Here is a 284,736-nt window from a genome sequence, read left to right as displayed (position 1 = left end):
ACAGCACCTCGTCTGCTCTCACTGGCTTCAAGATGTTGGAGGGTCAGGGTCTACAGGGCCCCTCGTTCGGCTGCACGGTCGCCACATGAAACCCCACGCTTGCATTAGTATTGCATCCCAGCCAGCGCTGCGAAGCTGCAGGACTCCCAAACACCAGCCCGCAAAGCATCCTCGTCTCCGCTCTAACTGTTCCAACATGTGCCAAATTTGATATAGGATTTACAACCATAGGTTTCCTTCAATGCCTTAAGATTGCCAGTGATCGCTTTTGCAAGAGCCGGAGACTCCGCGCGTGCGTGTGTTGTGTGTCAGTGCCCTGGCAAGGTTATCATCACGAGACCTTACTGCCCTCGCGGTGGTGCCAGAGTAGTTCCTGGAACCAGCAAATTGTTTGCTTGCACTCTTTTCTCTTCTATTGTAAGGCACAAGTTAATAATTAAAAAGAAAGAAATAGTTACGTGGATCAAATCAAGCAGTTCTGTCTTATTTGCTGCTGCTTCACCCTGGGAAAACACACCCAGGTGCCTGGCCCACAGCTGGTTTGGCACCCGGCAGCCCCTCCGGTCCCCTGCAAAGAGCTTGGTGTTGGGGTGCAGCTGCCAAACTCTGTTGGGGTTGCAAGGCAAGGCTGGTGCCACGGACAGCAATGGGGCACATCTGGGTCTTGCCCCCAGGCGGGATCACGGTGGCCCGGCTTCATAGAAGAGTTCATGGCTGACTGGCTGAGGGAACAAGGTCTCCCATGGCTGAGCACACCCTCATTTGCCTAGAAAATGGACTCTGAGGCTTTGATCTGCATCACAGCCCTGACAGCTTGGTCCCGAAGTACCCGCCATCTCTCCTCCACTCTGCCTGCATGCTCAGGGGTTAAAAATAACCTCTTTCTTTGCCTTCTCACAAATGAAAATAAAGTGAGTTACACAATAGCAGATGGAAGAAGTGAGGGCGCACTCACCTTCCAAGTAAACCCGGCAATCAAAGGTGCCCGCAGATCTGGTGTGAGCAGCACTGGTTTGTATTTGGAAATGCCCACGCTCTGCCCAAGAAGGGCCTTTAGAGGGGCACATGGGAGGGCAGTGGGGCATGGGAAGGGCACAAGCAGGCTTCCCGCTGGGTGGCCCTGCCAGCAGCACACTGTCCTACTGCCTTCCCATTCCTGCCTGGTCATGCCACGTCATGGCAACCTGCCCCAGAGCCCCAGGGACATGGTGTGACAGTCACAGGCTTCTCTGCCAGCGCTGCAGGAGTGACATGGCCGCTTCCCTTGACCCTGCCTCGCCGATAACCTCGGGGACGATGCCACTCACCATGGGGTGACACAGCCCTGGGGACGACAGCCCTGCAGGCAGGTGAAGCGAAGGGCACCTTTTGGAAGCAGAGGAGGGGGCTCAGGGCATGGCTAGGGCAGTGCATCCCACCAGCAGCCCCCAGCAAAACAGTGCAGAGCAACCTGGGGTGCCCGGACAGAGCTGGGGGTGGTGGTGGGGCAGCACCAGAAGAGTTGGTCCGGGGCAGCAGCACATAAAGCAAGGACCAACCTACAAACATCTCCCGGCTCAGCTGTCAGTTAGGAAATGCAAACACACAGCATTTCTCCCAAACCATAGGGGAATAAAAAGCAGATGTGACTGTGCAGCTAATGTAATACATTCTGAACCTCAAATACCCTCCAGCGCTACTTTCTTCCTGTCCCTTGAGTATAACCAGCCTGACCTGTCCTTTATTCCCAGTGCAAGCCTCTGCAGGGATTCCTGCTTGCTCAGCTGGCTGGATGCTGCATCAAAGCTGGGAATATTACTTTGGTGATACGGATGCGGAGGGGCTGCAGTGGTGGAGGAGGACAAAGGAGCCAAGGCAAGAACAAGGCGCTGTTTTGGAAATGGTCGCTTGACCCAAACTAGCTCTTTGCAAGGGCTGGCTGCAGAAATTTCCTGCATTTCTGGAGCTCTGCAGTGTTTTGGTGCTGTCTCATGGTGTTAAGCTCCAGAGGTGGGAGGTAGCAGCAGGCAGGGAAAGGACCTGGGCATTTAGGATACACCAGAAAGGACCAGGCTGGATTTCAGATTATATTATGGTTTTGAGAGCCCCTCTGCTGGGCTCTGTCCCTGTGACCATATGGGGGCTGAGGTGCTAAGCTTTAATTACTCTGATAGCAGCAAGGATTGACCAACCCCATGAATGCTCTCCCGGGACTGAGGATGAGCAAGAGCCCCACAGGAGGGGGACGCGCTGCTTTCCTGAAGGACAGAGCCCAACCAACAGGTGCTGTGCAACAAGGGAAGAGCTCCCAAGGGGGCCAGGGCTGCCCCTGGCTCTGCAGCAGCCTCCCGGGTACCCGCGTTCAGCCTCTGGCCGTAACACTGTGCTGCAGGGGCCATGGAGAGCTGGTCCTCCAGTGATGTCCTCTGCAAGCAAGCACAGGACCAGGGGGAGCAAGGAGAGGGCTGAGCTCCTCCCTGAATGCGTGATGACACGCGGCCAGGGGGCTTGTGCCTCCCTTCTTACCCGAAGGGAGACCCATGCCCTCACTCTCCTCATCTTTAGGAGGAGAATGAAGACAGCAGAGGGGGTGAGCCTGGCTCGGCATGTTACCAACACTGACCTCCAGCTATCTCCACCCAGGCCTCCTTTTCTATCGCTGTCTTCTTCAGGGTCACTCCTTTCACCTGCCAGCTTACACGCACCAAACCAGGTGGCTTCTCCAGTGGAGCACTAAGCTGGAACAGGGCATTAAATCCTCCTTTGTGGTCCCATCTTTCTTACTGGGTTAAACACCAGAGCTGGCAGAGGAAAGGGGTGAGTCACACTGCAGATGCTTAAAGATTTATACCTCTGCAGAACCTCGACCTCCCAGATAAAAGGCAGCTGCAGACACCAACTACACCATCAACTCAGGAAGAAACAGAGAGCGCCCATTTCTCCATGATGCTGCATTGTCTTCATCTTTACGCTGGGGAGAACTCCAGGCTCCACGCAGGGGTGCAGGCTCCCACCACAGGGCTGGCCAGTTGTTTTTTCCCCCTGGATGGAGATGCTGGCCCGCGCGCTGTGCAGCTGTGCTTTGGGTCTATGTGCCTCTGCTTGTTTCTTTGCCTGGGGCAGGTCTGGGTCACGCTCCTGCTGCTCCAGTGATGGAAAGAGCCTTGTTCCCATCGTGATCCTGCAACTAAGGGTCTTTCAGTTCTGCTGGAGGTTCCTGCAACAGCTGCTTGAGCTGAGGTGTACAGGTCCTCAAAAACACAGAGAGTCGCCGCACACAGAGAAGTTTTGCTAATGATGCTTGTCTGGATGCTGGAACTCATTAAAGAGTAAGCCAAAGAAAAAGCAGCCAGAGGAAAAAAAACCCAAACATTTTCCTTTGGCAGGAATGCAAACATTTCCTTTTCCAGACCGGGGAAGAACCCTGTAATTCAGCAAGAAAGAATCAATAGGCGATTCAGAGCAAAGTCTCTTCCAGCACCTTTGGCCGGATCCATCCAGCTCTCTTGCCAGCTCTTAGCACAGAGATTTCCTCCAGGAGAAGAGCTTCTTCCCCAAGTGACTGACCCACGCAAAGCCCTAACGCCAGCAGCCAAACAGATGCATCTGACTGATCAAATGTCCAGCAAAGCTTTATACCAAAATATCATGCACAATGCAAGCTCATTCATGCAAGTCTTCACAGGCATGTGGGAGTAAGGATCACTTGGCAAACACAGTGTAACATGCAAACAGGGCGCTGCTTGGGGGAAGAGTGAGAAAATGCTCGTGGACCCTGTTCTGTCCCAGCGGATTCCAACTGAGCCAGAGCTGGAGTCTGCAATCATGGGGACGGTGGGATGCACTCCTACAGCAGGGCAGTACAGCCTGTGCAAGGGCCTTCATCCAAAGCCCGACAATTCACTCAGCTAAAACAGAGAGGAACCTGCAACTCTGTGAGAAACCAATTGTTAAAGCAGAATGTACTGCAAAGGAAGGGAAATACCCGGAAAATGTCAGAGTGCAGTTCCAGAGCCCCAGGTGCACATCTGCTTGCTGCTCATAGGTGGGAGCAAAGCTCTTGGGGTGCCGTGAGCATCAGTTCTGAAACAACAGAGGCACCAGAGTTCGTTCCTATTGCAGCAGGGCCAGCTCAGCTCCTTTGCCTTTGAGCAGAGGGAGGTGCTGGCTGTCTGCACGCCAGAGAACACAGGAGACACGAGCTCCTGCCCCCCCTGTGCCCAGAGCAGCCTTGTGAACACAGATGCACACATGGTTGTTATCCTAGATGGTGAATATGCACAGACCTGTGTGGGGTCTGCGAGAACAAGGTGTTTGCAGAGGTCATTCGGAAAAGCTGAGGTTAGAGTGAAAACCCCAGTTTGCACTGAGGCTTAGAACATCATTAAGTTTAAGCAAATTTTTAATGGAAATGAAAAAAACCCCAAAACCCCACAACAAAAAAAAAAACCCCAAGCAAACAAAAAAAGCCCCAGACAAGGCACCTCTAGCAAATTCCTGGTCTAGCAAAGAGGCCTGAGGGCTGTACGAATAAGGATGCCTGAAGCAAGCCAAAATGTTCCAACAAGCCAAAATATCCTCCAGCTAGATTCTCAAGGAAGCAAGGATTATAGGATCATGCTGGGACTGAATGTCCCCTTTATCCCCAAATTCTTCCCCAATATTTTTTTTTTTAATGCTCATCAGCTTAACTTCAGCCACATTTGAGAGCTGAAGGTCTCAAAGATACCAAACTCCTCCAAGTTTCATGCCAGCAGGTATGGGTGAAACACACCCATTGATTGAGAAGTTGAGCTTCCCTTACTAGACACCAGAAAACCCATTCAGAGGGCAGAAGTTATGAATGTCTCAACACAGAGACAAGCTTCATTGTGGGCTCATTTGCAACCAAAAGACAAAGCAGTAAAAGCAAAACCACCAACCAACCAAGACCCAGAACAAACATAACTTTTTTTTTTTAAACTGTTCGCCAACAACTTGTTTCTTAAAACCAAGTTTTCTCTGTTCCTTTTGGTTGAACTTCTCCATAGATAACTAAATCAATCCACTTGCAGCTGGGACAACCTGCAACACAACAAATTCAACCCAGATGTTTATAATTTGGCAAAATTGTAAAGTCAAGTTTCAGAAGAAACACGCTTGGTTGCTTTGGTAACAGGTAGTTACCAGTCCTGTTATACTTGCATTCACGAAGAGGATCTCAATAGCAGTCTGGTAATTGCCTGCCCTCACATACTCCGTGATACTGCTGGGTATTCCATCCACAGCACTTTATAGAAATTATTTTTCTAGACAGACAGAGCTGAGAAGTGAACTCTGCTCAAGGTCATACTCAAGTCAAGGACAGAGCTGAAAAAAGAACACAGACACCCCTGTGTTCAGCTTATCTGCTCACGCAGAGGAAGACCACCACCATTCCTGCTCTGTATGTCTTGGCTCACAAATGTGTCATTTTATTGCCACCAATAGCTGAAATGTTTTCCCACGTCCCGTGAGGAAGACAAAGGAGATTGTAGGTTCTTGTGAAGGGTGTTGGGCTTTTCACCCAGGGAGTTCTTACCTGTAGTCCCAGGTACATGCCAGAAAGGACACACTGGTCCATCATTTAACATAACCACTTCTGTGATCACAGGCTACAGAAAAGCACATTGTAAGCAGCACGCTCTGGGCACATCGCGGTATCTTGGAGCGACTGGTTGCCTCCCAGCACCACATGAAAAGGGCTCCAAAGCAGCTCTTCCAAGAATACACTCTTCTTCCCAGTCTTTGCCAAGTCCCCACCACCCACTTCTCTACTGTTAATGTTTCCCTTGGGCAAAACCAGACATTTAAAGGTTTCCTTTCCAAATAGACTATTTTACCAAGCAATTAGAAAATATAAACTGCCTTTTCCACTTTGGGAAATATTTCTCTTGCAGATCGCTGCTGCTTTGACACAAATATATTGGTGATATACTAAATCAAAACCCAGTAAAGATGGTGATACAGCTCCAGCAAGAATTCTGCACCTGCAGGGCAGCCAATCGATACTGCATTTTTTCTCAGATGGGATTACCATTTATCTCTCAAAATCAATAAAATTTGACCTGTTCAGTGATTAAACCTGTATCTATGGCAACTTTCTGAAACCTCAGCAAAAGTAAATATCCTTTGGCTCATTCAGCAAGGGTCTCTTAAAGATAACATGAGTAAAATTCAACTTGCTGCTTCTCTTTGTGCTGAACTAGTTAGGGTTACAGAAAAAAAGGAGGGAGAAAAAACAAATAAAAAGCAAAAGTGATGAGAATGCGCCATTTGCAACATTCTCCCCATCTCTCAGCAAATATCTATCAGAGCAGAACAAGCGTATTTTAAAGTATCTAAACATTCAGGCTGGCACCCGGTGCACCATACTGAGCATGCAGCACATTAGATTCATGTGGTCAACTCGACCTTTAAAAGAAAGAGATGCAATACATAAAAACTCCTATGCCTCTGTTAACAGGCTCGCTCTCAACACCTGGAGTGAATCCTTCCTGCCCTCACTTGCACGGAGCACAAATTTCATAATAATGATACTCCACACTGAAAAAAAGCAAAACCAGAAAAGCCTAGGATGTAATTTTATTAGTGACTGTTAACATGCATTAACATAAATAATTGTCCATAAATGCCTGATGACTTTCTGAAAAGAAATCCAACACAGACTAGTACTAGACAAGCTTCAATAGTTTTTCAGTGAAACTTACCAGTTGTTTCACACCTATGGAAATGGTTGTTAAGGGTTCTCCTGGCTCACGCGTGCCACAGCCCGGTGGCAGGGCAGATCGGGGCTGGGTTCCCAACACCCATGGCAGTTACACATTGCCAAGGCAGTGCCCCGCCGTTTAGTGGGCCCAACTGCACGTTTCACTAGTCTCTTGAACCTGATCTTCTTGGTACACCAAATCGGTATTAAACACAGGCAGAATGCAACCAACATGAATCAAGGCTTGTGACTTGATGGTAACTTCATTCTGCATTTGTAAGGACTCGTGACACCAGGCCTCGCCGTCTCCTCTTGCTGAGAATTAGTGGATCTGTAAAGCAACTCAGAATTATGCTGCAGTACAAGTAGTATTGAAGTAGGATCTGTGTTAGCCATGACATCATTAAGTAGGTAACCAGAACATAAACCCAGAATTATTTCATCAAGTGAGGAAACAATAGTGGTGTCTGTAAAATAATGAACGAGTCCAAGCACATCCTCCCTCACTTCCAGAGCACGGAGCTGGCTCACCTCCCACGAGGGCAGAGATGCCACCGCATAGATGGCCTGTTGTTACAGCAGCTCTTCTATCATCAGGACCAAAAGCAACTGGAGGAAAGCCAAGGTTAAAAGGAGACCAACAGAAATAAAACAGCAGCAGGAGAGTTGAAAGAAGGATTGGCACATTTTAAAGCAAGCAGACTGATTATGCAGGAAACCACAGAGCCGGCAGATCAGCCTTGGCAATAGCCAAAGGTCACCCCCGTTGCACGCTGATGTACCCAGCAGAGCTCTGGGGGAGGCTGCGGGCGCTGGGGAGCGGATAAAACATTACTGCCTTCAGGGTATGCTTTACGGTGAAAGCAAGCAGGAGGTTCAGCCAGGAAATCTAAGCTAAGAATATGCTTTTTGAAGGCAGGTGAGGAAGAAATAAAGGGAGAAGCGGAGAAATGAGAAATAAGAGGTCACTAAGCATTCATACCAAAATATCACAGGCAATAGATCTTCAATCCTCCTCATTAAGCCACTGAAAGAACGAAGTAAGAAGTTTTGGCCTTCTGCATTTTAGCTGATGTGATTTACCCTACAGAGAACCTCTCTAAAGATATCAGAAGCCCTTTTTTTTTTTTTTAAAAAAAAACAAACCAACAAACTGACACTGACAGCACAGCCAGTGGCAGTAGTGTCATCTTGAGGCTATACAAGTCAGCAGTATCCTAGAATGACATTAATTCAAATTAACTATCAGCTTCTATATAACTGTTAAACTGCAGATAAGCCCTTCCATAGACATGTAGTTCAAGCCTGGATTAGGGGAGAATTTGCAACGTAAAATGTGACCATACTGCTGACTTTTTTTTTTTTTAAAGTCTAGAACTATACATAGAAAAAAATCCCATGAGAGATAATGAAAGATGAAGCGGCAGTACAAAGTATACAAGCCAGCTGGCTTGTATAAAGCCAGGATGATCAGAGAGGCAGAGGAAGATCTGGTTCACAGCAGACTTGGTAACAACAGCCATAAGCATGAATGAAAATAATCTAGAGGTGGCTTTGACAAAAAGATGCAGGTATTGAGGAAAAAAGGGGTCCTGTAAATACATAGGTTTACTTCTCCTGTACCTGTGTTGAAAAATCATCTTAACATCAGCACTGAACTATTTCTCACTGAAATCCTCATTGAAATGAGAGTCCCAGAAATTCCACATTCTTTCAGCTAACAATGCTGCAGTTAGCTCCAGTGGAGATTCTGGCATTAAACTACCCTTCACCATTCAACCACCTAATTAACATTTGTCACTCTAATAACCCCAGAGCACATCCAGCAGTTTCAATATTAACTGCTATAATTTTGAGGCTGACATAGGGAGCATGGCATGGAAATACGAGAGCTCAATTTTAAATTGGCTAAAATAAAGTTTATTTTACTGTTACAATATATAATCTCTTATCAACACAACTCACAAAGTGTTTACAAAATAATCTTATTTTCTGCTGCATTTTAAACACTACTTTTATACAAACTTTAAAGGTAAAATAGGAATTTGTAGCTAGAAATGTTTTTGTTACTTTTTTAGAAGCATCACAAGAATTACTTCAAACAAAACTTTTTTTTTTTCTTATGGTGTCATCTTCACAGACAAAACCAAACACTTATTGTGAAGACCTGAGGAAGGATTCATGAAAACTTTCTTTAGACAAAGGATGCCAGTCCTCTTCAGCTGACAGCCAGCAAGCATTTGAGCTACCTTGGGTGCCCTGAAACACCTTACAAAGGAACCTTCTCCCTTTCCCTATGCTGACTACAGGGAAGGGAGAGAACCTGGTGTGTAACCACAGCTTTCATGAATCCCCACATCGATGACCTAGTATGCAGCAAAACCGTAACACACAAAGCTCTGGTCCTTAATGCTGCACAAGAAACCACGGAATTGTTAAGCAGAATAGAATTTGAAGTGTTACAGTTGTCACAAACCTAGTAGTTTAATGTGTTAAAGTTACCTAATGTCCTCTGTGAATCTGGTAGTAACAGGCAAGTATTACATTACTCAGCCCTGGTCTCCCCTACAATGCACTAATACATATTAGAAGGAGTGGGAAAAACTACCATTTCCACTGCTGCTAGAAAAACATGTGCTAAAGTGAAAGGCTTTATGTTCCTGCCAGTCGAGTCAGTTAACAGATTTTACATGACAGCAGAATCACGCTGACAGTGATTATTTTACATACAGCAAGCAGGTAAAGAGGTGCTACTTGGGTTTTTTTCATGCATAGTTTAACCAGCTTACAGCCAGATCACCTCCATTAAGATTAGAGATGCATGATCCACCATTTGGTATAAGCCAAACTACCAGCAAATATATGTCCAGTGCAAACGAAATTGTCTTTCTTCAAGAAAAACAACTAAATTTAATGCTACTTCTCAAAAAACAACGCTTACGGTGTGTCATTTTCTACGTATTTTGGTCTGCATTTCTAAAGTTCCCTTCCTCTCCCCAAATAACATCCAAAGACAGATGATCCCATTACACATTTTTTTAGGCAAATGACTGTCTCCTCCCCAGAATAAGTTATACTGCCCACTGAAGATCATCCCTGAGAGCACTGTTCTAGCTAGACACTTAGAGAGTAAGCAATATCTCATCACTTAGAGGGGAGAAAAAAGGCTGTTGACCCCATGAGATCGTGTGGTTTTAGAAAGTAAAAAAATGCAGCTACTCTGAGCATTTAAATTCCCTGAGCTGAGTGGAATTTGAAGACAGTAATTTGTAACACAAAGCATAGCGACATGTATAGCTGTACGTACAGAAGCTGTAATTTTTTACAGTGGTAAAGTCAGACGTTAAATTACAAGCATACAGCAGTTCGTGGTGGTTCCTTTTAGTTGCTTCCTGTCACAGGAAATACAATGGCCTTCTTTGGTGAAAAACAGCAGTGAAGAAGCTTGATGACTTCAGATTCTTTTGCCTTCTGATATTCTAGCAATCTTTAAGTTGCAGTTAGCGGAGATACTACCAGGCCGTAGTGCAGTACAAGTAAACCATCCTAGAGAGAAGAGAAAGAAACTGTATCGTCATACCACTTCACTTTCTCCATGACATACTCTTTTTTTTCCCCTTGGGAATTCTTTTCAGACAGTGCCTATCAACACCTCTATGTTCTGTCTGGAAGATGACCTCTTATTAGAAAAATAGCCTCGTTTTGCCTCTAGTGCCACAAAGCTCTTTCAGCAGAAAATCACCCTAATTGCTGCTGTGCATAATTATTTTACTCTCTCTTCTACATTAGTTTCTTTAACTTTGTCTGGCAGCTAAATGGTGCCACTGGAAACAAAGCTACTGTTCTGGAAACACAAAGTGCAGTGTGTTATTTTCAAGAGAAAAAAGTGGAATGTGATGGTGAAAGAAAACAGTTTCATAACAAAGGAGAACACATTGCAATGGCAATACTTTGATCAATTTAGCCAACATGCTAATTTAGTAAGACCTGAAACTCTGCTTCTGACTACAGATTTTGTCATTTACTTAAAGAGGAATTAATATTCTAAGTCAGGAAAAGAGGGCACCAAAAGAGGAGCAAATTAAAAAAAAAATTTAAATGTAAGGTCCTAAGAATGGCCATATCAGGGCAGATCAAAGGGCTACCTAGCCCCATGGTGAAAGCTTAGATAAAAATAGATGAAAAGGGCAAGTACGCTACCTCCCTATAGACTTTTCCAATTTCAAAAGCCTTTCTCAGGAAGTTCCTGAGCCCTAAGTTTAAGTAGCTTTGTATCAAGTGTCTTCTGATGACTATTCTTCTATGAACTTGGTCTGTTGCTTTTGAATCTACAGACTTCTGGCATCCACAAGCCAAATCTAAGGGAAATCAAATCCAAATGCTTTGCATCACTGGACATGGTGACGTCAGTCATAAGATCAAGACCGAAGATCCAGAAAAAAGGGATTAAAATGTGGGCACTAAGTGGATCAAAGTATTCTTTTATAAGAACTGTCAAAACCAACCAGAAAGGTCATGTTGGAAAAGAAAGCACATTAAAACACCTATAGAAAAGACTATGTTCAGGCTACAGGAAATATACACCTTCCCTAACTACAGCCACAGGTGATACAAACAGCTTCAGAGCAACAGCAAATCTGCTCCGTGAGTCTCATGCAACTTTGCTTTCATTTAAAGGATGCTTACAATTACAAATGAGGGCCTAGTGTAGGTTAGATGCCAAATCAACCTTAACTTCAATGGACAAGAATGAAAAAAATCTGTTTTATTCCTGTGGTGTTAGTGCCAGCTCACTAGCTTTCCTTCATCTTCTCATCTTGTTAGTAATCAGAAATCCATTGCTAACTCCTAAAAGGATACAGGAGGAGACAGGAGCTTTAACTCACTCAGTGCCTAGTGTAAAATGAGATGACTACATTGCAATATGAAGATAGGATCCTGACTGTCCCTCACTCCTTGTTAGGCAGAACAGGTAATATGAAGTTACTTATGAACCTCTTGGCACATAGTATGTTGTTACATCTTCACAAAGGTATTCTTACTCCTAGTGCCTGTTAGCTACTTCAACAGAGAAAATTAGACACGCTCAAGCTTCTTTTTTTTTTTTTTTATAACTGTGGTCAAAACCAGTTTTTCCTCTATGGCAGTTTCTTAAAGTATTTATGCAAGAAGAAAATGCTACAATCTATTCTTTGTTGAATGAGTTTTTAAATGGTACAGTTGGCAGTAGGACTTTTAAATGAATTATCTATCTACATAGGAAATATCCCTGTTAAACCAAAGGCCAAAACCACTGCAATTCCCTCTGTACAAAAACAAGCTGAAAGTGAACCCAGTAATGGCACTGCTTACTCTGTAATTATTCACTTTTTAAGTATCAGACATTTCTATATATGTGCAGCTGCTTTCTCTAGATACAGTTCTTAAAAGGAAATCCAAACAGAGAATGAGCTCTCACTGCTTACTAAAAATCTCAAATCAGGCTAACTCAGACGCGCCCAAAAGAAAAGCAATATGAAATACAATCCCTTCTTATAGTACAAGTCTCCAGTGTTCTTGATCATATGTTTGTGAACCTGACCTAAAAAAAAAAACAACCCAAAACAAAACAGGAAAGGATCCCACCTGTTACACCCAACTATAAACTTTAGAGTGTAACTGACAGACAGAAAGATCATAGTATATAGACCTTTTCACATTTTAAGAGCAGCAGCAACAGAAAGCGCCCCACTTTCCAAATTCAACATCCCCACAGCAAAGAGTAAACCACTTCTACAGCAGATGTGTGCAACATGGTCACAGTAATTAAATTATATCACAGCTCTTACTGCCTAGTTCAGGAGAGACCAAAAAAATACAATGGCATTCGGTTACAAAAAGGTGAGCGCTACAAAGAGAGCATTATAATCTGCAACACCTCCTGGCCAAGGGCCAGGGATATAAAGGAAGGTTCTCTTTTTAGCTTTTCCCACGGGTGAGCTCATTATGGCCATCAGTGATGCAGAGCTCTGAGAAGGCCAGTTTCAGACAAGTGAAAATAACTAGCAGCTTAGATCATGTTGCATTTGTGCAGCAGAGGGGAGGAAGGTAATACAGGGAAGAAATTATAGTCCTATATAGTTAATAAGCTTCCTTCCTCAGCTACTTGATCGGTCTTAGTTATAGGCAGATCTCAATGTCTGCTAACAAAATTGGTTTTACACTGTTTTATAAAAAGAAGCAGCTTTTCTTAATTTTTATAAATTCTGTGCAGAAATTTTTTTATGTTTTTGCCCTAGACAAATTAGCTAGAAATTGTATTTCCAGCTAATTAAAAAGATTCAACCACCCAATTTCAGAAATGTTAAAATATCTTGAGATCTACAAGATTAGACAAGATTTTTTCCCAAAACTTTTTTTAGCCTTCTATCAACTACTCAAACTAATATGTTAATTGTTTACATTCAACCACTAAAATTAGTTGCCTATTTACTCCACTTTAAACAACCCAAACAGGTTACTATGGGGCCAGTATCAGGAATATTTATTTTACCATCATATCATATTTGATCTCCCCGCACTTGTTGGAAAGGCACATAGTTATTCAGAACAGCTAAAACCCTGTTAGTTTGCACCTACAGGAGACTTTAATTTACTGAGGCTCTAAGGCAACACTACACAGTTACTTAGTAGGAAAAAAACCCAACCCAACACCCAAAGTCTTCACAAAATAATCTTGAGCATTTAAGAACCCTTCAGAAGGAGTAAAAGCCCCTAAAAAGTTAGGGTGATCATGGCCCAGAAAAATAAATCACATACAACGTATGTTATGCTGCATTGCATTGGAAGGAACTTCCAATGTAATTGCTGCCACAGAATGCATATTAAAATTAATGCCTTTGGCAAAGAGAAACTTATCCGCATTTTTTAAATCACTTTTCTCAGCAAAAAGAGTAACTGCTGACATGAATGAACTTGCAAGTGAAAAATGCGATTCAGAAGAGCAGTTATTTTTCTCCTCTAACAATGACTGTACTCATCTAAATAGAAAAAAAAAGTTTATTCCTTTAAATGACTTTGTATTGCCTAAGTAGCTACTGAAGCTGTTTTCTTAGTATGAAACATCTACAATGAATCTCAGAAGCTGGTAAATGACAACAGCAGTTTTGAAGAGCGTTTCAGCATCCTAGTGAGAGCTGTTAGGGGCATTCCAAGGTCCAACACTGGTTTGGAAAGGCTGGGAGGTTATGATGGCACAAGATGCCCTTGGAGCTTAATGTAAAATCCATCGATTGTTCTTCTATAGTTGTAGTCTCACTGGGCCAGAACAATCATGCCCCTCATTGAATTTCAGGTCTTGGTGAAAAAGAAACAACCCTTACCATTTTTAGACTTGACCTATTCATCCCCCCCCCCGCCCCGATAATTATCTAAAAATATTTTCCAAGGTTTTTTAATCCTAGAAATGCATCCTCTTGATTTCTGCAAAATAATATAATGTGACACTATAAAACATGAAAATGTCACAGCTACTTCAATATCAAAAAAGAAGCAACTGTAGTTTATTTGCACCATTCCTACTGTAACTATTTGGCATCCCAAGAGGTTTTGTAATGAAATGAAGAAAAATGAAGGATGAACCTGATCTTTCAAATTCCCTGGCAAAAGCGCCTATGAAAGCACAAGACTTAACAAAAAGCAAAGATCTTTTTCTGTTTGCCCAACACAGCAGGCTTGTGAGAATTCATCACTAGGATACTGATTTTGTAATAATGAGACTTGAAACATCACTAGAGAACGCATTCCGAGACAATCGTTCTCTTTGTGGAGCTGCTGACTGGTACTTAGCTACTAAACATCAAATCAGGCAGACCCAATTCTGACATGAAATGAAAGACACTGAACTTCAAATAGGCAGACCCATTTCTGACAAGAAATGAAACCGATGCGTTTTTCCTTAAAGTGCTTCCCCAAGAGCATTTTTCATACATTAAAAGCTTTTGTGCTAAGATGAAGACTAAAAGCATGTACATTTGACTATACCCATGGACTGAGAAATAAATCATCCCCCTGCTATTTACTGCAGCTTTTAGTAGAGGGCACTTCCATCACCACGTGTCAATTGCTGTATTTACTTACAATGAATTCATTACATTAGAAGCAAGTTTGTTACCAGTGCTGCTTCCTCCTGGCTTCTATCACCAGCTCCCCAAAGCAGGTTTAGTTACATTTTCTTCATATTATTATATAAACAGCTAAGGCATCAAGTACAGCATTTATTCCCTTTGACTGCAGAAACTGAGGTACACACCACAAGCCTCAAACATTTTTAATCTCTGCCAACACCGCAGCATGAGCCACATTATATCTGCCCTGACTGTGGAATCCCTCCTAGTTACTCAGATCAGGTACAGGTGATGCAATGTCCAAGATACCTTGAAATCAGCTTTCCGCTTCTTGCCCCTGACACAGAAGCCCTCTTGTAGCATGAAAGGGCTCAGCAGGAAATTTAAATGTAAAAGACTGTGCACGTGTACACACAAGAAGAAAACCGATTTTGCTACTATTTTAGCCTTTTTCCCTGCCATCTGCTTAGATTGCTTTCCAAATAAAATACCAATCTAAATCCTATTTCTTGCCATTGCATAAGATCAAACATTAACTTTTCAGACTTCCAAGTTTAGATTAATATACAGGTTACCATACATCACAATTTTACATGTGTCTTACTACGCTTTGGGCAGACTACTTCATTGTTTTTGCTGCACTTTTAAAATGGTTTGACCCTTCCAATTATAACTATGCTTGAAAAGTATTTTTTTTAATTTTCTTGGGAATCTTTCTTATTTGCAGAGCCAGCAGCGCTTAAGACAGTAAGTTATCAACAAGAAAGTTGTCTATACAGTCATGCTGTGACCAGGGCTGGTATAATATGCATTAAACATATTAATTGCATTCATTACTGGTTTGTGCTGTTATGAGCAAGTTTATTCCCCTTACACAGTCACAAGGCTAGCCTAAACTTGGGATGCTTCAGTCCTTTTATTTCTTGCAGAGATGCAATCACCAGAGAGGAAAACAAGGAATGTTAATTGAAAGAAAGGCTGGTATAGTTTATCATTGATAAGATAGCAGGTTGCTTCATAATAGAAAAAACCCAACATAACACAAAAACGTCATATCCAGAACATCATTAAACCATCAAGAACACTCTTAGCACATGATATACTTCTTAACTCTATTTACAATATAAAAACCATTTTGTATAAGCTGGAGAGATTTTTGTTTAAGCAACTTCTTCAGACAAGCTGGTGCTAGCTGATAGCTTAAGAAAGAAGTTTTCTATTTTAAAACAGAAAACCTAGAACAAAGGCCCACCTGCCACACGTACCTGTACTGCACTCTCTCCTATGGCTTGACGAATTTCCCTCAGTGTCTGGTAGTGTTCTAGCAGGTGATCACCACATATTATGTCTACCTGTGAAAGAGCACAAATATGGTCAAGTTCAATCTACTTTTGGACTAGCAAAACAGTATTTAAGCCCTTGAAATTTGATTAGAAGAGTTCAATTCCAGCATGTTAGAAACTAAAGCCATCTTTACCTCTGCTGTCCAAATGCATTTTGCATGCACAGCACTACTGCACTGCCCTAATGCCTCTCACCCCATGCCCCTGACATGGAGCTCACTTCTGGAACAGAGAGGACAGTTTATTGTTTCGCTCCCAGTTTGGTGCATCCACTGAAAAAAGCTGTTTATTAATAGCTGTGATGAATTTAATGGGAAATTAGATCACATATTAAAACAATCCCACAAACATCCAGAGTCATTCATCAGTTGCAAAAGAGGGCAAGTGGTCTGTGACACTGAAAAAATGAGCCATTGCCACCCTCATTCTTATCTTGAGTGAGAAAATACGTGAATAAGTCTGCTTAACACGACTGTTTGGAAGAAGTGTTTTAATAGAAAAGAACAGCTCACTGTACACCACTGTCAGCAATTACTTCACAGGGTCCTCCTTCAAAATGCAATCAATACTTCCGTGATGCAAGTCAAGGGCATAGTCAGCAATTCTAAGCAGCGTTCTCTACTGCAGCTAAACTATGTCAATGATGTCTGCAATATTAGAGGAGGCATTTTTGTTAAGTAACTGCCCACAAAACCAGTAATTTTTTTGGAAAAAAAATATCATAATAAGGTATTCTGAATTCTTTGCCTTGACTAAGAAAAATAAGCTTCTTTATAAAGTTACTATGAATTTATTGTGTATAATGTAAATCCAGTCTCTAGCATTCCAAATTAGAGCAGCTAACACAGCACTGTTTCTCAACTGTACTGTGGTTACATTTTCCTTATGAGCAATTTCTAGATATGGAAATGAGAGGGCTCTCATCTATGAATTACAATGAAGAAACCTCAAAATTAAAGTTAAGAGCACTGACAATGAACTGTCCCACAGCTTTCTGCAAGGAAAACGTATAAGCTTTGCCACTGCAGTAGTCAGGGAGCATACTGCAATATCATTACGTATTCTCTCATACGGTGACTTTCCACTATAGGATGCACTCTGTGCTTCAGCTATTTGTTTCCCCTGGATTTATGCTCTTCTGTATGCAGACCCACTCTCTCTCTCCTGTTCTTCATGAAAAGATTCAGGATGATTTATGCCTCATGCTGGTAGACCATGTTGTTCTGTGAATCAGGAACATAGGAATTCAACCCCTTAAAGGCTCAAAAAGGGCAAATTTTCTTCACCATTTGTATAGTATGAGAATGATATGGAATACTCTGTTTATGTTAGGCTGAATCTTAATGTGCAGAAGATGTAAATTGCCTACTATTACTTCTGCTTTTAGCTTCTAGGAGGAAACCAGCAAGTAAAAACTAATCTGGACATAACATTAAATATTGATATTGATCCATATATGTCCGTACATGTGTCTATATTTAACATCAACATTTGATGTATTTACCACAGAACCTGAAATATATTTTTTTTCTTTTTGAAAGCTGGTGACAGTTATTTCTGCTGTTTCCCATTCATTCTAGCCTCTAGTTATTACTACAGGAAGACAGACATGTCTGCTTTGCTTTCTAATGATATGAGTTTAATTACTTTTGCTTTATAAGCTTACTTTTATGATTTTTACACTATGAGGCACTGAAAACTCAACCCTGCTCCTACTGAAACATGTATTTTATATATTCTACAGAAAATCTAATCTATTTGCCCAATATAGGATGCAAACATAGTGACAACTGCTGACAATCTTTCAAAATAGAATCAGAATGCTTGTTTGAAAATATCCCACTGTCGATCCTGCTTCTCCAGTTTCAAATGATATTCATTAAAGATCCAGTGTCTTCTAATAAACCGAGAAGAGTTTTTCACATTTACCGTATTAGAGTGCTCTGAATACCAAATGCCTAACCTCCTCATTCCAGCACCAAAGCCTGAATTTCTGCTTGCTAATTGTTATGCTAGGATTCATTCTATAAGGACAAGAGAATAAAGCTGAATAAATCAGTTGAAGTGTATCTCAGAGGAATCTCTGTGACATACAGGAATGAATATATTCTATTACAAAAGAGGTACCAGCAACACAAGTGCTATGAATTTACTACAATTTCAAGTGACTGGCAAACTTGAAGCCAGCTAGTACTGATAGCTAATGAATCAGCAGTAAATGTAGTTTGACCTTTTGCTGAAAGGAAACATGAAGATGCAGCTGCCAAATACTCAGTCACTTCTGTTAAAATTCTTATTAAAATAAAGTAGCCTTTCCATTATGCCATTTATTTTCATTAGGTGGCATGTCTGCTATTAGAGCTATTTCTCTAAAAGCCATGATAACAGACAGTTATAAATTAGTACTCACCAAGTAAGACAGAGATAAAAATGGAAAACTTTCATGTAAGAGACATCCCACATAAGATTCACCCCAAAGGGGAATTTGGCCCAGAAGGCAGTAGACCTCAATCAACAGTTTCTATGCCAAGCCATACTATCCAGGGAAGGACAAGGAAAACACAAAGTTTTAGAAATTGACATGAGTACTTGGGCTAGTTATGCAAAAAGCTGGCAAAGCTTTCCATTTCCTCTAGCTGCTATTTACTTTTCAAAGCTACTAGATACTTCTATTCAGGGTCTAAGACTGGCACAAAGAAACTGCATCAACAACTGCACAGCATGAGCACAGACTTTCTTCCAATCTTTCCCCAGGCTGCAGTTTACGCACACTTTCAGGAACACACATCTGATTGTGAAACATTTTCATACCATAAGCTATATTAATGCATTCAAAGCAACTGAGCTGCAAGTCTTTCAACAGTCTCTCTCTTGTCCTCACAAGAAGGAATAGCAGGAAGGGATAATGTTGCTGCAAGATGACCTCAAAGGAAATAACGCTTTAAAGAAAACTCATTTTCTCCCCACTCTCCAGCAGATCACAAACTATACAGATGTGCATCAAATGTTGAAGCCGAGTACCTAATGGATTCCAAACACCATAGCCGTATGTAGCTCAAATTAGATGTTAGCTTAGTTACTACTAGCAATTCCAGTTGCTCAATTATTTTCACCCCTGCAACAAATTCCAGCAAGAACATTCAAGAGAGACTTTGTAATTAGAAATATATATAAACACATACAGAAAATCAATTGCTGCCTGAAGCATAGAGATCAAAAAAGTGGTAGATAAAAATAAATGAAGTCTTAACCTTTCAGATAAATTAGGAAATTTAAATCATAAACCATTTGCAAACTCGAATACATAAGTCTGAAAATAATTTGAGGTCTCAGACTAGGAAAAAAGAAAAAAGGCTGTGGCTTCAAAAAAGCATTTTAACCTTTTAAATATACTGACACATATGAGTCAGATGGCTTATTTCACATTTTCATTAACCTCAATCCAGTCCACTTGTGCAGGTCAATGAAGAAGGGCAAATATTAGCTAATATTCCACATGAACAAATTAAGTCCAAGAGCTCAAAGTACAGTCAGTAGTTCAGAAGAATGAATAACATACTTTCTGTCACTGGGTCACTGAATTGGCTGTAACAGGGAACAAGTAAAACATTCTCAAATAATATGTTTGCATCCTGTCAGACTAAGCTGATATTCAGTAGGAGCTGACTGCATTCTCAAAATAACCACACCTAGCATGCTTACTAGACATTTGTGCTGGGATAGAGTTAATTTTCTTCATAGTAGCTGGTATGGGGCTATGCGTTGGATTTGTGCTGAAATCAGTGTTGATAACACAGGGATGTTTTTGTTACTGCTGAGCAGTGCTTACACAGAGCCAAGGCCATTTCTGCTTCTCACTCCACTAGTGAGTAGCTGGGGGTGCACAAGGAGTTAGGAGGGGACACAGCTGGGACAGCTGACCCCAACTGACCAAAGGGATATGCCATACCATATGACATCATGCTCAGCATATAAAGCTGGGGGAAAAAGAAGGAAGAGGGGGTGACTTTCAGAGTAATGGCATTTGTCTTCCAAAACACCCGTTACACATGATGGAGCCCTGCTTTCCTGGAGATGGCTGAACACCTGCCTGCCCATGGGAAGTGGGGAATGAATTTCTTGTTTTGCTTTGCTTCCTTGTGTTGTTTTTTGCTTTACTTATTAAACTGTCTTTACCTCAACCCACAAGTTTTCTCACTTTCACTCCTCCAATTCTTTCCCCCATCCCACTGGGCAGGGAGCAAACAGCTGTGTGGTGCTTGGCTGCCAGCTGAGGCAAAACCATGACAACATTTCAACAATGAAAGCAAGAATGCTGTTGATATACTGAGGAAAGAAAGGAGCAAAGACTCTGTGCCCTCCTTACACTCAAATCTTTTCAAGACCCACGTAAGGCATAATTCAACATTGGCATTAAGTTTTCTGTAGATAAACATGGGAAAAAATACTGCGAATGCAGTGCATTTTAGCTCAATAGTGCCTGAAATGTGTGTTTCTGAAAGAAATTTCCTAGCTTTCCAACAGAATCTAGTTTTGGACCCCAGTTCCAAGTGCACAAAACTCATGACGTTATATATAAAAAGCGATTATTTTAGGTAATGAAGAACTGGAGAGAGATAGAAATCAAGATTAAAGAAGTAATATTAAAAAGAAAATCTTGTTGTACTAAGTTAGTATCCATTTCTTCTTTAACATACTTTGGGGAAATGAACCACTGCAGTCCTCAACTCTCTTCCAAATTTCTACAGCAAACTAAAAAAGCAGCCAAGCACCCTTTACATTTATATTTTTTGCACATATGGTTTGCAACATATTTCCCTAAATTATTCTGCCTGTGCTAATTTATATTCAGTTTCTCCCTAATTTTGTTTTACAGTTCGTCTTATTATCCATCTGGGGAAGTTGAAGTAAGACATAACTTATTATGCTTATTAATCTTCAATGACATATCCGACATCTCTTTCACATTCTGCATGTTTACCAATGAACCACCAGCTTCAGTTCTGCATACTACAATGAGGAGCTGACAGCTCAGTACACACAATCCTTTAAGTCCCCGTATGACAAAGAAATGATCAATAGGAAACCAGACAGGAAAAATACTTCCTGCTTCATTTCCCTAATTCCCTAATCTTTTTAAAATAAGCCTGAATATCCTCAAGAAATCAGTCAAGGCTTGTTTTGGCATGAAAATTGACTACAGGTTTCCAGTGATCAAAAAAATACTCACTGAAAAATAATGGGAACAGACCAGTTAAGAGGGGGAAAAAAGCAGCCAAAGGATCTGACCGTAGAAGCAAGCAGATCTACCATTTCTTCCAGATGGGCAGGGCTTGCACAGAAGAGGCAAAATGAGAAATAGCCAATGACTGTGCCTTGCTCCAGAATGGCAAACTGGATAATAGTAGAGACAAAAGTGACTCAAGCAACTTCTTGAGAAAGAAAGTCTATGAAACCACCAGCTTTTGAGACACAGTAACAGTTACCCCCAGCAGTGGATCATATCCTGTCTGGTGAAATCCAAGCAGAAAGTAATTAACAGGGGAAAAATTCTCATGTTATCTCTATTAGATGATCGCAAGATTGCAAAATCTGAAAGATATCCAACACACAGGCCTAGCTTGATTTTGAAAGATAGGTAACTGCAGTTTCCATTACGGATGCTCAGTGTTCCTGAAAATTGAGATTCTGATATACTAAAGAAAATCCAACCAAACATAACAATTCCTTCCCCTCAAATAAACAACTAATGCAAGAAGTTTCTGTAGCCTCATTTTGAGGATACTTTTATTTGTTCAGAATATCAAGTCACCACCACCTGAAAGCTACAGAGACTCTCCCCTGAGAGGAAACCAGCAAATGAAAATACATTACTTTCTCAGAATGATGAATAATTTATATCTGATTTGCCTTGTCACCACTGAAAAGTTAAGCAGCATGAATAGATACTCATTACTGAGGCACATAGTCAAGCTGTATTGTCTCAGACAGCTACTGCTGTATGAAAACACAGCCTTAACTCCAAAGCCAGCACTTAACTTCCATTTGCCTACGCACTTCAGTATCAGCTTGATTTACCAATAACTGACAGCTTTAAGAATTGTTTACACGTTAAGGAACTCCTGCACCTTCTCAACTGACTGGTTGCTAAAATATATTGAAGAATTGAAAACTAGTTTTGACATGCAATTTCTATCAAAATGGTTGAGAAATATGAAGTTAAATTCTTTTGTACCATATTTTGCTCCTTTGAATTCTTATTTGGACGCACATGCTCTTGTGAGACCCCACCTAGAGTACTGCATCCAGCTCTGGGGCTCCCAACATAAAAAGGACATGGACTTGTTGGAGTGAGTCCAGAGAGGGCCACAAAGACAACCACAGGGCTGGACCACCTCTCCTATGAGGACAGGCTGAGAGAGTTGGGGTTGTTCAGCCTGGAGAAGAGAAGGCTCCAGGGAGACCTTCTAGCACCTTCTAGCACTTGAAGGGGCCTACAAGAAAGCTGGAGGGGGACTGTTTTACAAGGGCAGGGAGTGACAGGACAAGGGGTAATGGCCTTAAACTGAAGGAGGGGAGACTTAGATTAGATATTAAGAAGAAACTCTTCTCTACGAGGGTGGTGAGGCACTGGAACAAGTTGCCCAGAGGAGCTGTGGATGTCCCATCCCTGGAAGTGTTCAAGGCCAGGTTGAATGGGGCTTTGGGCAACCTGGTCCAGTGGAGGGTGTTTAAGGTTCCTTCCAACCCAAACCATTCTGATTCTATGATTTGCATGCATACCTTTCATTTCAACAGTACATCTGCAGTATCATTCTTTCTTAGCCCTTGTTTGCTTCAACATTCAGTTAAATTTTACTGCTACTCAGCTCCTACCCCAGTCTCTGCCTTCATATCCTCCCACAATCACACACTTTCCTGTCTATATGCTCAGTTTTATCTTTGAAACAGCAGTATCTTTCAGCTTTGAATTTCATCTGCTGAAATCTTACATGGCACTTTAGAAACTCTATACAAATAATAAAGTATTATAATGAAAATTGAAACATATTGCAAATGAGTTGGGAGAATTGTTCCTTACAGATCACAACATTTCAAACATTTCATTTTTTAATCCTTACTGCATTAAAAACCTAACATTACTTCTAGACTCTAATGAACAATGGAAATGTTCTGTCTGAAGTGCAGGTGTTACATTGATCACAATGAACTTGTAAGTGCCACTACAAGTAGCATACCTGACAAGTAGGGTCCAGATCCATTTTTCTTCTGAGGAATTTCTCCACATGTCCAATTGTTGCCTCCCCTGAAACACGCACAAACTTCTTTTCCAAAGGCTGCAACGAATAAATGTAAGACTTTAAGACAATGTATGCTTTCAGCCATCATACATCATAAACCCCAAACCCAAGTGAAAGCCAAATAAAAGAGGAAGACAGCTTAAATTTTTGGACCCTACTCTGATGTACTTCCTGATTACCTCACAGGAAAAGGACTGAATATGTATTAAATAACTACTGACTTTAGTCCTATTTCACTGCTGAAGTACCAGAGAGTATTTGCTATTAATTCCACATAGAAATTAGTATTACACAGCATTTTAAGAACTTCTCCCTGCGCAAGAAGCACATGAGCCATTTCCTAAAGTCTCCTTATTTCCTCCAAACCAGGCTTGTGTACCAAACACAATTCAGATAATTAAAGTATGTCATTTTATAATGCAAGGAGCTTAAGTCCTTTAGCATTCTATAACTATTATGGCTTGGGCTGGAATCAATAGTCCATGAAATTCCAGAATCAATTAAAATATACTACTATGCAGAACACAAGGGCAAGACTGGTCTGAGTTCTTTTTGTATCATTTCTAAATACTTTCACAGCAAGGACTGCAATGACAAGACATTTGTTATGCCAGCTTCAAAAATTTTAATGGGTTTCTCTTCTAAGGATAAAATTTTAAACAGCTGACTGGTTATATGGGCAGCTAAGCTAAGAGGCACAAAGGAAGAGCAGATGACTGCATTCAGTGTGATAAATGGATTACCTTTTGTGTCAATTAATTGGATTTTTATGTTGACTTCTGAACAGCTGTGATTTACTATTCAGGTTCATTATATTCTTCCAATTTGAAAGAAGGGTCAGAGGGTCATGGACTCCTCTTGAATTCAATCATGAATTTAAATATGTATCCATGATAATTGTTGTTTTGGAACAGTAGTTTCATTTATTCATGTACAAGAGCTAGAAATGCCAGTCAGACCTGATCTAGGGAACCATGCTGCTGCAAGCTTGATGACGCTGAATTTATGCTTGCTGCATGTATAAATCACAGTTCATGGCCATGGACCTTGTAACCTGTTCTGTCTCCCCCATCCCCACTTAAAAAAAAAGTTTGAAAGCTTTTTATATATGAAGTTCAAAACCTAGTTCAGAAAAATAAGACAGATAAACAAGTAGTTGAGGACAGAGCAGTGCTAAAAATAGATCAGTGTATGTTTTGTGAGACATGGATACGGAAGAGGATTTGGAAGGTTGATGAATAAACCTCTTGGTCATGAAGTGGAATAAAAAAGCACCAAGATATAAAGTGTAGTCAAGAAAATAAGGATAGAAAGGAAGAAGAGAGTGAAACGCAGGGTTAACATACAGCAAGGAATCTGAAAATACTGTAGAAAAATACCAGTTAAAAAATGTGGTATTTCTTAAAACTCATATAGATGACATAGAATATAGACATAAGCTGAGTGGCACTTTAGTCTATAGATAGGATTATTTGCAGCACAGAACTATTCACTGTGAGTAATGGTGGGCAGCCTTTTATCTTCAACGTCCTCAGAACACTACGATTAAAGTGAGCAGGAATATTTATGGCTTAAAAGGAAAAAACAATACCACAAACACCACACACACAAAAATAATCCCTTTCATGAATCACAAACACTCCTTAATGATGTCTGAGCCACGTATCTTTTTTAAAAGGCAAAACTACTTGCATTAGAATGGCATGTTTCAGAAGTGTCTGACACAAATTTTAATATTACAACATGTAAGTTAATGTAATGGTTGAACTGTCTTACAGTCATTCTTATGTCACCCAAAATGAACAGGATAAAAAACAAAGCAGAAAGAAGGGCAAATATGAGACAGGAAGGATTGGAGGTGATACAAGGGCAAGAAGATGAAAAAAATAGTGTGAAATGTAAAGTTAAAAGGAGAAAAAATGCTGGGTAGGTGTGGGGGTGTAACAGATGAAGAAATTGACTGCAGACATTTTCAGGATCATTGCTCCTTTTCTACAGATTGTTTTACAAAACTATACTCATATTCCAACTCTGTGAAAATTCTTATTTCTGTATTTGAAAGTTTGAAATTGCCTCCTAAGCTCTGCCATGACAAATGTAATTACTATTAAAAATACTATGAATAACTGCAATCAAATCTAACAGTTCAGATTTGTGCCTGAAAATATACTGATTAGAAATCAACTCAGCTGAAAACATGAAGGAAATTAGTAAAATGGTACAATCAGGACAATTAATATTTAAGTTACTAACATTTTTTTTTCTCAAATTCTTCAACAGTAAAATTTTCCTGCTAACTGTATCAGTTAGGCATCTCTTACATTCTATTATTCTGTGCCATTCCATCTTCTGAGTCCTACAATTCCAATGCAATGAAAGATTAAATGCAACATATACTGAGTAATTTTAAATTACACCTCCTTCTTGCCCTTGAATGGAGTCTTGTTTTCGAAATGTTTAGCCAAAATAGTGGAATGACACACGGATCATCTCTAACTACAGCACATGAAATCATGAAGGCAGCAAACAATGTGCAGTTCCCCTATGAATTTGTACTGAAGTAGCTCAGTAAGAAGATCTGTATTGGAAGGAGAGCCATATTCTTTAGCAAGGATCGGGAACACTATTTCTTGTTTAGCAGCACAGCCACCGTTCAGACAACAAATATTGTTAGGGAAGGGATAGAGAAAAGGATAAGTTTTCTGCTGGCTAAGTAAGTGTATTATGCTGTCTAGACAATTTGTGTAATTTTTTTTTTAATACATTTAAGCACATAGCAATATACTATACTATTTTTATACCCCTGGCTATGCTTCCTTTGAATAACCTATGCAAGCTTTCCACTACAAATCTGGCTGGGATTAAACCACAACAGTATTTTACACAATGGCTACATCTTTGTTTAGGATGCTAATAAAAGCCACGGTAGTGCACCTTTTGGACAGTGATGCAAGAATAAGAAGCTAGAATCACCTAGGAGAAGTTTCATCAATATCGTTCTCCCACCAAAACTTTAATATGTAGCCTCAGAAGTACTCTTTTCCTATTCTGTGATGCTGGTTATGACTATGCTGATGAAATTCAGGCTGAAGTCAGTGTAAGAAAAACAAACTAAATTAAATACATTCAGGTTATACATATTTCTGAAGTAAATCATAAGAGAAAAATTCAAATCACATCTGCACCTTAAAATTCCCTGTGCCTTCGTTAGCTCTGAAAAACAAGAGAAGAGTAAACACAATCAATATTGCTAAGGTTAACAGTTATTAATACCCTCAAGCCTTTAATTATAATAGTGACTTATTGATTTAGTAGTCTGGCATATCAGGCTCTTCCTTTCATTAAACTAATACATGAAATAATATTAGACTGAACATATCTTTTTCTCCTACCCTTTATGTGGTACTCCGTTTTTCTTAGCTGAATTCAGCTATTTATGACTTTAAGTTTTGTCTACATGAAATAGAAAAAAACCAACACAGCCTAAAGCCATTTTTAAATACAACAGAATATTCATTTTCATAGGAATAGGTTGTAATATTAATGCTGCTTAAACATCCATACTTCTTCATCCTTGGCATTTGGAACTTTAACAGACAGTACCTAAGAAGTTGCTGACAGAACCTGCCCAACCATGGAAGAGGCTTTCTAGGCCAGTTGTTCGCCTTCCAGCCTATTTATATCACAGGATGAATGCTAATGCTATCTAGGAACTCAGGAAAGCAGCAGGTGTTTCTAAGAAAGGTGAAATACACACAAAGGTGGCAAATAACCAAATTCCCAGCTAGCTTCAGAGTTCATTGGTTTGCACAGTCTGATCTACTACTGATGATCTATACTCTACGCCTCCATCTTGTAGTGCAATGTATAAATTTCTCAATTAAGCCCAATTCACGACATTTCACTATTCTTGCATTGCATTAGCAAGTATGTGCATATGAGTGAGGAAAAAACCGCAGTATTTCACTGCACTGGATAGGGCAAAAAAAAAAAATCAAACATCACTATAAAATCAACTATACTTCTGATCATTTGATGTAGCAAACAAATGTATTTGGTTTTGCAGACCACACATTAGCATGGCGCTTCAAAGTACTGTAATTGAGTATCTCCACCTCTAAATACGTACCAGTTATCAGACAGAGTTAAGTAAAACTATTATCAACTTCTGCCACTGAAATGAAATTTAAAGTTACTACGAAACAAACATTGGAAAGCTTTTCCACTATGGCTGTAATTTTTCTTTGATAATGGTTCCACAGCCACAGATGACTTGTGTCTAAAGACACAATATAGACAGACTTTCAAAGTAACAATTTCTGCTGCCTGGTCCAATCCTTTTTCTTTATCCAAAATGCTTTCTTAATCTCTCATTGCCAAGATAAACTTTGATTCTGACCACTGAAGGGGAAAACATATTAACCTTTAAACAGATAAAGTATGAAAGATGATCAAAAGTTAAAAGAGTCACCAAAATACAATGCAAAGTAGATGCTGTTAAGCCATTATCTGGTGTGTTTTGTTTTTGTTGTTTTTTTTTTTTTTTTTTTTGTTAGAAACATTCTGTGCTTCCTGTCGTATAAGTAACAAAACCACAGTGGACAGTTTCACATAGTATAGATGGTATTTGCACAATATTACCTGCTTTGCTGTCAACACTGGAATGGAAGCTTGAAATAAAACTACCAGAAAAAAAAATACAACATCACAGATTCAAAAGTCATCTTGTTTCACAGACAGATACATGTTTACTAGTTTTGAGGTCTAAGTTGCCCGACATCTTCCTCTTGCTTTGAAAAAACAAAACCACACCTGCTGAGAATCACAGGAGGGGGGAAATAACCAGGAGACTTTCATAGTGGAGATCTAAACCAAAGTACTTTCACTACAGTGAGTTCAAACTGTATCTAATCCTGCAGTCAAGACAATCTAAGGAAGCTTTCCTATAGAGTCACCAAGAGTTCCAACTGGAAAGGGACATCCTTGGAACTAAAATCTAATTCCTGTTTTAAAGGTCACTTTACAGTGAAGTTATAATTGAGAAAGACATGGGGCAGTTGGTATAAAAGCATGCTCCTATGCCCCTTCACTCCACACGCTCCCCCTGCCACCTGCCAGGCCAGCACAGCAGTGGCCGGTACCCATCACAGGTCCCAGAACGAGCATCCTGCAAACTCCTATCTAGATGCTAACTTAATGAGATACAGTCACAGCCAAGGCAATAAAGGAAATGCATATACATTCCTAGCCCAAGATAAATGTAGGATAAATAGCATTAGATTTACTCTCTTCTACTGAGATTTTAGTCAAAGCCTTTTACCTTATGTCTGTATATATCCTTTTAATCATGTTTTACCCAATGGGGTAAAAAGCATGCCTAAGCACCAGGTCACTGGGACTCTATAATAATTACATCATTTGTTTTATACCACATTCATTAAAGGGAAAAAAGCCTTTGTGAGTACAATTAAAAACTATAAATTAAGTTTCAAGTGTACAATACACAATGGTCACACACTGAACAGCTATACAATGTCTTTGCTTTCCTTTCCTCTCTCCTGTTAAACACATGGCTCTTGGCTTTACTTAGAACAATCCTGTCCTTAACGCAAAAGCATTGATTTCCTGTCTCATGTCTTCAACACGTGAATGTAGTTCCATACCATCCTACTCAGCAGAATGGCAGTATAATACCTGGTTTAAAAAGAGGAACCTGAGACAGATTGTGTTGAAAGGTAACCAAGAACTGCAAGTGCCCAATTTGGGATATCCAAGGTTGGATTTGTCTGCAGAACACTCAATACTACAGTTTTCATCATGACTGCCACTGCTTTCAGCTGTGCTGGTGAGCATTCAGCACTTCTGCAAGTCAGGCAAACAGAAAACGAACAATGAAATTAAGTGAGTAGGTGGATTTTGCAAGGACATACTATAGAACAGTCAGCGATTGGTCCCTAGAAGTTTAGCTTGAAGATCTTCTGTTTTCTTCCTGCAATCCCACTTCTCATCCATTTAAAGAGATAAAGAAGCCATGTGATGGGCAACACTTAAAAAAAAAGGCAATAAACAACAAAAAAAAAAGCACACACCACCACGTACATGGCCAAAATTTCCACATGGAGGAAATTTGTTCTGTACTCTGAATAAACTAAGACACAGTGGAAATGCTGGACATAACATCTGAAAAGACTAGGACACGATGTCTACAAAGAGTGAGATGGTATGCTTTGCTGCTAGAATTTCCCAATTTCTGATGGCTTGACTTTACATCATTTGTGTAATAATTTGCTATGATTACCTACTGGAGTTCCCTGAACATTTTGTTCAGGCAAAGTCAGGCCAAAAGCAGGCACAATCAGGTTGAGGCGTAAGAGTTGCAAAAATCAAGCTGCTTCTCCCCCACAAATGAGGTTCTGCACTGTGTGGTGCTATCAGAGTAGCTACAGTTTTCAATCCTTTCTCAATTACCCTCTCTCAATCACTTACATAATAAAACTGCACATGGCCAAAGCAATACAATTTCTCCTTCCTGTATTCCTGAAAACAACTCAAGTATTTGGGCTGGATTTCCCCCTCTCCATCCATGACTAAAGGTGATTCCTGATACAAAAGCTTCAGCGTAATTCATTAAAGCCTAGGAAACTGTCAGGCAAACTTAACGGTAGACCACATTATTACCCCCAGCTATAACATTTACAGGAACACTGCTCTTGCTGCCCAGGCTGTAGTTGCAGTCCTAACAGTCAGCATGACTGGTACTGCCACCTACAGGGATTGAGGAAGCATAAGAGACAGGTATTTCATCATTCAGTTTACTGAGACTACACTACATTGTTAAAAATAAACTAAACACTTAAGTTTTAAAACTATGCTTTTTAGGAAGCTATTTTCTTAGGAAGACACCTTACACAATTATCTGTATCATCTAGTTATGCGTAGTTGGCTGCCACTATTGCACTGTAAGTTAAAACCAGCTTCCCCACCTGTTATTTGAGATGGAGGAAACGCACATTCAATGAAACTAAGAGCCAGTACCAGTCCAACACACACAAGCAGCACCCTCATGTCAGCCACTTGCTCCTACATTTGCCCACAACTCACCCAATGAACTCCAGAAGTATGGAGATGTCAAGTTCTGGTGGGATCCGGAACACGGAGCCCAGAACTTTTCGAGGTCTTCCTCTGCTCACTGGAACTGGCTGTGGGACAGCTAAAATATTCAAATAGCCAAAATGCAAACACAACTTGAAATAAAAGCAACACAGACACTAACATGCGCCAAGCAAAACAGATGACCTCACAAGGAAAAAGAGCCCATGCAATTCATCCTATTTTTTTAATTACTAAATCAGCTCTTTATACATTTCATGCTGTGTATCTGAACCAGCATTTTATTAGTTTCAGCATGGCACTTCTCCAAAAATATATTTGATAGTGATACCAAAAAAATCAGAATGATCACTCATCTGTCAACAGACTTCGAAGTTCTTATTTTTACTCTTTTATAACATCTATTATTTATTAAGGGCCAGAAAATAAAGTTAACACACATTTTATATACATTTCCTAGTTGTAGGCAAAATATAATCTGTTTTAAAAAAATCCAACTACAATCTGGATTTAAGTGCTGCCATTTCCATCTACTTTTGTAATTTGAGAACAGCGACAAGTTACAGTAATCAGACCACTAAGAATCCCATATTTCCAATACTACATATCTTTTTCAGTTGTGAGCTAGTATTTCAAGAAAAGCCCTTAGCAATAAATGGTATAGTAAATATTTCCTTAACAGTGTCCTCTAAAGTGATTACAGCTCACCTGGTTTGGGCACTTCTAATCCTCTTTCTTTATAGAAGTCATGCATTTGTTTTTTCTCTCCTGAAAAAAACCCACAAAACAACACAGTACAGAACAGATTGGAATGTTATTTCAGATGCTGAGAATATCCACAGAGTGTTCCATATGAGGCTGGGATACTTAAGATACCCAGACTACAAGTTTGTTAGTAAAAACTGGGAAGAAATCAAGAGAAACTGGCCATAAATCATAGTGAAATAGCTGCAAAAACTAGTATCCTTCTGGCTGTCCTGACTCTGTTTTTATACCATCTATAGTCTCTATATATCCACTAGATGTGTATATTTCACTCAGTCCACCCAGGCTGATCGTGCAGATTCACTGGCTCCCAAAATTCAAGGTAAATGCCATGTGACAGTGAACACACCTAATATCAGAAAAATAAATGTGGCAGCAAGGAAAAAATAAAAGCATTTGAGAGAATCAGTCTTAGCAACTTTTTTCAATTGAGGCAAGTGAACTTATTAGATGAAATGATATTTTCTGTACTTATACAAAAATACAAGGTATGACTACAGAATATTATCTGGATGTTTATTGGGATACAGTGACACCTATGTTTCGTGAGATAGGATACATACCGCTATCCATAATAGCATTTAGCAGCCAGGAAGACGCCAGTTGGCACAGCTAATTCATTAAGATTTATAACCAAGTGTTACAAAACTATTTTAAACAGCTCAGGGTAGAAACAGGGCTTTGAATTACTCTATTTTATTACCATCAAGAGATTAAAAAAACTGAATAGAAAACAAAGGGACTTACTTTCCTCCAAATTGACAACTAATTTATAGACTATGTCTTGCAGTTGTCGGTCCAGTCTATTAAAGAGAAGAAAAAAAAAAAAAAAAAGAAAAGCATCTTTGGTGCAATACAGAATGGTTTTCATTAAATTGTAACAGAGATGCCAAATACACTGTTAAAATAAAGAATGACAGAGCAGCAACTCCCTATCTGTCTGAATTCATGTCCTGACAGAAGCAGCCATGTAAAGTTAAAAGCACTACCCTTCAAGAATTCATGAACAGTTTGAGAAACCAAAACTCAGTTTTCAGAGTGAGTATACCCTGCCAACAAAGTTTTGTCTAAAAGGAAATCAAAGCAAATAGTTAAGATCTCATATCACCTGTAACACTGAGCAAATACATAAAAATGCCCAGGGTGGGGGGTAACAAACCCTAGAACAGGATATAAAGTAGATAAAACAAGAAATTGAATATTTTATCTTTACTATTGAGATGAAGCTTACATAAAGAAAAGAACACAGCATTTCTTGTAACCGTTCCTTCATTTGAAATAGGAAAGCACTACAAGTCTGTAAAATAAAACATTGAAAAGCAAGCAGCAAAACTTGAAAAAAAATTGTACCTATAAAAATGGTGTGAACTTATTACCTGATATTATAAAGGGGCTGTGTCTGATGTACAACAATATTGCATTTTGGACATCTGTTGCTATAGTAGAAGTGTCTCACTATGCAGCTTTTACAAACTGTAAAGAAAAGAAAGCCCATAAAAGCCACATATCCGTTATACCACACTGTTTAAGCAAGAGGAGCAATTATACCCAGACTTCTCAAATAAAGTCTGTCAGAGACAAACTGAAGCAAGTTTTTTTAACTTTCAAACTCAAGTAAACAGCAGCTCTCTGCCTGTACAGGATACAGCACTCCTGAATGTTCAATTAGCATTATTCCTACAAATAATCCTAATCCAACCAATGCAAAGGTAGGTGTTCAATGTTGTAACTGTGTTACCGAGAACAAGAGTAGAGCTAAGACAACAGAATACTGACTGCTGCAGACAAAAGGTTTGCTGAAAATCACCCTACTAACAGTTTCAGTACAAGAACCAAAGCCAGAAATTATAATTCTGCAATTTTCGTTGCATTTTACTTCTACTTTAAAATTTTGGAAGGAAAGCCATTGAGGGGAAACATCTAGAATAAATAACTTACTAACTATTGAATCAGTTCCAGTTCAGCCTGAGCACATAAAACTCTTCCACAACATTTATGAGAAAACTTCTAAGAGATCACCGCAGTTGCACTTGCAACATTATGCTGTCCTCACTAAGAGTTGTACATTTTCCTAAATTACAAACTGCATTGAATATTAAATGGTATATATCAAACTAGTAAGCAGTGTCCCATAAAAGAAAAAAAGAGAGAGAGAAAAAAAAAGTGAGCTTTCCCTCTATACAGTGTTAGTGGCTGGCAGGATTGGGAAGCCAAGGTTCTTGGATTCAGGTGGGAACATGGGTGTGGCTGAGAGAGTCAACTTCACAGAAAGGGTTTTATTAGCTTTGAGAGAAAACAGTTCTGTTAGCAGTGGAAAAACTATTGACACAACACAAGGATTGAGGGGAAAAATAACAAGACAAGAGCATTGAAACCTTTTTTCACTATCCACCTATTTCTATTCATCAGGTTATAGACTACCTGTTCCATGGGAGCATATAACCATTTCTGTATCTGAACTGGTATATCCACACAGCCACTTACTGTGTTTTGTGAACTTACAAGCTCATTTACCAGAAATAGTTTAAAAAACTCTCTAGTCCATTATGAGCTGGGCCACTCAGCTTTCTTTTCTCAGTTACATACTCAAATTCCTAGAGCCTACTTAAAAAAACCAGTATGCAGTAGCTCTGTTTTTGTTTTGTTGGACTTTATCTTGCCCTACATCATCTTCCCGCTTAACCTGGGAAACTAAGCTGACCCCATGATTGATTGATTTCATGATTTTCTGATGCTTAAAATATCCACAAATGTATTTTCCTTAAGGAACACAATAAACACAACACACATTCATGTCAAATAAAGAATTATCTTTGTAAAGCCAGAACATCTCAACAGCTCATTTTTGTTTGAATTTGCAACTAAACTCTTAGAATGGCAATACTCATACTTACAGGTGTGCAGACATTCTGTAATAGTTGTAGCATCAATAAAGTAACCTTTGCAGATGGAACACAGGATGTAAGGGGTCAACTCTGCGAGGTTTATCATACGCTACAAATAAAGACAGTTTGGAAAAGTTTGAATACACAGGCTAAGCCATGAAATTTCCTGATTGCAGCTTCCAAAATATCACAGCCTTAAACCATGAAAGCAGTCTGTATCAACAGGCTACAGAAAGGGGTCTTCCTAAGAGGTCAATCATTCCTCATATACAGCTCTGTTCTAAAGATTTCTATCTAGTCTTTTGAATTGACCTCTTTGTGAGTGGCAATCCAATTTGTTTCATGAATCATATTTGAAAAGCTAACTATCAACAACCCTTTTGGGAAAAATTCTTTTGGATAAACTCTTTAACAGAATATCAAATAATCAGCAAGCTTGAAGTGGATACTGGCAGCAAATAACATTATTTTAAAACGCTCAGCAAGCATGTTGGTGCCCCCAGCCAAGATATGTAACTACTGCCAGTTCCCGTTTCTACACACAGTTAAGGATTATACAAATACATATGGAAACTAAGACTGAAATTTCACTGCTCTGAATTCTGGCTATGAAGTACATTTATCAGGAACATATACAAGTAGTTTCACAACAATTTTCCTGTCACAAGTCTACTATTTAAAAAAAGAACAAATTTCTTCTATAGCAACAATCTGAGAAAGGTAACACATTAGATTTTTACAGTCTGTTTCCTCCAAACTCAAAGCCAGACTAAGGGACTTTCTTCCCCTCAATGATATCACTCATTTTATCCACATGCCACTGTTTACCACCCGCTCAGCTACGCCAAGAGTTTGTAACCGCCTCATTTAAATGAGGCGGATAAAACTAACTTGAGTAATAATAAAAACTCTAGTACCATATGGCTTACATTGCCTAAGCAGGAGTCCAGATTTGCACCTGGAAGTTTTCAGCAGTCCCCAAAAGAACGTAAGCTGACGCCTACTGCCTGAAACCCGCGGACCGCTGCAGCCGCCAGGTCTCACCTGAAGAGGTTGCGTTTCACACCCAGCAGCCCCGTCACAGCAAGGCAGGCTGCCCGCCCTGCCGGCCCTCCTCACGCTCACACCCACACCCCCGCCCTCTCCCCACAGCTGCTCCGCTCCGGTCGGGGCCGCCCCGCCATTGTACGGCGGGGAGCGCGCGCTCCCACCTCGAGCCACACGCGACCCACGACGGCGCGGGGCACGCCGGGAGTGGGGCCTGACGCGCGACGGAGCCGTTGGGTGGGTGGAGGCCGGTGCGTGCCCTCGCTCAGGGGACGCTCCCCGCCCCTCCCGCGCTTACCTCCCGGTCGTCGTCCGAGTCGAGTTCCCCGTCGTCCGTCCCGAACCGAGCTCCGGGGTCCCCCTCAAGCTCCTCTTCCTCCATCTCCTCTTCCTCGTCGTCTTCGTCGTCGTCCTCATCGCCGCTGGACTCTGAGCGGCTCCGCTCGAACTCGAAAGGGAGAGAACGCGACCCCGAACAGCTGGGAGCCCCCTCCATCTCCTGGTCCTCATCGGCTGGGCCTGCGCCCGCTCCATCCCTACCCGACAGCCCCGAGACCACAGAGGCAACGTCCACCTCCATGTCCATGGCTCGGGGTGGGGGGCGGGGACCGGGGCAAACGCGGGACCGTCTGCTGGCCGCCCGCGGGGGGCGGCGGGATCCGTAGTCCGCCGGCACTATCCTGCTAGTGCGCATGCGCGGCAGTGGCGCGGGGCATGCCGGGAAGCGTAGTTTTAGCGGGCGCATCAGTGCCTCACCTAGCTAGCAAATGTAATAGGCTGCAGCATTCTTTTCTTACGGTCTGTTTTACAGTCGTCGCTTCTCCAGCTAAGAATTGACTGGCTAATGAAACACAGGCAAATGTTTAATTTATCACGGAAGCATGTCAATCACAAGATACCAGTTTCATTAAAAAAAATCTTAATTCTGTAGTTCCAACAAATCTGTATTTACCAAGCACTAATACAAGAAGCAATATTAGAAATGCCTGGAAAACCAAGTGACCCAGCCGTAATTAATTAAATTCAGAACAAGCACCGTAAGGGCCCACAGTCCCAAGGCCATCCTTGGTCTACTCCAAGGAGGGTGACCGGTAGTGGTTTATTAACACCAAATCAATCAATTTCTGGACAAGGTTTCTCTCATATGCACACCACAAGCACTGCTGAGCTCCGTGATTCATATCCGCACAGTCGCTTCTCGAAATTACACTTATTTAGTGCCAGGACGCACACCGCGCAGCAACCGCCACACAACCGCTACCCACACTCGTGCCACCCCCGCTGCCGTAAAGCGCTCCTGGCAGCGTCGCAAAGTGAGGCCGCGAGCGCCTAGGTAGGCAGAGGCAGCAGTACCCGTTCTTTGCCCTGACTGTCGCAAGAGCGTCCGCGCCTGGCGACGGCCGCCCGCTGCCGGCGAATGGGGGGCGATGCAAGATGGCGGCACTGCCTGAGGAGCCGGCGGAGGTGGTGGCGGTAAAGCCGGACCCTGAAGCGGGGACGTCGCCACAGCCTCCTGCTGCTCCTCCAGCAGCAGCCGCCGCTCCCGCTGCTCCCCCAACCGCGGCGGCGGAGGGGGAGGCGGCGGGGAGCATTGGGGAGGCGGCACCCCCTAAGCCTGCGGCACCGGGCCCGGCCGCCTCCCCGGCGGCGCAGGACCGGCAGACGCTCCTGGCCGTGCTGCAGTTCCTGCGGCGCAGCAACCTCCGCGAGTCTGAGGAGATCCTGCGCCGCGAAGCCCGCCTTCTCAGCGATGACCTCGGTGCCGCTGCCCTCAGCCCCGCCGGCGCCGGGCTTCTGGGAGCCCTGGGCGGCGATGGGGACACCGCCGGCGGCGAGGCGCTGCTCAGCCGGGTTACTGCCGCTGCCGCCATCGCGATAGGAGGCAGCGCCGCTACTGTCGCCTCTTCCAGCCCCGGGGTGGCCGCGGCCACCGCCGTGCCGCCGGGGAAAGGTGGGGCCCGCGCGGGGGCTGCGGGGTCGCTGCCCGGGGCTGGAGGCCGCCCTCTCCCGGCGGGACCCCTGGGGCCTGGGGGAGCCCTGCGCTTCCCACAACCTCGGGGGCTCGCTGTGATGCTGAGGCACAAGGGTCGGTGTCAGGTTGTGCCTCCTTTGAGGTGACCCTCCCTGGGGCGGGAGGCGAGAGTCTACCCCGGCCTTCTGGGGGGTGGCCCTGGGTGTGTAATTCCCCCATGCAACTCGGGAAGGGATCGGGATCTCCTGGGGGTGCCCCCACCCGGAGCAGCGAGCCAAGGATAGTGTATCTGTTGTATTTGCAGGAAGCACTGTCAAAGTGAGAGGTGCTTCCCCTTGTCTTTTGTGTCCCATCTCATCTAACAGCATAGCAGGAGGCTGAAGGTTTCTTTTGTAGTTAGAGGTGATGGTCCAAAATGTGGCTGCAGGGGTGAGACTGGAGGCCTGATGTACAGACTGCATTTTGAAGAAAGAGCCATAGGATACTTGTAGAGGAGGCTTTATACATTTCTGGATCGAGTTGCTGGGTACTTGAGATGTCCTTTGGACAATTCAAGTTAAGTATTTTTAATCAAGGTGTTCTGTGGGGCACCTTTACAGAATAGTATCATGAAATTTCAGGAACTGATATGTCTGAGTTTAAGTGACTGTAGAGTATAAAGTCAGCTTGTTCCTGCTATCACCTGATACGATTGTTTTTATATAAAAGACAAAACAAAATGTTTAATGACTGCTATACAGAACAGAGCTCTTGGAGCGTTTTCAAGTGACAGAAAGTCACTGCCCTGTAATGGTTGTGTAGTGGTCCTGGTGAATTGTTCACTTGAACTTAATTTGCTTGTTTACTAGAAGCAAAGTAATTACAGTGGGTATATCTTGCAGGCTTAGAAAGATTCCACTTCTCATTTGAGAGTATCTAGCCTTAGCAGTAAAAATAACTTATTTTGGTGATGTTAGTGGCTTTTTTTCCTTTACACTTATAATCCTAGCCAAATTAAGCACTGTGTTAAATATCTTATAAGCAACTGTTGGCAGGGAAAGTGTGAAAAATGGCTGAAGGTGCAAGGAGAATTGGCTACTGGACTATAATGTGCTACCATCCTCTTACTCGTATCGTTTAAACTTAGTGCTGAACAAGGACAAGACTTGGTGTCACGTTTTGCTCAGAGTGTCTCCTATATTTGCTAGCTCTTTCAGGCTGTCTTACAAGCTCTTGTTTTATTAATGCTTTTGCAGTTGGAGGAGGTGTTGTTGTGGAAGATCAGCCAGATGTGAGCGCAGTATTGTCTGCCTACAATCAACAGGGGGACCCCACACTGTACGAGGAATACTACAGTGGATTAAAACACTTCATTGAGTGTTCCCTGGACTGTCATCGAGCGGAATTGTCTCAGCTGTTTTATCCTCTCTTTGTGCACATGTACTTGGAATTGGTCTACAATCAACATGAGAGTGAAGCAAAGTCTTTTTTTGAAAGGTAATTTATTTTTATTTGTGCATTTGCATTATTTTGTGTTTGCTACTTTGATTAAATCTGTATGCTATAGTAGCATGGGTTTATATATGTGTGTGTGTGTACACGCATTATTTTTCTTCTCTAATGTTGAAGAGATTTGGAATCTGAAGTAATGGTGCCATGGATTACAGTAACTGTTCTTAAATCCTTTTCCAGTCTCCTTTGTTAGAAAGATGTGCAAACTACATGCTTTTGAACTGTTCATGGTAGATTTTGAACCATCTTCATGGTGAGCTGGTGGGCTCCTTGCTGCAAAAGTATCAATGAAGAGATGCTGCTTCTTTAGAAAAGGTTGTCGGGTAATTTTATTAGCACTGGAAAATTGCACTGAGATGCCAACGTAATATATGCTATAAGTATTTGCTGATGTTATAGCATGTATATTGAAATTCTTCAAATGAGATTAAAGGAATTAATTTATTGGTAATTTATAATTTTCTGTGCTCTTACTATGTTTCATTTCTTTATGACTTGAGAAGAAAATGAAATTGAGTTTGTTTTCTGGATACAGATGAATTATGAAATATTTCACTCCAGAAGGATAACTTTGTCTCCCTCCAATATGGTCAGCAAAAATGGTTCTGTAAATAGTTAAAATGTTCCCTGCCACAACTATTTTGTAACATGGTTTAAGTAAAAATGAAAAACTCTAGACATACATTAGCTATTAGATAATGCAAATGGAGAATGAGAAACATATACACTGTGAAATGTGCATATTCATATAATGAATCAGATATAAATGCATCCAAGTAGTCTTGTGTAATAAAAAATGCCCTGTACTTTATGATACCACAAATTAGGGTTTAATTTCTGTAAATAAACATGTTAGTGTAACTGTTTACTTCAGGTGAGAACCCTTTGGGTGTATGAAATTCTGTGAGGTTCCATTTGTGTGTTCTCTTCATCTTTTTTTTTAACTGTCAAATGCTCTTACTGGGTACAGTAAGTCACTGGTGTTTCTTCCTGAGGATGAAATTTATTTCAGCAGAAGAAGAATCCCATATGTAGACAGTAGCTTCCAAAAGGTCCTTATATGTTTCATGTTAAAGTAACATGAATAAGTGTGCACTTAGGAGATACTGTTTTTATGATAAATCTTTTATCATGTCTTAAATTGTTTCAATAGATTTCATGGAGATCAGGAGTGCTATTACCAGGATGACCTGCGTGTATTATCTAGCTTAACAAAAAAAGAACATATGAAGGGTAACGAGACCATGCTGGATTTCCGAACAAGCAAGTTTGTGCTGCGTATTTCCCGTGACTCTTACCAACTCTTGAAGAGGCATCTTCAGGAAAAGCAGAACAATCAGATCTGGAACATTGTTCAGGAACATCTTTACATTGATATCTTTGATGGAATGCCTCGCAGTAAACAACAGATAGATGCTATGGTTGGAAGCTTGGCTGGGGAGGCAAAACGAGAGGCTAATAAAGCAAAGGTAGGAGGGAAAGATTGTTGCACTCTTGTAATTTAACAATTCTCCCCAGGTTTTGAGGGAGATACCTTAGTATAGACTGACAATTGTCACTTGAGATCTTAAGACAGCATGAACAGAACAAAGGAAGAGAACTATTCAGATAGTTGTTGGCAGGAGTGGAGAAATCAAGATTTGTCACTGTCTGGTAGAAGAAACTGTTGAACCCCTTTGAGAGACAACCTTGTATTCAGCCCACTAAACTAAATAATTAACTCCTGAATTATTCTGTGGTTTTAAAATGAACACCTGACTATTTGGCTTCCTCTCTTGTACAACAGATGTAATTCTTTCTTACTGCCAGTTGTTACTAGAAGGGCTGTTTGTGTAGATCTTGACAGCGTAGTACCACTGTACTGTACAGGTAAACTATGTGAGCTATAGGGATTCTGCTTTAAGGAAGTGCTAAGAGATGGTGGGAGAACTTACAGTGGTCCAGATCAGTTGCTGGGTAAACCAGCAGAACGTACTACATTTGTTATGGGCTAACCAGTAATGTATGCAGTAATATAAACAGCAGTTTTAAAAGGGCAGCTCTGTTCCTTGAACTATTACATTGAAAAGTTTCCATTTTAAAAAAAAAAGTTTTCAGTAAGAATAGCAATTACTGTTTTGTCTCATGTGCATTTTACTGGCTTGCAGGTTTTCTTTGGCTTATTGAAAGAACCAGAGTTTGATGTGCCTTTGGATGATGAAGATGAAGAAGGAGAAAATGAGGAAGGAAAGCCAAAGAAGAAAAAACCTAAAAAAGATAGCGTAGGGTCAAAAAGTAAAAAACAAGACCCTAATGCTCCTCCCCAAAACAGGTATCAAGGGAACGATGTGTAGAGGTCTTGTTAAGTCCAGTCTTGTCATGCCAAATCTGCATCACTGTTCACATGACATTTTTAGCTCTCTGGCCATTTCAGCTGTACACAGGTTTAGCCATAAGACTTGTAAGGGAGGTAGTGGAAAGCTCAGCAGGTAACCCTCTGTCTTTGCCTTTCAAGTCAATCTAGATTTCCCTGGATAAAATTTTTACTCAGTTACCCACTATTCTTTTTAGGTAATACTCAATTATTTATCTTGTTCTATTACCTCTCTGAAGTTCTTAAAGCTACTGGCTCTTTTTCTCGTCAGTTAATCTTTTACATAGTCTTTCATGTTTTCTAATTCTCGTTTTGCATTTGAACGTTGAGGTATACGGTTGCATGCGAAGATTTTGCTTTCTTTGTTTAGATTAACAATATGGAAGGTACTTTTAGTTCATAAAAACGTGTGCTTCTTTTAGAATTCCTCTGCCTGAACTGAAAGACTCTGACAAGCTGGATAAAGTAATGAATATGAAGGAAGCTGCAAGGCGTGTGCGTCTTGGCCCAGAGTGCCTGCCCTCCATCTGTTTCTACACATTCCTTAATGCTTACCAGGTTGGTAAAAGTAGAGTTTGAGTAATGTGGAAAAGGGAATCAAAATTGTAAATGTCACACTTAATAAAGAAATAAGACTTAACAGAGTTGACAAGGGTTATTGCCGTATTCAGAATAAGCATTGCAAAGTTTATGTCCCAAAATGTTCAAAATACTCTTTATAAGACTCCTTAAACTATTTAATTTCCGTGTTCCTTGGTTTTGCTCTGATTTTGCCAGAATTCCTTCTTTCACTTTTCCTGTGGGGCCCTAAGTGTATTCTACAGAGTACAGTAGATGATTTGCACCAAAATACTGGAAAGCAGTACTGCGTTGTCACTGTTGACTTTGCTTCATTTATATAGCTTTATTTTTAATGGTGCAAGAATTTATGTGTGTTTATGTCTATCTTAGAATAATTCCCTCTTACTTTTGTAAGTAAGTCGAGTTAATTTTCTTATTAGTACTTAGGATTTTGTAATATTTGAAATGCATCATGCAGGATACAAACAATATAAATGGATGTTTTGTGTACAGGGTCTGACTGCGGTGGATATTACAGATGACTCTAGCATGATTGTAGGAGGCTTTGCTGACTCTACTGTCAGAGTGTGGTCTGTGACTCCGAAAAAGCTCCGTAGTGTGAAAACAGCAGCAGGTAATTAAGACAAAAACAGTTAATACGAGCACGTGTCACTTGTGACAGCTGGCGTTTTATGTGAACAAAGAGGTCTGTGGCAGGAGAGTTTTCTTCAGCAGTTAGATGCTTTTACTTTGAAGAAACAATATGTGCACAAATGTATGATTGCATCTTATATGCTACTGTTAGAAATATTTTTAAAGGAATGAGAAATATGGTTGTGCACACCTGCTGTGAGGTGGTCAGTGCATGGAGCGTGGAACTAGCCGCAACTAGTGTGGAACTAGCCATCTTGCTCCTTAACTGGATGGTAACTACAGGGTATAGTAGACAGTTGGGTTTAAGTGATCTAGGGGAGAGACTAGAGGTACCTTGGGGGGAATTATAGGAGGGAACTCTGAAAAGGATGGAGGAGAATGTCCTGTAGCTCCACACCTACACAAATTCATGGAAACCAGACTTCTTTAATTCTGCTGTTTATGTTATAGTGTGTTGCGATTGAAGCTAGATACCATGCAAACTTTTTTTAATCTTGATATTTAACTGAGTTGTGGTCATGATGTTCAGTAAACAGTAGCCTACAGACTAAAAGTTAAATTTTAAGTTGTGCTTAGTGTGCAGCTGATAAAACATGTGAAGAGTGTGTTTGTGGTATATGAACATCCTGGGAAAAGGCGTGAAAATTTGGCATCTATCAAGAAGGCGTTACTGTGTCTGGAGGCTGAACAACATACATATGAAAAATAACACACAACGGGATTAATTTATTTTAGCTCTCAGTGAAGACTAAAGAAAGTGATTATTTATATAATTATTTTCACCTTTTACAATGGTAAAAAAGATTTTAAATGCCATTGTATATTTCAGACTTACCAATTCCCAGGTACTCCATCATGTTCATATCGTACTGGCCTCTTAGAATGTTACTTGTTTTCCTGTTCATGGCATTTATCTTTGAACTTCTGACAGTCATTATGATACATGAACTTTGAAATATTGCAGACCTCAGTCTTATCGACAAAGAATCAGATGATGTCTTGGAGAGGATCATGGATGAGAAAACAGCAAGTGAGTTGAAGATTTTATATGGTCACAGTGGACCTGTCTATGGCACCAGCTTCAGTCCTGATAGGTAAAATAAGTTTACAAGCTCACTAGTTTGCTTGTTTTGAGTTTTAATTGTGTGCTACTGAATCCAAACACGTTCTTAATGCAGCTTTTTCCAGAAGGTTAAAGCAATTCTTGTTTATGCAGCTTATAAGAAACTGTGTGAGCATAAGTGCTCGTTGTGCTCCGGATGTTGGGCACTGTCAGCTGTTACTGCAATCAACTGGAGCGGAAGATACCAGCAACTTTTCTGAGGTTCAAAAACTTAGATGATGAAGTAGACCATCTTTTTTGCAAAGTGCAGTTTAAACTGTCTTTTAACTAACCAAATTGTAGAGAGGAAAAATACTTCAGCATTGATTTCACTTATAGTATTGCAAAACATAAAACCAGACTGAGTAGCATATCATGGCACTTCTTCAAGTTTCTCATACTCTACTGAGACTTTATTTTCAAAATGTATGGAATAGTATCTTTAAAATAAGAGATTTAAAACCATTATGTAATTATGAGAGTCTGGACAGTAGAAAGGAGGTTTAAATGTCTGAAGTTTTGCTTTTCCATGTGTCTAGTCAGGAAACAACCATCACAGAAACACAGCTGAGAAGTAAACTTTGTGTGGAACATGAATATAGAGTCTGATTATGAACTGAGAATGTGAACATGATATGAATTCTCTTTCAGGGAATCGTGTAATTTTGTTTAGTTATATTAAAAGATTATTTTTTTTTAAAGTAACATAGTATAGCAGTTCACTAGTCTTTTATGTAACTGGAATCCTGAGTAAAGACCAGCTCTGTACGTTTGTTTGATTTTTTTTTTTTTTATGTGTCCTCTCAGTATTGCTGTGTCATCAGAATTAGTCATAGACATCCAAATATCTCTCTTTTTTGCATAAGGGCCTAGGACTGGATTCTGCTTGAAGTGGTTATTGTTGCTTACCCCACCAAAATGCTGATTTATATGTGACCTGCTGAACAGATGCTGTTCAGCAGACAGGTCTTCTTGTCATAGAGGTCTCACGGTGTTTATGCAATGGTTACACACTCCGTGTGTAAGTTTGGTATGTAACATGTTGTACTTTCTCCTGTGACAGGAACTATCTGTTGTCCTGTTCTGAGGATGGCACTGTTAGATTGTGGAGTCTCCAAACATTCACGTGTTTGGTGGGATATAAAGGACACAACTACCCAGTATGGGATACACAATTCTCTCCTTATGGTTATTACTTTGTGTCAGGGGGACACGACAGAGTGGCTCGGTAAGAAACTGCATGGGTTTTTTACTTTGGGTCGGTTTGTGGTGGATTAACCCTGAAAGTGATTAGCTGATATACTCTAGCCTACCCCATTACTGGAAATAAATTTTATTTCATGCCAATGAAAATACTGAACAAATGTTTTGATGTATTTTTTTCAACACACATCAGATTACCTGACAACTAAAGAGATGGTGTCCTCTTATGTGACCATCTGATTATAAGTATTCTTTTCCAGTTGTTTAGCAACTTGACAGAATATTCTTTATTCCTCCCTTCTGAGAAGTACCCTTTTCCAAAACAGATCCTGCTAATTCAATAAACTGTCCAGTAAGAAACCACTGCATAATTACTTCCTTCTATTCCTTGTTGTACAACAGATACTGAACTTCATTAGGGTTCTTTTTATTAATAAAGCTTTTCTTTTCAGTCTGTGGGCAACAGATCACTACCAGCCTTTACGGATATTTGCTGGCCATCTTGCTGATGTGACGTGTACCCGATTTCATCCAAACTCCAACTATATTGCCACAGGCTCAGCAGACAGAACTGTACGGCTCTGGGATGTTTTGAATGGGAATTGTGTAAGAATATTCACTGGACATAAGGTAAAGGCATATCACTCACAGTGTGAAAGTGAGTTTATTTCTGTGGTGGGATTCCGAAGAGTAGTGTTCGGAACAAATACGGCTTGACTGACTGAGTGTGAGCAGACTTAATTAACTTTTTTGGTCATTTCCCCCTCCCAAATGTCTCTTTTAGGGACCAATTCATTCATTGGCATTTTCTCCTAATGGACGATTCCTGGCTACTGGAGCAACAGATGGAAGAGTTCTGCTGTGGGATATAGGACATGGCTTGATGGTTGGAGAGTTGAAAGGGCACACTGACACTATCTACGCACTCAGATTCAGTAGAGATGGGGAGATTTTAGCATCAGGTAAAATTCACTGGAAACAGCGAAGTTTCCATTGTGTTCAATAAATGTGAAGAGGAATGATATAATTGGTTCCTTAAATGGAGGAAGACAAAGTAGAATCACTTGTTTCGCAAAAGCAGCAATTTAAAACTGCTGGTACAAGGTGAGTACTTCACTGAACTGTGCAGTATGAGCCCTTGCCGTCCCAGGAGCCGAAGGAAAGGTATTGTGCAGTTAGACAATAGTGGAGGCTGGGATCTGTGCACAGTGTGGGGGTGGAATCTGAAGTTAGAAGTAACCCTATGGCAGACAAGAAGGGGCTGGACTAGAGAGGCGCAGGATATGGGGATGGGAGTGGGACATGTGGCAGGACTAAAAAGAAGAGAGAGGAAGGGATAGCAAGGAAGATGAGTTATCCACACCCTTACTGTTTCTTCATGGTAGATTTTTGATAGAGGAAATGTGCATGTAATATTAACAGTCAGGTCTATGAACAGCAGAACTTGTGAAGCCTGCTTGTTTTTCCTGCCTGTCCACATGGATTCTCTGGTGTCTAATATAGCTGAGTTCCTTTGCCAGTTTTCCCTTCATGGAGGCACAAGGTTTTGTCTCTCCATGTTTAGTGAACCGCTTTCTTAAAATGTGTAGAAATTTAATGAATCTGAAACTTGTTCTGTTTTGTCAGCTGGTTGAAATTAGCCAACAAGTTCAAGTTACTGACAGACACTGTAATGACATCAGGGGAATTTCCTCATGAAACCATGCTAGGAATATTCTAAGTTTATTTAGTAGTATGTTCCTAAATGCAGTGCAGTGAGAATCCTTGGTGAGCCACTACTGCAGGAGTGACAGCTAACAGAAGGTACAGGTTTGATCCAGCCTGCTTGGTGGTTACTTCAATTTATCGACTGACGCTCCAATGAAAGCACAGGCCAGAGGGCCTGCAAAATTCTGCTCTCCTCCCCATATCACACAAAGAAACTTACTATGGGACTCTGAACATAAACATTTCCTGAAATTGGCATCCAGCCTGCAGGACGGTCCTGCATTTTCAGCGCCAGGGGATATAATGCAAACCTAAGTGTTTGGAGAGAGTAGTTCTTTGTGCTTTGTCTGCAGGGCATTCAGGTTAGATTACCGGAAAGCTGAAATCCTGGTAACTGTTATATGTGCATTTAGTATGTAAGAGGCCTGTTAAAGTCTGGTTCCTTGCAGGATGAGGGCGTAAGTCTACAGCTGTCAGCAAACCTGCTTTTTGAGCTTTAATTGCTGTTAACTTGCTCCCCAGTAACTTTTTATAAAGCTTTTTTATTAATAAAAGACTTTAAACTGTTATTCTTTTTAGGTTCAATGGATAACACAGTTCGTCTGTGGGACGCTGTGAAGGCATTTGAAGATCTAGAAACCGATGACTTTACTACAGCCACTGGACATATAAACTTGCCTGAGAACTCACAGGACTTGTTACTAGGTACATACATGACCAAATCAACCCCAGTTGTTCACCTCCATTTTACACGCAGAAACTTGCTGCTAGCTGCGGGAGCCTACAGTTCACAGTGAATGGGGACGCTGAGACTGACTGTGCCAAGTCACTGCAGTAGTGAACTCAGGATGTGAGACAAGGAGGAATGTCTTGTACAGGTGGATCCCACTACTCTGTTGCAGTAAAAACAAAACTATGTAAATTAATGCAAGCAGCGTTTCTCAGTTCTGCTATTTCATATTTATCCACAGTTTGAAAATGGTGGAGATTGACAAGACATCATGGCTGTAAAAGAAGGAATTATTCATGGTGCTTTTGATAAGATAAAAAAAAAAGTATGTATATAAAAACGGCTGTCTCCTCTCAGAGATGGTATCAAGCTCTGCCGAAACTTATGGGAAGTTAACAGCCTTGGTCTGTGTTCTCAAATGATTTTTTTTAAAGCACTTAATTTATGGTTAGCAAATGTTTAATCAATCTCAAACCCAAGCAAAAACTGTTCACCTTCAGAAAAGAAGAATGTCCTTTAATTCACTATAGACTGGGCTGGGCAACAGGCATGGTGAGGGTATCACAGCAACAAAGAGGGCATTGAAAAGGTCTTGTGGGCAGCTGTCACCAACTTACACCTATGGGTTTTGTGCATCGAAGTACCAAGTCCTGAGACTATTTCAAACTCCTGTGCTCTGACGTATCAGAAACACAGATCTTCTTGTTCTGTTTTCACAGGCAGCCAATGCTATAAGTGTGATAAGCAACCGGAAGTGCAATGTGAACTTTATTTACTTTCATACTTTATTGTATGGAAGAAAAAAAAGGGACTGAGGCACAGCTGAAATTACCCATTTTTAAAAAAGTGGACTTAAACCCTTTTATGTTGTATTAGATCTAAAAGACCTTTAAAAACTTGCGTTCTTTCTGCATCAGGTTTAATATATCAAAATGTAAAACTAGCCAAGAAATTGAAACATTAGAGTAAAAGAGGATTAATCGGTCTGAAGTGTATTACCAGTTTGCTTTCCAAAGGCCAGCCTGTCTGCTGAAGTGACCATTTCCACCCATACCACCACTGCACCCCATTAAGTCCTCCTGGACAATCCATAAAGCTCAGTGGTTTAGTTCTAAGGAAGAGTAAAGCATGCAAACCAGGGGGAAGTAGAACTTCATTCTGGGTCTTTGAACAGAAACCACCACCACCACCACCAAAAGACAGGCCCAGTTTGGTGTGGTTTTGGGTTGGGTTTTTTTGTCCTTTTTTTTTTTTTTTTTTTTTAAAAAAGCTCTTACAAGCTGTATACAGGGAAATGTTTTGTGTTCCTCATTACTTTCCAGTAAAGGCTTGAACACTTGAACAATCTGCTGGCTCTCTAGTGAAAATATAAACAAGACTTGACATTTCTAAGGTAAAGTAAATGGAGAACTATCTCCCCTCTCATCCCTTCTCTGACTCCTAACTCTTGGGAGTAAAGGTATATTACAGGCATTATACATCAAAATAAAAGGTGGAAAATTCATTAGGAAGCTCGCTGGAAATTTTCTTTAAAGAAAAAAGGTTAAAACTAAATTATTATGGATTATTTTTTTGTGTAATGGTACCTCAACAAAATTTCCTAGCTCTCAATGACCACTTGGATTTATGTACAATTAAAAGTTACCTAAAACATAGCATGTACAGTTTTGACAGCTTAAAGTAAACACTGCCACATTCTGCCTTTGTATTTTGTACAGTTTTATACTTTTGATATTATAATAAATACTAAAACCAGTGTGTGTCTGTATGTTACAAGAAGGTATTTTCTTGCCTTGATGGCTGCAATGGAAGCAAAAGCAGAAACAAAGTAATTGAGAAACAGCCATTTCACATAAATCTCGTTCTAACAGTAGGTGATGGGTTCCAGCTAATTAGATCTATTGCACTGTTACAATAACCATTATTCATCTGAAAAACTGTATACAGCAGAGGCTGTTTATGCAAACAAACTCATAGGAGAGGAAGACGACTAGATTTATTCAGAAGGCCCAGCACATACAAATACCCTTCAGAATACAGGAACTAGAGAGCACACAAAGACCCTGTAATTTATCCCTCTTCTCCAGTGCCCATGCCTACCTCTGCTGCCCTCGGTTTGGGAAGTGTATCTGCATGCTTTTAGCATCAGAAATCCCAGGTTCAGCCCCCATTGCTGGCACCTTCCAAGTACAGTGCTGTGTAACCACATTCACACATCAGCGCTAACGTGACATCTACGGAAGGTACTGAGTTTAATTGAGATATAGAAAGACACCGGAGAATGTGATGAGTTTTAGCATTGGGCAGGGAAGGGGCTGCATGTATCTAATTGCAGTAAGAACACCTCGTTTATTAAGAGGCTATGTCCAGGAAAAATAAGCATTGAACCAGTAAGTCACTGTTTATGAACAATGCAGGGTTGTAAGATCTTAACATCAGCAAAGTAAGCAGTTTTCTTTCTGGCAGTTACCTCTGCAGGAGGCCAGTAACAGAAAAAGCTCAAATACCATAATTTGATCAGTCTCTTTTGGGGAGATTTTCCATCAAAACCAAACAGGTTCTATGCAAAATACAGACAACTGCAACAGAAGTTATCTGCGTTGTATTAATAACAATGGAGAAGTCACTGTTTCCATGTAAACTACTAGCTTGGAATGCAAAAAATGGGAGCAACCAGGTAACTGCAAACCATGTAAGCTTACTGTCACCCACTGTGACAGGGAAGCGTTGAGATACTTCGATCAGCTGTAAGCTCTGTGCGAGCATTATTGTCACACTGCTGAGGTCTTTCCTAGGTTACTACCAGGTGCTCAGAACCCTTCAGGATGTGTTATAACAGCAGGAGAGTTAAAATAGTAATGACAGGAATCAGCTACTCCATCTCCACTACAAATAACTAGTTTTGACAGAGGGAAAAAAAAAAGCAAGAAGTGCCACATTTATGCTTTTTTGCACCATTTCATATTTTCAATAAAACAAGTAATTATTTTATTAGCCGCAACAGGTGATCAGCTTGCATTACAGTGACACAGACTGGAGGCTCAGACATGTCAGCAACCTGCTGAAAGAAGAGAGATCACACATAGCAAGTCTTGCACGGTGGTACCAGTAACTGACCATCCCCTTTCCCAAGCCCAAACAATTTTAGTTAAAAGCAGGGAAATTTCAGCACACCCAGGAAGAAATGACTGACCTCCCTTTAACACACAACAACAATGCTCGAGTTAATTGTTTTCTGCCAACTATGAGGACAGTCCATTGTTTTTTTTTTCAAAATGCCATTTTAAGTGGAAATTTTATATTTGAAAGTGACTCTAGAATTTTGTAAGACGTGGTTGTTGCTATACAAGAATGGGCCAAATCACTTCTATATGGGCCTTGCATAATCAGGTGTGCAATATATACAGCTCCATTGTATGGTGCTCCTTTACTCTGTTCAAAGGAAAGTTTTAAAAGACCTCATTAATGTCTGCTTGGAATTCTCTAATACAGCTAAGAAATAAGTCCTCAAGTACTACTGTATTATTTCAATAGCCTACAAAGCAATAGTTATCCCTATTTTAGAGGAAAAGGGCAGACCAGAGACACCTAAGAGATGGAGGCAAAGCTTGGTATACTGAGCTGCAACATCTTTCCATTCCTCCTTCCTTGGTTACTCTTCCTCCCTACGTGCTCTCCTTAATCCCATTTACCATGTTAGAATAACAAAAATACCGGTATCCCGTACTTTCTGCATCCCCCTTGAGCAACCTACTTCATTCAGAACACCCCCAAATAGGCTGATACTATAATTTAGTTGAGGTTTAAAATTATAAATACAAAGTTTAATGCCTGTGTTTCTCTGTAATTATATTGTATTACTAGCAACTTGTCCCTTGTCACTTTTTCTTCCTGGGCTGGCATTGAATCATTTTGGTGCTGGAAGAACACCAGCCACTTACCATTTACTTATCTGCCACAGCAGGAGTTTTCTTTTTGGGTCTAAGCTTGAAATACAAGATGAGCATTGCAATGCTTGTGTATGTTGCTATTACATACTGGAAAACATAAAAGTTACATTTAGTTTCATTCTAAATGCCAGAAAACGCTATTATTCTAGACTACAAAAGTTAATATACATAATACATACATTCCTCCTGCCTGTGATGGTATAGGAATTGAAGTACTTCTGAAATCCAGTGAACTGGTGTTGAGATCCCGAGTCGTGGCCAGCCATGGTTGCTTGTCCTAACAAGCAAAACAGGACAGTTAACAAGTTTTACAGTCAGTTGGACAGGATCAATAGGAAAATCAAACTACTCTCCGCACTGAACTTAGTACTTCCATTGTCAGCTATTAAATCTGCTTTCAGGGCGTTCCACAGATGGTGGATATACATAAGAAGCAGGCACATTCAGAGCACTGTATCTTAAGGTACAAAACAGTTACCAGAGGAAACAAGGAAATGAGGGGATCTGAAGGGAAGAACATTTATGATTTTCAACTTGTATTCAACCAAATTTAAACATGGCAAAAAAAAGTCAATATGATGATGATGACGACGACGAAAGGGAAAATTCCCAAAAGCACTTACAAATTAAAGACCTGCCAGTCCTGCCTACACAACCATTCGACACGGGCAAATTTCTACCAATTGTTCAGGAATCCGCAATATCTAATTAAGATAAATCTTCACTACTTCAGCTAAGAAATAGCTATAATTACATATCCAAAAACTTGGTGACAAGATTCAAACTAGACCACCACTCTGTTTTGTGATTCAAAATGCCACTTTATAACTGTTACGCCATATTAGAGTACAAATGTTGCTAATAAGAACTGCCCTGCTCTCAGCTGCACATTTCTATTGCATCTTACTTGCCCACCCCAGTATTTATAGATCTAGATTTTTTTTTCCTCCAGTTAGTTTTCAGCTAGATCAGCAAGTTACTTGAGCCAACTACAAAGCCTTGGAAGTGCTTTCATAGAAACAACAAAAATGCTAAGTACATGAGGGCACACTTTTGTATTTTGTCTGTGTCTAAACCAAATTTTTAGGTTTACTCTAGGAATGTCATTAACACAAAAGCCTGGCATGGCTACAGCTCCACACTTACAGATTCACTGAATGGTTGAGGTTGGCATCTCTGGAGATCGCACAGTCCAACCCCAACCCGCCCAAAGCAGGGGCAGCTACAGCAGGAACGTGCCCAGTCAGGTTTTTAGTATCTTCAGAGGTGGAGACTCCAAAACTGCTCTGGGGAACCTGTTCCAGTGCTTGATCACCCTTACAATAAAAGGGGTTTTCTTTTTAATGTTTAGAATTATATTTTCCCAATGTTTAAGGGGGTTTTATGCTTAGGGCAAACATTTGTTGTTTATCTTGTGACTCACCTCAGAAGAGGCACACGTGCCACCCAGTTACCTACCAAACCAGGCAGGTGCTGTAGCCACCAGGACCCCAGAAGAGGGACGCTACAGCAGGTTTTATGTTTATTAACCCAGCTCCTATGCCAAACCAATCCAGTAACATATCACTGGTGCATAATCAGCTAAGTGTGCCTGTAACTGGATTGACTATGTAACAGCTAAAAATCTTAGTAAAATAATTCCTGATAACTTCTGCTGTACGTGCCTTGGAAAGCCAAGGTCATCTCTTCTCATGCCTGACCGATGCAAAAGCCTGGAGAAGAGTCACCGCATCCTTCCGAGGACGGCTCAGAGCCCAGACATCATAACGCAAGTTTGCTTTATCGGAATAGCCCATTGTCCTTGCCAGGCCCGGCCCGACCCGCCCCGACACCCGGCAGCACCGGCTGCCGCGCTCGCCCCAGCCCCGCACACAAGCCGGGCCCATCTCCCTGGCGCAGACAGCCGCGACCCCAGCGCTCCCTCGCCTCAGTTCGCGTCGAGCCGGGGCAAGCGACGCAGCGGCGCCTGGTACTTGGAGGGGAGCGACACCGCGGCTGAAGGTCGCGGGCTCGCCGGAGGACAGCCGCGGCTCGGCGCCGCAGAGAGCCGCTCTCCCGCCCGGCGGCATAGCCTAACAGGAGGAGGCGCAGGTAAGGGCCTCCAGCGGGGCGAACACCCTCCCCGCGGGGACCCAGAGGTACCTCAGCCACCACCACTGTCCCGCCGACGCGCTCTGCCCTTCGCCAGCGCCCTCCCACAAAATGGCGGCCGCTGAGCGCCGCGCGCAGCCCCCACGGGCCGCGCGGATTGGCTACACCCCGCAGCCAGCGGGTTCTCTCCGCCCCCTTCCTCCTGGTTGGCCGAGAAGCGGTTTTTCCGCTTCCGCTTGCCCTCTGCCTCGCGTATTGCTTCCGGCCGGCCTGCTGTGCTCCCCGCGTGTGGCTCCCGGTCCCGCTCCCCTGTCCCCGGCTTCCCCCGGCACTGGCCCGGGGCCCGGCCGCACCGAGTGAGGGGCTGCGGGGGCCAGAGTGGCGGCGGCTGGGGCAGGTAAGGCCCCTGCGGGCAGAGCTCTAGCCCTGCCTGGCCCAACTGCGTGGTGTGGCTAGAGCAGCCGGCTCCGTTACCGGCCGTGGAAGGTGTCTCTGCCGCTTAGCGAGCCCTTTGATCAAGCGTGCCTTGATGAGCTTTACTTTTGTTATGTGCTTTCATATTTAAAAGGGTTTTATATGCCTACAGACTACTTTAAATTTAACAATGTAGTGTTTCGGTGCTGATTGCTGTAGAAGTACTGTTTGCTAAAGTAAATAGCGTGTGAATCGTGACCTAATAAATAAGGTGTTTCTATTAAATATAGATATACCTTACACAAAGATGTATGAAATTATATTAACCTTTTAGAATGGTATTCAAAAAGTTAAAATGCAGACCAAGCTTACTTAGTGTTTCACTCACAACTTTCTCCATGATGAGTTGGTAATTTCAGCTTCTCCACTGAATGTAATGAAGATCTGTTCAGGAAACTTATGGTCAAAGTGGTTTTATGAGTATCTGTGTGGTGCATCTAAATGCTTTACAAATTAATACTTTAGTAGAATTGGACAATAATAAAAAGCTTTAGGGATGCGTGTATTTAGATGGACCATTGCAACACTTTGGTGTAATCAAATGTTAGATACATTTGGACATGAATTTCTGTTTTGTCACTGACTAACTGTAAAGTAGCCATCTGAATTCTTTCTTAGTTTGGGGGCTGTTCACTCTTATGTCTCTTCAGTGTTGGTGAGGAACAAGTGTAACAACTGCACATGTAATCTGTTTTGTCATTTGTCCTATAGAAGTGCAAACATGGCATCTATGGAAGAAAACTTTCCTCGAGGGGGCATCCAGAAAAAACCCACAGAGGGAAAAACACCCAACTCAAAGTTAGAGCGGGACAATTTGTTTGATGTATGTTGTTTGTGTGTTCTTGATTAACTCTTCTCAGAGCTCTTCCAGTGTCAGAACATGACCTGCAATCCTTCCTATCCTTTACTTCTCTGGTAAACTATAGAAGGGACTTCCAGAGAGAGATAGCTACTGACATCTGCCTTTCTCCTGATCTCTTGAAGATCCCTGATGTCTGATGCACGTTGAATGTGATGACAGAAAAAGTTCAATCAAAATTATCAATTGGGCTTTAGCTTTTAAACTTCCCACAAGCATCTTATCCCGAGGTGCTTGTGTAGTGAGGCTGGTGGTAGTGGATATAGACTAAGTTTGGTCTTTCTTTTTCTGTTAGTAGAGTGAGGTGCAGGTCACTTGTGCCACTCTTTTCCATTCCCAAGATTCACGGTTTTATAAATGATCAGTCTCAGCCCAAAGGAGATATTTTGGAAGACTTGCATGTAGCAGTTAGCAAAGTTGTTCTCTTTTTTTCTCCAATCCTAGTATGTTCTTCTCATTTTATTCCTGGCAGCAGAGTTCTGCCTTAGTGCAACGTTCATCTCTTTATCCACTTTTATTTTTTTCCCTCTCTGCTTATAATCTGCTTTAGGTTCACCATGAAGAACAATCCCGGAAAAGAAAAAGGAGCCAAAAGGATCAAGGAAATCAGAAAAAGTTCAAGGCAGACAAAATAGCTGCTGCTAAAGACAGTGTTGTGAATATTGAACCATTCACAATTGAGGTTTGTGGATAAATGTTTGATTTTGTGTGCATCTCTTTTCTGGGATACATAAAAATGGCATGTTCTTCCTCGTTAAACCTGTAAAATATATCAGTGATTCAGGACAAAAGTGTGGTTACCACTGTGTTGTCACTGACTTGCCAAGATACCCACAGTATGCCATTCTTCCCGCTTTCCCAGGCGCTCTGTGAGGGAATGCTGCTCCTTGGTTGTATAAAAGAGGTCAGTGAATACGAGCTAGCCATCAGCTTGCCCAATGGACTTTCAGGATTTGTGCCGGTCACACAGATCAGCAATGCCTACAGCAAAATGCTGAGCAAGGAGGTGGCCCAAGGAGAACTCCTGGAGGTGAGACCTTGGACTGGGGACGTGATTTGTGCCTGGGAGCTAGGGAGTGTTAATAATACCTCAGAACCAACCCTGAGGTCTTGCTTAGGAGCCTGGTTTCTGGTGTTTGCAGCTGATTTGGATTTGCTAGCCTGCACCGCCTCAGCCTTGGCTAAATAATCCTTGGACTTTGTAGACAGCTTGTTGACCACGAAGAGATTTGTGTTGCTTATCTGCTGCCGAAGCTAAAGACAGATCCCTGGCTGTAGGCAATGATGGGAGGAAGTTAGGGAAGTGGATGGAAAATGATGTGAGGGTGCAGGCGTTTCTCAGGGGCATGGGGAGTAGCATGGTCCTTGCAGTTTAATTGTGTGTTGACGCGTGCAACGTGCTGCTGCTTAGTGCTAATGTAGACTGACCTTGGTTTGGAACTGGCTTCTCCAAGCAAACTTTGCAATGCTGATTGCTAGAAAGAAAGAGGATGGAGTAATCTGTTACCCCGTCTCTGGTGTCAGTACCCCATAAATTTTCCCAAGGCATTGTGGAATTTGGGATCTGCCGGGTACACTAGCCTTGTGGTGGTGGTGGTCTTCTCAGCTGAAGAGGGAGGTGAGGTTGGGTTCACTGTTGGCTATGTAGATGTTTCCTCAGCTGTGACCTCCTGACTCTGGCCCACACAGTATTCCTTTTTAAGCAAAGCCTACCAGTCTTGCTAACATCACATAGTTTCATCCCTGCCACTATATTGAGATCCTGGTGTTTGTGGCATTTCCTGCCTTTTATTGTAGTGTTGGCAGAGAAACAGGACTTTCCTATGGGATTTTGATTTCAAAAGCTACTTTGGTAACAAATTCTGGCCTTCTTATATTATTTAATATTGTAAAATTTGCATGTTTCTCTCTTGATCATCTTGCTGGGCAGGACTTGAATTCGCTCTTGGACATGTATTCTCCAGGGACACTGGTCAGGTGCATTGTGACCAGTGTTGAGAAAAGGGCTGATGGACGTCGGAGTATCAAATTATCGATCGACCCCAAGAAGGTCAATAAGGGTCTGAACACTTCATCGCTAGCATTGGGCATGGTACGTGTTCTGGGCCTGTCACAGCCTCTCTGGGCTTTGGAGGTGTCTCTTGCACAGCACATGGGGGAACATTTCAGTCTGTCCTTGCATGGGATCAGAGCAGAATGTGGAGTTGCTCCCATCATGGAAGAGCCCAGGGACGAGAGGGCAGTATTGGGTCTTAGCTCCAGATTGTCACTTATGAAATCCATTCACCTGATTCTGTTTCGATATGGACAAGTTATTTAATGATTTCTTTCTGGGTGGGTTTTTTTGTTATTTATGCAGAGAGTAATATTTAACATGCCTTGCCGAGGGGCTTAGTTGTTTAGTTGTGTTTCCAGTTGTAGGATTGTAGGCATGTGCCTGCACTTAGAGCACCTGCTATTTTTGAGCATGCCAATTTTTTTCCCTGCTCGTTTGTGAACTCCATACATGCATAGCTGGATAAAGGTTGAGACCTCACTGCCAGATGAGCAGAAGGAATGTAGTGTTCTTTCTGCTGTTTTGGAAAACTTGGTTCTCTGTCCTTATGCAACAAGTGAGTATGGTGGGGAATCTTTTACCAGATGTGCATTCTTTGAAGACCCAGCTGTTTCATCACATTACTGAATTGCAGTGCTTCCTTCCCAACAGCTGCTCTCTGGCTCTGTGTCTAGTGTGGAAGACCATGGCTACCTCATTGATATCGGAGTCAGTGGGACTCATGCTTTCCTGCCTCGTCAGAAAGCCCAAAATTACATTAAAGCGCTCAAGAGAGGTAAGTAGTAGTGCAGGAGGAGCTGCTGGGGTTAAAATGGAGATGGAGAATGACAGGGATTAAAGCTTTTTATATTTTTGGTATTAGTGCACCTCAGTGAGATTGGGTCAAGGTGGAGTCTGTGAGTTGCTGAAGACAGCAGTTTTGTGGCTGGTCTGCAACAAGCCATTGGGTTTCAGCCTGTTTTCTGACAGACTGTGCTACTGTTCCAAGCCCATCCATCCCTGCTGGCAGCAGACTTCACTTAGATTGAGAGGAGTTCTAACTTCTTAAAATAGGGGGAACTCTGAACAAGCTTTGGAAAGAGCCGAAGGGAATCCCTGAGTGCTCCTGGTGGAGGTTTTATGCTGTGACTTGTCTTTGTAGGGCCTGACTTGAAAATAGGCCAGAACCTGAACTGTATCATTGTGGAAGTAAAGAACGAGGGAAGAGTGGTCCGTTTGTCTGTTGATCGATCAGAGGTTGCTGCATCCCTCGCAACAGAGCGACAGAACTGGACGCTCTCTAATTTATTGCCAGGGCTGGTGGTGAAAGCTCGCGTGCAGAAGGTAAGCTCAAGTTTGGGTTTGTTTTTTTGGGGTTGGTTGGTTTGTTTGTTTGTTTGTTTTTTGAGCCTTGCTGAAGAGAGGGAGACAGTTGAAGTGGAGATGGAATTTATGCCTTGGAAAATTTTGTGCTTGAGCTCAATTACTTTACAGTAGCAAAGACTATTATCTGCTAGACACTCCCTCCATTCACCTAAGGTCTGATCTGTATCCTGGTTGTGATGCCATGAGTATAAAGGCTTTAACCTAAAGTTGGTGATGAAGCTTGAAGCAGAACAGGATCCATTTTGTGCTTTACATTGGCCTTTACATTGGTAAAACATTCAACAGGTTGGCAGTAGTCTTCAGCATACACACAGCATTATCAAAAAAATGAAAGAATTTTTTTGCAAAACAATGTAGAAAGCAGAGTTGTTAGCAGTTTTCCTGTCTCTTGTGATGTGCTTGTTGATTAGCACTGACAGTGTCTTTTTGTGAAATGTGTGAATTGTTCCGCTCTGTTTGAGCTGCGTGAAAACTGAGTGCAAATTTTTTTTTGGCATCTTTTCCTTCCCCTTCTCAGGTGGCCCCACTTGGGATGAAACTGAGCTTTTTGTCTTCCTTCACTGGCATTGTGGATTTCATGCACATGGACCCAGAGAAATCCATGAACTATTCTCCAGATCAAGTGGTAAGGCGGGTGAAGGATGGCTTGAGTTTGTATGTGTCTTACAACATCTCTTCAACATTTCTGTGCAATAGTCTCTGAAATCTTACTGATGATAGCTGTCTTTCTCATCTTTTATTTGAATTGTTATCATGGCTACTTTAGAGCTGTAAAGAGCAAAGCCATTCCTGGGGTAACGGAAGATTTATTTGGGAAGCATGAGAGATGCTCAAGTGATAGAAAAAGTACTTGTGTGGTCATGCTCCCCTCAGTGTGTTGGTACCGGACTAGTCTGTAAACAACAGACAAAGCCCAATATGCCTCATCTGTGAAGCTGTTAGAACTGAAGTGATGTCTTAGTAGTAATATTGGAAGGTGCTTGTATATGAACAGAGAGTTCAGCTACCAAGCATAATGTCTAAAAACATGAGCAATGTGCCTTTCTCTTTTGTTTACAAACTTGTGTTTAACAAACATACCATCTTCTCCCAGATGAAGGCTTGCATCCTCTCTATCCACCCCACCTCCAAGGTGGTGCGCCTTACTCTACGGCAGGCCTTCCTCCAGCCTGGGGGATCCCCAAACCAGCTCTCCAGTGATCGCATGGGGGCAGTGGTGGAGGAGTCGACAGTGAAAGCTTTCTACAAGCAGTTTGGTGCCGTCTTTGAGCTTGATGATGGCACTCTCGCGTTTGCACGGGTAAGTACCAGGGTGGTAAGGCAAGTCCTCCATAGCTATCTTGGCCTCCTTCCCCAGGTGGCTAGGAGAAGGTTTTATTTTCTACCCTTATGCTCTTTGTGAGACAAATACAACAAAATTAAGACATGAATGGTGTTTGCTGAATCATACCTCCCTTCATTCAGGTTGGAATGTAGGAGGGTTGCTGTGCGAGAACTGGTGAAACCTGCTGACAGAGTATGTTAGAGGAACAGTTTTGTGGGATGCAACCACTTCGACCTAAGGTCAATATCAGTGCTTCCATTTTCCAAACACTAAATTGTAATTTGTTTTTTCTAGTTGAAACATCTTTCAAAAAACAGAAAATCCTTGAAACCTGTGGCATTTAAGGCAGGATGCAAACATAAATGTCGGATCATTGACTACAGCCTGATGGACGAGATGTGTATTGTGTCTCTGAAGTAGTAAGTTTCATAGACTCTTCCAGAAAATTGGTTGAAAGATTAGAAGGGTGTGGTTGAGAGTGGAAAATACAACATTGCTTTGCTGGACTGGAACTTGCCATTTGGGGTTTTTGGCTTGTATCTCTGTTGTCTCATGTCAGATTGTCTGGGCATCTTGCATATCCTCCCCATACTATAGGGAAGTGGGACACCATCTATATAGTTGGTGAGCCAAGGCACAGGGAGGCTAAATTACTTCTGCCAAGATCATGTTGGACGACTGTGGCTGAACAGGAAATTGAACCTTGATCTTCCAAGTCCCATCCCATTTTGCTCCTCCCTCTTAGTCTTTCCATCTGTGTGGCTTTAAGCCATACAGGTGATGGGTTCCCCTTCCATGGGCCATGTCTGGTGGCCAGGACTGTGTGACTGTCACCTGGAATGGGGCCTGGTGAACCTCCCTAAACTTTATGTCCAGAGAGATGTTTTGGGAGGTGGGTCAATTGGAGTCAAACACAAAACTCTGGAGTTTGAGAGTGCTGGGGAGTGTGGGGGATAATGGGTAATTGGGACAAGGCAAAGGGGGGGACTGTTTCCTCTTATCCTGGATTTCCTTCAAGTTGACTGATTGGTCATCTCTTGCTGTGTCTCTTTCCTAGTCAGATTATTGAAGCCCGGTTTCTGCAATACCAGGATATCCACACAGGGGATGTGGTGCAGGTGAGCTTCTGAAGGGCTTACGCAGTACTGTGTGGCCATTATACTTAGAACAATGATTTAGCTAATGTGCATTTCCTTTGCCTAATATGTATGTTCAACTTCTGATCCAGACTAGTGAGATGAAAGTGACGAGAAAAACCTCTCCTTGCAGAACTCAATTAATGGAATGTGATACTTTTCTTTCCCCCTTTTGTTCAGATTTTATTCATGGTGCTGCCAAGGCAATAAAATTTTAGCCACGGTCATTTATTTGTGGCCATGAATACATTTTTAGAAAGCCTTGAGTGAAAGAAACTAAAACTTGCCTGGCGCTCAAAGTAAAAATTAATGTATGGACCATCACAATCAGCTGATGGGCAGAAAGTTACTCAGTTATTATTGTTCTTATGTCTGAGTCATGACTGAACTGGATATGTGTCTGGAAACAATTCTAGTTTGCCAGAGTCAATAGGGATTTTGCAGAAGTGGCCTACACTTAAGGAAAAGAAGCTGTAAAACAACCTTATGAAATGTATGAAAGTTAATGGGTCAGAGTGGTTGGGTGGAGCATGGGTTGGATTTTATTTTTTAGAGGGTGATTAGATTTGGTGATAATAGGTGATGCAGTGTCTTGGTTGTTTCCTAACTGTGCACAGTCTGCTTTTCATGCTGAATTTACTGATCCTTTTCCCTGTTTTGGGTTCTAGGGCAAAGTGTTTGCTCTGAAACCCATTGGGATGCAGGTGAAAGTGGCTGATGGGATTAAAGGGCTTGTGCCATTGATGCATCTTGCTGATGTGACCCTGAAGCAGCCTGAGAAGAAGTACAACATAGGACATGAAGTCAGGTGTCGGGTGAGAGCTGCCAGACAGGGTCTTCAGCTGCTTTACACTCTTTTGTTCTGAGTATTTAGCAGCTGGATTGGTCAGACAATGGCAAACCTGCTTTTTGAACCTTCTTGTACTCCATTCTTGTAGGTGCTAGAGTGCAATCCTGAAGGAAGGAAGTTGATCCTTACTCTAAAGAAAAGTCTTGTCCAATCAAAGCTTCCAGTCCTCTCCCATTATGAAGACGCAAAACCAGGACTGATCACACATGGCTTTGTGGTCTGTGCAAGGGAGTTTGGCTGCATCGTGAAGTTCTACAATGATGTCAAAGGTCTGGTACCCAACAATGAGCTGAGCACAGAACCCATATCTTGTCCAGATAAAGTCTTCCATGAAGGCCAGGTAATTAATGTACCTATGCTGTGCCTTGTGTTCGAATGCAAAAGAGAAATCTGCAGTTGAGTTGACTCCAACATGGGTTTTCCCCTGGAGAAACCAGATACACCAAGAGATGTTTATGTTCTTTCGCTTTAAGTGATAGTTGTGCTCCGTTTAAACAGATTAGGCTGTGAAAGGGACATCTCTTTGAGTATTTTACAGACCTGTCTTTGTTTCTAGGTGACCTCTGTTCTGGTGTGCAGGAGGCACCATGGTATGTGATATAGAGACTACACTTGGTTGAATTACTGAGATCTTAGTAGAAGTTTAGAGTTCTAGACTGCAGTTTCTTGTAAGGAAGTTAAAACTCTTACCTACAGAATCAGAAGGATGAGGTTTTCTGTCACTGCATTATTCTGGTTTCCCATTTGTTTCAAATCCTGCTCATCCTAGATCAGGCACTCTGGGAACCATGCTGTTCACCAAATTCTGGTCTTTGTTGTGGGCAAGCTTATAGAGATCTCAGCCCTTTTTGTTATTTTTTCTGGTGCTTTTGTTTGTCTTGAATCCTGCTGTTTGTTGGCTGGCTAAGGAGCAGGGTAATTTTCTAGTAAAGATTTCTGAGTGCAAATCTGGAGATCTAAATTCTCAATTCTTCTACAGGCCTGCTACATACCTTTAGCAAGTCATTTAATGATTATATACTTGCGTTTTCCATCTGTGTGATCAGAAGGACATTTGTCTCTGGTTGAACCTGTTAAGTTGTAGTCACTGGCCTGCTGTCCTTAGGTGTGAGAGAAAAGTGTACTGTGTATGCATTTCCCTGTCTCATTTTGTAGGTAATGCACACTGAGGAGGAAGGTCAGCTGAATTAAACTTTTAAAAACATTTTTTGATTTTTTTTTTTCCCCCCCCTGCAGGTTGTTAAAGTAATGGTCTTAAAATGTGAGCCCCAGCAGGAAAGACTCTTGTTGTCATTTAGGTTATCAAGCAAGTCTGCCCCAGAGGACAAAAAGGAATGTTCTCCGAAGAAGAAACAGGAAGTGAAATATCAAATAGGAGAGGTATTAAATTCAATGACTGCTCCCTTTTTGCCTTTTCCTACTTGTTTTTCAAACAATTTGGTATCACTTTGAACAACTTTGCTTCAGGAAAAAGGTGTTGGTGGTCAGGAACTAGTGTTAAATGTGCATTTCTTATTGTGTGGTTGGCTTCCTGATGAAAAACAGGATCTCTGTTGTCAGAGGTCAGGATAAAGAAGTCCCAGGACAGTCCTTCTGGAGGTACCAATTAGTGCTCCTACTCTTAGGTGGAGTCCTCTTTCTTCTGGATGCTGCCGATTGTTCTCACTCGAAAGCCAGCTGCTTTTGATCCCTGGAAAAGGACAACTTCAGAGAAATGTTTTGAAATGCTTCCCTGTTGTCTTTGGAATGAACACAGTTTCCAACACCCTGCAGATATTGCTAATGCAGGAACAGAACAGTTCTAATCTTGTTTAAATTACTCTCTTTGCCCTCCAAATAGAAAGTCACAACCCAGAGAATGTTTCTAGCTCTTGATTTCTCTGGGAGCTGAGAATTACTTTTTATTTCACTGTCAGTGTTGGCATGCTCTTTAGGCTTGGCCCTGTTGTGAGATTTTCTCAAATATAGCTGGGAGGCGATGTCAGAGCCCCTGCAGCACACCATTTGGTGTCATCAAAAGGGATGACTTCGAAGACACTTGGAATTTTATATCACTATATTTGTTCTCTTTTCAGATGGTTGATGTGAAAGTCTTGAAGAAGAAAGATAATGGGCTAGAGGTTTCTATCTTAGAAGATGAAGGCAACGTGATAGCCTCGATTCCCACAGTGCACCTCTCTGACTTTGTTGCTACCTGCAAGCTCCTGTGGCATTGTCTTCAAGAGGGAGATGTCCTGCCCAGAGTTATGTGCCTAAGTGACAAGGGAGAGCATATTGTATCCTTTGCCACCTCAACCAGTCAAACAAAGCAGGGGGAAGGAGATATGTCAGGAATCCAGAGTATCTGCAATAAACAGTAGCTCCACTAGTTAGTGTGTTGAAGTGGAAGCACTTGTCAAGCTAGCAATGCTTCAAAGAGCCACTATAACTTGCTTGTCTTAAAAGTGAGGCTCAGCTGCTGCTAGAATCCCATCAGAACCAGGACTTGGTTGTGAATTGACTGATCTTCCCAACCAGCTTCTGGGCTGTTAATCGTATTGCAACCTTAGCAAAAATGTTGCTGTTTTTATACCAAAAATCAGAACTGAAATATTGGGAAGTTGACATTTCTGCTAGTGTGAAGCATACATCTTTAATGCTGAGCAGCTTAAGAGACATCGGTTGCTAAATTTTAGTGTAGAGAGATCAATGCAGAAATTGGAATTGCAGGATTTTGAGCTCCTGTACTGTCTAACCTGCCAAAAACTGCTCTAGCCCAGTGGTTCACAGCACAAAGAGATTTGCTTAGCATTGGGTCCTTTTGTTCATCTTCTCCCATTTTTCCTAACTGGTTGTTCAGATCTTGAGCAGAAAGTCTGCAGTGATTTCTGCTGTACAGGAGGAGCAAGTTGTGAGAAGTTTCTCTGAAATCCAGCCTGGGATGCTGTTGACAGGTTATGTGAGGAATGTGATGCCATTTGGAGTGTTTGTGGAGTTCCCTTTTGGTGTAACAGGACTGGCTCCCAAAGTGGTAAGCAATGCATTCGCTTCAGTAAACATCAGGGATGTTTGAAATGTGGCTTTTAGCAAAGATACAGTAACAGGGAGAGAGCAATAAGGCTGTGGATCCTGCATTTGCACAGCTTCCTTCAGTAGGGTAAAAACTGCTTTTGGGTTTGTGTTTTAATTCACTTCCAAAATGAAAAAAAGGATTTTATTCAAGTGAGCATAATCTTCAACAAGGATTTCATGTGACTTCAGTAATTAATTTTAATTGATGGCTTTTCGTTAGTTAATTTTTCTTATGCATTTTCATGAAGTCTTAACTCAAACCCTTCTTCTGAACAGCACTGCAGGTGGTTGATAGTTGGCAGATGTGCTGAGTAACCCTTGCCCCTTTATTTCCTTTTTACAGAGCATGAGTGACAAGTTTGTGACAGACACCAAGGACCACTTTGAGGTGGGACAGACTGTGATTGCGAAGGTGATGAGCATTGATGAGGAGAAGCAGCGTGTGCTCCTCAATCTGAAGGTGTCAGAGTGCAGCTCAGGCGATTCTGCTGCAGAGAGCTTTGCCCTGCTGAATCAGTATTTCAAGGAGATGAAAGAAATCAGGAACTTATTGAGAAGAAGAGGTAAAAGATTGCACATGTTCTGGTAAAGGGAATCATATCACAAAAAAAGGGGATCCAGAGGAACGAAAAGGGAAAAACATTTTCTTTTAAGTGAAAGAAAGGTCAGTTTGAGCAAAGACTTGGCTTCCAAGAGGAGCTTATTAGAAGAAGGATGCGCGTGCAGTGTCTGCCATTGACAAGAAGGCTTTTTGGATCTACAGCTGGAATAAGCCAAAGAAGCTGCTCTTTTCATTGAAGTCTGCTAGGCCTCTTACATTGATTTTGGGTTGAAGCTTAGAGAATTAAAAATAAGAGAAAAAAAAAGACAAACTGCGAGGTCCGTATACCAAAAGAGGAAGGGAGGTAAAACGGTACAAAAGGATGGGATCCTTGAAGGGCCTATGAAGGTGAAAGTAAGAAAGGCCAGGGTGAGACTGGATGTTCTGTGGACCAAAGCCTTTCTCCAGCCTTGGATACACCTTTTTGGTGTGAATATTTATAATTGCTTTATGAACCAATCTAGAAGTTAATCAACTGAGGCACGTGGCATTAGATTCACCATTTAATTATGTGTCACATGAAGCATTGTCTCTGTTTGTTTATTTTGAATCTAGCAGTGGTTAATTCTTAGTATGCTATTTTAAGAGCCTTAGTCTGCAGACCTGATTTCTCTGGTTAGTAAACAGATATTAAACTCCAAAGTGCTTACAAATATAAGGGGTATTGGGCCAAGCTGTGAAACCTATCCAGTGTGCCAACAGAGGTGTAGGCACATGCATTTTCTGTTGGGTGGTTGTTTTTTTTAAGTGGAAGAATGACTCGTGGAAGTCCAGAAGAAGTTTATTTCTGTGTGCCTGAGTGAATTACCACAAAGCACCACTGAAGCAAAACAGTTTGCCCAATGCCCAAACCTGAATTTCCCCAAATGCCTGAAAAGAGAATGGTGATAAGCAATATGGGAGGCTCTCGTTGCGTGCAAACTCATGTATTAGAAGCAGGCACTTGAGACCTACCACTGCTAATTACTTAGTTTAGGAAAAATGGCACTGGTGCCTGGACAGAGTGGACATCATGTTAATTTTCTGTACTCAAAAGCAATGGAAGGACAGAAGACAACTGGAATTGGCCTGAGTCAGTGCATCAGTGTCACTTGCTGTGACGTTAGAAAGGCTGCGCAAGTTAGCTGTCTGATGGTGAAGCCATGATCTTTTTTCCCCTGGTGCTTTCTGAAGAAGAGTACATCTGTTATAAGTGAATGATGCTTTTGGAGGGTTAAAATAACAGAGAAGGCTTTGATTCAAAAGAATTTCCTTACTTGCCTATTATACACTGCAGGCAGCAGGCACTCTTATTGCGTTTAAGCAAATAGGACTAGGTTTGTCCATCAAAATAAAGAGGAATCATTGACAAGAGTAACAATGTATTATTTGTATGCATACTGTATTTGCTGGTAGCTCATCACTGATGAGAAATTACCATTTCTACCTTCATCTAGCAGTGCTTTTTTAACTACGACAGTGAAGGACAGTAGCACTGTTTTTACTGGCAGTCAAGAATTGCTCCTATTCTTATGGTTCAGAAATTGGCATTTGTGCATGCTGTCATCATCAAGTTGGTTTTTATCGTTGATACTTGTGCATGGGATGCCTGATTTTCACAGAGGGATTTTTTTTAACTGCCCTGAGCCTTACCCAGGATCTGCTTAAATAGAAGGTACAAGGATAATTACGCTGGCACTCAAGTGCTTATGATAACCCAGATGTAGTACTGACATGAGGATGAGTTTGTACAAATAGATTTGTCTACTTGTATTACAGGTTTTGCCTCCAGCAAAAGTTTTCTCACATGCTTTTCTTCTAGTTTTAGGAATATTGAATACATTGCAGTTGATTTCTATCAAATTCTAACTTTGCCTTTTTAGGTTCGTTTTATATCCAGTAGTGTTTAATGTTTTGTTTCCTATAATTGTGAAGTGATAGGTCTGTTTTGTGCTTTTAGTATTAATCTATCTTCCATTCGCTTTTTTCTATATGCAGTGCTGTGTGTCAGTGTTTCTACAAGATTGGAAAAAGTTGTCTCCAAAGTTACCACATCCGTAACACAAAAGTGTTTCTTTTTTGATTAACTCTTAGAATTTACTTTGTATTTCTACAGATTTAGGAGCCTAAACTTTGTTTACCTTTATGAAGGTGGATAAAAGTACTTGTTTCTGCACTCTTGAGCAAATGTGAAGGCTGTCTTTGTTTTGCAAAGAAACAACATAGGTAAAACTGACTTCCCACTTTTTCTTCCCTTTATTTAGGGGAGCCCAGCATGGCCCGAGGCCTTTGTGAGTTGGTGCCTGGGAAGGAGCTGCAGCTGGTCGTGCAGGACATGAAGGAGGATGGCTCAGCACTGTTCAGTGGCAGCTGTGTCACAGGCTTGACTGTAACAGCCACTCGCTACCATCTGGGAGGTGAGGCTCTTATCTTTGCTTGCTTTGGTTTTCACTCTTGAACTTTGAAACGTCTGTCCTGAAGTGAATTCCGCTGCTGCAGAACTAACATGGGAGGAGGCTGATCAGAGTTGGGATGGGCTTGAAGAGTAGTTGAGTTTCCTAATGTGTTGCTGACCCATTTGTGATTTGGAATGTATAATTTAAACCTGCCTGTGCCTCTGTTACCCCATCTGTAAACCAGACCTAATCCTACCTCAAATCTTGGGCGACTTGTAAGGTCTAGTTTGTGCTCTGAGATCCTTAGTTGAAGCATTCTGTATATAGACAAACTATTAATACAAGCTCCAGCTTTCTTGTTTTTTTTTTTTTCTTCTTCAGAAATATGTTCCTTGGAGTATGATCTATCTGAAATTGCTGTTAATTTTTCTTTTAAATCAATGTGACTTTAAAACTTTAATGAATAAACCAATGAAACCAACATAAATGGCTAACTTCAGCAGGAGTGATATCCCAGCACTTCTGTGTTCAGAGGAGTTTGTTTCCTCAGCAACAGATAGACTGATGATGGTTTTGTGCAAATGTTAGCATAATCTTTTTCAAAACCTATATTACCTTGAATTTGTGTTTAGTCAGCCTTGTCTGCATTATTTAGGAGTTACATCTGCGTAAAACCAATTTAGTTCTTCCATGAAAGTATCAAGACTTTTTCCGAATAAAAAGCCCCCTTTTATTTTCCTCCTTGCCATTAATGGAGGAATCTGTTCTTTTCCTAAAGACACTTATTATACCTTTGGTACTAAGTTGACTTTGTTACAGTAACTTAATTACAGTTAGTAATTAAGCAGTCTTTTTATCACTATGGTCTTCAGGAATTAAACTGAACCACAGGCAACCTTTCTGGTCTGCCATGTGCCACTAGCTCAGTTGCTCAAAATTCTTCACTGTCATCAGGAGATAATCTCCTTATTCTCATTTGTAGACAAAAATCTTGTTCCTGGTGAGAAAACCAAGGCATTGGTTCTTCATGTGGATGCCCTCACATCCAAGGTGTATGTTTCTCTTCGGGAAGAACTGTTAAAACAAAGACCCAAGCAAGTATGTGTTGAGTTTTTGGATTTGTATCTTTCTGTTCATCTAGCAAACTCCAGGCGATTAATGAATTTTAAGGGAGGGGCTATTTCCTTCTTTAGAACTGTGGGAGGTAGAGTGGAAGGAATCAGAATCTCAGCAGGAAAAGTCACTATCTCCATTTCTGTCTAGCGGCTCACAGAGAATTCCCAGCACTCTGCCATCGTGCAGCACGTAGCAGAAGATTTTGCCATCGTGTCTTTGTTGGAAACAGGCCAGCTGGCAGCTATCCCCATAGCGTCTCACTTCAATGACACCTTCCGCTTTGACTCAGAAAAACTGAAGGTGGGACAAATAATCTCCGCAACCTTGAAAGCGGTGAAAGTGAATGACCATGGAGTCTTGTTAGCGGTACAAGGCCCAGCAAAGAAGAATGTTTTTGTAAGGGTCCGGAATGAATCTGAGACAGCAGTAGAAGAGATGCTTGCTGCTGTGAAGCACTCGCTTTCCCTGGGGGATGTTGTTACTGGTACTGTTAAATCCGTCAAACCAACCCATGTCACAGTTGCTATTGATGACAAGCTGACAGGTTCAATCCATGCATCCCGGATTCTGGATGAAGTGCCCATAGGCTCTTTTCCAACGTGTACTCTGAAAGCTGGACAGAAGGTGACTGCACGAGTCATTGGAGGCAGAGAAGTAAATACTCACAGGTGAGAAAACATGCACATAATATTACTTCTTGGGGAATGCAAGGGGTGAAACAGTTACTCAATTCAGATGATCTAGGCTGTTCCCTCTGTCAACAGATACTGTCACAGCTACCCTTGCTGGAGTGGTTGAGGCCTGAGGAAATCTGCTATTTTATTCTATCCCAGATCCAGGTTTCAGAGAATTAGCTCTATGTCTGTGTCACTGTATTTATCTTGAGTATAGATTGCAAGAAAAAAAGATGTCTAAACTCTTAAGATCCAGTGGAAACCTTAAATACAAGCAGGATTTGGCCTCAGGGGCTAAATTTGCCAGAGCGCTTTGGGTACCTAAATTGCCACTGAAATAGTACTAGGAAGAACTGGAACTGGAAGGCTTTGGTATTTTTAGAGGGCTTACACCTGGGTTATTGGTTTTGGGGTTTTTTTTTTGCCAATGCAGAGGCATTACAGGCGGGTACTGGGGCCTGGGGAGGTCATGACAAAATTCAGTCCTTTTCGTGTTTTTTAGGTACCTACCTATCACCCATCCACACTTCACACGGTCCATTCCAGAGCTCAGCATTCGACCAAGGTAAGTGTTGGCCTCTGTGCTGTCTGCAGATGCTTCATAGACCTTGTATCCTTGTAGGTTCCCTCCCTTGTTCCTCTCATTTGTGAAGGAGCTGGCCATGAGCAAGGACTTCCACATGTATGCAATGTGGCAAGGCCTCTTATTCTTTCTTTCACATTAACTTGGGTCTGGGAGCTGTGTTAAACCTCACAGTGCTCTCCTAGCACATGATTTCCTTTGAGTATCCTTTTGGCTTCAGGTTCTGCCAGTCTGTACTCTGGCACGTGTCTGTTCATGTCAGAAGGATTCCCTCTTAAGCCCAGGGAAGAATTCCCTGCAGAAGGATGCAGCTGGGGGGGGATGGGGATGAATGTCACAAAGGCGTTGTCACAGTAGTACCGGCTCACCATAATCAGAGTTTCTAACTCCTGTCTTCATCATCAGGACCAAAGCTGTCGTACTGATGTCCTCTTTCTTTGTTTGCGAACAGCGAAATAGAAGGGAAAGTCACAGCAATGCTGAATCTTAAAGAAAACAGTCCCCTCAAGAAACTTGGACTCTACAATGTTGGACAGACCGTCACCTGTTTTGTGAAAAAGGTGAGGTCAGAGTCTTCCTAAGAAGTGTGCTGGGGGAGGCAGCGAGTGGGCGTGACCTCAGGGGCCTTAGTTCAGACCTAAACACTGATACTACTATGGTCTCTGTTAACTGTGAGAGTGGCCTATGCAAAGTGCAGTGTCTTGTGGGGAGAGCAGGAGAAGGAAGTCACATTTTCTATACTTGATGGAGTCGAGCTGACTCATCCTTTTCGACATGCCTGTTTGTTGCCAGCAGATGCCTCCCACCCTGCACTCTGGCAAAAGGGCCTTTGAGAAATTGCATATGCCACCAGCACAAAGTACTGTCACTGCTGGTCCCCTGTGTGCGCTTGCCTGTGAACCACAGCAGCGTTATCTTGTAAGAGTAGAAGCCGAATCACCATTTTTGCTTGGTGCAAGAGCCAAGGCTGGAGTAGTTCTTTCTAGCCTTAAAAATTAGCGAATCCACCAGGGAAGGTTTTTTTTCCTCGAGCTCTCATGCTGTCTTCTCTGGTTATTTGGTGTCTTCTCAGTATAACATCCTCAAAAATTGGCTGGAGGTAGAAGTTGCCCCTGACATTCGAGGAAGAGTTCCTCATCTGCTGCTGTCTTTGAACACCAAGGTAAGAGGCCATTACAGATAAGCTAGACAATTTTTTTTCCATGCATATGGCTGTAAGTAATGACTACAGACACTTCTGACATCCATGTGAACTCATAATCCAGTGCTCTGCCCTTTTAGGCATCACTGCCCCTCACTGACAAGCAAGTACTATGCCTGTGGCTAGTTTGGCTCAGGATAGCAGAGCCATTGAAGCAATGCTGAGCTGTCAGTCAAGTGTACACATCAAAGATGTGTATAGAAAGCATAAAGTTTCATAGGAGAAACACCAGTCAGAGTTGTGTGAGTTACTCCTTTTCTGGTAGTAAGTGGAAATCTGTCTTTTCTTTCAGGTCTTAAAACATCCAGAAAAGAGCTTCAAAAATGGCCAGGCGATATCAGCTACAGTGACTGGAACAGATGTCACCGAAACAAACCTCTGCTTGTCACTCACAGGTATAGTGGAGCCTTAACAGCAGGACCCCACCATGTATGATGCTTTACTCAGAGGTGGGCCTGCACCGACCCTTCAGGTGAAGATGTTATACTCCAGAGCCAAGCTGTACCTCCCTGTAGGACAGAACTAACCCCTGGGACCCTCACCCAGATGTAGCAGCATGCCAGGCAAGAGGGGTCAGATCTTTAGTCTAAAGAATCACTTTCCTACTGTCTTAGGCTGAAGCCCTTCTCTGAGTGCTTATGAACGTATTCCCTTCTGACCTCAGACATGAAATGGTACATTTGTCAACATTTGTCAGTTATTCTGCATCCTGGAACTGTGCAACTAGGGGACCTTGTCTGGGCTACCAAGGCAAATGTTGCTGTGAACTGAGTGTGCATAGACTGCACCTTACCAAAAGTTAGTGGGTTTGATATGTGACTAGGCAACTAAAATCAGCTTTGCTGACTCACTACCCCTGTTGCTTTGGTTGCATACTTTTAGAGTATTATGAAGCCCTCTTCCTCCTTCACTCTTGCCAGGAATTCAGTCACTGGAGCAGGGCACCATCACTGTAGGCATGGTAACAAAGGTGACTCCACACATTGGTTTGACCATCGCGCTGCCAGGTGGGAAGACTGGCAAAGTCAGCATCTTTCATCTGAGTGATACTTACACGGAGAATCCTCTGGGTGACTTCAAAGTTGGCAAGATTGTCAGGTCAGTAATTCTCTTTCATGTTGCCTCAAGCCGCAAGGCTTAGAAATGTTCCCCTTTAGTGACAGGCTTTTTGCTGCCATAGGATGATGCCAGACCTGCAAGGTTCAGTCTGTAGTTAAGAACTAATGCTGACTTACGACCTTACATGCGTTTGGGTGAAAGTCATTTATTTTCCGTGTGTGAAGCAGCCCCTTTTCAGCTGATGCCTTGGACTGTGTTTTGAGAGTAGCTACTCTCTTAGCTAAAGCACTGATGAGACTGAGCTCTGCTGTTGTTCTGTGAGCTGTTTGGCAAGTCGGTTGTCTTTACATTTGTAACGCACAAGTAATTGCATTTCCCTACTTCACAGACTTGTTGGGAATGCTGGAGAGTGCAGCAGGCCAAGTAATTGCTTTTGTACCAGCAATAGAGACTGAGTAAAGCAAGTAGATCTGTTTCAAAAAACCCTTTAGCTGGTTTCATGAACTGTTGTGTCATGCTGGTTTGTGTTAGACAGCAAGTGCTCCAAGTGACAGAGTGGTTTGTCTCCTCTAGAGCTTCATTCTGTTAGTGAAAATACCTATTTTCTACCTGTGGCTTTTTTTAACAGGTAAAAAAGCTTTCTGTTTTCTCCCCTTACTCTGCCATGCAGGTGTTACATCCTCTCCAGTGAGAACGGCAAAATCCAGTTATCTCTCCGGCAATCCCGGTAGGTGTCATCCCTCCAATCTGTTGATCTCATACTAGTGCAGAAAAGGATAGTGAAATATAGTAACCGCAGGTTTGGGTGGATCTGTGTGAGGTGTTAAAAGGGCAAGGAAGACTTTTTTTTTTTTTTTTTTTTTTAAAGGGATAAGACTTGTTCCTATTTCATAAAGATTTTCCTTTGTATTGGCAAACGTAGAGGTGTCTGACACTTAATGTAGAGCTGATCAAGTGGGTTCAGATTTAATTTCTGTTTATCGTAGTTTCTAGACCTGACTTAACTTTTGTTTGTTTATTTGGGAAGAAAGGGAAAGTTCCACCACTGAATTTGCAATACAAACACATTACTTCTCAATGTTCAGCTGCATTTTAACCATTTTGATTAAATAGCAGACTTAGTCCTTAGCCTCTTGGTTTCTCTTCTCTATGAAACAAAAATGTATAAACCATGGGGAATTAGGTATCTTAGAAATAAGTGGGGGGAAAAAACCCAAGCCAATGCTATGCAGAATGTCAGACAGATTTTACTCTCATTTCCTTAATGTCAGAGGAAGCCAGGCTGATCTGTATTGTTTGACTTTGTTTACAGCAGCATGTCTATTCCCTAATGCTATGTATAGCTTGGCAGAGATGCAGATAGTCCATTAATATGTTTGAATAAACTGAAGGTGTCTCTGGTCCGGTACACTTTCCAGAAAGCGCTAGCTGCTGTTAATACTAATTTCTTTTTTTGATATCCAGAGCAGAATGTGGATTATTCAGATAGGTGCTTTAACTTCTAACCTCTCTTTTCTTCTAGACTAAACCCAAAGAGCAACAGCAAAGTGGAGGATGTTGAAATAACATGTATTAAGGATGTTAAAAAAGGCCAGCTAGTGAGAGGCTATGTCAAATCAATCACTCCATCAGGTGTATTCTTTGGGTGAGTAGCATAAGAAAATTGTTCTGGGAAATGAGTGGTCTTGGAGAACTTATTCTGAATGTATGATTCTGGAATCTTGTTTGGGGGTGGTCTCTGGCTTAATGCGATGTCACAAAATGAATTTCCTCCTGGGAATCAAGATGTCATTGCTTCTTTCTTGAGCCTATGAAATCAAAGTAGGGAAAGTTTGTGTGACACTGTATAGAACTGGTAGTGCCACAAATATAGTCACTGAACTTTTTTTTTTTTCCTTTTCCCCCACTATGGAATACTTATTTTTGGTTTTCTTCTTCTTCTCAGCTTGTCCACTTCACTTCTGGGCCGAATCCTGTTCCAGAATGTTTCCCCTTACTTTGTACAGAAACACTCCTTATATGAAAAGTACCTGCCTGAAGGAAAGCTGCTCACTGCCAAGGTGCTTAGGTAGGTCCAACGTTCTTTAAAAGGGGCCATGAATTAGTAGAAAGGAGATGGTGGAGGAGGAGGGGATGGAAAGAGGGAGGATAAAAGCCAGGAAGATTTGAAAGAAATTCATATCTTTGCAGTCATTGTAAATGCTCTGATTTTTCTTTTTTTCCCCCCCTCTTCTTCTCTCCTGCTGCTCCTGGCAATGCACCACAGTGTAAATGGAAAAGAAAAACATATTGAACTCTCTCTCCTGCCCGAGGACACCGGGATGCCAAGTGTCTTGCCTGAATCCCTAGGCCTACCACGATATGATACAGAGGAAGAGAAAACAGAGGCACATGATAGTGAAAAGAGAGAAGAGCTTAAGCTGAAGACAAAACGGAGAAGAGGAAACTCTGAAAGTGAACAGGTACGGATGTGCTTGTACAGAACATACTAAAGGACTTGTTTGGCCCAAGTACTGAAGGGACTAGGAAGAACCACTGGGATCAGAGTGAGGAATTATACAGAGTAGGAAAAAAAAGATTAAATTGCATTGGACATTAGCAAAGATCAGAAACTATTCCATTCGGGTAGGAGTTGACTGAATTAGCAGCCTGATTGTGTTGCCTGTGTGGCCTGTCCTGTTGGTCTTGGTGCCATATGTAAGTGAGCATGGGTTTATTCTCCATTGTGTCTGTTATGTGAGAGGGTAGTGGGGGGTGCTGTGCCAGGGTACCACCCTCTCTCTGCTGTTAAGCTCTTTACTTTGTGATCAGAATTGCCTTTAAGATTCATCCCAGTTGTTGCCCTCCACCATCCACTCATTTCCCCTTGTTGCAGGAGGCGAAGCGAAAAAGAAGGAAGATGACTATGACAGCAGATGAATATGACAGTGGAATTGAGGTATATTACCGGGAGAAGGAGGATGACGACCAGGAGGAAGAGGCAGCTAAAAAGAAATCTAAGGTGAGAAGTTTGGAGGAGAACCTGAGCCTGAAATGACTTTCCAGCCCTTTTGAGATGTGTGAGTTTTGACTTGGATGACGGTAGGTATCATTGCTGCAGATAGGAGTCACACAGACTGGTGTTTGTGTCATCTGGAAATGGCTTGAGATGGAATGAGTTTAAATTACAGCAAAGGTGACCAGAGTTTAATGTTTTTGCTGGTGGGCTGTTTGCAAATGTGAGATGTCAATACTACTGGCTAGAGAGAAGCCACAAGCAAACAGCAGTTGTCTGATCTCAGTGTAAAATTTCAAATTAAAACTCAGGGCATTCCCTGTCTTCCTCCAAACAGGTAAGGAAACCTGGTGAAGCTCCCAGGCTGCAGGTTTCCATGGGCTTCACCTGGGATGAGGACATGAATGCAATGGATATACCTATGCTGAATCAGAAGGAAGAGAGCTCAGAGAGCGAGGAGGAGGAAGATCCACAGTTGAAGGTACTGTGTACTAGTGTTGCCTGCACAGGAGACACCACATGGTGGCTGTATTGTGATGTCTCCCTATTTGCCCCACAGCAAAACCTTTTAACCCAGGGGAACATCTCTGACAGCTGATACAGAACTTCCTTAACTACTCTGAGCACTGGGCTTAGCAGCAGATCTCTCTGAAGCAGAGGAGGAAAAGGCCCTATTTTAGCATGGCTGCATGAAAATAGGACTTCTCAAGTTGACATGCTAAAAAATAATTAGGGTCAAACAAACGTTTTCATGAAAGTAAAATTTTTGTGTTTGATGTCAGCTCTGTTTCTTACTTTCTTGAGTGTTTTTTACAGGAAAACCTGGTTATGAAAAACATTTTCAAATTATAGTCCTCTTTTATTGAGGAAAAACACAAAATATTTTATGCTGTAATTTTTTAGAAGAGTTTTCCATTGTGAGCAATTCAGCAAAATCAGAAACAAGCTCATTAATTGCTTTCACATTTGCTCTTCAGGATTTTCCCTGTCCCTCAAAACTCACCTCTGTAAAGGCTGTGCATGGCCGATGCTTTGTTGCCTAAGGTATAGATGCCTTGTGCAGAGAACTATGGCACTGTCAGTTCCCAGTTTAGACCTGGGTCACTCTGGTGATCCAGCAACATACTCCAATCTTCCACAATTTCTCCCCATATATCCTGGATTTTTACAGAGTGGAGGGTGGTGGTGAGCACTAGGCTGGAGGGTAAAGATGGAAGAATGGGGGGGAGTGTGGGGGTGTGTGTGTGAAGTGTGAATGCTGCAGTTGGGGTGCAAGACTAGCAAAGTATTTGGTCCCTCAATGTATTTAATTAAAAGAAATGAGATTTCATGTACTGCTGCTCTTGGAGGTGTGAAAGGGTGAGGTGTGTGTACCATTTTCCTCCTCTCTTAAACAATTGGCCTCATCTCTTCCTGTGAAAACTGCATAGCCTTGGACATACTGAGATTTGGCTGTGCTTTAGCTGGGCCTGCCTAATCCCACGTGAAGTGCCTGCTTTTTCCCCAGGCCTTCTTTTTTGCTCTTTCAGGTGAAGAAACAAACAAAGAAGGAGAAAGAGCTAGAGAAGCAGAAGAAGGAGAAGGAACTCTGCAAATTAGAGGCAGCTCTGATGGACCCCAGTCGACAGCCCCAGTCAGCAGATGACTTTGACCGCCTGGTGCTGAGCAGTCCCAACAGCTCCATCCTCTGGCTACAGTACATGGCTTTCCACCTCCAGGCTACCGAGATTGAGAAGGCCAGAGCTGTGGCAGAGCGAGCGCTTAAAACAATCTGCTTCAGGTAATAATGGGGTTCTACCTTTCTTTGCCCCAAAGAACAAATCATGGTGGGGTAGTTGTGGTGGGAGAAGAGCATTGGTAGCATCATCAGTGTGTGTGCATGTGTGTGTGGCGTGGCAGAGTGTTTCAGTGAGCTCAAAAGGATTAAATGGCAGCAATTGTCAGCTGACCCTTGGAAGGTCTGGCCTGAGTCACCACAGCTGGCCTGCAGCTGACTTGCTGCAGCTCATGAGTGCAGTAACTCCCCAAGGTATCACTGACTGCATGGACATACTTCTGAGCAGTCAGAAGGGTTTGGAAGAGCATAATGCTGTCAGCGGTGTTGTCCTTAAATCAAAACGTGAAACAAACCATGGAACTCTTGTTGCTTTTTCTATAGGCTGCACCCTTGTATATTAAATCATCTCTACAGCATGATGAAGTATATTGTGCTTTCTTGAATCATCCTTGTGGTTTTTAATTACAAACAACAGTGATCAAAAGTTGTAGTGTGAAACAACTGCTGTGCTCTGCTCTAAAAGTGGTGTTTCAGTGAGCAGTGTGCCCCTTTCCTTTGTCCTGGAGGCAGGCTACAAGTTAGTGAGTCTTTGTGGAGTGGTTTGCAAAAAGCTGATAGAGACTGGTAAAAGGCTATTCTTGTTTACATGTGCTTTAAGGGAAGAACAGGAGAAGCTGAATGTCTGGGTAGCTCTGCTGAACTTGGAGAACATGTATGGAACTGAGGAGACACTGATGAAGGTCTTTGAGAGAGCTGTTCAATACAATGAACCTCTGAAAGTCTTCCAGCATCTGTGTGACATCTATGCCAATTCTGAGAAGTACAAGGTGAGACAGGGCAAGCAGGTCCCAGGCACGTATCCCATTCAGTCATGCCAGTAAACTACCAATATTGGCTGTACAAGCTTCCAGCTGTCAGATGTTAGGCCTATCCTGTTCCTAACTGGGATTAATAGTTACGATTGACAGCAGACAAAGAACTATTGATACTTGCTTTTCTGGCATAAGTGTTTGGAGATACCTGGGCCAAGAGTAAGAGTTTTAAAGCTACAAGGCTTTATTATGAATTGGCTTGATCTAACCCATCCCTGCCCTTCCAGCAAGCAGAAGAATTGTACCAGACAATGCTGAAGCGTTTCCGTCAGGAGAAATCTGTGTGGCTGAAATACGCCTCTTTCCTCCTGAAGCAAGGCCAGACTGAGGCTACACACAGGCTTTTGGAGCGTGCTCTCAAGGCTCTGCCCACCAAAGAACGTAAGCACTCTCTTCCCTATCTTTAATATGGACCATGTGTTGACAGGTCTCCAGTAGACGGACGGTTCTCTGATACCTCTGCCTGTGACAATATTTGTAATAAGTGAAAAGTGCAACCAGTTGGTGCTGAATGTGCTGCCCTTTAGTCTCAGGGAAGGGGAAACTTCAACCTGGATATCAATGTTAAATCCTCCTGTAACAGAATTTGCTGTGATGGGGAAAAGCAAAGCACCCAAAGCAAAGACAACTTTGAGTCTTACAGCCCTCTGGAAAAGTTCAGCCAGGTTTGTGGGGCTGCCCATGGATGCTGCAAGATGCATTTTGAATGTAAGAATAAACTTTGGTCTCCTGCAGAGAGCTGAAATGGGAAGTGAATTGTGACCCTTGTCCCTCCCACTCTGATCCCACCTTGGTCCAGAACCACTTTAGAACAAAACCTTTTGTCTCTGGGTAGAGATGGTGCTGTCTGTGCCTGCCTCTGTTCTGTGTGATTATCACTTGATTGCTCATAGGGAAGAGAGATGCTGTAATACCCTAATATGTCGTTACTTGTTCCAGATGTGGATGTCATTTCAAGGTTTGCACAGCTGGAGTTCCGTTTTGGGGACCCAGAACATGCCAAGGCCCTCTTTGAGAGCACCCTCAGCAGCTATCCCAAGCGGACAGACATCTGGTCCATCTACATGGACATCATGATCAAACATGGCAGCCAGAAGGAAGTACGGTAAGTTGTGCTACAGCAGGCTGGCATGGGGCAGAGTACAGTGCTTGGAGCAACGCTTGAAAAGAGCAGAGGTACCCTGCAGCATGGGGTTGTATAGGGTTTCCCAGAGCAGAGCAAAAGAGAATTTTTATCACCTAGAGAAAGAAAACTAGGGGGTGTGGAAGTGCTTATCCTTGCCAGGACTGAGGAGACTCCAAGGAGATCCATAGGGCAGAGGGGGACTGATTTGTAAGTAGTGGTCTTGCATGACAGAAACTAGAGGACTTGCACTGAGATTCATCCATCCTCTGGAGGGATCGCCTTGTATCTGAAGGGCGAGATTAAGCCCTTGTGTATCTTGTAACATAAAAATGGAGAAACTTTTTTTTTTTCCCTTTTCTGAGAGTTGACAAAAGGAAGTCCAGCTTCCCACAGTACAGATCCAGCCACATCGACTTAATGAACACAGGGTCGAGTACAGTGGCTGGATCTTAGCTTAAGTTGAGCAGCAGCCTTAGAGTTCTATGAGCAAATGGAAGGGTTCTACTTTGAGGTTTTGGCCGGTTGTCAGGAATCTCTTCAAGCACCAGCACTTTGCAGCAGGCTGAATGTGTTCCCTGAATTTCTGCTCTTTGTTCAAAGGCAGAATGCAGGGCTTGTATTGAGTGCTGTCACCAACGCAGCAATCTGAATCACTTTGGTTTCTTGCAGCGACATCTTTGAGAGGGTCATACACCTGAGCTTGGCACCAAAGAAGATGAAATTCTTCTTTAAACGCTACCTGGATTATGAGAAGAAATTTGGTACAACAGAAAGTGTCCTGGCTGTTAAAAGAGCAGCACTTGAGTATGTGGAGACCAAGAGTTCCCTTGCTGACACCTAAATACGGCGCAAGTAAAAGCAGAGAGACTCAGCTCTCCATGCAGTGCGGGAACTGAGAGGTGTAGAGTTCTGCTGTGAGTGTCCATGGACAGTCAGTTTCTGGACAGTATTGGTCTATGACCAAACCAAACTGGAAAGAACAAACAATCAAAGGAAAAGATTTGATAAATATTTGCAGTTTTGTCCAGATGTTACAAATAATCCTAGTCTGTTGATGACTTTGAAGACGTGTTTTTAAATATAGACTGGTTTATAATCAATACAAACATCAGCCATGCCTGTTCTTCTTTCCTGGGGAAATGGTGCAGTTATGACCCATTACTTTTAAGTACAGTGATGTCTTACAAATTGATTTCTCTCTCTGTCAAGATGGCAGATAACATTCGTGCCTTTCAGCTGAATTAACGCTTTGAAAGAATAATCTCAAGTGCCTTTGTGCTCCTAGAAATTGGCAGAGCAACACAGAATTGTGGCGTAGTTGAGGTTGGAAGGCACCTCTGGAGATCATCTGGTTCAAACCCCTGCTTTGAGCAGGGGTCAGCTAGACTAGGTGGCTCAGGACCATGTCCAGTTTGGTTTTGATTTCTCCAAGGACGGAGACTCCACAACCTCTCTGGGCAACCTGTTCCAGTGTTTGACCACGTTCACAGTAAAAAATGTGTTTTCTTACATTTAAATGCAATTTCTTGTATTTCAATTTGTGCCTATTTCCTCTTGTCCTGTCACTGAGTACCACTAAGAAGAGTCTGGTTCCACCTTTTTTACATCCTCATGTCAGGTATTTATACATGTGGATAAGATCTACCTTGAGCTTTCTCCTCAGACTGAGCAGCCACAGCTCTCTCAGCCTCTCTCCAGTCCCATAATCATTTTCCTGTCCCTCTGCTGGACTTGCTCCAGTAAGCCCATATCTCTCCTGTACTGGGGAGCCCAGTACTTGACACATCACCCCAGATGTCTCACCAGTGCAGAGTGGAGGGGAAAGATGACCTCCTTCAACCTGCTGGTAATGCTTTTCCTCATGCAGCCCAGGATGCTCTTGTCCTCCTCAGTGGAAAGGGCCTTAGAAGCCCACACTGTCCAGTTGTGATTGATCCCTGATTGCAACCATCTCTTGTAACAAGTTGCCTGGGATTGATGACAGAAAAAATAGTGATTTTCAGTAGTTGTTGTCTCTTAAGAGAAATCAGTGAAGTCAAAGAAAAAAGTGGTTTTTTCTGTGCTGAAAAAACCCTCATCCCAATCTAACCTGCTTGGAAAAAGCCAAGTATCTTGGGTATTTACAAAGGCTGTATCACAGGTGTCGGTGCCTTACAATCCATATTCTTGTAACTCTCCAGTAAGATGTGGATGCGATCATCCACATGTTTTACAGATGAAGAAGAGAAGGCAAGGGGAAAAGAGGGTATGCAAACAGGTGTGGTTATCCAATATAGACACTAGCGAGTGGGTGCCCAGTTTTAAAATAGCAAACTTGAAGAGTCTTACTCATTGTAGGTACTCTGAACTCAAAACCAGAGCTCTGCAGGCCTCAGCTTTTCTGTCTCTGAATGCCCAGTGTTGGCAAGGCTGAATGATTCAGCTTTTAGTTCATTCCCAAGTCTTTTGGGATCCAGAAAAAAGCCATTTCACTGCTTTCCCCCAGGGAGAGCAGGATACTGTACTCAGATTTTGCGTAATGCTCTTCTGGAGGAGGAGGGTGCTTGCAACATCGAGTAGCAGCTGCTGCTTTTTTTAAGAACACAGCTGCAACGATGGTGGCTTTTTCTTTTGATTAATTAATTACATAATAGAATATGTAAATAAGCGTTGCAATAGAAACCAAGATCCCTTTCAGGTATTGTTTCTTCTTGACTACTGGGGCTATTATAGTCTCTACAGTAGTTAGCAGGGAAAATGAAAGACCTGTGTGTAATTCTCCATACTGGAAGAGCCTGGTTTGAACCCATCTTGCTCTGCTGGGAAGTGTGCCCTAACTGGTAACCTGTAGGCTGTTCTGCAATGGGGTTGGTTTTGGCCTCTGGAGGAAAAGCGGAGATAATGTGAGCTTGCAGCCTGCGTGATCCAGCACGCCAGGAAGACAGGCAGCTTGATTTCCCTCTTGGCGTTTTGGTGAGGTGGCTAGCCTGGTTGCTTGTGTGGCTGTGGAAAGCCACGTGGGTTAACGTCCCTCACCTCAGCATTGTCCCTGGGGGACATGGGACAGTAGGAATATTTGTGAAGGTGCTGATGGGCTACGAGGGCCAGAAGCCCAGGGCTGTCTCAGCTGGGGCCATGCTCAGGGTGGCAGAGGAGAGGAGAAAAAAAAAAAATCCCTACAATTGCAAAAAAGTATTTGAGTGCGGTGTCTTGCTCCACTCCTCACTGTCATCTGCGCACTCAAACATGCCTCTCCAGCAAGAGGGAGGGAAAACGGACAAGCTGGACAAGCCCCTAGGCCATCCCAGCACATGGTAGGTGGCTGGAGTTAATGGAGAAGAGAAGGGAGGTAAACAGAGCACAAGCTGGTTTGTGCTCATGGTTTATTCTTAGAATAAAGAAATCTATTCCCAAGCATTACATGTCTTGCCCCTTTCTTTCAAAGGAGGGAAGGGGAAGAGAAGCAACTGGAGTGGAGGTGGTTCAAAGGAACAACTGGGACTATCAAGGAGGAAGGCAAGGGAAGTAAAAACTAGCTTTGTTTCAGCAAGTTACCTTGCATCTGCTGACCTGAGTGCGGGGGTGGCATGCACGTCTGCATGTTCGCACTCAAGGGCCAAGGAGAAGAAATGCAAATTGACTCTCTTTCATCTCAAGTTAATGCAATTTCATTTAACGTGCATCTGATCATTCCTGTAGATTAGTTGATGGTGAGCCAAGCCTTCCCACAAATGCAAGGCAAATCTGTAGGGAAACTGAATAGGGATCCTGGGATGCCTCGCCTATTAAGCAGTGTTCCAGCCTCTTCTATGGAAGGGAATACCCTCCAGCTCTTTCTTGCAAGGGAATGTATTTGTAAAAGGTTTCTAAACATGTTTTCTATCCTTTGCTGCAATTGTGTATCCTGATGTACAAGATTTGTGCTACTCATTGCAAGAATAACTAAAAAGCAGTGTTACTAACTTGTAATATGTGGTAATACTTTAAAACTTCACATTCTGTGGTTATCTGGATAGGAGAGGATCTGAATGTTTAATAGAAAGAAAAAATAAGTTCCCAGTCCTTGAGTTCAAAGAGAATGCTAAATTATGCCTTTTGTGCCCCCCCGAAAAAAAAGTCAGAAGGCACTGAAAAATAACTCTCATTTAATAATTTATTTCAAATCTCCTTGTGTGTAAGCCCCTCTGAATTCTGTGGGTTTGAGTCATTTTTTTGAACAACTTAAGGCTTTTTGGTAAACAGTATGGTATAAAAGGAAGTTGTACCTATAAAGAAACAGTACAAGTAGCAAAAATAAAATTCATTTTCCTGCCAACTCTTGAAACAGTGTTGGGTATGTAGGGCTGACCCTCGGGAGAAAAGGGACTGTGTAGTGCCCTAAGAGTGGCCTTGAAGCCATAGTCAGCACAGCATCATGGTGAGGGCAGGAATTTTACACCTTTCTGGCTTTCCTTTCTCAGAGGATGGCCAAGTCCATAAAAGAGACCTTCTGCTGCAGGGACATTTAAGGCAGTGGAAAGAGTTTAAGAAAATTCAGTGGTAGAAGGGTAGAGAGAGGGCTGCTCGCCCCAGCCCACCACTCCCGGGCTGCAGTCTCAGTGCAGCAGATGTTTTGGCTGGTAACTTTGTCTCCTTTCCCTCAAAGAAAGATGCTCCATTAATACAGCTTACTTACTACAATTATATAGTATATACACTATATATATATATATACACATTATGTATATATATACATATATGTAAACCAGTTGCATTCTGGTTGAGGTCTTGCTGCAACTCGAAACCCAAACAAGCAGGACTCATCAATGGTTGGATGAGAAATGTGACGAGCTGCAGACGGTGGTGTGGCTCACTGTTGGCACTGCTTCCTCTCAGCCTCCGCCACCTCGCCTGAAAGCTATTCTGCCCATGGTGCCATCTTCTGGGTTTATAAATTCATGGTTGCGACCATTTGGGCTCATTAGAGATTGCCAGGCACTTCAGTAAGAACAAAGGGAGTTTGGTGTCCTACCCAAATTCCAACTTGGTAATTACAGTGTCTTTCTGAATACCGGGAATATTGGTGATTCCTCCGGCCTTAGTCTCTCAGTTATTCGGTATGCTGCTTTATTACTGACCCATTCCTTTACAGGTGCTATTGCATCCCTGTTGCCACAGGAATTTACCCACTGCTTCCCTCTTTTTCCCTGCGCTGTAAAGCCTGTAAAGTGCTCCGGGACCTGCCTGCGTAACAGGCACCGCGTGACTGTGTAAGAAGATACCAATGTCAATAAAACAAGTAGGTGTGCAGGATGGCTGGGGCTAACCCTGCCATGGGGGAGACCAGTGGGACTGCAGGAATCACTGTTAGAAATGTCGTGCCCACCTCTTGCTCCCCGAGGCTTCTGCTGGCGCATTAGGCAGCAGGGTGCACGGGCAGCCCGGAGGTAAGGTGTGCATCTGCTCTTTGCTCCCCTGATGTCTCTGGGAGCAGCAACGAGATGGTTGTCTCGGAGGGAGGGGTTCCCCAGCTCTGTATTGCTTATCAGTCTCTTACCTTGAGGCTCTTGATCCCTGTTTACCTACTGAGAGAAGAAATCCTGCTAGGAGGAATATTCCCAGTGAATCCCTCGGCCACGCACCGATACTGGTAGGCCTGCCAGGCAGTCTGGGGAACCGCTGCCAGTGCCTGTCTTAGGAAGCCAAAAAGAGCATTTCGTGGCCTTCTGGACTTGGCCCATTCCCTTCCACCCCTTTGGCCCATTTGTGGAGCCGGCTGTAGAGGGGGAAGCCCTTGTTCTCCCGGTAGATGTAGACGCCCGTGATGGCGTTCCACTGGGGGCTCGGCTGGACGCCCTCCACCGGGAACTCCTGCACTAGCTCCTTCTCCTCCTTGTCCAGCGCCACAAAGCCAAAGAATTGCTTCACGTTCTTGGCTGCCAGGATCCTGGAGTGGACCTCGGCCGTGCGTCGGAAGAGCTTGTCCTCGTTGGAGCGGTACTGAGCCCAGTAAGCCTCCTGCCGGTAGCTCAGCGGTGAGCAGCAGTGCTTCAGGCACTTGGTGAGGAAAACCAGGACCGCAACGATGCCAATGAGCAGCCAGCCAAAGAGCTGAGAGAGAAGAGAGAGGCTGCATTAGGACACGGCAAGGTGGTCTCACCCACTCTGTGTGGCTTTCTCCCCGGCGTGCCTACCTGGGACTCGTATCTCAGCCTCCGCGTCACCTCGTCCCTGAACTTGGTGAGGTTTGCTGGCACATCTTTACAGGGGAACCTGGCCAGCACCTCAGCCCCATAATCGGCTGGGAACTTGTCCAGGGAGGACGGCCTGACAAACTCACTGAGGGCGCAGATGTAAGCCTCCCCGCGCAGCAGTGAGATCACTGACCAGGTGACAGGCGCCACGGCCGCGCGGCCCATGATGGAGCCGAAGAGGAGAAAGGTCGCAGCGGCAGAGAAGTTCTTGGTGCCACGCTTGTGGCACTCAGCCACCAGGTTCCAGGTGTGGTTGTTCCAGATGACGCCAATGAGGAAGAGGGCCAGGGCTGGGACGCCGATGGCGGCCAGCCCATAGATGTAGTTGCGGGCAGGGGAGCAGGGGCAGTTGAAGGCAACGACTGAGAAGAGCTCCTCGCTGCCCACCGTGCCCAGGGCCACCAAACCATTGAAGATCATCACGTCTTTGCTCTTGAAGAACAAGGAGAGGAAGCGGAAGTTCTCGGCAATGAGGGCAGCCATCTCGTCCCGAGAGCAAGAGGCAGCGTGTACCGCAGTGGGGGGCCGTGCTGGCCCACCTCCCAGCACCGAGGGACACACCGATGGGGGGTGAAATGGCCTTAGGCCGGCTGACGTGCGAGGGGCTGCTCCAGGAGCACGACACCTTCACTGCTGTCCCTTCCTCCTGCCTGGTGTCCCAGCCTCTGGAGCAGGTTGCTGATACCAGGGATACTTCAAAAGGGGCCAAAGAGGGATTCAGCCTAAGCAGCAAGGGAAGTCTTGGTCGTTTCAGTTTCCCACTAAACCCTCCAAAAGCGCTTCTGCAGTGAAGATTACAACGGGACAGCTGTTTCTGCTGTTGGCATTACTGCTGGACACTTGATGATCTCCCAAGCCTGCAAAGAAGGAGGATGCCGTGTTACTGGGGAAACTGGACCGGAGCACTGGCATTGGGATGCATCCCCAGCCCTGCCGCTGACTCATGCTAGCCCAGGCGCATGCGGCATGTGCGTGCTGATGCTGCACTGCCTCGAAGGTGCTGTGTGTGGCTTTTACCTCCCTCTTTAGACCTGATGAGTTAATATTTAGTAACAGGCAAAGGTATGTCAGGGAGGCAGCAAGAGGTGCTGCGAGATGCCCCAGAAGGTTTGGGGGCAGGGAGATGGAGAGGACCAGGCAGGAGCAGCCTCCACTGCCAGGGGTGAGGGGATGCTCAGGGGCTGTTGCTACCAGCAAGAGAAGTTACTTTCTGGGAAAGCAGAGCTTATCTTTATGACTCAGGATACAATCCCCAAATGCTAATAGAGCTGGGTCAGCGATTTTGTAGGCATTTTTGCTAGGATTAGGTGTGGCAGGATGATCTCCTTCTCCCCCACAGTTGGTTGACGTAACCACACTCCCTGTCCTGGCCTGCAGTCCTGGCTCAGCCTCTAACTGCTGGCCTGAAACTGAGCCCCTTGACCTGCACACCTTGGTGCCAGACAGGCACTTCACTGCACTTTGTGCGGCTTCCTCCAGCCCCTTCTCCCAGTACAACACTGGTTATACTGGGATGCCCATCCCACTGACAGGGCTGGGCTGTATGGACTGTAGGCACTCAGGACTGCTGCATATGCAGTGATGCCCATTCCCCCATGCCATTTGCAAGCCACATTCAATTAATTTCTTAGTTGACTTTCCATCTGCACTGCACCCCCACAAGGTTTCATCTTGGGAAGCCTCAAGCACCTTGCTAGCTCTAGGAACCCATGTGACGAAACCACTGGTCTCAGGGGAACTGCTGTCACTGGGGTTTGCTGGAGACAGGAAGGACCCGGGCACCCAACTAACTGTCTCTGGCAGCTTGCACAGTGCCGGCAGCGTCGGTGCACATCCGGGGCTCCCAGGGAGCCTGACCCACAGCAGGGCTGCTCCAAAATCTGCCTTGATGCTGGCATCTCCCAGCCAGTGTGCACAGAGCAAGACTTCCCTGGACCAGCCCCAGCTGCGGGGAAAAGGCTACGGGGACATTCATGCAGAGGAGGCAAAGGCACCTTAATGCTTACAGTCTCTTGTACAAGGCTTGCTCATGCACTGTGCTGTAAATCACTGCTGTGATTCAACTCAGCTGCTACCCCACCAAATGCTGTTTTACCCTCTACCTCCATGGTGCAGCAGAGGGGAACGGGGGCAGAAATTTGGCTTCGGCTCCCTGCTGTGTCTAACCCATGGCACTCCCTTTACAGTCACACTGTGATATCACTGAGTTCAAAGACAAGCAGCCCTTGACGTCTTCTTGCATCTTCCCAGTTTTCCATATGCAAAACTCCCTTGGCAAAGGAGACAGACCAGCTGAAAACTACAGCCACGTGATGGGGACCAGACTTCCAGCTCCGACTGCCGTGCTTTGTGGTACACCACGTTTGCAGCCGGACGCTAAACCTGCAAACTTGTTCTAGTGCGTTCAAAACTCTGTTGTTAGAGTTACCAGCAAATAGCCCTGATAAACAAGACCCTCTGACCTTCCTGACAGTGCCTGGCAACCGGCAAAGCAAAAATAAGAGGAGCTGGCAAAGGGGAGTATGCCATTTTTGGGGGGGGGGTATGGGGGTGTTACTTTTCCTCTGTTTGGTGGTTATGGTGCCTGCCTGGGAGAGAGAAGGGTGGGTAGGAGGGGAGGGGAAAAGTTGTTTGCAGCAGATAATTTTTTAGCAGATTCTGTTAAAGTCTTTCCCTAAAGCATGTATGAAAGCAAGAAAAAATGAAGTCACTTACTTGAAAAGTAGTCGAAACCAGTTCTGGAGCCTTCTCGGCTCCTCAAGTGGTTTTTGCCTGGGCTCCAGCTGTGGCGGGTTCCCGGTAGCACGCAGGGCTGTGCAGAAGTGGGGATGCGGCTGAGGCTGGCCTGATGGGCAAAGCAAAAGCTGATGAAAATGAAGTTAAGAGTTTGGCAGCTTCCTTTTTCAGTCTGCAGTGTGCCCTCAGCTGTCAGCTTTTGGGAGGAGGGAGGAGGTTGTTCTCGGGCCCTGTGCTTGGGTGGGGCAAAGAGCAGGCACTTGGCTTCTGCTGGGTGCAAAGCTGAGGTTGTGCCTTTAAAAAGAAAAAAAAAGGAAAGGAAAGGCTGAGAATGAGTCACTGGAAAAAGCACATCGTCTTTTTTCAGATCTGCGATGCAGCTGTGCAAAGGCTGGCTGGGACAGCACGGGGTTTGCCTGGAGGATGGGAGCAATGGGGCGCCTTGCTGGGATGCAAAGGGAAACGCCGGAGCCCCCAGCCTGAGGGGTGGATGCAGCCTTCATGGTCCCCAGGGGATGCAGTCATGCATGGGAGAAGCCCTTGGTCCCACGCGAAGGGGCAGGAACTGCTGCTTTTGTGCATGGGAGCCAGCTGAGCCAGCGGGGAAGATACCAGCCTGGCTGGGTTTTTGAGAGAAGCAGGAACCCACCATCGCAAGCTCTGCCGGGCGGCCAGGTTTCGCTTCCCACCTCCTGGGACCGAGTGGCGAGGCTGCTGCGAGGGGTGGTGGGGGCTGAGTGGGGCTGGGGGAGCCATGTGTGTGGGGCTGGGCGCAGCCCACGATTTGGGAATGCAGTGCATTCCTGCCCAGCTCGGCTTTTCCGCTCGCTGCTTCCTCTATGGAGCAATGCCTGCAAGGCAGCCAAGGACGTCTTACTTTCCCCTTGTGTTGCTCCCTTCTTTCTGCCATTTCTCCCTCGGCTCCTGCCCAGCCTGCTGCAGAGGCTGGAGGCCCCTGTCCTCCTTCCCCAGTCTCCTCATCACCATGTCCCTGGGCTTAAACTCAGCCTTCCCCAGAGGATGTCTTCAGCACAGGCAAATCTTCAGCAACACCCATGTTCCCCTCTGCCCAGAGCAAAGCTGAGCTCAGCCCAGCGTCAGCAGTTCAGATGGGAATTTTGGACCAAGTCCTCCTTCTTACCCCCAGATCTGGGCTCCCTGGACGGGTTTTTGCAGCTCCCAGGTGCTTGGTTGCGGTGCATCCCTCGGCACTCCCACAGCTCCATGCCTGCCTGGGGCTGACTCCCCTCCCGCCCGGTGCCTGGCTGGGGGCCCTGGGGCTCGCTCCGTGCTCGGGGTGCTGCTGCTAACCTGCCTCAGCACTGGGAACACAGCCCAGCTGAAATTCCAGGGGCTGTGTCGGGTTCCCTAATGAGAGGTCTCCTCCTGAAGGCCATGAATAGTGTCCCCAAGATCCAGGAAAGAGAGAACACCCTGCCTGCTCTGTGGGGACTCTCTGCTGCTGCTGGAATTGCTGCATGGGGGCAGACTTCTGATCCTAAAAATCTAAATTAAAAGTGCAAAAGCTTCTCTTTGCAAATGCACGCTGGTTTTTTGGTATCTTAATGGCTCTGCTGTGGAGCCTGCCAGCCTGCTGTGGGGACTCTGAGAGCACCTTTCCTGGTGAGCCATTAACAGCACTGAACTGCAAATAATAGGAGTGGAAACCACCTTTATCTTTTAATCTCCTTTGCTTTGTAAATCAGGTTTTGTGCCTATTAATTTCTGGGCAGGTGCCTTAATTAAAGTTTGGGGTGTGAAGATTAATGATAAATCTGTGTCACACTCCTTTCTCCTGGGAGTCAGCCAGATTCAGCCTGCCCTTGACTACGGGCTTGCTAAGGCGCTCTCACAGCAGCTTGGAGAATTTCCTCATCATTTTGGTCCTTTGTTCTCCTCTCCCCACAGCCTCTGTGGAGTTACACACCGATAATTAAGGTTTATGCAAACGACAGTCACCTCAGTTACCAGCAGCGGTAATAAGTTGGTTTGAAGAACGCGGCAGCAGAAATTTCAAGGGAATGAGCATTTCAGAAGGGATGCAGCAGGGGTAAAACTTGTCTTTCAAAAAGGGTTTTCCTTCAGCATATTGGTAATAAAATCAGGGCCACCGGGGAATGCTCTTCCAGGCTGCGATTTCCATAGTTACCTTGAGGGCCCGTATCCCGTCATCCTCAGTTCCTATGGAAATGGGCAGCCACCTGGTATTGCGTAGGGTCAGCGGTGCCTCCACAGCTTCTCCTCCAAGGGCCAGGGCTGCCTCCCTGCTGGCCACCGTGCACCGGCAAAACACCCTGATTCATGCGGCCTCAGCACCCCGGGCTTGGCCCAGGGCCCCCCCAGTCCTTTTCACTGCATTCAAATAAAGAAGCACCAACAGCTTTTGTAAATAACTTTTTATAAATCCTTTTGCCTGAGCACAGAGCTTGAACAGTAAGTCTGAATTATTTATTTGGCTCCTTAAACAAACACCCAGGTGGGTTTTTAACAGCAGTTTTTGTGTCAGGGAGGAATCCAGGTAACATTGCAAGAACTGTCCTGCAGCAAATTTGTGGCAGGGGGTTGGCCTGGCCCCCACCCTCCATGCTCCTACATGGTAGCTGCTCTCCTGTCTGGACAGGCTCTTCAAGGAGGATCTCTGTGGACTCCTCACTGAATAGTACCTGTGACACCAACCACGCCATTCCTGTCACATGTAATGCAATATGGGATGTCCCTTCACTAGCTTGTTGCTTGGATCAAATTTATTTTAAAGCTTTTCTTGGCCTGGAAGCTGTGTGTGTCTGCGGGAATGTACTGTGTGGAGGGGTAACGGGGAGACTTTTGAGGTTTCATAGCTTGGTGTGAGAAAGGGGCACCCCCAGCTTGTTTCCCCACCAGGAGATTTTTAATACTGCCTAAACCCACATCTGCTGCCCAGCACTGAACGTGTGGAAAAAGAAAGGAAGTTTTGCACACGTGGTAGTGTCTGCCTTGGCAACTGCCGCAGCACAAACCTGGTGCTTGGTGGTGTGGGACACACAGCATGTCTGTCCGGCTGCCACATCACACCCTTCAGCATCCCCAGGGCTTGTCCATCGTGACCTTGAGTAGCCGTCCTGCTTGGCACAGAACTCGTTGCCTGAATTACTGATGCTATAGGATTGCATGTGGCAGCGGATGGGATTGCACCGGCACCACCGAGCCCTTTGGGTGCCTGTTCCCCCGCAGCCCCTGTGGCGCTGGCCCTTGCCTCTGCCCCGCTCAGATGCCTGCCCGTCCACCCTCTCTGTAGTTCCTCTCCCAAAAGTGCAGCTCTGCTTCTGCATAGCTCTGCACCCCTCACACCCGGCTGTAGTAGGCAGCCATCTCCCTTCGGGGCACAGGGGGGTGCGCGGGAGGCTGCTGTTCCCCTGCCCAGCCGTTGCTGCTGTGGAGGGCAGGTGGGTGGAGGTGCAGTGGGGGCTTGCATCTGTGCCAGCTCTTCAGCGCCGTGTTCATGGTGCCCTGGTCGGTGATGCCCAGGAGCTTCTCAGCGGCTTCCCCCGCATCTGCAGGGGCTTTCCTGGGTGGGTGGCAGCGAGCGGCTGCCAGGTCCGTGCTCATGCCCTCGAAGAACTGCTGGATGCAGACCTTGGCAAAGCTCCTGGCGTGCTCCGCACACGTCTCGTCGAACAGCTTGCGCTCGATGTCAATGTAGTGGGACCAGTACCTGCTCTTCAGGAAAGCGGCTTGGGTGAAGCAGGGCCGGAGGGATCTGACCAAGAAAGCCAGTGTGGTCATCAGCAGCACAAAGCACCAGCCCAGAGCCTGCAGGAACAAGAGGGGAACCGGACCTGTCACAGGTAGGCACAGCACATGCCTGGCTCTTCCCACCAGCTGGCAGGAGCCCCCTGGGCTGTGAATGAGCCTGGCTCCACTTTGGGCTGTTTGACATCTGGCTGCATTTACATCGCAAAGCTGGGCAAGGAGACCCTATCTGCCATGTCAGTGCATCTGCGTGGCACCTCTCCAGTTCTCACCTTGTATAGCATCAGCAGGCAGTGACCACAAGTAACACCAGACTGAATCCTGCACCCAGCCCTTGGTCCCGCCACCGATACGACTGCGCCTCACCTGGGTCTAGGAAAGTCTGTGTCCGTCTGTGTCCTCTGACTTGCAGCTAATGTCATTTCAGATACTCCCTGGGTTTATGCAGCTGTCTAACCCTTTTCCTGAGCTGTTGGACTTACTAACATCTATCGTGGGTGAGCAGTGGTGACAGGCTCCCCTGTTAATGGGGTCTGACAGGAAGGGTGAGATGAGGGCAGAGCCAGGACTGGTCTGTCTTGTTCACCATCAGCCTCAGCTCAGGCTGCTGCCAGGCTGCGCAGGCAGAGCTCATGAGGGTGAACCCCGCTCTAAATGCAGCCCCCTAAAAGTGCACCTGGGAGGGGGGTATCTGGGTGGCACCTCTTGTTTTGCAGCTCCCAGTGCTTCCCAGCAGCTGGGAATTGGGGTCTGCTTTGTGTCTTTGGAGAAGTCTCTGCAGCTCCATTTCTCTTGGTAAATGGGGGATAATCCTGTCTGCTCTAAGGAGGTCAGGGAGAGGAGCTGCTTTTAAACAGGAGTACATGAGTGACCAGAGTGGGTCAGACCATCCTGTCTCCAAGGTGGCCAGAAGCAGAGGGCTTCAGAGGAATCAAGCACAGGACAAGCGGTTAATGGCATGTCTTCATTTGTGTTTCCCTGGGATGGTTGATAAACACATTCTGGCTGTTTCCATGCAAGCGGCAGAGGCAAGCAGCATAGATGGTTATCAGCCCATCACTTGCACATGTTATATAATAAGCAGCAAGAGCAACCATGAGCAACCGGTGGGTTATGGGAGGGGGACCAGCCAGGCAGTAACATCCATGTCAGCCCCTTCTGAACTTGCTCTAAATGAATCTCTGCATACAGTTTGGCCGTGTACCACTGCCCTGCAGCCCCAGGCTGCCCAGGCAGGAGGGGGGACCAAATTATCAGGACAACCTACAGCTTGAGTTTCTGCACCACACTGGAGGCATAACTCCCCAGAGCTGAGCCTGAACACACCTTGTACCCCTGCGAAATCACCAGTCTCCTCCTGCAGCTTGATTTCAACAAGGAGAAGATCCAAGGCTGGCCGTGCCTAACTCCAAGTCACCAGCAAGGACACAGCCATGATGCCTCTTACCTGCGAGATGCAGCGCAGGTACCTGACGGCCACTTCGTTTGCAATGAGCTCCTGTCCATCGTAGATCTCCTTGCAGGGAATGCGGGCGAGGACCCGCTTCATGTCCCCTTGGGAGAGGCCAGGGTGGCTGGTGTTGCCCAGGGTCTCCACAGGCACCGAGGTGCAGAAGGCGCAGGTGATGCACTTGCCGTCCAGCAGTGTCACCGAGACCCAGACCACCGGGGCGATCATGGCCCGCTGCGCCATGGAGCAGAACATGTAGCGCAGGACGGCCGGGTCCTTCCCTCGCTGGCCCCGGGGCCGCCTCCACTCCTCCGCCAGCATGGAGACATTGTTGTTCAGCACAAAGCCCAGCAGGAACAAGATGAAGGGGGGCACCAGGAGGATGCCCAGCCCGTAGGCCAGGTTGTAGCGTGGCAGGCAGGGGCAGTTGAAATCAAAGGCTGAGTACATCTGGGCACTGGCAAGGGCCATGATCCCACAGATGCCGTTCATGAAGGACTCCTGATTGGACTGGAGGAACTGGAAGATCATCCGAAACTTGTCCATCTTTCCTTGATATGATTCCTCCCCCCACCAGGGTCCAAGCTGTGGCCTCGGTTTACTTCATTCTTTCAGCCCTCCTCTGCAAAGATGGGCATCAACAAGTCTCTGTGCTTCTGCTTCATTCATGCACTGTTACAGCCCAAATATTTAACGCAGAAAATTAAAACTTTTTTTTCTGCTGATTTTGTGGCTTGCAAGAGATCAGAGTTTGCTTCCTCCTGCTCTTCTTTGGGTCTGTTGGACCTGGGTTGTTTCTGGTTTGCTAAACCTGGCTTTGTTCTTCTCCACATCCCCATTTCTGCAGTCTCCCAGCCGCTGGTCCCCTTGGTTGGAGGGTGCAGGTGTTACCATGGCTCTGCCCTCCCCACAGCAATCTGTGCCCTGGGCAGAAAGCGGAGTTGGCTGGTTGGCCTCTGTGAACCTGTTTGCAAATGTAGGAGGTGGGTGCTCCTCCCAGGACCGAATGGGACGCCTCACCTCTGCGGTGCCGGCACGCATGGAAAAGCGGGATACCAGAGATTCCCCCCTCCCTCCATGTCTGCATTGCCCCAGCAGCGTCTAACGCAAGCACCTCTCAGGTCTGCCAGCCCTGTCCTCTGTACCTGCTTCACTGGGAAATGCCTTTTCTGTTTTATTCTGCAGAGGGAAGAGAAAAGGAAAGGCAGAGGAAGAAGGGATAAAGCTCTTGGTGCTTTGGGATGTTGTATCTGTATTGCCCCCTGTTAGTGGCTTCCCTCCATCCTGCAAACGTCCACATTTCAGTCAGACTTACAAGATGTAGCTCCTTGGTTTTCACAGCACTGTGCCCTCAGGGCTTGCTAAAATATCCTTCAACCCCTGGCTCGCATAGTCTGGCAACATCCAGAGGCACATAGTGTTTTTCTGGGCTTTCGGGCTGAAGAAAAACAGGCATAGAAAGGAGAGAGGGCTGCAGGGACAGGGGTGCAGAGGATGCACCCTGCTCTGCAGATGGGTCCTACTGAGAGCATCTGAGCCCTGGGTACCTCTGCTTTCTCAGGAGATGCTCCCTGTCCAGCAGAGCTCTGAGATTCAGGTTTTCCCCTGAGATTTCTTCTTTTTGCCCACTTACAACGAGCATTTCTGAAGAGCTTGAGTGCACTTTGCTCTGAATGGCAGCAATGCAGGCCGAATGATTTTCTTACAGCCACGTCTTGTGGGTATAATCCCAGCCCCTTGATAAATTTGGGATGTACAGGAATTGGGAATACAAGGAGGATGTGTAAATCCTGCCAGTGACCTCCCTGACCCAAGGGCAGCGGCTGTCCCCCGAGGGACCGTGTTTCCCAGCAGTACCAGACCACCTGCAGGCATGGACTGTGCAGAACGCTTCCAGCCCGTCAGACCAGTGGGTACCAGCAGCTCTGGGGGCTGAGGGTGCTGTGGAGCTGCTGCTCCTCTGAAGATCACTCAAATCCTGCCAGGAAGGGCAGAGCAAGGATTACCTGAGCCAGCAATGTGCATCCATTTAGCAAGCGGGCTGGGGCTGGGATTTGGCCATATGCCTTGACCTGAGGCTAAGGTGTCTAAGGGCATGTTTCCCGTGCAACCAGTGCAGTGAGCTAGCTGGGTGTTGGGCTGGCTGGTCCGTACAGCACGGGATTGCTGGCAGTTTAGCCATGCCGCTTTACCTGGGCTTATTAATTCAGCAGCAACACCAGGTGATCTGGGCCCAAGCAGACCCGAATACCTGCATTGTCCTCTCTGCTTTTTGTGCACCAGGAGCAGCCTGGGCAGAGCCAGCGGAGGTCTGTGGTGGATGTGTGCCACGTGTTGATACTGGAGTGCAAAGTTTCCACATCACTTCCTTCCCTCTCCCGTTCCACAAAGGTACGGCACAGTTCAGCTCGTTGCTGTCAGCTCTGCAGACCCAGGGGCTTTCCTGTGCAGAGATCCTGTGCACATTTGCCAGCACAGAGCCGACCAGACGGACTCTTCTCCAGCTTGCCAGAACTGAGACAAGCACTAACGAGATGTGATAGCTACAGTTGGGCCAGACTTAGCTCCTACAGCACAAACCTAAAAAAAATGGACTGTGTTGCTGGTGCTTTCCTGCATCTCTATTCCCAGTTCACAAAGCAGCTTTGACATACTAGGTTGCTCCCTCAAGCTGGCCAAAAAATAGGGGAATATTTGGTCTACAAGTGGCCATAAAACAGGTGGTTGCAGTATTGACTACCTGCAAGGCATTCAGTCCCTCTGGTCCAGGCACCACCTGTGCTGTTGACATGAGTATCAAGATACATCTGACTATCTGAGCACCAGCGCGGCTGCATTGGTGGCTGTGAGACACCTCACCAAGGCATGCTGGACGTAGGTGGGTGGCATGCAGGAGATACTTTAACCCCAAGGTTTTGCAGTGCGTCAGTACAGAGACAGGAAGCCAAACCAGGTGTTCTGACCATTAGTCAGCGCTGCAGCTTCTGATGTCTCCCCCTACACCAGCCCTGGGGCTCAGTTGATAATGCCAAGTTCACCCTGAGATGCCACCACAGAGGTGAGCACAAAGCACGTGGGTAATATTTGGGCAGTCTTAGCTTCACCTGCTGTGAAGAGGTTAATTGCATGATCTCATAATGGGAAGAGATTTGGTTGCATGAATATAAATGAAGCTTATTGTATTGCTAGCTAAGAGCTCAGGCTGGCTTCCTTGTTCACCTGGTGAGTGGCTTTTGGAAGGGCAGTTCACATCAAAGCCTGCATGAATCAACCTTGTAAAAAGCAGAAAGCTTTTTGATCTCCAGGAAAACTCTGCCTTTCATTAAACATGAATGAGGGGTCAGAGACTGCTTGGTGTACAGCACTGGCAGTTCTCATCGAAGCCAACAATAAGTCAGTGGGATTCAAAACAGCCCATAGAAGCCAATGCCTGGGTCTTTCTTTCATGTTGCTCTGTTAGGAAGGACCTTGTTTTTGTCAGCTCGCCAACAGGAAGTTCACTCCAACCAATTTGCAAGAGAAGGCAGAGCTGGTGCTTCCTCCCACAATCCCAACCTGCTCATGCTTTGGATACCAGGTCCTGGGGGAGATGGTACATGCCCAAGTGCCTCCCAGTGTGGGGTCCTGTACCTGAATGCCAAGACAGACACCAAGCCAGGGAGTTGGGTGTCCCTGTAGGATAGAGAGGGGGGAGAATGAAAATGGTCACAATTCCCATCAGGAGAATTTGGGAAGAGACTGGGGAAGTTGTCTTTGCAGTCAGTTTGTGAACAACCCTCTCTGCTCCCACTTCCACAGGAGGGTACACACTCCTAGCAGAGCTGATGGGAAGGGACCTCTGGAGATTGTCTGCTCCACGCCCCCTGCTCAAAGCACACTCAGGGACACATCTAATAGAGTTGCGAATATCTCCATGGATGGAGGTGCCACAATCTCTCTGGACAGCCTGTTCCATCACCCTCAAAGTAAATGTTTTCTTCTGTTAAATGGAATTTCCTGCATTTTGGGTTTGCGTCTGTTGCCTCTTGTCCCGTCATGGGGTGCCAGATACCATTTTCCACAATGGAGAAGGGTTCTCTGGCTTCAAAGGGGAACACAGCACGGGACTTGGGGAGGTTGGGAGGGATTAACACCCATGGCCCCGTCCAACTGGAGCTACTCCCTGAGCAGACTGACCCTCCCAGCAGCGTGTGAGCCTTTGTAGACCTGCAAAAGTCTATGGCAGCGCCCTTAAATCCTGTGGTTTTCTCCCTCCTGATTCAGATAATAAAGCTGTTCCTCTTTCCCTTTTTTGCATTTCATATTTTGTGGCCACTCTGGGATGACTTAAAACCTGAGAACATGGAAAGCAGCATGCAAAGGGGAGCTGCGGACCTCTGCTCTGAGCTGTTTAGGAAAATAGCCGATTTGACTAGCCTGGAGTGGTGAGTCCAAACAGTCTCAGCCTGAGATTTGTGATGTCGTGTCTGATAAAAGTAAATGAGAGATGAAATTCTAAGTGCAATGCTGATTTCAAAAGAGAGCTCAGAAGCTCCCTGGACCTAAAGAGCTCCTGGTGGGAAGACCCCTGTGTTACTCCCAACCAGTATGGGCCATGGCTGGCTTTGTGCCCTCTCTGAGCACATCCAGGGAGGCTCAGGGTTTCAGCCGGAGCTGATTTTGCTATGCAAATAAGAAAAGCTCTGCAGCCCATCCCTCTGTACCCCGCGGCTCCTGGCTGGGCCTCGGCTGACAGAGGGGTGCAGCTGCCCACGGGTGGGTCATGGAGTTATTTTGCCTCCTTGTGTTTTGCCAGGCATCTCCTCCCACCCCAACCCCATGCACACAAACATCCTGGGGATGAGGTGACCCAGGCAGCTCGACAAGTTAATTTGGAGGATTAATATGTGTTTTCAATTCCACCCCTCATTTTGGATTTAGTCACAAGGTGGTGGCAAGTTTCTCTGCCCCTTTCCCATCCTCTTCTTTCCTCCTGGAGGCCCTGCTTGCCTCACCTATCCATGCATGGCCAAGGAGATGTTCTTCACCACCCCTCCTCACCGTCCCTCCACCTTGCACCCCTCACTCCCAGGGACAAAGTGGGCATCAGCGTGAGCCTCAACCTGGAGGAATATATGTGTCTACACAGGGTTAGTTTGCAGTAAAGAGTTTAATGCATCCAAGCAGCAATGCTAGACAGACATATCAGTCAAACTGGCACCATGGGTGGCACCATCTACAACAGGGGCTGGAAGAAGGCAGGTAAGAAAGTAGTTAGCATTAGAGGTTCAGAGATAAGGTTACATTCAAACAGTTTTGAAACTAAGGATGGAGGTACCCAACTAGGTGATGTAAAGATGATCCTTTGGATAGATGGGTTTGTACTAAAATCTAGCAGGGGACTGTTTAAAATCTGTGTTCAGACTTGTCAGGCAGAGTCAGCGTGTCCTTTCTGTGGCCCAATGCCAGTGCTTTGAGCAGCCACCTGAACCCCAGCACAGTCCCATGGCTCTGGGTATGTTAAGCCAAGCCTCCATCTCCTTGTCCTTCTGCAAATCCAACCCAATCCAGGGACACTTACCCAGAGGTATCTTCAATTAAATTTATGCTGCTCCATGAATTTCAGTGTGTTGCCATATTTTGTTTTGAAAATGCATGGAAGTATTGACGGGCTGTTAGAGGGAGGCTGAACAGTTTGGCAGCTGGGCTGGGGGCAGCCAGAGCTCTCAGCAGATGGGAAGACGTAGGAGGTGGTTTTGCCTTTTTGAGTAAACATGTTGGTGTGGTACTAAAAGAGTTGCCAATTAAATCATTTCAGTGTCAGCACTGCTAACTCCCTGAACCAGGTTTCACTGAAACGGGCAGGAGCTCCTCACACCTCTGTGAAGGTGCCTCTCCAGTCGGTTTGTGTACGCAGCCAGATGTTGCTGCCTTGGTTAAATCCTTCCTCAAGCTGGATGGGGTTTATCACAGCTGTAAGGAGCTACAAACTCTTTAATATGACGAAAGTGCTACTCAGAGCCCTTGGTTGAGAAATGTCATTAACAGTGACTGAGTCTGGGACCTTTGGATCTTCAGAGCTAGTTTATTTTGGAGGTTTTGCTCCTGGAGCAGAGCCTTTGGGGTTGGGGTTTTGGAGGAAGATGTGAGCACTGCTGTCACCTATCCGCCAGTCCTGGCTCTGTGCAAAGGTATGGGCAGTGCCCCTTCGGTGTCTGCAGGACAAGGCCCCCTTTACACCTCCGCGTGCTGGGGCAATTTGCACCGGGTACCAGGGCTGTCTGCCCAGGGCAGAGGGGATCTCTCCCACCCCAGGGGATGCCTCTGGGTCACCTGGCTGACATCCAGGGGAGGTTTCTCATAGTACCACACTTTCAGAAGTTTATTCACCTGGTCCTGATCTGTGATTCCTCGGAGAAGATATTCCTCTCCTTCAGCCCCCTCTCCCTCCCGAGGCAAGCTGAAGCTGTGCAGCTTGATCTCTTGCCGCATGCTTTCAAAGAAGTGGAGGATGCATTTGTGAGCAAAGAGGCGGCTGTGCTCACAGCAGGTTTCCTCAAAAATCTTTTGCTCAATGTCAATGTAGTTGCTCCAGTGACGTGCCTGCAGGAGGGTGGCCTGGTTGAAGCAAGGTCTGAGCCAGCGGGCGAGGAAAGCTGCTACGATAAGGATCAACAAAATGCTCCAGCCGAGTGCCTGGGTGATAAGAAATAAGCAGTGGAACAGCAGCAAGACAGGCACAAGAACAGGCATGAGCTCTTTGCCTGTATCACTGAGACAGGGAATTTGTGTGGTTGGAGAGAAGATGTGGCATATCTGGATTCCCATCCTTGATCTGTCCCTGAAGTCCAGCACCCCTACACTGCACTCAGAGGGTCAGCTTAATCTCTTCCCAGTGAATATAGGACATTTATCTGCACATCAGTAGTTCAGTAGGATAACTGCTTGCAAAGTTAGCCTGGAGCAGCCAGACATCTGCTTTGGCACAGGAGTGCCCCAGGGGAAGGGGACTTCAGTGCTCTCCTTTGGCCTCCACTGAGATCTTCATCTGCCACCTACACTGGCTCCAGGGCCCAGGAGTGCCGGCAGCAGGGTCGAGAGAGCCCAGACTACAGGGCTCCCTTTGGTAGGAAGGAAGGGCTTGTTTCCAGTGCCTTCCCACCGGTCCTCATCCCTGAGCTGACACTCCTGTACCAAGAGCAGGGGCTGGCCAGGGCTACGCTCCCCATCGTGTCCTGTCCTCCTATCGTTCCTGAGCAAGCTGCTTTCCTCTGTCTCAGCTTGCACTGTCCTTAAAACAGTGGGTCCTATCTGTGAGGTTAGCAGTTAGAAAGGTCATCTGACACTGGACAGGGCCTTAGGAGACACCAATATTCCTTGCAACCTGCTTTTTATTATTTTAAATTTTTTATTTTATTTATTTTTATTATTTAGAAGTTGCTGGTTCTTCTAGAAACAAAGTTCTGTTAATTAAACCATCCTTTGTTTCCTTCCTTTTCCCTACCTGAGTGACTCCGGAGATTATCACTGAAGGTGACATTTGAGGGCATAAAGAAGCAAAGAGCAGTCTTGCTCCCAGCCTGACCGTGGTGAAGTTATGACAAATCCAGGAAGAGCAGGAGCAGATGATGCATGCCCCTGGCACCTCACCGACACAGGGGGCTCAGTCAGCAGTGACCTACCTGGGACCAGCAGCGCAGGTACCTGGACACTGCCTTGCGGGACGTGTTGTTCCTCATGAGCTCATCGTCCTTGCAGGGCACCTTGGCCAGCAGCTGCTGCACCTGCACCGGGCTGGTGTTGGCAAAGCCCACAAACTTCTCGGGATCCACGGAGCCGCTGAAAGCGCAGATCAGGCATTTGCCATCCAGGAGGGTGACTACGATCCAGACGACAGGGGCAACCATGGCTCGCTGCATGATGGAGGAACACATGTACCTGGGGCAGGAGAGAGAGAAGTGAGTACGTAAATGCTGGGAACTTTCTCCTCACCCAGAGCCTTGATGGATGCAGGCTGCCCTATGCCAAGCTGTCCTCTTGGAGCCAAGGAGCTGACTCCCAGGACTGTCCCCAGCATTGTTCCAGCTAATGCCTCTTCTGCTCTGGGATCTCTTTGTAGGTGCTGCCTCCCAGTGAAATCTGTGCCGGCGTGCGGCAGTGCTCTGCGTGCTTCCTGCATTCAGTGCAGTGCACGGTCCTCTCATCATGTGCTTGTCCCAGCTGTATAATTATGTCTCCCGTGCACAAATACTTGTCGGCTCTCCCTTCTCTTCTTCACTCACTCTTTCTTCTCTCATCAGCTCAGTTTCTACCTGGAAAATCACTTTTCCCTGCAGCCTTTCTGGCCCCACTCTGTGCCGATCTGTGCACTGGGCAAAACTTTGTATGCAACAGATTGAATGTGGTTCTCCTCTCCCTTCCACCAGTGTAAGTCAGTAAAAACTCAACTGAAGGGAAGGAAACCACAAAGCTATTGTTAAAAAATTATCATGATGGAAATGCCACTCTTTCTGCACATTTAAGTGGAAACGCCTCATCTTTTTGCACATGTAATCCCCAGGAGAAACTCTGTGCGTGCACAACAGGGCAGGCAGCAACGCAGTTTCCCCGGGTGACAGCATAAATCCAGCCATTGGTGTCAAGGCACTCCTGCCTGCCTTTGCTGGGAGGGGATGAGGCTCTGCCTTCATTTCTGCTGTTGTAAATGCATTTACCATGTCCCTGCCCCTCCAGGCTCATGGGCAAAGGTCTTGGGAGCTGAGCTTAGAAGAGAATTAATTACCAGGAGGACCAAAGCTATGGAAGCAAGACAGCTAAGCGGGAGGTGAAAGGAGGGATGCCGGTCCCGGTGCAAACCCCACCTGATGACAGCTAGATCCTTCCTTCTGTGCCCCTGCGGTCGCCTCCACTCCTCCAGCATCACCAGGGACTGTCTGTTGAGGATGAGGCCGCAGAGGAAGAGGGCAATGGGGGGTACAAACATGATCCCCAAGCCATATGCCATGTTGTACCGGGGCAGACAGGGGCAGCTGAAGTCAAAGCAGGTATACATTTTTACGCTTGCCAGGGCTAACAGCCCACAGATCCCATTCATTACAGACTCTGAGTTGGACTGGAAGTACTGGAAGATCATCCGGAAACGGTCCATTGTGTTCTTTTGGCCAGGGGTGCTCCTCCTGGTAAATCCCTGGGCTGCCCAGCACAGACTGTCTCCCTTTTCCCCCCGCTTCTGCTGCCACGGGGTGAGGGACGCAGCTCAGCCTGCAGTTGGCTGGGAGAAGAGAGCTGCTGTGACAGGGGGAAAACCCTGTGCTGGGGCTTCCCCACCGGCACACAGCTTTCACAGGTCTGTCTGTCACCCAGTGCTCTCCTTCCGATGCAGTTGGTAGCTTTTTTAGGTGAGTAAATGGATACAGCCTCCAGCAGCTGGTTTTTCCGCTTGATTTTTCATTTTCAGGGCTGTCCTAGGTGCCAACCTCCTGGAGCTTCATCCCTCCCTCCTGGAGATGCCAACTCTCAGTGGAGAGCCATCGGTAGATGCCTGTGAGCTGCCCTCTGCTGACTGAGGGCTGTTGAGCGATTCATCACCTGGGAGAAACCAGACGAATCAAATGAACTCATCTGTGTTACTGCTGCCGCCCCGTTTCTTTTCGGTGACGCAGATCCCCAGCCCCAAGCAGGGCAGGGGGGAGGCAGGGAGCACGCGCCTGGCTCTGAGCATGCCACATCACCATGAGCTCAGATTTCCCTATGAAAATGGGCTGAAAGGACCAACCCCTCAGTCAGGAGGCTGTGCAGAATTGATAGCTTTCAAAGCCTGGAATAACCCTTCGGGGCAAAGGCTGCTTTCAGCCACACATCACACACGTACTGTGACATTTGTACCATACCTACATCCACGTGCAAGGCCCTTGCACTGGGGGTCCTTCTTGCTCCCCGTCAGAGGGCATGGTGCAGTCAGAGCAGCTGGCTCATTTGTCCCCTGGGACTGGATTATCATCTTCTGTCCGTTTTAAATATCCCAGAGGCAATTCCTCTTTTCCTCTCAAAAGTTTATTTTACAGATAAATACAGCTCATTGCCACACAAGGAAGCTATTTTTTTTCCTGACATGTTCAACATAATTTTCCTCTCCCCAGCTTTCATCTGAAAATATTTTCAGATTTCTTCTCAGCTCAGGTTTCCATATCCGTTCAGAAAAGGGGAAAAAAAGGGTGTTACATTTACCTATTTTGTTAAAAAAGAGAGGAACCGTCTCCACTGAAGCACACTCCCTGCCAGCACTGAGGTTTCTGCCCACGCCAGATCCCATTGCAGGGCTGGTTGTCTTGATGGGATCACGCCGAAAGGGAGCAGCGAGGAGGGGTACCTATAGTTACTCACAGGCACATAAAGCGGGTGTGCGACACGCTGATTCACAGGGCCACAATGTCATCTCCTCCAATCTAAACAGCAACTCGTGCAATTTCTTTAATGAAATACAATTGCACCAACCATAATATTTGTGTTCTGCTTTACCTGCAAGTGGAAATGGCTGTTAATGTTCATCCATCGTCAATAAAAACCCACACCTAAACAGCTAATGTTTCCATTTTGCCATTACAGGACATCAGGACCCCTCCATTTTGCTGGTATAGGGCATCAGGAGCCCTGGCTGAGCTCCACGGGTGATTTTTAGCCAGGATGCAGCCTGTCTCGGTTCCCAACTGCTTTAATGCTCATTGAGTTTCTCATTTAACGGCTTGCATTTACATGCTGACTCAGGTTCAGAAAGTGTTGTGCACTCTCTGTAGAACAATTACTTTAGAGAAATCATTTTGCCTTTCCAGCTCTCCTGGGTAAAAACATAGTAAAATCTAAATAGTTCCTCACAGCTCAGGAAAATAAGATGTAAAAAGAGTAAGAAGCGTCCTCTGGACAACACAAGCTACGAGGGAATTTTACTTCTCCCAAATGCAGTCGCCTGGCCTGGATGTTAGAGATCTGTAAAGGATGCCTCAGGGTAATTACTGCACTCTGTTGTGATCTGGAATCTCATCAGTAACTCAGAGCTGAGACACAGAGCTGTTGAATCATAGAAGAAAGGGAATATTCCTTAATATTCCTTAATCCGCAGCAGGTAGTTTCCTGGGGAGAGAGAGAAAGGACACTTGAAGTAAGTAAATTGCTAGACGTGGGCAAATGTTCAAAATTCTTCTCAAAACTAAGCACATTTGATTACTCACATCTTAGGGGGAAACAAAGAGGACTGACATCCTCTATCTCCTCTCCTCCTGCCCCATGTCCCCAGCCGTGTCACCCGTCTGAGCCTGCTGTGCGGCTGCCTGCAGCTCTCCGGGGCTCTCGGACCAGGGCACCATCCTCAGAGGAAGGCAGCTGCTCCTCGGCAGCAAATCTCCAAAGCTGTGCCGGAAACTGTTGTTCCTCAGCGCATCTTTTGGACATCCGCATTGGACAACCCTTCGCTTTTGCCTCAGCACTGCAGAACACGGGGAGAGGGAGGGGGAGACCCTTCCCTGCTCCTTTATGGGAGTAAAATACCAGCCGTAGGCCTTTTGTCTCGGATGATGGAGAGGGTGGTGGGTACAGGTGTGTGAAACCCTCACCCTATAGGTGAGAGCCCTTTTGGTACAGCACAGCCATCAGTCCCTCTCACTTTGGGGAAAAGGACGATTTCATTACCAAAATTTGAGTTGGTCATTAAAGATAGGACAAATTCAGCAGAGCGGTATGGTCAGTTTTGTGCATGAGCCTGCGATGCTGGAGCAGCACTGACGCTGTGCGCGCAGCATGCGTGCCTTCGGGGGGTGTGCGTATCCAGAGCAAGCCCTTATACGTATATTTAGGTGGGGAGCAGAGAGCCAGCAGCACAGGTCCAGCGTGTCTGGGGCTGCTCTGTGCCACCAGCTCCACGCTCACCGTTGGGTCGGTCCCTGAAGGACGGAGGCAGGAGCACTGTGGCTGTGCCAGTAACCCCGCTTGCTGCCTGACCTCCCCCAAACCCCAGCAATGAGCGAGCTGCTGGGGACACAGGTTGCTTTGTCGCACTTTGGTCTCCCTTTTCCGTGCTGGGACTGGACCCTCTTTCCCCCAGGAAAGCCGGTGTCCAGGAGCAGACATTTCACCTGTCCCGAAGCTTGCTCTGCTGGAAACAGGCCATCGCCACGAGCACTTGTACTGGCAGTGGGGAAGAGCCCCCAGGGCTCTGGTGGGAGCGCTCCTGGCCCGTGGTGTGGGAGATGATGGGTTACCTCATTAGGAGCCCTTTGCAGTTGTTCATAATTTTGACAAATTATTTAATTACCTGAACTGAATTTTTTCTGTTCTGAACATCTGCCTCAGGCAAAATATTTTTAGAAAACTGTTACATGGGTTGGTCAGCTGCTCCTGAGATGATGTAAGGGCACAAAAAAAAAAAAAAAAAAAGGACTTATTTTCCCCTGTTAAAAACAAGGGGTTGTGCAATTGATCTGCAAAGGCACAGCAACTCCGACACTGGCCTCGAGGGCACAGCGGTGACTGCCCTGCTTGAGTGGATGCTGCAGTCAGCGCTGCAGGAGGCTGAGTTATCGCCCCGCTCCTTTTTGTGCCTCTGTTGCCATCTGTGGAGTTACCCTGGGACAAACCAGGATGCAGAACTGGCCCAGCACATTCCCAGACTGCAGGAGACAGCTATGAAATTAATTTAGCTCTGATTGTCTCTTCCTTCCTAATTTCTTGGTCATTAATTGCCACATGGGGATGCCACCTCCGCACGGTGTTTGGTTAAAATGAGGACTGTATGGCCACAAGGATCAGGTACCGAACAACGTGTATCCTTGCCTCAGTTTCCCTTTACGGGGTTAAGTGTGGATCCACATGGACCCCCACACTGGGTCATGCTGGGAGGATGAGTAAGTCACAGGTGAAACAGTGAGCAGCTACGTTCTCCCAGGTCACCATGAGGGGACTGTGGTCTGGTCTCTGTTGACACCTCTCAGCTGGTGAATTGGGAAACTCCTTCTACCTGGCTGTGTTTATTCAGAGGACAAGGGTTAATGCTTTTTCAAGGCTTAGAGGAAATATGTCATCTTGTGTTTAAGTGCAGGCCATTAACACCATAAATCACCTTTACCAGCAACAGTGCCTGCAGACCAGTATCTTGTTCCTCTGAAGTTCAGGTGGGGCTGTTGCTAACCCTTGGGCAACAGGTAGACACCCCTGAGAGCCTGTCTATACTTGACCAGCAGGTTGCAACTGAGTTTTATTTTCTATTACCTTTTTCAGACAGTTTGGGTACCAGTTTCCCACTGGTATCTGAGGACAGCGGAGCAGCATCATTGCCTTCTTTCTCTCCAAAGCTGGCAGCGGATTTTACCCCTGACTGCCTGGAAATCTTTCAGCATCTTCAATTTATCACAGCAGAAGTCACCTTCCATTTCAACTGCCCATGAAGAAGGACATAGGCAATATTTCCTCCCTCCAAACACTATGCAAACTCCTGATGGTCACTGGTAGCAGAGACAAATTAAAGCATTGTTGGCTCCGTGGGGCAGGGACCACCTGGACCTGAGTATTTTTGCACAGCTGAGTACTCTGCCCAGGCTAAGCAAATAATGAGTAATGACCATTAAATGATTAATGAGATGCTAACAAAAATAATGGCAGTATTGTGAAATGTAGTTTGTCTTCACTAATAATGTTCTCTGGAGATTAGATACCCCTGTGTTCTGCCTTGTAACTTCATTAAAGCGCCAACAGGCAGCTGACTGCCGGTGAGGAAATACATGGCTTAGTTATGTGTTGTTCTTCTTAAGAGCTCATTATATATTGCTCTCCTGGCCATTAGCACTTAGCTTTTTGGCTTAGGTGGAAGCCCTGTTTCCTGATCACTGCATTATCCCAACCTTGACCTAATTCACACCATTTCTGACTGAGAGCACTTTTTGCAAGGCCATTTATCTGCTTGGGTGGAGCTGATGCTGCAGTAAGATCATTTGAGATGGAGTCTCTTCTCATCTCAAGAGTGAATTAGGGAATAAGGTGGAGAATTAGGGAATCAGGCTGATCTCTTAATATCCTGGCTCAGTGATTTTTCAGACTGTTTCTGATTTGCTAACACTTGTATATCTTCCAACAGAGGTGCAGGCCCCAGGTAGCAGATTTGAGGCTGCTGACATTTAACTACCTTTTCTTGTTATTTTTCTCAGACTCTTAAAATTGAGCTCCACTCTTGGGGAGTCTACAGTTTACAGGCTGAAAAACACTGATAACAAACTCTTCTTGAGATATCAGTTTGTCTTCAGTTTGCAGAGATGTCATAGAAACTATTTAGGTGTTTAAAAGGAAGTGGAGGTTGGGTGATGAAACACATCTCAGTGCTGTGACCCTGGGCCTCTGCAGCTGTTGGTTTGGGACTGACACAGTCCTTGTCCGGTGTGACTACTCCAGGAAGCAGACCAAGTCCTTTGATAGCTGGATTCATGGCTTTTAAGCCAAAACTTCTGTCTGTACTGTATTTTTAATTCACCAAAGACCCTCAGGTAAGTCACAGCTAAAAGCTGATTCTGCCACCTACTTTTTGCCGCTGTCCAGAGATGCTCTTGGTTAGCAGGTACATGAGCACGCGACTTGCAGACATGGGCTGCCAGTGTTCAAATCCCATGCACAGGTTGGTTTACTGCCACTCTTCTCCTGGCTGTTATGTTGAAATGACTGTAAGTTAATAAAACCTTCTTTAATATAACTATAGGGAATATGGCTTTATAAAATAACCTCCTGATTATGTTTCCATATCTCATTACAAGTTGTTCCATGTTGACAGTCAAGAACACGTATCATATACAAGGTCAGCTTTCTTACCAACAATTCAGGCAGTAACCATTTGGGGTACTAGATCAGGACTCTTGAATTTTCAAGATGTAATCTGTAGCATAGATTTCTTAAAACATTCCTGTGGCTACAGATATGTTGTTGTAACCTGAATCTCCCTGCACTGTGATTGCGGTTGAATTTAGTACTTTTGGGATGCACAAATGATGATGTATGAGTCCTCTAGAGACAAACTGATTAATGTCACAGATCTTTTGTAAGGAGTGATCCTATATTTCTCTAATTTACATATCAGGAATGGAAGAAGTTTGTAAAGATAGAAAGAGAAATTTATTGGGAAATGTCACAATTTTTTTCCCCCAGAAACTTTTTTTTTTTTTACTTCAGGCCTTTAGCAAAACTGTCTGTATTTTTGAGTCAGGCATAGAGTTATGAAGAAGCATCCCAGTGTCACTGCTCCATGCTCTGGTGCAGTAGAGCAGGGGCTTTAAAAATGGGAAACTAGGGCTATTTGCACCCAGAGGGACTAGAGCTTGCAGGGGGGGGGCGGGTGGGCAGGCGGGGAGGGAGCAGAGCAAAGCCAAGCCTCTAAATGGTGTGGAAACACCTTTTCTTGGTGCAACACAAAGTGATGCACCGGTCTTAAATAGTGCCTTTGAAAGGAACAAGCTTGCATCCTTGCGCTTGACTTGCAGAAGGACCCGTTACCACGGAGCGGTGCTGCGGCTCCTGCGGTCCTGCCCGCTCGCAGCCGCTTCTCCTGCTGCGTGCTGGAAGGGCTGTCAGTCCCTCGGTCTGTCTGATCTTACTCAGAGGTAAGAGGGAGATTTTTCAGGAGTGCTGAGCATCCCTGGAAGTGGTGCTGGGCAGATCAGCACTGCCAGCCCTGCTGTGGTGCTGCTCAGTGATACAGTTGTCAGGACTTCTGCAGCATCGATGTGATGCTGGAGGTTGAAGGACAAGCGCAATTGTCAGTCAGGACGCTTGGGCTTATCTCATATATGTATCTCAACTAAAGTTTGAAGAGACATCAGGCATTTTCTGGGCTAAAAGTGTGGTAGAGCAATGCTAGTTCTTTCTTACGCACTGCAGAGGTTGTACTGGTAACTGGGAGTGAAGCAATCCCACTGGTAGGGCTGGGTGGTGGTAAGGGTCTGCTGTGCTGTAAACCATGAAGCAGTTTCCCAAGAAAAGTGAGGTATGCATCAAGATGTCATAACCAAAACACTACAGACATTTTCTTTTTACAAGAAAACCCAGTCTCTCTCCACAGGGGTTAAAAATTCATCTGTCTCCACATTCCTTGGTGCTGTGAAGTTATGAAGCTGTAGTTATTTAATCTCATATACAGTGATGGTTAAAAAACCCTGCCTCTGTGAGACAAGGATTTGAATGCAGTGATGCATGATGTCTGCTTTGCAAAGGTGTAAACTGTCACATACAGCAGTATTTAATCCAGCTGGGGTTTGGGTTTGTCTCAGGTTTCCTTCAGGCACTAATGCTGACTCCAAAGTTGCCTCAGAGCGAGTCACAGACAAAAGAGTCAGCTCATAGTGGCATTTCTCTGCAGAGAAAAAAAAATAATAATCAGTGGCTCTTTCTCATCAGAAGCCTTTAGTCACATCCTTTGACAGCCCCCTTTGCCAACCACCCCGGCCCCTGGCAGCACAGTCACGGGGATGAAGCCTCAGCCGCTCCTCATCTGAGCAGACGTGGCCCCACACGGGCGGCAGCTGCAGCTGCTGTCACCCGGGATGGAGCCCGCACGGGAAGGACTGAGCAGCTCTGACATCTCTCTACCCCTGGCTACTGCTGCTTTTCCAAAAGCCTTTTCTTCCGGATAAAAATCTATCTTGTCTTACGGACTCCTCTGGTTCAGAGTAGCTCAGCTGGAGAGCAGCTGCCTTTTTAGGTGGTTCGTTCAGGAGTAGCGAGGACAGGATTGTTTAGAAACTGTGAAGAAGGCATCTTAATCATCCAGGCAAATACCAAAATTTTCTCTCCTAGTTCTTCTCCCCATCTGCTGCAAAGGAGGACCTTTTCCAGGTATCTGGGGATCAGATAACAGCTTAATATGAAAGTTGTGAGAGCTTGTTACCCAGCGTATGTGTATACACACACACTGCTGTCTGGTCATCAGTTCCTCTGCAGCGTAGTAAGTGACTTCTGATCCAAAGTAAAAATCCGTGTTCTGATATAAAAATACTGTTTCATTCACCTACTGATGCTAGGGCCACCTGAGCTAAAACACACATCCCTGAAGCATTTAAAACTGGTGCTTCACAGTAGCTGCAATTCATCTTCCAGCAAAATGAGAGTCCTATTTCACAAGGTTGTCTTGTCATCTAGCTCTTGATTTTATCTGTGTATATAACCCACCTTCTCACATCATTGATCTTCTCTGTGTATATTTATGGTATTTATGTAGTGCTGAGTGTTTCAGAATGCTGTGAACACGTTATCTTGATTGTGGCAATTGTGTCTTTCTCCCAGGAAAGTACCAGCGTGCCTTAAACTTCTCAGGGGGTCTCTTCCTTTCACCAGGAGCAGATATTCTCTGTGATGACAAGCGACTTGTGAATGAGCCCTGTGGCAGATTTTGTCTATGCTTGGCCATGATAAGTGGGAAACCAACAAATCCTAGGAATCTCAAGATCTTCAGACTTGAAGGTACAGTTTTCCTTCCTCTTCCCAACTTATTTCTTCTCTCTCCCATGTTGTGACTTTGGATTTTGTCTCTGAGCTTAAAGGCTTTAGAGCTTGAGCTTTAACACCTTATCAGAGGGAAGATGGGAGGAAGAGGTGGCCGCAGGTTGCTGTGGGTTTACTGCTGTATTGCTGGTCTCTGGCATGTTCCTGCTCACTGTCCCCAGGTAAAAAAATCACAAGGAGTAACTCGTGCATTTTTTTAGAATAGGCACTCCCAAGAAAGCAATAAACTTCATCCAAAGCAGCAGGTAATGTTATAGAACCTGTATGGTAAAACCAGCCAGCTATCCCAGCCCCTCAACAAGCTCTTCTAGACTGTTAAGGACAAAAACATGCCATCATCGGAGACAGATCATTCTTCACAAAACAAACTCTGCCCTCTCAGTCCTGGTCCTCAGTGCAGAGCACAAAATACCTTTGGAAGACAAGATTATGTACTGCAATTTATAACTTTACTGAATACTAACAATCATGGGCTCAGCAGAAATGATCTTTTAAGGCACATTGCAGTTTTCCATATTCTCTGTCCCAAGCTAAATCCTTGTGGTCCCACAGGCAGTAATTACCTGCTGTGCCTTATGTCCTGCAGAGGGTAATCATCTCACTCTGCCTTTGGTAACATCCTGTCTCTGTCTAATGACTCCTGCCTTTCTGAAGCAAATAGCTAGAATCACATCGTGTGGGATGATAGGATCCTGTGGCGGTATAATAGCCACCCCTCTGCTCCTTCAGGTTTTATCTGCAGTAACTGCTGTGGGTATGGGCCTTTTGCAAGAGCTCTGAATGCCCCTGAGCTGTTCTGTGTTAAACCTCCCAGGGAACTCGGCGTCTTGGCTTTGGTACCACACGCAGCATTAAATGTGCTGTTGTAAATTAATCCCTGTCCCTTCATCAAGACCTTTCATAGGCATACCCCCTTGTTGTCCCCCCACCTCTTCCCTTCCCTTCTCTATAATGGGAACATGTCCTTTTCAGCCATTTTTTGTCTCTAAACCTCATTAAATTTTCCCTTTTCTTTAGCTGTCCATCTCTGTAAAATACCATGCCGTAGTGACTCCGAGAGGCACTACAGTAAATATTTGAAGTCCACGTCAGAAACAACAATGGAGCGACAGCGCAGGGGAGTGAGGAGGATCAGGAGAACTGATCCCTCCCCTGCTTGGTCGCAGCCCGGGTCCCTCAGCAGTTAATGGCTGAGCAGGTTTCTTGCAGCTGATTTCCCAGCCATGAAGCAGCACCTTCAGCTCAGCCTGCTCAGTGCCTCTGCGTTCACCTCCGCTTTCCCAGCCCTCTTCTTTTTGTCTGGCCTCCCTGCGTTTGTTGCCAAGAACCACCCTTGCTCATTAGGAGTAAACCATCTCTGTGTAATTGAAGCTGATTTTGGGGGGAACCAAGCCAGCAGCAGTGGTCACAAAACAACCACAAACCGGCTTCGCTGCTGCTGATTACAAGCAGGGCCTGGAGCTGACTTCACTCAGATGTTTGCTGGCTTCCAGCTGTGGCTTTCTGACCTGAGCAGTGGAGCAGAATGATTAAGCCATATAAGTGCAAGGCAGGGATTGTATTTTGGGTTATTTCAGATTATCAGATTCTCAATCTCTGCATCTGGCATAATCATGGTTTTATTGCCTGTGTCCTCTTCTAGCTAGAAGCATGCCCTGGAAGCGGACAGAAGCATTGCAAACTCAGCTCTTGCTATTGAATTTCTGCCCAAAGTGATGCTAGATTCTACCGTAAAGGGTTTTGACTACCACAGAGATGGAGAGGGTAAAAATAAGACCTGTAAGAACTATATAAAAGCAAAAACCCTGCCTTGGCAATTGGCCTTAAATACTAGTAAGGCCGTAACTAGGGCCTTGACCTGTTCAATTTGTGGAAAAGAAGGTTGAATGGTGGAACCACAATTCTTAAGTGTCTACTTTGCCTACTGGATCAAAAAGAAAAACATCTAACGAGCTCCACTGACATGGAACTTGCAGCTCAGCAAATTCAGACTGGAAAGGAGTTGCAAGTTTTTAACAAACAGCCATTTAAACTTTCCAAAAATTAGCCTAATAGTGTAGTAGCTTCTCCTTTACTTGCAATTTTAAAATTAAAGGGGAATTTGTTTTCTAAATGTCTCAGTGACACTGAAAATCTCATCATTAATTCATAGGCAGAGAAGCAAAATTTCCTTTTGAATCCAGTAGGCATAATTCATGCAGAGGCTTTTAGAAGAGATAATAATGTCAGGAATATGTTCGTCAGTGAATGAGAGCTGAAAATCTATATCTGTTCGTGAAGTAATGATGGGTGATGCTCAGTTCCTAGGCTCTAATGCCGCCTGCAGGATTTTAGTGACAGCACGAACAATACGAGTGGTGCAGTTCAAATTGGAGTGTTTATTCAGATGGGAAGGGAGTGTTTAGTCCTTATGTTCACATTTATCAGTACCCAGTGACAGCATCTGATTTCATATTGTGATCTGTTGTGCAGCCTGGAAATTGTGAGAAAGGAACAGATCTGTCAGCAAGATTATTCAAATAAGCCCTGTTGGGGACTTGTGCTCTCCTCTGTTCCTCCCTGGTTTAGTTGCACATTTCAAGATTACAGTTTTGAAATACATGCTAGCTGTTCCTGGCTGTCAAGCCAAAATTAAGACTGATATTTGCCTGTGGGGTTAGTCCTCACTGCTGGGATGGGACTGTACCCTCAGAAAAAGAAATAGTTGCACCTGTTCAGCTGAATTCAGTGGTCCCTGATATCCTCCTGGTGAGAAGTGCTTCCCATCATGAATGCACTACAAATTGTCTTTGAGAATCGCAGTTTTATGATACCAAACTTGACATTTCTGAGTTTCTGGCTGGCTCCCGCTATTTGAGTCACAGAGCAAAGAGGAGAAACGGTGACTTCAGATGCTACCAGCAGGCTGCACGTCCAGTGCCACCAGCTGGGCTCTGCAGACTGGGAAGAGAGGGCTATTGTCACTACTGACTAGCATACCAAAGCTGTTGGGTGCTTTCCCTTTGATAATCTAAACCACAATTTTAAGTATTAAGGATGTCAAGCACATCAGAGGTACAGACTAACAGCCCTTAACACAGTTCCCCTTCCTCTAACTGAGCACATTTACTAAAAGGTTGTTTTTTCCCAATATTCCTTGAGGATGCTGACTTCTCAGCATGATGTAAAGTTGGCTTGCGATGACCCAATTAGAAATCTGGGCACCTCCACTGTTAATTTGGGCAGTAAATTTAATTAAAAGCAAATATTTGGATGCAGAAATAGGATATGAAGTTGGCACTGGCATCTGTCATCAAAGACTTGATTTGTCTCTGCTTTAGCAGAAACCCATTTAGATCTGCAAAGAACATAGGATGTCCTAAAGAAGGCAAATATCCCCAGACTCGATGTTCTGCCACAATGGTCTGCCTGCCACCCCAGTAGAAATATCCACCATCTTGACAAAGATGTGAAAGTGAGACTGAAGGGAAGGTCTGTTGTCCAAGAAAATATTTCAAGGGAGAAATTACCCAAAAGTAAAGTGAATGAGAGTAAAACCCCCTTGCAACACTGGTCAGTCAATGGAGCCGGTATATTCACTGCAATGTGCTCGGGAGGAATCTCTGGCCTGTATTGCCAGAAGTAGGGGTTCAGGCTGGCTGACACACAGTGCAACTCTAAAGGGAAGATCAAAGGCTTGACTATTAGCTGTGCTAAATTCCTGCTAGATTTCTCTTGCAGATCAAAGGACCATTTAAATAGGGAGGAGCTGATTCCCCTGGAAATATCCTCTGCTCAGCACAGGCCTTTCCCATAAGCCCCAGCTTAGTGATGAGATCTGGGCCTCTGGGATGTGGCACAAATGTGCCCCTTGCAGCTTTCTGCTGTGGAAGACAGCAGCCTTGGGGTTGCTCTAACATACACTTGGGGCTCAGCAGCCCCCACCAAGTTCCCCAGTGTGGGGAGCATGATAGGCTTGGATTAAAAGGGACTTAAACCCTCCTCACCTAAGTATTGCAAGAGTACAGCTGGTATTTGTATGCCAGAGCTCAACAAATGTGACCAGTATGTGTGGGAGAAATTAATATTTTCTAACCATCCTATTTATTGTCCCCTGTTAATGATTGTCTTCATATTATTGATTTTAAGCATAGTACATAATGAATACATAAGTAGCATTTTGTAAAATGGCTGCTAAAAAATCTCCAGCTTCTGGTTGTTAGTCCAGGGGTCAGACCATTTCTATGACCTCTGTTGCATAAACAGACCGACTTTCATTAAAATTGGACTTTCCAAAGGAATCAATTATCCAAAGGAAGTGATTCTCTTGCTTTGTGCTGCTTTTCTTGCTCTTTCATATAGTGCAGTTATTGGATCTGTATGTATTTCACAGCAGCAGCTTCAGAGAGAATGTAGCAACCAAGTGAAAGAAATAGAAAGTCAGAAGGTGATAATATAAAGACATGTCTACAGCTGGATCTGTTTCTGGAAAACCTGTGAGAGGATAAGACTCTTTCATCTGTCAGGTGAAGACATTACATGCCACAAGGTTTGGAAGTTTGAGTTAGCAAACTTACAGCGGGACAGTATGCACACATTTTTAATGGTGAGGTCAATTGTTGTTGCATTAAGTTCTCTTGAGTGCGAGATCTCTGCTATTGCACGGTGCTTTCGAGTCGAGGTGCACATCTTCCTGAAAATGCTGCAGTGGATGAGTCCCAAATTGTTCCTGTGGTGGCAGGAATCATGGGGGTGGAATTTTGTGCCCCCTGTTGCACCAGAGCAAGATGCTGTTGGGATGTCAGATATCGTGGTCAGTGGTGGTTTCTGCGCAGCCACGCTGACTGCTGGGGAAGGCTTGCAGGGCACTGCAGCAGAGGAGTTTGTTAATTTTTAAGGCAGATAAATGAAATGGCTTTGCTTGCTTTTATGGAAAGTGTCTTCTAAACAGGGAGGGCAGCATGGAAGAGCTGCCTTCCATGAAGCTGCTTGGTGGAAAATTAAATAAGTGGTTGATACAGGATAAGAGATCTCAACCTAGCAGCTGCAGAGCATGAGAGGGAGGAATGTAGGAGGACTAGAGGAATAAGAAACCCTAAGAAAAGTCCATGCAGTCTCTCTGCGCCTTTTTTCCCTCTTCTGAAAGTTTTCCCTTTCTGGGAAATGTGAAATAAAATGTTGACTTTGAACAACCAATGGGGATGAGAGCCAAGCAGGGCTAGGACAGGCTTTGCCAGAGCTCGTGGGGCAAGAAAGAGTATGAATTGCATCATGTGGGGTGTAGGGTTGGAAATAGGCCAGAGGTTCAGGGTATATGAGTGGGCTGGATGGAGTGTGTATGTGAGCAGGGGCTAATTTCCACAGAAAAGGAGAAGGGGGCACAATGACAGGCTGATGGATGCTGGCAGACAGGGTTAACTAAAGATAGGAGTCAACCCTGTTGTCCTGCAGGATGGAGCCGGGACTCTGAAAAGCTTAGAAAAGCAAGGCTAGTAGCTTGATGCCATCAGGAGGAGGAACCTGCTGGGCTGCACAAGCATCAGTCTAGGAGAACAATTTTTCCAGCAGCCTCCAGGATGGATATCTGTGTATTTATGAGGCACCAAAGTGTCATGTAAGTGCTACTGTGGTTCTGCCTTGAAGGTCAGGCAGCAGCTTCTGCTCTTGTGCAGATCCTGTGCTGATGAACGGGAAAACTGCTAATGTAAAGGTCAGAAGATAAACAGAATTAATCTCAAACATCAAGCTGGCTGTACAAAACATGTTTTCCCAGTCTGCACGCTGTAGAGCCAGTGTGTCAGGAAAGATGGACGCTTCTTTCCTATCCTACTTGTAGAAAACAAGTATCTAGATTTCTTACAAAAGAGGTGACATAGGATTTAGCTTTCTCAGGGAAGGAACACCACATTGGATGATCACCTGCCGTGATGACTTCTTGTTGACTGCTGTCTGAGACTAAGTATTTTACAAATGTTGATGAGGCTTCGCATCTACAGATCTGTTCCCCCTCTTCATTTTAAGCTAATATTTCTAGAAGTATCTTCACAGACTGTGCTGGCTGCTGCTGTGAAATCTGTTGCCCTGTTAGACACAGAAACCCACAGGCAAGAAGTTGCTCACTTGTGACTGAGAGCAGACTCTTGCCATCCTGTCCTATTTTAATTCATAATGCTGAATTTGCTTCTGTCCCATCTAAGTCTTACATCCAGCCCTGCATCGGTTTCAGAGGTGACAGCAATGGGGGAAGCTTTCCTGAGGTAGCGGCTGCAGGGCACGTCATTTTGGGGTGATGCATGCCACATCAAGAATGCCATTGGTCAGCTGTCATTCAGGCAATTTAAAATATGTCAACTAGGAGATTAGCCCAACAATTAGATGCAGTGAATATCCTCCAAATGATCTTTTCTCCCTGCAGCATGCAGATCTGTACATTTCATGGATAGATAGGTGTGGCTTTTTCTTCCACATTAAATGCCAGGCATTTAATTACAGCAAATCAAGCAACAGCTGATTTCTTTGGTGGATCCTTTTTCAAGATATAAGGCAAAGAATTAGATTAATGGGTTTGTGAAATCAGCAGGGCCCAGTGGATCAAACCTTGCTCTGGAAGGGACGTATGGCATATCCCCATCCTCAGCCCCTTTGCTGCTTTAAGTGCCACATCTGCTAAATCAGCTTGTTGCCTCAGTTTCTCTATCTGGACACGGAAGAAAACAGGAAGAATGAGGAAAGCATTCACTCCTTTGGATTATTGTTGAGATTAATGTTTCCAATGTGTCTAAAAGGTAGTCAAGCCATCGTATGTCCAATTTCTTAGCACCCTCACTCATGCGTGTGCCAGTGAGTCGTCTGAGCTGCTGGACCCCATGAATTTCAAAGCCAAAAGGACCCGGGCAGCATCCACTTGCTGCTCTGTGTTTTATTCTGTGACACTCATTCCCTGGGTCATGCCTCCTACTCTGAGCATCCTCTCAGGGTGTAAATTCTGACATGTGTTTGCCCAAGTCTATGGCAACAGTGGCTCAGGCTTCTTGTGTACTCCTGTTCTTGTGATTCTTCATAATTATACCTTGTTTGTGGTTGCCTGGTTTCTTGTGCAACCCCTTGAGGCATGATGTGCCTAGAAGGCACAAACGCAGGCTTTGCAAAGGGAATTTTTAACTACATTTGCTTCATTGCTGCACAGCGCTTCAGAGTTAGAGAACTTTGCAAAATACCCAGAGCCCTTAGATGCAAACGTGTTCATCTCATCTTGCCCCCTTCACAGTCTGAAAGCATCCCTGTCTACCAAATCTAGCAGGCTGTCCGGTTGTCCTTCTCCAGCGAGCTCTTTTTGTGTGTAGATGCTACTCTCCAGCCGTCTCACAAATCCTCCTCCACATCCCGTCTCTCTCCTCTTTCACATATGCCTGAGCTGAACAGCTGGAGCTCATCCTTGCACCCAGCTTTCGGGTAGAAAATTCATGGGTGGTGTCGTGACTTAAGGCAGTAGACATCGTTCCATGAGCAGATGTGACCGTGCAGTGCCTTTCTCCTTGTGGTTGTTCATAATGATAATTGTGATCTTAGCACCTCTCCCGGAGCTCCTTTCAGATGAAGTTTGTGGACTGACTGCATTGTCTCCATTGGCTTCTAAGCACAAATTACAAATTGGTGGTCAGCTGCCCACGCACAAATACAGAAGGTGGAGAGGAATTACAATGCAGTGCAAACTCATCCTGCTTTATCACACAGCACGCTCTCTCCACCAGACCCCCACTACCTGACAGGGTTGATACCAAGAAATTGCACGTCCCTAATTAGCCAATTCAATTGATATCACTAATACTAAGAGAGAAGGAATGTCCTGACTTACTGGCATGAAAGCCCTGCAGTTTTGGCAAGCTGTTTCAATGCTCCCTGTTGCTGCAGCTCAGAAAAAAGGCAAAAACCCAGAATCAGTGTGATCCTGTTTTGTCTGTCAAGGGCCCCTGTGATCACAGAGCATATTTCTCACCCTGCTCAACATTTTCTGCGGGAAGAGCTGACATAAGTTGGCAAGGACAGCAAGCAGCCCCTCCTTCTCACTCCTTCTCCAACCAGTGTCAGGAGCAAATTCAAAGACTCTTTGATAAAGTGAACCAAGATATGATCAGAGCAAAACCTTGGTGCTGTTTTGCATTCCTCCCCACGGTGTTAACTGCAGGCTGTGGTGTCAGGCAAAGCAAAGCCCATCCCTCACAGAAGCCGAACATGTTGCTAAGGCAGATCTATATGGCTTCCTCCTTTCACTGATGTAACTATGCTTCACCTCGGTTCTCCAAGGTGAAAAGGGAGCTGGTTGAGCACATAAGCTATACCCTCACGTGGCTGATAGATTAATATTCACACTGTGATGCCAAGATTAAATTGGTGCCCGGTGTCTAAAACTCAGAGTGGATTTGGTGGAAGCAGAAAGCACGGGGTCCTTCTGGGAGCGGGGTCTACCATGCGGTGAGCTATCACGCAAGGCATAGTTAGCAGCGTGCATGATGCATGCGTGAGCGCCTGTAATTTAATGGATGACTGCACAGAAATATTCCCTGCGCTATTATATGGATGTCCCTTATGCCTCCAGTCCAAAACTCTGGTACTTTTCCTTTTTGAAGATCTCTTTTATACAATGGAAAGATGCCTCTCTCCATTATAATTTGCCTTATGCTGGCACCTCTTTCTGCCACATAAACCATGAAGCTTCCCAGAAAAGTGACAGTCCTTACTCAAGACCTCTTACAATTCAAGGACAGGCACAGAGAGAGATTAGAGAAAAGGAATTGAGAAAGAACAGGGATTTTTTTTTTGGTTGGTTGTAGACAATTAGGTTCAGCAGGACGGAAGGTATTGTATCATGAGGAGCTGGAGTTGCCCATCTAAGGGTCATTCCAGTCCCGTGTTTCTTCATGGGCTCACTGTAATGAGCTGGCTGGAAATACAATGTTCACAAAGGATATAAATAAAGATGTGACTCAGTCTCACTTAATCTCTGTCCCACCTCTGCTCATGAGCTTCCTGCCTGTGAAGGCAGCTGGTGGACTTATCATGGGGCCAGAGCAGGAACCTATATACTGGCAGCATGGAAGATTGAGAGGCTTGTGTTTGAGCAGGGGTTCAAGCCCTGCACTACCTTGGCAGCACTCTGACTGGCATGGTCATCCCTTTTCTGCTTCTGAGAGAATGAGAAAGGATTGAAAAATATGATGCGCATCTCACCCAATTGCAATCTAAGGCTGGGTAGGACAGTAATGATTCCTCAGCCTGGCCTCCTGCATCACACACACCAAAAGAAATCGTCATCCTGATTTCAGCATCGGATTTTGGTTGAGATTTTCCATGTTTCTTATCAAGTCGTATTATTTAATCTCAGAAGGCTTCCCCTTCTCCTTTGAAAGTTATGTACTTGAGTGGTTTCAGAGAACAGTAAGTCTACTGGCTCTCTGGGTGGGGAAATCGTGGCAGTAACTGTTTTCAAGGTGAACAAGTTCACTGTGGTCCCTGAGCAGGAAGTGCTTTTCTTACGTTTACTAAGAGGAGGGAGAGGGGAGGGTGGAGGTGGATGGATGGACGCACCAAATCACCTTTTGGAAGGAAGCTGAACATTAAATTTTTGTTCAACAGAAGGAAGGAAAAAGACATTTTGCATCCTGACATAGCTGAACTGAAGCTGCTCTCAGTCTTCAGCGTTTGCTTAAACTTAGGATGAAGCTTGCAAACGTGCGTGTCTCCAGAACCTACGGTCCTCTCTAAAGAAAAAGGTAATGTAAATATGCAATGGACTAGCATCAGCTGTGGATTTATCTTAATGTGGTACCAACTGAACTCCTCCAGGTCCTGGGTTGTGCTCATCACAGCAGAAATCCCTGTAATCGGAGATGCTGCTGGGGTGAGGACAAGGGGAACCTCACCACCCCATATGGTCCTGGCTGCTTTTGTGGAGCAACTCACTGGCCTGGGTGGTTCCAGAGTGGGCAAGGCGGAGAGGAGCCCCACGTCTGGTGGTGGACAGGCGTGGTATTAACACAGGACCTTCTCTCTCACGGCAAGGGAGAGAGCCATGTGGGCATGGCTTGTGCAGGTATGAGCGAGTTAGTGTCTGCAGCACAGGTGCTCATGACTATGCAGCTGTGCAGAGGTTCATCTCTGCACAGAGGGCTCCAACCATGCAGGGCAGTCCCAGGTCATGTGGGCTGTGTTTGCATTGCAGCAGCTTTCAGAAGCCACACCTACAGGCAGTGCCCCATGCTAGCACTTCAGTACGAGCTCCTGACCTTTCATAGGGGACCTGCCAGTGAAGTATTTCCCTTCACCCCATTTCTACCCGACCCCACTTCCCTGAGCTTGGCTGGAGCTCCTCACTGCTTTGAGCCACCGGACAAGTAAAGCAGTGGGCGCAGGCACCCACCCATCTTGCTAGGTAGGCTGGGGACCTGTAAGGGACCTACTCACCCCTCTATCTGCCTTCTTGTCCACCTGCCCCAGGGCTGGAGAAGGAGCTGCTTGCCTATCTTCCTTGCCTTTCCCTGAGTGCTGCTCTGACATATTTGCATCCATGAGAATCCCAGTTGCTTTAGGACAGCTGCATCCCAGCACAGCACGTCTGCTTGGGTGGACGTTCATGCATGATGCAGCTTCTTTGAGGGGACCGGACTCTGGGGTCAGCCGCAAATTTCCTTGCTTGGAGGGTGCAGGGCTGGCCCTGGGGAAGCGGGTTTAGCGCCAGCAGGTGTGAGGGAGGTCCAGCCTAGCGTCGTCCCTGGGAGGTGGAGGTGCGCCATTCCACCAGGTGCTTTTCGTGTGGGCTGGGGAGGGGAATAATGTCCCTGATCCCGCGGCTGCCCCTCGGGGTGTGTCGTCCTGGGCGTCCTTGTGATTTAAGGGGAAGCCTGAGCCGCACGGTGCCCTGGGGGGAAGCCTGGCCGTGTTTGCTGCCGGGACCCCGGGGAGCCGGGACGGGGCGGTGCCGCCGCCCTCCCCGCGGTGCCCCAGTCCCTGTGCCCGGGACTGGGCTGGGGGGGGGGGGTCGGTCGGGGTCGGGTTCCGCGTGCCCCCACCTGTCGCGCCAGCGGTGGCACATCTGGGCGGTGAGCAGCGCCCCCCCCCCCCCCGGGCGGAACAACTGTCTCCATGGCGACGGGGCGCAGCGGGGGGGCCGTGGTGCCGCCGCCCCGCCCCGCCGTACCGAGCCGCGGCGGAGCCGAGCGGAGCCGGCGCGGCCCCGCGGAGGGCGACGGCACCGCGGGCATGGGGCCCGGCGGGCGGCGGGCAGGAGCGGGGCTTTCGGCGTCGGAGTGAGCGCGGGAGACGCCGGCGGAGCGCTGCCTTCCCTCCCCCGCCGCTGCCACCGCCACAGCCCCCGGGGAGAGACCTTGTGCGGTGCCGCCCGACCCGGCTCGGATGCCGCCATGGGGAGCCGCTTCTCCAGCATCCCCGCGCTGCCCCGCGGCGGCCAGGGCCGCCTGCACCGCGCCCGCCACCACCACCTCAAAGGTACGGCTCGGCCGGCAGCCCCGGCAGGACGGGCACCCCCGGCAGGACGGGCATCCCGAGCACCCCGGGCATCCCCGGCAGGACGGGGACTCGCGGCACCCCGGGGCACCCGAAGCAGCCATGCAGCCTGGAGCAGGATGGGTACTCTGGGCACCCCGAGGTGGGATGGGCATCAAGGCAGGACACAAACCCTGGGCAGCCCAGGGACTCCAAATTGGCATGAGATCCCTAGGCGCTCATAGCACCCTGAGGACCCCACGCCAGACAGGCATCCCGGGCACCTTGGGACAGGCTAGGCTCCCTGAGCACTCCAGGTACCTCGGGACAGTCTGGGCTCCCTGGGCACCCCAGGGTGGGATGGCTCTGTGCCTGGCACCCCATGCTCTCTGGCAGCGTGGGTCCCCCTGCCCTACTCCCAGCCCTTCTGCTTCTTTCCCAGCAGTGCCCTATGTTCGGTGCACAGGTCTCTCCGGGCAGTGGCACCCCAGGAAAGCAAGGGACAACATGTCAGAGGAGTTGGACCACCAGAGTCCCCAGGTGTTTCTCAGTGAATGAAAGCTTTGCTTTGGTGTCTTTTCTGGGTGCTCCAGGAATGTGTCTGTGTGCATGGGACTGTCAGTCCTGTTTGGAGGAGGGCAGGGGGTGTTTGGGGCTCCTTGTCCAGCTTACATGGTTATTCTGTTCCTCATAAGGATGAAATCCCTTTTTTGAAATCCTGGGACACTGTTGGGAGCAAATTGGATGGGGATGACTTCTGTAAGGCGAGCAGGAGTGACTGCCCAAGGTCTCCTCTGTCCCTGCCCTTTTTAGCTCCCTTTTGCTGTAAGCTGGGAGGGTGGTAGCAGAAAATAACCTGTCATTCTTGAAAGGGATTTCCTTGGGCAGCAGTACACACCATATGTGTTCAGTGCTATCCAGGTACCTCTTCACTAAGCACATTTTCACAGCCAAAGACACTGAATGATGGAGGTAGAGGATGTCAGACATCTCTCTGTAAGCAGGCAATGAGGGAAGGTGCTGCTCCCACAGACATTTCAGATGATCAAAACTTGTTGCAGCTTCCCCAGTGTGTTGCAGAATTTGCAGCCACCAGCACGGAAAACAGGGATGCTGCTGTTCACCCTCATTTTTACTGAGCTTTTGGATACTTCTTTGGCACAATCAAGGGGAGTGGAGTGGTTAATGATGAGCTGGACAACTGGTGGCTATACTGAAGGATTTTCTGATGCTTGCATTATCCTTTCGTTACACCACTCTGCTCCCTTCCTCTGTACTTGGGTGATTCGGAACAGTTGCGTGAACCGAAGGTGATTTTATCGTGGCATTTTAATGGCCATGCAAGGAGACTATGAATGCTTACTGCTCTGTCATGGACAAAGTCAGTCAGAAATTCAGCCCAGACAATGGCTGTGCTTAAAATTAGACTTGCAAGGAGGGGAATGCTGAACCCTAAATGGTGAACCATCATCCTCTATCAATGCAAACATGAAGGCACACGCGATGCTGTAGTAGTTGGTATGCAATTGTAAACTGCCAGGGAGGATTTGGCTCTTAAGAATCATGCTGTCAGCTGGAAATCTTTCTGGAGCAACCTTAAGCAGATAAGAATGTATAAACTGGAGCCAGAAAGGACACTGCCGCTTAATCCATTATCTGTGGCTTACGTGAGATTTTGATGATGCTCCGTATGAATCACCTGATTTTGGAGTGTGTGTGCAGTGTGTGTTAATGGCATTTTCTTTCTTCCTTCAATTTCCATTTTAATTAAATTTCTACCTGTGCTGAGGCAGCAAGCAGAAATGTTCTTAAGACTGTACTGTAGCAGAGCCCTGAAATAATTTTGATTTAAAGAGTTAAGAAGGCATTGCCTTTGTTGTAAAACCCAAGCAACTGCCAGGGACAATATGTGCCTTTTCTGTCTTTTTTGAAACTGGACTGCCTCAGGTCCTACATTTAAATGCAGAATAAACAAGTCTGATTGCATCTGACAGGTTCCTGTAAAATGGTCTGGAGGCATAGCAGTGAAAGTATGAATGTCACACAGTTTTGTTACATATCTGCCATTTAACATTTTGTAAAGTGTGTTTTAATTGAAGGTCCCCAGTTGTTCTTCCCTCAGTGTCTGGCTCAGTGTTAGGGATACTGAACTTTGGTAATTTGGCCACCATCTAGTACTTCCCTTCTGTGTCAACCTCTTCCTAACCTGGTGCCAGGGGTGATTTAGGCTCATTCTTGCTAAAGAAGAAGCTATGATTGCATTAAATTTCCCAAGGTGGTCTGGGGGCTCTGAAGTCAGTCCCTGAACCTTACGAGTTCATCTCTGCTATGTACGAAATAAGACTTTCATATATAATAGAGCTGTTGCCCACATGTACTGAAAATTTTTATATCCTTCTGTTAGTCCTGCTAAAAATGATCACCTTTAGTTAAGTAAATTGTCTGAAAATGTACTAAATTTTACTAAATTTACTAAATCTTCTGTGATGCTTTTGGTGGTATTGAAGGCATAGGACAGAAGCATCACTGAAGACTGGCATGGCTGGCAGAATACTTGCTTTGCTTTTGATGGTCGTGCATAAGAAGGAAAGCACCCAACCTGATTCTCAGACTTCAGCTGCAGTTTTAAAACCAGGTAGCTGAAACAGGCAGGTTTTACTGAAGGTGCCTGCAACAGTAAAGCTGGAACCTCAGGCTGATGATTTTAGAGTTGCTTTCAGAGTAGGACAGCAGTTTAAAATCTGATATGTCCAGCCCTTTATGAAAGGACTTCACATTGCTGTTCACTAGAAACTGCTGGACACGAGCACTCTGGAATTAGTTATTCCAAAGCAGTATGTCATGCCTGGATTGTTAATCTGGATTTTGGTGTCACAGTTGTGCTTGCAGGCCTTGGCTCGTTTGGAGACAGTGAAAAGTAAAGTCAGTGGAAGCAGAAGTCCTCCAGGACTGCAGCTGATAGATGCTACAGTCCTGTTGTGGCTGTTAATCTTGAAGTCATGGCCAGTGGTTGGAAGGAGTTTGTCACTTGGTGATATCATGATGGGGAGGTTGAGGTGAGATTATTTTCAGCATTTCTGTGAGTATTTCCCTTCCCATAACCCAGACATGGCTGTTTCTCAGGGGTGACGGAAGGTGATCCATTGTGTACTTTCCTAATGTTGAGCAAAAGATTATGATTATCTGGTAACAATCTCCTTAACGATGCAGCCAGATAAACTCCAGGAAATTTTTGCTGTCCACCCTCTCTGAAAAATGGTTTGCAATAACTATCAGACAAGGTGCGTATGGTTGTTTGGAGTGGAATCGAGTGGGAAAACTTGAGCCATATCTAATCTCCTGGATTCTGAGATGAAAAAGATCAGCCTTTGCATCAGTGGCTCTGTGTACCGTTTATTTACTAGTGCCAGGGCAGTCTGGCTTGAACTATTCTAACCAAGACGACTTCTATTATTTCTCAAGACATACATCCCCAGTTCAACCCATCTCCCTTCCCCAGGGTTCTTCCAAGACAGTCTATTCAATCTCCTCTCTAAGTTACCCTCCTTGCCTACTGTTACATCTTCCATATCTCTGTGGCTGTTGCGTTCCTTCCCTAGCTACTGCTCAGCCTTGCTGGATGTGTTTAACTCTTCCTACCGTGCTGTGTGGGCTGTGTACCCTGTTAGGGGAGTTGTGTAGTTCCCAGATTTGCTGGTCCAGAATGCTAGAAATGCAGTTTTTGCTAGCCCTTGGGCCAAAGGTGAGGCACAGGACCTGAATGCCATCTCTTGTGCTCCATGGGCAAGTGGCTCTTTATCCTCGCTTGTCTCTGTGTTCTCAGCTTCAAGAAGGCTTAGCCATTTCTGTGGATAGCAGATCAATATTACATTGTAAAAGCTAAGAAGTATTACTGTCTCCTCTCTTAAATCCTTTCCTCCAGCCTCCTACTCAGGTCTGCTGCTCTTTCCTGAGCCCCATCTTGCCTTGGAAGGTAGATTTCCACAGTGAGTGACAGTGAGCAGGATTTCTTCCTCTTGGTTTTCTCACGGGTTAATGCACCTATGATATTTATGCAAAAGAATGCATGCGCTATATTACAGAGACAGCCTGAACTAGTCAGAGATCCTCTTTTCAGCAGTGGCTGATTACTCATGGGTTATTCTGTATTATTTGTTTTACAGTGGCATCTGGAGGCTCCCGTCGAGATCTGAGTCATGTTGTGCTGGGTGCTTCCATAGTCCCCTGTACTTACTGCTCATTCATACAGATAGCTCTTGCTCACGTGTCTGGGTGATCTCTGTGGGATGATTTGGGGTTTATATCTCCAGAGTATCACATGAAACAAGCTGGTGCCTTTGCAGGACAGTTCTTAGTCCTTTCTTTTCCTAGGAAACCTGAAGGCAGAGTCAGCAGTGGTTTGCTGAAGGGTGTGACTCTGCCTTTCTGGCTGCAAGCCCCCCAGAAACACAGCCTGTTGTGCAGCACTTTACCAAGGAGGCAGAGGATTTGCTGCTTTTCCTGGTGCGTGGGGCATACCAGTCATAATTATACAGTCTTTGCTTGCATTTTTGCAGTTACTGTTCCAAACTTTATATCCCACTGACCCATAAATACATCGGACTTTTTTTCTCCTTTCACTGGTATTTTGTGAGCTTCTGAAATACATGCAGAAGATAGTAATCTGGCTGGTGTAGGCATTTCAATAATTGTACGTTGTTGATAGGAAGGACTATCCTGCTGCCAGCTCCATTTTGTGCACTTGCTAGATAAAACTAAGTGGGGAGCAAAAGGACATCAGCAGCTGATGATCATGGGGATTAGAAGTTGGGGTGCAAGCAGTGCACCAGGGAGGATGTCAATAGTGATGCTGTGAGATAACCTCAGCTCCCATTGCTGTCATAATTGGTTCTTCTTTGAAGTCCTATTTCATTTTCTTCCAGCCTCAGAGAGTCAGAAGTTTCATCTTTGAAGGATGAAGGCTTTGAAGGATGCCTCCTGCTTCCTGCCCTTCTGCTTTCATTCTGTCCTGGATCGTGCTTGTTTCCCTCTGACCTCTCAGTGTGTCTGGGTTGTAGAGATAAAGTTTTTCTTGCCTGAGGTTCTCAGGTTTATATGACCTTCTCCATAGCACTAGATTTTTTCCCAAGCTACTGAACTTTGATTTATTGCATTTAAACTGCCTAAAATTGCCCAGTGCTCCGAACACAACAATTTATCGATCTTACTTTTCCCTTCCCATCATCCTTTTCATAAGGTACTGAAGCCTCTTGGTGGAGCGGGTAATGCTGCAGCTTGTCAGAAATTTCCCAGGAAATCGTGTGGTGCTTTGCCAACAGGTGATGCTCTGTATTTCTCAAGGGCAAGAAAGGATAGTTTTGAAAACCAGTAGGAATCAAAACATCAATGGGGTGACTGAGCTGAAAATGTTAGTCCAAGGCTCAGTAGCAGTGGGGGAAGAAAAAAAAAAAGCAAATGAAATACTAGAAGTCATAAGGGAAGCCAAACAGAAGATAATAGAGGCCATGATTAGATTGTTGTATAAATCTGAATATTGTGTGTAGTTCTGGTTCTTCCCCTTCTATCATCTTAAAAAAGATACAGGAGAACTGGAAAAGGTTCAGAGGAGAGCAACAGGGACAGTCAAAAGTCTGGATTAATTTCATATAAGGAATGATTGAATAAACTAGGACTCCTGCCTCTGCAAAAAAGGACAACTGGGGTGGGAAATGACTGGCATGTAGAGAAGGGGCAGAGCTCCACTCTTCACTGTATCTTCCCATACAAGAATTAGGAGGACATCAAATGAAGTTGATAGATTCCAGCTCCTTTTGAACAAAAGGAGGTTGTAGCCATCTGCAGTGGCTAGTAGTTCTGTAAAGCTCATTAATAGTGGATGTTATGGATGCTAAAATGGGTCCAGTTTTATGGGAGATTGGAGGAGGTCATGAAGGAGAAATCCTTTGAAGTTATATGCTTTGTATGACCACACACTCACTCTGCTCATATGGACTTCCCAAGGGGGTTGTCCTAAGGTTACACATGTTCAGTGGGTAACGCTGAAATGAGAACTTAAAACTTCTCCACACCAGTGACAGGTGGAGCTGGGTTGTTCAGACATTGCAGTGATGGACAGAAGGACAGAGCCTGCTCTGATGTTGACTGGACTCTAGCTGGATCCATGCTCTTCTTCATGAATGTCCCTGCCTGGGTGTTTACAGAGTGGTTCATTGCCACGGCAGCATCGAAGTCACACACAGAACATCTAGGCTTTATTTGGGAGCAGCAGGGATTGTGATGAGGTCCCTGTGCAAACTCCCATCGCATCTTTCTTGGATGAGGCTGTGTCTGCTGCACCTTTGATAAATAAAGGTGTTTTTGCATTTGTGGGCTCTTCTGGAGTAAGAGAAAGCAGGTTCTCTTTGCTTACATTGACCTCCTGAGTGATGGGGGCCTCAGTAGCCCCCACTTAATTTTGTTTCTTAGACTATTGAAACAGCAGCTTTTGTGGATATCCCTGTATCTGGGAAGGTTCCTGATACAGAGGCTTGGAAGATTTCAGATTTGGCAGCTGTTCTTACCTACTGCTGCTAGGATAATTGCAGGAATCAGCTACTTCTGCATCGCTGAAATCGTTGCCCGTGGCAAGTACATAAGTACATGTTGTTTTACTTACGGTGCATACCTTCATGATGGCTACTTATTTCAAACTGGGGATCCACGTGTGCTCTGACTTGGTCTGCCTTGAAATTTTAGAACATCTGAGCAATCCAATTCTAAACTGTTCTGAGGAGTGTGGTCTGCAATGCCTGTGTTTCCGTATTGTCTCTACCCAGAAATGGTTGATCTAAGATTAACCTTAATCACAGCACTGTGCAGGTGCTCAGCGCTGCGCTGCGAACTGCCAAATCCCAAAGTAGTTTCTTACTTTAATCACAGCACTGTGCAGGTGCTCAGATCTGTGCCACAAATCGACAAATCCCGAAGTATTGGGGACAAGAGCTGAATTTTAACTGTAGCTTAGGGTCTGGCAATGGTTAAAGTTTCTGCTGTGACTGTGCCACGTATACGTGAGCCTGAGCTACCTTTTAACCTAGCTAACTAGGGTATTGCTGCCTGTGTAGCTGGGGAGGGGGGCAGGAACTTGGATACTTCCCCATACTAAAGTCTGGGTTGATGCAACTATGTGGTTAAAATTGAGGTGGGGTGGATTTTCATCTCCATTCGTTCTTGGGGATCTCGAGCTGATAAAAATATGCTGTATGTAAGAATCTAGTTCATGTTTATCCTACTGGTTATTTGGCCTTCCAGTTACAGGATTGAAATAGGATTGTGTTTTAAAATTATAGGCCAGAGGATGCCATGGTGGTGTTATGTTTATACGATTCTCCATTAGTCCACCTTGGTTCAACTCTTTGCTGAAGCGTGGGGAAGGATTCTCAGCTGTCAGAAAACTGTCAGGTTAAGCCTCAGGGCTATTTTATGCAAAACTCTGAAAAGTAAATGTTAATAGTTCTCAGTCAGCCTCAGAGATAAAATACCATGCAGGTATTTTAAAAAACCCACTTAATGCAGTAAATGTAAACATTTTTTTGAAAACCAGTAATAAGATTTTAGACAAAATAAATTCTAAAGTACTGGCATCGCTTGCAGAGTCTCCTTCCTCTCTTTGTTCCTTCATATTCAGTATTTGGGTTTCATGCTGGTAACACTGACACTTCCAGATGTTCCTGCATGTATAGGCTTACACACACGTGCAGGGGCATATGCTGGGATTCCTTATTGGCTGTTGCTCTCATAATTTTTATGATATGGCCAGAATACACCCTATGTCTAACATCAGGACTTGAGAAGATTGGTAGGTCCCAAGTTATTTTCCAATTGCATTACAGTCCTTTCAGCAAAGCAATGGCTGGGCAGCTCTGTCACTAGCCAGTGCCAGTGTCAGTAACAAGCCAGTGGGGTAGCAAAGGAGCCTGGCTTCTGCAGAGACAAGGGACCATGGGATGGTGAGCAAAGCTGGAAATCCTTTGTACCAGTGGAATTAGTGAGGGGCACTTTTGGGGTATTGGTTTCTTATTTGGGGAGCTGAATGGGAGCATGAAAGTCTTTGTGAGCTGCCTCTGTCAGGACATCCTTCTGGCTTCACCCTACTTGAAAGCTGTAGCTCTAACCCTGACCCAGTCAGAAGAACCATAATCAATCAATTTACATTCACTTCCCATATGTCAACATATGATTTAAAAACCCCACTGATCATCTTTTATCCTCTGTTAAGCATAAGCTCTGCTTGATTTCCCTTTAACTGCTACTTGGATGGAGATGTGACTGTGCTTTGTGCTCTGCTGCTCATCAACACCATCTAATGTAAAGATTAGTGTTAGAGTCTTAACTGGCTTCTGCACAGCCTTTTGCCAGGTCAGCCAAAGCAGCCGTGGATCCAGAGCTTACCTACCATCCAGATTCCAACTCTCCATCAGAAGGTTAGTTCAAATCTCCTCCTTAAGTGATACCTGTTTAATATAGCATTTAATTCTATTGGTATTACTCAGGATTTCTTTGATTTGAGCAACTGGTGCCATTGTGCTTTTAAATACCTATCTATCCATCCATCCATCCATCTTGTAGAATCATTTTTGTCCATGATGAATGCCAGTTTTTTGTACTTAAAAGTATTTACTGGGTAGGAAGGGAAGAGATGGTTTCCCATAGAAATATTGAGTCACTGTAGAAGACAGGATACAAATAACTGTAAATGTTGCAAATAGAATCTGTGTATTACGTGAGTGAGTCACTTGAATAGATGTGATAGAAAATGTGCCTCATTAATTGATTATGCTGCAGCATTTCAGCAAATACAGAAAAAGGAGAAGTAGCTGAAATAATTTACTTTTTTATTAAAAAACACAGTGAACACATTATAAGGGACCTGTGTAACCTCTGATGTTAGTACTGGATTTCTACATTCCCATTCCCATCTCTATATCATTTAGTACACCTGTTTTAACAATACAATCCTTCAACAGTTATATCCCTTAACAGGCATCAAATAAAATAAAATAAAGGTGCAAAAAGTTCTCCCTACTTAAATCCATGAATACCTTTTGTTTTGAAAGGTTTAGAGTTGAGATGCCAAGCGATAAGTACTGACAGCCGGGAACTTTGCTCCTCCACTTGAAATCTGCCCTGCATTAGCCGTGGCAGAAAGTTCTCACCGTCTGCTGGATGGCTCACGGGCTGTGGAGGTTATCTGGTGCTCAGTGCACTTCCTTTGGACAGTTGTTCTCAGACCCTCTTGGCATGCACTGGAGGACTTAGCAGATAGATAGGCTAAAAAGCAGCTTGAAGTTTCAACCAGGTTTCAGTCCTGCAGGTGGGACCTGTAGCAGTGAACGGAGCGAGCTCTGGTTGCTCTCGCCCACGCTCTGTGTGTTTGGTGGCTGAGCAGATATTGTCAGTCTCGGGTTGTCAGTCCAACACAAAGCCCAAGAGGAAAAATTATGGAGCGATGGGTGGGAATAGAGACTGAGGGTAAACTCCCAATTTGGAAATGTTAATGCTACATCCATTATTAATAGCCCCACTGTGAAAGAAAAAATGCTTTGCTGCAAATGAAGCTGTGACAAGGAAGTGGCAGGCAAAATTAAAATTTCATACTTGCCGTGGTCTTACAATAAAGGTTTTGTGATACACACCCAGAAATGCCGCTATAAATAGTCTTGTTATCTAATCTTCCAACTCGGAATATGACAGCAGATTACAAGTAGGAAAACAGTTCAGTGTAGCTTTTAGCTATTTTCCCATTGCTTCCCTTGCTTCTGCTGGAGCATTATTGCTCTGCCCCTTGTAATTCATAAGGAGACAACATTATTCAGAAGTACAGAATGTCACTAGGAGAAGGAGAGTTCAGATAAAAGCCAGAAGATTTATGACATGGTTTAGATAAGGCCATGTAGGAACTGAGATGAGGGAAGTAATGATAATTTGCAGTCCAGCGGCATTTCTCAGGGTGTGGTGAGAACTTCTTGATGCCAACTCCACTGGGTCAGATACAGAGCGGGGCATGTTTTAATAAGGTGCTCTACATGTTTGATTGCAGAGGCAACCCTTTTGCTAATGAATAACCCAGATGATACATCATGCAGCATGGGCTCTGTCCACACGGCTCTAGGATCCGATCCAAAACCAACAGAAAGTTCCTATGAAATTTCACAGAGACATAGCTAGCACAGAGTAAACCTCTTTTTCCTTTTGATCTTATTTCCCATGGGAGAAGAAGGAGTTGGCTGATGGTGAGGATGATACCTCCTCTCCTCCCCTCTCTCTGCCTCACCGGCGATGCAAATCCTCGTTTCTGACCCTTCCTTGGAGCCCTCCCCGGCCCATTTCACATAGGGCACCTGAAGTCAACGAGGAGGGCTGGGAAAGCTCCCCTTGAGCAAGAGCAGCTAAAAACAACCTTCTGCAGCCTTTGTGCGTGGATGTGAATAACCCTTTCCCACAGAGGACTGCAGATTGCCTTCTGAACCCTCATGAAGTTTTCTTGTGGTGGCCATGGGAGGAGGCATGAGGGAGTACAGCTGTTGTAGATCTGAAACCCCACGAGACTTGAGCCATCCTCTTTTTTCTATATAGGGGGAGTTAGGAAGACTTTGAGTATTTGTTCAAACCCCAGCACTGCTTGCCCACTGTGCGGTGGCTTCCCCACCACGTGGCTTGGAGGAGGGTCTCCACTGGCATCATGTGGGCACATGTCCAGGCAGCTCAGTGGAGCGTGGTGGTGGTGGGCACACAGATGCTCTCCAGCCATGGCCAGCTACAGAAATCTTCTTGTGTGCCTCTATCACACCTTCTCATGGAGGAGCTAAAACAATGACAAAACATGAGGAATTGAGCCTCACTGCAGCTGTTGCGAGGAGGCAGGAAAGAGAATTTGACACGTTCCCTCATCGTAAAATAGGCTGATGTCTAGGGAGGTAAAATGATTTATTTACATTTTTCACAACGATTCAGCAGGAGGAAGACTCAGTTCATCTGTTGAACACAGTAGTCTCACATCCATCAATTCCCATAGAGTTCATGTGATCCAGGCTTGGGATCCAGTTTTGCCTCCTAGGGAAATACTGGGACTTGAGCGCTTTCCCTTGTATTCCCAGTTCATCGACATAGCTGAGCAGGCGTTCACCTCCATCTACCCATGTCACCCCCTCCGCGTTCGGCAAAGCATCAGCAGCATCCTTCTGAGAGGAGGCGATGGTGGTCAGCTACCACTGTCTCAGCTGGGTACTTCTCTCTCTTGCAGCCATCTGAAAAGCATCCTTAAATATTGTTAAAAGCAGAAGAGCCAAAGGACATCCCTGACAGAGCCTGGCTGAACTGGGGCCCAATACTACTAGAAAATTCTTTACCAGCCCAGATTCTGGTATTTCAGCTTAAATTCCCAGGAATAAGCAATTCCAAGCGCTGGCAGGTGAAATGCTTTCTGGACATGGGCTTTCTCATGCTGTAGCCTGTTCAGCAGGAAGCAGCGTTGCCTTCTCATGATTAGATTCTGCAGGCAGATCAAATTTGCTGTTGGAACAGAGGTTTTATATATAGTAAAATGCTCCCAGGTGTGCTTTTTAGTAGCGCTCCTGGGCTAAAGCAAGGAATTATTAATAAGAGGCACCCAAACCGTATTATGCACTGAAGCAGAGCTGGAACAGGGCGCTTTTGCTCTGATTCAGAGAGCTGATTGAGTTCAGTGACAGATGCCAAGTATTTATGTCCTTGCCTGAGTTTATCTGTTAAATTGGAAAGTGTTAAAAGCAGGAGTTATTTTTGGAATAAACATATTAAATAGTGATGGAGAGTTCCAGCTAGGTATTGGTAGGATGGTATTTTATTATTATGTGTGGTTGTCCAAAGTGTACAGCTGAGACCGTCAGAATAGAAAGCTGTGGGGATAATACATTGCTCTAGATTTGCACCAGAATGCTTGAGTTTAGTTCAGAGAGCCCAGTGTCTTTGCTTGTGACATTGCCTGATATCATGAAGAATACAATTAAATTATGTTTATTGTATATATACAACTGCATATAATATATTGTTATGCAATTATAATAGTTGCTGTAAAGTTCCTGACAGTTGTCTATATTTCTACATTAACATGGGGGGTTATTTTAAGTATATTTTTTAGCATATTGACAAACGCGCATACTCTAGAGGAGCTGTTACTTGCCTTGGAAACCATTGCAAACACACCTCTTGGTTCCTTTTGCTCACTCTCCATCCTACCAGTAGCCTTTCGTGCTTCTTTGTTTAATATATTCTGCAGCAGGGGGGTTGGAACTAGATGATCTTTAAGGTCCCTTCCAACCCAAACCATTCTATGATTCACCCAAAATAGCCCCTGGCCTTTATTTTTGTTTATAGTTCTTAATAGTTTTAAATTCTTTTGATTTTATTATCTTATCACCTCCTTAATGAGTATTTTACCCCATTAGTCATTATTTAGCCTTTTAGTCTTTCCATGGGCCATCTTGAAGCCCTTGAATGGTGACTCTTTACAGCTGAACCAAAACTCAGGGTGAGGATGAACAGCTGACCCATAAACTTCAGGCAAGTTGTCACATTTCCAGTGCCTCTGAGCCATCTTGTGCCTCAAAAATTAATGCTACTTACAAATTGCCTTCTGCTGTGCTCCACCAAATACTAAGATGCTCTAATTATTTATGACAGTTAAAATATCCTGAAGTATTCAAATAAAAGCCCAACATACAGGGAAAACAAGTCCTGTGGAGGAAAGTTATAGTATGAAAGAAAAGATGGCTTGCTTTGTCTGCAGGTCACATTGAAAGGCAAGCTAGAAATACGTGTAAGAGATGGAGACCTAGATGTGCTAGATTTAAGGGGGAACTCCGTTGCTGCTACCATTGGACTATTTTCAGGTGTTTGGATGAGCGAATGACCCAAATACAGTTTGAGTCTGTGACTATTTCATTTTAATAGCAATGCAAATACAGTAGGTGAAGGCTAAGAGAGCTGCATCCAATTTAGCAGTGTTGCTTTAGCAACATCGTGCAGGATGCAAATAGTCTCCTTGGTAACACTTCCTAAGTGTCATTAGATAAGCGATGGTTATAAACACGGAAGCAGATCAGAACGAGAGACATGCTCTTGTGCTGTGCCTTTTTATAGCCCCAGACATCACGATTAGCAGGATGGCAAACGGAGAGAGGAAAGCTGTTTTGAGGATCGTAGCGCTTGTTAACATTTTATATGTTGTGCTTTGGAAAACAGCACCATTAGTGATGGGGTTTTCTGACTTGGTTTAATTAAGGTTTTAAATAAAGGGAGGGTGTTGTCCCTGCCCACTGATGGCACTTGTCAGAGACATACACTAAGTGTCCTCCCACCTCTCCAGGGGCTGCAAATTGCAGATGTTAACGCTTCTGCTCTCTACGCCAATGGCATACTCATGTCTCGGTGAGTCTTGAATCTACAGGTTAGGAAAGGGAAAGGGAAGGAGACCCCAGAGGTCAGCATGAGTGTGACCCTGCTGTCTTCGCCCTGGAGAGGATGTGGAGGTTGAGGTGGTGGTGAAGGATCTGCTTCTGGGCTGGGATCAAGTACAGGATCTGCTGGCCTTCTGCTGAGCTTCCCCTGCCCCGGTATCGCTGCCTGCGGATTACCTCTCCAGAACCAGGTCTGGGTTTCTCTGTTGAATTCTGAAGACCCTTTCCTAGAGATCAGCAACACAGTAGGGATGAAGGTGAGAAATGAGGTTACTTAGTGCAGTTGTTTCTGCTGTTGGAATTGTCATATAGAAAAAAGTCATGAATTGAGGCAGCTTTTCTAGCTCTCGTGATAACTGATTCTTTTTTTTTTTTTTCCTAAAGCCTCAGCTGTTGGACTGAAGGGATTACATGAGAATCCTAGCTTTTGTTTAAACCACCCTCAATTTTATATACTTCTCTGTTACAGAGAAAAGCTGCAAGGTATAAAAGGCGTATGACCTAATGGCGCAAAAATCAGAACGCGTACAAAAGAACCAGCAATGCTTTTGTTTTCAACTGATCTTTATTTTAATCCCACTGATCAATGCCTGAGGATCTCATCCAAGGAATCTGAATGCCTGATAATGTCCACTGGAGCACATGAAAGCAGAAGGAGCCAAGACTGTAAGAGCATCAAAATAGGTTTATTCTGATTTGGGATCAAAGTCTGAAAGAGCAGATGGTTTTATTTTATCATGAGCTTGACCCTGCGTCAAGAGAGGCAGACAATTGATGGACTTTTGCTTTTTTTTTTGGAAATCCTCTGAATGAAAGCTAAGCCAGACCCTTGCAGCCAAACACCACCTTCAGGTCCCCACACAAGTCCAATGACTGCAGACTGGCCAGTCCAAGGGTCCCTTTTTTATTTCAGCAGTCTGCAGCACCTTGCAATTTAGATACATGGCAAAAGACTGACTGCAATTTTTCCTATTCTAATGCAAAAGGGAATTCAAATTCAAAGTCTTTCTTCACAAGGAGAACTCAGAATTAAAAAAAAAAAAACCACAAAAACCAACCATCCCCCACAGCCCTTTATTGCTCCCAAATCTTCTTGGAGTTCATCCACCTTCATATCGCTCATATCTCGTGGCCTCCATTGTAAATGTCAGTGCTAATTAATGAGACCTTGGCCCTCTGTGTAGTTAAGATGAGTAACAATCCAACGTCTGTTTGTGAGACGAGTGCCCTTACCTCTCCCCTTCCCGGGGGAAGGCACTGGGGCTGTTAGCCTTGTGCATGACAAGCTGCCAGAGGCAAAGCCTGAAACACCACTCTGCCCCTGTAGTGTGGAAAGCATGCAGGCAAAGCTCTCCTGAGCTGAGTGGCAGAAGTGTTTCCTAAACTTTTTAGAGATTAAAATGGAAATTCTGGAGTCCCCTTACTGAATTGCCTCCATCCCATCCCTGTGCTGGGCTCCTGGGATTTCGCTGGAAGGCACTGGTGAATTTTCTGCTTTGTGAAGGAGACACCGGGGTCGCTGGACCCCAGGATGCCGTTCCAGCCCTAAGGCAAAATGTTTCTGCCTTCCCTGTGCAGCATAACAGCTTTCATGCAGTGAAAGGGGTCTTGGGGTTGGTTTGAAGGTGAAGTTTGTCTCTGCATCCAAATTGTTCTGCATTAGAGGGACTGAGCAGCTTTTTCTCACCACTATTGCCTATGGCTTAGTAGAACATGGGAATATGGACAAATGACTCTGCTAACTGGGTGCTCAGCCCTCAGCCTGCTCTTTCCTCTGCTTTATGTAGAATAGAGCGTTTCCCACGTCGCTGTGTTTCTGCTACATGTCATTTGGATACTGAGTTCTTAAACATTTGTAGGTATCATTTTTTAAACCAGCTTGCGATAAAAAAATGATCTTTCTCCCTGATGTTACTGGCATGTTTCTGCTGCAAAGAGGTGTGATGAAGCTCATGCTTTCTGAGGAAAATCAAAGGGCAGGAGGGGTAAGTGAGGTTTCTTTGGGGTCTCCAAGTAAAAATGTATGGGGGGCGAGAACTGAGACCTAAATCACAGTCTTGCAATTAAGGACTTGTGACTCTTGTCTGGGAGCAGGTGGTGCTGTGGCCACGTGTATGGACACTACTGCTGGACATGTCGGAAACCCTCAAGTCCCAGGGAATGCCCTGGTGCCACCTCTCCGCACCATTGCTTAACACGCGTGTCTCTGTGGCTCTTCACTGAGCTCTAACTTTGCAAAACCAAACACGAAACCATCCAGGATGATTTAGACCTGATTTTGACTTGGTCTGGCTGAAGAGCTGGCTGGCATTTTGTTCCCACAAACACCATAAAATGCAAACCATGTCATATGTAATGTTAGCAGACTTTCTTGTCACAGCCCAGGGTGGAGTTCAGCCTGAGACTCAGTTTCCACGACAGGTAGGACCATGCCAGCTCATCTGAATTTGTGCAGTCCTTTTTTCACCTGTGGCAATCTCAGGGGGGTACATTGGCCCTGCCCACTCCCTGGGGTGGTCGATGCAGCCATGCTGCAGCCTTGACCTGAGCCAGCTCAGCCATTTCTTCACTTGCACCACAGATTCATCCTGAATAGCACCTCTGCACGATGCCGGTTCGTCACCCATTCAGCAAAAAGAGCAATGCTTTTGTATTCCCAGCCCTGCTTCCTGCAGCACCTGGGTTTTCCTTGGAGATCTCCTGTTCACACATGGAGCCAGCCCCGCTTCTCAGGGCTGATGGGAGCGCAGGGCCCCGCGGTGAGGCTGAGCCAGAAATCCCCCCAACCTCACCTCGCACACCTGAGACCAGAGGGCTCTTGCTGTTGTGCAATTGCAAGCTCCCTTTAAATCAGTGTTTCAATACAAGCAAGGCAGCTCTGGCATTTCTGAGACCTTGCGTTATTTTGTGTTGTCCATTGCAGGAACCAGGCGTTTCACACCCCACTGTAGCTTCCTAACCCACAAGGAAATCCCTTATTTCCTCTCTTAATCAGCTGATGCTGCAAAACAGCCTCCGATAGAGGCGGGAGAGCAGCGTGGGATTGCACCATGGCTCTGACGTCCCGTCTGGGGCAGTGACAGACGTCGCTCCCCAGCTCCTGACCCACCCCTGGCTACTCCGTGTCTGCCAGCCAGGCTCTCGCTGCCAGCCACCCAGGGCCAGACATGCCCCTCGCCCACCTCCCGGCAGTCGGGGTGGGCTGTAGATGGGGACTGAAGTGTCTCCCCACAACAGGAGGGCATCCCACTGCCCAATCCAGCAAATGAAACTCTTCTCTCTAACCCCCCCCGCCCCATCCTGACCTCCGGTTCTCCCTTTGCTGCCTCTTTCTGTGAATACGCTCCTTTTTGCATTTCTTCATAGAAAAATAGAAGACATCACAGCCAAAAATCCTTCCCAAGCAGCTGGGGCAGCCGTGGGGCGACTCTCCCTTTGACACAGAAGTCCCTCATTCAGTATTGCCTCTGACAACAGAGGACTTTTGGCCACTCTCTTCTTGCTCAGATGCGGTTGTTATCTATCGCTCGCTGGGCGCTTCCTCTGCAGCTGGGAGCCGCTTTCATGCCCGTACAGTCATCTGCCGTGTCTCGGACTGGCACCCCTCTCTGTTATTTTTATATTTTTAGTGACCTTCCTTGTGCAATAACATGAATTATCTTTTTTTTTAATATAAGCATCTTCTTAGCAGAATATTAATGTATATAATTAAGATAGTATTTGGCTCTCAAATCACACTGTTCATCTCAAAATTGGCTTAATTACACAGCTGCTCCTCTAGAATGAGGCTGTGTTTGTTTAAAAGCTTAAATATGGAGATAGGGGCAAAATTTCTTCCTCCAAGGAGAAAACCTCCATTTCAGATTTCTAGCTATGTTAAACAGTGGCTTCTCCATTTTCAGGAGGGGAAGAAGTCAAGGAAATGGTACTGCTGATTTTTGGTTTAATCCTTTACATAGGGAGTGAGCCACAAATCCCTTTGATTTATTTTGGTGGGTTTTTTTCTGCATTATTGAAGGTAAAAAGCTTGAGGATCTTCCATTCCTTGGGTTGGTTCACATGCGGTTCCGCTTGTTTTCCTCTCTCTCTGACGTCTTGAAACTCAGGTGTCCCTAACAGCCAGATGAAATCTGTTGGATAAGGCACTTGCTTTTCACCAGCTTCCAGTTTGCAAACCATAAAACTCACTTTTACAGCAGCCTTAACCGCTCGGTGTTACAACAACATGGAAGAAAAATGCCTCCAGACAACTCTGCGGGATTATTTCAGCTTTCTGCGAGGCAGCTGAGAAGTTATGTTCAATTTTGCTGTCAATTCTTCTGCTTTAAACGTTGCTGCTGTAAACTATCAGTCCCTCCTGCGAGTACATTTGTGTTTGGAACTATGCAGTAAATCAGATTATAGCTGTCCTTTATTAACTCTGATGCACAAGATTTCAGCAGTAGAGGTTTGATTCAGAGAAAATGAATGAGGATAGTTAAAGTCAAATATAAATAGAGCTCATTAAAAAACAAACAAACCAGCCTCTGTTTCATTATGTGACTCTTAACTGCACCATGAGAATAGAAGTAGCTCTCATTAAAGTCCCCTGGCAGCCTTGTTCTCTTCATCTTCTTCTGCAAACTCGCTCACAAGCTCCTAGGTGCTCTTGGGGACGTGAAACCAATCTGCACCTTGCAATGGGAGAGAAAGGGAGAAAGCAAACAGAAGCCTGCGTGCGTGTGCACGCAATAAAATGAGCGTAGCCCTGCCAGCACATCCGCATCCCATCCGAGCCCCTAATTACGTCTGTGCAGAGTATCACCACCCCCCTGCACCTCAGACCCCTCTCCTATGCTCTGGCTAAGCCAGAGGAGCCCCCTGATTTCTCCTTCGCCCAGTGCCTCGGTCGGGGTTCGTGCTGCGGGTGCTGGTGCTGCTGCGGAGCCAGCTCCGCGTTTCCCCCTCCTGCACCCTGCTGCAGGTGGGTGGTACCTGGGGACGGGCTGCGCGGCGGGGTCAGGATCGCTCCCCTCCATGCCCCCCGACCACCGCGGCAAACCCGAGCATTGTCTGTAAAACGAGAATAAGCTGCTTGTTCCTGAGCGCAGTCTTTGGGGAGCCTCTGCCCTTTTGTCACCAACAGCCGCAAGGAGAGCTCAGAGTCCAATTTACACACGCACGGTCCCCGTGTAGGTGGGTTTGTTCATTTCTGGTGGGTTTTTAAGTACATATGTTTTGGGGGAAGGGAGAAAGTAAAAAAGCAGTGATGTACTCAAAGCATGGAAAAAATCCAGCTACGGTAATAAAATATAGTGTATAGCAGTCTGTGCTGAAGAAGGGGAGGTTGCACAATGATACCCAAAGCTTCCAATTCACTAATATACAATCGACCATTAACTTTAATGAGGCTTCAGATATTGTCTTAATAAATGCTTACGTTCATGAGATCCTGACCGTGTAGGTACAGTGAATGGGAAAAGAGGTATGGAAAGGATATTGGACAGTGTTTGAAATGAAGACCTGTAGTTTTGGAAAAGGAAGCTACTTTCAAAGCAGAGTTAAAATACATTTTCTCTTAAAAAGGGTCTAGTCAAGAAAAGGCTGTGTGAGTCTTATTACTGCTAGTGCAATAGCACAAGTGGGAGATTAATATTCTGCTTAAGCGAATAAAATTGCAATCTCTCTTGAGCAAATCTATTCCCACATGAACAGGGGAGCTCAAAAGCAAATAGCAGCTTTATGCTATTTACAATTGCACTCCTGGAAGTGATGTGGAGCCTGCAAGGGACCTGGCTGTATAAGTTGCACTTTTCTCATGGTTTTCCCCTATTTCCAGTTCAGTCCCACTGTTAGCACCAGTTCAATCCCAGCATTAGTAGCACTAGGAACAAGGAGTCATGGAGTCCTTTGTATTTTAAAGCAATGTATCATCTACTGCTGCTCCCTGCAAGCTTAACTGGCACGATGCCTGAGTGCCTGCGAAAAGGGCTCCCACCATTCCAACTTTCTGTGGAAAACCATTCCGAAGTTTTAATTAGTTTTAATTCATGATCGCAGAGCAATTTGGTGTGTGCAGATGGAAATCAGTAGAGAAGTGTTAGTTCATCATGCTTTAGTATTTTTTATGTATACATATGTTTTACAAAAAGAGTTGCAGCTTACTCAGAACCTGGACTGGACTGTGCCTGACTGTTTAATTACTGTTTACACAGAAGTAATTTGCAAAGTGTTAATTTCCGAAATCAATGCACTCCAGTCCAATAAATATTTAATGCTTCCATCTGCCATTTTTAGGTTAGTTACCAACCCTGCTAGATGAAGTCTATGAAACAGTTGTCTGCTGTTGACATAAAGGAGGGTTTTGAGATCCAGCTTGCATGGAAGCCTAGAAAAAAGCATGTTTCCTGAACCCAGTTATATTCTCTTTTCTAGATTAAATATGGATAGGGAGAACGTTGCATATGGAGACAGGTTTATAGCAGGCAGGCCTGTGTAAAATTACATCTGAATTTTCTGAGGGGAAATACATCAAGTCTTCCCTAGTGAGACTGTGACTGCAGATCCTAGGTCTGAATTTTGGGAGGAATCTAGCTGGAGCAGGCAGCATCTTTACCAGTGGGAAAAGCCTAATAAAGCGAAGGGCACGATGGCCATTTCAAAGAGCAAAGAGGAGGTGGAGAAGCCCCCTGCCCGCGCAGGCAGGACAGAGCGCGTGGGGCCGCAAGGGCAGCCAGGGCTCCCGCGGGTCGTGACGGGATGACGACGTCGCTTTCTGCAAAACTGGGAGCAGCAAAACTTGCCTCCCCCCGGCTGCGCGGCAGACTATTTAATTACTGATATTTATGGAGGATTTGGAGCTCTCTGGATGGGAATGCCCTGTGCCAATGCAAATGTCACCGCTCGCAGTACAACATGGGGGCCTTGATGATTAGTTCTGTTTTACTGTTTTTCTAGTATAATTATGTTTAATTCATGTGTTGTTTCATCAAAGTGTCTGTCACTCAGGGCTTGGCCTCATCTTCTTAAATAGCTGGATATAAAATTACAATGTGTTCCTCCAGTGAGACTGTATTTCCAGAACATCATGACAGCTTTATTATGACACAGGGCTTTCTGTTTAGCTGAACACTGAATTATCCTTTTAAAAAATCAAAATCTCTTGCAGTTGGATCATTAGGCTTGTGCCATATTCCATACAGGGTTACCCTAAATCAACATAATAAGGTTCTTGTGTGGTGGCCTTTAAGTTTTCTGGCTGGGTCAGGGTGGGCCAGTAGTTAACGCAGGAGGCAAATTGCAAAGCACCAAGCAAAGCAAGGCTGATTTTCCAGCAGAAGATGTTATCTCTTTGAGTCCTTCTGTGGCAGCTCTTGGAGTCTTGCCTAGTGGCAGCTTCCAGAGTTTATTCAGAAAGTAGTGAGCTAGAGGGAACGACCCTCGTGTCCCCATGGTTCCTAAAGCTCCTGGAGGAACCTGGAGGAGCGTTGCTACCAGTACCACCACGCTTTAAATACCAGACACCAAACCGCTGGTGTGGGCTGCTGTGAGATGGGTGGAAGCCTGTGCCTGCAAATACGAATCTGTACTTTAGCTAATGGTTTTAGCAATGCATTCAAATTATTGCTCATAGCTATTCCCTGCTATACTCTTGCATGTAAAAAGACCAACCTGTCTAAGCCTAATAGGACCCTAATGAAATTGTTTCCTGTAGCTTTATGCTGTGCAGCTGGATGTAGTAACTCCAGCTAATGCACCATGGACATGCAACAGCCAAGTTCTTCTCGATGCCCTTGATGAAGTTGCTGCTGTAGTGGATGGTGGGCTTTTGGGATGGGTAGATGTCTCAATCAAGCTATAATGAGACTTCTGGATTAAAAAAATTTGCTGGATTATGGAATAAGCCTTTGAATTGCTACTGTGATGGGCTACCCTTGTGTAACCAGGTACTACAGTCTCTTTTTGGCTTTCATGTGGGTGGTGATGTGCCAGAAGGAGAAAAAAAGAGAAGCATGGGGAATTGTGTTGGAAGCATAATTTGCAGTATAGCTTTGGTACAAGTTGCTTTTTTTTTTTTTTTAAGATGGCTTTTAAACTTTGTGGGGCAGGTGCTGAATGGCTGCCCAGTGGCTTGATTAACCAGCATCTAACCTCAGGAAATCTCCAGTGGCTGGAAATAAATATGAAATTCAGCAGTCATTTTGGTGAATGGCTGTGCCACTACTGCCAGAAAAGTGGGGTCCCAGGCAGTTTTCTTGCTGCTTTTATCTGGTTTCGTGAGGGAGCCAGGACCACTGCAATCGGGTGAAGTGCAGACACACAGGAACCAGCTCACTGTTTCTTACTCTTGATTTGGACATGTGTGTGATAGGGGGGCAGTCCTAAAGAGTATGAGGCCTTTTCTGTCCCCATCATCTCCTTTGCAGCAATTTTCTGCAGGTGAACAGAATCTGAACACTGCAGAAATCTGTTTGTTAATGTAAGACAGCATGGTCTACTAATCACAGCAGTGCTTAGTGGCAATAAATCCCTCTACTTGATGTTCCCAGCTCTCCCACGCAGATACCAAGGTGTTTCACCTCTTTGCGCCTCGCAGCGCCTGTGCATAGGGATAAATGAAGGAGAGACTTAGAGTTGCATTGTTGTTGTTGTGGTCTAATTCTAACCAGAACTGAGTGGCAGGAAAGAGCCAACAGTTCTTGGTTCCTGCTGCCATCATTTAGACCCAAATTAGTGACTCAGTGTGAGTTCAAAGGAGGTTTGAGCTGATCAGTGGGTCTGCTGCAGGCCCCCATTTCTTCCCCTGCAACTGGTGGCCACATGAGAGAATCCATCTCTTTTGGCCAAAAAGCAATTCCTCTTCTCCCCACTTCTTATTTCAAAAGGTTAGTTTTTGGCTGGGTCAGCTCCCCGGACAGGCTTGCTGTGCCACGCGATGTGTCCTGAGGCTAGGCATGGGGTGGGATGGTCTGGCCAGGGAGAGAGGCCAAGTCATCCCTGTGGAAGGATCGTCTCCTGTGGCTTTGCTGAAAATTAAATTTCATTGGAGGGATTGTACTGAAGACTGAAGGTGTGTTTGAACTCAGGGTGTGGTTTGTTATTTGACAAGCTTGTTGCCTTGATTTGCTGAGCTTTTGTGCAATTTAGGGGAGATTCTCCTCCTGCTGACACCTCTTCTGCTCTCTGTGACACCACTGTCCAAGCAGGACCTTCCTGGAGATGACTGTATGTGCACTGATTTGCAACCTCCTGAAGGCCAGTTTTCCGGGGCTGTGATTTTCATGTTTTTGTGAACCAAGCGTCCAACTGTGCATGACGAATTCAGCAGATGAAGCCAACGAGGCAGCCTTATCATACTGCTTTCATCCACGTATCTCCACCACAGGAACCGATCTCCTGTCCTGCACAGAGGTCAGGCAAGACTGCTCAGTTTGTGGAAGAGTGGGCCTCTTGCAAGACATAGTACATTGGCCTCTTCATCATCTCACTACAGAGGCCTGATTGTGCCGCTTCTGTAAGCTTCAATCAAGGAACTTGCTTCCAAAGACCATATTAGTATTCTGCAAAGAAAACTGGAGCGCTTTCTTCATTGAGTCAGCTCAAAAGACTAGTGTGTGTCAGCTATTGTAGGAAATAAAATGGCTGCTGGAAAAATTAAGCTTTTTTTTAAAAAAAAAAAAAAATGTTCTGCATTGAATTATTTCGGTTCAGAAAATAAGTTTGTTTAAAATGATGGGGGCTGGTTCAGGAGAGCAGTGCTGTGAGAGCCAGCAGCCCCCCAAGCCTGCAGGGTGAGACCCCCCGATACAACTTGACTTCTGTAGTCTCCTCCAGGGCAGTCAGCACAGAAGCAGCCTTGTAAAAGAGATAAGCAAAAGCAAGCTGGGGAATAACAGCACTTCCATCATACTGCATTTCCTGGGTATTAGAGTAATTCTATGATACAGAAATGTAATAGTACAAATCTGGCTGATAACCGTTTTGGTAAATAATAATAAAAGAGCTGTGACAGTTCAGCTCTAGCTTGACTAATGTAGTGATAGTATCTATCTTGAAGAGAAAAATGCAATAGCACAGAAAGTTCCTTTCTGCCATTTGTCAGGTGTATGGATGTCATTGGGTGACATTCAGGCCCATGCAAGGGACCAGCACACACACGCCTTTGGATCTGTTTTAAGCCTTTTAAAAATACCCTGTTTCTATATCCTGAACCTTTGCGCTTGATGCATTTCACCCGTTGTATGGAAAACAGCAGCCTCCTTCCCACATTTAATGTGAGGATCGCTGTTTTCTAACAGGCAGGAAAGAATCAGATAGCAACCCAGGCAATCTGTTTTTCTTTTACTACGTTAATAGCATTTGCTAGTGTTAAGAGACCTCTGCAGCCCTGGGCAGCAATATGGGTTGTGTGTTTTTCTTATTTAATGACCAAGAGGAGCCAGAGATAGGTGATAAACTTGGCTAAACATCAAGTGCTGAATGAAAGGGTTTGCATCTGACCAGGTGGGAAATGACAGGTTCATTGCTGTGCCTTCCTGTGCTTCCCCAGGCATACCCTATGGCATCAAAAGCTTGGAATTATTTTGCTTTGGGTGGTGTTAATTGGAATTAATTGGAATGGGCTGCTGAGTCATCTCCTCCAACCTGCATATTAATGCCACCTCACACCCCTCTTTCTTTCCTATCCAGTCTGAAAGCAGAGGGATGAGAAGGCTGCCTGGCAGCATCTGCGTGGTAGAGGTGGGTGGCGAAGCTCTGAGACCCGGCTCTCCTCAGCTGTGTGGTAACTGCTGGGCAATGCTGCCTTCCACTGACACGTTTGCTTTGCATTTGCCTCTTCTGGTTGCAGCCAAGGTACCCTATGTCCTTCTTTCCTGGATAGACACTGATGTTCTTGTGTGACTAGCTCAGGAGAGGTCTGCTTTGAGCAACAAGGAGGTGTTGGGAGCTCTGCTTTTAACTACAAGTGTGCAGTGCCTAATCTGTAGCCCAGATGAATTGTCAGCTGTGTTTTCATTTAAGTAATGCTTCTTAGGACAAAGAATAGAACATATAGGCTAACCCTGCTCTAATTTACTTGGATGGGAACAGGCTCTGGCTTTCAAAGTGGTAAAAACCAGTGTTGTTGAAGTTTATTTTACGGTAAGCCAGAAGCCCCATCTAGGATTATCGTCCATGTGCTCTGATGCAGTAAGAAATATGCAGGCTCTGCCTCGGAGAATGTGCACCCTTCTTAAAATGGTCTCCTATAGATCTGTGTGACTTGCCTGTCAAGCTTTAGTTAGCTCTGTGTCAAAAGAAGCAGTTTTAAGTGCCCAGAAGTTCAGCTTCATTCTTCTTTCTCTTTGGTTGTTGTTTTTAAAGCAAAACTAAATTAATTAAAATGGCCACTTAAGTAAGGTAATGTTATTTCCGGCTTTCTAAGAAAGTGTTGGAAAGGAAAAGTGCAAACCTTTGCTGGATTTGGCAGCTTCCTTGGAAACTCTATCCTTGTGTGAGAATGCATTAAAAATAATGCTCTCTGGCAGCTCTTTTGGAGCCTGGAAGCTAAAAGGTAGTAACCAAGTCTATATCACAGACTTCTTACATCTTCATTTAATCAGAAATCATGAATCTCTCAGACTTACTACTCAAATTCATGGAGAAGAAAGCAGCTGGTCACACTTAATTTTAATGACATTTCAATATTACATTGTTCTTCCTCTTTTCCCAAGCCCTGCAATAAGGTTCGTGCTTTCATATGGTAACGCAGGATGAACTTCACTAAGTCTCTCTGATGGCCAATTCCTGTGTGTAAGTTTTCTTGGAGCTTCTCTGCTGATGCCTGCTGCTATATTGTCTCTTCAGCTGGGACTTCATCCAAGTTTGTAAGCAGAGATGAGGCTCAGCCTCTGAATTTGGACCTAGCTCTTGACTTTTCCTGGAGTGCCAACTGGCCAAGTGTTGGGTACCAGCTGTACCAACTATGCTAATAAATCATACTGTCTCGGGTGATAAAAATTGGTTTCTAAATCTAGTATACCAAAGAAAGTGGTAGCTGTTATTCAGCGGGGAAATAGATTGCCCCACCTCTGAGCTGTAACTAATCAGAAATATGTGTTGCTGGAAACACATTTATTTTTTGTATGTCTCGCTCCCTTATTGCATAAAGACTTACCCATCCAACACCTATCACAGTGCAAGAGTATTACTATACATAAGCTTGTTGATATTTGGCATTCTGATGCTTGACTGGAGGGAAGATCTACAAGTTAAAAGGGTGTTGGAATAATAAAACCCCAAGTGTAACCTATGCTTTGGAAATAACAATGGTTGATGTTAGCCCTGAGGGTGTTGGGTTTTTCACTTAGCAGTGAAATGAGATCCTTGAATGAGAACTGTATAATTGTGCTGGAGCTTTGTGTCTGGGGCTGTGGCTCCTGTTGTCTTCAGTGTGATGTGTGACCCGAAGAATTGCTTTGCTAGGGACACCAAGAGGTGGTGATTTTACAGCTGTCTTTAGCTACAAGGTATATCTCTGATTCTCCTAAGTATAAGAACCAGTTTCTTTTCCTTTCTGCTGCGGGCAGTGTAATTTCTTTTTTTTAACTCTTTGTTATCATAACTCACAATGATAAACGTTCAACAGAAGCACCCCTCGAGGGCATGCTGTACCTCGAAAAGAAAAAAAAAGATCTTTTTCTCACTTTGCACAAATATTTTATGTTAAGGAGAGCTGGATGTGTGACTCTGGAGAGGAAGATGAAGGCACAAAGGCTGGCTTGGCAAGTCAGTCATGCATGCAGTGGTTCAGGGACGTGCATTCTACTTTCTCGTGTTCATTATCCCCCAACTGTTTCAGCTCTCTGGCACGTGGCTTGGGTCCTCCGCATATCCTTTGTTTCTAACACAGTGATTTGATGCTATTTTGCAATTGACTGCATTTAGTCTCTTGCATCAATTCAGAACAGCAGGTTTTTGGAAAGACTAACAAGAAATTCAGAATAAAATAAGTATACGGTTATCAATTGGTCTGAAAAAGATTGATTTTAAGAGCAAAGATTAAAGAAGCTGAATATGAGTAGCTTTGTCAAGTAAAGACTAAATAAGTAGATATGTTTTTACTGTACTCGTTGGGTGCAAACATGAGGAAGACTCGTTTAAAGTCCTCACTGGATACACCAAGGATGAAACGAAAGGGGAAGACTTGCTGTGATTAGCAGGTAAACTTTGAGACATTGCTGTGCTATAGAAGCCACAAGCTTTGTAACATCAGACTTCCCGATTCACCTCTTGGGTAACAAATTCAGTCTAGGAACAATCCTTTTCTAGTTGAGAAAATTAATAGATTTTGGCCTGTAGGATGTATTCTGATCCTGATCAGATTCTGATCTGGTCCCTGCTACAGTAGGTCTTGTCCACCCTGAGTGCTCAGTGATGCTGTGCAGCCAGGGGACCAATGCTGCCTTGCAGGGAGGTGGGTTTTCCTGGATAATGGGGCAACAAGCTCTGAGATCTGTGGCACAAAAGCACTGTATAATTATCTAAGGAGGTTGATGTGTGCTGCCCTACCTTTAGCATGTTCCCCGTTGCTCTGTTATGAACAACTTTCTTGGTTGTTGCTGATGTGGAATGTGGTGTGGCACCTCTTCTCATGCTCTTTTGTGTTCCCAGCCTCAACAGATACAGCTGGGAAGACCAGGTCTTCAGATGTTGATCCTCATGGGATTTTCACAAGGGTTTAATGTTGCTGGCCTTTTCCCTGAGCTCTTGCCTAACCATCTTGCTTTGCTTTCAGTGCTTTCAGCTTGAACCCCTTTCTCTGCCCTTTGTGTCAATGGGGCAATGAAATTGCTTTGTGCAGCAGGACACATCCTAACCTCCTGACGGACGGCACCGTTGTCTTCTCCCCCTCTCCCTCCCTCCTTGCATGTGTACAAGGGTGTCAGTGCCCTCTTTACCCACCCTTCATCACCCAGCTGCCTGGTTGGGCTACAGCCCCTGTGAATCCATGACTCACTGCAGAGCCTTTCATAGTTAAAAACAAAACAAAAAACCCCAAACAACCACAAAACCAACCTGCAAAACAATCTTTCTTTTCCACCATTTTCCTAATTTTATTTCTAGGGCTCTGGCTTTGCTTGCAGGAGGGTTGGGAAGCCCAGGACCACCTGCATGGAGCAGAGCTGTGATGTTGCTTTTGCTTCAGCAGCCTCTAGCGGGGAGAATAATACGGCTAAAGCCGGGGCAGGATTCCTCCTGTACCGTAACTCTACTGACTTCGTAGACCAACCAGACGAGTGAGTTAGTGTCTGGAGTCTGAGATGAACTCTTTTAATCTGTGTTGTAAGAAAAGGCTGATGAGTAAAGAAAAGGCTATTTTTTTTTATCCAAGAGGCCAATGTGGGGAATATTTTTTTTTAAATTTCAAATGTGGGGGAAATAAAGCTATCTGGAGGTGAATGAGTCACTTCCATGAGTCACCAATAGTGGGAAGAAGGGATTTAATATTTGTGAATCAGAATCAAAAAAGTACAGTCTGTTCCCTGCTTGGTGTGAGAGAGGAAATAATGGACAGTTTCAAAAAGCTATTTTCTCCTCAGAAGAAGAATAAGAATCAGGTTTTAGACTCTTAAGCATCTTGGGGTGGATGGCTGCCACCCCTTCTGGCACTGTGGTGCTGCTGGTCCCTGGGCCAACTGCACCCAGAGGTGCTCGTTGCCTTGTGGGTTTTTCCAAACCTTGGGACTTCTGTCCCACACTGCTGGTGGCTTTCTTGGTGTGACCTTGGGCATGCCTCCCCACCAGTTGTCGCTCACTTTCTCCTCTATAATATGAGGCCATTGCCAGTAACTTAAAATTTATGAGGAGCTGGCCTTTGTGCCTTCTGCAGCCCGTTTTCTTCCCCGCAGAAGATGATGTGTAAATGCAGGCGAGCGCCGCAGGCAGCGGGAGGGGGTGGCATGCAAACTGCGAGGCAGTAAATCATGCCCTGGCTATGCTAATAACTCTCTCAAATGCCTGGTTGTTGCTGTATAAGACTGTAACCATCCAAAATCTTATCAGAGGGAGGGTGTACAGCCCTGGCAATAAAAATACTGGGGTGAGAGTGCTGCTTGCACCAGCAGGTCATGAGGGCTCAGTCCTGGGTGCTTGCTGCTCAAAGGGTGCAGGACCCTGTGCATGCAGTGAATGTTCTGTGGCTCCTCGCTCCAAGGCTTGTGGGTGTTGATTCAGCTGAAGCAGAGGAGGAGGAGGAGGAGGAGGATGTGCGGGGCCTTCCTCCTGTGTCCGCCAGCTGTCACTGTTGCTGCACACACTCGGGGTGGCCGGTGCGTTTTGTGGCTGTGATTTACAGCTGAGCCTTTCAACACTGATACCCCTCCAGGCTGGAGTGGGGCCCTGTGGATAGACACCACGAAACGCATAAGATGATGTTTGCTGCCCCAAAAGACTGAGGATGTTTGGCTCATCCACAGTGTAAGTGAGAGTATTTAGCCTCATCTTAACAACCTGTTCCTGAAGCTGCAACTTTATTGCCTACTAAAAGGCTCTGTAAGAGCTCCGCAGATAATTTTAGTGTGTACACATTTCCCCACTTTTGGGTGTAACTGTTCTAGAGGTTTGGGGTTTTTTTTGAGGGGTTGTTAGAAAGCTAAAACTCCCTCAGACTGCTTCTCTGATTAAACAATGGTTTGTAAAACTGAGTGGGGGGAGGGAAGTAATAGTAAATTAGGAGTAGTGGTCACAGCAGGATCTGGCAGGCTTTGGCAGTGTGTGTACATGCAAATGGATATCCACATACGTAGGCACTCAACTTCTTCCGCATTGTATTCTGTGTGAATTTTCCTGGTTTAGTTGAATTAATGAGAACTGCTTGTGCTTGTAAAGTGAAGGAGATGGAATTTTACCTCCCCAGTGGGAAACAGCTCAGAGATGGAGGCATTCCTGTGTGTGCTTGCTGAGGGCTACTCTAAAACTGCTTGTAGAAGCAGTTAGCATCTCTTCAAGGTATTGCACTTTTACTGTCTGAGCTGACAAATACAAAGTTCAATTGGTACTCATCAACCTAAGACAAAAGTTGTCTGAAATCGGGCTGACATTCACCCTATGGTTTAAGAGACTATATACCTATATTGTAAACAAGTTTTGTTTGCGTTTAGATATCCCAGAACTTGATACTTGAGAGGACTGAGTCAGCATAGTGTTACTTGAATTAACTATTGATGTGCTTTGTGGAGATTATGCAGCAGTGAAAAACCCCACCACAGTGTTTCACATGTAACCTTGTTTTGGATTTGAGGTTCTGATACTTACTGATCCAGATTCTGCTGTGAGATAGAGATGTAAACTGGAAATCATGCCATCCCCTCAGCGAAGCTGTTCTAGACTTGCATCAAAGAGCAGTATCTGACCCTTAAAATTTAATTCTGGTAAAAGCAAGCACCAATCTACACACTCTTCTCCATTTGGATTAGATCCTGCCTTATACAAACATAATTCAGAGGAGAAAGTGAGCTCCTGGCAGAGACAGAAGGATAATCCCAGCCCCTGCCTTGTGCTCACGCACTTGCTGTTGTCTCCTTTCAAACCTATGCTTTCTTGTTGGTTGTCTTTCCTGAAGCTAAGCGTTAAGGGAAGCAAATTGATGTTTTTCAATAGTTTTCTCAAGTCCTGACCAGATTAGAAGCTCTGACTGCAAAGGGGAAGAATTTGTGGGAACATGTGGCCGTGCACAGCCAGAGCTGCGTGGGGAGTCTCCCGGGAAGAGCTTGGTGGAGTTTAAAATGGGTTTCTTCTGCATCTGAGCTACCATGTCAATCAGACCCCTTCTGTGCTAGGTGGCTGTGCAGCTAGGGAGGGAAAAAGGCATCTTTCCAATCTGCATTTCTGCTTTTAATTTGGCAGCGCAGCGGGCTGGTTTGCAGCCAGGTGAGTAGCTGTGCTCACAGCTGTGCCTGCGCCGTCGACGTCGCTGTGTCTGTACCATGGGCTCGGGAATGCAAAGGAGGCGAGTTATGATCAAAAAGGCCATTCGTTTCTCTAAGGTATTTGCATGTGCAGTTCAAATAAACACAATCAGAAGTGAAGTGTCCTAGCGTGTGCTTTGAAAACATCACTGGACTTGAGGATGTGGAAGGAGGCTGATAAGAAGTTTGGTCCTTTCTGAGCTCTCTTGTTGCCTCTCCTGCCTGCAGCTGGGTGCTGCCGCTCAGTGCTCCTCCAGACTATTTTTAATTGCTTTCTGCTGATGTGACGACTTCTGCCTGGATGTCCAGGGAGCCGGCAGTAGCACAGGCTAGTGGTCGTGCTCCCTGTACAGCAGTAATGGAGGAGTCGGTCCTTATCTGGGATGCCTCCTTGCTTTTCTGGCTTCAACGCTCCTCTGCCTGCTGCAGCCCTGGTGTTTCCCACGTGGGGTGGGGAGCTGGCAGCCCGCTGCACTGGGAAGAACAAGGCTTCTCAAGAGCTTAATTATGGGGAAATAATGTATTCATGGGATTGACGTGACTTAGTCTTGATTTATGCAAGATGAGCTGGGGATGGGTTTCTTCTAAGTGTTGGTGAATAAGGTTTGTGTCCTCGTTGACTCATAGGACCTTCCCTTGTTTCTCTTCTGTCTCTCTCCCTCTTTGTTTAACCACAAGCACTGCATTAAAATTCTGTTGCTGAATAGATGTCACATCCCAGGCAGTATTTGGCTTTTTCCTATATTTCCTTGCCGCGTTGAGGCTTACCTTGTTTATCAGGTTTGAGTAAACAGCCTGTGGTTGTGCATAGATGGGGAAAAGCAAAGGAAGGGTTAACCAGGTGATACCCAGATACTGCCAGCTGGGATGTGAGCATATGTCCATGTGTCAGGCAGAGGCAAATTTAGTTTGCCTAGCCTGAACCTGAGTAAATAAACTCTGCTGAGAGGTGGTAATATTAGGTTGAGCTCAGCACTGCACAAAGTGGTAATGCAGCTTCCATGTGGCTGAGCGGCCAGATAGAGTAAGGCTGCATCTGCTCCAGGAGCGCACCCTAAAAATACCGAATTCAAGCCTTGCTGTGCTAAATAGCAGTCCTGATAGTTAGAAAGACAACTTAAACAGTTTAAATAACGAGGGAAATTAAGGGGCCTGCTCCTATTTACGTTCATGACAGCAGTTAAAAGATACAGGCTATGTGGTGTAAGTTTGCTGCAAAGCAGTGAGACTTCCCCTGATCTGACATTTAATAGATAAGCTTAAAAAAAACCCCAAACTAAAAGACCAAACGATCTGACTTCCACACTGGCAAAAATGGGGAATACAAATGAAAAACTGCTGTGGGGCCACACATTAAGTCTGGTCCGCATCAGGAGAAACTGGAGGGAGATGGTGTGGTTGCACTGAAGTGTGACTCGGGGCTCACACGTGTTTACTCACTGAATCCGTCCCAAAGACTCTTAAGGAAAAGGAGATAACCCGGTGCCGGGTTCGCTATGGCACGGTTTCCAAAAGAGGCCGCTGGCCGCAGGACTCTCCTTCATCTGCACTCTGGAAACAAACAACCAATTTTTCATTTTTAGTGGTTAATTCTGAAAATATGAAGGTCTGTTTAGTCTTGTCTCCCTAACATAAACCAGCCAGAACAAGGCAGCTTGAGGGGAGTTTGCAACAAGTTCCCTTATTTGGAATAACAGTCGCTGTTGTAAACGTGGCAGCCGTGGGACTCTCCCACCCCGGTGGGGGTCAGGCTGGTCTTGCGATGCGTCGCAGGGCCATGCTGGGGGAGCCGCGGTGGTGATGGACACGTCTGAGGCAGTACAACAGGCTGGATTCTGTCCTGAGCTCTGGGTTGCACCCAGTTTGTAGGAGCAGGTTGTGATGTGAATGGGGCCTGGAAAGGTGAAATGTAAAATTTGTGTGGAGTCAAACTCTCTCATGTAACTTCCGTGGCTGTCATTTTACTGTTTTCCTTCTGTAGGCCATAATGCCATACTACAAGCTCCTCCAGGAAGAGCTGTGGTCCCTTGCCAGTCAGGTACTTGTGGGCACGCCGCCTTTGCAGGATCCTTGTGGCATGGCCGTGAACGGGCCGGTGCAGTGGCTGCGTGCGTGGCTGCGGACCTGCCCAGCACCTCCCTATTGCTGCCCTCCCTCCTCCTCTCCGTAGCCGTCCTCACCCTGCTGCTTATGGTGATCTTGATCCTGCAGGAAAGAGCACGGAACGGCCCTTGTGCATATTGTATTGTCCTTAATGTGGTCTCCTTTTCTTTACCAGTGTCAGATTTTCAGTAACTTGCTAATAATGGTGTGACCTTGTAAGCCTTTCAAATTTACAGCTTTCCCTGGTCTGAAATGACATCTTCTCCATCCTCGGCAAAAGGGGGAATGAGTTCTCTGAGCTCCTGCTGAAGGTGTGCTGGGAATTAGGATTTGGTGACCTGGGCTCCGCTCGAACTGTGGCATTTCTGTATGTTTGAGGTCTGGTTACTATTTACCTTTGGCAAAAGCAGAAAAAAATTTAAACATGTACATTTCATTTCTACATATGACTTTTAAGTTAAATGATTGCCCTTTATGCTGAACTATTTTTTTACACTCTCCTCTAATGCTATCTTTCTCCCCTCACTGGTAGTGTAAGAGCCTTCTGCTCAGTTGCTGCTGGTGAGCTTGCTCTTTCTTTCTTCCGTGTCTTCCACTGTTAAAATACTTCCATTTATTCTCTTTGTTGGGATTGCATTGCATGCTAATATTGTATGGCAGATGCTAAGCACACTTAGAATATGATGATGCTTGGGTATGCATTCATCACTGAAAGAGTCTATGTTTTTATTTGTTCAGTAAAGCACTAATGACAAGTTCAGATTGCAGACAAATTCTGTGTCCTCCCAAGAGCCTTTGCAGTATCAATAAATTTGGTTTTAATGCAGCTGTCTTTATTAAATTTGTTCATAAATTTGGAAGGTAAATTTGCTTCTATAGGTAGATATTTATCATTTCAGAGTCTTCTAACCAAATTTCCATAAATGGAGTTTTAAGCACTGTCTAAATTATTTCCATGCCATCTGCAATGTTTCACAGACCATTTTCACATCCTAATGATGATTGTAAGACAATGGAAATCTGCATTGCCATGAAGAAATGTTTCTTTTTTGCAGAGCATTTTTCTTTTAAGGAGTCACTATAATAACTTGTATTCCTGCTCAAGGTACTTTATAGATTCTGGATTGAGTTCAGCAATCCATCCCTATTTAACAAAGCATTGAAGTGCATATTTGAATTATACCTGCTACAAGAGAATGACTCTAAGTTCATATGTTGGGAACAGGAGAAGACCCAGAAGAACCTGTTCCCTGGCTTTTGAACTAACTAGGGGATCTTGAGGCATTACTGAGAGTGCTACAGCTGCCCGTCCAGGATTTCAGCCACATTGCAACTTCAAGATTTCTTCTGGAATGATTTAAGATGGGATGAGGAGAGCCAGAGCTCATCTGAGACACTGTTCAGCATTTGTTAAATCAGTGAGTTTTGTCAGAATTGCTGCCATTAGCTCATGTTCTGTGTTTGAAGGATGGAGCAATGTGGTAGCTGTCCTGGCTTTGGGGACAGGGGCAGTGGGGTGTTTCTAGGAGCTCTCTGGTTCTGTTCAGACTGCATGGTCCCACACCATTTTGGACCAGCCAAGCTCTTCTACTTTTGCCTGCTTACCCAGATGGGTGGGATGAGCTTTTGTAAATTTGCTCCTTTTTTAATCTTCCCATTACTAACACTTGCTGTTAATTGACAGTCAGAACCACAAGAATTTATTCCCCCTTTCCACCCACCTTTCCCTTCAAAACTCCCACTTCCAGAGCGAGCAATAATTACAGATGCCTTCAGATTGCTTGCTCTTTCTGTAAACACAGAGCCTGACATCTGGCATATTTTGAAGTTACTTTATTGAATCTTGATTGTTCCTGTAAAGAGGCTGCATGTGTGTCATACCTTAATGGCAGTAAATAGATATATCTCTTCCTGCACAGACTGAAGAGGAGATAATCTTCCAGGCAACCTTATGGTGGCCACAGGCTGGAGGGCTGATGCCCCCAGGGCTGAACCTGTGAAACAGGGACTGTTTCCATGAGAGTGGGAGGGTGTACGCGTGTTGATGACTACGCTGGTGTTGGGATGCTGGTAGGAATGGATCATAAGATGGATAAACACTATAGATAGAAGAGACAAAATACTGTTAGAGTTTAGGATTGAGTCAGTTTTGGGGGAAGCCTTGTTTTGATAGACTTAGGTATGGATGGGCATGAAGCTCAAAGTATCTTTTCCTGATTTAAAAGCTTTTCTTTTTTTTTTTTTCTTCTGTGAACAGAAGTTACTTGCTAGTGTAGTATGAAACTCTCTAAGAGTTTCCAGTATGAGCCAGGTGTTAAAGTAGGTTTTATTTTTACAAATTGGGAGATACTCTGCAGAGCTCCACACATTGCTATATAGTTGAAAACACCAAAAGCTTGTAGCATGGTGGTGCAAAAATCCTATATGTATAGCGTGAACTTCAAAGACAGCAAATGGCCTAGGAACCAGGAGAATGAACATGGTTTTTAACACAAAGGTGAAGTCAACTTCTTACTCCACATAGCGATCTTGCTAATTGGGGCTGTTGCATTTAAGATGGCATTTCCTGCCTCCTCATAGCTAAAAGCGGCCCTAAAAATCATTAACAGAGGATATTTTCACATCTTTGTGTTGAGGTGGAAGTGTTGTTCCTAATGTACAGGTTGGGGAAGAGGCAAAGGGAGGTGAAATGATTTGTCAGGGATCGCAGAGGAAGGTTAGTAGGGGCAGGAATTGATCCCAGGTATCCTAAGATCTCTTCTGACTTTTCAGCTGTGTTGGGGGAAGCAAGTTTTCTGCATTTACTACAGGAACTGACAGAGGAAAAAGTGGGTTCTTTTGTTACATTTGGTATAAACACAATTCCTTTTGAATATTTTGTGTTTGTGTGTGTCCTGTGACAAAGACATGCTGAAATTTGTTATGAAGGGCTACAAGGCACATTGGAGGGGGAGGAATGAAATATTTCACTTGTTCTCTATAGCATATTCCATATTTTCCTTGCTTTGGTTACATTTTTGTGAGGCGAACGATGAATTCCCTTGCCTATTATTAATTTATTGTTACTGGAACATAATAGCGCAGAATGCTGTTCATCCAGGAAAAAGCTTCAGCGGGGAATGAGTCACTGATGGTAATAAACTTCCGTCCCTCTCAATAGGCCATAGGACCATTTAGAAAAATGTTTTTGCCATGATTCCTGAATTGCTTGTGCTTTGTACAGCAGCTGGTAGAGATAAAACTGAACGGAGCTGGGCAGACTCCCTGTCTCCCTTCTATTACTATAGCATGTTTCTGAATCATACACAAAAAATGGTTTTGGTATGTAAGAGGGACTTCAGAAAAGCAACTCTGACCAGAAAACAGCCAGCGCTGCAGTGAGGATACATTCTCGAAGCATGATATTGAGTGTGATATCTACCATATATATAGTGCTCAGGGAGTTAGCAATGCATCGATGTGCAGAGCTGAGCTCTCTAGCGTTACCCTTCCGTGAGATGCGTTATCTCCCAGGAGCCCTGGGGGCCCTCAGGAGGCAAATCTGAACTGAATCAGATAGTGTTTCGCAGCTGCTCGGGTTAGGATGCAGCTTTGCATGTTACTGTCTGTAGCTTTCATCTTGTTTGGTGTGCAAGATCTCAGTTGCAAAAGGCTGGTTTTGTGTTTGATGGAGCTGTGTTGCATGTTCCCTGCTCTGCTGGATCCAGGTACCCAGGAGCGAGTGCCCTATTTGGGTTCAGGAGAGTAAAATGTGTTTCTGGCCATGATCTTTTGCTCTCCCCATGAAGAGGCAGTATGGTTAGTGACTGGACAGATAACAAACACGTCTTGAGCATCTTGGATCTATTAAAAATGGCATTGCTGGGGCATGAAGAGCATAAGCATCCCCCAGTCAGGGAACAATGTAGATCTTCAAAATGTGGTGGCAAGGGTTAAATGCTTTTAATATAATTTCCAGCCTTCTTCCTTCAGAGTCCTTTCAAGGCTCCTGATCCTCCAAGATTACTACTGCCTCCACAGGGGAGGGTGCGTTGTGGTGTTGGTTTCCAGAATATTCGGGGAGCTGCATCGTTATCAAGAACTGAGCATATAGCCATGAGGGCCAGATTCTGTACAGCTCATTAGATGGTGTATTCTGTATCTGTGCAGCAAGCCGCACCCATCATGTTAACGTGCCGAGTCACGTAAACATCATGACAGAAGGTTTTGCAATCCAGCCCTAAGTGAATGGCAGGGAGTCGGCGTAGCTGTCGTGTGAACTGTAGAGCTGTGGCTGGATGGCTGCTTTTAAAGTAGCCCAGTGCAAATGGGAAGCTATATTGTATAAACAGTAAATGAACCCAGCTTTGCCTGAATAATGCTTTTATTTCCAGTTTATCATATGATGGCTTTAGCTGACAGATTTTATGATTCTAGCAAGCACAATTGCTGTTATCCTTCAGGGCATGTTTTCATTGTAAAGCCTGCAATTGGGTGACTCCAGTGCTATGGTGTTATCTGTAACACTGCCTATTGGAGTGCTAATACAAGCTTTTCCCCTTTTTTTTTCAGTAGAGTAACAAGCCGCATTTTTTTGGCAGGAGATAATAATGTATTATGAACTATTTCATCATTTTTATCAGCGTTTAACAGATTTCCAAATCTTCCTTCATTAGAAGCCTCAGTAGATTTCACATATTTGCAAAAATATTTCACTTTGTGTTCCTCCCAAGTGTAGCACTGCTGCCGGAGCGGTGCGCAGCAGCAGCACTGCAGGTAGGGGTATGCAGCATCCCCCAAGTGAATGGTGCACAGAGTCAAGCTGTGCAGGTTCCTAGGCTGTCATCTCTCCTACAGGAAAGCTGAAGGACCTATCCTGCTCCAAGTGTCTTTGGGTTTATATCTCCTCTGCCAAAAGAAAGAATATTTTTTTGAAACACTGACACTACCATGAGACTGAAGCCTCACAAAAAGAATCACTTCCTTCCCACCTTCAACAAACAAAGGCTTTTCAGTATTATATATAAAGCTCCTAGTCTACTGTTAGGACTTTGAACATCCTGCAGATACCCCTGTTATTTACTAGAAGACACAGTCTGTATGTCAGCATCTCATGCAGGTCAAGGTTGCAGGCAGACTTCTTGCCTCTCAATTCAGAAGGTACCCTCTTAAATATTTGATGCTGCCCACTTGCTAGGGTTTCAGGCTCCCTCATGCCTGCTGTGCTCTCCATCCTTGTTCTCCCCGTTAGTGTATGCAGGAAAGCAAATTGCACATACATAAAAAAAGAGGTATTTGCATTCACAAAATGGATGTTTGTGTGCACCACTGCTTGTCCTCTCAAGTGCTTCCTCAGTTGTAGAAATGCTTGATACATGTTCACCAAACCACCAAACTGCTCAGATGTAACACTATCTGTGGATGAGATCCTCAGACACGCAAATTCCACCTGTAGTGCAGAGCTGGGCATCCTGGCGTTTTCTTTATGCAAACTCCAACAGCTGAAGACTTGGAGGTGTCGAGTTTTGTGCTGTGCTACCGTAAAGGATCTTGTCAACTCACTGGAGCAGATGGGGCCGATGAGGAGGTTGTGGAGGTGAGAGCAAAGCTGGAGCAGATTGGCCCTGAAGCACCTGGCATCAGCCCAGTGCAGTGCCGTGCACTGCGGGGCAGTGATGTTCCTTGCTGCTGCTGCCCACTGAAATAGGACTCACTTGGGAGCTGCTCTGCACCTTGTTTGCATATGGCCCATCACGCTGCCTGCTTTTGCTCTCCTGCTGTGACCTGGAGTGTAACTTTTGTGATGCTGCCTTGTCTAAGCTGAGCAGTGGGGCAGTGGCATCCTCCTGGGCTGTCTCCATTTCTTGAAACCCCCTTGCTCAGTGGGTGCCTGACTGTCCACTGTATTGGGTTTGTGTGGCAAGATTTTGGTAGCAGGGGGGCTACAGGGGTGGCTTCTGCGAGAGTCTGCTAGAAGCTTCCCCCATGTCTTCAGAACCAATGCCAGCCAGCTCCAAGACAAACCTGCTGCTGGCCAAGGCCGAGCCCATCAGCAATGGTGGTAGTGCCTCTGGGATAACAGAGTTAAGAAGGGGAAGAAAACCTCTGCAATTGCAGCCAGAGGGAGGAGTGAGAATACATGAGGAACAACTCTGCAGACACCAAGGTCAGTGAAGGAGGAGGGGGACAAGGTGCTCCAGGTGCCGGAGCAGAGATTCCCCTGCAGCCTGTGGAGATGACCATGGTGAGGCAGGCTGTCCCCCTGCAGCCCATGGAGGATGATGGTGGAGCAGATATCTACCTGCAGCCCGGGGAGGATTCCATGCCAGAGCCAAGTGGATGTCCAAAGGAGGCTGTGACCCTATGGGAAACCTGTGCTGGAACAGGCTCCTGGCAGGACCTGTGGCCCCGTGGAGAGAGGAGCCCATGCTGGAGCAGGTTTGCTGGCAGGACTTGTGACCCCATGGGGGACCCACGCTGGAGCAGTTTGTTCCTGAAGGTCTGCACCCCATGGAAGGGACCCACGCTGGAGCAATTCGTGAAGAACTGCAGCCTGTGGAAGGACTCACATCAGAGAAGTTTGTGGAGGACTGCCTCCCATGAGAAGGACTCCATGCTGGAGCAGGGGAAGAACGAGAGGAGTCCTCCCCCTGAGGAGGAAGGAGCGGCAGAAACAACATGTGATGATGAACTGACCGCAACCCCATTCCCCATCCCCCTGTGCCATGGGGGTGGGAGGTAGAAAAACTGGGAGTTGAGTTGAGCCTGGGAAGAAGGGAAGGGTGGGGGGAAGGTGTTTTTAAGATTTGGTTTTATTTCTCATTACTCAACTCTGATTTGATTGGTAATAAATTAATTTTCCCAAGTTAAGTCTGTTTTGTCCACGATGGTAATTGGTGAATAATCTCTCCCTGTCTTTACCTTGACCTATGAGTCTTTTGTTATATTTTTCTCTCCCCTGTCTGGCTGAGGAGTGGCATCCAGCCAGTGTCAATCCACCACACCTGCCTAAAATGCCATTAACTTCAGTGGAGCGGTCCTGATTTGGTTTTGCATAAACAAGATTGAAATTGGGCCGCAGCACACAGGTTTTGAGATTGCAAGTGAAATACATTGTTCATTCTGTCTGGAAATCTTAAATGTTGTGGGTATTGAAGTTGGACAGCCAAGGGGGTGACTGGAGACCTGACTGTCAGGGGCCCTGAGCTCTCGGTCCTCTGCTGAAAGGGAATGGGAGCTGCGCAGTCATAGCATGTTTAACAGTCAGGGACATGTGTTTTAGGCGCACAAATACTGCGGTTTTGATCAGCACCCAAAAGGTGTTTATTCCCTGGCTAGGACCGGCTTCATTTGTTTTATCATTAATTGTTTAATTTCTGTGCTGGGACAGGCCAGCACAGTATAAACAAGAATAATCCGAGTCACTGGAATTGTATTTAAACTGGTTGGAGTTCATAAAGCAGAAGAAAAATTATGATGTGTACTCCTGGTTTATGTTTACCTAACAAGCTCATTGAGTGGCAGCACACAGTGAGATGTAGGATGTGTGCTCCGTGGTGGTGCTGATACACGGTTGTGTGGTTGTTAAGGTATTCTTCAATGCTCACGTTTAACCATGAGACAACCAGGCTGAAGACAAGGGGAGGAGAAGGTGGAAGGTAAAAGAAGACAGAACACACGTTTTTTGGACACATGGATAACTGCTTCATTGGTGTGCAGAAAGCATTGTGCTGTGGGTACAGAGCATCCAGTGTGTAAGTGTGAATTGCAAGTGTAGGGATACCCTCTTTCCCCTGGGTACATGCCGCATCCACAGGCGGTCTCGATGCAGGGGCTAGCGCAGACTCCTTGCCAGCTGCAACAGGTTTGCAGGAAGCTCAGGAAGTTCGGTGCCAGTTCTGGATAGGCTAATAAATCTTAAAAGCCTTGAAAGCTGCGTGGGGAATTTATAAAGAAAATAAATGTGGAGTGCTGCAGGGAAGGACGGCTGGTGCTGGCTGTCTGCTGTCCCCAGGTCTTGCTGGCTGCTGCATTCAGCTGCCCTTGTAACCCATCAGTCGTTCCTGTGGGATGTTCTCCTTCCGCGGTCCCTGCTGACTACACTTGCAGGTTTCTCTCTTTTCCCAACCTGTGCAAGCTGTTGTGACCTCTTCTTGGTCACGCAAGTTCAGCACACAGCACTGCTGTCATGTAATAGCAAAACTCAGCAGTGCCAAATCTAACAGCTATTGCATTGCTTGGGAGATACAAAACTCCAAGGTCCCTCTAGAAATATTGTTCGTGCCAATGCTGTGGATACACTGGGGGGCTTTTGCTAAAGTTGTGTTGCTTGTGGTTTGTTGAAAGAGCAGTCCATGCTCTGGTTGGGCTTCTTTGCCCTAGACCCCCAGCGTGGGAAGATCCACTCCTGGTCTCGTACAAATCAGTGGAAATCTTGCCGCAGAATTCAGCCAGGACAGGGCTCAGCTGTAAAGATCCTTCTTTGCAGGGAAGAAGGGATTTGTTGGGTAGACATCACTAATTTTTGTAATCAGATCAAAATGTTTCATTTCCGTATTCCACTAAATATAAGGAAAATGAGTGCTGTTCAAATTAATTATAGATACTTTATGGAATGTGGGTGTGTGCTGCCTGGCTTTGTTTTTTGTCTGCATAATTATTGGACATCTGGGCCATAAACTCCACTGGATATCTTTCTCAACCAAAAATTAGCGGGGAAGAAACTTTCTCCTAAATTTCATGTATTGTTAATTTAAGCTCAATGTGCTTGCTTCCCAACAGAAATATGATGCCTTTCTGATAGAGGAATTACTTCTGTTGATTCCTGTCTAATACAGATATTTTGCAGTACTTTTCTTTCTTCAGCGACTGGTATGGCTTTGCTATAAGCTTTTTTCCTCCCTCTCATTTCCTACTTCTATGATTATCTGATGGCTGCAGCAGGCAGTGGTCTGACTATCTGCAGTTGGTTCCCGTTCTTATACCTATTTTTATCCTTTTGAGTTAACACACAGTAATTGCTGTTATTTTCACTGAAAATTAAGCATACAAGTAGCCATCATCACTTGCTCTCATTTGCTGCCTATTCTTCAGAATAATGGCAGATGCCGAGATGTAGTCAGTGCTTAATGCAGAGCTATGTCGTGACCACGTGGAGAACGCTGACAGCCTGTGAAAGGAGTTTGTGTTCTCAACAGCTTCCTAGTGGATATGTCTCTGGAGTTCACCCAGGTGACCTCAAGTTGTGTTGTGGGTTCAGGATAGCAGGTCTTCATTTAAGAGGCAGAGAAGTGATCCGTTAATGTTTCGTCCCAGAGGTCTTCTCTTTCGCTCAAGGGTGGTCGTACAGGGTGGGTGGATAGTGGGAAGTTTGTACAGATGTTGTGGAGAAGAGCTTCTTTTGGGTATCTCAGTTTATCCGCATTCAAAGCGAAGGTGTGTTAAGCAGATTTGTGAATAGTAGGTGTTGCTCAGTTAACGTGGCACACTGGTTGGCCCTGTGTTCATTACATTAAACCTCCAAGAGGAGATAAGACAAAGTTACTGCTCGCTACCTAAAGCTGGGTCTTCCCCTGCGACAGGCACCTCTCTCCAACAGGGCTCTGGATTTTGTCTTTTGGTGTTGTGTAATACACGTTAAAATCCTCGCTTGCTTGTAAACATTTTACTGTTTGAATACACTTTAAAAGGCTGTTAATGTTTAAATCTGCACCCTGAAATGTTTTCTTCATGGCAATTAGAGTGCAGCCAGAGAACAGCGCTTCAGCTTAATGGCTTGTGAATTCAAACTGTAGCGATGCTGCTTTCTAACAAGTGTTTATGTAATTTTCAAGAGCAAAGACCAGTGAAAAGCTAAAATATTCACCATGTTGGAAAATACCTGTCTTTAATCCCAGGTCTGTGAAATGTGAAATATGATGTATGACCCAACAGGACTTTATCTTGTGTGGGAGATTGTTAGCTGGATGATATAGATTTAGCCTGCCTCAGCTGACTTCAGAAATAATTCTACTTAATAAATATTCTGACAGATCTTCCACTCATAAGAATGGACTGAACTGGGAATTGCTGTATTGGGCATATAGTATTTCAGGTGTAATCATCATATGTCATGCACGGTCACAGAGACTGCAACCATCCAAACCATCATGTAATCATCCCAGTCCTCTCCAATTACTCAGCTTTTCATGCTGGTCTCTTTCACACCTATATCAAATTTACTTTTTACTACTACTTGTTAATATTTTTCAAATGGGCAGGTTTCCCTTCTCCATAGAATCTATTTATTTAGGGATATTTTTTTCAGAATATACCAAGTTTGTATCCTTGGAGTCTGCTCTCCTTCTGCTGTCTTCTGCCAGCTTTCCCAGCACCTCTTGCTTATTTATTAATTCTTTCTAGTGATTACATTTCCTAATTAGTGTTCTCCCATTTCACTTAATGCCTTGTGGCCCTCTTAGGGGGATGTGACTGGACATGCAACTGTCCATCAAGTGATCCTATGGATACCTTGGCCAACTTCCTCCCAAACGCCGAGGTGTCTGTTCCGTAGAGTGTAATTACTGGAAAATACCGTGAATGTCCTTGTGGCTGCTGGTTTCTTCCTGCCAGCTCAGCCACTTAAATCTATTAATGGACCTGACTGATGGAATGTGCACTATTCTCTGTCAGCTTTTAAAACAATTCCTGACTATTAATTTATTTAATAATTCTATCAAATTCCTTTCACCCACTTTTTCATATAATTTTGGATTTTAGCTGATTTCATTTATTTTATAAAACAAGTCTCTTTTTTTCTGTGCAGACTTTTTTCTTTAATTGTCACTTTTCTGACATCTGGTAAAATATCTCCATCATCAGTCATATTTTTCCATTAATTCTTTCCCAGCTAATTTTGCCTGTAATTGCTTTCATTTTTGTGAGTCGGGTCTTTTTATCATATGCATTATTCTGTAATTACTGTTTTGAACTTACTATATTTCATATGCCAAATGCAATCAAGTTGAGGAACTAGAGCACCTGGCTGCTACTATTTTTATTCTTTAACTCCTCTTTCCGTGTGAAGATGAGATCTGATGTGGCATTTCTGCCCTTACTGGAGATCTCGGAAGGTGAACATTCAAATTACAGCTTAGCTTCAATTAAACACTTGGGTCTTATGAGACGTGGATAGGAGCTCGTTGCTGATGGCATTGCTGGGTCAGGTGCTCGCTGCTACGGCTCTGCGTTCCCGAAACAGCTGCCAGCCACGCATCCATCCCCAGTGGGACCCTTCCTCTTGTCCTTGCTGGAACCTCTCCTGCAAAAGTATTTGCTCTGTCTTCTCCCCACATGACTTTCCAAGCTGACAGCACCCGAGATCCTGGTTGTGGATTTGAGGAGCCAAGCACTTGGCTTGTGCTTTCCTCGCTGCTGCACCAGGAGTGCAAAACCCGCAGTGCTGCATCTGACAGCATCAGGGTAGCTCTGAAATAGCTGATATGAAGAAATAGCCAGTAAGCTCCTTTATGTTTTGCCTCTTCTGGAGAGTCTTAAAATATTTTGAGTTAGTTGAAGTAGCCTACTTGTCATGATCTCTCTGTATTGATTATCCTTTGTGTGATAATTAAGATGCCACTTAGGGCAGGCTCTTGATGCGGTGAGTCTTCTGAAATGAATATTGCTAACAAACCTTCCCTCAGGAATAGATTCACCTCCGTGATGAGGGAAGCTACAGCATTTTACTGCACGTTTCAGCAGGCTGAGAGCTTGGACGTCGCTGATTAGTGTGGCTCACTTGCTGGGGGGTAATTAGTTAAGTAACTGGTTATGTGCCCATGTCTTCAATCCTTTAACTGGATCAATGACTTAACCTAACACAGCAATTCCTAATTACTTTATGAAACTTTGCTCAGATCCTGGACTCCATCCAGTCCAAGATGCTGCTGCTTTTTCATTAGTGGTTATCTAGGAAAGCAGCTAAGGCCAGCCTTTAGAATTGGTGTCAAGAGTGATGTTAAAGGAATATTTGTTCTTATTTTAGGTGCAATAAATCATTTTAAAAGCGATGAATTGGCCCGAGAAAAATCTCTCAATCGATCAAATGCCTGCAGCACCCCTCTGCCTGTGATATTGATCTCGCCCTGAACTGCTGAGCTCTAAACCAAAGATACGAGGTATCACTGCTGGAGATTTCAGTGACATTATTTTTTTGGAAACTAATTTTTTTTTTTAAGTGACCTTAACAACTGATAATTAACAACTGTATCAATAGCTGTATTTGGAAAGAAGATTATCTGAAAAATGCTTGCCTGTGTGGGTTTTTTTAGTGGCTTAATGTCTGAGGCAGGCTTAAGTTCATACCGTTGTTTGAAGAGAGTCATATCATTTGAGTGAAATCTGCAGAAAGTATGGTATCTGTTATACCAGCGGACCAGACCTGCAAGCAGTTTACTTGCTAGAAACTCAAAATGATCTCGATGATAAAATTTGAGAAGTAATTTGGAATTGGCAGATGTGACTCAGTAGAGACAACAGCATAATGGTGTTCTTGGAAAGAAGAATTTGTGGGTGCAGATAACTGTTAGTGTGATGGGGATCTGGGAGGCAAACTCAGTGAGAAGTGGTGTAATCCTGCTGCAAAGAATGAAATTTTATTCTCAAGGGATTTGGCAGAAGCCCCAGAGCTGGGCTGGGGCAGTCGTTTGTCTGAGTGATGGGGACTGAGCTGGGATAACTCATCCAGTTTTGGCCAGCACGCTTCGAGAAGGCTGTGGAAATGCTTAGTAGAACCCAGAGGAGATGGACAAGAACAGTGAGGCAGTGGGAGCCATTTCCAATGAGAAAGTTATAGAAAGAAGTGGATTAATTTCCTTTGAGGAGGTGAAGGGAGGTAAAGTCTTCCTTGGAGAAGGCTGTGAGAAAGCACAGAGCAATCCCTGGTCCTTCAGTAGCAGGGAAGGGACAACCACCTTCGGTGGAGTGTTTTAGCCAAATATTTTGGAAAAACCTTCTAGAGGTTAGGGTAGATAAGTGCTGGGAATGGTTACGACAGGAGAAACCTGTTTTGAGGGAGGTTTTGGTAACAAGTCAGACAACATTCAGCAGGTCCAGCTCCCCACCGTGCCTGCGCCCTGTATCTGCCGCAGCTCGCTCTGTCCCTGCTTCCTCGCATCCGTCCCCACACGCACTGTACATCCAGGCCAGTCCCACTGGCAAAGGCAGCCTAAGTCCTGGCAGAGAAAGTCCATCGCTAATCCGTGCAACAGGTATACAGCAGTGGCACTATTGGGACGAGCAAGAGTACAGTAGTTTAATCCTGACCTGGTGGGACCACCTCGGGGGTGAAAGGGTGCTCAGTCCTGTGGAAGAGTATTATATCATAGGATTAGGATTGATTTGCTTAGGGGTCAAATGGGCAATCCTGGATTTCTTTTATGAACCCATAGCTGAAATCTAAATTGCAACTCTAGTTATGAAATCTAAAAACTGAAAAAGCCCCTATCTGTAAAATCCATAAAAGTAATTTATAGACACCTTGCTGATCTTATCTCTTGCCAATGGAAAGGAGGAAAAATCAAGGTGGCTGGTCTGCACGTACCTAAGTGTTCAAGAAGCTAAGAAAAGTAGGCAGGTTTTAGGTCTTGCCTTAGTGAATTTGTATTCCTTTCCTCCTCCTTTTAGGTGTACCATTTTATACCTCTGTATGCCTGACACAATGACGATTTTTCTGTCTCTGATATAGGAACTATATTTGGGATATCACTTGAGAGCTGAGCTAAACTGCTAAATAATGGGTCAAATTTTTGCAAATTTTGAACACAGTGCTGTCCTCTTAAATTCTCTCTGAAGCCTCAGGAGTTTGACTGCTCAGTGATATCCAGCCTGCTGTGAATATCCAGCCTCTGAAAATTTGTTTATTTGTTTGCCTATTTGTTTATTTGCTCTGAGTGGTGCTGTTTAAAGTATTGCATGATGGATGAAGCTAATTGCTGAGCACTCTGAATACACCTGGTCTGGTGCTCACCCTCCACCTGTATCCAGCCCCTTGTTCTTTTTGAGCATCTGTGTTACATTGCAGGATCCCGTAATATGAGAAGAAGTCAGGACTTGAGCAGAAATGAGCTTTGTGAGAGCAGATAAGAGCAACTTGTGCTGGAGCAGCAGATGCGACTGTTGTTTTCTGCAAGTAGATGATTCCCTAATCCTCTTAAGGACAGCCTGGGTAAAATCCCCCTTGTGACACTAGGCGCAGCTCTGGGCCAGGTGGCCTCAGCTTCTGTCACCAGCTTTGTGAGCTGCTCTGCTCTGAGAAACTCTCTGTGCTGCTGTTGAAAAGCCATGGCAAAAGCAGCCGAGCTGCCGGGTGTGCGGGAAGAGCCCTGGGTAACAGCCACCATCGTGGTACAGCGAGACCTTCTGCTGAGTGCAGCTAAGCGGTCCTGTGTGGTTTTGGGTCCTCGGAGTCTGTGGGTGTTACGGAAATGTTCCTAGCAGTAACATGTGTAAGAGAGGAGTAAAAGAGTAGGCAAAAATAAAGAGGGCTGGCAGTGTGAGGTGAGGGGCGGATGAGGTATTATGGGAAAAGCTTAATGGTGTGAGCTGACCTGGCACAAGGAATATTTTGTAGCTCCCTCTGCCTTTCTCCAGGGAAAACCACTTCTTTCACTGATGTGTCTGGCCTGTGCAGTTGCAGAAGAAGGTTTTTCCACGTGGTTGGATTGTGAATAGCATGGTGAAGGAGAGTGGTCAGGAGGTAGGATGGTGGTCTGACACCTGCCGTCACTTTCCAGCCCTGTCCTAGAATTTCTGTGACCTTGGACAAAATATTTCATCCTGGAACATGGAATGTACCCCGACTCTGTAAACAGTCTGAAACAAGGACTTGGAAACTAGGACATTTCCCCCACTTGCCTTAGTTGATATTCCTTGTACAAGCCAGTAGTGACCCTTTAGAAAGTGTCATTGTTCATTATTTCATGTTTAATAAAACATACCTTCATCAGAAGTCAAACCCCAAGCTCCATCCCGTTGCTTTCCTTCTTCCCTGCCCTTCAGTTACCCTCTTCCCTCCCCCATCTCCTTGCACCATACTCAACCACCAAAATAGGCATCTTGAAACATTCCTTCCAAGCCTGTCTTACTAACTGCTGCAAGGAGTGATGAAGGCCATGTATGAATGCCATATGCCATCTTCATATTTGTAGCATCACACTGAAATTGCTGTAAAGATAAATGGCTTTGAAATTATTGTTTTCCTTTCAGTTTGGTAGACACCACTATTTTTGTCCTTGTTTTAACTAGCCAAAGAATTTTGGAAAGCCAAAATTCATCTTTGGAATGACACAAAATGCATTGTGGGAGCATGTCAAGGCTGCTAAGTTCTCTGGATTTTGGTGAAGATAATTTTGGAGGGTGCAATCCTGAGGTTTTTACTTGGGCAAATCTCCCACTGACTCATCCAAGACTACCATGTTAAAGCCATCAAGAGGAGATTATGAAAGGGTCTGAGACTGTATGCAGTATGTTTCTGTAATACCAATTGCTTTGGACACACAAAAAATGTATTAGCTTTATTTTCATATTTTCTGGTTTATTTTTAATTCTTTCACCACTCTTGCTCATCTGTTGTAAAAAGACCCTTCCTGACATGACAGAGGAGGCAAAAACTTCTGGCCTTGCTTCCTTTGTAGGAGATGGTGATGGCAGGGTCTAGGGTTGCTGGTAGTAACAACTTTAAGAGGGAGAAGATAACATTTTAGTCCAATTTAACACAGCAGCTTTTCTGTGGTGGTATGCACCACCCTCACTTAGTCCTTGTGACTCAAGATTCAATTGATAAAGCAGCTGGGACACTGGAAGATATTCAACATCTTGCTGTCGGTCAACTACTGACTCTCTTCTACAGATGGTAGATGAATAGTGTGTAAAATGTAAGACGTGTCAGTTCACAAAACAACTTTCAGATACAGATTGTGATTTGCTTGCTTTTTTGTGAGTTTAAAGAAACTTACACATTTCAGAAAAGCTTCCTTCTTAATGGTGTCCTAACTGCCTGCTGGAAGTCCAGTGTCTGCCATGGAAGTCCAGCTCCATGGTTCAATCTTTCAAACGAACAAACTGCCCTCGGAAGGTATTTTTCTCTGTTCAGTATCTTTCGTCAATGAAACTACTGTTTACAAAAAGAGACTACATGAAGGAAAGGATTCTGGGATCTGAGCTTTCAGATGTTGAAACAAGCAGTTGACTTGAAGTTTGGTCACCCCAGGACCTGTTCCTGGCTCAACCCCTGTCTTCGAGAAGCTTCAGACTTCCTGGGCTTGGGTGCATTTCATGAACAGGAAAAAAGATGATTAAGAAAAAAATGAAGGCAGCGTTTGCATCAAATTAGCTTTTAACAAGCTTTAAGGCATGGAACTGTTGCAGCATTGCATACTTTTTTTGGCTTCAGTGGAGCTACTCTGCATTTCCACTGATGTAAAGAAGATCTGAATCTGTCCTCTTGGCTGCTCCACTTCAGCAATTGATTCTAAATCAGCCTTGCTATCCAAACATGTAGAATTGAAGATTTGTTACTAATTATGTAGCTGCAATTCCTGACTATTTTTCTTCCTAGTTTAGTAAAAATCTTTCTGACATTTAGCAGATTGACATTCTCTTAGCATCTCCACAACAATCTGTCCAGTTTGTTTAAGAAGGCAACATTTTTGGAAGAAACTGCAGCATCTCTGCTGGAAACTCAAGTACCTGGCAAGAGACACTTGAGATACTTGTTGAGCTGGCCAAATTCTGCTGCTATGCTTAGCGATTGCAATGGGCAGTTGTGTGACCTTATGTGTCTTCGACTGTCTAGGGTTCACCTTTTGTTTTCTGCTAGAAGGCTTGGGAAAAAGCAACGTGGAATTACAGACCACAGCAAGAACCCTGTTGTCTTGGATGGCTCATTCTCTGCAGTGCTGACTGCTCTCTTTGGTGAGAGGTGATTGATGCCAGCATGACACATGGTCATATTTCTAGTGTGTTTGCACATTTCCTCATTCCCGTGGTGAGGATGATAACTGCTTGCTGGTCAGATGTTGCCATTAATGCTTAGTGAATGTTTGACTCACCTCAGGGAAGGTATAAAATGCTGGATGACGGTTCCTGTTCCCAGACATCTGGAGAAGACTGGGGCATGAGGAAAGGTTTCCATATTAAAGATGTCACTTTACGACTATATTTTAAGATTCTATCTAGTTAAGAAGTAAACCTGTCCTAGGCTAAGGACAGGGGACCTGTCCTCTGAAACCAAATAACTACTGAAGGGCAGTCATCACTCTGAAAATAAACATGATGGTAGAACAATTTACCCCCTACCTGGTGGCTCCCAACTCCACCTGGGAACTGCCTTTCTCCAGCTGCCCAGGCTGCTCTCTCCACTGCTGTCTAGCAGCACTCCGAGAGCCTCCTTGCACTCCTCCTTGTGATACCTGAATAGCTTCACTCTGTGCTTGATTTTTATTTCCACCAGTTAGTGGTGAAGTGGTCTGTCAAAGAGCCTTAACAACTGTGAAAACACTTTGAAGTGTATAAAAATACTTTAAAGAGGCATTCTCTATTGTTTTCTGTTGTGGGCAGCACTCTTCCGGGTGTTTACACCCAATGCATTTGACATTTCAGAGTGATCGTGCTGACCTCGGCTGATGCCTGTGCAGATCGCGATGAGGATGAATACATGACGTGTGCTCAGAGTGCGGCTCAGCTTTTTTTGTTCATTTGGTTGTTCTTTATGGCAGTAGTTCGGTGGCTGCAGGCATTGTTCCATCTTGTCGGGCAAATCGGTTATCTTGCAGGATCAGCTGTGCTTATAGTAGGCAGAAGTGGATTGCATGTCTGTTTGGGGTTTTTTACATCATTTACTGCACAGCAACAATTGTTTTCTGTTGTACATGATGACAGGTACTGAATTCCAGGTTAGCCGTATTGAAGTATGCACTACTTTTGCTACAGTCCTTTTTGGCCATTAGTGAAACATAGTGATGACTTTGGGTGTCACCAACTGATTCAACAGGGGTTACTCAGAGTTCAGCCTTTTAGCAGATACTTAGCTTATCTGTACTTGTCCCTATTGGAAGATCACTGTTTATTCTCATTTTGAGCTCCATGATTTGGATAGCTTTTTACACATTGCTCATTATAAATTATACGTAGTGTGTTTCCATTTGGCCTGGATTCCTCTCTCTTTAAAAGCTTATTCCAGGATTTGTTCACTATCTCTGTTTCATATTCAAGTGGCCCTTTTATAACCTTGGTGAGAATTTACGTGTAATTTAAAGCCTTGTGTCCAGTTTCAGTTTACAGCCCCTTTTCATTTATGGCACAAGCACAGACTTTGTTCTGCTGTAGATACAGCAGTTAAATCAAGCGTTGTTGAAAAGTGGTGAAGACTTGGTTGCAGAGACAACTTAGTGACAAACCGGTCGCTTTCTTAATTTCGGAATGACAGCGGAGAAAATTGAGGGCTGTGCTGAGCCAGAGCATCAGTGATAACATAGTAGCAATCGATGCCCCTCAACAAAATATTTACTAACGGATCCCTACTTGTCAAAACTTTGAGGTAAGAAAGGCTGGAATAGATAGAAGTCTTTTTCCTCTTGCCCAGGGCTCTTTGACTTCATCTGCAAGATAAGTTCTCTTTTGTTCTTGGTTGAAGAGGGCATGTGACTTCCTTAGGCATTGCTTACTCTGCCTGCTGCTTTGTTATCTAAGAGGCCATCTATTAAGTAGTACGCTGGCAGAAACATACTCTTTTATATAGTACTTGTCATTTGAAGATCTCCAAATCTGTACAAAGTGGAGGAAATTTATCATCTCTATTTTGTAAATTTAGAAACTAGAAACACAGACACTCAAGGTCAGAAAACCATTGCCAGCACTGGAAATGGAACCCAGCCCTTTTGAGTCATGGTTTCTGATCTTGCTAAAAACTAGATTGCAAGTGGGGAAAAGGAAAATGGTTCTTCAAACCACAATTATTAATTTACGTCTGAACCTATCTTCTGTTTCAGTTAAGTTGCTAGGCTGCCATGGTCTCTTGTTTACCCATGCAATATAACAATATAAAGCTGTTTGCACAGGGTAACCCAAAACATTGCTTTACGTGCAGTGGCAGGAAACCACTGCACAGCTTAGGAGTGCCCATGCACGCTCTGGGCAGGGTCGGGTTGTGTGGGCCAGCGTTGTCCTCTAATGCAGCTTCAGCTGCAGAGCTGGATCCAAAGGAAGGGGGATTGTCTACCCGTAACTATGTACAGAGCCTGGCAAAATATGCCTTCATCCTGCTTTGATCCAAGATGTTGCTGAAATGTAAATAGTATAATAATATATTTTTAGATGCAAAGGCAGTGAACTTGTAAGAAGCAAATGGAAAATCCTCATGTGTTGCAGCATCCATCCTGCTATGTTTTCTTGCTTCCTTGAGTCACACTGTTTCATTCACTGTTAGGAAGAAGGGACGCACTTGCAAACCTAATTTGGAACCAAGTACAAGAGGAAAATAGTTTTTTTGTGTAGAAGAGCTGCAGAGACTTTCTCTTCTGTATGCAGCTGGCTTGGAGAACATTGCTGCTGCTTTTAAAAATACCAGATGCTGGCTTGCTGTGTGAGGCAGCAGCTCCCTGGGAAAGACACTCTCCTAAATTCCACCAGTCCACTATTGGAGAAAAGGGAATTAATTTTTCATCCTTGTCTCTGGTGGAGTCATCTCCTTTTTGTGAATCACAACTCGTCTCTGCTAGAGGTGACTGGAGCCTCAACATAAAGAAAACATTTCAGTTGTATCTGTGTTCTTAAATTGATCCCCGTCACTACATTCAAACATCTGCTCCCTGGGGAAGACCATTTGCTTTAGTATTTTGATTTGGAAATTGTACTGACGTAAATAGACAGAACATCAGATTCAGCATCTTGAATGCACTTTCCAGTCTCTGCATATCTTCAGGCTATCAACTAGGAAAAAAGATTGAAAGTATTTCCAGTGAATTCACTTAGATGCTAAGTCATTTAAATTCTCAGCCTTTTTAGCCATTGTTGTTACCAGACATTTGTATAATGGCACAAAGAGATGGTGTTCACTGCCGCCTCCTCCACGTTCACCACAGCGTGTAGTCTGGTGGGCTTGGGGACAGCAGCTTAATGGGATCGCTTTGTTAAAATGGGCAAGCCATCTCTGAAATAGAGGGCACCTTGATCTGATTGGAGATGGTGGGTTTTGTTTTTATGGAATGATACAACAAAATGCTTCTGTGTCACATTGACATAATAGGCAACTTCAAAAATCCTTGGCTTGAAGGTACATCAGGGAAGTGGTGCATCCAGCACCTCTAAGAGCGGATGGGAGTCAGAGAGCGCCTACCTCTTGCTTTTTCTCTGTCACAGCTCTGGGAATATAATTTTCTAATTCTGAAATGGGAACTAATTGAATGCTGAAGAACATTTGTGCAAGCTGCGGCTGAAATGAGGTGATAAAAATTCCTGAAAGGTCTTTTAGTCTAAAGCAAAGTGAAGGTGTCTGCTGTGCTTTGCTGCAAGATGTCCCAGCAGAATTGTTGTATTAAAGACAGTCTGCAGAAGGGCTGGCCATCCCTTTGTGTTGTCTTTTCTGTTTTATGGCATGTAACCTAAAAGTTTTTCTTTTGTGTTCTGTTGTTTTTTTTTAAGTTTGGGGATTTTTTTCCCCTGACTTTTTCTTTCAGTTTTGCTTGCTCATGAAAGGTACTGATACAGGACACAGTAAGAGTAAAAATGAAATCTCGATCTGATGAGATAAAGGATTTTTAAGTAGAATGCTTTGAAACTTTCTTTGATTAATACCCACTTAAGTCCAAAATCCAATGGGCAGTTTAGTTTCCTGACTAAACACTTCTTGAATTCCCTTTGATTATCCTCATTACAAACAGGCCTGGTGATTGTCGGGGTCATTCCAGCAGCTCCACCAGCAACGGCCAGATTTCATGCTCCTATCTTAAAGCTCAAAACCAAGCTGGACACCAAAGGAAGCCATTCTGTATTGTCCAGACTGTTAAAAGCCTTTAGGATGATCAAGAACTGATGCTGTTCACGGTCCCACCTTTAGCGAGGTTTTTACAACTTATCAGTAGAATCTCTTTGAAGAAGTTTATTGCTCAGGGTCTCAGCTCACCTGATAGATGTGCGGTTATCTTGAAGGCTTTGAAGGACTGATACAACATAGGAAAAATCACATTCTGCTTGGGCTGGATCCGATAGCTTCTTGTATATTTATATTTAGTTTTTCTTCAGCAGCCCTGCTTGTCACAAGGTTGATGCTGTAAGCAATAGTGAACAAATTTAGGATGAAGCTAAACCAAAGCTTTGCATTTGGTGCTGTAACTAGGTTTTTGCCTTAATTACTTCCAACTGCAGAAGCATGTATATCTTTGTAAGGTACTGAGTACCTTGGTATCTTAAACTGTAAAACATTTAGCACCCGTGGGATTTAACAAAACACATGGCTGTCTTTCTCTGGCACATGTTCTTCTCAGTTGCGTGAAAGCGTGAGAAATATCTCATGGTTCAGAGGATGGCCTAGGTCTATTCAAGTTGTAAAACAGAGCAGGTGTTTTCCATCGGTGCCCTATCTCTCTGTTCTGCCTCTCTAACTTCTCACTACTCATTTCCCAAAGGAAGCTCCTGGACTAGAGGCTCTGGGGCTTTCTGTGATGGAGGTACCCACTGCAGAGGCACAGGGAGTACTGTCCTTGAGACCAGCCACTAAACTCACCTTAAAAGCAAACTAAAAATGCTCTTTGTATTTTGTTTTGTTTTGGTGTGTTGGTTTCTTTGGTTTTGGGTTGTTTTTTTTTTAATGAGCTTTTAAAGGTCTCTCTTCTAAATGCACGGCTCAGTATGATTCAGCACCCACAGGATTTGATGCGCAAGGAGAGGCTGGGCTCCTGGACATGCCAGGGTATCACCCTACAGCCTCCCGTTGACCCCAAGCCTTCCCATGCTATTTCTGTAGTTACTTAGTGTCCCCCCATGTAACTGCTGCGGGCAGCACAACCACCTCTTGCAGGCAGTAGAAGGAAGGAAAGGCTGTGCCCAGCTTCTGTGTTTGCATCGCCTCCGGGCAGATCTGTTTATGACTATTATCACTAAACCCTGTTTGCAGGGAGGAGGGACCTAAGCCTGGAGTGTGCGTCTGGAAGCAGGCTCGGTGTGGTGTGTTTGTGCCTTACAGTGTCATCCAGGGGCTGTTCAAAACAAGAATTACTCTTGTGGCTTTATGCTAGTGTGTATTTAGGAAGCATGAACTAGACCATGGGAGAGATGTTCAAGCTACACAGAGTATCGCTGGGCTGGGCAGTGCTGAGGATAAGAGACACCATCGTGCTGGACTTCCTGCATCCATCCTCCACTTAAGCAACTGGATATTTCCTGTGGTCTCTGCATGCAAATGCTCTGCTTGCAAGCAGAGGTGCTTGGCAGGCTGCATGCTGAAGCTTGATGTCTCTCAGGCTCCTTCCAAAGGTCTGAGGTGTCAGATTGCAGCAATGCTAATGGTGAAAGGAAGAGTGTTAATCATGCTAATAACTACTCAATCTTTATGTTTACATACCAGAGAGTTGGACATTTTGCCTCTGTAGACCAAGTGCATTGCCTATACAGCAGTTATTTATGTCTCTGTATTCTTCCCATAAAGATCCCACCCTTTCATCCTGTGTTTTGGAAGCTCCCTGCATCCCTGGTTTACCACAAGGATTATGGGGGCTTCTGAACAACGTTACCCTTCCTCTCCTTGCTCAGGGCTCTGCGTATCCCACGTGCCACTTCCCACAAGTCAATGGTTTGTGTGGCCCCTTTTCCTTCTCAGTGGGAGAAGTCATGTAACTTGTGATTTTCCTATAAACATTCTAGAGATGGGTGACAGAAGTGAGATGAAGAGTTGTCTTGGCCACCACTACCTCTCATTTCATCTGCACGTAATTACAGAAGCAGCAGCTGTAGTGTCTGCATCTTGGATGCAAACAGATGTCTTTTGCCTCTTTTTTTTTTTCTTCTGATTTTATTTTTTTTTCTTTTCCCTAATGATCCCCCACCCCCAAATCGATAGCTTTCTGCCTCGTGGCGCCTGGAAGACTTCCTTGCATTTTGCAAGGGATCCAGCAGGGTGTTGCAAAGTTGTTGTGCTCAAAGAGAGCAAACTGATTGCTTGTGATCTGAGCAGAATAACTTTCTCTTCTCACCATTTTGAGCCAGGAAAACTTTTATCTATGTGTTGTCTTTCCAAGCCTCTTTGACAGGCATGGACCCTTGGGAGATGCTCTGGTGCAGTTGACAGCAATCTCCGTCTACTGATGGGCAGCTGAACGAGGGATCTGTTTTGCTATTATTTATTTATCGAGCCATGGCAGAGTGCTGCCTACAAGCACAGAGTGGACTGTGGCATTGAGCAATGCAACTCACACCCACCCTGGATAATAAAACAATTTAGAGGTGCATTTAGTTTCATTGTCTCTTTTCTATATGACTTAGCAAACAGTGCTCTGTTCCATAAATGGGAAAAGGCAGTCCACTCAGAAGAGGGAATGTGTAAGGAGCAGCAAGTGCTGTGGTGGTGGTTGCTGCCCCACTGCCACCCATCCTCATGTTTGGAGGAGAAAACTCTTCTCTCCATGGCTTATCCTTGGCTTCCATTTGGGTAGACCAGTGGTAGGGATGACCTTGTGCATCTCCATCCCACCCTTAGAGCTACAGAGGGGTGAGCAAAGGCTGGTTTGGGGACGGGATGAAGGTGGGCACGTGAGGGGGACTCTGCTCCACATGGAGAGAGGAGCGATGAATGACCGGTGAGGTCCTGGTCTCCATCCATGGCCTTGGTCTGGCTGTGGCAACCACCAGAGCAGGGTCTGTCCAGTCAGACAGTTTGTTCTTAAGCCTCAAAACAAGAAAGTGCATTAATTATGGTTTGCCAACAGCTGATGGTGTAAACACAGGGAAATGAGTGAGCTGCAGTTTAAGAGGGTACTATGGACATGTTATCTTCTGTGGACTGGGCACGGAGCAAACCCTGTACCTCTTATTAAGGGTTACAGCTGTATTTATTTTTTTTTTCAAGATTTCATTGCTGTTGACAGTCAGTCATCCTCCAAAGTCCCTCTGGATGCTGAAAATAGCATGTGCTGACTAAAGTAGCTGCGTGGGTGACTTCTGGGAAAAGAGCTTTTGCTTTTGATCCAGTTTCATTTTCACATCACAGGTGAGAAAGATCGCCCTTGAAATTGCTGCTTTGCTGAGAGCATGAGCAGAGAAGCCCGGGATGGCAGTGGCTGTGCAGAAGGTTACCCATAGAAGGTGGCCTGGGAACTGCGGGAAGGGTCCCTGTGGGCTGCAACGGCACCTCAGACCAGGTGCACTGCGTGCAGTGAACAGTTTGCGTTGTCCCATTCCCTGTTCCTTAAGTGCCTTCGGTAAATCTGAGATGTTTATGTGTGTGTGTGGTATCTAAAGTTTGTCTGCTCCTGATTGAACAAATAATTGCTTCTGACCTGTTTAATAATGAGTTTTCATTCACTGCTCACCTTCCTGGCACATCACAGATCTCTTAATGATAGTACCTTTACTTACCAGTTGGGGGATTGTAGCTGCCTGGAAATATACTTTCTCCAAACATTCCTATTAGCACAGTTTTTCTTGTCTGCATATTTATCAGTGATGAATACAACTTATTTCCACGTATGGTGGGTTTATATTTACCATTAGTGTTTCAGAGCATTGCAAATGTCTAAGGTCCAGTTGAGGGAAAACTGTAATATCGTGGCCATGTTGTAAGGCTTGGGCCATGAAGAGAGGCATTCATGGTGTTTGATTTTTGCATCTTTTAACTTCAAAGTAGGTTTAAAGCATTTTTTTAAATTTAATGCTATAAATGCTATTTGAATATGAAGAAATAGCAAAAGAATTTACTCCAGCAGGGAACCTTCCTCTACACAAACAGTAATCAGAAAAGACGCTGAACTTAAACCACATGAGATTCGCGAGTATTGACATTTCCTTGGGGCTGGTAATGAGGAACTCGCCAAGTGTCACAGCTGGTCCATCACCAGCGACGGCCCATAAAATGTTTTTTGCCGCTTGGCTTGCATCCCTTGTGGGAAGAGGGGCAGAGGAGCAGGCAGCTCTCAAGCACTGTGGTCCTGGTTCTGTGCATCTGGCACTGGTTGCCTCTCCCATCTCATCTGGGGTCTGACCTGCTGCTGGTCAGGGATGGCAGTCTGAGGTCCTTAAAGGAGTCAGGATTCAACCCATCTGTGACATCCCTGGCTCTTGGTGGCCATGTTTCGGTGTCAGTATTCATCCAGCATTACTCTTCCTCCTCCACACCTTGCCTGGTGTCAGAGCTCTCTGTGGCTGTGGTGCCTCTTCATATTACTCTTTGCTTATTTAAAAAGGGGGAAGAAAGCTAGGTGGTGTCAGGCTCCATTCTGTGTGCTGCCAATTCACCCTCTTACAGCCCTACTCTGTAAATTTTCATATGTGACAAAAGGGGAATCATTCCACTTAGTGCTCCAAATTTTTTTCAGAAATTTGTAGCAAGGTTTTGCAATAACTGAAGAATGACCACATTTTCTTCTTTTGAAGACAACCTCCAAATTTAATGCTTTTGACTAAAAACCATGAACACCTGACTTATTAGGTAAACAGCAGAGGCTTGAGGGACAGTGTGCACACACAAAACATCTGCTGTGCAGATAGTATTTAAAAAATGATGATATCTGAGCCTGTTGCATTCCAAGGGCTGTAAATTGTGGAAATGTCTCTAACAAACACAGTTCCCAGAACAGGACCTAACCCCAGATTTGACTGCCCTGAAACGCTAGACATAGGTCTAGTTGTGGTGGCTCGATAACACTCTGCTACTTACCCAAAGTTTAATTGTCTGGAGTTAGTGGGAGATGATCCAGCTGAAGAACCTGCAGCCTTGAAGACCTTGGCCAATCCATATGTTTGAGGCACCTGCAAGGACAGTGTGTGAGTAGCAGTATGGGTATGTCACACAGGAATTTTAATCGTTCAGTAGTGGGTAAATTAGCAATTTAATTATGTAATTAGGTTTTCGTGGTCCATTCAATCCTGATGGCTCTGTAGGGACTCTGCTGTGATGGAGCTGTGATGGTGTAACCGCCATATGGAAAAAGGCCCTCCAGTGGCATTTTACTGGCAGCATCTGAACAAGTGACTTTTGTGGGGGGGAGGTGATGCATCTTTCCTACTATCCTGATCTGTCAATATTTGTCTTTACTATAGCAATCTTGGACAATATTTTCTTTGTTTTGAAGCTTGTCTTCCTCCTCCTGGCTGGGGAATCGGTTGTCCCTGCCATCAGCAGAGACTGGGCAGCAGCTGCCTCCCTCCTGCAGGTGCCCCAGAGAGGAGCCGCAGGGCAGACCCCATGCTCCTGGCTGAGACTGGAGCTTCCTTTACCGATGTCCATTACTGATGGTGATACGCTGCGTTTGTGCTGGGCACAGAATGATTTCTTCACATCTCAGCAGTGTGGCCTTTTGCCATGAGGTTATCTTGACGTGATAATGTCTGGGTCAGCCTTCATCCTAACTGCAAGTGGTGCCTGTTTGGCCTCTTCCTTCAGCTAACTGCCCTGGTAAGTGAAATATCAGCAAAGATATAGCAAATAATTTTAAAGTATGCCAACCAATGTATGGCCTTGCAATTCTCAGTTTTGAAATGCTTCTAAATCAGACTATGAATACTGAAAAAATAGGTATGTTTAATGACTAGCGCATTGCTGAGTATCTTCTTGGCTCTGTCTCTGGGGGCTGCTAAAATACCCGATGGTGAGAGAGATAAAGATTTCTACAGGTGCTTTCCTTCTGCAGTCATTAGGTGTTTCCAATGCATCTGCAAAACTGCAGCCCTTGGAGTGATGCATCTGACACTTTCTGTGTCCTGGAGCTTGGTCTGTGCATGTGCCAGACAGACCACCATTGCTGCCAGCCACGAGATGTGAAAGGCTGGAAAAACCCACATGAGGTACAGACCAGATCACATTCAGGTTGTTTTAAAATAAAAATTTGCAAAGCTTTGCTCAGTAGGAATCTATGTGCCTAAAAGACATTGAGCAAAATCTTCACTTTTTAAAGTGGTGGGAGTGGGACATGGAGGGCCACATTTCCAAGCATCTGCCATGCTGTCAAGGATTTAATATTTGTGAGTCTGGCTGGGAAAAAGATTGGTGCCCCTCTTGCTGAGCTCTTTATAAAATATGACCTCCTCATTTGCCAACTTTATGAGAGCTGAGAGCTTTCTGAAACATATCATCCCTCCCACCCCCTTTAATTCTTCTTTTATATCTTGTTCCTCTTGCTTTTGGGCTGTTGTGTAGGTTTCTCTCCAGTTCCTCATGCCATTCTTCTGCTGTGTCCCACTGCAGGTCTACTGCCTGCATGACTAATCCGCTGAGTATCTCTGGGTTTTGATGTGAGAGTCCAAGTCCTGTTTCTCTGTTCTGCCTTCTTATCTTCATTATATGTTCTGTGCCCAGAGAAATATTAATTTCTAAATACCGTGCTTTCCATAGTGACTGCTCAGCGGCCATCTCATTATGATCTTAAAGGTATAAGGCCAGATGCTTTCATTTATACTAGATAAGGAATTGGCCTCTAAGGCTTGCATTAGCAGTTCCCAAACATTAATAATCCACGGAAATATTTTGCCTTTTACATTCCAAGAACTTTGAGGGCTACTTCAAGAAATTATTTACAACTAATTTTATCCAAATTCTTTTCTATTCTTGAGAATGCATCTTAATCTCTATGTTGTAATTTTTTTTCCTCTCACGTGTTCTTTTGTTTGGTGTCTTTATAGATTTAGCATGACTATCTAAATGGAAAATCTCTGTCTAAATATGACTCAGCATAAGCAGCCTTTACAAGCTTCCAAACTCTCCAGATCATGGTACACTCATACTGTGAAAATGGAAGTTTAAAATCATCCACTACCTATGTATATTATTTCTCCATCTCATAGGCTATTAACTACAGCAATTTGTATGAGTCTAACATAGCAAATGTCAGATGTTGTTTCCATTTCTGCTTTTGTTTTGCTTCACTGGCAAAATTCTTATTGATTTCAGTGGTGGCAGATTAAACCCTGCATATGTTTCATTTTCATGAGCCAGCAAAAATGTCTTTCCTCTTTATTGTGCCCATCTCCTTTAAATATTTCTGTGCGTCTTTACACAACTCTCCCACTCAAATTTCAATGTCTTCCAAGTCTCCTTCCTCAGCTCAAGTTGTCTAAATCCCGCCAAGTATTGGCTCAGACTGTGGTCTCACCCAGATAAACGTCCATCCCAGCTGTGTGATAGAGACACTGCTTCTGTTTGCTAGAAGGTGAAATAAGGTATTGAATAAAGATGCTTTTCTGTGTTGCCTGAGTTTTGAGCTCGGACTGCTAGGCGTTTCACAGACTTGCAAAGCAGCAGATAACTAAATGGTATTAGCAATAAACGGTAGGTTGTGGAGAAAGAAGTACAAGCGACTGATCTTTAGGTTTGCCTGAACAATATCCAGAAGGAATGATGAGCAAGGAAGCTCTGGTCTGTGAGCATCCATGGACAGACGGCTCCCCGTCCTCCTCAGCAAGAGCAGCCGATTCACAGGGGAGTTGCTAGGGTCACTGTGGTATGGTTGGCCCACATCTCATACACATTCTCTTAAAGAAACCTGTGCTTTGATGGGTTGTACTGGGGTTTGTCTTGAAGCAAAAACTTTTGTCTGGGAAGATTACAAACTCCTAAGACATGGATCTCGAATAGATTCCTAACTCTTAAAAAGACCATCATCTGAAATAGCGTCATGTCCATGTAATGTACAGACCTGTCCTGCTAACACTGAACATGCAGAGATATTAATCTTTTCATGCCTATGCCTAATGTTCCTATCTTAATCTAGATGGACAGAAAAAGATTTATACTTCTAAGCTACTCTGTATTAATGAAAAACATTCTTCTCTCCTGTCCTCCAAACACACTCTGCAGCTGCAGGGGAAATAGTCTCTGAAGTGGGAGTGAGACCACAGTCAGACCTTGAATGATATCTTGGAAATGTCAGTGGACTTAGTATACTGTATGTGAGTTAGAAGTGAGTCACAGTGCAATTTGATGAAGATCTGGTTGAAATTGGGGAGCACTGAGTGTCAACTGTCTGTGTTTTCTCCTTGGAGGTGAAGGCTGGGTGAGAGTCAAGTGGGGATCCCCCTGGGAAGAGCTACCGTCTCCTGTGGGCAAGGACACGCTGCTGCCACCAAAGCTTTGGTACTGGCTCCTGAAGTTACAAGGCAGGAGGAGATGTGGGACAACGTCCGCTTTTGCCCTGACAGGCAAAGAGTGTGGTGGCTGATTCACTTTGAGATGCATGAAAATTTGCTTTCAACAGAGCAGTTTAGCTGCATACTTGGTGTAAGCCTGGTTAAAGACTATATCTACATTATGAAGTCTCTGTTGCCACAACTGTGTAGATAAAGCCATTGAAGATGGGCATTTTGTCTGTGTGGCTACAAAAGCTAAAGTGACAAAGTTATTGTAGTTGACACGTAGCTGCACAGGTAAAAATGCTTTTGTACAGATAAAACATCTCCAGGACATAAGAACAGCTGAGTTAAGATGACCTGATAGGGAGGGAGTGATGCTCTGTTTGGGCTGATGTTGTAAATGATGTTATTGCTGATTTTTACCAGCCTGGGGTATGGCTCGCAGGTCACCTTAAGAAAGCAAATAGCTGCACAGAATATCTTAGAGTTTGAGTCATCCTGTGGAACATATACCTTAGGTCTAAAAAACAAGTTTTATACCTCATTGAAACTCAACTTCTTTGGTTCTAGTTCTGTGTAGGAATCACAAACATTTTTAGACCTTCATGCTGAACAGAGTTCAGATATGTTTTATCTGCTCAGTGGGTAGTTGTGCTGGGGTCAGATTCTGCCTATTATTAGGAATATGTGAATTTAATAAAATCTCTTGTTTATATCTAAGTTAATCATTTATTGTTTCTCAGGTAGGTGTGGTTTAACCTATAATATTCCTGTATTAAAGGCGTTTTCCTGTGTTCCACCATAACCAAATAATAGTTTGGGAGACTGAGAGAAAGAAGGGTGGGAAGAAGCAGACATCTAAGTAAAACATATGTTGAATGGGAAAAAAATCAGTCATCCTGGGTTCTGGGCCTGTGATTATTTCCACATGCCTGGACCGTATTGCTGTGCTGTGTGCCATTAATGTCATTGGATGCTTTATGCCAGAGTGGATTTTTTGCATATGCTGATGAGATCGCAGGATTGGGACCTTGATGGCTAAACGCTGCCAGGGCCGTGTCAGCACCGTGGGGGTGCGTGCTGCACGTGGGGGTCCGTGCCCTTCCAAACCCCCGTCTTGTGCTGCAGGTGTGGGCACGTGCCCAGCCAGCCCAGCAGTCCCTGACGTGCCGATGGCCGCCTGGCTGGTTAACCAGCCTCCAGGCAGCTGAGTTTGTCCTCAGCCCTTTTTAAGAAAAGCAAACAAGAACACTGGCTAATTGAACCCCACCTTGTAAAAATGGATATTTTTTTAACTGGTGCTTGGTGCTGGAAGAAGGCAGGGTTAAAAATAAGCTTAATGTTCCTATCCAAAGGTGCCTGTGTGTCGGGAAGAAATGCCAGCCTTTCCCCCTTGTTTTTGTCAGAGTTGATTTGTGAGAACGTGTGACTTTGGGAGCCATCGCCATTCTCTTTGGTTTCTGGTTGAAAGGAAAAGAGATTTGATTGCTCCCTCCAGATAAAAATACAGACGAGAATTTTAGGCCAGAAAACAACTTCTTTTTTCTTTTTCTTTCCTTTTTTTTGTTCTTATTTGAGCCTGCCAGATTGGTCTGCTCCCTGCTCTCCAAGTGTGTGGGCGGCACAGAAGAGGATGCTCAGACAAAGATTGGGGGAGGGAGGAAAAAGAAGTGAAAAAGACCTTTGGATTGGAACCATGGTGTATGGGGGGAAGAGAAGGCAGTGGCAGAGGCAGTGTTGTTTTGGTTTGCAAAAGCTTGCAGCAGGTCAGAAGAAGCTATGATAGGTCAGAGACAGTCTAGATGCTGTGGTGGTGAATATATTAGTTTGGTTTAGATCATGGGCAAACAGACATTCTTCTGCATTTGGTAATTGTATGAAGTTTGTGTCCCACTGAACTCTGACCCCTCCTACTGGAAAAGGGAATGTCGGCTGGAGGGGAACATGACTGTACTCAGTACAGTATTTCCATTTTGTTTTCATCTGCTTTGTGCTTTGATAAAGCAGGTCCAAAACAAGTGGCATTTTGTGAAGGTAAAGCTCTGATTTTTGTCCTGATTAAATCCTGTTTTCCTGAGCTGAAGAACCAAAAGTCATTTCTCATTCCAATAATAGCTGCCCCCAGTCTACTGCATCTGGCTCGTGATCTTTCATAATAGTTTTGTGAGACTCAGTTACATGCAAAATGTCTTTTAATTTGAGTAACAGAAGAAAGGAGTTAAAAGATATAGCAAGGGAGGAAGGGTATATTTCAGATAAAACTCGAAAAGCCACAAAGAGTCTAGGATGGGTAGGTATAGAGGACAGCAGTATCTGGTGAGGGAGAGCAGGAGACCGAAGAAGAGGTGAGCAATGGATGAACAGAGGGAATGGGAAAGGGCAACACATGTAATGGGCATTACATGATTTGTTTTGTGTTTATACCTGCAAGATTCATCTTGCCTGGGCTGGAAAATTCACCCCTGCGGTGCATTTTGTCCTTGGAGTGTTTGACCTCCAGCTCCTTTGGTTCCTTGAAGTGTAATGTAAAAGAGTTTGTGAAAGCAGCCCTGTGACAGCAAGTTTTGTAAATAAATCCCACTTCCTATAGGATGGCCCTGCAGCAGGAGGCGGGGAAGCTTTGGGGTGAGAAGGGGTGCACAGGGAGCCAGTCCTGCGAGAGGATCGGGGACTTTCCTCTGTGACCCCGGGACCCTTTCCAAGCCCAGGCTGAAACTTTGTGCGGTGGAGGACATTGTCTCGTGGACGTGCGGCATGGTCTTGCCTGTCTCACCAGCCCAGAAGGTCTCTTTTGGACCCCACTGCCCTTCACCGCCCTCTCTGAAGGACTTTCAACAGGGTAATAAAAACGTATTTCTCTGCTGGGCTAATATTTACATCACAAACACACAGTGCCTTTGCTTGGTTACAAACATCAGTGCGTGCAAGTGAGAGGCTTTTCTCAAAAGGGTGGGACAGGAAAACACAGAGGTTGTTTTCTCACTGTATTGGCTAAGAAAAATCTTTAGAAATTACACCTCTACGCCGAGGGAACATTATTAAGATTACAAAGTCAAGCTCCCAAAAGCTCAGACATGCCGGGTGGCAGTTGTCTATCTAACCTTCATTTATACCCTGGTGCCGGTGCTTTCTGATTATCTTATTTACCTCTTTGGTTTCACAGAGCTCCTGCCCATGCTCTTTCCAGAGGGCACTGAATGAAGATTGCTAGAGTGAATTAACCTGTTGCTTGTAAGGTCCCTGTTTAATTTTTTGCAAAAATCAAAATATGCTTCTCTAGCTTAGGCAGAGAGATGCACCACCTCTTCCTACAGGAATATTGTGAAGACAAATGTGGTGTTTGCTCAACAGTCACATGTTAAAGGGAAAATAGCCTAAAAATGCTGATGACTTCAGCTGCTAATTTCATTTTTCAGTGCAGAGTTTGGATATTGCTTATGACAAAGTGTGAACAAGCTACTTGTACAATATATATACTTTTACAGAATATAGAGAGTTCCCTGAAGGTCTGTTTGGAAAAATACTATGCTTTTGTTGCTGAAGGCTGTCATAGTGCCGTATCACATGGGATAATACTGTTCGGAGTTTCCAAATGTTTAATAGCCACAGAACGGGGCTTGAAATAACAAATTTCTCGGTCCCGACGTGCTGTCATTGTGCTGTGCCTCCGCTCAGACTCAAAATGAGGATATTCACATGAGACTTAAGAAAAATCTTTGCTGGAAGATAGAAACTTTAGTCTTCTTTCTGTTTCTTAGGCTTGTTCTGAAAGCAAAAGTCAGCTTCAGTAGGTGTTACAAATCAGCATTTCTTTGTTTTTGTTTTTTTTTTTTTAAATTAGAATGTTTCTTCTAGTGAGATGCCTCTATCTTCATTTTCCATTACATTTGGATAGGCCCAAGATTCTTTTGAAATGTGTTTTGCTTGAAGAGTTAGTCTGAAATGGCAGTGAGATGCTAAGCTATTAATGTTTATTTAGCATATGAATGAAGGTGAGGGCTGGAGGCACTCGAAGGTGCGGTCGGTATCATGCATAGCATGATACTTTCCCTCAGGAATGGGTTTTTGGCAGATTATGGGTGATACAGCCCCAAAGCAGGCATGGGTTTTCTGTATCATCTAAAATCTACTTTTCAGAAACACTGGTTAGCCCCATGCAATGCTTTACTACTTCATCTTACACTGAATTCTGTCCTTTCCAGTCTCTGCTACCTTGTTCCGTCCACAGGGTTTTCTCAATATATTATCCCAAAAGTATTCAAGGAGGAAGGGGCACTCTTGGCTTTTGGGGCATTAATTTCTTTCCTGACACCTCCATGCACGGAGTCACTGTCTTTGAAGATAAACCCAGCATCACGGGGGTCTTGCAAGAGCGTTTGCATGCTGATGGAAAAACGTTGTGCAACTTGGCTTGGGGTCAGTTCAGTTCCTCACCTTGGAAATCCTTCTCATCGCTCAGGCTCGCGTGCCTCTCCAGCACTGCTGTTCCCCTCTTCCACTCCTGCGGACGGTCGCGCAGGGAGGTTATGATAAAATGCTGAGTGCTGGCAGGGTCAGAGTTAGGCCCAGGATGTCTGTGGCAGCTTCGACTGCCTGAGCAGGGGTCGCAGTCCCCAAGCAGTGACGTGAGACCTTGGGCTCTCCTATCACCGCGTCTCTTTTGCCAAATCAATCTTGCATCCTGGACATCCATTACAACACCTCTCTGATGTCTTCATTGCCCTGTGAGAAGCAGCCTTTACTGCTGCGCCGCTGCGACTCCTGTCACCGAAGCAAACGCAACTGATGTCTCATTTACGCTGAGTGCAAATGTGGGGTGGATATTCAGCCTACAGATTTTCCCTGTCCTTAAATTCCCCATCCTGCTGTGCCTGCAGAGAACTGTGCCAGGATAATTTAGCACCTGGGTTAGTGGTCGCAGTGCTGGAATTTGTAGGTACGAATGGTGATTTTGATTTTAAGAATTTTTCAGCCAGGATTTTGAATTTCCTTTGATTTACATTTTGAGATTTGGCTTTCATCCAGAGCTGAAGCTTTATAATAATGCTTAATAACGACATAACTTGTTATATTCTCAAATGGCTGCCTAAACGTCAACTAATCAGCATACCTTTTGCTAGGGCAGTATCTGTATTTTTGCATTACAGATAAAGAATTGAAAGCACAGACATGTCTTTGGTCTAAGCCCCATCCATTAATGGCAATTAATTAATGTTAAAAGGATACGTAGAATGTAAGATTTCCTAGCTCTGGTCCCTGTTTCTTGTGCACTTAGCACATGCTGGTGAGACATTTTCTCTTGGATGCTTTCCTGTTGCGAACATCGCTTTCCTCTGGCGTTACAGTGGCAGAGGTTCCTGAAGGAAATCTGTTTTCTGTACAGGTGAAGTTTCCCCCCTAATAGCAGTCAGAGACTCATGCTGAAAAAAGACTTGAGAATGTGTTCCTCTAAGTTCTCCCATCTTCCTAGATGATCTCCAGCTGTGTGCCGAGAGCTACTATATTGAGTGAAAAAGGACAATTTCTAGTCAATCTATTTGTTACCATGAAGTCAAGTGCAGGTGGTAATATAGAAATTGATGAAACTTTTTCAACATAAAAATCATTAAAAGAAGATTCCCTGTCCTTGGAAAATATCAGATTTCCACAGTTCCCTCCTTTCCCCCATACTGATATTCAACGAAACATTTTGGCGTGTTTCTTGACGGGTAATCTCCACCTGCAGCACCATTAGATTGGATGAAACCCCCATCAAGAGATGTTTTATTGCTTGTTTTGTCTTGCTTACGAAGAGTAAACTCCAGTTCTCCATAGAGCCAAATCCAGTCCCAAAAGAGTTTTAGCTGCATGAGGCTCACACGAACTGGAATTTCATTTTCCTGTCCTGGCTTGTGCATATGTATAATCTTATCCTTGATCTCCATGAGGCAGATTTTTCATCCTCTCCTTCCCTATCTCTTTGTAGCTTTTTCTGTGTCTTCTCCTGCACAAGGCAGGTCTCTGCAGAGCTGGCTTTCCCCGCTGTGGTTCCCTGCAGGTAACTGCTGCTTTCCATCAGTTGGGGTGTAATGGGCTGTGTGGCCACGTTGGGATGTGTTTTCCCAGGCCGTGGTGGGTCTCCATCATCTTCCTTGTTGCCTTCTGACCAGGACACCAGGGAAGTAATGCAGATGCTCAAGACGCCTCGACTTCATACCCGAACCCAATGCCCAGGGCTGGGGGTTTTATCCTGGGAGGGGTTGGAGAGGTGCCCCGTTTTCTGCTCAAGGCTGCTTGGAAAGATCCAAGGTTTTAGTCTAATACACAGCCCGATGACTGTGAATCTATCTACAGAAGCCCTCTGCAGCCTCAGCATCCTATTCTTGCGGTTAATAAGTATATTTAGCAAGACTGGACGTTGCCTCAAAATACTCCTGCAGCAGATTCCTCCCGGCTTGGACAGCAGTGCTGCTGCCTGGCCGGAGTTTGCTGGACGCTGTTCACGAATGGGAATGGCTTTAGGGGCCGGGTTTCTGCTGGGTCCAGCCCTAATAACTTTGTTGGTGATTTAGAAGGGAGCACAAATGGTGATGATAGTGATTTTTGTACTTGATGCCAAAATGGGAGGCAGTGTCCGTATTGGCAAGGGCAAACAAATACCCCAAGGGGACCTAGAGGGTATCGGCATAGGGAACTGTGAAATAGGAACAGGGTTGCAGATAGGTTTTCTCTGTCTAGAGAAAAATCAGAAACGTGAAAGACCAAAGAGGAATTTGGAAAAGGGCAAGGTCTGAAATGGACCTGGAGGTGATAAGAACAAATCAGGAATAAGTTCCAGCACAACATGGCGGTGAAGGAAAGATTTGCCACCTAACAAATAATCCTTGAGGAATTATCACAGAACAGGGAGGAGAGGCCATTTGGCTACTGTGGATGGCTCTGTGGGGCTGCGTCCCCCCGCAGCCGCTCCACAGCACCGGGGGAAGTTCAGGAGAGGGGGGTGCTGGATTTTTTCTGAAAAAAAATGCAATTTTTAAATAAATTGAAATTGTTTATCATTTTCTGCCAAAGAGGATGACTCATTCTGGCAGTCTGCCCTCTCCACCCTCCCCCCTCAGACAAACAAACAAAGCCAATAAGTTGCAAAAAATAAAATAATCTGAAAAGATAACAATTCAAAATTTTCCTTTTGGTATATTCAAAACAAAGGGCTTAATGTTTTTTTTTTTTTTAAGACATCATTTCAGAGCTGGATTCAATGACCGTAACTTGAAAAAATGAGGTAAAAATAACTCCAAAAATAAAATGCTTCATTTTGAGTTAAAGAAACATTTTGTTCAGCAAGACGCACAAAGCATTCAGTTTTGGGCCAACGTGAAATGATATTTTTTTCCTAGCAATCTCTTGGTTGAGGCAGTGAACCAAGAAGTCAATTATTCACAGAGCTGTAGCAAGATTAAGGTAAGGATGGAAAGCAGAGCTGAAATGAGAAACTGAGGGAGAAAATTTGGGGTTGAATATCCAAGTCAATCTTCATTCCTCCAAGTGAAACATGGTAGTTAATGGCGTAAGCGCCCAGGCCCTTTGCTGCCAGCCCAAACGGGGGGGCTGCCCACCAGGAGATGAAACCAGTGATGTCCTTGTGGCAGCTGTGGGTCCCCAGTGGCGTGGGAGCAGAGTGGGGTGCTGTGATGGGATGACGTGACCCGAGAGATGTCCTGCACCCATCAGAGGCCATGCTGCGGTGGTCCTGGGGATGCGTCCTCACCCTGCACCGCTGCTGCCGTAAATGCAGCATTGTCTGGGAGGGGAGGAAAAAAAAATAGAAGGGGAAAAAAAAAAAGGAAGAGTCTTCTGCCAAGAAGCTGCCGTAAGCTCTGCAGAGTGTGACTTTGGGCAGGGAGGAGCGGAGCGCTGCCTGCGCGCTACTCAGCTAGCAAAGAGCTGCTGCGTGGCTCTGGGGTACGGGTGCTAGTCTCTTTGGCTGGGCAGGCGGGAGCCAGTGGGTGAGGCGGTGGTGGTGCCTGGCTGCTGCTGGGGGGCTCGGGAGAGGCTCCTCTCACAGGTTGGAAATGCTGGGCACAGCTTTCCTCACGCATGCAGCGTTAGTGCAAACACCCTGACTGTGCTTTCTGGCTTGGGCTTTTTTTTTTGCACTGCTTTTTTTTTTTTTTTTTTTCCCAGAAGTGCTGAGACCTCAGCACCCAGCCATCCTAAGCAATAATCCTTACAACACGGGCAGGAGAAAAATCTTATTTCCCGTTTTTTCCGGTGGCAGAGTCAAGGCAGTGGGATGGCAGGATTTGCCCAGCACCATGGTAAGAGTTGGGAGGCAGAGCTGCACTCAAGGCTGCCTAAGTTTGACTCCTGCTCTTTTGCAGAGCGAAGAGCGACTGCAGCATAGCATAAAGATGCATGAACTAGTTTTGGATGAGCCAGCTGAGAGATGCCATGGCCGGCTGTGGCAGCTCGACACCTGCTGTGTTAATTTACCCTTAGACCAGTGCACAGGAGAGATGCAGGGAGACGTGCGTGTGGGCAGGGGCGTGCGGTGCTGGAGATGGAGAGGAGGGAACGAGCAAGCTCCTGCACAAACTGCGGGGTGCAGAGAGCAACCGAGGGACCAAGCCTGGCTGCGGTACCCTGCGCACCTCCCTGCACCACCCTCGGCATCCCCCTGCTTTTAATAACGCTGGCCATTACCCATCAGCAGAGGTAATGAGCTGGAGAGTAGGAAGCATTGTATCTGGGCTGAGCATGCAAGCCTCACACAAAAGAGTTTACCGGGGGTAATGTTTTATTATTACAGTCCGTGGCGAGCCATTCTGCATTTCAAGCACTTCTTTGCTATTAAATAATTAATAATTAACCAGCAGAGGCCGTTTGAAGACTCTGGTGTGGTGATGTCTGGTAATAATTTTTTTAACTATTTTTTTTTGCATTCTAATTTATTCCAGGGCTTTGTGCTAGGATACTAAACCACTGGGTAGTGAAAGTTTCATATGGCCCAAGTTGTTTGATTTTTATTTTATTTTATTTTTTATAAACGAGTTCTGAAATTTTTTTCAGCGGAGTTGGCAGTGCCTCCTGCTTTGTTCTTAGCGTTGCCGGGGAGCCGGGTACCGCCGGGTTTTCAGCCCGGCCAGCAGCCCCCTCTTACCCCCCGCCACCTCCGGTAGCATCGCGCGTGGATGCCTTTGCCCGCTGCGTTCTGCACCGTGTGCGTGGGGGGTGTGTGTGTGTGGGGGACACGCTGCATCGATGAAACGCTGGCAGCTATTTCAGGAAGCCACGAAGTCTCCTCCTTCTTATGTAAATAAACATGACAGCTCCTAGCGCCGGTGCCGCGGCAGGAGGCGCGGGAGTGGGTGGAAGCTGCCGGCGCGGGGCAGCCGGCTCCCGCGTGGGCCGTGGGCTGCTGGCGCGGAGCGGAGCCTGCCGTGCCCCCGCCGGGCAGCGCGGCCATGGGGGGGCAGGTGACGAGGAGCCTGCTCTACGGTAAGGGCCGACCCGCCGCCACCCCTCCGCGGTGGGGGGGGTGTGTGTTGGGGGAGCGGGAGGCGGCTGGGGAAGGTGAGGCGGGTGCAGCGGGGGGATGCGGGCTCCGCACGGCTCGGCCTCCCGGAGCATCCCGCTCCCGGAGCGGGGCTGGCCGAAGGGGAAGCCCGGGCTGGAGGTGTGCTCGTCTCGCTGTATTGCCGGGGATAAGGGACAAATATCTGGCTGTGCAGCGCTGACGGGCGTGCGGAGAGGTGTCGGGGGCGAAAAGAAAGTAACGGGGGGGGGTGTGTGTGCAGTGTCTGACAGCTCCCACCGGGGAAACATCAGCGAAGCGATGGCAAAGGTTACTGCAAGGCAGCGTAGTAAGCGCTCAAACCAGTCACCTTATTTTTCCTTTCTACCAGCAGTTTCTTCTTAACATAAACTCTGGTTTATTTCGTTTGAAATTTTATGGTTTGGAATGAACGTTGGTTTGAATTGACGGATTTTAGATGAAGGTAAAGCTGTTAAGTGCAGCACGCTGTCTGTCTTCGCTGGGTAACGTAAAGCAAGGGAGAGGGGGGAAAGGGGCTGGAATATCCTGCACAGGCCAACATTAAACCAGAATTTCAATCTATAGACAACGTGCGATGCTAGCCATGTCCCTGTCTGCGCAAATCTCATGCCATAAATACTTCTGTGAGAATATTGCACTCCTTAATATTAAACTTGCCTATTGCTCTGAAATGTTCTGCTTAACTGCGGACGTAGTAAATGTGCTGCATATTTAGTGCGGTGTTAATGTCTTTTCAGAGATACTTCCTTGTTACAATAGTAAATATGGGTATGAAAGATGCAGGTAAAGCATTGCGTGGGCTTGGTGTATCTTGCATGCTTTCCTTGAATAGAGATGTATGAGGTATATACACTTAGGCTGTGAATATTCGTGTTACAGTCCTGATTCTTCTCATATTTTCCACCAAGTCCAAACCCCATAGTTTAAGGAACAAATGGATGTAGTTAGGGAGTAGGTGACTTTCTCCCTAAAGATGTTTAGCAAGCATGCCTCAATAGAGATTTTTTTTGGTCGTCATTTGTGTTCTGAAGTTTCCATGGCCTGACCTTATTTCTTCCCTAATCTTATGATATATATGCAATATGCGGAATAACAGCACTGTCAGGTCAACGTGAAAAAAGAGCTCTGGCTGTCGTCTTGTGGTTGTAAGGGCCTTTTCCCCTTTGAAGTGTTATTTGAATGAATTTAAAAAAAACTGGCTGGGAAAGAATAATAGCTATATATGTTTCCTGTGTGTGCCAGGGACTTGGCATTCCTGCTGGGGCTTTCTCCTGCCTGCAGCTGGCAGCGCACTGCCCAGTAATCCTGCAACTTCTGCCTTTCAGCGATTCTACTCCAGCGAGTGTGCTTCTCTTTAATTTTGATTTTGTTGGGAGAGGGAGACTAATGAGGAGATGTGGGTAATTAAATCAAATTTCCCTCTTCATACAGAGGGGCTACAGGCTGTGTTATGTTCAGAGGTGATGCACTGCTGCGTTTAGCACAGCGATGCTTTAAAAAAAAAAGTGCATTATATTTAAAAAAAAAACAAAAAGTGATGCAACAAAGCACATTTAATAAAAATAGATTACATCTGCACTTGTGGTTTGTCTGTGGCTACCGTTCCTCCAGTTCCATCTTTCTGTTGAATATTTCTGTTTCAGATGTGTCTCAAAATAGCTGGGGAAAGAAACTGAAACCTTATCCATTTCTCTGAAGGGTAATTGAAAATGAATGTAACTATACAGCAACGGCTTGTATTGACAGCCCTGGGGGTTGACATCCTTTGTTTTTAGAAAGCACAGGTAAAACATAAATTCATGTCCTCCAGACGTTTCTGGTAACCTCTCTGTGTTGCAAGAATGGGCTGGGATTTTCACAAGCACCTTAGTAATTTAACCTTGCTGAAAATCAGCTCAGATGGGGAGATACCGCATGGGCTGGCTGCTTGTGGCTCTGCTGAGCTGGTCCTGGGGACACAGCCGGTTTCCCAGAGCAGTGTGCTGGGTCCCTGCCTCCTCAGGGGCCCACCCTCACCTTGGTGGGGTCAGAAAAATAAATTGAGATAAAAGCTCCTGAAGTGGATCAGGAGGGAGGTACCCTTTCAAAAAAATCATAAAGTCGGGGTGGTGATGTTTAAAAGCTGTCGGTGCCCTAACGTAGGGATGGAGGTTTATAGTAAAGTGCAACCATACGCAGACTGTCATGATGAGGAACACCTGGCATCATTTTACCCTCTTTCACCCACAAATCTGCTTTCAAGCAGCAAAGCAAAGCCACACAGCATTCCTGCAGGGCAGAGGAATCTCAGCATCCTTTGGCAAGGGGAAAGCCATGGGTGGGCGAAGCGTCATGCCCAGGGATGTACGGTCAGTGGTGGTGGTAATGCTGGATGTCCCTGGACCTGCACTGCTGCTTGGGTGTGTTGTGTGAAGCCCTTCAAGCTGGTGCTGTGTTGATCCTATCTGAGCCATCTGGTGAGGTACATGCAGGCTTGCATGGGCAGGCATCTCCTTGAGTGAAAACACTGCTTTCCCATTGATACAGTGGCAGTGCAGGAGAGCCGTGCTAGTCTGTGCTGATGATGGAGTTGGTGGGTGCTGAATGGGCCCTGAGTCACCTGAAGGAAAGTTTCCCACCTGATGGGACTGGGAGGAAAAATAAGCTTTGAACCAAGGGAACTGAAGCATCAGTTGCCTGAGCTTCCTGGGAGAGACACACCTTGACTAATTCCTTGCTAGCAAACAAACCCCAATGGGCTTGTGCCATGAAAGGCAGCACCTTTATTTTTGAAAGGAGACTTTACATGTTGGGACATGGGAGCTGGTCATTCTTCCTTGTAAAATGACATGCACTGCCCAAGTGTCCCAATGCAGTCTCCATCCATGTCCCTGTGCTTGGCACCATGACAGCCTCTGCTCCTCTTCCCCATTCCCTCTCCCTTTCCCACCACTAGCCACAGAAGTCCTGGGGTGCTTTCCAGAGCTCTCTCTGCAATGAGAAGCAAAATCGAAATAGGAAGTTCAAAGGTAACGCAACCTTGATGGACAGGATGTTTACCTGCTGTGTGATATCTATATGTGCGGTGTTTACTTTAACAATATTTATAACAGGAAATGTTAATATGGTTGCTTGTTGTTCACGTGAGGTTGGTTTCTTCTAGAATGACTGTGTACTATGCTATTCCTATAACATAGGCAGAGTTTACTAAATATTTATATTAAACTACTTGCTAGCTAATCATGCTTGAAACATATTTCTAATAGATGCATATATCATATATGTTCTTGTTATGTGTTTGATTCAACTGTCACCTGCTGCAGTAGTTTTTAATTCTTCCTTATGGCTATGAGTGAGGTGCTATTTGCAGAAGATCCTATTCTTAATTTTAGGGGGCCAAATCCAGGAGTTTGTCTGAGAAAAAAACCCACCACCTGAGTAGTTTTTATTTCTCTTTCACTCAGAACCAAACTAACACAAAGTGATGGTTTAGCCAAGGAAGCTGCTGCACTGTGCTGGGAGAGGGATTCAGTGCATATAGATGTGCGGAGTTTAGTGATTAACATGTACACATCTCTTCAGAGGGCTTTTGATTACCTAGAGCGTACACAGTGGATTAATTCATGTGCAGGGGATATGTGAGTCTGTGCATACCTGCACATTTGCTCAATAACCTTTGCTCCTACAAGTCATAATTACTAATGAGTCCCTTATTGCAGGACTTTGTTTCTTTTTTGTTTTAATTACATGTCACAGGCATTTATCAGTGTTTTGTGGTGGAATAATTTTTACAAGGAGCAGGGAAGAAGGGTATCTTGTGCCACATTTTCCAAACTGTAATTGTACAGCATCAATGTAATTGCAAAGAGGTCCCTAGTGAGAGCGCATCAGCTTTTTAGCCTGGGAAGCAGGACTGATTGACAGATGTGGTTTTCAGTTCGAACGGCTGAGTTTTTAAGCTGCTTGCAGATGACGCTCCATCAGTTGTGGATACAATATAAATAATGGCTCGTGTGTCTTTGTGTGGTGTATATAGAGACCCACGTAAGTATTATGCATGGCTGGACTTTCCCCTTAGCAAGTGTGTATAGGCCTGGTGAGCAATGCAGCCACAGTTGTGTGGTTGTGGCACAAAAAGGGAGAAGGAAGCAGGAGTTATGGTGCAGCAGGACTCCATTGGCTTTTGGGTGGTTGTCTGGAGTAATTTCCCATTTCATCAGGATCTTATTTTCCATAGACTTTCCTGCACCTGGCTGGTCATTTACTCCTGTGCAAAAGAGGTGCGAAGCACTGGCATTGTCCTTCCTCCGAGTTTTGTTCTCCTGGAGAACAATTTCTGGGTCTCGCCCACACGTGTTGGCAGGAGGTATGGGATATTCGGGTGTGGCGTGGAAGCCCTCAGCCCCAGCGAGAGCTGCTGCTGTGGGGCTTTGGGGAACAGCAGAGGGTGGAGGCCATTTCCCTAGTGTAAAATAGCTGCTGTATGCAGCTTCATTTATTCTTACTTTGCACAATAGAGTTCTATTTTTAGCTTTCTTTTAATTTCTTGTAGTGTACTGAATGGTATGTCTATATGCAAGTGCTGAAATCATCCCCATGCTTTGTTTCTCACTCTGTATATTCATTGCCTATACTGCAATAATTATTCCAAATACTACATTTCACCCTTGCAGTTAATATCACTAAACAGAATTGTGCTCCAGTGCACACTGCTGTACACACCTTCAAGTTAATAATTTCCAACTTCTTATACCTAATTAAAACTGCTGATATCCCAGAAGAAATAAGAAACAACAACAGTGAAAAAAATGAAGACCGGACAACATTTATCTCATGCTAGTGAGATTTCTTTGCAAATTGGTATTACTTTGTATTCTTATCATATCTTAAGCTATTGTCTAGATTTTGGGGTAACTTCTCATTTGACGGAGTGACTGGTGATGGGATCAACCTCACTAGGGAGTTAACATCTCCCATATTCTGCAGATAGTTGCCCATGGAAAACCAATATGGGATTGGGGAGAAAAGGCTCTTTCTAAACTCACTCTGCTTTCAGCACGATTGGTGTATAGTCCCGAGAGCGAATGAGTGTGTGTGTGTATGAGAAATTAATCCTGCTCAGGGTTGGATTAACTGGTGCAGAAGACCCTGGGCAGGGTGCCAAAGCAGTGTTGGCATTTGCTGAAAGTGGGACTCCCAGAGATTATTTCGGTTTGTGCCTCTGACCTGTGGGTCACCTGCCAGTGTCCCAAGCTGACTGATAAAGCGTATTGACTGCTGACAACGCTTCTGAAAATTAAGTGTGTAGTACCTCTCTCTATATATAATTTTATGGGTAACCACGTTTATACTTGAAACCTGTTCTATTTATTGCGAAAGGCAAATGAGTTTTTCATTAGTTGTGGCACTATTTGACCGTAGGGGTCTGGTTACAAGTAGTGAGAGCAAAGAGCATCCCCGTTCTCATTTTGTTCTTTGCATTCATGGCATTTTCCTTAGTTTTTCTGTGTCAACTTGATGCTCTATTCTGGTGGGACCTAGGGACTGAATGTTGTTTGTCAGATTTTGTTGTCTTATTTTGTCTCCTCTTTGACTGATCCTCTCCCTCCTTGATGTGGAATTGTTCTTAACTCTGATCCTTCTTCACCTCTTCCTTACTTTAACTCTTGTTTTCTTAAGAATTATAGGTGATATGTTTAGCTATCATTCAATCAATTTAGAGGCAGCTGGTGTCTCTTCAGGAAGGTTTGTAGGATCTCCTGACATGTCCTAGGGAATCATTTGCAGGCTTAATCAAAATAAGTACTCCCGCAGCCAGAAGATTCATATTGCTAATAGTATAAAATAAATTTGCAAAACAAATACAATTACCATTGCTGACATGTAGCAGGAATCAAGAAGAGGCAGTCTCTGGACATATAATCTCAGAATTGATAGGCCTGCTTTCTTTTTATTAAAGAATTTTACATTAATGATATCCATACGTGCAGAGGGTTGCAATGAGATCAATATAAAAAAGATTAATCCTAAAGGAAAGGGAGTTTCCTGGAAAGTGAAAGCAAAGTAAATAATTGATCCCTATCGATTGCCCTCGGGAATTGGCAGGGATTACTGATGGCACAGCAGGGTACCAAGCTGGAGGTCAGGAGAGATCGTGCCTCCCTGAGGCTAAATAAGAGCGTGGCTGCCAGCCGCAAGCCCCACAGTACGAGTGCCTGCGCTCAGAGCGTATGCTGCAGCCCTGCGTATCGCTGTGCTTTGCTCCAGCGTTGATCCCTATTAGCATTGTTGTCTGTTCATTTTTCTCCCTGTCTATCCCCCTCTAAATCAATGTTTTCCTTTGAAAACATATTTATCTGAGTGAAGCTGGTCCAAAATGAGTCAGAGCTGCCTTCTCTGTAGCTCTTGTCGAGTTACTCTCACCGGTATTTCTGTTCCTTGACTCTGGCCTTGATTGTCTCTTGAAGGGATGCTGTAATTTGTTGGCATTAAAAATAATATTCACAATTATGGCAGTTGATGGTGCTGGGGAGAGGAGTCCTTTGGTTTATCTGAGATTTACCGTGGGTCTGACAGTACAGCAAAGGGGTCGGGCTCAGAGAGAACCATGATAATTGATCGGATGCATGAACATATTTTTCCCACTAGAAATGTTAATAGCACTTTTATTTTAAAGAAAAAGGGATATAATAAAAGCCATATACAGTAATGAATATGATGTAAAAAGTATGCTCCTGGTTGCCTCCCCCCGCAGCAGTCAGCATCAGCAGAAATCTGGAGTTTCCGCCCTCTCCATTGAGTTAAAATCACTTTTTTATGAGAAGCTTTTGTGTTAAACCAAGGCCCCTTGCTATGAAAATCAGCTCCTTTTTGTGGTTTAGTTTACACCCTTTCTGCCTAGACTAGTAAATGCATCCTAATACAGAGGGGAAGCATGGTGGGTCAAGTAACACTAGGTACCCATGGTCTGAATTTGCCCCGTCACGTTGTACCTAATACAGCGGCTCTGCACAGGGGCCGTGCGAGGCTGGTCCGTGCGGGGTGACCTACCCAGACACCCTGGTTTAGTCCCCAGGGCTGGAGAAGTTGCTCACAGCAGGCTTCGTCTGTGAAGTCTGGAGAACAGAGAAGGACCCAACACTTATCCCAAGCAGGGACTGCACTGGATGTGCAGTGACCTCTCTGTAAAATTCCCCTGGATAGCAGAGGCTGTTCCTGCCTTTGACTACCTTTGGAGAAGAGATCCTTATGGATCGAAGCACACAGAGCCCTAACAAGAAGGTGCCCACAAGTGACTTGCAAGTGGCTCAGTTTGGCTCTGAGAACACAGGTTTAGTCTTGCTGCGGGTGAAGTCTTTGAGTTGCTCGCTGTGATTTCATGAAACTTTCTCTGGCTGACACAGCCGTATTTTCTCCCTGATAGACCTTGCTGAGCAGCCATGTGGCACTGCATGGATACAACATTGGAAACTTTTGGCCAATAGACTTGTCAGCAAAAGCAAGACCTGCTGTGAGATACCAGGGCAGGACTGAAAATGTGGTTTTCAAGGAACTGTGAGGCTTGTGGCCTGGCTTAAGCAGAGCTCAGGCATCCAGGCTGCAACCTCAAAAGCAGCGCCTGTTGAACCAGGGGGCGGTTTGAAGGAAGCATGTGTTTGAGTTGCACCTTGACAGGCCTGGAAGTTGTTTGTTTTTTTTTGAATTGGACTCCTGCAAGAGCCTGTTCTTCTTCTGTTCCCTGCGGTGCTTCCTAGCAACCGAGCCCTTTGCTTGCTTTACGAAGTTCAAGTGATCCTCAGGCTACTCCAAGTCCCAGACCAGTGCTACCAGCCAGAGGGAAGCTGAGTAACCTCAAGGAGGGGTGGATGGGTTTGAGCCTGGGAGAGCTCTCCTCTCCGCAGGTGGGAGGTTTCCACCTGCAAAGCAACGACGGGGAAGGTGCTGTGCAGAGCCCCGGTGCGATGCTACCCCCTGCCTGCGAGCGTAGAGGGGGAATTGAGCCATAAACCACACCGTGGCACGCAAAGAAGCCATTTTAATTTCAGTCTCTGCTGGAAGCACCACATGGAAAAGAAAATGTGATCAGTATAAAAAGAAATGTTTATGTTTCTAGGAGCAGAGACCTCCCAAATAATTAACATCACTTGACAAACTGCTGTTTAAAATGCAAGTGGTTTAAGTACTGCAGCTCAAAAGGCATTCGTCACAGCTCTGGCGTAAATGCGATACATGCTGTGGGTTGGTTGCTGCTTTAAAGTAAAGAAGATTTCCGGTAAACATCTTTTGCTTAAGGAAAAATGTCTCCATGATTTTACTTTTTCTTGCTTGGAAAAGCTAAATGTTAGAAAACTGGACAAATAGCAACTTGGTGGCAAGGGCATTGGGGGTACGTTTTTGAATTTAAATAAATCCTGCATTTTAGTTTCTGTTGCACAGATCGGGCTTTTGGTCAGAAGGCAGACAGAAATGTTTCATTGGCTTTAGCTTTTGGAAGGAGGAGAGAGAAGGGAAAGGGCTTTTGGGGGGAGAGTTTTGGAAGCTACAACTTCAGCTCCGATCTGCCTAATATTCACTGACTCAACTAAAACTACTTTAAATAAAACCTTACTTTTCTCTAGGGCTGTTGGGACACTGACTGGAGACGTAAGGATTGTTAAGAATTGGTATTTTTCAAAGGTTAAAAAATAGCAGCTTGCAAAGAGACTGAGTGTGGAGGGTTGAGCCTGGCTGGAGGCCAGGTGCCCACCAGAGCCGCTCTCTCACTCCCCTCATTCACTAAACAGGGGAGAAAAGACATAACGAAACGATTGTGGGTCGAGATAAGGACAGGGAGAGATCACTCACTAATTATCGGCACGAGCAAAACAGACTGAACTTAGAGAGGGAATTCATCTAATTTATTACTAGGCAAAACAGAGTAGAGGAATGAGAAAATAAAATCAACTCTTAAAACACTTGCCCCCACCCCTCCCATCTTCCCGGGCTCAACTTCACTCCCGGCTTCAACCTTCCCCCCCTCAGCGGCACAGGGGGACGGGGAGTGGGGGTTACGGTCAGTTCATCTCACGGTGTTTCTGCCGCTTCTTCATCCTCAGGGGGAGGACTCCTCTCATCGTTCCCCTGCTCCAGCATGGAGTCCGTCTCACAGGGTGCAGACCTTCAGGAGCAAACTGCTCCAGCGTGGGGTCCCCCACAGGGTCACAAGTCCTGCCAGCAAACCTGCCCTGGCGTGGGCTCCCCTCTTCACGGGTCCACCGGTCCGGCCTGGAACTTGCTCCAGCGCGGGCTTCCCACGGGCCGCAGCCTCCTTCAGGTGCCTCCACCTGCTCTGGCGTGGGGTCCTCCACGGGCTGCAGGTGGAATCGCTACACCCCTCATCCTTCCTCCATGGGCTGCAGGGGGACAGCCTGCTTCACCATGGTCTTCACCACGGGCTGCAGGGGGATCTCTGCTCCGGCGCCTGGAGCTCCTCCTCCCCCTCCATCTGCACTGACCTTGGTGTCTGCAGAGTTTCTTACATCTTCTCACTCCTCTCTCCGGCTGCAAAAGTTCTCTCCCTCTAAGTGTTTTTCTACTTCTTAAATATGTTATCACAGAGGCGCTGATTGGCTTGGCCTTGGCCAGCGGTGGGCCCGTCTTGTAGCCGGCTGGCATTGGCTCTGTCAGACACAGGGGGAGCTTCTAGCAGCTTCTCACAGAAGCCACCCCTGTAGCCCCCCCGCTACCAAAACCCTGCCACGCAAACCCAACACACTGAGATTAAAAAAAAGTTAAAAGAGAGAAGTGTCTGGAAGATAGAAATATATGGGTGCCTATAATGTGCTGAAGCATCCCAGATCAAAATGACTTCCGTCTTTGCACACCAAACAGAATCAGATTATCAAATATAAAATAGAGCCTTAAGAATCTAATTCCTTTTACAAAGGCATTATTGATGCTGTGAATTTCATGCAACTTGGAAAAGGAAAATTGCTCAATTTATTTTCTGGTTATCCTAAACTAGTTCAATGCCACCCTCTGATTTTTCATCTCCAAAGGGAAAGAGACCATCACTCATGCTGCCTTCTTATTTTCCGATTGTGAGTGAAGCTATGTATTTAGAAGGCATGCAAGTTTGGGAGCCCTGATGGGTGCTGGTCCATCTCACATGGAGCTGGAGCTGCAGCATGGTAGGAGTTGCTGTCCTTTCCTTAATCCCTCTGTCCATCAGTGGCTTTGCAAAACTGGCTGAAGAGACCTTGGTCAAACAGCATGGCTGTGACAAGGTTCCTGGACAATCTGTCTCCTTTCTTTCCAGCCCAAGGCTCTGTTGCTTGAGCAAGGGTGGGTGATTCAATATCTAGATTCCGTGCCTCTGTATCTCATCACTTGGATTTTGGATGGTTACAGACTGTAAAATGATCTTACTCTCCTTGGCCTATGCCATTCTGTGCATGGCTTATAGCAGTCAGGCTTAAGTGGGAAAGTGGGCAAGGTTGTCTCTGGGATGCTGTAGAAGAGCTTGCATCATGTTAGAAATTAATCCCTGAAATGGAGATGCAGTGATTACAGCTCCCTGTATCCTTCCTAGACAGATGTGCAATGGCATTTATCATACAAAGGATAAAACATTCAGGATATCTGTTCCCGTGGTAGAAAGGATAAAAGGCAGAGAAATATCCTTCAAATGTTCTACAAATAGATTTGAAAGAGTGAAGTCATTCAGTGGATTTGCAAGAGATGACTGCAGTTCTTACAATGCTCTTCACCAGAGATCTGTAACCTCAGCCATTTTTCTGGAAGATGTTTCTATCCCATTATCTGTAAAGTGACTACCCGAGCTTTCTTCTACCCACTTGTGAGTTATCCCGTAGAGACCTTTCTGCTCTGAACCCTCATACGGCAAAGCTCTCACTGGGGACTCCAGGTCATGCCTCATCCCAAGCTGATTGCAGCTTCAGACTGACCAGTGTACAGGCAATTGCTTGAGAGTGAGAAGTTCTTTAGCGTATGATAACTGGAATCTTTTGAGATTTATTGCCTATATACACATGACAATACACCTTTTCCATCTTCTCTTATTCCTGTGCTTTGGGAAATCTGTGCTCGAACCCACGTGGACAGACTTTATCCACTTTGTCTTTAGTGTGTGGCAGAAGCAGCAGTTTTTTGACACGTACGTGCCTGGTGCTGCTGGCTCAGTTGATGCAGGAGGGGGTGTGGTAGTATTGTGTGGGCAGCTGTAATAAAGTGTAAATATGTGCAAGTTACCTTAAATAACTTCAGTACTCCAGATAAGTGATTTTACAGTCCACCCTCTGGGGAAAAAAATAAAGATTGATAGCATTTTTGGATGTGTGCAACTTCAGTTGGATGACAAATATTTTGTGTTTTTCCTCTCTGTACTGTATTTACAACAGTAGGTTCAGATTATGCATTGAGATCTGCTTTTGGGTGCAGAAAACTAATCAGGGAAATGCTGCATGGCCCAGAGGTCTGGATTTGTAGACTTCAGTTCAACAGCTGCATCTCTCTGTGCTGGCAGGAAGGAGCATCTGTCAGGGATGCAGTGTGGTCCTTATTAAATTATAATTCAGAACTGTGGCTTAGAAAAACAGGTGCAATTATATACTAAAAAAAATATATCCAATGGTCTTTATTATGAGAAGAAATGCCCCTTAGCTGGACAAAGACTAAAGGATTTTTCCACAATTTTTCAAACTACAAAGAGCAAGGAAAATGGATGAATGAATTGGCCTCCACGCTTAATTGCTTCTTGCTCTTCTGAAATAGTGGAGGTGTCTTTCCACCAAGAGAATAAAGCCCCCTGAGTCCTTTAGGCTTATTTCCTATTTGCACATGACCTTCAAGGCAGTCACGCCATGAACGTGGCTACATCAGGAACAATGCTCTGAATTGTTTCTTCCTCTTTCCACTCTTATCAATACCCCAATATGTAAAAATGCCCTTTTGCATGAATTAAAAAAAAAAAAAAGTGTTTTGTTCCTGATCCAAGCTGGCTTGCTTTTCTAGCGTATCTCTCTTCCTTCAGCTATTTAGAAATGCAGTCATGTTTTTATCTTAATGATGTTCCTTCCAAGAAACCTGCTATGTGTTACCCAACTTCAGTAAATGGTAACTGGTAATCTGAGTTGGGAAAGGTCATGTGAGTAAGTCTGGAGCAGTAGAAAGTTGCTGAAGACTGAATCATTGGGAAGTTTTCTTCTGCACACATTGATGTTAGCACAATTTCCAAGCTAGGGGTGGCGAAGCTTCCTTGACCCCTCTCACAAGAAATATTGGGTAGCCTCCTCTATAAAATGACTTGAGAGGTTGATGCTGTTACCCAAGTCATAAGAAAATAACCATGAAAGTTTATGGGAGTTCTGTGAGGGCTTATAACGAAAGAGCTTTGAGCTTCTAGTTTGAAGTGTATTTTTGCCTATGCAAATCAGAGAGGACCGGAGCTCTTTCATGTGCTGTTACGGTGACAGGAGTGGTCTGGAGTCATCTCCCGCTGTCCTCTGGTACAGGGAATCACATCAGCCTTGGATATTGAACAGCACATGTGCTGACAGATTCACTCAAATCAACTGAAATTAAGATAAAATGTACTATTCTCTTACTCTCATTTAACTGCTGTTTCTTTTTTTATATGCACTGTGTAAACAGTTTGGGGCAAGACCCATCTCTTCTTTCTATCTCTGTGAGATTCAGCATGAGGGGGTGGCTAGCAGGCACGATCACTTTTAAAAAAATAAAACATCTCTACATGCTCTTGTCCTCGGGCAGCAAGGATTCGACACTCGTGGTCATTTACTGGCTGACCTGTTGCAGCAGATGCTGAGGAAAACAAGTTCCTGTATGGACTACTCCAGCAGCTATTTATAGCAAAACGTTAAGTCATAACTTCATGGGTCTGGCATGGGAATTGATAGGAAGGATGATGGAATAGTATTCATGCTTTTTCTTTGGAATAAGTGCCAGGGATGCTGTTTAACTTTGTTAAAATAAACTGTAACTTTATGCCCTGACTGGCTGTTGAAGTTTCATGTTTTAATTCAATGGTCCAGGTTCAGATGCTGGTCTGCTAAAGAAACAGGGTTAATTACTGGTACAGGGTGTTTAAACTGGTGCAAGTAATGTGCTGCAGAGCCAGATGAGAGTGGGAAAGTCAGTAATTTAGATTCCAGTTGTGACTATGGTACAGAAAGTGCAGATTAATGAAGGAATGTGCGCGTGGATGGCCAAATTCTTGCGTAAAGAGAGAAATGTTGCCCTTTCTCCTGGTTTTGCCTCAGCAGTACTTAGATTATTTGCCTGGAAAAAATAATATTTTTAATCATGTAGTAGTTAACACTTCTAGTGCTACTGGAGACCTCTCTGGTCTGTGCAAAACCTCTTGGTTATAATTTCTGTTTGTGCAGTGAGAAGTTGCTGGAAAGCAGGGCTGGTGTCCTGCGCTGGGTTGGCAGCTTTAGTCCTGTGCCAGCTCTGCCAGGTAGGCTGGAAGTTTAACAGCTTGGTGGTGGGAGCCCGGCGTGGAGCTCCCATGCTTTAATCCCAGCAATGCACCTGAAAAAATGCCATTTTGATAACAAACTTTGTAACCTCACTTAGTACCCAGTGCAAGTTACTTTGCAGGAATACATTACAGATTAACTAGTGGGTGCTACCACAATAAATCCATTTATAACTTTGTGAGATTGGGGAGCCTTGGTTAATTGCTGGGACCTGTTATGTTTTAGGAGAGGGGTGGGGTTTTGGTGAGAGAGAAATGTGGTGGATGAGGTGAGGCCAGTGAAGGAAGTGGAAGACTTGAAAGAGGGAAGTAGTTGGGCAACTTTAATACTTGTGACAAGGGAGGCAGCGGAGGAGGAGGAAGATGTTTTGGAGGGGAAGGGATGGTAAAACAAGCAGAGGGGAAGGTTGCGTGTTCTGTGAGTTTTCCTCAAGGAGAAATGGGCAGAGGGAGAGGTGAGAGAGAGGAAAGAAGGATTTGAATAGAGAAATGGTGGAAGAGGAACTCAGGAAAGTACCTGGCTCCTATAAGCCTGAAACATTTAAGAGGATGTTAAGTGTGGCCAAATAGTAAAGGACATAATAATTTCTTTTTACCTGCCTGATAAGTTGCTAGCTGTAATAAACCCATACTTTAAGGATTTATTTGCTGCCAAACATAGGAAGAAGGCCACTGGAATCAGTATCTTTTGGTTCCTTAGACAGGACTAAGTGCTCGCTCAGCCAGCTCCTGGGGTCACGCGGGCTGGCCCTCAGCCCTGGTTCACCAGGGCAATGCAGCTGCAGAACGGACACCACAGTGGGCTGGAACTACTTGGTGTCTCCACTGCAGAGTGGAAGGTCTTTGTCACAGGAAGCCTCAGTAGCTGGACATTGTCCTTCATCCATGCTGTCACCTTGGGGTGTCTTCTGGCTGCTCCGTGGGAAGCAGAGCGCTGGCTCTTAGGTTTGGAGACAGGCTGTTTCACAGGCACTTGCAGGCAGACATTAGTGGAGGAGACACGCTTAAACCGCTGAAAGGAGGGAATGGGAACCTTTGAGCAAAGCACTGCTTGGGCTCCAGAAAAATAATCACAACATCGTGGAATTGCTTGTTAAGCTTTAAATACAGCTGGGGTAAGGAGCCGCTTCAGGCAGGCATGCTCTCAAGAGACCCTGCAAAGAACGACGGCAGGGAACTTTAGGAGGAAGTGTGTGAAACAAATATGACTTGAGCACTGCGTTTTTAAACAAGACTACACAGGAAATGACCCAGTTTTACCTCAAAGTGACTTTAAATGGATGGTTTATATTAGGAAAAAAGGCGCACTCCAAACGTAAATATCATGTATTGATAGAAGAAAAACTGCTTCCTGCTGAGATTCTTTAGAAATGGCACTATGGCTTAAAACTTCATGGTATGTGGTACTGAATGATAAACATAATCTACGCTGTCCAGCTGGGTAAGAGAAATAGAAGAACAGGCTCTGGGATATATATCCTGACCCATCCAGATGCTTAATTAATTATACACACGTGACGCGTGCTATAAACTCAAGCAGCAAAATGCAGAAGAGGCAATGAAGCCACTGGAGATTTCACAACTGCGGTCCAAAGTTGACAACAATGTTCCTGATTTGAAAGGAATACGATGCCTTACTAACATGCTCTGCTGGAAGGCAGGAGCACATCAGGGCTGTGCTGGGTGTACCTGTGCTGTGCACAGAAATAGGTGTTTGGAAGGCACAAGGGATGTGCGGATCCGGAATCCCCAGCATGGCAGAGCCCACGAGCTCTTGAGGAAAGCTGCCTCAGGGGTAATGCAACTCTAGAGTGTGCTGAGAGATGAATGATGCTGTCCCTGTCTTGGAGCATTTTCCAGGCTCTTTCTAGAGGCATCCCTCTAGCAGTCTCTATTCTCTGCCCTGGAGCTACAAATACGAGCCCAGCACCCATACCACCTTCCTGCAAATGTCATCTCTGTAGAGATATTAATTTTCTGTCCTGTGTTGGGGAGTCAGTGCTATTACAAGGTCTTATTGTTCACTTGCCTTATTCCAGGGACACTAGGCAGAACCAAATTTTTTGGAGAGAGGAAGGTTAGGATGGTGTCTCCAGTCTGATCCTTTTGTCTTTCTTGGTCAGAAATGGTCTCTGATTGTGCTAAACAAGACACTTAGGATATGGAAGGTCAGAAACAACAGGAGATTTTTGGCCACTGCATCCCTAATGTGTAGTCTCATGCACTGGCATGAATGGTAGAGCAGTGGGAGAGTGTCCTCCAGCTGATGATCCAGATGAGATGCTCTTCATTACCTTCTTAAGACTTGATCTCTTTCCACTGGTGATAGAGGGAGTGTAAAGTACAGCATCCTAATTTAGCTCATTATATTGTAAATATGCAGTGTGAGTAGTCTGCCGTGGGCCCAATTCAGCATCTTGAGTCCAGAGGCACATCTTTTATTTTACATAGGTATGATTCAAAGCTGACTCAAGGGCTTGAATTCAGGACAATAGCTTCCTGAAGTTGCATTTTCTTTGCATGGCTTTGCATGTAGGTTACACCATTTTCTACCATCTCTTGGATTTTGGTTCTATGGGTCCATTTGCTTGTCTCTACCACTCTTACGTTTGCTTTTTTCCTTGCTTTCCATTGCTCCCACCTTCCTCCTCGTCCTGGCAAATATCTAAAGTTTAACCTTGACAGGTTACTTCTGTTTCTGGTGACCTCTCAATATTCAGACTTCCAAGCTATTACCACCGTACATGGAAAATGTGCCCAGGATAGACTTTCCATTAAACTGTATTTAAATTGGAAGAGAATGCTGGCACATCTACAAGTATTCCAGAATAAGATCCCAAAATACTGAGGCTTGTTAATCTTTTGGAAGAACAAAAACTCTTACTGATTTATATTTAGCAGAGGGAATGCATTTTAAAAACACACTCTATATGAGGCCCCTTGAAGAAAACATCTTTTACATTGATTTGTAGTGCATGGAAATACTACGTAGCCATAAAATATTTGCAGTCAGGCTCTGCTTTTATGTAGCTACTTTTTTGCAGCGTGAACTGTCCTGAACCCTCTGAGAGTGGCTGCTCTGCTGACTGTGGGCTGTGCGGTGAAGCACAGCTACCTCTGGGGCAGCAGTTTAGCTGTTCATCACAGCTGTGCCCGGTATTGCAGCAGGGGAAGGGAGAAAGTGGCGTGCAGTTAGTAGTACACTGGAAGTACTAGATTTGTGAGGGTGAGCCTTTGGTTTCAAAGCCAATGCAAGGTTTGTACTTGTACGCTGGGACCTGTCTAGTCCAGGTGCAGTGGTGAGGGGATGTGCTGTTTGGGGAGAACGCACGCTTGGCTTCCTGGCAGACCCGCAGGAGAACATGGGTGAGAGCAGAAGCTGAACTTGCCCTCTCTGTGTGCTCGTACAAGGTTAGAGAGAGGGGCGGAGGTGCCGTTGGCCTTAATCTCAGCAGCACCATTATTAATGTCTACAACATCTATTTAGTCTTAGTTTACATGATTGTAACTTAGAAGGAACTCTGCAATGGTTATACAGGTGTAAAATGTTCTGTGCATAGTTCTGATCTATACTAAAAAGATGAGTAACTGGAATTACAGTAAATGGGAGAGTCCACTGGATTTCCCAGGTGGACAATTCCTGGAAAAGGAGCTGGGGCAGTTAACTGGTTTAGAACAGCGGGTCAGAGAAGCAAAGAGAACTTGTTGTACAAAGTATACGTAATCTTATGGCCAACAGTGTATCTGCTTATCTTTGAGAAGATAAGGATTATCAAGAGGAGGTAGCATGGAAAGTTTTAGGGTTTTTTCTTCCCTCTGTCCCACCATCTGCAGTAAGAACAGATCCGCCATCACCCTGGGCAACTTGTTCCTCCTCCTCATGAAGCATCAAATACTACCAAAGGAGAAGATTCTTAAACTGTGCATCTGCAAGAGGAGGATAACCAGAATTTTTAAAACATCCCTAAATCTTAAACTGAACTGGACTTGATCTTGCTTTCTTTGGTTAGAAGACATAAATACATTTTTACATCTCTCGTTAGACTGCTGACAGACCTGACCTGATCACAGCAGAACAAAAATGCTCTAGATCAAGAAAGAGATCTTGGATGCTTCCAGAGCACCATTTTTTTACTTTGATCTTCTCATTTCCTACTCACAACATTTAACTTATGATGTCTTAGTAATAATAATAATAAATAATTACCAAAATGCAAAGAGAATAAGGTCAGAAGTGCCTTGCTGTTCTCAAAAAAAATTAATTATATGGCCCATGCAAGTCGCTCCTGCCGTGGATCAGAGGAGCTGTTAGAAGCTGTGGGGAGAAGTGGCTGCCGCTGTTGGAGGGAGCTCGGTTTCCTTCCCATGGACCTGGCTGGACCCTGGGGGACATGGCTCCTGAGGCAATTCATCCTGCCGCTGCCCAGCATCTTTCCAGGGGGGCTGCTCACCCCCTCTCTGCTTACACGGCAGACGGGAGCATATGGCTGCTTACTTATGCTCTTGCTGTTCTTATGTGCTTAGCGGACTTATGGTTCGTGGGGTCTTGGGGGGGATTTGCAGGGGGAGAGGGTGAGGAGGGAGCCTGCAAAGGGTGAGCTGCGTCCGCGGGAAGCGGAGCGGTGCTGGAGGTCTGGCAGCCGTCCTCCGTGGTGTGCCACCTCGGTGACTGAATTACTGCAAGTGGCTGAATTGCTGGGAATGACTGTGAGACATGCTGAGTAAACAGTGTCTAATTAGGGATCAGGAGATGGTTAATGATTACATGGAATCATTACTGAGGATGTCAAGTTTAAAAATTAATTTATAAGGGGAAGGGGTTTCTTCTAGACAGCCTTATGTGCATATGGAAATACTTATATGTTCACACACCTCTCTTTTGATACTGTCTTCACAAATAAAGGAGCATGATCAGCCACCTTTGTGGTGCTTGATATTTCTAAGTGCTTGCAGTGCCATCAGCTGGATTGTTCCTCCTGGAGATGGTGTGCGTGAGGGTCTGCCTCCTCAGCTCAGTCCTGCCCTGTTGTCTTCTCTTCCTGCCTGTCTCCTGCATTTCAAGGGTCTTCCTCATCTTCCTTCCCATGTCTGGCAGAGGCTCCTCTAGGCTCTGTCCAGGAGCATCTTCTCATCTTTCTCTGGCTATTTTCAGCCACAAACATTAGTTCAGCCATATCCTTCCTACAGAGGATTAACAGATTCACCTCTCCTCTGTAGTACTTAAGTCTCCTTTGGCCAACCTAAATTTTTGCTCTGTTTTTTTTTTTTTTCCCATAAAATATTACAAACAACTCAGGCTTAATATAAGGGAAGCAGAGCTCTTATTCTTCTGTCGCTCCTCAGCTCTTTTACCTTCTTTTTTCAACCTTTATAAAAATTGCCACCCTCCTGCCTCCTACTAATGCTCATAGCCTCAGCATCATCTTCAAGCAAGCCTTCGTTAAGCCTCACATCTGAGTTGTAACCAGGGACTTGTAAGTTGATGGGCTCAGCTGATCTTGCTAAAAACGCCCCATGCCCAGGTTAATTGCCTGGCACTCCTGCAGAGGTTATTGTCTCCGCACCAGGAGTGGCTGTAGAACAGGACACATCTCTGCTCCTCAGGTACTGCACTGCACGCGATGGAGGGCAAATGCACGTCCCAGCAGAGCAGAGAGGCACAGGAAATGACAGTCTCTGTTTCAGCCCATCCTCCTAAATCTGCTCAAACACAGCAATGTCCTGAGTTTTGCAGATTCTGCCTGCATCTCTCATCTTCAGGACGCAGCCTTTCCTTTCCTTTCTGCAAGCCTCACTCGTCTCTCTTCTGCCATTGACAAAGTCTTGCTACAGTTGTATTTATTCCAGATTTCTCCTGTTATACCTGTTTTCCTGCCCTCTGTCCTTACTGTCACTTTTTGCATCTCTCACTAGTTTTATTTTTTTCTATGAAATTAAAAATCAGCTTCTTCGCTCTGAAGGCTCCTCACAAACTAACCGCTCCCTATCACCCATCAGCCAGGTTTGAAAGGTGGATCCATTGTGGATCATCCTGCAATCAACTCCAGCTCCTATTGTCCACTTTTTATATGGGGGGCCTTCTCAAGGATCTGTAAAACCACCCTTGTCTTTCAGATCTGTTACTTTAAAAACAGCTTTGGTTTTTGGTCTCCAAAAAAAAAAAAAAAAAAAAAGCACAAGTCCAGGCCCCTCCCTGACTGGTATTATCTCCTTTCATGTGCATGTGGTCTGTCTGCACCTGCCTCTTGTCTTGGAGTTTGCAATTTAAATGGAAAATCTTACACTATGTGCGAACCTACTCTCTTGATACATGTCGTCACTGCTAAAATAGTACAGATGAAAATAAGTTACGTTTTGGCTTTGACTTATTTTGGAGTCTTGGATGGGAGTGCTAGATCTGACCTGCTGGCTCTGATCCACCTTGTAGATATGTCCCTAATTCGCTAAAGTTTAACCCAAGATGCTCCATAATTTCAGGTGTTCTGGATTTCATGCTCCAGAATTAACCCTTTACAGTTCTATCATTGAATGCCCCAACATCTGGAAAGCTGTCGTCTGTCGTTGTGGAAGAGCAAAGCTTTGTTTCCTGGTCATCTTGTAATGCCACGATGAGTAGTTCACCGTGGTGAGAGCAATCTGATAGGGTCGTTATCGTTGTAACAGGCACAGGGAGAGTTGAATGTAGACTGGAGATACGTGATTATTTATTCCTTCAAGAACAGCAAACATGTTTTTAAAGGCACTGAAGAAACCCTTGTTTTTCATTTGCATTAATTTACGGTTCTCTCTCTTCTGTGCACATGCCCTGGGTCGGGCTGTGTGTGAGAAAACAAGGTTTGCAACCTCTTTTCAGTTTCTACTGGTGTTAAGCTAATATTTATTTTTAGTAAACTGTATCTTGAAGTGTGCTTTTAAGAATCCATTTGCAAAGCCTACCACAATGAATTAATTGTGATTTTCTCCTTTTGAACTTTAGTAGCAAATGTGAAGGATCAGGGTAACTAGTTACACTGTATTTCATTGTCATAATTCCCCAAAGGGTGGAAACACATCAAAAAGCAATAAGGCTTATGATCATTCACCTCATAGTTGTTTTTTTTCTCCCTGTGCTGCTAGTAACGATGCAGCTTTGGAAAGGCTGTGCAGGTACTATTTCAGGTCTAGGGCTTTTCTACCGCACCATGCGTGCGTTCCCAGGGGAGGGCTTCCCTTGCGTTCCCCACACCTGCACATGGTTTCCTTCTCTTCCTTCTCAGAATCCTTCCTTTCAAATGCATATATGGTAAGGCCACCTGCCAAATAAAGCACTCTCTCTTAGCCTCTTTTGATAACGTAATAATTTTGAAACCCTTCTCTCCTGTCATAGTGTGGTGTTTTCACTGTCATTAACCTGCAGGACAGGTACCTCTGTCACCAACCCCAGACCTCTCCTCTCCTGCTCTCCAGGTGAATGGGGATGTGTTGTTCCCACTTGCTACTGCACGTCAGTCCCTGGGCTCTGTTTTGAAGTTGTCTTTTCTCTTTCTTTCAATTCTGAATACCTTTATTTCACATGCTCTAAGAAGTTTATCTTAAATACCTTGCAGTTAGTTTTCAGTGTGAAATGAGTTTTGACAGTATTCTGATAGGTGCCTATTGAGATTTTTTTTCAACTGGAAAAAATGTATTTTAAAAAATTAAATCCAGCCATTTCTTGCAACATTTAAGAAATCCCGAGCCTTTAAGATTATGCCTAATAGCCTAATATTTGCAGAGCATGAACGCTTCTGGTGAAAACCCCTAACAGGCTTTGGGATGCATTTTGCTAAGCTGAGAACATCCTGTACTGCCTTTTATATAGCGAATGGATGCTGCTCAGGCCTTGAGATCCGGGAGACCAGGGACATCTAACGCACATGGAGAGAGAAGTGTGCCACCTTGGGGGCAATGTTCTGTTTTCTCAGACAGGTCTCTGAAAAGGATGCGCTTAGGAGTGGCACACCTGAAGGCAGAGTGGTTCAGAGTGCTTCACATTGCGGTTTGTGTAATGTCTCCTTCACCTTGGCTTACCAAAGGTTTCAGACGATCCATGCCATGTACTTGTGGCTCAGGGGAGCAAGCGGTACGTTACCACTTCTGCTGCTCCCTTGGCGGGACTCATGGTATTAGGGGCAGGCTGCGTTCAGGGTTCAAACCCAGTACTGAATGAAATGGTTCAATCAGCATCTGTTACTGGGCATGAATTGAAAACTGAAGTCTTTAATCTTTAAAAGAGGGAGCAGATGCTGTTCTTTGTGACCCCCAACGTGAAAACTGGAAAGCTGTACGGGGGTCCATGGTGCTTCTCTAGGTTTGCAGCCCTTTGGCACAGAGGCTATTTTCAGCCAGGCATGATTCTGCTCTCATGATTTTTGTCACAAGATACCAGTTTGCGTGGTCCTGGCATGATGTTACAACTCCTGCTTGTCAGGAGGAACTTGTGTTGTGGAGTGGGAAACCTGCAGTGCCCTTGAACGTGCTCTCAGATATCAGCCTTATTTCAAATATTTGTTTGCAATTTGTATTTCAAGCTTCACCTTTGTAGGTGACTGATAAGTCAGGTTGTGGGAGAGGAGGAGTCTGGGACAGACTCTCAGTTAATGGAGCCTTGCACGGTTGCTGTGAAATCAGGAGGACTTTTGCTTATTTTGCCAACTGAAACTCTGAGCTTGTGAGTTTCACTCAATTCTTTTTTATAAAGAAAAACAATATTGAAACCTACTTCAAGGGCCTCAGCTGTATTGTACCAGTATTGCTGGTAGCAAAGGCAGAGGATGTCAAAACGTGTAGTAGTTTAAACAAGGGAATGGGTGAAGGCTGGAGTCCAGGTCAAGCCCAGTGTGAACAAAAACTTTAAGCAGATGATTTATTTTATTTTTAGCCGGCCAAGCAAGGACAGTGATGTATCTCACCAGCTTGTGTTTCTAAAGTGTCCCTTTCCTTGTCTAAGTCCAATCTTAGTTGCTTGTGTTGCCATCTGAAGTTGCCTGGTGTCTCCTCCTTTTGGAGTGGGCGTGCTGCCCTGAAGAAGTGAGCAAAGGCATTTGTATTTGGCCCACTGCTTTGTAACTTCTCTAAGCCTTTATAGGATGCAAAACCCCATTATTAAATAGTTGCACTTTTTAAACATTAAGGCCTTTTCTGGTCCTTACCAGAAAGTGTGTTCATCATGCAGGAGTCATTTGGGAGCAAGAAGGGGGTCTCCTCCACATTTGCATTATCCACCTGTGGAAGCTGATCCTGGGGTGGTTTCTTCCATTCCCATAGATCATGGTTGCCCTGCATTTCAGCTGTGTGCATGGAGGGCACTTGTCCTGCAGATGTTGGTCTGGCATGGGTTTGACCCATTCTCACGTAGCTGTGCCGGACTTTTGACAGCAAATAAGCATTTCCCTGACATCCTTCCTGTGGGGTCAGGCATGACCCTACAGCTCCATAACGCTGCTCCAGCAGATGTTCTGGACATATGCGTGTTGTTATCAGAGCCTGTTTGGAAAGCTGTGGGCAGTTTTGGTGACTCCATTACTGCATTTTAAAAGGATGCAATGTCCTACGGAGAAGTGCAGCAGTTGTTATAATCACGGTTAAATTATCCAGTAAAATTAGAGCATTGAAATATTAAGTCAAACTAATTAAAATGTGTGTGCCTTTGTGCTGCATAAGTTTCTTTTTGGTGAGTGACTGCTAGCAAAATTTTGAGCTACAAAATTCAGAACTGGATGCAAAGATGGCATGAATTGAACGTATATTTATTGGTAGCAGGTTCTCTTTCACATATATGCCCCACTAGAAAGTATCAAAGAAGTGTTGAAAAAAACAAGACTCGAAATGACCAGAAAAAGTGTTTTTCCTATTTTTCTGTGGATCCTTTGAGTTTATATTATCTCTAATGATTGATTATATCCCTCAATATGTGTCTTGTTTCAGAAATGACTCTGACTTCATATGTATTTTAGAGAAGCTGGAAAAGCTAGAAATGGAAGTTTTTACACTGATTGCTTACTTTTAGTCAGTCTACCTGTAAAAAAGGGATATAGCAAAACCAGAGACACAACTAAGAGATGAACAATGGAGAGATTCAGTGGCCTGAAAAATTTCTGCCAGAGGAGAGGCTTGGATGGTTTACTGTGACCATCTGTCAATGGTCTTGTCCTACAGACCAGCATGACCCACCTGCGGAGGTGGAGTGGAGCAAGGTTAAACTGGCCACTTTTGCTGGCTCTGGCTCATAACCATTTGTGATGGTGAATAGCATCGTGTTTGCGGTGATAAAGGAAATACTTGTTTGCAACATACCATTAAGCCTGAGGAACTCATCAGCAAGGTATCACTAAAACTGAGGGCTTAACAACTTTCCAGAGGGGTGGTAATAGAGAACGTATCTGGTTTGGAAAAAAGCTAGTGATACTGGAAGGGATGCAACCTTCTGTTCTTTGGCACATAAGAGAGCCTCTAATTAAACAGGTCTTAGGAGGTAACCTCAGAAGGTTCTCTCTACAGCGCTGCTGCAGCTCGTGTTGTTTTCTGACCACCCAGTCTGGGCTGTGGGAGAGGCAGGGGGCACTGCCCCGGGTCAGTAGCGTGCCCAAGAAAAGGTCAGGCTCATGTGAGCCGCTGCATCCTGACCTTCCCCATGTCAAGCTGCCCCTTTCATGCAGTCTGTTCCTCCTGAAGGTTTCCCTCTCCAACTTGCCTGCTCAGGTCAACCTCTACTTTTTCTTGGTACTCTGCACCTTATTTCTCTTCCTCCATGTGTGAGGAAGAGGAGAAGGAAGATGACTTATATGCCACATAATTTTTAGCATCAAATAACTCCCAGTTGGTTCGTCTCTCCCTTAAAGCCTTAATGAAAGTTTTTAAAGTCCTGTTTGTCTGGCATCCCTGCTCTGTTCTGAAGGGATAGGACTGTGCTGGAAAATTCAAGGAAAAAACCAGCAAGGAGATGAGAGGAAAAGGCTGGAGTGACTGATGCTGAAGTTGAATTAAAACGTTCTCATCTGAAACCAGGATTTTAAGTTCTGTTGGTAGTTATTCAAGCTCGCCCTGATGACCTGCCATTACAACTTCATGTAGCTTCAAGCTAAAACTGCTCCAAAGGCTGGAGGGAATAGGGGCCAGACTTTTTATTACAAAGCCAAGAATTACATTAGAGGTGTAAGTATTATTTTATAGTAGCTATATAAAGGCACAACTGTCAGCAATTAATTTGCTTGAAGAATGTATATAATTAGTTTCTACAGTTTGCGTGTTTGAGGAATAGAGTTTTTAACCATACTGTTTAGTCATTCATCTTTAAAGCGCAAACTGGCACATTGTTAAGGTCATATTTGCTTTTGTTGCATCCCTGAGTCTATCATGGAATAATCCTTTATTCTGTTGATACTCTGTTTCCAAATCTACCAGTATCTCCTCCCAAACATATGTGCGTAATGTAGTGTGTATGTGCACACAAGGAAAAGGAAGCAGATGACTTGTGTTCAGTATAATGATCGTTTTGTGCTTGAACTGCTGCAGGCTCCCTGTTGAAAAGAACCTCACGCATCCATTCGTTCATGAACAAAGCTGCTGTCATGACTGTGTTGATCGTGCATTGACTCTTTGTGTAGGGCCTTGGTTAGAGAAAGACGTGATCTCCTCCCTGCTTCATAGCCTTTCTCCCTCTTCGCTTTCCTCACCATAATCATAGCGTGCTGATCAATACCTTCATGACAAGTGGGATCTCAGCTGAGGTTCCCATCAGTGGAGGAGAGAGGAGAATGGATGGTGGTTGGTGGAGGAATCCAGATGGGTTATTGCTGAATGGTGCTTGAATATAAATTAGCAATGCATGTGTCCGAGCTGGCACTTAGCACGGGTGGGTAGGATGGCATCCAAAGACACATGGAGGCACGGATCGATGGAGTTGCTGTTGCAAAGGAGGAGTGAGAGAAATGGTCAAGTTGTGTGGGAGTCCTCTGGAAGTGGAAGATTTTTTCCCTAAGTGTGACAGCTTTGATACAGCAACTTCACACGTGCTTTGCTCCAGTTTTGGAACCAATTCTTGCCTTCTCTTCTGATGTGTGGCCTCAAGATGGCCTGTGATTTCAGTGATGAGCTGTGGTCTCCATATTGTGCTCTGTACTATCAGACTGTTCAGACGGAGTCCTCAATATCCTCATAGCCTTTTTATTGTTCATGATGCTCTAGAAACTCTTAGTGACTTACAGAGTGGGGATTTGAATAACTTTTATTTTGATCTATAGTTCCCCTCTGAAGTACCTCTGCTTTTTTTTTTTTTTTTGCATTGAAAGTTTTTTGCTTATTACTCACAGCAGATTTGAAACCCCTTTTTCCCCCATTCTGCTTTCAGATTCCATAGGTGGGTCATTTTCGGCTTCCTCCCACCGATGCCACCACAAGCAGAAGCACTGTCTCCCCATCCCACAGTGTGGAGCTCTGTCCATCAGCCCTCTGCTTTTCCATCCCCACACGAAGGGATCCCAGATCATCATGGACACAACACAGAAGGCAGTGAAGCGCCAGGCTAGCTTCTGCAATGCCATTACCTTCAGCAACAGGCCCATCGTTATTTATGAGCAAGTCAGGCTTAAGGTGAGTAAATGATACTTTCCCTTATTGCCATGTGAGCTGCTATGAATGAATGTCGGGGTGTACCAGGCTTTGGTGCTTGCACCGGATCTTTAGCCCTTCATTGAAAAGCACAGTAGTCAGATCTTGCCCTTAAAGACCTGCAGTCTTTGTTGGTACTTCTGTTTTTGTCTTTGTAATTCTTGGAACCGTCAGTACAGACCACTGTAGAAACTGGGAAGAAAAGGGAGATCCATGCTCCAAAAGAGCTTGTCTGGATGTTAGACAAGGAACAACAGATTAAGTTGAGACTGCTTGGAAAACAGCAACAAAAAAGGGCTGTACTGGCCAGCCTGAAAAGCAGCAGCCTGAGCGTCTCTCTAGCCAACATGTCCTCTAGGCTTTGCGTGCATCCTGCAAAGGAGTTTTACTGGGTGGGCTGAGGGAGGATGAGGGTTTAGTTAAGGTGTTCAGTTCCAAAACAAGCCCTTTTTGTCCTGTAGAGAAGGCAGCAGGGAGCGCTGGTCTCATGGAGGTGGGAGTCACCCTCTCCACAGCCAACAGCGAAGAGGTGAAAAGGACCTGGAAGTGAAGGTGCCTGCTTGTGTGCTTGGCAGGGAAGACAAAAGGGTTTTGCTGAAAGGGTGAAAGGAGCAGTCAGAGCGGTCACAGTTGCTGTCTGAGAAAAGGATCTTTCTGGCGGTCTGCTGACTGCTTTGCTGAATCAGTCACCTGATAGCATTAAGGTCAGAGGAGAGAACATTGCAGGCATCACATTTTTCTCATTGGCAGAAGCCGATTTCACTTCCTTTGTGTCTGTGGCGGCCAGGAAGATGGAGCTGGTATCCCTTGTGCTGCAGCTGGCGTGGGAAGTTCAGCTCCTCCAAGACAGCATGCCTCCATGTGCACCAGGAGCTGCTTCCCGATGAAGCAGTTCATCAGTCCCCTTAGGAACTGAAGCACTTCTTAGGCTCTCAGCACCCTGAAGGAGCTTGGGGCCCCTTGCATTCATCCACAGCTATTTTCCCATTTTTATGCCCTCTAGTTTGTGGGACTGCGTTTTTTCTGTTCTTAGCTGATTCTGTGCATTTCATTGGCACAAAGTAGGTCATCATCTCTGGCAGACATGTTCATGGCACACATGAAAGATCCGCCTGCAAATCCTTTCATTTATGCACAGGGAGTTTTCCAGGCTTATCTACATATAGCTACTGAGTCTGAATTGTTGCCCATTGCTAGAGGTCCCAGAGTGCTGGGACCTCCAGTGGCGTATCAGCCTTCCCTGCCTTTTCCCCTCACAGCCAGCAAAGGAGCAAGAGACGAGGAATATGCCTCCTTCTGAAAATATAGAGAGATTTCAGGCTCAGGCCCATAGGTAGAAAATCCATCCTACATGTCTCATGTTTCCTGTGGAGCCCTTACTGCTTCCATTCAGGCTAGGAGCCCAGCAGGACTCCCTCACCTTGCCTAATGGGATATTTTCCACGTTGGCCCGCCGTTTGGACAAACAACTGCGAAAAATGATTTGGGAGGAGATGAAAGCAGCATTTCAGTTTTGAAAACACCATCAAAGATTTGAGTGGATTTAGTGGTTTAGGCAAAGGTTCTGGGTTATTCCTTCCTCATTCTGAAACAATGTAGCTATCTCAGGAAATTCACACTTGTTTATCACTGATATTTTCGGATTTTAGCTTGCATAACACATGAAAAATCACATGTAAATCCTTCATCTCTGCACAAGGGATTTACGAGCAGAACTCCTGCTGAGTCTAATGAGAAGGTCTCGTGGGAGTAATCAACAGGCTTCAGCACCCTAGGGATGGATGGAAATGTGAAAACATCTTTGCTTCTCTGATAAGTCCGTCCTGCAGTTGCCTTGTTATTGCGTGTGCCTGTGGAAAATGGTGTCTTAAACCTTCTTGCCAGCTAAAGACTAACTATGAACCGAATCATTCAGGTCCTATAATGTCTAAACTCCCTTTGAAAAACTAGAAGAAAGAAGTCATGAGATATCATTCTAAGGTGGTGTATCTCGGGTTTTATTCTGAGATTTCTTTGCATCTTTGGGAATGTCATCGGGCAGCCAGAGCTGTGTGGGGTTTGGGAAGATTTCCTCTTTCTTTGCCTCCGAGATATATGTCCCAGTATGGTTTCTTCTGTGTAACTCATGACACTGCTAGGGAGTGGGGTGAGGTTGTCAAAGGTGGCACAAGAGCAGGAGCCTGAATCCCTGGAAACAGCCATGGCTTAGCAGTTTGGATGCAGATTGGATCTTTTCCTCTCCTTCTGGTACCTAGTGCACTCCCCAAGCTTTTCTGCTAGCAGTGACTGCTGAAGAGAGAATTTGGTCCATCATTAACCATTGCCTTTTTTGGCAAAACTGTGTACCCTTTGTCCAGCTGTGTCTAATTCTTGGCAGGTTTTATACCAGATTTTAATTTGGATATTAGTTTGCCTGTGGTCAGACTGTATTGAGAACTGTTTATAGGTGCTGATTAGTACATGGAACATGTGCAGCCTTGATTACCACATGAATATTTACTTCACGCGGCCTGCGATTTCTGTGAAGTATTGGCAAGAGACTGTGAAATAAAAAATTGTACAAATAACAATGAGGCCATATTTATCTCAGACCCAAAAGCTTTTAGGGCTTGCAGTAAATTTGCTGCAATAAATAATCCAGGCTTCTTCTTGGAGGGTGCGTATATTCCCTGTTTTGGCCCATGCATGTTCCTTCCACCCCCCTTCTGCTGGCAACACGCATGATCCTGTCCCATCCTGGCCAGGCATATAAAATAGCAAATTTGCTTCAGTCCTTTTCAGTGCCACCCCATCGTCCATCCCACAGGTGGGAGCTTCCCATGGTTCCTGGGACTGAGGTCAGTGCTCAGGTGTTTCATGTCAACAGTTTAGGTGTTTGGCTGGACTGAGTAGGGATAAAGAGCAGCACTCAACTGAGGAACTCTCTGTTGATAACCTTTCTTTCTGAAGCTTTGAGTTATTTTCTCTGATACTTTAATTATAAATCAAAAATCTTTAGGCTTTGAAAAATATCTTTCTTGTGAGATTGTTGTGCCCCCAAGGGCACACGTTCCAGATTTGACTTGGAGAGGAACATGTGAAATAAAAATGCAATATTTACAAATGTGATTAGAAGAGAATTCACAGGTCCAAAGAAAAAGTCTTGGAGAATCCCTTGGTGAAAATCCTGTGCTGTTGGTTCCCTAGTTGGGCCATGAGGAGCTGCTGCCAGGCTTTTGAGAATGAAGTCCTGCAGTCCTGGATATTCGGTCTTTGGCATTGCCACTCATTTGAGCCGTTAGCACTTTGACAGAGAGAGAAATTACAGTAAGGTAGCAAGTTTTGTGTGACATTGGATCTGTGGTACCTATCCATGTTTGTGCCCTTGTCCTGCAGCCGAGTGAAACTGTTTGAGGCTGCCAAGGCTTTGATGGAAGAGGGCTATCTCAAGTGCTCTCAGGTTTGCTACAGGTTCAGCGCATGAACAGAAACAGGAATTATGTGTCAAGTGGCATGCAGGAACTGTCCTGGCTCCACATCAGGAGGATTGGATCCAGCATCCTTAGGTCTTTCATTTCATAGTCTGGATGCTGACAGGCTGAATCCATTTGAGAGGAACAATTTCCAGCAGGTTCATACTCAACAAAACGAGAGAAAAAATTCTCCAAGGTCATCAGCTCCATCTGGGGACCATCCTAACCCTGGAAGAGGAAGAAAGAGACTTTGTACTTGGGTGGTGTTTTGGATGTGTTGCATGTGTTCATGACCTGCTGCCTGCTCCCCTCAGATCCCCTTCAGTCCAGGGCTCAGTTCATGTGAGAAGAAGCCGATGACTCTAGAGGCATCTGTGGTCCTTTGTCCTGCTGTCTCTCAGGTGCAGAAGGGTGGATATGACACATGCACCATCCCAAAAACTATAGCAGATGTTCCTGACCCCAGACACACTAACCGCATACTGACAGGTGCGATGTAGATGTGCACAACGTATCTTGGAAAACACCACTCACAGCTGAAATATATAGGTTTTCCCCAATCATAAGACAACATCTATTGTTGCCTCCTAATTGTGTTTTTAATACAGTTAAATACTTTAAATTGTGCTTTCCCACACACAAGTTCTGTGCTGCAAGGCTGTGATTTCATCCAGTCTGACAAGCCAAACAGAGGTAAGATTGTCTTTTACTTGGCTGGGAAACTCAGAAAACCCTATGGTGGTGACTGTGATTCTGGAGCGGGTGCTTTTCCCTCAGGTTGTGAGAGACCCCATCATCTGAGCACCATGGGGGGAAGAGCTCTGCCACTGCAGGTGCTGAGATAAAAGCTTTTATGGCCATTTTTTGGCACATTTTTTTAGAGGATGATTCTTAGGCCAAAAGGAATTACCCTACAAATAAAAGTGAGTCATCGTGCAGCTGTAATTACATTTCACCTCTCTGCATAGATTTAATTTGATTTTTTTTTTTAAAAAATATGTGCATTGTATCCTGAGTGTACATTGCTGATTGCAACTGAAAAAGCTACAGCAGTGGGTGGGTAAAATGTTTCCTAAATCTAGTGGGCTTATCTGCATGGTGGCTGTTGGTGCTCGATGGCATAGAGCCTGTAGCATGTAAGTCAATGTTCACGTGGCAAATGCTGTTATTGCTGCCGTTATCTTTGCAGATCACTAAAAAGCAGTGTTGCTGGAGTGGGGCTCTTCGACTCGGGTTTACTTCCAAGGATCCATCGAGGATTAACCCTGACACTCTGCCGAAGTACGCGTGCCCTGACTTGGTTTCCCAAAGTGGTTTTTGGGCCAAGGCCCTGCCAGAAGAGTTTGCGAATGAGGGAAACATCATAGCCTTCTGGGTGGACAAGAAAGGTCGGGTTTTCTATCGGGTGAACGACTCGGCTGCGATGCTCTTCTTCAGCGGGGTGAGGACGGCAGAGCCCCTCTGGGCTTTGATTGACGTCTACGGACTGACCCGCGGAGTGCAGCTCTTAGGTGAGTACCTGGGTCCGAAGGCGCAGGGAAGATGCTGAGCTGTTGCTGGCGAAGGGCCAGCCTGATGCTACCTGTCCCCCTCACTGTGCTGGGACAGGCACAGGGAAACAGCCGTTGTTCCTTCCCAGAGCATCTCATGACCTCAGCCTGCATCAGTGGATGTTTCAAACTTAGCATGTAAATATTACGTGAGTGGGAGGTGGGAAACAACTGCCACGCTATAGCACTAGAGGCCATCTGTAAATAAGTGGATTTGTGCTCAGAGGTGTTGCTCTATCAGAGCATAGTCTGAAGTGTGGCATATACCTTGTAAAACTTTTCTTTCTATCTCATCTGCTGCTTTCCCCATGCTGCTGTGGGGAAATGCATTTTATATGTTATGGATAAATCCTTCCTGGATGGCACTATTATAATTTTCTGGCTGGTTTAGTGGGCAGATTTGAAACGTATCTTTCAAATTACCTGGGAGAAGCTGCGGTTAGTTTTGCCAGGATGTTGCATTCACAGAGGAGTTTGGTTTGTCCTCTAGAGCGTGAAGGTTGGATATACAGTTGGGGTTGGAGGATGAGGAGTGCTGAGTGCCTTTGTCTTCTGCCATTCTCAGCTCAAATGGAGGTAGTTTGGCATTCATGAGGACTCAATCTAGCCCTAAATGTGCAGGCTGACAAGGTTTGGGCTATTTGAGTTTATACATCTTAGAAGAACTGAAAAAAGTCTCCAAGAACCCAATTTAAGAGGTGGCTAGGTTGCTGGGGGACCAGAGGTGTTAGCATGCAGCCTTGGAGTTGGCTTTGCATTGTTTCTGGGGGGAGAATCGCAGCACTTCTCTGTGCAACAGTAGTTTCATGGGTCTTGTTTTCACCATGGCAAAGGTGATGGTACCTGCTGACCTTCATGAGCTGAAGTTCCTTCTGAAGATGAGATGATCTTGCTAGGCTGAGAGAGATCCTGGCTTTTCCCTGTTGTGCAGCTAATGATCTCTGTTAAAATGACATCTTCATGCTGTATATCAAAAACTTTAATAAAGCCTCTTTCTGACAGCTTTGTTTCCTCTCTGCACTGCTTGCTGTATTAAAAAATATGGTGGCAGGACTGTCTGTAGCAACCTACGCTGCAGGGAAGAGGGATGTGGGTTCAGGAGGTGAAGAAATGGGACCGACCTCTTCTTGCTGCAAAAACTACTGGCCCAAGATCGCACAAGGCAGAGGAATTAAAGAATTTCTTGGCAGCTTTTTGCTTTCTTTTAGGAGCAGAAAGATTTATCTTTTGTTGTGAATCAGCTTGAATCAGAGCCACTAGGCAACTGTTCATAGGCCAAGGTGTTGATATTTGAATTGGGATCTAGAATTTGGGCAAATGTCACGCCAAGGGTTCAGTTAGGAAGAGTTTACGAATGACTCCAAGTCCTCGGCTGTTCTTGTGACATTTGGCACCTTGGGACTCCTCTGCCTGATTAATGAGGGCCCGTAACTCTGGATTATGTGTTTGCTTTCAAAACACCCAAGAAATAATTTCCTATCCATCATCCGCCCCTGCATTGTCCTAGCATCTTCCACATCCCCTTTCACAAGGAAAATGTGACTCTTGCCAGCCACTGACTTGCCTCTAGTCTAACAGGCTGCGGACTCTCCGGTGGGTATAAAGTCCCTGAATGAAGCAGGCAGCTTCTGAGTTTACACAGTTGGCGTGGAGCTCAGATGCGTATTTATAGCTTGTTCCAGCAGCCTTCAGCAGGCTTTAAGCCTAGCAACTGTGCCGAAATGTCTTCGTTTCATTATTACACAGCACCAAAAGTCAGAGCAGGGAAATTGCTGGCTGTGTTGCCTCTGGATCCTATAGACATACCCACTGCAATGCTCTGCACGCCTGTTTTAGTGTAGCAGACCACACATACAGTACAGGACAACTTGCCAAAAACTCCTGGGACAAATGAATTTCATAGCTTAGCTACAAACATATGGTTGAATTCAGCCTGGTATGGCATGCAGGGCATCTGATGGAGGCTGGGGATGCTGGAGTGGTATGTTGAACAGAAGAGCCTAGAATTTCAGATTCCGGTTCAGTGATTTGTTCCCCCCCAACCCCAAACACGTTCCTTGTTCTTGATACTCACTATTTTCCCAGTGACTGTAGGGTTGCAGGGTCGTACTGCGCCTCTGCACTGCCTCCATTTGCTTTTATGTGTATTTCATACAAGAATCTGACCAAAAGCTTTACCATTTCTGGTGGCTGTCTTTCTGTTTATCACAGAATTATTCCTTCCCCGCTCCCAATAATGTAACTTCACTTCCAAAATCAGACTTGCCCAAAAGAAAGACATGCAGCAGTAAGTGTTGTGTCACTGCAAGGTCCCGGCTCTGCGGGAGAATGCACAGTGTGCATTTATGTCCTCAAAAGTCACAACTTCCAAAACATCACATTTTTGTTTTGCTTATCTGCATTACAGCAGCAGTTCCAGCCAAATAAGTTAAGGAGGGCAATGACCAAGTCTAGTGACACTGTTCCTGTCTTATGGATTTAATAGAGAGATTTGAACAAAAGGGGGCCCAAAGCTTGGGAGAGTGAAATGATTCGCCAGAGGTTATACAGCAGTGTCACCCAATTCAGGGATGCCATCAGCCTTGTTGCCCAGCTCAGTCCTGCCTCCTTCTCTATCAGCATGGCAAGGCATTGCACAATACTCTTGCATCACTAAATTGTATCTGTGGATGAAAGAGAAACAACTGGTTTGTATCTTAATTTTTCATTTCCATCTGCTTATGGCTTTACCCATAGTATCAGCCTTACCGGTAGCTACCCACCTGGCATTACTGCTGTCAATGCACAGGTTTATGTAGCTGTTGCAGATCTTCCTGGGTCTGGCTGCCCTTGCTGTATGTTCAGAAGCAGAGCCCTTTGAGCAGCTTCTTCGCCTGCTTGATTTTGTTCTGAAACAGGTAAAAAAGGTTTGCCTGGGCCACTGCATCTCAGCCAGGGGGAGGTCGGGAACTGAGTTTGGACCACGTCTTGCCTGCCACTGCTGGAGCGAGTCAAAATGAGAGACTGGCTTAAATCCACCTTGAAGGTGGCCTCAGCAGTGAGGTACACAGTGCTCACGTGCTCGGTCACAGGTGAGAGGCTACTCCTTGCTCTCCTCACCTCTACCCACGTTATAGAGATGAAAAGGCTTAAACTCACCCAGGAATCTGGGCTCCTCTGACCACAAGGTCTCAGCTGGTTTCCTGCCACAGTGTAAAGGCCCGCATAGGGGCGGTTGTTGCAGTCGAGTGCATGCACGTTCTGTGTTTTAGGGCATGAGTTTCAGCGTGGATGCAGGCTTACGTGACCTCTAAACATGCCCTTATACAGTGACTCCCTTGCCGACATGCTCAACTTGCAGGCAGGATGGTTTACAGCTCTGCTGCCCTTTTTGGGCAGCTAGTTTTGCACAAGTGCACTTTTACATTCTGGGATAATTTAAAGTAATATTTACTAGAAATGTGGCTTAGCCTTATGTTATCACTTCAACATACACACATGCTCATTCACACTTCAAAAAGAGTCCGAGAAAAATGGAATATAAGCAATCTGCTGCCTTGCTGCTATAATAAAGCATCAAAAAAGGAAAGGAAAGGAGCAGCTGTTTAAATCCTGGGGTCTTCAGAGCCCTGGAGGAAGGATGGCAGCTCATGGGAACCAAATGGCGGTGTCACATTAGCCTGCTTCTTTCAAGCTCTTGGCTAGTGAGCCTGGCGTAGACTAAGAAATGTTCATGTACGCTTTCTGTGGACTCACTGCTGGACAGCAAGGGTGGCAGCTTTCCTCAGTGATGTGTAAGTTAAAGCATAACGTGTGTCTTCAGCATTTTCCTGTATCTTTTGGTGGGGAATTTCAGGTTTACCCACTGTATGGTGCCTTTTTGAAGATTGCTCCGTTTTTTGGGTAATGATCTTGTAGTGCAGGATCACAGAATGGTTGAGATTGGAAAAGACTATGAAGATCATCTAGTCCAAGCATCTAGTATCTTTTCTTTCAAAGCGTGACAGATATGCTCTAACAGTACGGAAAAATGGGACTGCAAAGAAATTATGATTTCAGCATACAGCCCCTGCCCTGTATTTCCAGTGGGGTAATGTGAGGAATGATCTGTTCATTTTCCTTAGTCTCATTTGTTACCAGACCCCTTTATTACTCCGTTCATGCTCTTCTCCCATTCATCTGTATTTTCATTCATGCAGTATTTCAAAGTAGTCTTAGTCTTTTGCCAGCACAGACTTGGAAAACCAAGGATACTTGTATTTAGATTGGCACACTGAGAGGCACCTGTTGAAAGTAAAGCTTCACCACCTCTTGGAAAGATAAAATATGTGAAAAACTAGTGAGACCTTGCAAACTGGGAAAAATCTTAAATGCACATGTATTAAATGTACATGTATTAAATTTATCTAAAGTAGAAACAGTATAAATACATACTTCAGTTATGAGTACATATACAGATTATAGTAGAATTAACTGGCAGTGCTATATATTATATTAGATACTAGGGAAATCTTTTCTTTCTCCAGCTCCCCTTCCTAGCTTCTTATTGCTTCATGTTTGCAAAGTATCAAAAGTCAAAATATGAACTGATCATGGATGGAAACGTACCCATCTTGGGACTCAAGCTAGTGTATATTTGACAAGGAAGTTGCACATTTTGTAGGGAAGGAAGGAAACATGTTTTTCTTTCTTTACCCCTGTCAGTTCTTAGGTAAATTGAATCTCTTGCTCCAGGGCACCTTTAGAAGAAACATTAAATAAGCCTCAAACGAGGTGGATTTATGGGCAAATTTCAGGTGTGAATGGTATAAGACTGATGATAAATCCAATTTATCGCATGCATCTGCAATTTTACCATGTGGTTATTACTATTTTATTTTCCAAGTGCAAAACATATTTTCCATTGCCCATGGGAATCCATTTCTGTTGCTATTCTGACACATGCAAATAAGCAGATTGATCTGCTGAGAGTGCTTCGCACTAAACAAAATGGGATAATCAAATATGACTGCACTGTATTTTTATAGTGTATTGTTGAAAGTGGAAGCTATAAACTATTTACACTCTCTGTGGAAGTCTGGATGGAAAAGAATAATATGTGTTTAAACAGAGTCCTACTTAATGAAGGCAAGATATACACGACCTGCAAACAGTCAGTTGTCATTGTTTTTCCGCATCTCCTAAGGGGAGAGAGAATTTCAATTGCTCATAAAGTTTTATTGTCTGTAGCTGTTGTCTCTATGGCAGCTGCAGGAAGGTCTCTAACACGGCTAAAAATGTGAAAACAGTTTAATAAATAACTAATCTCGTGCCATTTTAATCCCTGCTTTGCCATAGCACCTCTGGAGGGACATGTTTTTCCAGATGCTGTAGGTATCCACAAGTTAGCCCACAGCCCAAAGGCAGCTCCTTGTGCCTGAAGATCTGTCTGTCCTCCAGGTCTGTCTGTCTTGCTTATGATAAGGCTGCCGGAACAGCAGCACTTTCAAGCAAGCCAGAGTTCATCCTGGCCTTGTGAATGCAGTGGCTTTTTTTCCTTCTCTTTGCAGCTGATTGTAAACAACAGAGAATTTGTGCCTGTGAGCCTGGGCAGGCATCTGCCCCCAGCCCTGCCTGAGCCGGGCGGGAAGGCAGCATCTCCCCAGCCCTGCCTGAACTGGGGCGGGAAGGCAGCATCTGCCCCCAGCCCTGCCTGAGCCGGGCAGGAAGGCAGCATCTCCCCAGCCCTGCCTGAGCCGGGTGGGAAGGCAGCATCTGCCCCCAGCCCTGCCTGAACTGGGGCGGGAAGGCAGCATCTCCCCAGCCCTGCCTGAGCCGGGTGGGAAGGCAGCATCTCCCCAGCCCTGCCTGAGCTGGGGCGGGAAGGCAGCATCTCCCCAGCCCTGCCCTGCCTCCCGCTGCCTGCCCTGGCAGCGCTGGGGGTCTCGGGCTGTGCGCGTGAATGGCAAACACCGAGGAAGTCAGAGCAGCCAGATGCCAAGTAAAATAAGATCTCCAAGGAATCAACATTTCAGATTCACCGGGTCTCGATGAGGTGTTGAATTATGAAACTGCACACGTGCTGTGTGCGTTACGTATATTTTATCAGCGTTGCTCGTTGGTGTACCTGTTGCTTTGACCTGAACCACCTTTGCCTTAGCAGGACTGCTCGTAGAGCTAAAGCATTGCTGCAGGTGAACAGAAAGGACAAAATCTGGCACGTAATGTGCTATCAGGGATATGTACGTGATCCAAAATTGCATCCGCATCGGCGTCAGGAGGGCCTGCAAGTGAACCTGGGTAGGAATGAACTTGAGAGGGATTAGTCTGGCTATTATTGCCCAGACTGAGAAAAATGAGGACTGTAACAAGACAGAATGACCAGTGGAAAAAATAAATTCTGTGCTTTATAAAGTTCCTTTAGTTCTGGTGAGCTGAAATATTGTTCCTAACACAGGCAAGAAGGGCTATATAATAATATTTTCCATGTTACCCATAAAAGCACAATGAAATTTGAAAACTCTGACATTTGTAAGTGGTGTTTACGTTATGGGTATGTGTACGCTGTAGTTCAGATGCTGACATTGCAAAGGTAGGCCCCTGTGCTGAAAAAAACGATGCCTTCACATTAAATATCTGTTCTGATGAGTGATGTGTGCTTTAAGGAGGTAAATATTGCTGGTTTACTCTAAGAAGTTTATCTTGCCTTTGCTAAGTGGTGTTATTTTTTAGCAGAAGCGTGGAACCTGTAGTCTGGAAACAGTGATTCCATTTAAAAGGGCTTTGACCTTATTTTACTTCTGTTAAAGGTATAAACTACTAGAATAATTGAATATGTACTGAATTCATTACATAGTTATAGTCAGTTACAGAAGTTTCTAGTATAGACAGGGCTTTAGAGAATAATAACACACCACTAATGGAGCAGGGTATTTTTTCTGAGAAAGATTTCAAAGGGTTCCTTATGTTAGCAAGGATTGTGGCGTTTTGATTTAAACCTTTAGGATAAGGTATCTATGTTGGTTTTTAGAACAATATATTCTCTTAACTGATAATGTTGCATACAATTGTATTTTTCTTAGTTTGTTTAATGTGCTTCCTATTATAATTTTGGAAGTAATAGGTGTCTTTTTAAGAAAATTGGAGAGAATATGTTGATACAGGGAATTAACCTTTGCAGCTTTCTTAATACTCGTCTCCAAAATACTCAGCAAAATAGCTTAAACTGTACAAACCTTGGGCTGTAATGCTGAAAGCTGATTCCTCTTCATTCGTAACGCTATAGGTTGACAAAAAATAGGTTTACTACAATGTAAGATCGTTGGAGGTGGAGGTAAGTTTTGGATGTAGATCATCTGGTAAAAGTATAACAATTTATTGTAGTAATCTTGCAATTCCAGCTGTTCCAGCTGTGGAGGCCCTTTCCCCTAAGCCTGTATGACAGATGATGGCTAAACATTGCTTATATGATAAAACTAAACACCGGCTCTGTACAGTATGTCTCTGCTGGCATGAGATAGCACTTTGTCATTTCAAAGTCTAATTGGTATCACAGCTGCTGAATACGCAATTTACCGTACAGAGGATACGATTTTGTTATCCCCATAGGGGTCTGGGTTATTAAAAAAGTTTGACACCTTTAATAAAATTAAATTGGCTTTTCCATCCATATCAGCAACAGAGCTAAAAACAGGATTGCTTTGTACTCTGAAGTCTCCATCTGTTTTTCCAAGCAGTATAAGCAGAACTGTTGTTGTTGGACTCAGTCTGGAAATCCTTACCTGTAGTCCTACCCTACTCTTGGTTTTACCAGCCTAAACTTGGAGTCACTCTGGTTTTACACTGTGAGCAGAATCTAGCCCTGGGTTTTTGCTCATTCATCACTTTTCTTTGGCCAAACACTGAGCAGGAGAAGTGCCTCCAGACCTTGCCTGGCTTGTCCCGAAGAAACCAAAGCATTTTGACAGAGGGAACCTGTGCCGATCCAAGCCAGGACCTCTCCTTCCATGTACTCCTGTCAGGAGAAATGAGCCTTTTGGGGTCTGTGTGAGTGTAACTGCTCACACGTGGCTGAAAGCTGGCAAAAATGCAGGTGGTGTCATCTGCTTGTGCAGACTCAGACGATCTTTCGTTAGTGACTCGGGTCTGCAGTCACTAAAGCTGCTCTCCCAGCACTGATGGATTGGTGCTGCAATGCCCAGCCCAGTCAGGCATGCCGTGCTGCCTGCCACAGCGTTAAACCCTCACCAAACTGTGCTGGCAGTATAACTGTTGCTAAGTTATGGTACATTCTTGCATCAAAAAGTTATTGTCCATATGTGATGCGTAAGAGTGTACCTGCTACCAGTAACCTTAGACACCAAGTTTCACACTAAATCGTGATGCTAATACATGGGCTAGAATGAACCGTTTGTTCATTTCTGCCAAAGATATTAATTAGTTAGGATTTAATTTCTGCCAAAGATATTAATTAGTTAGGATTTCCTAGGCAGAAAGAGCCTCTCTGTTCATCAGCTGTACGTGACTCTCTTCTGACGTGCGCGAAATGCAATTCGTATGACTGTGTCTGTACAAACAGTACAGTGCAACTTTGGGGTTGTCTAGGTAGAGGATGTATTGAGTCAAATGAAAAAAAATTCTTAAAAAGTAAAACTTTCAGTGTTGCTTGCAGGGCAGGCAAACGCAAAGGTGTCATTGTGCTCTGGGGCAGGGGTTGGGGAGGCTGGGAGCGTGCACGGAGGAGGGATCTCTGCGCTGCCCCACGTGTGTGTGTTCTTTCCCTGCAAATTGGCTTTGCTCCGTGCTGGAGGAGAGCCTGAAGCTGAGGGGGTCCTTGGTCTTGCGCCACTCTTCTGTCTTCAGCATGCTGCAGTCTTGTTCCTAGTCCTGGCCTTAGCTTGGGACCAGCACACTGGGTCACTGAAGGTCTTGTGAATCCAGTGTCCTGTCTCTGACAACGACCAGCATCTCTAGGTCCTCCTTGGAAAAAAATTCTGCAAGTGCAGGTGTAATTTTCTCCTGCCTTTCGTCTTTAGTCATCTGGAGCTGCTATGCTACTTCTGTTCTCCAAGATATACTACATGCGTTGAATCAACTCCTGATTTTGATGCAGAGGTTACATCAGCTCTGCTTATGATGCAGCTGATCCTGCAAGGTGCTGGTGCTCAGTGAGACGCTGGGCTCTTACCTCCTGCTCAGACATTTAGGGAAATCTGGATCTTGCATTCTTCTATCACACTCTTTTAATCACATTTTCATAATATGTTCTTCTGACAGTATTACATGTTTCCCCTAAGTTGTAGCATTTAGTGAAAATATCATCCCTTGTACTGACACGCACTAGGTGAGTGCTTCTTCCTATTGTCACGGGAATTGCAGCAGGGTACTGTTGGCAGAACTTTGCAAAATTTATAAAAAGCATTTCCATGTATATAGGCTAGAACAATATGTCCAGTCACTTACAAGTTTTGATTTTCATGCATTAGCATCTTTTTGATGTTAAAGGCCTTTACAGAAATATTTTAAAAGAAATTTCTATTCTATCTGCTCCTATTACATTTTTTGAAACTAAACTTATTTGGGATTGGTAAATTTGTAATCTGTAGCTAGGGATAAAAGATTGATAAATCAGATTTCTGGCCACTGAATCAAATCTTGTGCCACTGGCTATGGCTGGTGTGTTTAAGAAGATGAAAATCTCTTGTGATGCATCTGGCCACCGGTGTGACCCTTCACAGATAATTAGTTCTCTTCAGGAAAAAAAAAAAATGTTTAATTGCTCTATCTTCTTTTAAGAGGATAAAGACCACTCCAGGGAAAAAGCCTTTAGAATCCAATAATCCTATTCCTGCGCTGGTACTGTGCCAATAAATACTGCACCACTTGCATGGAAAGATCTGAAGCCTCCAAAATCTTCAATGCAGAGTGTTCCCTTATTCTCTCCACACCCAAATCTGGAGGACTGCAGCACCTCAGGGCTGTGTAAGTGTTTACTTGAACCAGGAGACTGATGACAATTTGATCAACGTGTTTCCATTGACATTTACCTTTCCTCCTTATTCTGCAGTGGTGTTTCCCTGGTTGATTTTCTTTGCCCTCTTCGGTATCTGTAGGCAGCAGCCATCACCCTCCTGAGCCCTTCATAGGTATCAGCAGACCGCTCTGTTATCCCAGCGTGGCTGGGACGTGTGAAAGCATCTTTTGGACAAAACCACCAATGCTGTTGGTTTCTGCTCCTGTTTATAAAGCCTGGTTGGTTCTAGCTGGATCCAATTCAATGACTCTGTACGCTGGAGTACACTCGTGTTTCAGATGAGCCTTGACATTGCCTGCATTTGTCAAAACACTTTTTATTACTTTGTTCCTAACATGGTAGAGTCTGTGGATCTCAACTGTAACACTGCTCGGGCAGGTGGAAGGAAATTGGCCTCATGCTGAAGGTCACTGCTAGAAACAGTTGGAAAGAAAACTGAGCTGATGGAGAATTTCACTGCGGAGCTGCAGGGACTGGCAATTTCAACTCAGCCTAATTGGCTCACTCAAGAGAAATACATAAATAATGTGGTCTTAGGCCATAATCACTATTACGACTATTTGTATGATAATTTCAGTTTTGGATGTGAGATCTAAAAGACCAATGCTCCGTAAAAAGCAGATAAGCTCCAAAGAGTCTAAGTAACAATCTCGTGGTGAGGCAGAGGGTGCTCTACATTGGCAGGCTAACGGATGAAAGCTGATGGAGGAGATATGCAAGCGGGAAGTGAAATACCATTTTTTTAAAGGTGTGTAGTTCCCAACTGGACAGTTTACCCATTCTCAGTTGCTCAGAAAAGACGACTGCATAGGCTGCAGGGCCTGAATTCAACAGGATGGTGAACTGCTTACCCACCTCTTGCACATATGTAGTTGTATCTGGTGTGCCAGAAATCAGGTATATGCTTGAGTAAGTCTGTTAATTCACATTCCTAAAAATAGCCATGTGCTTAAGTGCTTTGCTGGATATTTTTCTTTGCCATCTGCTTGTTACTGGGTTCTGGGCAGGGCTTGCTAGGTCAAAACCAGTGGTCTGTGGTTAATCAGTAATTGATGGTTATGCAGGGATCAGGCTCTGTGCTTAATGGTTTCCCTGAGAAGTAAAGACTCTTTTAGAAGGAGGAGGAGGAGGAGGAGAAGAAAGATCAGTGTGAGCAGGGGAGGCTGGAACACACTGCTTTTCTCCCAGCAATGCTTGCTTTTCTTGGAAAACATGGCTAGTTTCTGTGCAGGAAAGTTTAAGAAGGGATCCAGAAGCATGAGGAGAGCAGGAAGATAAAGGCATGGAAACAGGGTGAGCTGCTGTCTGAAAGTGATGGAAGAAGGACAAGTTTGGCAAAGAGAGATCAGGTTATGTTCATTGGGAAGGCAAGAACAACCCAGTGACCAAGATACCATCCCTTTCTTGCCTGGTTTGTTCACTCAGACAAGGTTCAATTTACACTTGTAAATCACTGGCTCATTTTGACTTTGTGTTGATAATTCGTAACCTAAAGGCTTTGGTTGTTGGTTTTGTTTTGTTGTTTGTTTTTTTTCCCCCTCCCTTTATCTCGACAGCACAGGGTGTTAGATGTGTTTGAACTGTTTTGAATGGGTCACTGTGAATGCCTGGCATGTTCCTTGAAGATAAGTGAGCTTTTTTATCAGGTCAAGTACGTCCTACTGACACTCTCTCTATCAAATGGATCATGAAGATACAGGAGAAAAATGACACATGAGGAAATATCTGAGTCAGATGTGTTTCTTACATCCCAAATTAGATTGGTGGCTTTTTGTTCTGCTCTTGATAACACCTATTCCTCTTTGTGCAACGGCTCTTTTCATCATATAGTTAGAATCATAGGATCGTTTAACTTGGAAAAAACTTTTAAGATCATCAAGTCCAACCGTTACCGTTAGTTAATTTATTATAGAAGTCTGCTAATAACAAACATTGGCAGATCTATCAAAGGGGTGTTTTGGCTGAAGGTGAGCAGGCCGTGTGAGGAGAGAGTAGATACTCTTTTGTCTGTCAGTGCTTTGCAGTGGGGATTTCACACTCCTCAGTCTGTGTCTGTGGAATTTGCTGCCGGATGAGCTCCTGTCTATTGAGTTGCGCATCTCTAGCTTGCTTGTTGAGGGAAAAAACTCTCTAAAATATGTACTGAGTGTAGTATTTTCCTACAGAGGGTTTAGTTACAATGGACAACCTAGAAAATGAATGCAAATTACTTGCAAATGTGGCTTTAAAAGGGACTAGTTAAGCTAACCTGAATCATTTCTATGGGCAAGCATTTAGAATTGAAATAGCCTGACTTTGGTTTAGCTAGAATTATAGTGAGTTCAGCTGACATTTGATTTACCTTGAGAGTTTTACTGGCAATCACAAAAGTGAGGGGGAAAAAAAAATCTTAGCCCCTCTCTGAGATGAGTACTGGGGTAAATGGTGGCCACTGCACAAGCCCAGGCAGACATCTCTTCCTGGCTTTAGCAGAAGGGTGAAACCGAGCAGTGGATGACAGCAGCTTCTCCAACTGTTCTGGGTAGACTCAAAGAGAACTTCACCATCGCTCCTGGAGATATTTCACTGTTGGGGTTATTCTGGCATAAGCGTCACCTGGGGCATATTTGCAGCCAGCAGTCCCAGATGCTCACCACTGCTGTCCCCTCCTCAGGATGTTCCTATTGGCAGCTGTTTGACAAAGCTATTATTTTATGGTATATTTAGTTCTTTTTTATCTTTCCTCATTGTCAGTCTCTCCAGCCCAATAATCATGTTTTCTTCTTTACCACAGCCTCCATATCCTGCTGTCATTCTAAAAATGCTTCTGTGATGTTAAATCTTTTCCAGTTATATGATGAGAATTAATTCATTCTGATACAGCCATGAAAATCTGATTCAATTCCTTTTTTTGGTATCTCAGTCACAGTCCTTGATCACAAATCAGCATGAGTCAGAATTTCCCAGGTTATTATTTCCTCCAAAAGGCTGATTGCAACCCTGTCTCCGTATTTAATATCCTTTTCCTGACTGCGGTGAAGCTGAGCAGTTGAGGCTGCAGTGATTTTATTTGGAGACCTGTCTGCTGTTTTGTCATTTGATGCCACAAGTGGAAAAGAAGATGACACCAAAGAATATCCCAGACCAGTTTTAGTGTTGCAGTTTCCCATCGTCAAGTGGTTGAGTCCATGCTGGCTCTGCAGCATGAAGATGCCTACTGAAACAAGCAGGATTTATTTCTCTGGAGACTAAGAAATCTTGGGTCACGGGTGAAGAGGGAACACAGTGGCTTTATCAGCTTGTGCCAGGACATGAGAATTTAGTAACAACGGGTTTTCAAACTGGCCATATTGTGCTGAGATCTTCTGCCAAAACAGACTGTCCTGAAATGTTTCAGATAGATAGGTTTTGAATCCTTTTGGGTTCAACTGGTTAAATGAGTAGCTTATCTGGAGTTACTAAAAGTAGACCAGAATGAAAAATAGGTGGGAAATACTCTCTCTGAGGCACTTAATCATTAATTTATTCTCTCCAATACATATTTCTCTCTCAAATTTTATGTCTGGAGGGCAGGACCACGTTGGCTGCCCATTGAAAGAGTGGAGTGCCGTCGGTCTGTTCTTCTGCGTTGGGCTGCGCTGTGGTCAGGAGAGGTTTGAAGGCGCAAGGAGGCTTCCCTTTCCTTACAGAGAGCCTCTGGCTCTGGAAGCAAACACAGGAGGAAATCCTGCTTCCACTCACCATTGTACCTCTCCTTATTCTGAAGGATGTGCTGTCGGCTGAGCCCCAGCTGAAAGGGCTGCAGGAAGGAGCAGGCATTGCTTCTTGCAGGTCACAGGAGGCAGAGGAGGTCCCTGAGCCTGCCCCAGGGGGTTTGTCACTGCACAAATTCAATGCCCAGCTTGAGGACTAAGGAACCATTTCCATGTTTTCTATTGATTGCTGCAGTTTCCTTTTGTGGTTCTCTTGGGTCCTTCAAATAGGGCAGTAGTAGCTTTAATACTCACTTGGGTTTTTTGCTTGCTTGTTTGCTTCCTGCCAAGCTCTAGGAATATTTTTTTATCACATGAAAAGAGAAAAAAAATGCCCAGATAGAGTTTGGCCCATTATTTTTATGAGGGAAGAATATTTATTAGGATTTAATTGTGCGGGAAAAGCAACTGAGCATTGCCTGCAGGGGAAGGCCTTTACACACTGGTATGAATACATCAGATCAATAACTAATGGTTAACAGGAAGGGACAAAAAGCCATCCTTAATTTTAGCGGTAAAGGATTAGCTCCCGATTCAGGCTCAGATTTCTCATCTTCCTGGGACAAATCACACAAGTGTCTGCTTTCTGCAGGTGGAGATACTGCTTTTCTTCCTGAGAGGGGACTGTGGTCCCCTCTGAGTTATTGGATTCCTCGTGTGCTGAAGTGGGCAAGCCAAGCTACTGGTCCAACAGAAGTGCCCTACCTTTGTTTGACTTCTGTGCCTTGTGAGTGTGCTTCTGGCAGAGACATGAATTACTGTTTCATGATTCAATTTTATATTGTGTTCCATATACCAAAGGCTCTGCTGTGATGCTGCTACCCTGGTAGACACAACCATTATTAAAGCTTAGGTGAGTGAACTCAATTTTCCCTAAAATTTCCAAACGATTCTAGGTATTATTAGTGAGGATAATTAGGATAAAATGCTGGTACACTGAGCAGAATGGGTGGCCTTTGTGAGGCTCATCCATTATTAATCAGCCATGTAATTTCCCTTAAGTGACAAGGTGCGATTGCTTTTTTATAGGCTCAATTGCATCTTCATGCTACGAGCAGAGATGAGACCCTCTCACCTGCATTATTGTGAATTACCCATTTGGGAAACGAGGATGCTGTAGGTTGGAGATACTGCCTGGGAGCTCGCTCGTGACACAGAGAGACAATCAGGTGCTGAATAAGCAAGAAATTAATTCTTCTTCCCCTTTCTCCTTTCCACATAAGAGACGGGTTTGTTTTTGCTGGAGCTTTGCCTGCATCAAGGCTGCAGTATGGAGCCAGTGTGTGCTGTCACACTCAACCTTTGGCGTGTCAGAAAGCGGATGATGGTGGGGGCAAAAAGCCTTCTCTGATGGTGGTATCTGCTGAACGTGCCTGCAGGGCAGAGGGGCTCTGGGGGGAGCAGAAGGCAGGGGCACCAGCCCTACGTTAAAACAAACTCCTCACAGATGAAAGAAATGTAGTACTCTGATTTAGTACAACCTAATAGTTGTGCTTCAAGTGACTTATAATGAAGAACGAATCAGTACACGCTTCGTTAAAAACAGAGTGATAGCATAATAAACATAACCTTATTGAACTCAAGGAAGCATAAATCACTTGTAATTCAAAAGCATTATAAAAATAATTATGATTCACTGCTGAACTCTGTTTTACAGTCTGTGAAAACTTCTTATATTTTGCTTTCAAAAAGGCATTTCTCGTAATCAAAGTTGTTGCAATTAGAGGGAGCGGTAATGATCCAGAAGATAGTTGAGCGATGTTGCCTTTTTGAGGATCTGTACAGCTGCCATTGTCATAGTGTGAATAGCGATGCTTGGTGTTGGCAGAGAAGCTCCCATGGATCAGAGCTCCAGCAATTGGAAATGGTGTGTTTTGCAATACACCCCCATTCCCCTAAACCTACCATGATGTTGAATTCCATCCACTTAAAACAGAGCCTATGTTTAACAATAATTTAAATCATTATCCTGCCTGTCAGCTCGGAGTTAAGGGGCTGTGCAACTGCGATTCTCTGTTTAGAAACTGCCTGGAATAATAACTTTCAGATGTCTCAAATATGCACCACTTATCTATAACATCTAAATACAAATGTCTCCCTGCTGAGCAAGCCCGACACTGTTTACCTATCATGTCCAAACCATTCCAGAGGGTTTGCTTGGCGTGGAGCGGAAGGCCCTATATCCGCAGCTCCGACAGCACTGTCAGTGTAATGTTTTTCAACTCCTCCTCACCTTTAGGTGATTGCAGAGAAAGAAACAGCCTAAGCCTGGGGGTGACAAGTGAAGAATGTCCCCACACATGCATCCCCCCCTCCTACCCCCATGCCAAGGGTAAAAGTGCATTGCGAGCCAGCCCCGCGCTCTTGCAGACGGGATGATGCTCGCGCCGTTGGGTCCCTGCCAGCCTGCTGTGAGATGATCCAAATGCTGAATCCCGCACGCCCTGGGCGTGCTGGGGCTGGGCAGTGTCGAGGCGCTGTCGCCGGCTTGGGGGCCCCGGGCTCTTTCTCTGCATGCAGACCTCAGTGGGACCTGTCAAGTCTCATTGAACGTCAGGCTCCAGAACTGGCTTGCGCCGTATGCTCCCCCCGCAGCTACGGCACGCCAAAGATGTGTGCTGCGCAGCCGGATGGCTCCGCTGCCGCCCGAGGAGCTGCCGTGCTGGATGCAGGCACTCAGCACATCCCTCGAGGGGCTGCAGGGGCAATGGGCTTTGGTGTGGAGCTGCCCCTGCAGCTTGTCTGAGAGTAATCGGCACAGAGAGAGCTGAAAAACTCCTCTTTGCTACAGCTGACCTGTGGCTTATCATGGGGGAGCCCCTGTGAGTTTTGGGCCCTCTCCCAAAGATGTGGAGTGTCTCATGCCATCCATGCCTGGAAAGAGAGGAGCTTCATCCCCAAAAGGGGCATTGGCTACCAAAGGCCTCTGCATGATGCTCTACCACCTAACGGGATATGCTACGTAGCCTCCAAATTTCCTAATGGATCCTGGGGAGCCCCATGCAGTGCTTGGGCTTTGCTTCCCCTGGGCACACAGAACCCCCTTAGCTGGTGTGCACTGTCCTGATACAGCCAGTGAAGGTTAAATAAGGAGAAATGAGAAGCATTTAATGCATCTTTGCATCATCTTTGGTCCCTAGGTGAAGTCTGAGTCACAGCTCTTATTCCATATATCAGATCTATGCAAATGTTATTGACGTTCTTCCTGGGGCTCTTATCCCTTTGCTCTCAGTTAATTCCTGGATTGTCTGTTGTCCAGCCCCTGCAGCGCTGCTGCTCTCCTCATGTTGCACAACAGCAGGTTGTCTGAAATGTATGTGTTCTGGTCATTGAAAATTGCTGCTATTTTATTAGATTTTATAGAAAGTGTGAAAGTTAGACTGTTAGCAGGGGCCAGGCTTGGTAACAAATTGTTTTACATGGCTATGGTTATGGAAGCAAGCCTCCCCCCAGTCCAGTTCGGACAGGAGTTAGCATGTGTGTGTGTGTCCCCAGCCACCCAGGGCTGCCACAAAAGAGCACTGCTGGTCCTCTGCCTCTGCGGCCAGGTTGAGCCCATGGTAGCGTTTTTCAGAATAGCTGCAATCAGTGAAGAGTGCATAGCATTGGCTGAGCTCAGAACATGGTTTCTTCTTCCTTTTTCTTTTTTTTTTTTTTTTTTTTTTTTCCTAACGTAGGCTTCCTTGTAGGGATGTGGCTTGGAGAGGAGTCCTTTACAGCTTGCTCTCAGCCCACTCAGGAAACCAGGTCAGTGAGGCTCAGTATCTGATGGCTTTCTTCATGCAGCACGCCTGCCTGCATGCACATGAATATACAGTCCAGTTTACTTGCTTGAAATGCCCAAATTGTGTTTCTGTTCTTCATGAAATATTCATCTGCTTGGATGTAGTAAGCCAGGTTTTTCTGGTGGTGGTGCTCCTGGACAGAAGCGTGCACAGGCACGTGGCTCCGATGCCTGCTCAGCTTGCTGGAGCTGCCGGTCCCACCTACCAGTCCAACACGGTGGTGCTCGGGGAGATGCTCTGCCTGGGAAGCCACACAGCTCTGCCACACTCAGGAAACAACCTGCCCTGAGGCCACCTTCCCTCCATTCGTCCTCCCACTTTGTATGGTTGGGAGCTCCATCTTTATGGGCCTGTCCTCACGTACGCCCATATCAGAGTGGTTGGGGATGGGAACGAAAGCAGCATGCAGGACCCACGGGCTTTCCATCCTCAGGCCGACTCCTCCTGCACGCTGACTCTTACACCAGTTACTTTATCAACATCTTGTCACCTCCTCAGCAGCTCTTCACTGACTTTCTCACCTTCATCCACACCAGAGTGCCTGGAGCACGTTGGCACAGCAGGAAAGTTTCATATATTTAACCTGTTTATCATCCACCCCTCTGCTGTGTGTCTGCGCTGCTTGTGTGTGACAGTTAAAAGCTACCTATCTCACTGACACAGAATGTAATATTTACCAGGTGTTCTTTGTAGCTTGGCCGGGTATGCAGGAAAATAATTTGCAGGTACCAGAATTGCCTTCACGCTGTTTGTTGCTCTAAATTTGTACTGGGTGTTTGCTGCCCGGATGGAGAGAAGGCTGCGATCCAGGATGCTGGCATCTCCAATGTCTTCAGCGAGAGCTGACCAGTGACGTGTTTCTTCCCAAGTGGCATGCCGAGGTGACATGACAGAATGACAGGCAGATGGTATTAGGTTGCACAAGAAGCGCTGCTGGCCAAAAAGGTATAAGCAGCTAGCGTGAACCCGTGTGGTCAGGTCCAGCCAGTCTGCATAAGGAGCTGGGGCTAGTTTCATTTATTGGAGGTGGGAATTGTTTGCTATAATAAATTAAAGGATCAAAACTGAATCGAATCTCAGCTCCCCCAAAACCCCTTGTGCTCTCTGATCTGGTGTTTTGATTACCTGAGCCCATTCTAAATGCTAGCTCAAGCGTCAAGCCCTCACATTTCCATTTAGTTGTTCAAGGAAAACAATTTTAATAGCTGCCCAGCTATTCATCAGGATTAGGCCCTGCTGGACTAGTTTGGATAACATGCAAGCTAAGTGCAGTGTGGTCCCAGTTTGACTTGGAACATCCAGAGCCACCAAAAAAACATTTGCTGCATTAACTCAAACATGTTCCTCAGCCCCCTCTCTTCATGGCGCTGGCTATGTCCAGTACCAGGAGAGGAGGGGCTGGGGGAGAGCCCACTCTCCTGTTATTCCTGGCCTCAGTGGAAACAGGGAGAAGCAGAAATATCAGCAGAAAGCATGCACTTTTGGAGCTCCCACCCCTGAGTCGACATGGATGCTGAGGAGAAAAGCATCTGCATATTTGGGCGCTTACCCAGCTGGCCCCCCTGCCCCCCGGCAGCAGTGCCTCTGCCCGTCGCTCGCTGCGTGCATCCCTGCGTGCCCCAGCACGGAGCACAGCGGCCTCCCAAAAACACCTCTGGGATTTGAGCGGGGAAAGTTAATTTGTTCTGTATTTATTCTCTAAGTTTAGATAGCTAGTACACTGTTCTGCCAAGCGTTGAGGGAAAAAATTCTTCATTCCACCTTAAATGTTTCTTGGAGTGGCCAGTGCTGAACTGAAAGTCCCCGGCCAGCCAGCGCTGAGCCAGATTTCACGTTGATGCTGGAGACAGTGGTGGCTTCAAGACTTGGGGATGCACATGGGTTTCCTCTCTTGTCCATGCATCTTCATGCAGACATCAAGAAATTTTGTTTACTTAATCTCCAGTATTTAGTGGGAAAATGCTGGAAAATGCTAGTAAATGTTCTTTTTTTTTTTTTTTCAAAAAAAAAGAACTAATAGAAGTTGAATAGATTACGGTTGTTTTCATGCTGTCACTGCTGGCTGGCTTTTCCCTCTCCAGACTTCACTGGAAAAGGTTGGATGATTCCTGTGGGAGGCTCAGGCACCCAAACAGATTTGGACATTTAATTGCTGCAGTGGTGGGGACCTGTCAAGGGTGATGCTGGCTGCCTTCCGTGTAATCGCCGAGATCTGGAAGTGGGAGCTGGAAATCCCATAAGAATCTGGTTTCTTTAAGTACTTTGACCCTTTGGATTGGCTGTGGAGGCTCCTGGGACAGCAAAATTTATGTAAGACATTTTGCAGTGTCATCTTTTTTTTCAGTTTTAGGAAATGTTGAGGCTGGATGGAGTTCAGCGGGGTGAAAGGGACAGTTCTCTTGCCTTTAATAACTGCTGCTGCTTGTTTCTGAGGCGTGTCGGTTGCTTTCCAAGGGGAGGCAGGATAGTATCTGCTTTCTGTCCGGTAGGACAGCAACCATTTTATTCACAGAATGGTCTGAATAAAGATACATTACTGAATCTTGTAGAAATCTTGATGGTGAGACAAAGCCCTCTCGCTAACTGAAAATAATGTTGTTTTTTTTTAAGCTCTCTATATAAATATTTACAGATCTGGATATACATGTAGATATAGAAACAAACAAACCCCAAAACAAACACCGCAGAGAGACCAGAAATCTTCCATACTTTCACCATTTTCATGAAAAGCAAGGGAAAAATAATACATTAAATTATTCGCACTTTTTTCAATTGTCTAGACAGTGCTATACTGAAATAACACAGTATGTCTAGCTGAAAAGGGAATTCACTTAGGACTGCGGATCCCATGCAGATAGCAGGGAGGAATTGTGGAAAAGCTTTGGAGAACGGTGAGAGCAAGCTGTCCACCTGGGCAGTATGTCTCGGAAGAGGTGCTGCAGCTGAAAGTGGCTGTCAGCTGTCCCTACCGCTCGGTGCCATCCTTGGCACCGCATCCATGGGACGGAGGAAGAGTTCAGCTGGGACCTTCAGCACATCCAGAAAATACAAATTATGCAGGAGAATGGACCTTGTCTCTGATTCTCTGAAAAATAGAGAATTACCCATGTTGAAAGTAAAGTAAAACTGTGAAGGGAGAAGTTTAGCTCTTACAGGTTATGTACTCACAATAATTTAAGGATCTGAAAAAAGGAGAAGAGTGAATTTGTTGTTGCTTCTGTTGTCATGGGACTGTTCTTCTGGCCTTGTGCTTCCTGCGTTGCACAACAAGCACAAGATGCAACTTCTCCGTAGGGGGAAGTGTGGCAGTTCCCTCGAACACTTAAATACCTCTTGATTCCTCTAGTTGGACACGCAGTGGCATGCTCTTGTTTTTTTCTATTCTCTCCCTCTCTCTCCCCAAGCACCGAGACACGCAGCACTGCCAGGTGAGCTTGGGCAGAGCTGGAGCCATGCTGAAATATTCAGGCTACCCCACCACGGTGACTCTTACGGCAGGAGCAAGTGTCAAGATAAATGTTGTCTTTCAGAGTATGTTCTCTCTTCACCCTGCTCACCTTCAGGCATGAAATGAAACCTGAATTTTCAGTTGAACACATGGAATGCAGGGAGTAAAAATCAGAGTAGGATGTGATGTGTTTGAATTTTAGGCATCCTAGAGTTTTGTGGATCATAGCTACTCTCTTTGTTTTTAATGTGGGCAGAAGATTCAGCACCATAACTCTGCCTATCAGCACGAAGTCCATTGCAAAATGATCTACCAGGAGAACATTCAAGTGTGAGCAGGGTAGACCCTCATGTTGGGAAGTACATTTGCAGCATTGCAGTATAGGATGGTAGCTGCCCTCGGTGAAGAAGCATTTAAAAGCTATGCCAAGTGTCTCCTCTCTGTCTGTCAGCATCATCTTAACTGAGCACCAACGTGTTTAAGCCAGTGCTTTATGTTTCTCTTTGGGGAGCCAGGAGATACCACAGCGTGTGCCTGCTAAACGCAGAGATTCAGGTCTGAGCATTTGAGTCATCAGGCACGAAGTCCCTGAAGATTTTACGGCACAGATTTCCAGGAGAAGTTCAGCTGGTGGCCATCTGCTCCCCAGAGAAATGCTTAAAAGGCCCCTTTCTCCCTTTTAATACCTAAAACATTTCAACATTTAGCAAGCCAAGTGTAGGATCTGTCACTGAGGGCTCCGGGACCTCATTCCCCCCGGGGGGTATTCAGAGCAGCGGGAGCTGCTCGCAGGAGGAGGACTCAAGTCACCAATCACAGAGATGAAACGACCTCCCGAAGGCTCGGTGGGGAGGACGAGGGACAGGAATAGAAACTGGTGAACCTGACTTTCTGCCTCTTATTCTCAAGCACGGTTAAAGCCCAGCCTGTTCACATGGTACAGTGGGTGACTACAGATGTGGTGGGAGAGCGGTGGGAGGGACGCTCTGGGCGGGAGTGGGAGCAGAGACAGGAGAATGGGATGAGATGGAGGCAGATGGTTGGGGGTATGGTGAGGAGGGAACCTTAATGGTGAAAGCAGAGGTAGAAACCCCACCAAAAGGGTCATTACAGAAAATACTCATTTTGCTCCGTTGGGAGAATCCATGTTATTTTAGAGCATGCTCACGGGACAACCCGCCCAGTGTTTCTAATCTGAAATCCTGTTGTCTAACACGTTTTTGCCTGTTAACATTTTCCAATCTATTGTGTAAATAGATTCTATTTTAACATTTTGGCAAATGGCTTTCTGGGAAAAGCCCGATTCCTCCACCACTCCTCCGGGGTCCCATTGTCCGGGGTCTTATTTTTCCTTCCTGTTTCACATGAATGTGCAGAGCTCTGACAATTGCATTTGTAGTCTTGAAATGTGAATGCCTTCCAAAGCTGGAAGGAGTCTCTCAGTTTTTGAGATTGACCTTTGATTTCCAGTGACAGCCAGGATGGATTTCTGCAATTTTTCATGTTGCCCAGAGCCTGACATTGACTAATAGGACTGGATATTCAGCAGGAATGGCAGGAAAGCCTCGGCGATGAGATTTATTCATGCTGTCCATGCGTAGTTTCAAAACTGTAAGGCTAAGTTCCTGTTTGGGGTGAGTGGAGCAGTGTTACAACAGGGGTGAACTTAGACCATTGCTCCTGAAGGCGCAGAACAGCTCTTTCTTTCAACCTCCCCCCAGATCTGTCCGATCAACAGCAAGCAGTCTGTGCTGCTTCAACTATTGCACTAACAACATGCAAAATCACATGGTTTTCTGCTGAAAACCAGCAGTTAGCCCATTGCATTTGCCTTTTGTTTATCTTTCTTAAGAAAACAGCGGATTCTGCCTAGTTTTAATGGAATAGTCTCTTGCTGGCTGGAAATTACTAGCTATAAAAAAATGTAGCAGGACATAGCTCACCATGTTTGAGAAAGGTTTCTGCAGAGCTTCTACACTGACTGACCGGTGGAACACACTGGGAAGACAACTCACCAGGGGAGAAACTATTTTGCATTCTGGTTATGTTTTTACAGCCAACTGGGGTTGCTCTCAGCATCCTCACGACCTGGTCCCTTCTCCCCTGGATGCCTGGGAAGACATCGGAGCCCACGATGGTCGTGCTGCTGGACAGGTTCTTCAGGGCACCCAGGGGGGTTGGCTGTGCCACCACCAAGGAAGGGTGCCAAGCACCCACGCCAGGCACAGGGGGACTCTGCGAGGAAGGGGGGAGGTTTTGGTGCAGCTTTGTCTTTCCCGATGGATCAGATGGGGGCTGCAGGGAGAGGAGAGGGAGCTTTTTTACTCTGCAGTTAGTCAGAGATCTCTGAAGCCATTTCCAACTGTAGATAATTGGGGTAAATAAACCTTCACATGGAGGTTGTCCGCAGAGCACTGGTGATGCAGTAGGACATTGGGGCTCCTATTTTAAAATTCTTCATTCAGATCTCTATCTGTCCGTGAGTATAAACTCATATGATTAGAACAAAACTGATTTTAATAACTGCTTCATTCCTCCCTCTCTCCCATGTCTGGGGCAGGGAGAATGGATGAAACTTTTTTTTTCCTGTTTGCTAGTTAACCTTTTTATTTAACGAGCACTGGTTGAAATTAGAGGAGAGTTTGATTTTTATTTTTAGAATAGTGAAGCACTATGTGAAAACAGTCCTCGTTTACCTTAGGTTTTGTAAAAGGCTATTGCTATTTTTTGCAAAACACAAATTTTGGACCAAGTTTGATCCGACAATGTTGTTTTCAATCCAAGATGGGTTTGAACTGGCCACTCATCCTCCTTTGCCCTCAAGGGCACCGTGATGGATTTCACAGAAGTTGAAAATCACATCTCCTTCAGTTCAAATACTCTCAGCATCCATTACGGGCCCTCACACGGCTCATCCCTGCGCAGCAGCCGGCGGGACACCTGGGATGCTTGTTTTCCCTTCTCCCTGCTCTGTACCGCCTGGCAGGCAGTGGCTGGGCTGTGGATGCTGAGCCAGGAGGGAGGATGTCCTGACTGCTCCTCTGCAGTAAAACGCGGGAGGCAGTGCCAGCGCAGCACGGCATTTTGCACCTCTTTGCAATGCTACGTGACCTTCTCATTTCTCCATGGGCTCTGGCACTGGGCATCCTCCTGGTCTGGAGAGCATCCCCATGCTGGGAGCCAGGCCCAGGAAGGTCACTACTAAAGGATCACCAAGCATTTACTTGGCTTTTTAAAGTGCCCCTTTCTGCCTCCTAGGTCAGAATTTGACCCCGGTTCAGGCAAAACAAGAACTGAGCAGCCATTTCCTCAGCATTCAAAGCAATGCGAGGGTTTTAAACCCATTTCAAAATAAAGACTTTCAGCTCACAATTCATTTGGGCATAAACATACACTCACCAAAGAAAGATCCTCAGAGAAATTCAGCTGCTGAATCCTTGACCTCCAAAGGACCCCTAAATGTAGTATTGTACGCAATGTTCTTCTTTTTGTGGGTGAGATATTAAGAGCTTATTTATTTATTAGAAAGTGGTTTACGATGTAAGTAAATTAGTGAGTTCCAAGGCCCTCTCCCAGCTGCCAGATGCTGGGGGGATGTTTATGGCCACTGTAAATAATTTCATAGCTTAATACAAATACATTTTTAGAAATCAAGGGCTGATGTCTACATGTTTATGGCACAGTTGAGGATTTATCAATTCCTCCAGAATATGAGAAATAAAACGAACAGTATTTCAGATATTTTAAAAATTCATAGGAAAGAAAAACCCCAAAGGTGTTCTTCATTCGCGGTGCTCTGGGCTCAAGTCTGCGTTGCTTTGGCTGAGCTCTCCCAAGTCTCATCAAGTCAGTGAGATCAGAAAATGCTCAGCATCCTTCAGGACCCAGCCCATGCATTTTGGAGACTGCAAATGGTACAGACAGTTTCCCCTGCACTGAATATGTATTTGGAGATCACTTTGCTGCTTGCTGAATGACCTTTGCTAAGATCAGCTTTAAATGACAGAAATCGGATCCTTCACAGTCAGCAGGGCAGTGAGGTGGAGCAGCACAAGGGATGCGCTTTATGTTGGGGCTAAAAGGTAACCATGAGTGAGCAGCACCTGTGGGTACCAGCAGAAGGGGGGCTCTGGAGGGAAACCTGCTTCCCAGACGAAAATAGGACACAGAATGAAAATGGGGCTGGAAGGAATGTCCTTTTCAAGGCATGTGGGCAGCGAGGAGTTAGAAATCGGTGAGGTGACGTCAGAGCGTATGTGGGATGCTTGGTATGATTTTTGTGAAAAGTCTCAGTGCCTCGGGGAGGGATGGGCAGAAATGAAGTATTACAGATGCTTCATTTGAGCTTTAGGTCTATTTTCAGCCTTTGCGTGGATGGGCCTGCAAATATCAGCAGAAGCTGTGGGCTGCTTCTGCCGTGGTGTGTTGTGGTGGCTGCACGTTCCCGTGCTGCGCTCTCCATAGCAACATATTTTCAATGTAAAACCACAGAACCAGCTGAATAGTTATGAGTATTTACACTCCATGTGCACAGGGGAAAGCTGATGCTGATGCTGAGCTGCTGCGTGGCAGAAACGGTCCTGGCTTTAAACTGCAGCCTAAGCTGATCTCTTGGTATGGAGTTGAAATGCAGTTTGATGATGGGAGGTGCTTAGGCGCATGGACTCACAGGTGCCTTGTTCTTTTTGAGGAAAAGCAACCCTTTTTATATTACCCAAGAAGTCCACCAAGAAGCACTTTGTTTTGGGTGCACAAGGCTGCCCTGTGTCTCCAGCAGGCCAGAGTTAGATGGCTTGACACAACAAGGTTTGCCCAGGCTAATGGTGCCAGTGCTAACTACAATTAATTTAGGGCAAAATAACTTTTTTTGCAGTTTTGAGATAGCAGTGAATCCCAGTGCGACCCTGCCCCAGATCTGGCAGGCTGATATTTGGGTACTCTCATTGCAGTGGTGTCAATTTTGCAGCGAGTGTTGCCTGGCACCATCCTGATCCTCTTCCTTGATGGTGCTGGATTGCCCAGCCTTGAATTTAGCTGCAGGGGTTGCAAGCTCCAGCAAAGCAGAGGCGGCTGTGCAGCACAGACAGGCGGGCAATGCCTGGCCATGGGCACAGCACCGAGAAGGCCAGGGAGGTAAAGGGAAGGAGCCTGCAGGGCTCAGTGGCTAATCCTGGCCATGCTGGCTTGCTTCCGTCTGTCCCTTGAATCATTCCCCTCCTGCCAATTTCTGGGACCGGTGGGTGTGCGTGCTGGTGATGGCTTTGAGGTGGTTTGGCAGGTACAGCAGTGGTAGAGCATCCTCTAAGTAAGTGCATAGCCGCTGTTGAAGGAGCCGGCTCCTGCAGCTCTGCCTTTAGCCACCCATGGAGCAGGCACGCTCGGCAGGACGGCAAAGGCACAGAGGCAGTGATAGCATTTGATACGTCTGTGCTGAACAACTGGCAGTGCTGGGGAGCAAGACTGCTGACCTGGAAAACAAGCTGAGATTAAGAAATGTCAAATATCTGGGGAGAAGAAGGTTTCCTGAAGGGCTGAGAGGTGGAGAAGGTAGACTCCTGAGGTTACTTGGGATGGCTGATTTCAAATGGACCGTAAACCCTCTCCTAGCAGTGGTGCCTCTGGGAAGGGCCATCCTGACACCCTGTTGCAACTGGGACTCACCTCCCAAAACTGGGCAGGAGGACATGAGTGTAGAGGTGACCGTGTCTTCCTGGGGACAGAGCTGGAGGATGATGCCTTTTAATCAACAGCCTTTGGGGAACTTCTCACAGGGTTAACATAGCAGTGGACAGCCTGAAGCGGGCACATGAGCCACACTGTCCCTTCTGACTTACACCCATGGGTGCCGCAGCTGGCTGGGCTCCAGGCAAAGCCACCATGTAGCAATGAACTGGCACCCTCAGCTCTGCAGCAGCTTAACCTACAGTTAAAAACCTGCTAACCCCGTAGATGTTTTGATTGCAGTAAATGTAAAAGTGAACCCAGCAGCCATCCTGTTATTTGTTTCCTTATTGAATTCTGTTTGCCTCATGTTGCCCATAAATGTGAATTTTCAAAGCGCTGCAGACCTCACTCTGGAAGGAATTTGCATCGCCTGAGCCTGGGAGAGCATGGGTGACCGAGGCGGCTTTAACAGACCTGAGTGAAATGCTTCTGGCAGAACAAAGCAGTGAAATACAGTGGATAACAAAGTTGTCATTTATCACTGTTCCTGCAGATTCGTGCCCTGGTGGCAGGCTCTGTTCATTTCTCTGCAGGTGGGGCAGTTTTTCTGCTGTGGGCAGCTCTCCCGGCTGCGAGGTAGCCGTCATGGCAGAGCTGATGTGGCAGAGCCAGCAGCGTGGGTTGGGTGACCCTCACCTCTCCGTGGTGGGATGCAGGGGCTCAGGATGCACCGTGCTGGCTGTTGACAAGACAGCAGACAGAGACAATTTCTGCCCTCAATGCTGTCAGTCTGGCCGTGCTGCTAGTACAGTTTGTGCCGGTGCATTGGATTTGGGGAGGACGCTGTAATAACTTGGACCCTACATAACTCAGGTTTCTCTTCGCTGTTAAGTCCTATTGCTCTCAGGGCAAGTTCGTGCCTACTCCAGCAGTCCTTATGAGCCCCATGATTTCTCCATGCCAGTCCGGGGACTAAAAGTTGCCCCCACATCCCCCTAGATGCCAGGCCCTGTTGGAAATGGTGGGTCAGCCCGGAGCAGCTCGCGTCCCTTGCGGCAGCGCGGCAGCGGGACGGTGCCTGTGCACCACTGCGACCTAGTGGAGGGAACGACGCTTGGCCGGGGGATGTCACGGGCCTGGCAGCACCGAAGAGCTGTTTAGCTCCAGTGCTGAGGGTTCAGCTTGCCTGGAGAGGCTGTGGAACCCATCCAACACGAGTCTGTCATCGCCGAGAGGCTGCAGCATTAAAGACCAGCAGGACGCTTGCAAAAATGCATGGGGATGCAGAGCCCTCACAGTGTTTAACAGGAAGAATAAAAGAGCTGACAGGGCATATACGCAGCATCTCACCATCTCACCCTGACCCTCTCTTCCCTGTGTTTATCATACCCTCTCGCTGTGTTATGTCTAATTTGGGCTGTAAGCTCCCCGGGATGGGACTTGCTGTTTTTAACTGCCAGGCGCCAGGCACACCTAAGCCACCTTATAAATAATATTTCTGTGCAGAGGGGAACTTGACCCTGGGATGTAAAGGGGTGGCTATGGCAACAGCTGTCTGGGTGCTTTGTGTCTCCTATGGACACAGAGCGAAAGGGGCTGGTAACGTGGCTTCAGCTCGGGCTGGAGCAGAGCATGTACAGCTTCGTGGGGCCCTTTCTGCACGTATCCACTGGCTTCCTCCTGAACATAAGTCATTTACACTCCTGTGGGATTTTTTTTTTTCCCTTGCTTACCGTGATATGAAGAAGAGTTACAGAACAGAAATACAACTAGTAGTAACCCTTTCTTCTCTCTTTTAGGATAATGTTACATTTGAGCACATAATCTGCTTTTTCTTCTCATCTGGCTTTCAGAAATACATGGGTTTTAGCTGTGCACCTTCCCAGTACCATCCTGTGGCAGGCAAGAATGAATGCAAATGTGAATTATCCAGGTTTTTGCTCTGATGACTGGACTACATCCCCGCTTGGAGACAAAGAACATTTTCCCAGTTGTAAATGAAAAAATAAAGCATACCTTTTTAAAGTCAAAGCTGTTATAGTACCAGAAACAGTGGGACCATACTGAGCAGTGCGGAAAGAGGGACCATTTTTCCCTGATAACTAGGTCCCAGACAGACCTGGGATCGGTCCCAGATTCCTTAGACTGAGCAAAACATCACCGGTGCTGGTAATGACGTTTCAGTTGATGTAAGCCCAGCAATTTTTATTATTATGTAGCAAGGGTTTGATAGTTCCCTATGACAGTTCAGAGTATGTGCAGAAAGGTTTACAATAACATTGCCACCAAATATTGCTTTCAATTTTGATGTTGAAGGAGGCAGAAGCTGAAGAGAAATCAATATATTAAAGGGATGAGAAATCCTTGAGTTTGGGAGAGTCACCCCTATATTGGTTACCATCTCTCTAGTCCATACAGGTCTCAGCAAGAGAGATATCAGCGTATAATGTTGCTGCATTGGCTCTTTTTATTGCTGATCATTCCCAGTTCAGTCTAATCTCCAAAACTAAGCTTGTTCATGACATTCTGGAGCTAAACTTTATTGTTTACAAACCATCACAAAGTAGGGGGTTGATTAGCTGTTTCCCAAACCAGAGGAGTATCATGGGCTAACAGAAACAGAGGGTAAAAATAAAGGCATGGCAGTCTAACAGATTGACACTGGACAAGCAGATGAATGAACACTGGTACCCATTCCTAGCCAAACTGGTGCAAAACCAATACATTACGAACAGGTAAGGAAGAGATTTAGAGTGTGTGTCAGTCAGAGAGAGTGACCTTTGGCATAAGCTGAAATGGTAACTCCTACTAAAAATGCATGGACAGTGCAACAGGGCATCACGTGGCAAAAGGAAGCTGCTGAGAAACGGCAGACATCTGTCACAGGAGTTTAATGAGAGGTCAAAGAAGGAAAGGAAAATCACCCTGTGGAAAGGGAAGAGATCCAAAAAATCTCACTGCATTTTTAGGTGCTTGTGTTATTGCTCGCCTCCTGACCCCTCCTTGAAAGATCTCAGGGACCAGTCATAGCACAAACCGGTTGCAAAGTCAGGCATCTCTCCAGTACCGTGCTTATAGCTGGCCCTTCAGTGGTGCTGCTGGGGAAGCAGTGAGATGGTTGCGGGAGGGCTTTCCCCCCTAGGTCAATGCCTGGCTCCCATCAGACAGTCCAGCCTGGTTTACCGCAGGGGATGGGTCTCGATTTTAGCATCCAGTTTCCCTCAAAGACCATCCTCCATCTCATCCCCAGGATCCCAGCAGGACTGAGCTTGTTTGTGCTTAAGAGTGTCAGGTTGGGAAGGGAGAAAGAAGAGGAAGAAAAACAGTGCTGTGGGAAGGTGGGACAGCAGGAACCTTTGGGAACTGAAGCCTCAGGTCCCCTTCCTCCGGGGGCTGAGAAAGATTTGGCTACTGGGGCTGCAGCTGCATTTAGCATCCAGCAGCGTATGCTGGACCTTGTTGTCCATGCAAATCCCGTGGCTTCAGCAAGGTTACACTGCCCTGACTGGCAGCCACGCTGTGGCCCTCCAGCTGATTCTTGTTTATACTTTGAATTTGCAGCTTCAGAAAAGCCTCCTGTCTTTCTGTCTAAACCTTTTGAGGCCACATCCTATGATCTGTGCATTTAAATTAGCTTTGCTGATAGCCAAGGTGTTGAAGCTTTCCCTGGGATAAGTGAGAGTGGAATTTGTCTTTTTGCTTGTTTAGGAGTTAGCTGGGGCTCTGGTAGCAAGATTCAGCTCTTTAGTTCCTTTAGTTCAGGGTAGCAAAATAATTCCTAAAGAAATCACAAGCCTAAGGGGCATTTGCTGTGACAGAATAGATGAAGAATTTATTGAAGACATGAACTTTTCAATTACGTACCTTGGCAGAAGCAGGCATCAGCTCTCTGATTCCCCGCTAATTTCGTCCAGCCGTGACAGCTAGAGCGACTGATTTAGGGTTACTGTTTGAGGTAGTATCTCCTCTGCTGTTCACTCCACTGGCAGGATGCAATGGGGCAGCGATGGAGAGCAAGTGTGGCACAAGAACTTTTTGACATGAAATGTAGTTTTTAAACCTTACCCTGCGCCCCTGATTTGGGACTGCTGATATGCTCGTGTGTACGTCCCATTGCCTTTGAAGAGATACAAAAACTTATTGAGATGAAGTGGATGTTTAAGTGCTGTCATGAAATGGAACAGACCTAAACACGTGCTGTGTTCTGAATTGGTGCAGACCACAATAAATGTGCTGTTTTAAAACAAGCTCATCAAACAAAGCCTTGATTTACTGTTTCTGCGCATAATTGGGACAGTGCATCTTGCAGACTGCACCAGCTTGGGAACAGGAGTGGGGCAGATGGGGGTAGTGGCTGCATTGTCATTTTGTACATGTGGAAAATAAGTCAGGAATTTTTGGAGAGCTTTTTCGTGTTGAATTCTGGGGGTGGAAATTCTCCAAGAAAGAGACATTAGAAATTAAAACAAAGCGAATATCCTGGACAAATAACATTATGTGCATTCTTGCAGAAATATAGTGGTTGAATCTTTAGGTGGGGAACCAGCTTGGAGGAGGAGAGATGATTTGTAAACTTAATTAGTCGCGGCTGAAAAATTGAAACAGTTTTGGCAAACTTTAGCTGTTTTCTTTCACTATTTTCAAAATGATATATTTCAACTTTGAATCTTGAAATATCATTTTAATCTTGAAAAATGCAACAGTGATTTCCAAACAAGCCCCAGAACTCAACTAGAGAAGCTCTCAGTCCAGTATTCATTTGCTTTTATAAAAGTAAGTAAGATAAACTGAGCACTTTGTTTCAGGTTAGCCTGAAATACTGTATCTTTCCAATTTATTTTAGTTTTTCTTCAGGCAGTTGACTGAAATATTACATATTATCACTGCCCTTCACAGGTTGCGTCTTCACTAGAAAATGTTGTGCTCTTTGCTCTGGTTAGTGATGTGGGGCAGCAAAATCCTTGTGATATCCAGGCAATTTATCATTTTGCCCTGCCAGACCAAACAGGACTGCAGTGAGCCCAGGATGGTGATCGGCAGCAGCATTTCTGGGTTTCCTAAGGAAAAGAGAGAAGACCCAATGGTGTTCATTCGGGTCAATAAGCAATGGTGCTGGGTAAGATGCCGCACCTTGGGGAGACCATGGCAAGGACGAGGTGGTTGTTGGTGTGTTGAGTTCTCCCTGAGCAGCTGGCTGAAAACTGTCAGCGATGGTAGGAGCCTTTCTCTGGGAAATGTGGGGAGAAGTTGGGGAAGGAGTCGTCATCTCCACGCCTGCATGAAGGCTCAGGGGTAAATGAAAGTAAGTGAAAAAGGATAAATGCAGGATACATAAATACCACGGGAGGGAGGATGATGGATGGGAAGGAGGAAGAAAGTACTTGTTTTGAAGAAAATTGCTGTCAGATTATTCAGGGGATGAAGGGATGTGTCTGATGTAGCTTGGGAATTGGCTGTGAGCACTGAGATGCTATGGAAACATTCGCACAGTAACGTAAGAAGGATTGGAAATAGAGTTGTTGGAGGGCCCATGGCAATCTGCCACACAGTACATGAAAGTGGAGTTGTGGGGCTAGCACTGCATGCAATGGTGGACTACTGTCTTATCTGTATAGGTGAGATAAGAGGGTCAAAATTTCTAGAAGAAAAGGAGAGTAAAAGGGATGATAGTGCCAGGAGTCACTGCATATGAGAAGAGGGCTGTATAAAGTTATTAGACAACCAGGAATTGCAATTATTGCCTTAATTTCCCATGAAGAAGAATTAGAAAAGAACTTTTCCACAGAGAAATTTACATCTTAAAGATCAGGAATCATCAGATAAAGTGATAATTGGCAGTGTCCAGGAAGAATTAGTCTTACAGAGGTAATTAAAACAAGTAATAAAAGATTTTCCAGCTGCAGAAAGAATAAGAGGAAATGGAAAGGAAAGGCGGAGCGCTCTACAGGGAGAGGCAAAACTGAGATTAAAATAATGTAGGTATGATCCTAAAGGTGATGATCATTTTACTGTGGTTTTCAAACAGGATAATAATAGCTGAACATGGAAGCTAGCAGGCATGGGGCAATGGAAGTGGATATCATTGCATCAGGGTGGGAGTAAAATTCAGAGACTTCATGTGTGTGAGATAGATGAAGGAGTGAATAATGGGGTTTAGGTGGTCTCCACAAATCCCAAGGCATTTGATTTCTGCTCAAACCATATTTCTCTGACTTCATGGGCAGTTAGGAGTCATCAAATGGAAAACTCATGAGCATAATAAAGGGAACCAGACATGGACGTGCCAACATTCAGAGGTGGCTGTAGCAGTAGTTAAGCACATCTTCAACCTGAAGGACATCTGTCAGCCTTCAGGACAGCTGACTGGGGAAGCTAGGTATATCCTGAATGAGCCTTCCTGAACGAAACCCAAAACGTGTTGTCTGTAACACAGATGTTGCCAGAACCCTGGAGACTCTCTCTGAGCATCAGCTTTTGTGGAAAAGAAAACAAATCCACACCCATAGCATGCGTATGGAAGTTTGTTCTTCACAATCTACTGCCAGGCTCTTTCAAAACATTCATATTTGCTAAGGAAAACAGTAATTTATTCTAATTTTATGAGGCTAGTTATGCTCTTTGTGCTGTCTCATATGTTCATATCCATTTGACATGCTTACAGATGTTATGCAGAATTGTATGAATGTTTGCTATGAATCAGACTGGTTCAGAGCACTTTATTAGATAGCACATGTCCCAAAACTACAGTTTATCAGTCAGTTCTCAACCTTTGTACCTTCACCTATAGACTTACTCATGTATGAAATTGTATGCTTTCATTCCTCAGATTTTATTGAAGAATATGCAGATGATCAATTCAATTACTAAGCTGGCCTGGAAACCACAATTATTCATTCTGGCTTAAAAACAGCTGCAATTCCCTAAAGCTCAGGGGTTTGTATTTTTTCTTTCTGAATATTTCAACTTCATGCTGGCAGCACATGAGCTCACATTCTTTTAGAATCTGGATTTTTTGTTTGTTTATTTATAATTTGTTTTGCTGTGATGTTTTATCTGTACTAGTGGTACAGCATTGACAACCCATGACAAGAAATCCGTGATAATCCCAGTAAGCCAAGGGAGGATATTTATCATAGAATCATAGAATCATAGAATGGTTTGGGTTGGAAGGGACCTTAAAGATCATCTAGTTCCAATCCCGCTGCCATGGTGCTCCAGCCCTCTGATCATCTTTGTGGCCTCCTCTGGACTTGCTCCAACAACTCCATGTCTTTCTTGTACTGGAGACCCCAGAGCTGGATGCAGTACTCCAGGTGGGGTGTCACGAGAGTGGAGTAGAGGGGGAGAATCACCTCCCTCAACCAGCTGGTCATGCTTATTTTCATGCAGCCCAGGATATGGTTGGCTTTCTGGGCTGCAAGCACACGTTGCCGGGTCATGTTGAGTTTCTTGTCCACCAGCATCCCCAAGTCCTTCTCCTTAGGGCTGCTCTCAATCCATTCTCCACCCAATCCACTCTTGCCCTGACCCAAGTGCAGGACATTGCACTTGGCCTTGTAGAACTTCATGAGGTTTGCACAGGCCCATCTCTCAAGCCTGTCATGGTCCCTCTGGATGGCATCCCTTCCCTCCAGCGTGTCAACCACACCACGCAGCTTGATGTTGTTGGCAAATTTGCTGAGGGTGCACTCGATCTGACTGTTGCTTTGTCCATGTTGCTGACAAAGGTATTAAACAGCACCAGTTCCAATACCGACCCCTGAGGAACACCACTTGTTACTGGTCCCCACTTGGATATCAAGCTGTTGACTGCAACTCTTTGAGTGCGACCAACCAGCCAATTTCTTATCCATGGAGTGGTTCATTCATCAAATCCATGCCTCTCCAATTTAGAGACAAGAATGTTGTTCAGGATAGTGTCAAATGCTTTGCACAAGTCCAGGTAGATGCCATCAGTTGCTCTTCCCTTATCCCCATCATAGAAGGCCACCAAATTTCAGGCATGATTTGCCCTTAGTGAAGCCACGTTAGCTGTCACCAATCACCGACTTATTTTCCATGTGCCTTAGCACAGTTTCCAGGAGGATCTGCTCCATGATCTTGCCTTTCAGATTGCAATGAGCAGGAAGCCAAAATTTGCATGTAGCCACTAACTCCTGCTTTAACCATGGGAATGCAGACAAAACGTGTGTTTTCTCTCCATTGACTGTGTGGTGATACCAAGCTTGTGGTTTCCATACTGACCATTGGGATCCCATAATGGATGAGGAGTCCCAAGTAGGTTGAGCTTTGAGGTCAGAGGAGCAATCTGCACATGGAAGCAGAGGATCAGCAGGTAGAGAATGAGGCATTGAACAGAGAGTTAGGAAATGAGAGGGTGTACCGTGGAAAATGGGGTGTTCTTGTCGTGCACTGGGTTAAACCCCAAGAGGTTTCACTTAAGAGCTCTGCCAGAGGAGTCATCTATCCCCTTGAACAGCTTACTCCATCCCACAGTTTCCAGTCTATAAAATAAGAACATTAATTCTTCCTGCCTCCCACTCAGCATTTATATATCCTTTCTGTTTACATGATGAGGAGTGTCTTCTGCTGCAGAGCCCCGCAGCTGAGTCCAGATCTCAGATGCTGTTTGCTCCGGAGCAGATTTTACTGTCTCTTAAAGAGCAGCCTGAGCATCTTACATATATAGCTGGTACAAGTGAAATTGTCTGTTGGCTGTAGTTTTGCATATATTCCTGTAAGCGTGTGCTAAAAGAGAGCCAGAGCAGTGAGAGCAGAAGGAAGCAGCTTTGTTTTAAATGGGATATTTATACTGTCAATGAAATAGAGACATGCACATATGCAGGTATTGTATAAGTAGGTGTTTACTTTACTGACATCCTTGATTTGATGTGGGCGTTTTCGAGGAGAAGGAATGGTTGATCTGAGGCAGTAACTCAGGCAGTTTGATTGCTTGGTTGTTCATAAAGGGAAATGTACTTTGTAGAAGTGAATTCCTAAGTATATGGCAAAGGAGTTTTTTAGTCTGAATCATTCCTTTGAGGGATTTTAAACATTCGCCTCCCACATGCTACAATAACACTCTAAAAGTGGCTTCATTCGGCATGATCCGAGAAGCTGCATTCTGACACCTGATGGTTCATGAGAAATAAACACAATGGAGTGGTCTCGGGTCATTTAAATTCAGGATTTAACAGTAACAAGAGGGAGGGGAGCATCACAGCAGAAGCACCCACCTGGGAGCGTGGGTCTCTGCAGCGTTATGCTGAGCGCGGCAGAGCCCGGCCTCCTCTCCAGACCTCACACGGAGAGTACAAGTTTGCAGAAAAACAAATAGTTTTACAAGTGTCTGCTCAGACACATCGCCAGCAGGCGAGAGCACTTTGGATGTGTTCTGTAAGCGGAGCTTCGCCTCTTAATGACTGGAAGCGTGGCCTCAGCTTTCTTCACTTCTCAATTTTTCTCCTGTGTTTATTTTAAGTAAGGGTGATTTTCACTTTCCTGTTTGCTTAGCTTCTCCTGGTACAATAAAACAGTTAAGATACACGTGACAGAGCCTGAGAGACCCTGGAGCAGTGCATCTCACGGTGGTGAGGATGTCTCAGACACCATGAGTACAGCAGGCTGCATGAAGATCTCCTTCCAGTTGCCCTTTAGTTTGGGTGGATTTTGAACCCAGGGCCACTCAGTGGTTCTCCAGACCCAGCCACGGCTGCTCTTCTTCTTACCAGTGGAGGTGGTGCTGCAGACTGGGTGCCATACACACATTGGGCAAGCTGGTAACCAAAAGGGTTTGTGAACGGGTACTGCTCCTTGCCCCCAGTCACAATGATCTTCATCCTTCTTTTAGGAGGGATAAATGAGAATATAATTTGTGTCCATTTTACTGAATTTTCGCTCCTCAGTCACCTTAAAGTACATAATAAATTGAGCTATAAACAACATACAGAAATTGTTCCGGTTACTTCTGCACCGAAGCATGGCAGTTCCCCAGCAGTATACATCAGCTTGATAGGACCGAGTCATCAAGGGAGCAAAGATTGCCACAGCACGACACGAGCAGAGTTCACAAGACAGGCAGCTGAGCTGGGATTAATACCTGCACTCCCACGATGGGGAGTATGAGGCTGTGAGTGACAGAAGGTTTCCAGAAACACAGGTTCATTTCTTGTCTTATGACTGGTTGCTTTTCCCAATTGCCTTTGAGTGCAATGTTATTTTATGGCGTGGTACATCTGCCTCATATTTCAGACACATCTCCCTGCAATGTCAAAGTCTTGCCAAATGGACTGTTAGCTGCATAAGTGTGCTGTAGACCATGGAGGAGATGGCGCAAGATTCCAGGTGTTGGAAAGCCAGCTGTTCTCCCTGCAAAACCCCACGTGACAGGCAGTGCTGATGGTGGGAAAAGGAGCCTTCATCTGTGTTCCTGAGCAGGAATGGAGCCCCTCCAGTGCGGTGGGAATAATACAGTATACATCCTTTTGCAGTTGTATACTTATATAGAATGTTCTTGTGGGGCCACTGACTTCAAGATGTCTTTTTGGTAGCTTAGCACCTCTGAGGTTCCTCGGTCACGGAAATTATACAATGAGCACCAATATTCACTAAAAATACTACTATCCAGTGAAGTAAGGGATTAAGAGAAGAAAAATGCATTTGTGAAGAAATAAAGCAAAGAACAGAAGGAATGAAAGAACATGGGGCTGTGCACGGGAAGGGAAGGAATATGCCAGCATGTTTCTGACCTTACCAAATTTTTTTCTCTTTTCTGAGTAGCTGAGGACAGAAATGTTCTCTAGACGCAAGGAATGACTGAGTTGTTCCTTGTTTTCTCAGCATTTCTCTCTCCTGGGTTGTAATATCATTAGAAAGGGGATAGATTCTTAGGTTTCTGAGTCCCCAAATTTTAAGGGTTTTTTTTTGGTAGTAATAAGTCTCAAGTTTGATTTATTTAGACTAGGTTTTCCATAGCTCATTCTGCAGAGAGGTTGCAGCCCTCATACTCTGAAGAAATACAGTTCATGTGAGGCCATAGGATTGCACCAATCTGAGAAAACTCATCAAGAGGAGGAGATCTGTGTCCTTAGAGCTTGCAGTTAACTACTGGACTCTGCAAGTCTCCAGCATGTGTGTGCGTGTGTGCTGAGTCTGCTCTGCTTTCCCCGATTCTGTACAGGTGTGTGAATACTGGCTGCTCATGACCTTGGGAAGTCAAGCCTTCAAGCGGTGACAGACAGTACTGAAAAAGAGGAAGGAAATAATGATTTGACAGTCTGACAGCAACACATCCCCTTCGGGTTTGTGTGGGGCTGAGATGATCTCTGCATGCTGGTGGTTAGAAATGTTTGTGTTTGGATGTGCATGTAGCTATATGAAATGTGCATGTGTGTGAGATCTATAACAAATAGTATACATACTATACATGTTTAAGGAAATAGATGATTTTAAGAAGACAACATTTGGCAGTGGTTCAAAAAAAAAAAGGTGGTGGTGAAATACTTCTGATCTGGATGCAGCGACTTACAGCTGTATCTGCCTGCTCACCAGCTCCTTGTAAGTGCTATTGTAAAGTGTTACTGCAGTTTCATTGAGCCTGCACGAAGCAGGAGGCTCCTCCATGCTCTCTGAGCAGGAAAACAGAGCTTTGAAGAGTTTGAGGAACATACTTCAAGTTAATTTTCTGTGTAAGGCATCAGCTGCTGAGAAGCTAAATTTTGCAGATAAACCATACTAAAGAGGAGGAGAAAACAGAAGACAGCTGAACTGCTCAAGTGCCCTTCAGTTCTACCTTGCAACCCCTGTTCATTTTTTTCTTGAACAAAGCCAGAAAAAGATACAAATGGATACGTGAAGTTCAACATCTTGTACAAAAATGCAGTGTCTCAGATTCTCCAACTGAGGAGCAGAAAATTTGTATTAGAAATCCTTTCCACTTTAGCTGTGTCTATATTGCTACCAGAAAGTTTAAGTCTCTAAATCTGGCATTGGCACCATAAGTGCACTGAGGTAGAGCTCAGCAAAACCTCCCTGGAAAGCAACCTGGGCAGCCAGCCTGCATCGAGCTGCCGTGGTCGTGGCCCGTTTGCTGGTGGTACCCCAACCAGCTGGGTTAAAGTTTGCTCTGGTGACTCAGTGAGTGCTATGGTCTTCACTCACGAGTCCATCTATTCACACCCAGGGAGGTCTCTCACCAGGTGACTTTTCCCAAAGAAACACTGCCAACTGCCTTACACAGGAAATTTTAAAACCTTGAATATTTAATAAGAAGGGATGATTTCCAAATTCTTCAGGCTGAAGCCGGCTGATCTCCTCAGTAATGGGTCGTTGGATCCATTTTGTATTTTATAGTCTCATCACATAAAGCCATTTCATCTTTTTGATGTGTGCTCCAGGTTTGTCTGCAAACATAAATGTGCCTGAATACTCCTACCTGGAGAGTCCCTCCTTTGTAGGCGTTAAAGGTCAGTTGTGAATGTTCTGCAGGAGCATGGCTTGTGTTAAGGGCCACTCCAGCACGAACAGCTTGGTCTGTGTTTATAAAGTGACAACTGGAGCTTTAGTGGAAGAAACTAACTTGTTCCTGGGTATCTTCTGAGGAAAGCAACTGCTCAAAGTCACCTCATTTGTTTCACATTTCACTAGAATTTTTCTTTCCTAGCCCTTGGCCATTATTGGTTATTTTGGATAAATGGCATTCCACATCTCTTCCAACTTACCTACCGCCTCAAAAGATGAATCTCGCTTTTGTTTTACTTTATATTCAATGGGATTTTTTTTTTTTTCTTCTTTGGCTGGGTATTTTGTGATTTATAAAAACATATAGCCCTGGAGCAGACCAGCATCTCTTAGAGACTCATCTCTCTAAATTTTCGCAAACCCACTTCAGATACCAGTAAACCGCAATCCTTTCTTCCATGGGTATTTGCAAACATTAATGAACTAAGTATCACAGTCAATCCCATATGTTTGAGACATCTTATCCCTTATGTGGCCAGGCATCTGAGCTACCGATGAATTTAAGTAAAACAGTTGGATGTGTAACCTTGGTTTGCTATCACTGCCATGTGTCTTGTGTGCAGAAGAACTCCATCTCTCTTAACCTCTTTTCAGATGGAAAAAGATATTTTGTCCAGCAGCCAAAGGGAAATGCAAGCATCCTGGTGGAAAACAAGCTGTTTCAAAACCCTGGCTGCAAGCCACCCACACATCACAGTTGTCATCCAGGCTGCACATGCATAGTTACAGGGAATAAAATAGAGAAGACCTTCTGTTCCTATTCCAAAAGGTCTCTACCCATTCACCTATACCAAAAGATCGTTGTCAGCTGCCAGTATTAATTTGTTCTCCTGTGTGGGTTTCCAGCCAAAGGAGGGTAAAATAAGTTGAATTCTATCCAGCAGGAGCACTTGCAATGCAAATGCTAGCCCATATATTACAAAGCATTAATGCGACCCACTTCTAAATTACTCGGGGTAATTTCTGATTTTATTTATTCCTCCTTTTCTTTAATTAACTTCTGTGAAGAGAAGCTGAAATACCAGTATGGGAAAAATCAAATATGAGAAACAAAGCCCATTTTTATTTTGAGACTCTGCTTCCCTTGTAATAGCAGTTTATTTAAAGAGGAGCCTGGAATAATCCAGTTTAAGCAAAGCAAAGAGCTCTACTGAAGCCAAACTGTGTGTGGGTGTGCTCTTGTCAGGGCTCCCAGAAGAGGAGGGCAGGAAAGTCTGTTAGTCAGACCTCAGATATTGCAGGAGATGTTGGTTATTCAGTAGCTGGCATTTTTCCTTGGCACACCGGTACAGGGTCACTACTCTGGTGTACTGGGAGAGGGTGCATCCCATCGGGAAAATCCTCAGATAACCTGAGTTCCTGCTCTTTTATTGTTGTAAAAGAAAATCCCGAGGATACGTGGCTGGAAGAGGTGCCCACCTAGGTCCTAGCGGGTGGGTTAGGAACGAGTCTCTGCTCCTCTGCCTCTTCTTGTCGTTCTACTTTGTGCCGTGTTTGCGGCCGGTGCCGGGCTGGGGTCTGGCCGTGATGTTTTGTACCACCTGCGGGCGATTGGGTTGTACAGGGTGGTCCCACCTCATGTCCTTTGGACCCAGGCTGGAAGCCAGAACAGTCTTCAGGCGTAGCTCCCGCAGAGGAACCGGCAGTATGCGTCATAGCGTGTTACAGCATTTGCAGAGAACTACTCACATGCTCAATTTTCTCACAGTGAATTGTCTCTTGATGCCATGGGCCCCTCAGAGTTCAGAAAGTCAGGCATAAGTATAAATCTTTGCCTTATCTCAGCTTACTTTTATAATCTGTTTAAATAATGTTTTTTCTCAGTATATTGCTCTTTAAAATTTCTATGGCAACAGCGTAGCTAAGGATATGTTAAATAAAAGTAATTTAGGCATTAAAGGGAGGTGATTATGTTCCTTAGAAAAAGAATCAGTTAAATTGATGATTAGCTCTTGAAACAACAGGTGAGACTAGCAAAGAGGATAAGGTGCAGTTCTGTTTCCACTGGTGGATTTGAATGTGTAAGCATCATCTTTCTATGTTACATATCCGTGGATTTGATTTTTAATTATTTGGCTTGGAGATAATAAATGATTATATGTTATTTATAGAAAACTGCACATTCCCAAGTTCTGCACTATGAAATCCATATCTGTACTGGTTTGCAGTGAGCACCAGAACACTAATGATTAATTGTATTTGGGAATATTAATTAAATTTCATATGATGATAAATAAATTAGAACGGAACATAGCATTTGTTTTAAAATAAAAAAATGTGTAGTTTGATATTTATTTCCTAAATGTATGGGAATTACTGTAGACAATAAAGAGGGCATGAAATCTCAGAGCCTGTATAGATATTGATTGGTATGTTCAGGGTGTATTTCAGATATTTACCCTCTGCTTCCCCTCTCCAAGGAGATCCTCCCCTGGTCAATTCTTTCCATCGATTTTTGAGTCTGCCTGCTCAGAAGCTGAAAATGGTGATGCTGGTGGGGAAAGTACAAGAACAGCAATCGATTGCAAATACATTTTATGATACTCTGCTTCCGTATTTTAAAGGGGAAAATTTATTAATGGCAGCAGGTCTCTGATTTTCCCTTTTAAACGTATCAATCAAACCGATAGCGATTTGCAAATCCCTGGATGTTTCCATTCCCTCTGAAGTGACCCCCTCTTTTGTTTGCTCTCTCCCTGCAGACAGTGAAATCATTCCTCCCGACTGCCTGCGGCCCCGCTCCTTCACCGCCATCCGCCGGCCCTCGCTGCGGCGGGAGACAGAGGACACGCGCCTCTCAGTCAGCCTGTGTGACCTCAACCTGCAGGAGGAGAACTTCCACGTGACGGCCACCACGTGCCCCATCCCGCAGAACTCCCTCAACTCCCAGCACTCCCACCTCCTCCCCTCCCAGCTGGAGAGCGACCTCCGCTTCCACCACCTCCGGGGACCCCATGTCAAAATCCTCGATGACCAAACCGTGGCCCGTCTGGAGCACGCCCGGGAGGAGAGGACTTTGGTTTTCACCAGCAGACCCCTTCGGATCAACGAAACCATTTTTGTCAAAATCAACAAGTCCAATGCTGTGCGTACGGGGACGCTGTCCTACGGGGTGACGTCCTGCGACCCCAGCACTTTGCGTCCCAGCGACCTCCCCTATAACCCCGAGTCCTTGGTTGACCGAAAGGAGTTCTGGGCCATCTGCCGAGTCGTGGTGCCCCTCCAGAGCGGAGACATCCTGGGATTTATGGTGAATTCAGATGGCGAGCTGCACTTGAGTCACAACGGTGCCGGCACTGGCATGCAGGTCTGCGTGGACTGTTCCCAGCCCCTCTGGATGTTCTTCGTTTTACACGGCGCAGTCATACAAATTCGATTGTTAGGTATGTCAGACCTCCTTTTTCCAACCCTTACACATGAGACAGCAAGGGGGGGATACATCACAGGGGAAGCGCGGAGGGAATGAATGACTCCCTTCTTGCTCTAGGATCAGGTGCAAATTTTGTTTTTTTTATAAAAGGAGAAAAAAACAACCCACGAAGTCACATACATGGCAGATGGATATGAGTTGTAAGACTTACCTCTTTGCACTTCTCTAGCGTCCTTCACTTGATGGTCTCAAAGCTCTTTTCAGATAATGAATTAAGCCTTGGAGACCTCCATTAAGTACAGATGAGTCACCACTGACCTAGGAGAAGCAAGGAAGGGGGAGGAGAGGTGCTTTGAACTGAGCTAATGTAGGGCATAGCCACCAGGAAAAATGAGATCCAATTGCCTTCGCTGTGTGTTAGCTCTCTGGCGTGACCGATTCCCCAAAAGAGCAGTCCCCTTGCTTTCCCCAGGCTCGTATGTGAGAGGCAGGCTAGCAAGCGGAGAGGAAACCCTGTGCCTCATGATCCCAGCGGGGCACAGACCAGCACAGCAGGAGAGGGGTTTCCTGGTCCTCCAGCCCTGCTTAAGGTGGTGTAGCTCATACAGAGTGATGGACCTCTGAAGAGCTGACCTCTTTCTCTTGATATTTTTGTTCTGGTTTTAAGCTCTGTTAATGGAAATACTTCATTTAAATGCTGAAAGTCATGCTTTGAAGGTGTGGAGGGGAAAACATTGAAATAGCATTTGCTCAGGATCAAATTTATTTTTGTATGTGTGTGTATATTGGACACAAGTTTAGGATGTGTTTGGCCATGAATTTGGACCATATCATGGTTATGCTGGTGTCGGTGTCAGAAAGTAAATGATGGATTCTGACAACATGATGTAATTCCTGGTATTCCTCTAATTGGAGATGATTTTAAAATTCTCCTTTCATGTTCATACTGTTCTATTCATATAACTTTACATTTACTTATATTCCTTTTCACTTCAAATCCTATTAAAATGCCCCTCTTACCCAACAGGAAAAAAAATGCCAAACCCAAAAGCCAACCAACACCTCCTTTTTTAGGATTTATAGACAGTCTTTGAAGATAAATCGTGGTGAACACACACCTCTGTCTGCAGGGTCCAGTTCACCTTAATCACAGTATGAAATGCCCTATATAATTTGCTTAAAGTTGACCATAGGCCTATGCTGTAAGTGTTTTGTGGCTGTTAAAGGCTTACAGATGACAAATGTAATACTGCAATTTATTTCCAGGAGCGCAAGACTCAATCCCTGATAATTCAGCCTGATTACATTTGTTGTGTGTACTGTACATAATCCATGGCCAGCTCTGCTCTCCACCAACATGTCGTTGTGATAATGGTAGGTGAAGTCAAACAGATCCCAGTAAAGTAAGAGATTAAATGCCCCTGTATACGTTAGAAGGAAAACATCCTCAGGTCATTGAGCTGCTGGTAAAACTAAGTCATTGTCCAGTGTTTCCTTTCATATGAGATCACTCATTCTGGCAGTTTTTGCACAAAGTGAATAGTCTGCAGTAGGTCCTGAAACGGGGCAGAGAGGATGTGTCTCACCAGAGGGACAGAATTCAACAGGACATGGATTTGAACACAGGTCTTTTGCATCCTGGGCAAACCTCCTGCTAAGAAAATAATTTCCTAGAACCTGTGTATGTCCTCTCTACCTGCTCACAAGTTCAGCCCTAACCAGTGTACTCTCAGGGCATGTTTTATATAAATCTGTGTTTGGATCCATGCAATGAAATCTGCTGAGTTTGGAAACTCCTCACTACCTGTATTTGTGACTACATAACAGACTTTTCTGGCCTTGGTCATTGGAGGAGAAGCTAAAAATGGACTATTGTTCTTCAGTGAGATGTAAGTGAAAGGAACTGGACTTGCTGACCTTGCCTCTCTCAAGGAAAGGGTAGGACCCTGCTGAGCGTACAGCTTTATCCACGTCAGCTTGGGCAGCAAGCTGCTATCTCCCTGCTAAAAGCTATGAAATTGGAGCTTGCCTATAGTCTTTAACAGGTATTAAAATACAAATAGAGCTTTTCAGACCTGTGTTTCCAGTATAACAATGCTGGGAGCGGTACAGTCCCAGTATCAGTACAGTGCAGCTGCCCAGAGAAGAGTGCTGATGCTGTTCCAACACTGCACATCTCTGCAACTGCAGCAATTATATGGATCAGCAATATTCCAACAGAAGGCAAAGAAAATAATGAACTCCCATCTCTAGCCTTCGCAACATTCTTAGGGAGGTGATGTGCACTGTTTGCACTGCAGTGGAACAGATTATGGTGCTTGCCATAATATCTGTCATTATAATATTAGAAAATGTAAGAAGAATATAAAAATGTTCATCTTTCTAATGACAAGCTCCATCTTCAGAATGCAAACAAGACTAATTTTGTGTGATCTATCTTTTGTAGTTTGAGCTTTATATCACAGGAGAAGACATGTTTATAGTCATCTTTTTCTAGTTTTAATGGAAACAGTGAAGTTCCATATCCTTGAAAGAAATGAGACACAAATACTGCAAGAGGCATAATTGTACCAAACCTATCTCAAACAGCAGATGTCATTCTATTTCTGGGGGCATACCATTATTAGATTAATCAAAGCAATGCTATGCAGCGTTAAGGGAACATCAGCCCTACAGCCAACTATAAAATGAAATGCAAGTTGCTGGTTTTGCTTCCTCTTCAGGTTTTCTGTTTCATTTGGAAGATGGAGAAGGTGGAGAGCAGCAATGCTGCTCTTGCACCTAAAGAAGGTTTATTTTTGAGTCAGAGGACAAGGCAGCTCAGGGTATTGATCACTGGATACTACAATTAGTTATTTGGTCCTGACCCAGAGCGGGACCAAGCTCAGGTCTCTCCTGGCTTGTGGTTTTACCACAGAAGCTGACATTTGCTGACCGCAGTTACTCAACACTGTTGGGGATACAACATTTATTTCCTAATCTAAATATCAGGGGAGACCATCTCTACCCCAGCTGATGGTCTTACAGAACTCTGTAAGAGTAGAGGGCAGGGTTTGATAGTAAAGAATTCTGACTTCTGTTTCCATCTTGTCAATCTAGCATCACATACTGGCAATATATTTGCTGTAGAAGAAATAAAAAAGTAGAAAATAGAGATGAGGTTGGAAACACTATTTTTCTTTATGTCACCCCAGCAAAAGGAAAATAAATGAAACTCATGTACCTCTGTAGCCTATAGAGGCCACAGTCATCTGTAGTGGGAGGCAGAAGGATGTCAGTTTGTTGCAAAGAAAAGGTTAAAAGGCAACTTGACCACATGGAAGGAAGATAAATGAAGGAGGAGGGCACTTTAATGTAGCAGATAATAGCATAAAAAATATCAGGCTGCTGGAAAATGAAGGGACACAAATTTAAATTAAACATAAGTGAGGGTAATTAACTACAGGAACCAGCAATTGAGGGAGGCAATAGATCTTTTTGTCAGGGTTGGAAGCCTTTCTAAACATTTTGTATGTAAAGCGCTGGTCTTAATTCAGAAATTCTGTGGGTTATGCACATAGGACAACCAAACAGAAACCCAGAACATTAGGCATGTAGAAATGAAACAGCCTTTGCATATCCTTTAGGAATTCCATTAGTTCAGGCTTGGGTTGGTTTTTTTCAGGCATCATTCCTGTACAGTCGACAAAACCAACCTATTAAATTTGATTTACTGCTTTCAGCTTTTGCTGGTAAGCATTTCAGCTCACACACAGTTTTATCGACAGCTCTGAAAGGTTGAAATGAGTCAGTCTGGATACATTGGTCTGGTTTTGGTCTGGTTTTGGTGGTGTAATTCATTTATGAAGTAAAATTGATCGACTCCATAAGGTTTTAAAATGTATGACTCATGTCTGGAGGAGCTATCACAGCAATAAGTTTATATATTTAGTATTTGGGGATCCAAATGGTTGGGGATATTCTTTCATTTTCTTTTGTTTCAGAGTGAATCACCAGCATGTAAAACCATCTTCTTTTGTCTCCTTTATTTTGTTTTGTTTTGGTTGGTTTTTTGTTGGTTTTTTTTTTTTTGGTGTGGTTTCCCTTGTGAATTTCATCTGTTCCAGTTTTCTTTTGGGCAATGAAATAACATGTTCCATCAACAGTCATACTAATGAAGCTGAGTTGCCAACGTATATGTGTCTTTTCTATCTGTGCACTTCAATAACTCCAGCCCCACCAGAACAGCTGCACAATATTGCAGCTCTCTAGATGTCTCCTAATGCTGGCCAAGAGTCTGCATTAGACCTGAAGAAAACACCCCAAGAGCCAGCATTTGGTGTGGGTGAGTCTGTATTCACATCCGTGCTGAATAACTGCAGAGGGTGTGTGGGCTAAGCTCTCCTGCCCTCTTTACCATGAGCACTGAGTTGCGGCTCCTACTTAGCTGCCCATTGCAAGATAGTTATAAAGCAATTGTTGCTGAGGTTTCCATCCTTCTTTCAGACTTTCTCGAAATTGGTCAACGAGCTCAAAACTGGGGAGGCGAGGAAGGAAGAGCTGGCCAGTTGCTCCCTGACTGGCCCAGGACTCCAGCATCCCACTGCAGAGCAACTGTCTCTTCCAAAACAGTTCTCCACTCTGGGTGCAGTTATATACTTACTTTGCACTTAGAATTAACTGCAGCAAGCAGGCAAAACATCTAAATGATCTTTGGTGTGTACAGTTGTTACACACACTGCCCGTGGTGCAGGCAGCAGGTACAGATTGTAGAAAAGTCCCTCACGCAGGCAGGGAGAATCTGGGATTTTGGTTCTCCAGCTCCAAATTTATAAGCTTCTCCTGCCTGAGAGAAGCTGACTAGTTCTTTGCAGTAGTAAATCACACACCCTTATTTCTGATCTCAGAGGTGGCAAGTACCCATTTGGGAACTTGATCCTTCTCCACCTCGCTTCGTTCCAGTGACATGGAAATTGCTGAGTTAAATACAGCACAAGAGAAACCTGATAAATGCGTATCATTGTTGCACAGAAATGCATATAATGAATTGCTTCCTTTAACAAGTGCTCAACTGGAAGTGCCTCAGAGTTTTATTGCCCATGTTGTTTTTTTTTTTTTTATTTTAGAAACATTTCCCACTTGTATGGAAAATTGACTCATTAAGCTGATTGGTATCTAACAGGCCTGTGTTGTGTGACACTTAACTGCCTGGAGTTCCTATGCACTGCAGGGTACCTGGTATTTTATGGGATTGGGGGGAAGGAAGACAGTTAATATTCAGTCCCTCTTGGAAAGAAATCCACTTGTATTAATTGATGCCTCTTCATAAACCCTCCTATCATGCATGGTTTTATCTTTCATCGCAAGTGACGTACACATTCCTGATGTTAAGTTGTAAGAGCTGCACAAGAGCATTACAGTGTCCGTAACTTTGGGGCTTGATTCTAGCACTGCACAGGGCTCTCCATTCATGTCTTGGTTTATATTCATTGTTTTAAAGGAGAATTAGCACAAAGGAAAGCTGTTGTGTTAGAGAGGGCAGGTTGCTTAACAGCTCGTGCCTTGGAGAACTGCACAGTCATGGAGAATTGGATACAGTCAAATGCTTGTCCCTTGTGGTCAGTGTCAGCGATGTCGGAGTTAATACCTGCTTCTGGCACCTTTGTACCAGCCAGCTAAAGATCTCATCACATGTGACACATAATTAACCCATACTTGCCACGGGCAAGTGAGGGAGCATTAGGCTGTGTACTGAGGTATCAGCCAGCAGCGGGGTAAAGGTTGGGTAAAGCAAGCGGGTCTCCTCTAAGCGAAAGCCACAGGGCTTGCAAATGTCTTGTCCTCTGCACGCTCTCCTCCACAAGAGCAGAAATGATTATCATCACTAGGATAATAAGCTATCCCTGGCTGCAGTGAGATGTTCATAGTAAGTGATGTATAGATTTCCCTTATCTCATAATGTTTTTGCCTGCCTACAGTGAATATAGAGGATATGGGATCATATACCAGCCTCTTTGAATTGCAACTTGTCTGTCAGGACAGATAAAATCTGCCTATTCTTTGAACTAACACTGGCATGACTTATTCTGGCTGCCATGAGAGTGACATAGCAGACTAAACTCTTTCTTTTCCTTCTTTGTCAGATGCCTTTTTGTCCTGCAGAGTGTCCCACAGAAATTCAGGGCAGTGCTGGCCAAGAGAAGTGAAAGTATTTGTTTCCTGTGTGTATCTGCCACCCTATTTATACATGTCTGTCTTGGAGAAGCACAGAGCTTGGAGGTGCTGGGTTAGGCAGCAGTTTTCTTTTTGCTCACAGGACCACTTTTGCTGTGGTCTCCGAGATACTCTGAGCCAAATGGCCTTTTTGAGATGGAGCTGAAAAAGGTGCTGCTATGAACAGAAGCATTTTTGGTCAGGGTAATTAATATCTGTGATCTTTTAATGGGCTCTTTGGTTTGTTTTTCTTAAACAAGACGAAAGCTCCAACTCTCATTTTTCATGCGGTTCAGCTACTCAATCCAGGCTTCTTTTTTTTTACCTCCCATTTATCTGTCTGGGTGCTTTGTTGGTCTAGTATTTCTCAGGATGAGAGATGGAGCCCTGTTAGAGGCTCTTTCCTTTTAATTCAGCTAGATGTTCATTGCATGGTATCCATGCCATCAGGATTTTGCAAGATGAAGTGCTGAGTAGCCGTTGAACTTCACCTGTCAGGTCAGGAAAGATACCTCGTAAGTTTGCTGCATGCTCTTTGCTGTCAGACAGCACATTGGGCTTGGGCTGTGAGAGCTGCTGGATCAAAAACTTCTGTGGTGTCTGGAGCTTTCGCATTTCTCCTGCTTAACTGGAGTGTGCATATGACTGCAGGAGAGTAATAGATGTGCTGGTGCCCTGCTGACCTTCTGGACACAGCAGACAGCAATGCTCCAGTGAAGCCATACGGTACACTCCTTTTCTGATCCACGTGAAAGTCTGAACTGTTGTTCTCCTTGTGGGTTGGATCTAACTTCTACTTCCTCAATCAGTGGTTGTCTGACATCCATCTGCCAACACAAGCTTTATGGTTTTGCATGCAAAATCTGCCAGGCTGCTTTTTGACCTATTTCCGGACATTTCTGTAGCATAATGCAAAATCCCTTATGTTTTCATGGGCTTGTAAAGAACAAAATGTAATATTGTTCTCTTCAGAACAGTTTTAAAATCCCCCAGGAAATACTTGAATGCAAAAAAAACCCCCCATGGATCACCAGCTGATGTCAGTCACCTGAGAGGCAGAGATGAGTTGCAGCATAGAGACTGGGCTCTGAGAGCATAGCTGGCCAAAAACCATTGAGCCCAACGGGAAGGAAGCTCTGGTTTCTGATCAATGCAGTATTGTTCCCATCGCTGTGGGAACATAACAAATGGCTGTGTAAATACATGTATTTTAGAGCATTCAGAAGTCATGGATATGCTTACATCCTTCCCTAACATTATTGTTGATCTTTAACTACCATGTGCCCAGGCAGCAACAGGTGCTTTGTTCCTTTGTTTTAGCATGATGGATTCAAAAGTCCCTGTTGGGCAAGACCTGAGTGGCCCTGGGGAACAGAATAGTTCTCCTGCAGCCTCGGCTGGAGGCAAGAAAATGTGGTAACGTGCAGAAATGTATATTTCTGCTCTTTGGAGCAGAGAACACACTGTGGGTAGGGCTGTTATTTTAGTATTGAGACTGTCTTGCTGAAACCAGGTTTGGTATTTGCAGCTCTCTCTAGAGCTGATGGAACATTTGCATTAGTGAAAAACAGTTACTGAAATAAAACGTGGAAGCATTTAGCTCTTGCAAAGCTTGTCTTGATAAACTCACCTTTTAGTGGATGTGCCACTGATGGAATACCAAGGTTTGTAGTATCAGTGTGAAGGGACATCAGCCTGGGGAACATCCAAAGAAAGAAACTTCATCTTTCTTTCTGGGAGAAGACAGAGAAAAGTACCCAGGAGATCTGAGTACGCTGTGTTTGGCCACTAGGTTGCAAGATCAAAAGAAGGTTCAGAAGGTTCAGGTTCCAGGTTCCCCACTGCATCTTCAGTATGGGCTTTTGCTCTTGTAATATGCAAAACAGCTGTGTAATGCCACCAGTCTGCATTCTCTAATAGTTTAAACTATCTCTCTACCTTTTTCTGAAATGAGAGAATGAATAGAAGAAAAAAATAAAGTGGGAAAGTTCTACACAAGCTACACTCATGACCAAAAAAAAAAAAAAAATGTATGTAGGAGATTTTCCAGTAAAATAATAGTAAGGACCAAAATTGAGGTCCCAGTCCTACCAGTCTTGCACCTGGTTATTTATCAAGGGCATTCACATACTAGTGGTCCGCATAAAGCCAAAGATTAAGCAAAGATACAACTCTTCACAGGGTTAAGTTGCTCTAGTATCCAGTCTCAGCAACGTCACGGCTCACTCAGACTGCAGCAGCCCACGTGTTTGGGACAGACCTCCATAGGCAGATGTTCACATGAGCTCAGTAGCCACAATTGTGCCAGATTTTTTTGGAAGAACCTCGATCCTATTTAGATAACAAAATCAATGGCCCTGATACGTTGAGGGTGTTAAATGTGAAAATGGAGCAGTTTTGGAGATAGGGGAATTATTTTAGCTAAAACAGGCTTAAAAATCTGGCTCCTCACAAAGGGAAATCAAATTGAGAGTTTTGAAAGGCATCTAAACGACTATGACTGTCAGGTGCCCAGTGCTCACTGGACTAAAATGTATGAGAAGTGCACAGCTCTCTTGAGCACCCTTAAATATGCCAGTTGAAGGCTGCAGCCAGGTTTCAGCAGCCGTTCTGATCTTTTCCACTGTGTGCTGGAAGCTCTGGGACCTGTGAATGGATGGAACAACATTGAAAAAAAATCTATCAATACTATGGGTAATTACCTGATCTTTATTAGCTGTCCTGTTTATGCAGCAAATGTGTTACAAAAAGAGAAGGGGCTGTCAATGTGCTCCACATGATACTCAGCATATGGGCAAGTCAGTATGTTGCATAAGACTTTATCTTCCTTAGAAACTGTGGCAGGAGGCTCCCATATTTTGTCTTTTAGGTACAATGTTGAGTTAAGATCCTGGCATAGTCCTTAAGATGGGTACAGGTAAGGAAAGCCCATTAAAAAGGTGATGATGATCAAACAATGTGGTTATACATTATTTTTATAATGCTTGTGAAATAGGCATTAAGAGCCTAGACAGGTAATGCAACTAGCAGGGGGTGAGTGAACCACCTGAGATGGTGTTTGATATTGCCAGAAAGCATTCTAGGGGCAGAAGTCATGATATCATTCCTGTTTGCAGCCAGCAAACACTGAGTAATGCTCATTTTTTTCTTTTCTTCCTTAAAAGTGAAGTGTCCAGACTATGCAATACATCATTTACACATCAAAACAGCAATTTTCAGCCTGTGTAGCCTGGTTTCTGTGAGACTTCCACAAGCACAGTCCCAGTGCTCTAATGGAAACATTGTGAGGGCCACAGCTGCTGTCTTTGGTCACAGTTAGGATGTTCTATAAAAGGGCAATTATGCATACAGGTAACTACTCTCATAAAAATCATAAATGCTCGATGGGATCCCAAGAGACTACCTGCTTCACCTTCCTGGTCTTAAAGAGCACTGATGATGGAGATGTCATAGTCTCTCTAGGAAGTCTGATTGCTTTACAGTGCTTCACTATCTACATGTCTAACCTGATTGCCTTAGGAGCCTGAACCCATGATTTCTTGTTTTATCCAGATCTTTCACGAAGAACAGATTGTTTCTTCTCTCTTTTTAGCAGCCTGTGAAATATGTTGCCATATTAAAATCATAGAATCGTACAACATTTTAGGTCAGAAGGGACTCCTGGGAATTACCTAGTCCAACCTCCCACTCAAAGCAGGGCTAACTTCCAAGTTAGCACAAGACCATGTCCAGTTGAGTTTTGAGTATTTTCAGGGACAGAGATACCACAGTACCTCCAGGCTCCTGCTCCCGTCCTTGACCAGCCTCGTATGACCCTGGATTGGCACAACCTTTTCGTAACAGGACAGCGTTGTTGATTTATGATCATCTGGTGACCTCCAGCAATCCCCAGGCCTTTTTCTGTAAAAGACAGCTGTATTTGTATTTGAGCGGACTAATTCCCTGTCCTGTATTTGGGTAGGTGATTATCTCTGCTTAAATAAGTGCTGCATTTTGTATTTGATCATATTGAATACCATCCCATTTATTTCTGATCCTATTTCCAGTTTGGCAAGACCATTCTGAATTACAAACCTTTAGCATATTAGTGGCCTTTCCTGGCATGATGTTGTCTGTACATTGCATGGTAATACCCTCTTCTACTGAACGTATAAGACGCTTTCCTTTTGTGGGTGGACATACAGGTTTGTTTATTTGCACCTCTCCCGGAGTGATGACAGAAGTACAGAGAAAGAGTCAATCGGCATTGAATTTTGCTAATAATTGGACTTTGCAAAGATGAAACAGCAAAAGGAATTTATTCAAAATCCATTTAAAGGTGATTCCAATGTGTTTGAGATCAAGCATGAGACAAGTTAGCAGCGGAGACAACTTATCTTTGGGCTTTACGGAGAGGAAGAATGTTTCTATTATCATTATTTAAATTGATTTATTTAGACTTATTTAATGTTTTAAAATCATGGTTTGAAAGCTAGCTCTTGGTGGGAGCTCTGTGCACACAATGAGCATGTTTGGCCTTGAGCACATGTATCTGGTTTTAGTTAAGCCAAGCTGGCCACACTCATTCCACCCTGCACGTGATCTCATTCCATGCTCCTTGTCATGGTATCTGCACACCATCCAGCAATATATCAACAGCGTGAGTAACGTGTCTTATGTTGATTATTCTGTCACCAAGGGAGAAGTGTGTCTTCTCTGGTAGGGAACTCAGATATTCTTAAACAAAGCTCTATAATTATGCTGGAGAAAAGTCAAGAGCTGCGCCTTGTGTTAGGAGAAAGAATTGGGAAGGTGTGCACTGGCTCTTGGGTCTTGGGTTAAGGCCGTGTTGGGCCACAACCAGAGAATTGTAGTTTCTGCACTGACGAGCTCTTGTTGCACTGCGGAAGGCCGTTTGCACTGCTGCCAGCATGCTTCATCAGCTCATACTCTGTGACACTTGGGCTACCTTCAAATTCTCCTACTAACCCGGAAAAAAATTGTTCTTAATAGTCTTTATTTTGCATTTAATGAAATGACCAGGTTGGTGTTAAAAATGCAATGTGCTGTGTGTCAGCCGAATGGAAGAAATGTCTGCAGGCTGCAGGGAGGAGAGGGAAAGCTTGAAAAACTTGTTCAGCTGCTCAGTGTTCATATTTGTTCTGTGTGCAGTGAACGAGCTGAAATCTTTGCCCCTGCTGGGCCTGTTTACAGTGTGCATTACCCACAGGGCAAGTTTTCTGCTACAGTCATCTGTCAGATTGGAGGGGAATGGCCGTTGCTAGTGGTTGTCATTAGAGGCTGCATCATTCTCTTTGCATATTTACTGAGCTAAACTCCAGCCTCAGCTCCCGTCCATGTGATAAAGGAGGTGCCTCTCTACAGCATCTCAAGCGTGAGAGCCCCAAAGCCCTTTATAGAGGCTAATTCAACTTCAGATTTGGCCTGTGAGCAAAGCACTTCTCATTTGAAGGGGGGTAAAGCTGAGGGACTGAAGGCTGAAGTGAATTGCTTATTGTCCCGTACGCAGACCTCAGAACAGATTTCAACCCAAACATGACCACCCTTAGTCCCTGTGCTACACTTAACTTAAACTGCTCAGTCTTGTTCTGCTAAAAAGGGCAGGAGAATCTGGCATTGGCTGCTGCTGTGCTTTTTTTTTTTTTCCCCACAATCCACAATTGGCGCTTGGAGTCCCCACTTCCCAGGTTTGGTCCTCCTTGGCTCAGCAGCCTCCCTGCAAACAGCAACTGAAGGACCTTTCTGGCGCACGGGGTGTTCCTGGCCTCCTACTGCTGCTTTTTCTCTGGAGAGTAGCTCCGACTCATCAAGGACACTGCGGATCCAAACCCTCTGTGTCTCTCGGCTCCTTATATGGTAACATGAAGAAGTCTTTGCATTTTAGTTCTGATTCAGAGTTACCCTGGTTGTCTTCTCAGCTGGTGAACTAGAAACTTTAACTTTAAAGCCATAGGCAAACTAGTTCTTACCACCAAGAGACCATACCTTGGTTCATGCACGTGTATACCGCTGTCTCACCACCATCTTACTGAAGACCAGGCTGCATTGTCAACAATGAAATTCCCCTACAAAACCTTTGCAATGGTTATAGTTTTAAGCATTTCCATTTTTTTCCCCTTCTGGAAGGGGCTTTAATATACTTGTTATTATAACAGCAGAAGAAAGAGGCTGAGACGGAGGGAGGGTGCCAAACAGGCTCTGGGGCAGAGCCGGCTTTTCTAGCACACTAACACAAATGTGATGGTAGGCAGTGAGAGCAGGAGGTAATGGAGCTGGGGACACCTAGAATGGACTTAGAGGCGCTGCAGTCTTGATCCATCACACCCAGGCATGCAGGGAGTGGAGAAAATGTTCCTGAACAGAAGAGAGGTGTCCTTGTTCATCCCAGAGCCAAAGGCATTTTGGTAACATCCCTGCCTCTGACAGAAGCCATCCTACAAAAGAGGCAGAGCAGTGAGCAGAGCTTTTTCCTGATTGCGAAAGCCTCATATTTGTCTCTGGGAAGTCTTGAGGGACTTTGCACAAATTTGTTGGAGCCTGGAATGATGTAGGTTTGCGCCGTGTGAGCAAAGGGTGCTTTGATGAGGTGATCTGTTCTTGTGCTGGTGTCCAGCCCACCCTACTGCAAGCCGTGTCCTCCCTCTACTGGCCACAAGCCCATCGCTGGATATAGTGCTGAAGGCATATATAAGCATGAAACCATAAGGAAAGTAAGTGCTCTTAATGACTTGAGACATTTAAGGGCAGAAACAAAGGGTTATGATGGCTAAATGGGCTCCAGCAAATTTCAGGGGCTGTGGGAGCTCAATGTCTCTTCAGGGCCAGCTGCTAGCATTCACAAAGATCTATGAGTTTGGGTTTTTCTTCCTTTATCTCTTCCCTAGATTACATGCTGATGAGACACAAATCCGGACAAGCCTTGAGACCTGCATCCCCTGCCACATATCCCCAGTGCCTTGTCAGCCCCAAATTTTAAAAGTAACTGTCGGTTTCTTTTCTTGTGGTGCAGGTTCCACCATATTAGCCGAGCGGCTGGGGCTGTCCACACCAAGCTCGCCCACATCGACACCCAATTCCCCCACTGTCCTCTGCAGCGGCGTCTCTGACCCCATATTGTCTACGTGTGGCTCTGGCCCCCTCTGCAGCTCTATCAGTGGTAAGTGTGGTGGGATCCCCCGCTGCCTTTTCCATTCCCTGCCCGCTCCTGCACTGCCTCCCTTCACAGTCTCACACTTGTCTCCCAGAAAGACTCTAAAACCACAACGATCAACAGAGTCTCCCGTCAGCTCCCCCAGGGAGAAAGGGAGAGCCTCAGCAGAGGCTATTTTCAGTCTGTTTTATGTGGAAGCCGCTTAGATGCCTAGACAGCAATATTTCTCCAACCCTTTTCATCATGAAAGGTCCCAAGGGAGGGAGCAGAGTTTTTGTTACGTGCGTGGCCCTGTGATGCACAGCTCCTTCTGGAGAGCTGCGTGGCAGTGACATGTTGCATGCTAGCTTAGACTGGAGCTACGGGTATGCCTACAGCCCCCCCCCTTTCCCTCTCCACATGCCTTCTTTAAACTCTTCAGAAAAAGGCAGTAGTGATATTTCTAATATGTCAATAAATTCCAGTAAGACTTAGATAAATGTACATGCAGTAAAAAAATGATAGGCTGTTCTGCAGCATTTTTAAAACCCCAGGCACCTGCATGATCCCAAGGCATTGCTGGTAGGATATATAACTTACCAAATCATTATCATTGTTGTCCAAACCAAGAGTGTTTTTCACTGAAAGTACCTACCAGACTCGAGTCTAATAACTGGTGACAGCAAACATTCAGATTTTTAATGGGTTTTGGGGGAAAAAAAATAGAAATTTTCTCATTATATTGCTACCTCATCTGGTTTCATTGACGAGCCCTCATTATGGATGTGCTGTGAGCATGTAGTGTAGATATGGTGCTTAGGGACATGGTTTAGTGGGGGACTTGGCAGTGCTTGATGATCTTAAACGTCTTTTCCAACCTAAACATTACTGTAGCCCCTCATAGCTCTTGAAGCAATGACCCACTATGAGCTAGATGCGATCCATGCAGGTATCACCCCACCCCTGTCCTGAAGGATCCACACACACAGTGATTTCTAGCCATTGTGGTCCTACATCCCTAGATCAGCCCTAGAGATGAAGCACCACTTTTCTTGGGAGCTGCTGCCGCCATGTGCCACCTGGCCTCTCCCTTTTCAAAGCAGATAGCTTGATCTGCCCCTCCTGATTTTTCCTCCTTTGTTACTGTTTAGACGGTGGTTTGAAAACATGAAACTGCTCTTTGTCCCTGCTGCATGGGAACAGCTGTCTCTTGGTTTGCTCTACATGGGCAGCAGATCCCAGCAGATGCTGCCTTTCAGCTGTCCTGAGTCTTGGCATGTGAACCAGGGCTCAGTGAGTGGGACAGTAGGTGACAGGAAGGACTCCTGATCCTGGAACATCCATTTCTGCTAGGGCATGGTTCCTCCCTCTGTAGCTGGCTTCAGGGCAGAAATTACTCTAGGATGTCAAAAAGCCTTTTAAGCAGCATGAGCGACCCTGTTGTTTGTGTTTCAGGCACAGCTCCCAACTCTCCGATCAGCTTGCCCGAGTCACCCATCTCCCCATCCGTCTCAGGGCCCTGGGGAGATGAATGCACCATCTGCTACGAGAACATGGTAGACACGGTCATTTACTCCTGTGGACACATGTGTCTCTGCTATTCATGTGGGCTGAAGCTCAAGAAGATGGCCAATGCTTGCTGCCCCATTTGCAGACGGGCCATCAAAGATATCATCAAAACATACCGCAGCACTTAGAGCAGCAGCAGATGCTGTGGTGGGGACTGTGCAGGTGGGGAGGAGGCTTTGAAACAACACAGGTCTTGGCCTCTATTCATCATCCAGGAGATTTGAAAACCATCACCCACCACCCCCCGATCCTCTTTTCCATGGACAAGAGACGAGACAAGCTTAGGCGCTGCTCTTCTACCCTCCAGGAAAGCCCTGGGGCTGAACTCCAGTGCGTCAGGGAAGTTGTGATGGACTACTCTCCCTCGTGGATTTTAAACTTTATCTCAAAAAAACACAACCAAACAGCTGGTGCAATCATCCCTTTTCTACACCATGCACAGCAGAGGGAAGTCTTCAATGCTTAGCAGGAGCAGCAAGTGGTAAACGGTTCAGTGCTACACATCTCCTTCCAGAGACACCCCGCGTGCAGAGGACAGCTTAGCAGAAGAGGAGAAACAAGCAACACGTTTCTGTGTATAACCAGCCTGACTGTAGGAAGCCCCTTAGAAAGGATGGAGCGAGGCAAGCTTTGACCCAGCAAACGAGGTGCAGTGAGCACATTCACAGCGGAAATACTGGGGCCAGTGCAGAAAAGGACCCAGGATTTGTGAAGCAAAACCCACCCCCGTGCCCGCAGGCAGAAGAGCAGCCCCATAGCAGCCCCTCGAGGGCTGTCCTCTGCTGCTCCCTTGCTGGTTTGGCAGCCAACACTAGCACTGGCCTTGCTCCCTCCCAGCAGCATCCAGCCACCTCCTGTTGCCATCCCATTGCATGACGAGCAGCTCTCAAACCCTACCACCATCGATCTGCTGTGGCTTGTCCTGAATGGTCTCCACCCAGCACGAGGGATTCGGCAGCATCTCTGCCCCTGTGGGCCTACCGGAGATGCGTCTCCCTCGCCTTTCCTCCTCCTACCATCCAGACAGCACTTGTGAGGGAGAAAATAAAAGGGAAAAAAAAAAAAGAAACAAAACCCCCAATCCCACTGGGGAAGAATGTATAAACCCACGCGTCTGCGGGTTTCATTTACTGGTAACTTTATCACTGTGCTTTAAGACAAAACCAGCCAGGTGGCACTCAGCCCTTCACAGCCAGCCCGCCGGCAGGACATGGCTGTCCTTACACATTAGGAAGAGAGGAAAGAACAAAAAAAAATAGCTTGAGGGGTTTGGTTTGCTTTGGTTTATTTAAATAAATCCCCTTCCTTCCTGCCCCTGTTGGGAACCCCGCTGTCCTCATGGAGGGTGCCTGCAATGGCAGCCCCCATAGTTGCTGTGACAAGGGCTGCTCCGCCATGGCCATTGGCCTGGCCCAGGGCTGCCAGCCCTTGGCCCCAGGCAGGATGGCTCTGCAGCAGCAGGAGCTGCCTGTCTCCCCTCCGGCCCCATCCTGCTGCCTTCCAGGGCCACGTGGGAAGAAGAGATGGGGAGCAGGCCAGGGTGCAGCAGTGTTCGCCCTGCCATGTTGCCCGCCGGGCTGGGAAGGCCATGGAGTTACATCCCTCCTGCCAAGCCTTTTCCTGCACCTCAGCATATGGCCACTGACAGGACACAGGGCGACAGTGTAGCATAGAAATAAAAGCATTTAATATGCGTGGCCATCTGCTGCAAGGGGGCATCATGTCCTCTCCAGGCAGCTGGTGGGTGAAGGAACACTCGCAGAGACTGTTCCTGAGAATGCCTGGAAAATAGGTCCTTGCCCTGTCCTCTGGAGGAAGTAAGAGAAGCTACTAGCTGGAGAGCGCATGCAGAGCCTTTCTCTAAAGGCGCCGCCATCACTGCAGCCTACCATGGGGGTCTGCAGCCACCCCCAGCCCACTCCGGTGGGCAGTACTAACTTGAACGCTGATATTCTGGTTACAGGGATTTATGTTATTTCTTTGCATACCTCTCACGTACAGCCCTAACCCTGCCCTGCACTCTAGGTTGGCTGTCAAAAGCCCCAGGGCACCATGGCTCCTGTGCCCAGACACCCTGGCTGACGAGTGGGAGGAGGCCAGGTTGGCACAAGTTGGGGGTCACAGCAGTCATGCCAGGAACACAGCTGGTCTGCAGGCATGCAGCCAGCCTCCAGCTTGCCTGAGGACAGAGCTGTGACCAGCAGACAGAGGAAGCCTGTTGCAGGAGGGAAGGAACCTAAGGGGTAGAAAGGTGTTGACAAAATAGTGGATGTGGGAAAATGTGCAATAAGCAGCCTCCCGAGCCTTCACCACGCCAGTGGGACTGGTTCCCCTCCACGCAGGGCAAGCCAAGGGGTACATTTTATTTTTCAAAAAACTCCATCCATGGGTACCAGTGCAGTGGTGTGAATTCCCTTTTCACCTTTCACATTCAGAGTGTTTTAATATATAACTGTGTTTGTTTTACTGTGGACCAAACTCTAGGCGTTAGCAGAGGCTGAAAGCATCCGCCAGCATCCAAGCTCAAAAATTGGGGTTAAGTCCTGCTCCCAGCATCAGCTGGCCTCTGGTTGTGAGCAGGGAAGAGAAGAGCAAGGCTCTCTCCAGGGAGAAAAAAACAACAACAAAACCAAAACCCAAACAAAAACAGCAAAAGCAGAAACAGTAACAACAATCCTAACCTTTTGTTTTGTTTGATTGGTGTAGGTTCCCAGGTACCTCTGTGTTCTTGTGTCATTTGCATTTCATTGCTTTACTTTAAGATGTTTTGTGTTCTGTTTAAAGAGAAGAATAACTCATTGTGAAAAATTGGATAACTGTGATTGTGAATAAAGTTGATTTAGGTATTCTGCAGCAGCATGAGCAGCTGAGTATTTACCATTTCCACAAGTGTGGCAAAAGACAGCAAGCAGTGCCACGGTGAGAGGTAAGAGCACTGGTGCTATGAGAGCCTCTTCCTTGGGGGGAGCTGGGTGGAGAGAGCTCAGGCTTTCCTTCAGTCCTTGAGGATGAGGGGGTATTGACAGCTGGTCCCCAATGGACCCCATACTCACATAAGGAATAAAGGAAGCCACAAAAAGTAAAGCAAGGACTAACCACATTCCTGCAGCTTAAGCCCCATGCTCCTGAGCCTCTTCACACCCTCCCCAGAGCGAAGCCACAGTTGCTTTCTTCTCATGGCCTTGTTTGTACAGTCCCCTGAGTGCCTGTGACCACCAAAAAAAA

At 44.9% G+C, this 284,736-nt stretch overlaps 9 protein-coding genes across 14 annotated transcripts in view; 4 read left to right on the top strand and 5 right to left on the bottom strand.

Annotated features, from left to right (window-relative positions):
* The window catches only part of INA (internexin neuronal intermediate filament protein alpha), a 6,477-nt gene extending 6,009 nt beyond the window's left edge, over positions 1–468 (top strand). The window contains exon 3 of the mRNA XM_054831011.1: positions 1–468. This exon is cut by the window's left edge and continues 990 nt beyond it. The gene's annotated coding sequence lies outside the window, so the exon portion shown is untranslated.
* Positions 469–7,843: 7,375 nt separating this feature from the next.
* PCGF6 (polycomb group ring finger 6) lies at positions 7,844–35,879 on the bottom strand. 2 transcript variants are annotated; one of them, XM_054832087.1, is made up of 10 exons: positions 35,561–35,879; positions 34,225–34,324; positions 32,707–32,803; positions 32,078–32,133; positions 31,274–31,333; positions 30,557–30,665; positions 26,641–26,668; positions 23,393–23,491; positions 16,077–16,163; positions 7,844–10,252 (listed from the first exon to the last, which is right to left on the bottom strand). In XM_054832087.1, the coding sequence occupies exons 1-10, from the start codon at positions 35,846–35,848 to the stop codon at positions 10,196–10,198; spliced, it is 981 nt and encodes a 326-aa protein (XP_054688062.1). In that variant the 5' UTR covers positions 35,849–35,879; the 3' UTR covers positions 7,844–10,195. The 2 variants fall into 2 exon arrangements, 1 of the variants encoding a protein (XP_054688062.1); XR_008577887.1 differs by lacking the exon at positions 26,641–26,668 and having other exon boundaries at positions 10,202–10,252.
* Positions 35,880–36,653: 774 nt separating this feature from the next.
* On the top strand, positions 36,654–48,293 carry TAF5 (TATA-box binding protein associated factor 5). Its single transcript, XM_054832164.1, has 11 exons — positions 36,654–37,213; positions 38,470–38,710; positions 39,879–40,194; positions 40,873–41,036; positions 41,501–41,636; positions 42,153–42,273; positions 43,258–43,387; positions 44,459–44,623; positions 45,051–45,228; positions 45,383–45,560; positions 46,885–48,293. The coding sequence occupies exons 1-11, from the start codon at positions 36,697–36,699 to the stop codon at positions 47,100–47,102; spliced, it is 2,364 nt and encodes a 787-aa protein (XP_054688139.1). The 5' UTR covers positions 36,654–36,696; the 3' UTR covers positions 47,103–48,293.
* A 718-nt stretch (positions 48,294–49,011) lies between these two features.
* Positions 49,012–53,255, bottom strand: ATP5MK (ATP synthase membrane subunit k). 3 transcript variants are annotated; one of them, XM_054832165.1, is made up of 4 exons: positions 53,128–53,255; positions 51,165–51,262; positions 50,977–51,072; positions 49,012–50,096 (listed from the first exon to the last, which is right to left on the bottom strand). In XM_054832165.1, exons 2-3 carry the CDS (start codon positions 51,249–51,251, stop codon positions 50,980–50,982), a joined length of 180 nt encoding a protein of 59 aa, XP_054688140.1. In that variant the 5' UTR covers positions 51,252–51,262; positions 53,128–53,255; the 3' UTR covers positions 49,012–50,096; positions 50,977–50,979. The 3 variants fall into 3 exon arrangements, with proteins under 3 accessions (XP_054688140.1, XP_054688142.1, XP_054688141.1); XM_054832167.1 differs by having other exon boundaries at positions 49,012–50,093; XM_054832166.1 differs by lacking the exon at positions 53,128–53,255 and adding an exon at positions 52,132–52,285.
* Positions 53,256–53,342: 87 nt separating this feature from the next.
* PDCD11 (programmed cell death 11) lies at positions 53,343–79,670 on the top strand. The gene is made up of 36 exons (XM_054832288.1): positions 53,343–53,473; positions 54,262–54,373; positions 54,960–55,091; positions 55,272–55,439; positions 56,340–56,501; positions 57,117–57,240; positions 57,607–57,788; positions 58,348–58,455; positions 58,924–59,130; positions 59,449–59,573; positions 60,212–60,272; positions 60,959–61,105; positions 61,229–61,480; positions 62,377–62,520; positions 63,216–63,416; positions 63,980–64,150; positions 64,535–64,754; positions 67,036–67,188; positions 68,150–68,265; positions 68,431–68,951; positions 69,460–69,522; positions 69,992–70,100; positions 70,613–70,702; positions 71,034–71,136; positions 71,662–71,839; positions 72,471–72,527; positions 73,323–73,445; positions 73,746–73,868; positions 74,067–74,262; positions 74,676–74,801; positions 75,133–75,276; positions 76,325–76,575; positions 77,231–77,399; positions 77,672–77,825; positions 78,384–78,549; positions 79,240–79,670. The coding sequence occupies exons 2-36, from the start codon at positions 54,272–54,274 to the stop codon at positions 79,409–79,411; spliced, it is 5,520 nt and encodes a 1,839-aa protein (XP_054688263.1). The 5' UTR covers positions 53,343–53,473; positions 54,262–54,271; the 3' UTR covers positions 79,412–79,670.
* Positions 79,671–82,565: 2,895 nt separating this feature from the next.
* Positions 82,566–87,768, bottom strand: CALHM2 (calcium homeostasis modulator family member 2). The gene is made up of 3 exons (XM_054831927.1): positions 87,498–87,768; positions 84,723–85,639; positions 82,566–84,639 (listed from the first exon to the last, which is right to left on the bottom strand). Exons 2-3 carry the CDS (start codon positions 85,263–85,265, stop codon positions 84,223–84,225), a joined length of 960 nt encoding a protein of 319 aa, XP_054687902.1. The 5' UTR covers positions 85,266–85,639; positions 87,498–87,768; the 3' UTR covers positions 82,566–84,222.
* Positions 87,769–90,839: 3,071 nt separating this feature from the next.
* CALHM1 (calcium homeostasis modulator 1) lies at positions 90,840–93,243 on the bottom strand. Its single transcript, XM_054832508.1, has 2 exons — positions 92,695–93,243; positions 90,840–91,307 (listed from the first exon to the last, which is right to left on the bottom strand). Exons 1-2 carry the CDS (start codon positions 93,241–93,243, stop codon positions 90,840–90,842), a joined length of 1,017 nt encoding a protein of 338 aa, XP_054688483.1.
* A 4,722-nt stretch (positions 93,244–97,965) lies between these two features.
* On the bottom strand, positions 97,966–101,948 carry CALHM3 (calcium homeostasis modulator 3). The gene is made up of 3 exons (XM_054832329.1): positions 101,538–101,948; positions 100,359–100,614; positions 97,966–99,372 (listed from the first exon to the last, which is right to left on the bottom strand). Exons 1-3 carry the CDS (start codon positions 101,822–101,824, stop codon positions 98,911–98,913), a joined length of 1,005 nt encoding a protein of 334 aa, XP_054688304.1. The 5' UTR covers positions 101,825–101,948; the 3' UTR covers positions 97,966–98,910.
* Positions 101,949–121,386: 19,438 nt separating this feature from the next.
* Positions 121,387–284,364, top strand: NEURL1 (neuralized E3 ubiquitin protein ligase 1). 3 transcript variants are annotated; one of them, XM_054832549.1, is made up of 6 exons: positions 121,387–121,680; positions 218,852–219,093; positions 223,753–224,074; positions 265,954–266,634; positions 279,823–279,969; positions 281,398–284,364. In XM_054832549.1, exons 1-6 carry the CDS (start codon positions 121,596–121,598, stop codon positions 281,637–281,639), a joined length of 1,719 nt encoding a protein of 572 aa, XP_054688524.1. In that variant the 5' UTR covers positions 121,387–121,595; the 3' UTR covers positions 281,640–284,364. The 3 variants fall into 3 exon arrangements, with proteins under 3 accessions (XP_054688524.1, XP_054688525.1, XP_054688526.1); XM_054832550.1 differs by lacking the exon at positions 121,387–121,680 and adding an exon at positions 192,787–192,946; XM_054832551.1 differs by lacking the exon at positions 121,387–121,680 and adding an exon at positions 194,706–194,788.
* The last annotated feature ends 372 nt before the right edge of the window (positions 284,365–284,736 follow it).

This window comes from Grus americana, chromosome 7 (genome assembly GCF_028858705.1).
Source record: "Grus americana isolate bGruAme1 chromosome 7, bGruAme1.mat, whole genome shotgun sequence".
Classification (NCBI taxonomy): domain Eukaryota; kingdom Metazoa; phylum Chordata; class Aves; order Gruiformes; family Gruidae; genus Grus; species Grus americana.
This window is presented reverse-complemented; position numbering and strand designations above follow the sequence as displayed.

Bases quoted from the DNA above. Each gene is read 5' to 3' on its own strand.
- PCGF6 (XM_054832087.1), bottom strand. From the start codon at position 35,848: ATGGACATGGAGGTGGACGTTGCCTCTGTGGTCTCGGGGCTGTCGGGT. The intron at 30,666-31,273 runs GTGAGCTGTAAT...TGAATATTTTAG, and splicing joins ATTAGAAGTGCCCAAACCAG to CTGTCCCACAGCCAGTTCCA. The intron at 16,164-23,392 runs GTATGCTACTTG...GCTCTTTCACAG, and splicing joins ATCTGGACCCTACTTGTCAG to GTAGACATAATATGTGGTGA.
- TAF5 (XM_054832164.1), top strand. From the start codon at position 36,697: ATGGCGGCACTGCCTGAGGAGCCGGCGGAGGTGGTGGCGGTAAAGCCG. The intron at 38,711-39,878 runs GTAATTTATTTT...TTGTTTCAATAG, and splicing joins GCAAAGTCTTTTTTTGAAAG to ATTTCATGGAGATCAGGAGT. The intron at 45,229-45,382 runs GTAAAGGCATAT...TGTCTCTTTTAG, and splicing joins GAATATTCACTGGACATAAG to GGACCAATTCATTCATTGGC.
- ATP5MK (XM_054832165.1), bottom strand. From the start codon at position 51,251: ATGGCTGGCCACGACTCGGGATCTCAACACCAGTTCACTGGATTTCAG. The intron at 51,073-51,164 runs GTATGTATTATG...TATGTTTTCCAG, and splicing joins CCATCACAGGCAGGAGGAAT to TATGTAATAGCAACATACAC.
- PDCD11 (XM_054832288.1), top strand. From the start codon at position 54,272: ATGGCATCTATGGAAGAAAACTTTCCTCGAGGGGGCATCCAGAAAAAA. The intron at 70,101-70,612 runs GTGAGGTCAGAG...GTGTCTTCTCAG, and splicing joins TCACCTGTTTTGTGAAAAAG to TATAACATCCTCAAAAATTG. The intron at 76,576-77,230 runs GTAATAATGGGG...ATGTGCTTTAAG, and splicing joins CTTAAAACAATCTGCTTCAG to GGAAGAACAGGAGAAGCTGA.
- CALHM2 (XM_054831927.1), bottom strand. From the start codon at position 85,265: ATGGCTGCCCTCATTGCCGAGAACTTCCGCTTCCTCTCCTTGTTCTTC. The intron at 84,640-84,722 runs GTAGGCACGCCG...CTTCTCTCTCAG, and splicing joins GGCTGAGATACGAGTCCCAG to CTCTTTGGCTGGCTGCTCAT.
- CALHM1 (XM_054832508.1), bottom strand. From the start codon at position 93,243: ATGGACAAGTTTCGGATGATCTTCCAGTTCCTCCAGTCCAATCAGGAG. The intron at 91,308-92,694 runs GTAAGAGGCATC...TTGTTCCTGCAG, and splicing joins ACCTGCGCTGCATCTCGCAG to GCTCTGGGCTGGTGCTTTGT.
- CALHM3 (XM_054832329.1), bottom strand. From the start codon at position 101,824: ATGGACCGTTTCCGGATGATCTTCCAGTACTTCCAGTCCAACTCAGAG. The intron at 100,615-101,537 runs GTGGGGTTTGCA...CTCCTGCCCCAG, and splicing joins AAGGATCTAGCTGTCATCAG to GTACATGTGTTCCTCCATCA. The intron at 99,373-100,358 runs GTAGGTCACTGC...CTTATCACCCAG, and splicing joins ACCTGCGCTGCTGGTCCCAG to GCACTCGGCTGGAGCATTTT.
- NEURL1 (XM_054832549.1), top strand. From the start codon at position 121,596: ATGGGGAGCCGCTTCTCCAGCATCCCCGCGCTGCCCCGCGGCGGCCAG. The intron at 121,681-218,851 runs GTACGGCTCGGC...TTCTGCTTTCAG, and splicing joins CCGCCACCACCACCTCAAAG to ATTCCATAGGTGGGTCATTT. The intron at 279,970-281,397 runs GTAAGTGTGGTG...TTTGTGTTTCAG, and splicing joins CCTCTGCAGCTCTATCAGTG to GCACAGCTCCCAACTCTCCG.